This window comes from Meles meles, chromosome 11, assembly GCF_922984935.1.
Source record: "Meles meles chromosome 11, mMelMel3.1 paternal haplotype, whole genome shotgun sequence".
In the NCBI taxonomy this organism is placed as follows: domain Eukaryota; kingdom Metazoa; phylum Chordata; class Mammalia; order Carnivora; family Mustelidae; genus Meles; species Meles meles.
The window spans coordinates 27,267,455-27,555,812 of NC_060076.1; the positions used below are offsets into that span (position 1 = coordinate 27,267,455).

Consider the following 288,358-nt stretch of genomic DNA (forward strand, 5'->3'; position numbering starts at 1 on the left):
AACATACAGAAATCTGTTGCATTTCCATACACCAATATTGAAGCAGCAGAAAGAGAAATGAAGGAATCAGTCCCTTGTACAATTGCACCAAAAACCTTAAGATACCTGAAATAAACCTAACCAAAGAGGTGAAGCACCTATACTCTGAAAACTGTAAAACACTGATGGAAGAAAGACAACACAAATAAATGGAAAGACATTCCATGCTCATTAATCAGAAGAACAAATATTGTTAAAATGTCTATACTACCAAAAGCAATCTACACATTCAGTGTAATCCCTATGAAAATACCAACAGCATTGTTCACAGAGCTAGACTAAACAATCCTAAAATTTGTATGGAACCACAAAAGTTCCGAAATAGCTAAAGAAACCTTGAAAAAAGAGAAGCTAAGATGGAGGCATCACAATTCCAGACTTCAAGTTATATTACAAAGCTGTAGTCATGAAAACAATATGGTACTGGCACAAAAATAGACACATAGATCAATGGACCCAGAATAGAAAACCCAGAATGAACGGACAACCATATGGTCAATTAATCTTTGATAAAGCAGGAAAGACTATCCAATGGGAAAAAGACAGTCTTCAATAAATTGTACTGGGAAAACTGGAGAGCAACATGCAAAAGAATAACATTTCTTGTCTATATCTTCATAATGTTCTGGCTTCCTACCACACTGGGAATAATAAAGCTTATTACTTTAAATGCCCACCGACCTCTTCAGAGGGAGATCTTGTTTATCACTACATCTGAAAAGCCACCTTCATCTTTCCCATCACTTCCCGTTCCCTTTTTCTGTGTTAGGGCTATTAGCTCCTTTTAATGGCACAATATTGGAAACAGTCAAACATCCAGTCAAGGAAGAAGGGTTTCTATGTTCTGATACAGCTATATTCTGAATTATTAGGCAATCTACACTCTGGAAAAGCTGCCCCCTGTTATTTTCCCAAGAAGACCTTGGCTGTCCTGCTTCCTGGCCTGTGATCAAGCTATTAATACAAATTTCTTTATACTTTTAGCTTTCTTCCCTTTTCTTTTGGGCAGTTGGAAATAGCCATCAGAGCCCAAAGTTCAATTCTCATTGCTTCTTTGCTTACCTATTGTATGACGTTAGGCAACTTTCAGTTTACTGCAACTCTGAGCTGTAGTTTTTCCATCCATAAAGCGGGGAAAATAGTAAGCCCCTCAGGGGTTATTGTGAGAGTCAAGGACACGGATGGGTGTGAAGCCTCAGGCGGAGCACCTGCTTCACTGTGTGAGCCATATGTTGATTCTTTTATTTACCCTGTGTGTGTGTGTGTGTGTGTGTGTGACACAGTCCCCAGGCAGATCCAGTTGCTTAGTCCTCTGTGCTTCAGTGGTTTTTTCTTCTTTCTCCTAAAAGAACTTTTGCCAGGGTGGGTTGAGACTTTTCTTTTCATAAGTTTTTCTTTCCTGGCTAGACTGAAGGCTTTTCCATGAGCACAAATGTGCTGGTTTTATCTCTGAATCCCCAGTGCCAGGCACAGATATTGGGAACAGTGGAGCTTAAAAGATGCTTATAGAATGGGGAATTCCAGTTCTACTGACATATCTCTTATGAAATCTTTTGATCCTCTAACCAGAAATAATTTTTCTCTCTATGGGAATTGAGTGCTCTCATCACACTCTGCCTTGAATCATAGTTATTTGTGAGCCTTTTTTTGTTTTCTTTTTGGCTTACCCTCTAGCCTTCTCGTGCAACCCCCAGTCATATGATTGCTGGAACTGCATCTTATTCACCTCTAAAACCGCAGCAGTGTCTGGCCCGTGCACTCCATCACTTGTTTAAGGTATAATTCTTCTTGAGTAAGGAGCAAGGGATATGACTCATACATTTAATGTACAATACAGTTTTGGCCTTTTTGGTGCAGGCCTGCTCAGCAAACCACTTCCCCATTGCACAATGAATTGGAGGGTGGGGTTGCTCCCAGTGTTAAGACCAGTCAGGGTTACCAGAAGTCATTCACCTACCCTGAATAAAAAAACGTTAATTCACAACTTGACTTCAAATCCAGGCCTCTCTATTTTATCAAGAATGTCAGGATAAGAACCTGACTTATTATACATGATGTGCAAAATGTAATACAAAGTTTGAGCAAGGCAAGGATTAGAACTGATAAAGGAAACTTAGAATATAATGAGGAGATTATAGTTTCTAAGGTCATGGAGTTTTATTTTATTTTTATAAAACCTCTGAAAAAAATTTTTAATATCCATCACCTGGTTTACCCCATCCTGCCTCTCCCATCCCTTCTGTAACCCTCAGTTTTGTTCCCAGAGCCCAGAGTCTCTCATGGTTTGTCTCCTCTCTGATTTCTTCCCTGATTCAGTTTTTCCTCCCTTCCCCTGTGGTCCTCCACCCAATTCCTTATGTTCCACATAGGAGTGAAACCATATGATAATTGTCCTTCCCTGCTTGACTTACTTCACTTAGTGTAATCCCCTCCAGTTCCATCCATGTTGATGCAAATGACAGGTATTCATCCCTTCTGATGGCTGAGTAATATTCCATTGTCACAGAATTTTTAAAAAGTTGTTGACCTGGGGCGCCTGGGTGGCTCAGTGGGTTAAAGCCTCTGCCTTCGGCTCAGGTCATGATCTCAAGGTCCTGGGATCGAGCCCCACATCGGGTTCTCTGCTCAGCAGGGAGCCTGCTTCCCCTCCTCTCTCTGCCTGTCTCTCTGCCTACTTGTGACCTCTGTCTGTCAAATAAATAAAAAAAATCTTTAAAAAAAAAGTTGTTGACCTTAGCAGCATTACGTACAGCTATTTAAGATTAATTGCACTGGTTAACATTATATTGTATTAAACTTACATTATGGATACAGGGCAGCTGAGTAGAGATTTTGTCAGGGTCTAGTAGCCCCTTCGTCATGTGTCAGCTTCTGTCATGTGTCAGCTCTATGCTAGAAATGGCTGAGAGAGAGAGATAGAAGACAGACCCTGCGGTGGCTCTTCTTCTCCTCCCCCACTTCCTGCTATTAAGTAACCTAAGCTGACTGTATTTACCCTGATCACGAAACTTGCAGAATTGCTGGGGGGGAATGAAGAGAATGTTTATAAAGCAGGTCAGATGTTTTGATAAGCACTAGGTAAGAACTCTATGTGATTATTCTCCAGCATAATACTAATGTGGTAAAAATCAACCATGAAATTGCAGTTCTAAGGCCCTTTTGCTTTTGGCTTTAAGATTTCTTAATAGTCAAGTCCACTGACTCTCATTTGATTACTGGTTTTTAAAATTAAACTTGTCCGCATCATTTAACAAAGAAATAGTGTTTTGATTACTCTTGGAATATAAATGCTCCAGTCTGAGTGATGTTTTATGGAATTGTCTTTCTTTAATGTCCATATTTCCTCCTTGGTCTCAGAGACATTAGAACCAGAAGGGAACTTGGGTATATCTAATTCAGTGCTGGTCAGACATCTCCATTCTTTTCAAACGTTTGAAAGTGCTTTTTTTTCTGAATACTTGAGGTTCTGGACAATGTTCGCATACCAAGCTGTATTTAAATATTAATTAATAACATTTAATTTTCTTTTTTTTCATTAAAGACATGCTGCTGCCAAACAGAGCTCTTAATTACTATGACAGAATTAGAATTAGCAGTAAGCAGTGTGGTTACCTGGATTTGATCTTCCTTCCACCACAAACTAGCTATGCAACCTTGAGCAAATTGCTTAACTCTCTGTGTCTCAGTTTCTTTATCTCTAAATTCATGGTAACAATAGTACATACCTTAAAGAGTGTGAGGATTCCTGCATCATCACAGCCCAAACAAAGAAAAGGGCCCCCTTAGTTATCCTGTCCAACCTTAATCTATATATTATTAGTTTCTAACAAAATATTCAAAGTATTTCACCTTGTGAATGTTTATCACTACTTTTCGAGATCCCAGTGAGGTTCTAGGACCCCAGGTTGGTAACTGCTATTTGAGAATAAACTTATCCTTTAAACGGGAGGAACTTGAAGCCCAGAGAAGTGAGTTACCTGAGAACTCCCAACTACTCAGGGCCAGAGCTGGCATTGGAACCTGGAACTTCTAGACTGTGCGTTTATCAAGCTAATTAGAAGCCTGTTCATAAAGGTCATAAATTCATCCAGATCATGTGGTGTGAAATGGACGTAGGATGGGGACATTAGAAGCACTTACTGTCCTGGGTTCTGTGTACCCTGAAAGCAGTCAAGTATTTTAAATTCCATTTCGGGGGCACCTGGCGGCTCAGGTGGTTGAGCAACTGCCTTCAGCTCAGGTTGTGATCTCCAGGTCCTGGGATTGAGCCCCACGTCCAGCTCCTAGCTCAGTGGGGAGTCTGCTTCTCCCTCTCCCTCTGCTGCTTTCCCTGTTTGTGCTCTCTCTGCCTCCCGTTTTCTCTCAAATGAATAAATAAAATCTTCAAAAAAATTCTATTTCATTTGGAATAATGGAAGCCCCTTGACTTATTTAATGAATATATCCACAATTTGAATAACAAATTATCCAATCAGTATAGCATATAACCTCCTCTAGAAAATGCATTTAAGAATAACTGAGAAATTTAAGTAACCCTGTAAGACCCTTAATAAAGTCTATACTTATTAGACTAAAGTAACTGATAGTGGTTTTAAAATAAATTCTGCCATAGGGGCACCTGGGTGGCTCAGTCAGTTAACTGTCTGACTCGATTTTGGCTGAGGTCATGATCTCAAGGGTGTGAGATCGAGCCCTCTGTTGGGCTCTGTACTGGGTAAGGAGCCTGCTTAAGATTCTCCCCCTCAGAGTGCCTGGGTGGCTCCGATGGTTAAGCAGCTGCCTTCAGCTCAGGTCATGATCTCCCGTTCCTGGGATTGAGCCCCACTTCGGGCTCCTAGCCCAGCGGGGAGTCTGCTTCTCCCTCTCCTTCTCTCTGCCCCCCTGCTCTTTCTAGAGTGTGTTCTCTCTTTCTCGAATGAATAAATAAAATCTTAAAAAAAAAAATAGATTCTCCCTCTCCTGCCCCTCTCCACTCAAAAAATGAACGAGTAAATAAATTCTGCCATAGAAATAAACTTGCAACTATATTATGACATCATTATTGAAACAGAGCAAACCATGAGCTTACCTGAATGTGCAGAAAATTCAGGGATGACGGTGGATGCCAATGACCCCTGCTGCCCGGTAACGTGCTGATGGATGGCACAGAGCTCAGAAGTCAGCAGGGCCCTGCTGCAGGGCTGCTACAGTGACTACAGACTCTGGGCCCTTAGCTAGACTTACTGAGTGATGAGAGACCTTCTCAGCCAATCCTGACAGTTTCTCAGCCCTGTCCCAACCAATTACCAATTACTACCCATCAGGAACCTTTTGGGAAGCTCCCAAGAAGTGGAAATTTGACAACAATAAAGCCAAGAATGCCAAGGGTCCATTGTTTTCAGTGCTGGTGAGGGCTCATTAATACTCATATGTACTGCTGGGGGGACTGCAGATGGATACAAACCTTGAGGAGGACAGTTTAATATTTCATTATTGTAAGTTTAAAAATTTCCTTTTTCTTTGATTAATAAATCCACATCTAGAAATCTAGTCTAAGGGAACAGTAGATTCACAGCTGTCTAATGGCTATCAATAGGGAACTGATTTAAACATTGTTATACTTTTATACAGTGGAAAACTAAACAGTCATCACAAATGATATTTTAGGATAAAATGTATTGATGTGGGAAAACATGTAGGCTATAAAATTGATTCCAAAAACCAGAATATAACTCTACATGCACATCATGAGCCCATTTATTAAAAAAAATAGTCTTCAAATAGAAGGAGTACTAAAAGGAAATACAACAAAATATAAGCAATGGTGTATTTTAGAGTTGGGATTTTAAGTGATTTTTATTTTTCTGTATATTCTATAGTTACTACACTAAGTGGTACTTTAAAAAATCAACTTGTTTTATTGAATAACACATGCACATAGTTCCAGTATTAAATATGGAATGAAAAGAAATCCAAACGTCTAGTTCCTCTTCATAGAAATAATATGTTACCAGTTTTTTATGTATCCTTGCAGAGATTCTGTGGTGTAGGAATTGTGGGTGTGGAAGCAGGATGGGAAGGGCAAGTAGTCAGATAAGGACATGACTTCAGGAAAAGTGTGACCATGACAAGCTCAGTGGAACTCAGAGCTTAGATCACACTGCAGAGTTGGTCCCATCCTGAGGTGTGGTGCCAGATAGTTTAACCCTTCATCAGTCAGTTTTTGGGTGCAAGGGAGGAGAGCATAACCTCCTGGGAGAGTCAGCTTCCATTCTGTGGAGGGCAGTTTCTGTGAGCCCTGAGCAGTGAGCACTCACAGCAGCTAGGGTCAGACAGGTACCAGTAAGACACCAACAGTGTCTACTATACCAACTCAACTATTTACTAGTTTCGTTTGCTTAAAAAAGTTAATTCATAAATATACTCATTGTTCTTCTCAGCTATTGGTTCTGAACATCCTCATTCCTTATCTAATGTACATATATGTGAAGAAAGGTAAGCACATTTATTGTTTTCCCTAATTAATAAAAATTGGTACAGTATTATCTTTTAATTAAATGTGCTTGCTTCCTTTAAAAAATACACTCAATGTTGGGGCACCTGGGTGGCTCAGTGGGTTAGAGCTTCTGCCTTTGGCTCAGGTCATGGTCCCAGGGTCCTGGGATCGAGCCCCGCATTGGGCTCTCTGCTCTGCAGGGAGCCTGCTTCCTCCTCTCTCTCTGCCTGCCTCTCTGCCTAGTTGTGATTTCTCTCTATCAAATAAATAAAATATTAAAAAAAAATACACTCAACGTGCAGCCAAACTGTACAATAGGAAAAGGGGGGAAAAGGTTAAATTTTAGTTTTAACTCTTGGCAAAGAACTAAATAATACTTTCATTGTTCTCAAGTACATAGTTTCCTGAGTTGGACTTTGCTAATAGATTGTGATTGGTGTTTGCACTTGAATTTCAACAAATGTCAGTGTTTCACAGGCCTCCTTTTTCTGAGTTTTCTGAAATATTGGCTTCTCCTTTCAAAACTACTTGTGGGGGCAAGTCGCAAAACTCCAAATATGTATCAGAGGCGACTGATACTTGGAAAGAAACCTAAAAGTTGACTTGCCTAAACCTTTAAGTTTACAGGTGTGGAAACTGAGACTTGGAGAAGGGGCGTGGCTTAGCTTGGACTGCGAATTGGCTTAAAGGTAGAAACACAGTTAGGATCCCAGTCACCTGGGTCTCCTTCTAAGCTCCTGAAATGACTGGCTGCCGGTTCCCCCAAAGGAACATTAAGCTCCTGAGATGAGTTTAGGTGGAATTTAAGCTTCCTGTTTCCTTTTTATGGCCTTGACATTTTTTCCCAGTGACTTAACTCTGGAAAAGAAAAACAACAACTGGGAATTAAACTTTTCTGTATACCTACTATAGTGTATGCAAGTGTGAAGTGGGACAAAATGCAGAATGGGTTAGACTTGGATACTGTGTAGGGAAATTCCGTGACACTCGAGCATTTTGGATTATTCAGGAAATTCCGCAGAGACTTGGCTTTCCTCTGTATTGTTGTCCTTGGAACTACCATGAGGCTAGGGAAAGAAACAGGACTTACACTATTTATTTACAACAACCCCCCGGAGGGACCAGAGCTTGTCCTCTGTGGATAGATTCTGAGATCCCAGCCCTTCTGTGTCTCTGCCCGAAGGAGGCTGGGCTCTGACAGGTTGGCCCTGGAGCAGAGGAATTCTCAAGGCAGGACATCTAGGGAGAAGGGTAATTACAGTCTTCAGACAGAATAGGGTTATACTTAATTAACAGAGTTGCTGTGTTCCCAAGGGGTGGACATTTGCACAAATTTTCCTATGGATAAAGAGAAATCAGACATAAAAATGTCTAGGAGGATGTTTGGAAGTGTTTCTTGGGCCTGTTGTTCGAAAAGAGGCTGTGTGGCTAAATGCAAACAAAGGAGTTCAGTCCTGACCTTCCATGTGGTGGGGAAGGAGAAAGAAGCTGCCATTTCTCCAGAGTTGATCAAGTTCTTGGTTTGTATGGTAGTGGGTACTTGACCTTCACCATCTCATTTCACCCCCACAATAATGCTGTCAGTTAGGTGTGAGAGTTCTTACTTTATAGACAAGGCTACAGGCACAAGAGAAGGTGACAAGCCAAGGCCACAGAGCTGGTAAACAAGTCAAAGCTGCAAAGCCTTAACTATTCCCTTGCCTTCCAAGATGACCAAGATGCATTTCCTCGTGCTTTCTTCCTTTCCCTCTAAATTCTGTGAGTAAATCAAAGAAGCATGTAGTATGGCTAAAGTGGAATTCTACTTGTTTTTGTGTACTTGTTTGTCAAAGGGCATAAACCCATTTTGTTTTTTCCTGTCCTCAGTAAAATCTGCCCCATCCTTCACATCTTAGCCAAAGGCTGCCTCCTTGGGAATTTCGCATTCCCCAGTGGGCTAGGTATCTTCCCTCTTAAACCTTCAGTCATTCTGTGTTTACAAATTTTATATTTGTATCAGGTCTGCTCTGAATTCTCAGGGTCTTGCATCCCTAAGAGACTCAATAAGTGCTAGCTGCCATGAGTTCAGGCTGACCTGAGCAGGGAAATGGCATGTTGAACACAGTTAGACAGCAGAGTTCTTAAAGGATTCAGTTGCTCTGAGATGCCCCTTCTTCCTGCAGCCACCAGATTCAAGTGACATATCCATATCTCAATAGAAATGTGGCCCAAAGCTAAGGCCCAAGGCCCATGAGGCCATTACCTAGTTCCTACACTGCTCCTGGTCAGTGAGACTCTGCTCCTCCATACTCCATGCTGCCTGGACAACCTCCAGTCAAAAATTCTTCTTAGGTCTCCAGGTTTCAGTTCCTCTTCCCTAAAGAGAGCTAGGTTCGGTGCCTGGCACAACATTCCCCATGTTCTCTCTGAATAAAGTTAAGTTAATAACATTTGCCTCTTATGAATCCCTCCTTTATTAATTTCTCTTGCTATCTGTGGGGTAATTTTATATCCCTTTTACATATGTGAAAACTGAAGATGACTGAGGTTGAGTAACGTGCAGAAGTACACACCCTGATAAGAGCAGGACTCGAACGAGGCCAGTTGACTCCAAATCTCATGTTTTCCGCACTTAGGAGCAAGGAGCGTATCTTATGCACTTTGTAACATACATAGTGCTTCGTAAAGAGTATGTACTAGCACTTGGTGAAGTGAATGGAATGAAAGGCCTTTCCAACTGATAAAAACCAGCAGCACAAATCACACCCAAGAAGCACCATAAGAGGTAATTCAATAGGAAGGGACATGTGGACCAGGGCTTAACTGCATCCACGTTTTGTGTATCTACTGATAACCTTCTGGTGCCAGTAAACTTTTCAGCGATAATTCAGAAAGGAGCATTTCAAATTCCAACAGGATTATAGACTTTATCTGTGAGCTTCAGGTTGGGAAATTGTTTTCCTTAATTATCAGCACCTTACACTGAAATTCTTCCGTTCTTTATATTTTGATTTCTTCTTTCTGTTTAATGGATTCCTTAGGGAAATATTTATTGAGTGTCTACTCTACTATGTGCCAACCACAATTCCAGGTACTTTAGTCACATCTCATTTTCTACCTTCTTCCATCCATTCATTCATTCCTCTATTAAGTCACTTGTTGTTTAACTTTGTATAAGGCATGGAATTTCACTTGTTCTACATTTTTACTGAACTATCTCTGGGATAATTAGGGAAGAAGGTGAGTATCCAAGGGATTGTTTTCCCAACCAGCTCCAAGTACCTGCCCCGTTGGGGTGCTGGGTTCTAAATGCATAGAGAAGTGGGAGTTGAGTTTCAGCCAATCTTTTTACTTGGTGTGTAATGTGGGGAAATCATCCCTTCAGGAGCCTAAGTTTTATCCTTTACAAAACGGGGATGGTACTGCTTACTGCATAGGGCTGTGGGGGATCCTATGGAAACCAAGTAAAACTGTGTAGCAAAGCACACAGTGTGTCAGCATGGGGACTCCCAACAGATTGATAGTGTTAGTCCCCAAGCAGCTTTCTTTCTGCCAACACCACCAGGCAGGCAGCTTGCAGAAGAATCTTGATAGTTTCGGCAACACGCGATCTCCCCTGGTCACCTCAGGGAGGCTACAAGGCAGGGAGGGTTACATTCGGGCAAAGATAGTCCAATTGCAGCCTTTGTCTTTATCAGCCTGAGCAGCAGCACAGTCTTGGGGCACAGGCAGTGACATTCCAATTCCCTGACTGGACACTCAAGGGAAGAAGGGATTCTTGGAAAGAGATGGGGAGTGGGAGGGGGCTGATCAACCGCCCTACAGCTTTTTCTGCTTCCCTTGCATTTCCCTTTCGGTAGTTGCCTGTTTCCAAGGCCTCCTCAGGAGAGGAGCAGAGCTGCTTTTGTTTTGTGAGTCTGAGGAACAGCTTGGCACCGAGGGAGGGAGCAGTGTGATTTGGTCCCATGCCCCTGAGTGGTGCATTTCTTGTACTCACAGGAAACCCTGTGGCTTCCACATGCATGGAGGTGAGCAAACTCCCAGATGTCTAGGACTCAGAATGGAGTTTTCGGGAGAAGCGAGGCCTTCCTGCCTTTCAAAGCTTCCATCTTGTTTTCCAGTTTAGTGCACACCAGAGTGGGTGCTAAGAAGGTTTGCCGAATGAATGCAAGAGCCCTCACTGGAGGAAAGTCACCAGAAAGTAATCACTTGACCCAGTGCTGGACACAATTGCTGCTTCCCTCTGGGGTAGTCTGAGGTTGAGTATGTGTTCATTTAGTTATAAACTCACTAACAAACAAATTTAACAAACCATGAGTCCCTGCCCTCAATGAGCTAACAACCCAAATATCTCCTAGAAGGAGTGGTCACTTTGTGGTCACTTTGTAACTGTGTATTGGAAACCTGCAATCAAAGGAAACCTCCTGTGATGAGAACATCTTTGTGTCCTCATGGCCTGAGCCCCTCAACCCCTCGAGCCTGAAGCTCTCCTATTCTCTATAGTTCTGAAGGATAGGAGGTGGAGAAACCTGGTCTTTCTTGATCCCTCTAACATGAGGCATAAAATCTCAACTCTGCTATTCTCTGTGTGATCTTAGAACAACTTTATTGAGTCTCAGTTTGCCCATCTACAAAAGAGAGATAGTAATATTACCTACCTCGTAGCTTTCAGGTAAAGATAGAACGAGTAATGTCTAAGAGGTGCCTTGTAAAATGCACTGTACATGTCAGTTATAGCACTAGGGCAAAGGAAAAAACAAAAGGAAAAAATCTTGAATCAGGGACCATTTGTGGAAACTGCCCTTTATGGACTGAATGACCTTGGGCCAGTTACATGAAATCACATCACCTCGGTTTACTCTTTCCTGAATGTGAGGCCATACAGCCTCCTTCAGAGGGTTGCCAGAATTAACGCAGTGACATGCCCAGCACTTGGTGGGGTACACAAATGGTGCCTAGTAGGTGGTTCTCTCCCCGCATCATCCCGGGATCTCCCAGGGAGGGCAGAGTGGACAAGAATTTTCCAAGTCTGCCCCTATCCCGCACCCCAGCGCCTCCAGCACTGCCCCTTCCCAGGCGCGCCACTCCCACAGCTCGCTGAAGTGCAGACTTGGAGAAACTTGGGGAGGTCGGAGCGAGCTGCCAGGGCCCGCACCCGCCCTGCCACGCACGCGCGCTGTGGCTGTCGCCCGGAGCAGTGCCTGCTAGTTACCTTTCACCTAGTTCGCCGGCCAGCCGCGCGGGGTAACTCGAGGGCAGACGCTGAGCCGTGTGCGCCTGCGCGGAGCTCGCTCTGGGCTCCGGCGGGCGTCCAGAGCGCTTATTTTTCAGTGGTTTCCGTTACCCTCTGAAATAAAGGGTGTGGACCTTGCGGATATGCCCTAATTTCTAGGTCTGGTGAGGCTGGGCACAATCCCAGTTCCGGCGGGGCGACCATGGCCTTCTGAGCCATCACCCCCACGCATCCCTACGTCCCAGACCCCCCATTACTTCTAGTTCCCCTTACCCCATCGGTTGACTTCACCCCCCTTCTCCCACAGCTGGCCCCTTTTCTGCGATGCTATCTCCCCACATCCTCTGAGCCCCGGGCTTCCGAAAGGAGCACACGCTCACGGAAAGGCCACGTGGGCACAAAGTTCGGGTTCTTATTTCTGCAAGGGAGGGGCCCCGATCTAACTACCAGGTTTGAAGAGAAAAGGAGCACATTCTCTCTATTTTTTTTTCCCCCTCTTCCCAAATCGCTATATTGAAGATCTCCGAGGCTGCAGTGCGCCTCGGGTTACTACCGGGCACCAGGCAGGGTGAGCGCAAGGGTGCTGGGGGAGGGAAGGGCGCTCAGAAACCACATTCGTGGAGACGCTTTGCCTTCAGCTATCTGGCCCAACCACAAAACCCCCAGTGACGCTTTTCAGGGATCCTTCTTAGCTCTTCTTCAGGGGTCCTCCCTCTCCTGACATTCCACCCATTGAGGGGGCGGAACACGGTCTAGGAGGAGGAATAAGAACCAGATGTGTGCAAAATGTACCTTTTCTTACTGTGGCCTGTCCCACTCTCTTCCCACTTTGATTCCTACCGTTTTGTAACAACCCCAAACGAGTCAAGACCGGCCCGAGTTTGCCCAGGTTCTGCCACCGATAGGAGTGATTTGGATTAAGTCCTTTGCAGGATCACTGCACCTTCTCCTGTTAGATGTACAGGTTAGTCTGGATGATCCCCCAGGCCCTTCAGCATTAAAGTTAGGTGATGAATTTTAAGATTTTCAGTTCCATAATGTCATGTCTCCTCTTTTTCGTACAGAGCCAAGAGGGAAGACTGTTAGAAAGAATTACCATCAAAGTTACAAGATTGTTCCATGTTGGGACATTTTGAGGTTTTCTAGGTTTCTTTGAAAGGTTTTGTGTTTCCAGACATTAACATTTAAGGTTAAGTGGGAAGATTTCCCCCCAGTATACTAGTAGACTTCAGGGGACCCCCCCAAATTATATTTCTTTGACTTTGCCATTACCCCCAGCACAGTAGATCAGACAGCCAGTTGGTGCAGATTTGTTCTGGATAATAAAAGAAAATTTATGACTAGTGGGGATAAGGTTCCAATGATTTCATTTTGATATGAATGGATTTTTTAAATTTGTGAGAATTGGGGCACCTGGGTGGCTCAGTTGTTAACTGTCTGCCTTCTGCTCAGGTCATGATCCCAGGGTCCTGGGATTGGCCCCTCATCAGGCTCCCCACTTTGCAGGAAGCCTGCTTTTCCCTCTCCCACTCCCCCTGCTTGTGTTCCTGCTCTTGCTGTGTCTCTCTGTCAAATAAGTAAATAAAATCTTTAAAAAAAAAAACACGTGAGAATAAATGTATCACATGAGAAAAAAATGTGAAGGCTGAATATAGAGAAGTCACTTAGAATGATATTAATCTGGGGGCATCCGGGTGGCTAAGTCAATTGGGTGTCTAACTCTTGATCTCTACTCAGGTCATGATCTCAGGGTTGTGGGATTGTGCCCCAAGGTGGGCTCCATGCTCAGTGTGAGTCTGCTTGAGATTCTCTCTCTGGCCCCCCTCACCCCTCTCAATAAATAAATAAATAAATAAAATCTTTAAAAAAAGTTTGGAGAGTAGTATAAAATCCTGCACTTAGTTAAAAAAATCTACTGACTTACTTTATAAGTGGAATAGAAATAAGGTATCGATGAATGCTGAGCTTCTTTACATTTCCATTTTATGTAATCTTTATGATGAATCTGTGAGTTAAGTGAGTACAAAATTATGGTTTCCATTTTGCACAGGAAGAAGCTGTAGCTAAGAGAGATTGAACATCTGGAGACACAGCTAGCATGTGATTAAATTGAATCCAGGGTTTCTAAGGCCAGGCCTTCTTCTTTAGGAGGGTGCCTTCCATTATGTGTGCATGCTTATGTATGCTGGCTTGCATGGAGATGGGGGAGATGGAGCAGGGCAGAGATCAGACTTTCTGGAGGTGGGAGAGAGGATGGGCATGTACAGTGTTCCAGGGACTGGGTTAGCTTTTGCATTCATTAATTCATTTACTTCTTCTAACAACTTCATCAGATAAATACTCTTATTGTCTCTTCTAGAGGAATTGAGGAAACTGGGGCCTAAAAAAGAGGTGAATTGTCCGAGTTCTCACAGTAAGTGGTAAAACAAGGGTTCACCCTAGGATTAACTCCAGAGCTCAATGTTTTAGGCATTTCTATTCGCTGAAAACTCAGAATGAATAAGCAGTGAAATGTAGGTTCAAGGAGCCAAAGGGACTTCAGGTTGTATAACTAGAAACCAACAGTAAAGAATGACGTGGAGAGTCCTGCTTTCCTGTGTGCTTGTCAGATCCCACCTGGAAGTCTGGGCTCAGGTCTGGGCAGCATATCATGGACACTTGCCATAAGGTGGCAGCCAGGAGCATCCTGGCCAAGAAAGAAGGGCCTGGGGAGGAGCTGCATTTGGCTCCTCTGTACTCTGCCATCACCTTGGAACCCTTTAGATTCTCAAGGCCTAGCACTACATATGAAGCAGTGTGGTGTGAAAACAGCAAAGGATTCCAAGCCAGACCTATGTGGTCTTGACTCTGCTCGTCCCTTCCCAGCTACATGACCCTGGGTCTATTCCTTAACTGCTCTGAGCCTCAGTTTTCCCAGAGGTAAAATAGGAAGAGGCAGACCTACCTTGCAGCGTTGCTGTGAGAACTAATGGAAACAAATGCACATTTACTAACCATCCTCTTCCTGTTTCCCATCCTCACATGAACGCAGAGCAAGGATGAATTTAATCTTTGACTAATAATTTAATGAAGTCATAAAAAAAAATGTCACAATTTCAGCAAGGGCTTTGTATGGCAGAAGTTTAGTCAGGTTTAAAAAAAAAAAAAGTCATGGGCTAGAGAGAGCCCAGTGGGTTTGTCTGCATAATGAGACAAGAGGAATTTGGAGTCTGAGGCACTCTGGGAGTAAAAGCTTGAGAAGGAGAGATAGTGGGGGAAAGGATGAGAAAGCAGGATTACGGAACCTGGCAGGAGGCTGGATCCCAACATGTGGACATGGTCAAAGACCTTATAAAGAACAGGGATGGCTGCTACTGAGTTTAAAATGGATTGGGTTGTTGTGATGTAAACCCTGTCATTCCCCAGAGGTTCAGTAAAGGTTGCTACAGACATGAATGCCTTGATACATTTTGGGGATATTAATTTGAGTTAAATATTTGTGGGACACAATCACACAATTTACTGCAGAATAACAAAAACAATCCGAAACAGAATAATTCTGAAGAAGCTGGTGTTTACAGCCTGAGCTAATCAAGAAATGTAAGGTACACTTGGGAATTCAAAGAACTCTTGGGAAGGTTACTAACTTTTTCTCTAATCCATACCACTTATTACCTGCATCTGAAGGGTCAGGATAGCTTCAGATGTCATCTGAATTTTAGATGTACGGAACCTAGTACAGAGCAGATACTTTAAAAAATAGGTAATTTAAAAAAATACAGTTTATCTAATCCTTATATTGCTTTTGTATACACTAGGAACTGTTCTAAGCACTTGAAATAGAGAGCAGTTTCAATTCTCATTATAGTACATATTCTTTTTTTTTTTTTAAGATTTTATTTATTTGACAGTGAGAGAGCAGGCAGAGAGGCAGGCAGAGAGAGAAGAGGAAGCAGGCTCCCCGCTGAGCAGAGAGCCCGATGTGGGGCTCGATCCCAGGACCCCGAGATCATGATCTGGACTGAAGGCAGAGACTTTAACCCACTGAGCCACCCAGGTGCCCCATATAGTACATATTCTTATATGTACTAGCTGCCCTCTTTAAAGATGCATACACCAAGTCACATAGAAGGTAATTTGCCCAAGGTACCACAGCTAGCAAATGGTGCTGGATTCAGATACAAGCAAACATGTATACTAGCTTACAACTATTACCGTCCATCCAGCTGTAACGGGGACTACTTTGCACTGTCAAGCTGAGACAAGGCTGCTTCCTCTCCTCCATGCACAGGCACCATTGTAAGCTCATTGACCGCTGATGATAGAAAAACTTCTGCCAGGACAGGAAGTTATTAGGGGAAGAAGAAGAGGAGATGTTACTTTGAGTCTGAAGGCTTTCTGCCCACAGCTGAAAGAACAGGTTTGGTGTGATTAAAGAAGACTCCCTCTCCCCTGACTGTTTCCCATATGGGAAATTCTCTCAAGGAGAGAGCACTTTGCAGAAAGTGATTGCTTTCCTAACTGCTGGCTGAGATGTGCTGAACGAGAGAGAAGTGAGACTGAGGAACTGGATACCTAAAATGGCTAGAGAGCAACTTTGGGCTCTCAGAGGACGTACAGGAGGGTGCTGCAGGTGTAAGCTACAGAGAAATAGTGAGACACCAAGGACACAGTATCCTCTGAAGCCCCAGGAAGCTGGAGCTTAGGTGCTAGGGACATCGTACTGTTCTGTCCACTCTTAGCCCCTAACCTCATTCGGTCCCCCAAGAGACCTCAGATGGGCTCTTAAGGCCTTTAAGAGGTGTCAGGGACCATATAATTGTCCTGGAGGGAAAAACATTATTGAAACCTAGGACATGCTTTGCAGATATTGCCCCCAAAAAGCCCTCTGTGGGAACTTTTGGCCATAGATGAACATTTGTTGGAGGAGGTGAAGAACGGTAGCATGGTCAGAAAGACCCTGGTGTGGGGTCTCCTGTTAATTACTTCTTTATTTACTTTTTAAAAAGATTTTATGTATTTTTTTCAAGGGGGGGGAAGCTGGTGGAGAGGCAGACGGAGATGGAGAGGTAGGAGCTTGATGCAGGGCTTGATTCCAGGACCCTGGGATATAACCTGAGTTGAAGGAAAACACTTAACCCACTGAGCCACCCAGGTGTCCCTCTCCCGTTAATTGCTTCTTTAAACCTTGGTTTTCTCAAGTCTAAAAATGAAAATCATGACACTTCACAGGGTTATTTATAAGATAAAATGAGATGACGCAGGTGAGCATGCTTTGAAACTCTAAATATACTACCGAAATGTTATTTGTATTGCTAAGAAAAGTGGCATTTGGGACATTGTTCATAATCAGTCAATTCAATTTCCAACTATGTTTCAGTGGTGAAGATCCAGCCTCATCCTAAAAGAGAAATCAATCGCCCCTCCTCAAAACACAAAAGAAGAACAATTCTGTTTGTTATTTGTATGCATAGGCTGGACCCCGTCATATAGTCCATAATTTGTTACACTGAATCTTTCCACTGTGCTACAAGCCAAAAATGCAATGAGGTGAGCCAGCTGGCCACTGGGGACAGTGCTTTCTCATCTATTCAAGTATCCTCCTCATCCATCAAAGGGTTTACCTGTGATTGGATGCTTTTTTCATTAGCTGGCCCTTTTCTTCCTCTGGCGAGTCTCTCTGTCCTTCAGTCAAATTGTAAATAATTTCCCAGATACAGACTCCCTTCTCCTGAGTCCCCCACTCATCGCTTCAGGTCTCCTTCAAGTCATGATACATTTCCCCTCTCACGTCTTGGCACCCCTCAGCTGCCAAATAAAGATATTTAATAGCCGTTCCTGCTCTATAACAAGAAATCAATATACTAAAGAAAAATATAGATTTTGGGGGGTAGAACAAAAAGGTTCTAGGAAGCAGAACATCTGTCACCTTAATAAGTCGTGCCAAAGTTTCTCATAAACGAGACGATGAGTTCATTAGCGTTTTCCCTTGTCTTCTTTCACGTCATGAACATTTAAGGTAAAAGCCTATGACTATGTGTTTTGTATACGTTTGCTATATTCAGAATTAGCAAATACATTTGTGAGATACACAGGAATATAAAAATACACAGCTTGGAAGCATCAGCCATGGATGCATCATTATCAGAAGACAAATTAATTGTAATCAGTATGTAAAGTCTGTGGGCCTGAGGAGAAGGATTTTTTTTTTAATTTAAAGTTGACAAAGTGTATAAACTGATAACACTCAAAGCAGCTAATGTAGGTTACTTTATTTTTTGTTCGAGCGAGCACTGGCACCTACTGCTGCCTTCGTCTCCACCTCACTCTTGTCTTCCAGCCATAACCAGATTTAATAATAACTCTAATTATTGAACATTTGTTGTCTTCTGAGCATTGGGCTTATCGTCATATATAGCTTATCTCATTTAATCCTTATAATATTACCCAACAGCAGTAATTAATACATACTTATTTTTCTCAATCTTACTTTCATGAGGAAGTGGAAGCAAGGGGATATGAAGTAATTTGCCCAATATTGCCATTTTAATAAATAGGTGGACGGGCAAGTGGCCTCAGCTTGTCTGGCTTCCAAAGTCTGTGCTCTGCAGCATTATTTAGAATTCCTTCCCTCATTGCTGACACAAAATCTTCACTTTTCTCTTCCATATCTGGTTTCTCTGGTCCTTGCTCTGATGAACTCCTTTTGTGGTATTAGTTTCCGGTTGAACAAAACCAAGTGTTGTAGTTATAATAATAACTGTATCAGTTACATTAGAGGGTCTCCCATATGCCTGTCACAGGGCCAGACTCTCACACAATTAAAGTCAGGTCCAGTGAAGCTCATCCCTTCTTCATTATCATAATGTGTTAGGAGATCAGGAACAAAAACAGGAAAAAAAAATTGGATGAAGAATCAAAAGCCCTGGAATTCCTTAGCTAGAAAATTAAAATAACAGCCACTTTCGATTTACTTCACAGAGTAATTGTGAGGATTAAATTAGATAATGCATTATAATAGTGCCTTGTAAACTGGCCAGATCTCTACAAAGTATTCCTGTAAGCTGTTCTGACATCCAGCTGTATGACCTTGGCAAGTGGATGTTTCTGAACCTCAGTTCATCATCTCCAGCGGGAACCGTAGTTCCTACCACTCAAGGGTGTTGTGAGTATGACGTATGACGTGCTTCCTGGTCAACGATGCAGGCCGGTTGAGTCTGCATTTCACTGATACTTTTTTTTTTTTTAAAGATTTTATTTATTTATTTAACAGAGATCACAAGTAGGCAGAGAGGCAGGCAGAGAGAGAGGGGAAAGCAGGCTCCCTGAGGAGCAGAGAGCGCGATGTGGGGCTCGATCCCAGGACCCTGGGATCATGACCTGAGCCGAACGCAGAGGCTTTAACCCACTGAGCCACCCAGGCGCCCCTCACTAATAATTTTAAAGTGTGTTTTCAAGGCCACATTCTTTCCACGTTTCTCAAGCATCCCTCCTCCTCTTCCCTGTTCTCCTTTGTTGGCAGTGTTTTCCACTTGGATCCCTGAGTCAAGTCTGGCTTGCTTCCCCATGCACTTCCATTGGAGCTCGCCGGCTCATAGGAGCCCAGCCATCACTTTACCTAGGGCACCCTTGTCCCTGTCCTGTGCTTCCAGCCTTCCCAGTCTCTCACCTTTTCCTTCTCTGAGACCTTATAGCCCAGTAATGGGGATCATGTCAAAAGGCAGATTCTGATGCGGTAGGACTGGGCACAGCCTGAGTTTGCATCTCTAATAGGCTATCAGGTGAAGTTGATGCTGCTGGCCAGGGACGACTCTTTGAAAAGCAGAAATCTGTCTTGGTGATCACAGCTTTGTAGTAAAGCTTGAAATCAGGTAACGTGATGCCGCTACTTTTATTTTTGTTTTTCAACATTTCCTTAGCAATTCGGGGTCTCTTCTGATTCCATACAAATTTTAGGATTATTTGCTCCAGCTCTTTGAAAAATACCGGTGGAATTTTGATCAGAATGGTTAAAAGTATAGATTGCCCTAGGCAGTATAGACATTTTAACAATGTTTATTCTTCCGATCCAAGAGCATGGAATGGTCTTCCATCTTTTTGTGTCTTCTTCAATTTCTTTCATGAGTGTTCTATAGTTCCTCAAGTACAGATCCTTTACCTCTTTGGTTAGGTTTATTCCCAGGTATCTTACGGTTCTTGGTGCTATAGCAAATGGAATCGATTCTCTAATTTCCCTTTCTGTATTTTCATTGTTAGTGTATAAGAAAGCCACTGATTTCTGTACATTGACTTTGTATCCTGCCACGTTACTGAATTGCTGTATGAAAAAAAAAAAAAGAAAGAAATCTGGCTTACGTGTCACCCCAGAAGTCACCTGACCAGGATGGCTCTGATCCTGATGTCTTCACAGCAGCTTCCTGGGTCTTCGCAAGGGACTTTAGGCTTGTAACCCCTGCCTCTCTAGGACAGAGACCCTGACGTCTTTTCTACCCCTTTCTCTGTGGTGTTGATAGAGCCTCTCTTCCCTATCTTTAGCTGGGTACCTGGCCACTTGGAATAAAGGCAACACGTCCTAGACCCTTCAGGCTGTGTACGGCCAGGAGACGACATTCAGGATGTGAGAAGCTGTGTGTACTACTTTGGAGAAGTATCTTTAAAAAGAGAAGATAGGCTTCCCCCCCTTCTTTCCTGTTGGTGGCAATATAGTATGGTGGTCAAAGTTCAGCAGTCACCCTAGGCCACGAGGTTAGCTTGGCATGCCGAGTACCACAGAGCCACAGCATAGGACAAACCTGACTTACTGACACCGCGGAGAGCCATACCTGCCCCCCATCCTGGCCAATTCCAGACTTCTTCCATATGAGCAGAAAATGCCAGGCAGGCTTGCTTGTTTAGGCCACTGATACTTGGGTTCTGTTTCTCACAATTTGATCCTAATAGGTCCTGCTCACCACTCAACTCCTCTCTTGCCCAGACTCTGAGACAGATAATGGGTTCAGCCCCCTCTAGGCTCTGCCCGACTCATTTCTCCACCCCGGAGGTCTGCTCAGTTTCTGTTTTCTACTAAACTGTTTTCCCTTCCTAAATCCTATGTCAGTGTTCCTTTAGGAATCTCCCGGTGGTCTTGTTTGAAATATAGATGGCTGGGCCTAGGCTGGAGTTTTTGGTACTTGGCATGGGAGGGCCCCCAGGAATCTGCATTTTAATATATAGCTTTGGTGATTTTGATACAGATGGTTGATGGACCAAATATTGAGAAACACTGCCCGAGTTTTGTTTTATTTTGCTAATTTATAAAATATTTCAATCACACAGAAAAACAAAACGAGTAATATAAGAAACACTTTAGTACCTACAACCTACCTTTGTCAAGTTTTACTTATTTTATCTGTTGCGAAGTATTTCACACCAAAAGAATAACTCCAAATTAATCTATTCTTTCGTTGATGGGCATGTAAGTTTCTTCCAAATTTTGGCTGTTACAAATAATTCTGGAATGAACACTCCTGAATATGGCTCCTTGTGCATACTTGGGGGGTTTAAAATATGCTCTACATAAAGTTTACCACTATTTTTTTTTAAGATTTGATTTATTTATTTGACACAGAGGGAGAAACCGCGAGCAAGGGAATACAAACAGGGGGAATGGGAGAGGAAAAAGCAGGCTTCCCACTGAGCAGGGAGCCCAATGTGGGGCTGGATCCCAGGACACTGGGATCATGACCTGAGCTGAAAGCAGACGCTTAACGACTGAGCCACCCCAGTGCCCCAAAGTTTACCACTTTCATCACAATTACACAAGGCACTTTGCAGATGTGGTTCCACATTGACAGCTTCTAACAACTCCAAGAGACTCCATGAAGGGGTCAGTACCTTCCACAGAACGTTTCTAGCACCACCTCTTCTTCCTCCAGCTGTTCTCATCACTGACTGGCATGTTTTTTCTCTGTACCACACACTCACGTGTGGTTATAATTCACACTGAAAACAAGGGGTATGGTGGATATTGCTAGTTTCTACCTCATATCCATTCATTCTTTTTTTATTATTACCAAAATGTCAGTTTTGTTTGGGATATGCCCAGTTTTAGAAAAAACAAACACATTGCTATACTCTCTATCTCCCATGCAACTGATGGGGGACAGTGGGAGGTTCGCAGCGGGGGACTCTGGCGAGGGAGGCTACTTGGAAATCTACGAGGGAGTCTGCTGGCAATCCTGAAGTCTTGTTCTTTTGATGCCTGTGCTGTTCTTTTCTCCTCCTCCTTCTCCTTCTCCTTCTCCCTCTTTTGGTATGAAACTCTGAGAGGCTGGAGGTAGAGCCCCAACCTTGGCCCGTGGGACTGAGGCCATATGTAGAGTCTGATGAAGCAAAAAGACGGGGGAACCTGAGCACTTGGTGGCATCAGGGAACCTCCATAGGACCCCTAGGACCCCTTCTGAGGCTACCACTTACAAGAGAGGAAGAGCCTATATTCGATTGAGCCTTTGTGGTCAGGTTTCTGTGCAAATACGATCCCTAAATGACACCAGGACTTTCACTTCAGTTATTTGTGTTTGCTCTTTCTTTTAGTCCTTTATGGACTGGAGCTTTTTCCTTCATTACAACGGGTTCTTGGAGTGTGCTGCTCTGAACATAGGTGATGAGAAGTGAAAGGTTTTAGCTAATTAAGTCAAATTTGATCTTTAAGATGGTAAATTCCAGGCAATTTGAGGCCATCCCAAATCCATTTAATTGAATAATTCAGATTTTCTGCCATAAGAGAATCTAATTTTTACCTTAATCTGACTGCTAGAAAACTGCTCTGGCTAAGAGTGTAAATGAGTTATCTCATGTGAAATACAATAAACATTACCTTTATAAACTTAGTCTTCATGTACTTGAGATTTAAAGGGTCATTTGAACCGTAACATTTAAAGTAAGATCTAAGATAATAATGAATTAATTCCTTCAAAATTAAGGTTCATTTCTGGGGTTGGAAATTCAAGTGATGTAGAAAGAAGTTTTGATTGTTTTGCTAAGATGTATCCAGAGAAACTGGACCGTTTTGAATATTGTCCATGAGTTCTCATTGACATTTCATTTGGATCCAGCAGCATCTTCCCGATAAGTGTCCATGTATTTTTATGCTTGGCTTCAATAATGCTGAGCTACTGCTACCTCCCAGGACGGCTTTGCAGAAACACTAATGAATATGATTATTATGCACTTTACAAATGTAAAGTGCTGCCAAAATGCACCAAACAACAATATGGCATCCTCTGGGCTGAAAGGTGCACCTACTGTTTGAAGCAAGTCTAGAAGAGGCACTGAAGTAGTACAGAATAGTCATCTAGTATGTTCAGTGGCTACCCAGAGCTAAAAATCTAGATCCTTGTGGAAGCACCATGAGATAATAGGTAATTCTAATTTTTCACTTTTGATTTTTACTTTTTTGTGGTGCTTTGGGATAATTTTACCTCTGATTTAAACAGTAATTCACTTGGGAGTATCAGGTTCATATTTATAGTACTGTCATTCATATGGAATGAATTATACTATTATAAATGAATTAATGGTTTAAAATCAGTAATAAGTTCTAGATTAATTATTTATGAAAACTTAAAAAAAAAGAATTAAAATTTATCTTAAGAACAGAAATTAGGACCTGGTCTCCCTCCAAATAAGACATTCTTTACTTTTCCAACAACACAGCTCATTCATTAATTCAATAACTATTTTGATGACTGTATAGGCCAGGCATGGGGACAGGAACTAGGAAGTGGCAGTGTGGACATTGAGTGGCACAGCATATAGATATGAAAACATCCTGTCCACTCTTGTTTTTGTTGCTATCAAAGAGAACTAATAACACAAAGGCCTCAGAGAAATAGAGAAGAAATTCTAGGATAAGGAGAAGATGGAAATAATGCCAGGCTGTTCTGATAAATGCTTTGAAATGGAAGGTGAGAACTTAGGGATTGCTCCCTAGAATAGTGGGCAAATCACTGCAGAACCTTATTAGTAAGAGAAGTGAAGCCAGGGAACAATACAACTGTAATACTCAATGGAATGGAGGATTTGGGATCATGAATTGGAGACGAATTTCCAACAGGTATGCTTGAAGGACATGTTTGCCCCAGTGACCACTTGGTCTGATCAAGAGGACTTTAAGCTAATCATGGGGGGAGAGGGGAAAGAAGTCTCGAAAAACCTGCTAAACAAGTTACCGTGGAGTAGGTATAGCATTGAGAGAAGAAAAAAAGTGTGGGAGCTGCCCAGTGAGTCACATGAGAAAATGATTGGGAAGGGTGTTGGAAACAATACTTGGACCTTCATATATCTTTATGTCAGTGAGCTGTGCGTTTATGATAAACAACGTGCACTTGACATGATAACAGAAGACAATAAATACAGTCTCTTAAAGTTCATTGAGCTGTGGCAGTATGGGAATCAACGTGCTTGATGCTAGTCCCTATTTCATCAGATGAAAGCTCTTCTATGATACAGAATGTGAATCACCTAGCATGATGCCTCGTGGTTATTATTTGAAAAAGAAAAAAATAGCTATAGATCCCTTATATATTCCTGATTTTCACCTCTATTCCCATCAGAAAGTATACCATCATCTATCCGGTTTTGCAAGCCTAGAAACCCAGCACCCTCCTACCTTTTCAAAGCAAACACCAAATCTTGTTGACACCCATGCTACCCATCCATTTCTGTGTCTCTCCCCTTTATTAAACCACCATCACCTTTGGGTCTGTTCCAGTAGTTTCCTAGTGAGTCTCCCCAATTCCGTTCTTACCTCATGCCCATCCATTCCTCACCATGCCGTCAGGGCCTTCCTTTTAAAACAAAATCTGTTCACGTATGCTCCTGTGTAAAACCCACCCACCGTTTCCCATCACTCGGGGTAAAGACCAAGACAACACCTTAACATAACTGCCAATGCCCAAAGTGTTCTTGCTTTCACAGACCTCTCTAGCCTCATCTTTCTGTCCTTGTCCGTCAACTCTCAGCTCCTAAAATATAACAGGCTTCTTGCCTTAAGATCTTTGAAGAGATTACTTTGTTTGCCTGAAAAGCTTTCCTCTGTCATTTTTGCCTAGTTCATTCCTACTTACCTTCAGATCTCAGTTTCCCCATTGATTTTCTCTGGGAAAGCCCTCCCTGACCACCTGCACTAAGGGATTTCTCGCAGTACACATACTTGTAGAATCCTCTGCCTTTCCTCACCACAGTTTGTAACTAGTTTTTTCAGAAATATATTTCTTTCTTTTTTTTTAAGATTTTATTTATTTATTTGACAGAGAGAGAGAGCACAAGAGATCACAAGCAGGAGGAGGAGCTGCAGAGGGAGAGGGAGAAGCAGGCTCCCCACTGAGCAGGGAGCCCAACACAGGGCCTGATCCCAGGACCCTGAGATCATGATCTGAGCCAACTGAGCCACCAGGCACCCCTATATCCGATTTAATTTTTTAAGATTTATTTATTTATTTATTTGACAGACAGAGATCACAAGTAGGCAGAGAGGCAGGCAGGGAGAGAAAGGGGGTGGGGAAGCAGGCTCCCTGCCAAGCAGAGAGCCCGATGTGGGGCTCGATCCCAGGACCCTGAGATCATGACCTTGAGCCGAAGGCAGAGGCTTTAATCCACTGAGCCACCCAGGAGCCCCCTTATATCCGATTTAAAGAATAGATGTAAAAAAACCATTATGGTACAGAATGTTGATATGGGAGCTGCTGTTGGAGGAGGGGAGGCAAGGAGTATAAAAGAACTCTGTACTTTCAGCTCAATTTTGCTATAAATCTAAAAGTGTCCTAAAAAAATAAAGACTACTAAAAAATTTTTAAACTATTATAGAAAATTTCAAATGTATACAAAATTAACGGGAATAGAATAACGGATTCCCAGGGACCTACCACCTTAGATCTTACTATCATTTGGGGGCATCTGGATGGATCAGTTAGTTGGGTGTCTGACTTTTGATCTCAGCTTGGGTCTTGATCTCAGGGTTGTGGAGCTGGGTGTGGAGCCTACTTAAAAAAAGAAATTAGATGTTAGTATCTGAATGTTTGGAGTGATTAGTGAAATAACTTCATTTTAAATTGATTTCGGATTTCATGACTGATGTAAGAGTAAAATGATTTACATTTATATGTCCTGTAGAAATGATAAATGAGAATTTATTTTAGAAAGCATAAGCCTTCACATTTTGGACTTTTCAGTCCCTAAAGGATGTGAGTGCACTTTCAAAGCTATCTGATTTCAGTGGAGCAGTAGGGCACATGCTCTTGGCCTCTTCATTATGTCATTTGGACATCAGAATGCACTGGTTCCCTCAAGAGCATTTGAAACCAACATGAAAACCCTAATTTCAATGACCACTCACCCTTACACTTCAGCTACTGCCCAACCCCCAGGCCTTTGCACTTGCCCTGTCCAGATGATGCCCCTGGCTTATCTAGCAAACTCCCACATATCCTTCAGATCTCGATTTGAATGACTTGTCCCCTGAGAAGCCATTGGTGGTCCTACTCTCGCCTTGACATAAATGGCCTTCTCTCTGTTTCAGCGTTATCCTTTGCTAATCTCTGACTCTGTACTTGATTTACTTTTATTGTCTGTCTAATTGTCTGTAAGCTAGGTGAGAGCAAAGCCTCTGAAATGTATGTAGAGGCATTATAATATAGAAATTAAACAACAACACATAAGCTTCAGAGTTTATGAGACCTGGGTTCAAATGATGATCCCAGCCCTTACTGACTGTGAGGCCTTAGGTAACTTCTTGACTCTCACCCCTGGTTTTGCCACATTTTAAGTGAATACACTATACCTACATTATAGACTCATCACAAAAGTTATGAGAAATTATGAGTATAAGGCACTTAGAAGAATGAGTACCTAGAACACAGTTAATGTTTAGTAAGGATATGTTGAAAAAAAGAAACGGAAGAGAGAGAGGAAGGAAGGAAGGAACAAGAGAGGAAGGAAGAGGGGTGAATTCCCGCAGAAAGTGATGGATGAAAATTCCCCACAGCTGTTAATGGATTCTAATCTTGACAGTTGCTCTTCTCTTTTTAGCTATGGCCAAATCAGAGGGACTTTAACATTTTGAAATTGAAATGCATACGTTGCACTGTCTTTTGTGGAAAAAAACATGCTTTTCAATCCCTTTATGCTGTTACCTGAGGAGGCATGAACAATTTGCCTTTCCATTTCTCCTTATTGACTGATGCGATTTTCATCTTTCAACTGCTCTTTTGTATCTTTGGACTCATTCATTCTTGATGGACATCATGTCTCGTATTAACATGAAAATGATATTTACCAGGCATCTACTAGTACAGAGCATTACAACTAGCACAAATATGAAACAACATGGTCTTTTCAGCTTTGCCCCGGAATTGGCAACATGAAACTTGTGTGAGGTGAGAGGTGGATGAGGAGATTGAATATGTGTAGCTCATGTACTTGGGTATCTTCTTGCTGGAGCAGGGGTTCAGGACGACAGGTACTTTTATGTTTCTCAGAAAAGCACCTGCTGCCTTGGCAATGCAGTAGACACTGCAGGGCACACTAAGGGCAGTAAGGCCCAACTCCTGCCTTCAAGGAGCTGACCACTGAGTAGGGGAGTCAGACACTGAGCTACAGACAAGCTAAAGAAAATGCTATAGGAAAAACACAAGGAGAATGTTAAGTTTCAAAGGAAGCAAAGTGCCTTTCAGGTTGGAGATATTACAAAAGACTTTATCCATTCATTCCTGCATTCATCCAGTGAAAAATATTTATTGGATGCCTATTATATGTTAGGCAGTAAGCTAGCTATTAAAAACAAGAGATAACTGGGCCAATATTCCAAACCTCAAAGGCTTCATTATAAAGTGATAGGGACACATATGTAAACAAACTGTATCGTTCATCCATTCATTGATTTATTCAGCATTTACTGAGTGTTAAGTCCCAAGTTCAGGAATGAAATAAACATGGTCCCTGCGGGAAAAAGAACCTATAGTATAGGAGACAAGTGTATAAACAAAAAATTTCATGTTAGGTGCCATGAGAGGTATGTTAAAAATTGCCAAGTTCCAAGGTATGTGGTGAAGGGGCAGTTAATTCTTTCTGGGGTCAGGGAAGGCTTCTGAGGGGAACACAATGGAGGGCTACTTGAGGACGAAGGACTTGCCAAGTACTTGTAGAGAGGAGGGAGGTAGAGCAGTTTGTACTTGGACCTGGGATAAGGAACCAGAGTAGAGATGTGTTAGCATAGAGGCCAGATCGTGGAGGGTTTTTAAATACTGCAGCCTGAAGAATGGCATGTCAAGGCACAATGGCTGCTCAGAGGATCGGGTGAATAATTGGGCCCAGGAGGGCATGGAGGGATTGTCGGGGCAAGATTCACAGTGGAGCAGGTGTCTGAGAGTCAAAAATGATGTGTAGGAACTTGTTAGGTGACCAGAAAGATGAAAGCATTCAGTTGAGAGAAAACAGCATTCCTCAGGAAGATGTTCCCTCTTTTTGGATTCTGATTGATGCAAATAATGGAGAGCAAGAATTCCAGAAAGAGAAACAGCTTAAGCCAAGGGTAGAAAGCTCACACACATATATAACTGAAGAGTAGTGAAAGCCTGTGGAGACAGTTTTTCCTGTGTTTCTAATCTCAGTGCACTCTGTGTTTGGCCCTGACTGTGAACATGGCACAAATGAGCAGAACAGGGATGTCCTCCATTGATTCCCTTCTCTTCAAGCATGGGTCTTGGGCATATAGTTTTTGTAAAGTTAGGAGACCAAACTTGGTTTAAGGCCTCCAGATCAGTAACAACTGCTCCAACTGGTCTGGGGGCCCTGTGACAAAAAGGGCCCTGAGGCTCCAAGTTAGCAGTGACCACTGGACCCAGCTCCTCCTCCCAGACTGATCCATATCAAGGCTTTAAGCCCTGTGTTAAGGACTGGGGAGGCCAAAAAAGAACACGCCCATTTTCTCCTTCTGAGTTTGAAAAATAAGACCAGGAGTCATGCCATTAGAGAAAGAATAGATGTATGGCTGGTGATGACTCTCAGTGACCTGCTCCTCAGCTTTTCCCTGGCTGCAGGTGGTCCCAAGGGTCTTTGCCCCCACAGCTGGTGTCAGAGTCCTTAGCTGCAGGCTTTGGAACTAATTCTGAGAACCATGGCTCCCAGCCTAGTGTCAGGTCACCCTGTTCTTAGAATGGGGCTCCATGCCAAGTAACTGAATAATTGCTTGAATTCTGTTTACTCAAGCTGGTCCTTCTGGAGATGAAGTTTTCTACCAGAACCTTCACACTTCACACTTAAAATCTCTCTTTCTAGCCTCCCGTACTACCTGTCTGGGCTGATTCCCACCGCTAGCAGTGTGATGCTCCAGTACCTGCTTCCCTTTTTGCAGGTTCCTTCTTCTTGAGGAGCCCTTCCTTGACTATTTGCTCTCAGCAAGTCTCCGTGGTTTTTGAGCCTCTGCCTTCCCTCCTTTGATTTGGCATATTTTATTTGGTGTTACTAGATAGCCAGTTCTGAAGCCAGGAGGCTGTTTTCTTTGAACAAGCTCACTAGCGCTAGCACATATACAAATTAGGGCTGTCATCTGAAGGAGTCATCTGGGAAGGTTGCATTGTACCCCCAGTCCAGGGATGCTGTTATTGTTCAAGAACATTTCTGGAATTCCTAAGTTGGAATTTCATGCAGTCATCAGGGCAACACAGGACCCTAGTCCCTCACCCCTCAGTTCTCAGTTCTGCTTTCCAGTTTGTTTGTGGGAACACTGAGAGGCTCTGGGAACTTTTGAACCTACTGAGACCACACATCAAATTAAGGAGGGACTGAAACCTGCTCTCTGTTTTCCTTCTACATGACTCTCCTTCAGAGCCATCTTGGGAGCCATAGAAGAAACAATCTCATAACTCTGTAGCAGTGATTATTAATCTTTTTGCATCATGGAGTCCTTGGGAAATTTCATAAAAGCTAAAGACATGGTCTTTAGGAAAAGACACACACAGTTAAAACTTCTACACACTCCAGGATGAGAACCCCTGCCCTATGGAAACACCGTTCCCCAGATATCAAAAGCCACTATTATGCAGCATGAGTGTCTTCCTCATCCTCTAGACCTGCATCCAAAATGACTTGTGGCTGTTCCCAAATATCAAATCTCTGAAGGAACGAGATGTTCCAGTGCTGAGGAGGTCCAAAAGAATGTGCTGTAAGCTCAAAAGGCATTTCCACAGAGAGCATTCCGAAGATGTATGAAGAAAGCCAGGGTCCCTGGAAAGTGTGACTTCTCCAGATGACCACCTGGAAGAGGGCAGCATCTCTGTTCCTATGCTGGTAAGCTGTTTATCAATCCCTTTCCCTCTCAGGCAAAGCTCAGGCGGACATGTTGGTGTGACAGTTTCCTATCTGCTAATTCAGTGATGGATAATTACAAGACTTAGCAGATACTACGTCCTCCTTCACACAGGCTTCAGGGACCTCTCCAGACAGTTCATGCTTCTTCCTTCCTCTCCCAAACCTTTGTATAAACCTACATCACTATTTTCATCCCTACTTCTCCCAGCCAGCTTGGGGTACAGACTTTGAAGGGCAGACTCTGGATTCATGCATTTCATCATTTGACATTTACTAGAGGCCACCGTGTATTAACACTGCAGGCACAATGGTGAACAAAAACAGTCCTGCAAGAAAGGCAGACAAGAAATCGCACAACAACACAACAACACAACAAAGTGTGTTGAATGCTCTCCTCTAGGAAATTCAGGGTGCTTTACAGTCCACCCTGTCTCTTGGGGCAGGGTATCTTTTAAGCCAAGATGTGATGTATCTGTTTCCAGGGCCCAGCACAAAGTATGTGTCTAATCCTGAACATTTCCCTAGGCCCAAATCCTGTGTGCTTGCTGAAAGTCTTCGCTCACTCTCTGGGGGCAACTGCCCGCTAATTAGAGTGGCTGTGGTGAACCAGGGAAAGCCAGCTAGCATCAGGCCCTGCTGGTTACATCTTTTAGCTTTTTCTGAGACAGTTGTGAAGTCGTGGAGAAAGCAGCGGATTTAGAACTCCCCAAGGCTGTAGTCCTGAGGCTTTGTACCGACGACACTACACTCGTGAGTTCTCTGTCCTTCTGTATACTGATGCCACCTCCAAGAGCAAAGGAAGCTCTGTGAAAGACCTTGGCCAACTTGAGGACGCAATCTATGTCGCCTAACTGACCCCAGCTTTGCAGGGGAAGAGAAGGGCAGGGTAACCGTGGATGTAAGAGAAACGACAGGGCATTGCTTTGTAGATTCTGTGTCGGGTCTTTTGCTGCCTCACACGACCTGAATTGGCAGGGGGTGGGGGACAGTTTGAATTCCAGGCGGGCTAAAAGGCCTTGGCTGAGGAGCTCGAACGGATTTCACAACACAAGGAAAAGCTTCCCACGGAGAGACGGGGGTGGGGAGTGGGGCGGGGAGAAGGCTGCAATTCTGCAAATCCGAAAAGGGTAGGAGGTGGGAGAGTCCTGAAAAGACGAGGCAGAATGAGAACCACTCCCCCTGGCTTTTAGACAGCTCCCCCCATTGCCTCGCGAACAACTGCGACCCGCAAACAGTAATATCTCAAACTTGCCTCTTGCCCTACCTACGTCCCCGCCCAGCGCGCCCTCAGGGGCGCGGGTGGAGCCGAGGCCGCCTCGCCACTTGCGCATGCGCGGAGCTGGCCCCGCCACCACTTTCTGACACTCAGCAGTGGCATCCCGATCCTGTCGTTTTATCTCCGGTTGTGCCTCGCTCTCAATCCAAAGCAGCTTCAGAGTCTGTAGGCTGCCGAGGGTGATGGGGTTGGGAAGAAAGTCTAGGAGCGCTTGGTCCAGAAACTCCAACTCCCAGGAGAAGCCGCGCTGGTCCCGCCCCCTCGTGGGCGGGCCGAGAGCACTCCCCGGCTTAAAGCGGCGAGATCGCTTCTTGCAGGCTTGGCTGGCCGCTGAGCTCCTGCGTTGTGTTCCATGCTGGGTAGTGGGAAGCTTTGGTGTCTTCGCATTTTTGTCTGTTTGTACCTCAACCAGCGAACAGCACAAACCAAATAAACAATGGTTAAGGGCGTTTAGAGGCCTCCCTCAAGATCAGGAGTTGGCAGCTTCTGCTTCACAAATTCCGAATTGTCCCTTTAGCACACAAGAACCTAAAAAATGGCTTGTGTGTTGAATTTCTATAGAATGAATTATTTCCCCTGCCATATCAAAGCAACTTTATTTTCTTTTCTAGTTTTCGTGTGGCAGTGACTGATACTAAGTCTCACTTATTTTCTCTAAAGACCCAGCAGTAAATAAGAGGTAGTCTGTTTGAAAAAGTCCTGCAGTAAATCATCCTAAAATAGTAAAAGCTTGTTGATTTGATAAATTTTCTAAGCTTTACATTCTTTGTAAGAAAGGTCTTTAAAATGCAGCACACTTGGAATCCTGTTTTAATGTGCAGATTTAAAAAAAAAAGATTTTATTCATTTATTTGAGAGGGAGAGGGGAAGAGACAAGGAGAGAGAGCGCACAGGCAAGCAGGGGGAGGGAGAAGCAGACTCCCTGCTGAGCGGGGAGCCCTATGAGGGGCTCTATCCCAGGACCTTGGGATCATGACCTGAGCCCGGTGCAGACAAGTAACCTATTAAAAACAAACGGAGCCACATAAGCACCCCAAGTTGCAGATTTTAACATCTACTTTTAATCATCATGTAATCTATGAATAGGATATAGAGGGGTGAGGTTTAGAACTGCTACACTTAGCTTCTTGCTATACGGAAGAAACAAGTGATGGTTCTTACATGGTGTGAGGAATAGCTATCAGAATAGTGCCATTGGGGTCCTAGGTCCTTGTGACTTTTGTGGGTTTCTTGAATAGTAGCAACTGGTAAGAACTGACTTAGGATTTTATGGGCTTAACACACTAGATGGAAGAACTTCCCTGCTCTCTACCTCAAGTCCCAACCCTGATTTCTTAACAGCTGCTAATAAACCACCTCCACTTGCTAAAATGAACTCTTTTTGGTTACAAAGGCTTCAGAGGGAATCAGTTCAGAAGTTGAATGTGGAAATTAGAGTTGGGTTTCTTCTTTCTTTTTAGATTTCTCAGCTTCAGCTTGCTGAGTTTTATGACTACGTATGCATTTAGTCTGTTTCGTGTGATATTTGTGGATAATATGAAATCAGTCATCTTTGCCAAAAATGAACAAGATGTATAATTTCTTATTTGTTCTTTGTGTAGGGGAGCCCAGTGAGAGGCATACTGGAAAAGGAAATGATAGTTGATGTATAGTGATTTGGGGGATGACTAGAGCAGCCATTGTGCTGTAAACAAACCCTCCATACATTATGAAACATTAAATCAGGGAGAAAGTAAGACACGTGATATTTGGTAAGATTTTAAATTTCCCCAAATTCTCAAGTGTTCTCTTTATGGCTTAGAACAAGTTCTCTGGCTATCAACTGTTTTATTTAACATTCGGTTTGTCAAGTCTTAGCCAGCAGAGTGAGAAAAGAAAGCATAACGTATAAGACAATATTATTATGTTACAGGACAATTTTAAGAGAACTTACAAATTATTAACACTTTTAAGAGAAGGGAATATAAATAAATACAATATACAGTAATCAAATTTATTCCTGTCACCACCAACAAAGGACAAACATCAGTTTGACAAAAGATACCGCTTACATTGGCAATAGAAAATATCAGGAACCTAGAATAAATCCTTAAAATAAAAAGTTGTGCAGAATTTTAATGGAGGGAAGTGTAAGACTTTATTGAAAAACATTAAGAAAACGTTTAAATAAATGGATGGATACATCATGTTCATAGGTGAAAGGATTCTATTTTATAAAGCTATCCATTGTCCTCAAATCTATACATTTAATATAACCTGAATAAAATTCTCAGCAGTGTTTTTAACGTATGTACATTTACATACTAAATATACTAAATGTTTATTCACATACTAAATAAATATTTAGTGTATTTAGAGATTTTGTGTGACCTGACAAGCTTATTCTAAAATTTATGCAGAAGATCAATGATTCATGAATAACATTTGTAAAAGAATAAGGTGGGAAACTTAGTAATAAGCCAGTAGGTGTTGTTGCTGGAATACAAAAATAGAGAACAGAACCTAGACTATGCATATGTGGGGACTTAGGTGATAAATCATGGGGAGAAGGTGGACTGTTCAATAAATGGTGCTTGAAATGATTGGTTAGCCACATGAAAAAAAAAGAATAAATAAATTCTAGGTTAACTAGAGACTTAGCGTGAAAAACAAAACCTTCAAACTTTTAAATGTTCTCCTATATATCTTTATGAACTTGTTTAGAAAAGGATTTCTTAACCAAGTTGCACAAAACCCAGCCTATGAAGGAAAAGTCAGGTAAATATGGCTCCATTACAAACCAGCAAGAAAGCAAACAAACAAAACTTCTGTACGTTAGAAAACACAAGTGAAAATGCAAGGGAAACACTGGGAAAACATTTACAACTCAGAGATAAAGGATTAGTATTCAGAACATATAATTACTACAAATCAATAAAGCAGAGGCAAATGATACAATGTAATGATACAATAGTAATGAACAAAGATACTACTTAGCAATTTCCAGAAGAGGAAAGCTGAATGGCTAATAGTGAGAAGATTTCAACCTCCCTGGTAATCAGGCAAATAATAATTAAAACAAGAAGATATTGTTTCACACTTACCTGATTGGAAAAATTAGTAGGACAAATAATATCCACTGTTGTCAAAGATGTTGAGCAACAGAAACTCTCATCTACTGCTGTTAGTGTAAGTTGTTCAGTTTGGCAATCTCATGAAAGTCATGGCAATAAAGGAAATCCACTTTGAGCATGTAACCTCGAGAAAATCTACATAAGCATATGCAGATGCATAAAGTGACATGGTGGAAAATATTTATAGGCGATGACAGGCCCAAATAGGAAACAATGAAAATATCCCTCAAGAGCAGCATGGAAAAGTAAATCAGTTCATTCAAGTGAATGCTATAAAGCAATGAACGTGAATGAATTAGAACTGCATTATCAACATATATAAATCTCAAAAACATAATTTGTGCAAGAAAAACAAGTTACAGAATAATGTGTCCAATGCCAATATAATACCACTTATAAGTTTGGAACATACAAAACTATACTAGTTATTAATTATAGATACTTAAGTTTTTTTGTGCATGTGCAAGGTGGAGAAAGGGCAGAGGGGAAGAATCTTAAGCAGGCTTCATGCTCAGTGTAGCGCCTGATGCAGGGCTCCATCTCACGATGCTGAGATCATGACCTGAGCTGAAATCAAGAGTTACATGCTTAACCAACAAAGCCCCCCAGTGCCCCTAATTATAGATACTTTAAGTGTAGAGAAAATTAAAAGGAGATACATAAGATTAATAAATACCAAATTCAAGGGGAAGAAATAAAATTGGAGCTTCAAATGTGTCTGTAAAATTGTATTTCTTTATTTCTGGAAATTTTCCATTAAAAGAAAAAGAAAAGGACTGGGCTCTGGTGAACTGAAGTTATATTTACATTTTCAAATAACTTTCTGAGTTTCCCTTGTAATTCAATCCTGTGAGTCATTGCTCTCTGTAGGATCCCTTGGCACCAAGGACTAAGGCATGTAGGGGTCTTGCTGAAGGCCATCTGTCTAGTTTTGTTTCCACATCCCCAAGCACAGTTGTATTATTGAAGATAACATGGTTAGCTACACTGAGGAGTTTGAAGCTCTCTGAGAATTCTTACTCTAGGAACAGAACAGGTGTGGACTAAGAGCATAGATTTTTTTTTTTTTTCCATAGAGAAAGATATAGCAAGAGAGGGAACACAAGCAGGGGGAATGGGAAGAGGGAGAAGCAGGCTTCCTGCTGAGCAGGGAGCCCTATGTGGGGCTTGATTCCAGGATTCTGGGATCATGACCTCAGTCGAAGGCAGATGTTTAATGACTGAGCCACCCAGGCACCCCAAAAGCATAGTTCTTTACTACTGATCTGTGATAGATGCAGACATAAGCTACAGTTTTAAGCACTTAAAATACCACATCTCTCTGTGGGTATCTTCTAATCAAAACAGGCAAATTCATTTGTTGAAATCCCAGATACTAGTGGGATGGCAGCTGAGCCAAATTCTTGAATGAGGGTCTCTTCTTCCCCCACTGCAGTTGGTTTTTAGTTTTAGAAAAGGTGATTTTGGGGGTGGGTGATATGGGTGGTGGTCTAAAGGTACAAACTTCCAGTTATAAAATGAATAAGTCCTGGGGATGTAATGTACAACTTGATGACTATTGTTAACAGTACTGTATTGTATATTTGAAAGTTGCTAAGAGTCTCTCTTAAAAGTTCTTACCACAGGAAGGGGTAGCTGGGTGGCTCAGTAGGTTAATTGTTGGACTCTTGATTTCGGCTCAGGTCATGATCTCAGGGTCCTGGGATGAGAGGACCCGCACAGGGCTCTGTGCTCAGCACAGAGTCTGCTTGTCCGTATCCTTCTGCACCTCCCCTAGTGTGCACTATCTCTAAAATAAATAAGCAAAATACTTTTTAAAAAGTTCTTATCACAAGAAAAACCATCTTTTGTAACTTCATATGATGATGGATGTTAGCTAGACTTGTAGTGATCATTCTGTAATATACACATATATCAAATCATTCCATTGTACACCTGAACTAATACAACATTGTATGCCAATTATGTCTCATTTTAAAAAAAAGAAAAGGTACTTTTATGTTACCTTTTTATGGATTCAAAATAGTAAAAAAAAAAAAAAACACAAAAGAAACAAAAACCAACTATCCACCTGTGGATTACTTGTTATACCTTGCTTTACTAAAGATACGTAATTACAAAAATTAAGTTTGGCTGAAAAGTTTCAATATTTATTTTCTTATTATTTTGGTAGCACAGGAAATCACCTATTGAAAAATGTATCCAATCTTTTTTTTTCCCCTCAGAACAAGAGCACTTGAAATAGGACACTTGAAATAGGACTTACTGGCTTCTTATCACCTTTACTTGAATCACAGATCCTCCTGGATTCTCAAGTGATGCATGACCTTGGAATGTTTTCCATTTATCAGCAAACAAAGCTTACTAATTAGGCACCCACGTTTGCACAGTACTTGACTGAACACCTAATAAATAAGTTTTACACTGTCTTTGTTCCATAGAGCTTATAAACTAAAGGAGAACCAGTTGTACTGGCTATTCAGCCTTCCCCTTTGGCCTCATTGCTCACCTTTTTATAACCTCCAGATTATTGGAACTGCTTGAGCCCAGACTTATAGGGGCCCCCACTTACCCTGCAGTCATACAGTGGGCCTTCATTACACGCTTTGCTTAAAGGTGGTAGGGAAGAGTTTCTCTCTCTTTAGGGAAAGTCTGCTAAATTTTGCCATGGGCCATCCATCCATCCCTTTGATGTTTACTGATTCCTTCCTGTGTGTCAAGCTCCTTAGACCTGTGGCTGTGGTCCAGGAACAGAGAGGTGGAGGCTTGTTCAAGCCCCAGCCCCCTCCGTTCACAAAGATCTGTAGCTTCTGCCAGGAACTCTGGAACATGGGTGCCACCTGAAACAAACAAAACATGCTAAGTACTGGGATCTTTCTATATACACTTACAGGGCTTAGATGTGCCTCTCAAGGTCCTGCTGGGCAAGGTTCCACTTGATAACTATAGTCAACCAGTATGCTATATCCAGTGACGGGGTATCAGTTTACATAACTAAAAGTTATGAGAAGCTTAAGTATTGAACTGTATAAATTTTTAATAAGTTTTTGATCCCCAAAAAGTCATATAAGAAAAACTAATGAGATATAGAACAGTCAGATAGTCCAGGAGACCAACTATAAAGATAGAGAAAACTGATGGAAGAGAGAAGGGCTTGGAAATGAAACACATAAAAATGCCCTGGGACTAATCATATAGCAATGCTGAGGGCAAATCGTAAACAAACCTGGAAAAGCATACAAGAAATTTTTGTTACAAAGAGCACTTCAGTGCAGGAGTTAAAAATATGCACTATGCACTAGATTGTGGTGATAGGAGGATTTCTCCAAACCCTGTACAGGGGACACAGGCAGAGCCGGAAGCCACAGAGAACACACACAGGAGGCCAACTCAGTACGAACATCTCTGTGTTGCTGAATCTAATTGCAAACAACCCTATGTTGCTCTCTCAAGAGCCTGATTTTTGAACTCACTAAGTGCATTGTAATGAAATGTATGAATGAATAAATGCATTACTGCTTTAGTAAAATCTGCTAAAATGGGATGGCTCGTGGATGTGCCAAGCACCAGAGGAGGACAAGGACGGCTGAGTCTTGGGCTGCCCAGGGCTGCTGTGCCCTGCTGATGGTTACCTTGCCTGTCCCAGGATGTGGCACACAGGTACTGTAGACTTTGAAACATGCCAAAGTTGGACCTTCTCCCCTGCATGGTCTACTTCCTTAGGCAGGCATATCTCCTAGAGTAATTTCAGAAATAATTCTGATAATAAGAATAAAAGCCAGAATAACTTTTGGCTCTAGTGCTAGGAGGGGGAACAGAGCTAGAGGGGGTGACGTGTAGGTCTCGGATCCCAGGCCAGAGTTCTTCCTCCTACATCACACAGCTACTTAACATTTTACTTCATTTATTATTATATACAGCAAAATTCCGTTTTTTTAAGTGTACAGGTCTAAAAATTACCAAAATTAAGATGCAGAACAGTTCCATGACCTCCCAAAATACCCTGTGCGGCTTACTCCTTTGTAGATAACCCTTCTTCTCACGTTTAACCCCTGGCAGCCAATGGTCTACCTAGTCTCTGTCCCTTTAGTCTTGCCTTTTCCAGAGTGACATGCAAATGGGATCACACAGTAACGCAGCAACTTTTTAATTAGGGGATTTAAAATAAAAGGGAACACACAAAAACAGAAAGATAGAGCCATTCATTCCCTGAATTGTCTAGTTAGAGCCATTCCCTGCATATTCTAGTTTAGTAAAATTTACTGTGCCAGATTCCTCACATATTCCTAATGCTTCTCAAAATATTTTTCCTGACTACAGCAACTTTTGCTTCTCTTTCTCTTGGTCCGCACTCTCTATTGCTTAGGAATTTGGGGGGTTGCTTTGCAGTTATTTCCAATGTGGTGATGATAGTTGAGTTTGACTGTACAGAGGAGACTTGCTTTGTAATATTTTAATATTTTACTATTCTGTCTGGAAGAGGGATAATGTATTTTTTCTAGAACTTTTACAAATAACGTCTGAACTAAAGAGGAGAACTAATTTCAGTGGAGTTCAATTAGGATTTTCCTGAAAGAGAGCAGACAAGAAGGATGTGGGAAGCTCAGCTAGGCACATCAAAATTAGAAAAACTCTCAGGGCCATAATTTATGAAGATCAACTTCCTACATAAAGGAATATAATTCCAGAAACATAAAATTGCCAGGCATGCCGAGGGAAGGCAACGCCTGTGCGTTTGTTTGGAAGCACACAGAGTCTTCATGAGCCAGACAGAGCAGCCGTACGGACAGCATGAGGTCATAGCCTTTATTCTCCATCACCCTCTCTGCTCTAGCTCTTTGTGATCCAGAACACAGTTCTTAAAAAATGAATGGTATGGAGCAAGATTTTACCTTGAATTCCCCTTGACTGTTATTGATTAAAAAAAAAAAAAAAAGACTTTGGGGATGTGGGCTTCTTTTGTTCCATCCCAAGAAGCGCGGAATCAATAGCACTTCCTACTGGGGTAAGGGTGGGTGGGGTAAAGCACAGGATGCTTCCTGCAGTCTCCATCTTCACTGGTGGTGTTTCCTGCGCATCTCTGCTTCACGAGGAGAGTTGCCATTTGGTGCTGTCTCAGTGCAATTACCTTCTTTCTATGATGATGTCACCTTGCTTTCCCTACCAATTACCAAATCATTTGTATCAAACCTCTGTGTGTGCCTGATGACGCTTATCACCAACATCAGACCTCAGAGCAGTGCATGGCCCCGGGGGTGGGGGAGGCACTCTGCAAACACAGTGATGGAGAAAGTGGCATGGAGACCTACAGGGGCAACATATGTTTCAGATTCTGGTATTTTCTCGGCTTTCCTGTTGTGATAAAATCTAGGCCCTGGCGAGCCATTACTATATATTTTTATTTGCGAATGCATTTTATACAAACTCTTATCTAAATCTGTCATGCTTTACTAATAAAAATGAAAACAAAACTCAGTTCTGTATGCAGTAAGCCCAAGTTTTAAGATAGGGAAAAAGTAAAGTTATTAAACTGGTGGGTTTGGTGTGCAAGCTCTGGCATCAGATGGTGAAACAGATGGTTTGTAAGCACATAAGCAAAGAAAGCAGCAGGAGTTTACTAAAAGCAAGCCATGCTCAACTAGCCTTGTTCCCGTTTATGAGAGGGTTGACACTGATCGAAAAGAGAAATTCCTTAAAAACCAGTGCCTCTTGATCTCAGTAAGGTTAAAGTGTTTTCTTGAGGACAAGATGAAGGAAAGTCACCCGAATGGTGATGTGGTAGATTTTTGCTAGTCCATCAAGTGGCTAATGGGCCTATGGCAACCTTGAGGGACGTATATGGTGGCATATCACAGGACTTTTAATTGTCTCCTAATTTTATCAATAAGTTAAATGAAGTTTGCGCCTACCTTTATACAATACTTTAGAGGTGCTTAATACAATGAATATCAACATCAAGATTTTTTTAAGAAGGAAAACAAAGCCAGCTGAAACAACACCCCACACTAATAAATGATTTTTAATATAGGCCGTGTAAAGTCCTAAGTCTGTGTCTAAAAAAATGCACAAGTATTTGATGGAGGAGAATGGACTTCTTGTTAGTTCATGAAAAGAAGACACAGATATTGTAGTCAATTTCAGATGTCATGTGAGTCAAACATATAAAATGGTTGCTGAATAATAGAATAGTATCCATAACAGATGGAAATGCCCATCGCACTCTACTTTCCAATGGTCACACTGATCAGTACTACTGTTTCTAAAACCATGTGTCTGGTTTTAGAAAAGACATAAACAAAATGGAGAAGATCCAGAGGATCTGACCAAGTCGGCGAGAATATGAAGATCCTGTCATGGGAAGGAGAGGGAATAGCACCCACAGCCCTGAATGTCTACTCTGAGCATAAGAGAGAAGGAGAAAAGGCTGGAAGCAAAAAGGAGGATGGAATAAAAACTGGCCAGTTTTCTAGTGGTTTAAAGAATAAGGAAATGTGTTGGAAGTAGCCCCAGAGCACACATTATCTAGACCAGGGAGAGTTGGGTAGGGCATTCTTTTTTTTTTTTTTTTTAAAGATTTTATTTACTTATTTGACAGACAGAGATCACAAGTAGGCAGAGAGGCAGGCACAGAGAGAGAGAGCGGGGGGAAGGGGAAGCAGTCTCCCGGCTGAGCAGAGAGCCCAATGTGGGGCTCGATCCCAGGACCCTGGGACCATGACCTGAGCGGAAGGCCGAGGCTTTAACCCACTGAGCCACCCAGGCGCCCCTGGGTAGGGCATTCTATAGCTGTTGCTTTCTTGCCACGAATAAGGCTAAGGGGTGTGTGTGCCTGAGTGTGTGTGCATGTGCGTGTGTGTTTGTATATATGACCAGGTAAATAGGTAACTAGGCATGATCAGAGTGTATTGTCTTAGTATGGCTGCTATCACAGAATGCCACAGACTGCGTAGCTTATAAACAACAGAAATGTGTATCTCACAGTTCTGGAGGCTAGAAGTTCATGAACAGGGTGCCAGCATGGTTGGATTCTGGTGAGAGCCCTCTTCTGACTTGCGGACTGCTGTTTTCTTGTGTTCTCAGACGGCAGAAAGAACTCGAGAGCTCTGTCTGGTGTCTCTTTGGTAAGGACACTACTCCTGTTCAAGAGGGCTTTCCCCTCTTGACCTGATTAGCCTCCCAAAGGCCCCATCGCCTAATGCCATCATATTAAGGGTTAGGATTTCAACATATGAATTCTGAGGGGACACAGACACCGAGTCTGTAACAGGGTACATTTCTGCTCCCCGTTGTTTCACAGCGACTTCCTCCAAGAGAATCCTGTTTGTCCTTGGCCACTTTTGTTCATCACTCCGTATTCCCTCTTATCACTTACTTAGTGCCAGGCCTGTGGTAGAAATTGGAGACCCAAGGTAGAATTAATCCAGTTTGCACACAAAATGAGCGTAGTATGAGGGGGCAAATGGGCTCCCACCGAAAGCCTGAGCAGCGCGGTGAGGGGTCGAGTCTAGAGTCACTCTCTTATCAGTGAAATGTCTTATCTAGGTGTCAGCTCTGCTGACTTTCAGAGCTGGAGGGAATTGTGGACATCTGCTCAGTGCATGGTTTTCAAACAGCGCCTTGTGGCATCCTGGGGCTTTTGCAGACATTTCTTAGGAGTTGCTGTGTGTGACAGGGAAGACTGAATCACAAGATGTCTGGAGGTCCTCCCTCCTCACGCTTCAAGCAGAGCAGCTTTGCTTCTCTGTTTTATTTGTTCAACATCCATAGCCGAAGTAAGCTGAGGAAAGGGTGCTGCTACTGCTAAATGTTTAACCACGTCTCACACCCGTGCAGGAATGTAGTGGACAGTAGCCAAAAGGTATTGTGGTTTGCTTGATGTGATGAAAAATGCTTTTGTTTATGTGCTCATATAGACTGATATCTCTTCATTCGGTGATTTGCTGAAATACCAAATAAGCAAAGATCCTCTGTGTTTCTTTCTTTCTTTTTCTTTTTTTTTAAGATTTTATTTATTTATTTGACAGAGATCACAAGTAGGCAGAGAGGCAGGCAGAGACAGAGGGAGGAGCAGGCTCCCCGCCAAGCAGAGAGCCCGATGCGGGGCTTGATCCCAGGACGCTGAGATCATGACCGGAGCCGAAGACAGAGGCCCAACCCACTGAGCCACCGAGGCGCCCCAATCCTCTGTGTTTCTAAAATCATCCTAAAATTTTTCCCTCAGAAAGTTAGCTCTTTCAGAAGACTTCAGACTCCCTGAGGGCAAGAACTTTGCTCTAGTCATTTTTGTTTCTCAAGTGAGTAAAGCAGTGCGTGACACATAGGGCCATTTCAGATGTTTGATGGCTCTATGAAGAAGGCAGTAAAATAATGTATTAATTGGAACAGATCTTCTGACTGATTATGGAAAACAAAATAAAATTCTGAAACCTCGTTCAGTTCTCAGTAACCCAGTATGCTGAGTATACACATATTCGTTATACTCCATTAGCAGTCACTATAGCCTCAAGTTAGGTATTGATTGGTGTCAGAGAAGAGCTGAGCATTTGGCTCTAAGTGGTGTCATCTCTTCCATCTGTGAACACCCAGTTTCCTGTCCCTTCTTAGTGAATCCTGGAATCTAAGTCATGAATAATGACAGAATTCTGCCAAATCTATTTCTCAGAGGAGGGCTGTGTAACTTCTTTCCTTGTGATGCACTGACTCACTGAAGAGCTACCCCTGTGGATTCCAATTAGCAGTAGTTTGTACTCTTTCTGGTCAGACTTATAGGCAAATCTGAAATCTTCAGGATTCCTGTAGCCAGTTCTGAGTGTGGGTTGGAAGCGCTCAGACAGCCCTGGAGGCACTCCGTAACCAACTGATCCATGAATGTCTGGCTTGGGCTTGGCCAGACTGAAACCTGCACATTGTGGTTCTCCTCACAGAAGGTGCCTTTGAGGTATGAGATAAAAAAACAACATAACTACTTAGTGTATGGAGAGGGTGCTTTTTGAGTTTCACCAAAGGTGTTAACCTTTAAAGCTGCTACTGGTACACACACACACACACACACACACACACACACACACTGTGCAAAGAGTCTTTAGTCAAGAATGGAAGCCAAGATTTCATGTATAGACCAAGAAAAGGAGGGATGGCATTCTTAGAAGGGAGTCGACAGGCGATAGCTGTAAGTTATAACAAGATGCCGTGATCGTATAGTGGTTAGTACTCTGCGTTGTGTGAGTTATACCAAGAAAGCAAAGAAAGGCCCTGAAAAGCTATGTGAGCTGTTAAGGATCCTGCTTTTGATTAGCAATACATAAGTCTTAAAAATTTTATCCTTTTTTGGGCTGTCCCCCTTACCTAGAGTAAGTGGAATATCTTAAAAATTGTTCCTCATTCTCTTATTTGTGCATTCTGAGACCATGACTTTATAGGAAGGTATGATCTTCCTCATTCCGAGTGACTGAATTCAGTCTCAGTGAGGACACCGAGACAAACTTAGTCACGTGTAGACTGGGCACATTGTGTCTCCTCCCACCTATGTGAAATGGCACGGGAAGAAGAGACCCACTTTGAGCTGGGGAACTTATCAGTTTCCTCAAGACAAATCCCAAATCTCAAAGATGGCTCCATTTGGGGGGTAAGGGTTGGGCAAAATGGGTGAAGGAGGAAGGGAGATACAGGCCTCTGGTTATGGAATGAGTAAGTCACAGGCATAAAAAGAAGAGCATCAGGAGTAGTCAGTGACATTCCAATAGCGATGTAATGGGACAGATGGGAGCTATACTGGTGGTGAACATAGCACAGTATATAAATTTGTCAAATCACTAAGCTGTACACCTGAAACTAATGTGACCTTGTAGGTCAATTTTACAAAAAAATGGGGGGGGGGCTCCATTTTTTCAGGGAAGCTCGTTCTTCCTCTGAACTTGCTCTTCAAAAGCTGAAGCTCTCACTTTGGCAGCACTAAAGTTGGAACGCTAAAGAGAAGATTAGCATGGCCTTTGTGTAAAGATGGTATGCAAATTCATGGAGCGTTCCATTTTTGAGGCACCTGGATGGCTCAGTCGGTTACGCGTCCAACTCTTGATTTGGGGTCAGGTCATGACGTCAGGGTTATGAGATCGAGTTGGGCTCCCAGCTCAGTGAGGGTTCCGCTTGAGATTCTCTCTCTCTCCCTCTCCTTCTTCCCCTCCCCCTGCTCGTGCTCTCACTTTCTCTCTCTCTAAAATAAATAAATCTTTCTTAAAAGCTAGAAGCATATTTCATTCTTTCACCTACATTGAGTACATTTAGAGCACCTACCATATGCCAAGATCGGCATATTCATTAGTTAATTAGCCACTGTCCTTATTTTCAGGAGTGTCCTGGGAAAATGGACAGCTGTTTCCAGTATGTATAGCTGCCTAAAAAGCCAACGAAGCCTAACACTGAAAACAAAACCAGTAATTACTTTTGCTCACAAATCTAATTTTGGCAGAGATCAGAGCCCCAGCTTGTCTCTGTTCCGTGTCTTCTGGGAAAGCGCAAAGGACGAGGGCTGGAACCCCTGAGGGTTTGCTCACTAACCTCACTAACCTACCCGGAGGCTGCTGCGGGAGGTAGGCTGACGTCTTCACGGGCGCAACACCTAAGTGTGGCCTCTCCATGCAGTCTTGCCAGTTCTTCACTGCGTGATGGTGTTAACTTTCCCATTTAAATTCTGTACCTCTAGGTGCAGGATGTTTTTGCCTTCAACTTGCTTTGAGTTTTGAGATGTTGCCTGAGTTACGGGAAGCCTGCATGTGTGTCTAAGAGTGTCATAATTTGGATGTTTGTTCCAGATACCGTTGGTATGTGCAGAGCCTGTAACAGCTGCAGCTGATGCCCTGCTCCTCTCCCCTCTACCTACCCATGCTCACCGGCAGCTGCTCTGGACCTTTCCAGAGCATGGACAGCTTCCCACCCCACCCAGCACATTTTTCTCTTTTTCTCTGCCTGGGCACTCTCTTGGCACCCTGAGGAACTCGCAGACCCTAGATGGGTTCAGCCCAGAAGTGCAGGGACATCGGCCTCCCTGGGGCAGGGGGTCGTCCTTAACCAACAAGAGATGGAAATCAACGAGTAAATACAGCAGTCTTCCCAGTAGAATGATTCAGAGCAGACCTGACTCTGTTTTGAATGACTTGACTTGGCTGACTTGAGGGTGAGGGCCTCAAATTTTGCACCCTCTTCTCCTTGCCTTTGTCTTGTGATTCTGAGGCAAGTTCCTTACAGTTTCTGAGAGGGTTCCCAGCAGGACTGAGCCCCAGTAGGTAGCTCGTAGTTAATGGCTCACTTATTCACACACCCTTTACTGATGTTTCTCCTCCTGTTCTCATCTCACTTTCTTGTCCCTACTTTCATGCTGGGGTATACTGGGGTTGCCTTTTGAATACAGTACCAGTACTCATTTCCTTCTCAGCTTCTACTCCTGCGGGGACGTACATGTAAGGCTGGCTTTGCTTCGGAATGATGTTTTCTTCCCCACTCAGCAGTAATTAATTTAAGCACACAATCAGCTTATGATATGATTCCAGGAATTGTAAAGTTTTATCCTCTTGGAGACAGAGCTGGAACTCAGATGCTTCTGGTGCTCAAGGTTGGGCAATTCCTTTCTTCCAAAGGCCTCTTTGTACGAGTTCAAACACATTCGCTTGGGCACTTTTTGTTTTTAGGGTGATTGAGGAAGGTGGTGCCAGATGTTGCACCTGTGTCCTTTTTTGGGCTGTTGTTGTTGTTGTTGTTGTTGTGTGTGTCTGTGTGTGTGTGTGTGTGTGTGTGCGCGTGTGTGTGTGTGTGTTGGTGGAGAGGCACTGGGGAGGTGTGAGGGGAGATAAAGACCATACAAGGCTAGGAAGGCAAAAATTGTCTGGAGAGTTGCCTCAAACTTTCCCCTGACTTTCCCTCATGGCCGAAGGCCTGCTTGTGAGCCTCTGTGGGAATAGTGCCAGAGCAAGGAACAGAGTCTGTATTTCATGAGGGATGGGGAAGGCTTGGGGTACGCACACTCCTGCTTTGGGACCAAAGTGACCAAAGGCACCACACAATGCGCCACACCGTGCCCTGCTCTCTCCTTTCCCACCTCTGCCACTGTCCCGGCTGGCAGAGTGCTGCTCCTGGCTCAGAGACCTGTCTGCAGAAAGTGCAGAACTTGGTGGAGAATCAGGGAAGACCCAAGGGAGGACACGGCAGCTGGACTAATAGAGTCTGCCCCTTCCATGAGGGGCTCATGGGCTGCAGATGCTCCCTGAGCAGGACCAGGCAGAAGACCCTGAGAAGGGAAACTCTGGGGAGGGGAATAAATTCCTGAACGAGCAGGTAGAGGCACTGAGCTGACCACGTTTGGAAGACTTTGCTTTTGTGACCTACTTTGTACTCACTGGCTGGCAAAACCTGTGCTCTTTAGCTTTTTGATTTTTGCTACGAGCTTGCTGGCATCCACGTGATTTCATCAACCTGTGGGACAAAAAGCTTGGGAGTCAATTATCCCTCTAGACAGAGCTCTAGCTCTGTCACTAACGATAACGTGAGGCAAGTCGCCTGATTTCTCTGTGCCTCAGTTTCCGTCATCATATAATGACCTCACTGGCAGGATGAAAGCTGGAGGTTCTTTTTATTAAGTATGTTTTATTTTTATTATTTTTTAAAGATTTTATCCATTCATTTACTTGAGAAAGCGAATGAGTGGGAGAGAAAGGGAGAGAGAACCTGAAGCAGACTCTTGGGCCGAGTACAGAGCCCAAGGCAGGATTCCATCCCACCATCCTGAGATCATGACCTGAGTCAGAAGCCTAACCGACTGAGCCACCCAGGCATCTGCAGGTTCTTTTTATTCTTTTTTATTTATCTTTTTAAGTTAGCCAGAGTTCTTTCTCCAGAAAGCGTTGTCAGATAGAGGATGTCCCATCACGTGCCTCCTGCCTTGGAGTTCGGAAGTGGCCCATGGGCCTGAGATCCTCTGTGTCCTACAGAACGCTTGGAAGAATGCCAGGTTACGACAGACCCTGTAGCATTGAAGAAGACTGTCAGTTACAGCTTTGCTTTTCCTCTTTGAGGCTTTATCTTCAATGTCTGAGAGATAACCCCTAAACTGATGTGTTATTGTCCTTGAGCCACCATCCCTCCGTTGGGTTCATCATAGGTCATAAATGTGACCATGAAATGGTTTGCCAAACTGACAGCACCCATTTGTGGTGAGTTTGGAATGAACCTGAAAGTGCCTCTTGCGGCTGTCTGCTTCTTCTCCTCCTGGCCTCTGATTTCTCTCCCATGCTTTATAACTGACACCTTTTTAGAATCTTTACTCCCCACGGAGTTGGCAGATTGCTGTTTCAGAAAGTTAAGTGGGGTGCCTCGCATGGAGGCATGATCCCATGGTACCCCTGCTTTCAGGAGTAGGAAGCTTATCCTCACAGTGTCGTCCTCTGGGAGCCATAGGCCAAGACATCTCCAAGTTTGTGGCCTCTGTGGGCCTAGGCTGTGCTCTCGATGGTGTCATTGATCTGGCTGTGAGCTGTTCATTCATTTCTGATTAGCAGTGAGGCTGGGCAGTGATCACACAAGGTCAGTCTGACGATAGGAAAATGCTGCTTTGCTTCAGAAGTAGTTTTTAAGGAAGGGTGTTATCCCAAGGGTGCCTGGCAAGACTGTTGAAAGAAAACAAAAATCACATGTGATCTAAACAAAGGGTCAGTGGGAAAACACATGATGAGAAAGAAACTTTTAACAGCATGTTATTAATACCTGAATATGCCCAAATAACCTAATAACATAGTATCTAATTTTTTTGGATACTGACTATTTATCAGTTATGTTCCAAGTACTTCTGCTTATACTGACTAATCCTTACCACAACCCTGCAGGGCTGGTAATATTATCCTTACTTTATAAACGAGAAAACCAAGACACAGAGATGGTGAATAACTTGGCCAAGGTCGCTCAGCTACTAAAGGGTCACGTCTGGGATTTGAAAGCAGACCGTTTGGTTTCAGAGTGTCCACACTTAATCACTCTACTGCTTGAAGAGCAAGGATGTGTCTGTCCACATGGCAAGTGAAGAAAGGAAGGTCAGTAACTAGAAGCATATTTCAGGCCAGATTGGAAGTAGAGTGGACACCTTAAACTTACACAGTGCAGTGTGTCAACTATATCTCAATAAAACCTAATAAGAAAAAAGAAATCGGAGGAGCCACAGTTAATCCAATCCCTCTGGCACAGCTTCTCAGGCCTTCCTGAGCCATCTCAGCTAGGTTTCTATCTCAAAAGCTGCCTCCCCCTGCTGAGCGAATTTCCTGGGCTCCAGCCATAATGGGCAACTTTGTCTACACCCACCTTGATTTGCTCAACTCCCTCTGCTTTTATGTACCTTTACACACCCTTCCTGGAAAGTTCTTCCATCAAAGTTTGGAGAAATCCTCAGCTCTTTGGACTCAGCTCCAATGTCAACTCTCCTTGAAACTTTCTCAGGCCTTTGAGGCTGGGTTGTGGCTCATTTCCTCCCCACCTGGCTTATCCCCTCACCATAGCTTGTTTCCAGTGATACTGTAATTGCTCTCTCTCTCTCTCTCCTCACTAAGCTGTGAGCTTCTTCAAAGCATGGTAGCATCTAGCACTGTGTGTGGCACGTAGCTGCTGCTCCATACATGTTTGCTGAAAAAAATGCCTGAAGCAAGTGTGACCATCGTTAGATTATTATGGACCTTCAGAGAATCTGTCTTCAAGCTAATGTAAAGGACTTTATTTTGGGCTCTAATTATCGTGATAATTTTCTCAAGCCTTTCACTTATTTTGGCTTGTTTGCTTAAGTTGTTGACACTTCATAAATATTTGACAATTTGATGCTGCGATACTAATGTATGAATTAAGCAACCACTCTAACAGTGATGTTGATGATAAAACATATATACACCCTTATTTTCAGGGCAAGTCATGAAACCCTCCCTTTTCATTCTACCAGGTAGGCAGGTGTGTAGGTAGAACCTGTAGGAGGATATGGTGTTTCTATACTTGACATGGCGGGAGTTGAGAATTTTTGACATAACTAATGAGCATCAGAGCATGTTTTTTTTTTTAAGATTTTATTTATTTATTTGACAGAGATCACAAGTAGGCAGAGAGAGAGAAGGGGAATTAGGCTTGCCACTGAGCAGAGAGGCTGATGTGGGGCTCGATCCCAGGAGGCAGAGGCTTAGCCCACTGAGCCTCCCAGGTGCCCTGCATCAGAGCATCTTAAAGTATTTAAACATGGGATTCATTTGAGAATAATCTATGTATAAAATATAAACACACCGTTAGTTGGTTTTACTAAGGAGGGAAACTATAACTGATGACAAGTTCTGCCTTTGCTCCGAGTGTAGCTCTGTTCTTTCCCCGAATAGTTGCTGACCAGTCAGGTATGCCTGACTCAGAGTGACTGAGGCCCCTCAACTTTGTCTTTTCTCCTCCTTTGTCATGGGGCTTACCTTCTCCTGCTGCAGTGCATTGATATGCAACCATCTGGTTTGTGCAGACTTTTACAGACTCCTTTCTCCTTTCTCCTAGTTTTTCTTTACTGTGTTCCTTTCCCTTGTGCAATTTATTCTTTTGCATGTTAATTTTTTTCTCTTCCATTGTTTGTTTTCTTGATTCTTCCCAATGCTAATTAATTAATTAATTTTGAAAATTAATTAATTTGAAATTAATTAAAATTAATTTAAAAGATTAATTAATTAATTTTTTCTCTTCCATTGTTTGTTTTCTTGGTTCTCCCCAACGCTTGACCCCCAGTCTTGGAACCCTCAGCCTCTCCCTTTATCCTTCATTATTACCTTTAGGGCCACCTTTGCTTGGCTCAGCGTTAATCCTGTTTACTCACTAAAACTCTTTTGAGGGGTTTAGAGTCTAAATCAGGAATTTTAATAATGAACTCTAGATTTTTAGAACGGTCATCTCACCTTCTCTGGGGAAGGAGATGGAATTATTAGTGACATTTTTAGGGAGAGTCTCTCTCCACCCTCTCCTCTATGCTTCCTTAAAGAATCAGGGGCGCCTGGGTGGCTCAGTGGGTTAAGCCTCTGCCTTAGGCTCCGGTCAGGGTCCTGGGATCGCACCCCCCCCCCCCCCAGCATCACCATCAATATCAATATCAAGGGGCTCTCTGCTCAGCAAGGAGCCTGCTTCCTTCTGTCTCTCTACCTGCCTCTCTGCCTACTTGTGATCTCTCTCTCTCTGTCAAATAAATAAATAAAATCTTTAAAAAAATTAAAAAAAAGTTAAAAAAAAAGAATCAGAACAACATCCCTGTTCATGAAAGAGCTTGCCTTTTTTTTTTTTTTTTTTTTTTAAGCTTGGCTTTTTTACTTTAAAGCTCAGCAGAACATTTTACATCATGTTTCAATGTGGTTGTATAAAACTGATCCCTGCTGATAAAGAAACACTTCGGAAAAAGTTCTAATTTTCAAACAGTGGGTATAAGCTGACCACCTCGACCCTACCCCATTTCTCAGCTTCTCCTCATTGGGCTGGGCTGCAGGTGGCTGGTAATAACAAAATTAAGTGTTTACCAATTTATGCAAATGCTTAAGGAAATTTGACTATTTCTATAATGTTGAAACAGAAAAGGAATCTGGAAACATCAAAACCAGAAATCCTAAAGGGAAAGATAGAGATTTAAAACAGTGAAAAAAAAAAAAAAAGAGATGGCAATCTGGGAAAAATATTTGTGACACATGTAAGAGTTGAATTAAAATGCTTGGTTTAGCAAGAGTCTAACAAATAAATAAGAGAAACACAAACATTTGGAATAAAAAGTTCAATGAACATCCGAAAGGGGTTCCATTTTATTAGTAATAAAGAAAATGTAAATTAAAACAGTAATAAGTTAGATTGGACATAGTTTGATAAAAGGGTGAAAAATGAGGCATACTCATGCCAATGTATACCTACTGGGAAGGCTAAAATGAATCCTGACAACACCAACTGCCGGTGAGGAGGCAGAGCAGTTTGGATCCCATACATGCCATTCGTGAGAAGGCAACAGGGAACAGCCCCTCTGGAAAACAGTGTGGCAGTTTTTCCTAAATTTAAACATACACTTACCACATGACCCAGCGATCTGACTCCTGGATATTTATGCTGGAGAAATGAAAATTTGTATTCACACACACAAAAACTGTATGTGAATATTTATAGCAGCTCTGTTCGTAACTGAAAAAACTGGGAAAAACTGTCTTTCAATGGACCAATAAACTGTAGTACACCCATATGATGAACTACTACTTGGCAAAACAAAAACAAAAACAAAAACCAGAACTACTGATACGTGCTACAACTTGGACGAATCTCAAAGCATTGTATGCTGAGTGAAAGAACCCAATTTCAAAAGGTTTCATATTGTGGGCCTTCAATTTTATGATATTTTTTGGAAAGACAAAAAATTACAGGGACAGAGAATAGTTTAGTGGTTGCCAAAGGTTTAGATGCTGGGAGGTATGCTTATAAAGAAACAGAACAGGGGAAATTTGGGGGAGATGAAACTGTTCTGATTATGGTAATGGTAACACAAATCTATATGTGTGTTAAGATTCATAAAACTGTATACCAAAAGAAAAAAAGCACATTTTCCTCTATGATAATAATAATAAAAAATCCTAGGCATTCTCATCCCCATTCATAAGAGTATACATTGGTGCCAAATTTATGGAGGACAATTTAGCCATATGTATCAAAATGCAAAGTGTGTTTTTTCTATTATCAATCCCACTTTTGCAAAAATATTCTAAGGAACTTTTGGCATGTGTGCCAAGATAGTACAAGGATGTTCATGGCTGTATTTTTTATGATTATAAAAAAGAAATGGAAACCATATGTCTGTGAGGATTTGATTTCAAGTTATGATACATATGTACAGTGGGAGATCATACATCCATTTAAAATTATGTAAATCTACACTTTTTACGTGGGAAAATGTTCATAATTTATTATGTGGTGAAGATAATAGTTTACAAATAGTGTCTATGGCATGAACTAGTTTTGTCCAAATATGTATTCATAGAAAAAAATTTCTGGAAGAATGTACACCAGGGACATAGAAATCATCTCTGGGTCATGGGCTTATAGTGATCCTCACTTTCCTTTTTGTATCTTTGTAGTCTTTTTATCTTTACATCTTCATTATTGTGTGAACATTTGACTAGGAGCATGTATTAACTTATGTAGTTTAAACATTCATTTTAATTTTTACAAAAACTCATGCCAAGTTTGAAGGTTCGAGTTTTAGATCATGATAAAATTGTCCCAAGTCAAACAGATGTGTTCAAATATCAAGGACTCCGCAAAAGTTTAGTCTGTCTCTATCGTACACCACATATGCTGTGCTGCATACACTATAACAAGGGCGTCTAGCTGCATCTAGGGCTGCTGAGACCAACAATGTTATTTCCACTTTTCACCCTTCGATATGTGTGAGTTACCAACACTCTCCCTCGTTTTTTAGGAGTTGTAATTCTTGGACTAAAGGAACATAACCTCAGGATTATTTGGTTAAAAACCAAATAATGTACCTTGTTTAGTACAAGGTGTGATTCTATGCTTATGTTGATTGGGAAGAAAAAATGGAAAGGTTATCTATTACTAAATTTAGAAACTATGTCCTGATAGATTGATGGTTGATTTAAATATAACTTCTTGTCAAGCATCTGTTTTTAGAATCAGATTACTATGACTCTACAGTTTTCCTTGAAGTCTCACAGTCTCACATTTCTGTTTGCCTTTGCATGGTTTTAAGAAAATGAAGAGTGTGAAGCTGCAAATTTCGTTCTCATTGTCATATAAAATATGACACACTGGCCATTTCACAGAAATAGAAGGTGACAGACAAATCGCCGAAGAAATAATTGTCATTGTCTCCTTGAATCTTAGCTCATTCAGAACTCTTCCCCAGCACGCTCATTTGGGAATGTCTCCCCAGCTGCTCACATGTTTTTCTCATTTGTTTCTTCTCCAGCTTTGCCTTGCTGACCACCCCCAGTGGAGCGCTGACTCCTTTTCATCTTGCTTCTTTGTTTATCTCCAGGGTTTAATTCAATAAACAAAGTGGCTCGGACCAAACTTTGGGCTCTTCTGGGTGTGGACATGTTCTTTGGTGGCATTTTTCATTACCAAAAGAGAGTGTTGTTTCTGACCTCTCTGACTCTTTTCTGCTGATTTTTTCTAGGCCTTTGATAGTAATGAAGGGTGAGATTTTGAGGAAATGGGGTTGCTTTCGTTAGAGGTGGTAAAGCCTTTTATTGTTTTGTGTCTCAAGTTGTGTTTGGTCACAGTTGTAAGAGTGTGCCTTAAAAAATCAAACTGGTGAAAGCAGAAAGTCTAGGGTACGTACCATCTGGAAGGAAAGATGTGATTCCTGTTATTGATGCAGACACGAGAGCTATGTGGTAAAAGGACTTTCAGCTAGGTTTAATTTCACCAGGATTTAGGTAATTCACTGCCTACCCCACTCATGTGCTCAGCCACCTCTCCGGACCCCCTCCTGGGGTATACAAGGTACTTCGTCTTTCCCGTACCACCACACCTCCCCCAGGAACTTTTAGGCCAACAGCTGCAAACTCAGAAGCCTAATGGGGCTGGGCCAGTGTGCAGCGTAGTAAGTCTGGCTGTTAAAGAAGACAGGGATTAGTGGGGACTGGAGCAAAGTGAAAACAGCATGTTCCTTCCAGCGAGAACCTTTTTCTCAGCATCAGCCAATTGTTGCTGTGTGGGCATGGGCCACATATGATCAGATCTTCCACCTTTTGAAAAGAAGCCAAGAAATGAAGATTTTTGTGTCACATTCTCTGACTTATGAACTACTTCAAATAAAGCACAAACACATTTTGGCACCAGCTGTGTGTCAGAGGGCTGCCTGTAGCCATGGGCCAACAGTGTGCACCTTCTGATGAAAACTAACATGCGTGAACTTTGGGAGTCCAAAAGCAGGTGCCGCTGAAGGCTGTTTGGAGATCAGGACCAGCATGGACATAATTCCAGCAGTGGGCAGGGTACATGGGACGTCAGTAGTACCTCCGTTGTGTGTTAGCGACAAAACAATTGGTTGCTGAAAATTACAGCCTGATTAGCCTCTCTAGATCTCTTTGGAAGCCCCGAGGGCTCTTAGGCAGTTCTCAGGAAGGAAATCTCAAGAAGGAGACTTTGGACATCTTGCTAATAGGCAAGCGGGGTTTGAGTAATTAAAGATTAAAAGGAGATCTGACCATATCGGAACCCCAGCCTGGTGAGGTGGTTTACACTAGTGAATCCAACTGAAAGTATCAATTTAAGAAACCCACAAATTAGAATTTTGAAAAGGAGTCCTATTTATGAAGACATTATTAACACCGAGGAATGATTATACTGTTTTGGGGGATGATAATAACAATAGTAACAATAAAAATGGTAATAATAATCCAACAGCTGTCATTTATCGAACTTCCATTTGCCAGGCCCAGGGCCAGTACTTCACATGCACGAACTCATCTAACACCCGCAGCAGCCTTACAGGGCAAGTTCTACTATTACTTCCATTTACTAGCTGAAGAAACTGAGGCACAGAGAGGTGAAGTAACTTGCCTGAGGATACACAGATATGTCAGACAAATAAGGAACATTCACTTAGCAGTGGATCCCTTGGATTAATTTAAAATCCTTTCACTTTTTTTTTTAAAAAAACAGTTTATAAATCTACTCACCAAAAGGTTCTAGCTGTCCTAATCATTTTCATCTCTCCATATTCCTTTCTGTTCTTCATTACTTTGCATGTGTTAGTCTAAAATATGTTAGGGTTTACTGTTTCCATGTGGTAATTTATGGTTTGCCTTTCTGTGGTTGTAAACTATATCCTCCCACCACTTATCTACAAACTCTCCTCTTCGTGCCATTTTTCTTAGCTAAAAAATAGCGTCTGTTCATCCTAGAAATTTCATAAAAAATAAGACATATGTGAAAAAAATCGCTCCTTAAACCTTCATCCGCAGAAAAGAACTGTTTACTTTATGTGGGACTCCTTCCATTCTTTTCTGTGTACATACACTCAACTAAAAAGCCGATGAATATACTACTAATTATTTTTACCAGATATAAATAATATATACACATAACTGTAGCTTTCCCTTTTTTTTCAGTTAATGTCCGTTATGAGCCATTTCCCACATGACTCTCTTTGAAAACATTATTTTTATTTTTAAGACTACATCAATTTGTATCATGTGAGTTTACTGGAGTTGATTGTAGAATTTTCATGCCGTTTAATGATTAAATATTTTTAAAATGTTCACTCTTGCAGATAACATAGGGACAAACAGTTTGAACATAAGTCTTTGACCACATTTGTTGATACTTCCTTAGAATAAATTCCTTCCAGTAAAATTGGTGGGTCAAACCCTCTGAATACATGTTGCTAAGTTGCCTGTCAGAATGTTGGGCCAATTCACAGGTCACTAGCACCCTCGGTTTTTAGGATCTTCATGTCTACACCATTTCCCTCTTCCCTTAATCTCTGATTTTAATTCATTAAATATCTTAGGACTAGACCCTCAATTTAGCTTTCTTTTCTCATTCCAGTGTGTGTCCAGGACAGCCTGTGCCCAGCAGGAAGTAGACAGATGTGGGAGCTTCCTGCTGAGCTCTGTTGGCTAATGGAGTCAATCAAAAAGAAACCAGTTTTAGGGTCAGCTCTGTTGGAAGCCCCAAGCCTTTGGGAATGAAGCCCATTTCCCACTACTTTACAACTTGTGAGTGATTCTGTATGTGTAGGTTTCTGGAGCAAGTAACCAGCTAAGAAATTGCTTGGATTTCACTGGACAACATCCCTTACCACAAGTGTGGCAACAAAGAAGGGACATCAAGCCCTGCTCCCATGGCATGGTCACAACATGACACCTTTGTCTTTGAGGAGACAAAAATATTCGTGCCATCTAGATAATTCTAGAAGCTCTGGAGAGTACCGGTGCAAGGATAGGTCAAACCCATATAAGGCCATTGAGGGGTCAACAAAGGGAAAAACCATTCCTCAAGGAATTGTCCTCAAAATGCTGAAGGGGAAAAAGAGAGGCTTGCCTCTCTAGGGGATTAAGAGAAAAGGGGAATCTGGAATTTTCTAGGATTTCTTTGTTTTTAATGACTTACTCTCTTACTGATATATCAGAGAGAAGAAAGTTCCTGGCTAAGAAAGGAAACCAGTCCTCCCTCCCAGAAATCACAGCCAGGAATATGAATTCTTAACAGGTGTCAAAAAAGCACACTGAGAGGGGGAAAAAAAACAAAACAACACACTGAATAAGAAGAGAAGAATGCACATACATCACTTCTGTCGATAAATGCTTGATTTCTTTTAATCCCCAGAGTCCAATTATTTTCTTTCCAAGCTTAAGGGCACTGTCTACACTTTGAATCTGTTGTTACACTTACAAATGGATCTGAGCTGACGGTATTATTTGCCTACTAATTTGGGTACTTAAAAAATATCTATCTTTAATAATTCTCTCTCCTTCTCTTTCATACACCCTGTGTCCCACACTTTTCCATCTAATAAAGGAAGTGGTTTCTATACCCTTTCTCTCCTCTGTCCCTTTGGCCTCCTGCTTCTAGAATCATAGCACAACGGAGTTAGTTGCATAACCCCACCAGCATTCTCCAGTATGTACTCTGCCCCAGGAGGATAGGGGCACAGATGAGTAGGGTTTCCCAACAAGGGGAAGCTACTGGAGCGGAGACTGGGAAAGTTTGTGGAATGGGGGTTGGGTAGAGGTGAGATAGGGATGGAGGCTGGGGGATGGAGGAGGAAGCCAGGCCTACAATTAGGCTTCAAAGGCTTTCAGATGTCACGTTTGCAGAGGCCTTTGTAGGCTTTCTGAAGGAATTGAGGGCATTTTTTCTTTGTAAGCAGTGGAGAACTAGGAAACTTTGGGTGGGGGTGGGGAGGAGATATGATTAGACAGTTTTTGTTTTTCTGCTGGTTTTCTTAACTTTTTTCCTCCCCAAGCAAAAATAACTCCATTGTAGCAGGGAAGATAAATAGGAAGGCGAAGAAAACTAAAGGCAGGAATAGCAGTTTGGAGGTTACTACAACACAGAAGCCCCGGGTCTTTTGCAGAGCAATGGAGAAAGGACAGATTTAAGAGATACTTAGGGAGTCCAGGTGACCTGACTTTGGTGCTTTTTAGAATGATAAGAGAAAGATGGAGACAGACAGAGAAAGACAGAAAGTTAAGCAAGTATGACTATGATTTCCCATAGTCACTGAGTGGATGATGATGTCATTAAATGACATTAAAAAATAAAATGCAAAAAAAAATGCAGATGGAGAAGGGCAAGTTAAAGGGAAGATAAGAAAATTGCTTTGGGGCTTCTCTTGAAAAGTGTCCTGTTCAATGTTGTGCTAGTAAGTGTTAACAACCTCCTTTCCAAAAACAGAAAGGGAAAGGAAAGGAAAAAAAAAAGAAAGCCCTGATTATATCCAATTTCCAATGATGTAAATATTATCACCGTTGGCTGAGTTTTAAGCTAGCTCCATGGAAGTCACTCATCGCAGAGTTGAGAGGAATATACACAGACTGCTCTTCTGAGCAGGACTGAGCTGCCCCTAGCACGCGGCTGGCCCTGCGGGATACTCTCCTGTGCGATATGGAGCATAGTCTGGGCGCTGAGCAAGGAGAAGGGAGCTAGAGATACACGGTTTACGTGAAGCCACGGGAGTGGAGCATGTAGAACTAAAACGAGAAAACCAGTAATGGGAGACATCTCTATAAGGGAAGAGGAGTCAGAAGAAGAGCAGCTAAAGAGACAGGAGAGTCGAAAGAAAACCAGATTCATGAAATACAAGAGAAGAACTAGGTTCAGGAAGGAAGGTGTAGTTAAAAGTGTCAAGTACCAGACAGAGATCAGGTAGCCTAAGGACTTAAAAGAGGTCATTGGCATTACCAGTGAAGCTGTCTTTCTGTGTTTGAGATATTTTTCCATTTTTCTACATTGAAACTATTTTGTAATCTTAAAAAAGACAACACATATGCTTCTCTTTTTCTTTTTAAGGAGATCATTAATGAATTTGGACAGAACGCACTCAGTGGTGGCAGCGGGAGTTGGCCTGAAGTGGGCTGGAGAGTTTTGATAAAAGGGAAGGAGCAGAGATGAAATTTGGCTATTAAGAGAAGGAATTTGGCTATCAAGAGAAGGAGAGCTTAAAGGGTGGTATATTGGAAGGATGGCTTTTTTTTTTTTTAAAGATTTTCTTTTTTTCTTTTTTTTAAAGATTTTATTTATTTACTTGACAGAGATCACAAGTAGGCAGAGAGGCAGGCAGAGAGAGATGGGGAAAGCAGGCTCCCTGCCAAGCAGAGAGCCCAGTGAGGGGCTCGATCCCAAGATCTCAGGATCCCAAGGCCCCAGGACCCTGGGATCATGACCTGAGCAGAGGGCAGAGGCTTTAACCCACTGAGCCACCCAGGCTCCCCTGGCAGGATGGCTTTTAAAAAGAATTATAAGTCATTGATCAACTAGTAATTCAGGGGACTATATCTGTCTATAATGAGGCTAACTTGCTGATCCCAATGGCAGGCAGAACAAACATCTTAACTCAAGTCCAGAAGCAATAATGGTTTTGAATGTTGCTTACGTGTCAGTAGGAATCACATTAATACAGAAGGCAACTGATTGCATTGGCCCAATTACATATTCAGAGCCTGTGTGTTTCCTGGTTTACTCCATAGATAATAGTATTCCTTATATATTTTTAATTTGAATATTGATTGCTTGATGATTTGTGTCCAGCCATGTGTTGGAATTAAACTGACTCAAATATGAATGGTAAGTCCTTTTATTCCTTCTTATATGAGGAAAAAAATTACCTATTTTTTTTTACCCTTAATTTTGAGGCACCTCACATTCTCCAGGAGTTCTCAAAAAATCCAGCTATTAGGTCTTAATTGTAACACATTAAGCTTGAAAAGCTATTTTTAGAATACTTTCTTTTTCATTCTTCATTGACTTCCTGGAATACTCTTATTTTTTTCAGTTTCCAAAGGAAACCAAAGAGTGTGCCTACCAACCAAAAACACATGTGTAGTGAAAATCATTTATGTTTTAAACAATGTGTATCTGTACATTTATGCAGATCACTTAATAGATATTATCTAACAAAGCAACATCCAAACAAAGCCTTTTAGGCAATCCCTAATTTAAAAATCTCAATGGAGTGATAAAACGGAGCTTTTCTGAAGTTCCATGACCTCTAGCAGGGTCTCCAAGGCCACAGCTGACTGAAGGGCAGCGAGTCTGTAATTAGAAGAGATGCCAGGGTGATCTCAGAATAGAACTTCCAGCGACCTGGGCTACATTTACAGAATCAGCTTCTTTAGAGCAACAGCAACAAAGAAGGGCCTTCCTACTTAATGTTTGGAGAAGGTCACCTGCTATGGGGACTTGGGAGTTCTGGTGTTGGTGTTAGCAGGAATCAAAAGAGTTGGAGAAAAGCTCACTACAGCATACTCGGGAACAGATCAACACATGCTACTCAAGGGAGTGCACGCGCACTGACACTTTCTCAAGAGACACATTCCCTTACACTCCAGCTTTTGGAATTCAGTATTTTCATCACATGAACCCGTCACACTTGCAAAGTATGGGCTTGGTATCCTCAGATGTAAGTCCTTGGGTCACCTCTCTAAGTCACTTAGCCTCTTCAGGGGCTTGGGCTCCTTTATTGGTTGAAATCAACAAGACTAGTAACCATGTTTCAACCATTACATGTGTGTGCATGTGTTCGTTGCGGAGGCGAGCAGATTCTTGACACCACAGATTGCTAGCACTTAGTTAAAAATGGTCATGGGGCCACCTGGGTGGTTCAGTCAGTTAAGCGTCTGACTCTTGATTTTGGCTCTTGTCATGATCTCAGGGTTGTGAGATCGAGCCCAGGTCAGGCTCGGCATTGGGTGTAGAACCTGCATGAGATTCTCTCCCTCTCCCTTTGCCCCTCCCCAACCCCTACCTCCCTCTTAAAAAAAAAAAAAAAAGGTCATATTTGGTGTTGGAGCCATAGACTTTTAATTTTAATTTTAATTTCAAATCAATGGCTATCCTCTCTCTGGGGCTTTTATTTCTTCTTGGGCTCATCTCTTTTCTCCAGAATCCTATCTTTGTCTTGTACAGAATTTACGGTCACTCATTCCCCAGTGGCACATTCTAAGGGATTACTTTAATAGGGGTTTTCTTGGGAACCATAGCCTTCAAAATTCCAAAAACAATGATTTTGGTGGTGGGATATTTTTTAAAAAATATTTTATGTATTTATTTATTTATTTGTCAGAGAGAGAGAGAGAGAGAGAGAGAGAGAGCACGCGAGCACAAGCAGGCAGAGTGGCAGGCAGAGGCAGAGAGAGAGGCGGATCCTGATGTGGGACTTGATCCCAGGACCCTGGGATGATGACCTGAGCCAAAGGGAGTGGTCTAACTGACTGAACCAGGGATCCCTTGGTGGTGGGATTTTAAGCCCCGTGACAGGTGGGTGGAGAGTGGGTGATAAGGCAGGGGATGGAGAGTCTGGGACACCTGTTCAATTCCCTGATCATACTTGGAATTAGGGTATCAGCTCCTCCAGGAGCTTTCCTTTGTATCTAGAGGGTCAGAGAGATTACTTTTAACTCTTGGCAAGACCTGGAGTTTAATGGTTTGGCATGAGAAAAACTTTATAGGCCATGGCTGGTATCCGAAAATGACACTAAAAACCAGCTAATAACACCCTCTTTGTTTACGGTGTCATTCTTCCAAGAAGGTCAAATGAACAAAATTCACTTTCAGAAAATCCCTGTGAAGCAGGGAGAGCATACATAGTCTCTTTCTTTTACCGATGAAGAAATGGAGACAGAAATTTGTACATCATGGGGTTTGGCCACATTTGACTCAGAACCCAGTCTGTCGGCCAGGGTTATCCTTTGAGCCAAGGCAAGATGCTCACCCCAGGCTTCAGAAGGCTTGACTCTAGCCCTCCTCAAATTTCAACACTTCGTAAGGGTGAGCTAACCACATGGCCAAGGGGCCATGCCACCAGAGTTATGACTCCCCAGAATTCCTTGCCCTAGGCCTCTAAGTGCACTTCTGGAGCCTGCATAGGCCTCCTCACCCACATCTGTCCTGAGTATCAGCAGAACCACTGATGTGTGCACCTGCCCAGGTTGTGGCCTTGACAGTGGTGTAGTGTGGTGTAATGTGGAGGGACCTTGTGCAGCTGGGGCCCACATGCACACAGTCGAAATTCTTCTGGAATATGACAGAGCTGGAGGTGGGAAGAGCAGGGCTTTGGGGGCCCACCGACCCACTCTACCACTTTCTTGCCAGAAGTCAGGTCAGACTGTGAGGAGTCTGAGTGTGAACCTGCTCTTCCAGGTTGCTTCAAACACATCTTTGTCGAGGTAGGAGACCTTTATCTTACAGTTTGTTGGCTTGATTTATGACTTAAATATTCAGACAAAGTATGTGGGCCTTCATTTTTACTTCTGCCTCTGTCCTCAAAAGTTATGGGTGGTCTGCTGCTGACTGTTGTGGCTAAGCCAGAGGAGGAAGCTGGAGAACTGAATGGCTATATAATTTCACAACTGTGATTTTCTAGCTGCACTTTGCAAATCTACAGAAGCCAAAACACAGGCTCTGTGTATTTATCACGGGGGCTCTGACCAATATAATGAAAATATAAAGGGGACTGGTTCACTGTGCCTTTTTTTTTTTTTTTTTTTTCCTGTGGCCTCCCACCTCCCCCCAGTTTGCAAAGAGAAGGAGGAAGAGGCTTTTCATTGTCCCTTCCACAGACTTGGGAGGCCCAGGCTGGGAATCCCAAAGGCAATAAATAAATCTCCTATTGAATACCAAAGTCAGGGTTTGGGGTGGAAAACAAAAACTGCTGATTATCCAGACTGTCCGTCCTCCCCCACACCCTGGGCATTTGAAATGGAAGGCTAAAGGGTTGGTGTCCTGAGGGGTTTTGGCCCTCAATCCCTCCGACTGGGTAAAGTAACAAAGGAAAAAAAAAATGCTGAAAGCAGGAGTTTAGAGGAAGCGATTTCCACTAATGCTCTTGGCTGAAGGAAACATGGAGGAGACAGTCTCTGACTCAGCCCCAAGCCCCAGGTTTCCCGCTTTTCCTAGGCGGGCAGGCTCGGGCAGGGCAGGGGGCAGCCACCCTGGACCCGCTAGGCCAGCAGCGCCCCCCACTTCGCACCCTCCGCCCCCAGCCCTGCCGGGAGCAGCGGAACGTCGCCCGTTTAAGGGGCGGGGCGCGGCTCCACGTGCTTTCTGCTGAGTGACTGAACTACATAAACAGAGGCCGGGGAAGGGGGCGGGGAAGGAGGGAGAGAACAGACTTTGACCGATAGTAACCCTGGCGCTCGGCACAGCCGAATCTATAAAAGGAACTAGTCGCGGCAAAACCCCGGTAATTCTGAGGGAGAGTGAGTGGGGCAGGGACCCGCCGAGCCCAGCCGATACCTCTCTCCTCCGAAGCAGGTGGGCAGGGCAGGGGGCGCCGCAGGACCGGCGCAGCCAGAGCCAATTTCTCCGGGCCGCTTTGCTCTTCCCCTCCTTTAAAATTTTATTTTATTTTATTTTTTCCCTTTTCCCCTTCTCCGGAAGGGTTTTTCAAGGGTTGGGGGAAAAAAGACGCACGCACAAAAGTGGAAAACAGGTAAGAGGTTCTCCAGTGACTAGGGCGTTATTGTTTTGTTTCGGGCCGAGGAGGCTCTGGGAAGCGCTGGGTTTCGGGGACTAGTCCGAACCCCCACCTCTTGCAGCGCAAGTGGGGCGGGGGCGGTGTAAATGGAGAGGACGTCCTAGGACGAGCTCCAGCGACCCAGAGACGCTAGCGCTGCTGCGTTCGGGGCTCACCCGGCGGTGGGGCCCGGGAAGCATCTCTGGGCGTGGAGATCCGGGCGCCGTACCTCGGGCGCAGTGCGATGTCGGGTGGCGGGGGAGGGGGGGGGAGATTCTGGTCGTACTGGGGGCGCTGATGCACGGGGTGGGGGTGGGGGAGCGGAAAGTGGCAGTCCCAGCTCCGAGCGCTTCCCTTTGTTCGGAAGAGCCTGAGCCGGCTGGAAACCCCTCTGGCTGCGGGTCGGCCGGCGCCCACCGGGACAGATGCCAGCACTGAGTCCCCAGTGCGTTCTTTAAGGAGCTGGTCTGAGTCGGGATCTGACCTGGGGATCCGCCCCGTCCGCCCCCGGGTTGGAGTGGCGTGTTCTTGTTCCCCAAGAACTCGACTGGGTAGTGTCCCAAACGGGGTCTGTAGCGCTATTGATCACATGAGGCCTCGGGGGCTTTGTCTGACTTGGGGTCCTGCGTCTGGTCCCCGTGCGCTCACCCAGCTGGTGTCCCTCGCACAGCGAGGGGACGCGTTTTGTTCCTTTTTAAAAGCAAAAGACCTAGAAGAAGAAGAACCTGCGGAGACTTGGAGCTGAGATGCCGGTTCCCCTACCCCCCCCCCCCCCCCCATCCTTCCTGCCCTTTGCCGCTTAGTCTCCTGGGGCGGCCTCAGGCCGGGCACTGATGGGGAAGCTGGGGCAAGCCGGTGCCGCGGAATGACCGAGAGTAACCCCGGCGGGCGGCGCAGAACTCTAAGCTCCGCCGCGGGGCTGGGCCGAGTGGGGAGGGGGGAAGGCTGGGCTCCGGCTACCGGTGGCCCCGGGGGACTGGCCCGCAGCGCCTCCTGGCCGAACGGCCTGGGAATCGACCCTGTGGCTGGAGGGGGGACCGGGCTTCACAAGGGGCTGTCACTTTTGGGTTCCGACTAAGATCCGGTGAAGACGGGTGGTTGGAGATTGGGAGGAAGCCTGGGGCATCGGGCGAAAAGCCCGTTTGGTTTTTTTTTTTTTTTTTTTTTTAATCAGAATGTTTCCCGATTCCCAGACCCTTGTTACATGAGAAGGTTCTTGGCCAGTGCCATGGATGTGTGTAGGTGTCTGTTTTTCAGCACTTAATCTTATAGAAGGAAATAAACAAGATGTGCGTGTGCGTGTGTGTGTTAGAGAGGGAGATGGAGAGAGAGAGAAGCGTCAGGCACTGGAAGTAATTGTCCTTTATCTTTTGCAGCATTGATACCATCAACTTTTAAAGCCCAAAACTATTATTCAGTGACACCTCACGAAGTGAGTGGTATATACATTAACGTAAAAGAGGACAAATTTGATATTATAAAACATTTCCCTGGTGATGAAAATCAGCAAGTCACTTTTAAAGGCCCTATCTGCACCCCCTCCCCCCAAATACCTTACAGAATTTTCCAAGTTCAAAGGCAGCCTTACTGGTTCTTTTAATAATAGTTTGGGACCCAAACATAAGTTTTGATCTTCTTTTCAGACAGAACTTAAATCCTAACTAACAAAGTGCTTCATTTCTCATCTCTCCTTTTATTTCAGCCCATTTTCCCTCATCCCTACCACAAAAATAATGGAGGCTTTCTGTTGTTTGAATCATTCCCTTGAGACACTTCTCCCATATCAAAAGTGTGAAAGCATGAAGAATGTTTTGGAGTAGAACCTCTTCAGATAGAATAATAATTTTCAACTACAAAGTTTCCACTGTCGGCCTGTTCCCCAGCTGCTCCTGTAAAGCAAATAATTCACGATAGAGTTAAAAAAAATATTGGATATGCAGAGCAAATTGGTATCTACTTGGAAAAAACAAAAACAAACAGCAGTAGAATCAGAGTGACCAGGCTTAATGATAACCACAATCCATTTAAGGGACAAGAATTGCTATTCTAGTCAGAGTAATTCCCTTGCAAGGACAAGTCTCATGTTCCAGAATGACATACCTGATTTTGAAGGGGCCATCTGTGATATGTGTGTCTCCTGTCCTCATGAGCATTTGAAATCCCAACTCTCCTAAATATTTTTTTTTTTTTTTAAAGATTTTATTTATTTATTTGACAGAGAGAAATCACAAGTAGGCAGAGAGGTAGGCAGAGAGAGTGAGAAGGAAGCAGGCTCCCTGCCAAGCAGAGAGCCCGATGCGGGACTCGATCCCAGGATCCCGAGATCATGACCTGAGCCAAAGGCAGCAGCTTAAACCACTGAGCCACCCAGGCGCCCCATCTCCTAAATATTTTAATTTACATCTAAATAGAGGCCTATAATGGACACATTTTTTACTTAGGGATATTTACAGTTCATGTGAGACTATGGTCAGTCTAGGATTGAAAAAGGGTGGTTAGGGCTTGGTGGTTTTCAACCTCTGCTCTAGGAAGTCCAATGCTTACATTATTAAAAATGAATGAAACTGAGCAACACAGCTTTTTATTATCTTTGTAGTATTTACCTTACATGGAGAGAAGTTGGAATATTTTTCCATCAAAAAAATTTGTTTAGGGATCTGACCTCCCATAAACCAAGTGGCTTATGCTAGGCTCATAGTGATTGAGAATTGTCAATAGTTTTGCTATTTCAGTTTTTAGCTCATAATTAAGTGACATTACCTTAGACTCTTTAATTATAAACATTTTGGATATCTAGAAATTACCAGTAGACATGCGGTTTTGTATTTCTAAAATACTCTCAAATCCAAATACATTTTCATTTACTGTCTGGATATTAAATAATGCAAGGAAAATGCTCTTTATGACTGTTACTTCGGCATCAGCTTTTAAATGATCTTTCTGAAAATTTGTTTTATTTAACTGTTCTGGGAGAGGGCCTACGTAAAAAACAAAGACCCTCTTCATATCTGCATGTGGAAATAATCATAAATGCCAACGTTATTGCAATGTTTATTTAATAGACACTATATAGCACTATGTACCAAATGCTTTTCAAATTCTAACCAATTTAATCTCCACAGCAAACCCATTTATTATTCTTATTTTACAAATGAGACTGAGAGGTTAGCTAACTTGTCCCTGGTCACACGTCTTGCGAGTTGGCAAAAGTAATATTTGAACCCAGCCAGTGAGTCCCAGAATACTTTAATGCCCACACTAAACGTTGAGGTGGGAACAATTTCAGCTGCTTTAAGCAGAGGACTTTTGAGGATGCTTGTTATGTTTATGGTACATTCATCTGCTGGAGACCTTATCAGACTCTACAGCCTGTATCGTATTTCCCTTGTTTGTTGGGAGTGAGCCAACCAAATTCTCTTCAGCCTGGGACATAGGTTGCACAGGGGATTGCGACACCATGGAAAGAACAGACAATAAAATTTACTCAACTTGAATACTTTTCTTGGTTTAAAACGAAAATTTTATCATTGCTTCAGTCAGATATTTGTGAGTAGGTCTATGCTCTCAAAGTGTTTTCCTGTGTAATACATACAGAATGGAAGGGCAGAGTATTTGGCTGTAAAAATCTAAGGAACAAAAGACAAAGGAAGAATTATTAGTTTAGCTGTCAGTTCTAACACGGGGGGATTTTTTTTTTTTTTTGGTTGTAGTACAATACAGTTCCTGCTTGTTCTATCCTTAATTATGTTGTGGACCTTTTGAAATAAGCTATTTCTCTGTTATTGCTATTACTGTCTAGGAATCAAATTTAGCCATTTCTTTTCTTTTTTTTTTTTTTTTTTAAAGATTTTATTTATTTATTTGACAGAGAGAGATCACAAGTAGGCAGAGAGAGAGAGAGGAGGAAGCAGGCTCCCTGCGGAGCAGAGAACCCGATGCGGGGCTCGATCCCAGGACCCTGAGATCATGACCTGAGCCGAAGGCAGTGGCTTAATCCACTGAGCCACCCAGGCGCCCCAAATTTAGCCATTTCTTAAGGCATCTTTCTTTGAAAGTAATTACAGTTTCAAAGTCTGCTTTGTAAAAGTGAATTAAATTGTGATAGCAAATTAGAAATCAGCTCTTAGAAAGTATTTCTGCTCAGTTAGAAGCAGTTTCATTTATTGTTGATTTACTGGGTGCTGAATGTTGATTTAGGCATTTTACATGATGATTCGGTTCATTGTCTTGAGAACAATGTGAGGGTAGGTACTATTATTATCTTTATTTTACAGAGGGGGTGACTGAGGTATAGACAGGTTAAGGAGCTTGCTCATGGAGTTTGTTAATGCTAGCGAAGCTGAGGTTGCATCAATTTCCATGAATTTACCAATATCCAGGTAAGGACTTTGTCAAAATACCCTGTTTTGACAAAAGAAATAGTAGCAAAAGTCAAAGAGTGATTCTCCTTTTCATCTGGTTATTATTATTTTTTTAAGATTTTATTTATTTATTTGACAGAGAGAGATCACAAGTAGGCAGAGAGGCAGGCAGAGAGAGAGAGAGAGGAGGAAGCAGGCTCCCTGCCAAGCAGAGAGCCCGATGTGGGACTCGATCCCAGGACCCTGAGATCATGACCTGAGCCGAAGGCAGTGGCTTAACCCACTGAGCCACCCAGGCACCCTCATCTGGTTATTTTAACCCCCAAATAGTTGCCTGGATAGGTGACCAGCGTACATGCTATTAGAACGGTACATTTTGGAAGTATTTAAGGCCAGAGAATGAAAATCTCATATGTAAAATTGCTTTCAGATAGAGTTTCAGTTACTCTGCATTCCGTTGAGATGATAAACTGTATGAAAGCAAAGGATTCATGCTGACAACAAACTGCAGGTGCATCACACATGGGTCCTGGAACAAAATCAAGTTTGAAGTCCTGTCTGTTTCCATTTTGAAAACTTAACTTTAAGACCTGATTTGAATGCCATCCCTCTCGTAAGCTGGATTCCCTCCTCCCTGCCAAACACAGAGTGAAAATTATCCCCTTCTTTTTCACTCCCGTAAGATTGGATCACTGCAGTGTTCATGCCATGTATTTAATTGCATTCTTTTGTTATAGTTAACATTTGTTTGTATTCCTCTTGAGTGTATGCTTCTCCTTGAGAACGTCTTTGATTCATTCTCCCCAGTCTTTAATTCAACCCCCTTGATGTGAAAGCGTTCAATAAAAGCTGACTTGAACGAGTCAGACAAAGACAACGGGAAGCTAATGTTTCCTTGCTGTATTGTAAAAGACAAATTAGAATGATGGCATATTGTAGAAAAGCATTAGAAATAGAGGAATGTGAGTTATAATAGTTAATTATGAGTTCTAATAGTTAAGGTTAGGTTTATGATAGAGATTGAGAAATGTTAGCACATAGTCAATTTAGGCGAGCTTAGTTTTTGTAGAACAAACAATTCTGATTCCATTCAGTTTCATTTCTCTTTTTTGAAGCAGCTGTGATTTGCGAAATGCTATAATCTGTGACATCTCACTGTCAAATACTTTGATTTGCACATTAATTAATTTTTAAGACAAGAATGAGATAATTCACCAAGTATTATTGAACTTAAATACTTTTAAAAAAACAAAATAACCTTTTATGCATAAGATCTGTTCTTCATTCTGTGTGTGTGTATGTGTGTGTATTTGTTTAAAACTCTGCAGCATTTTCTATGCCAAATCCAACTTCCAAGAAGCATTTGGAAGCCAAAGCATTTTATCTGGCTAGTCTTGAAGTCCAGATGTTTTATCATAACTGGTATTTAGTGTGGGATATTTCCCAGAAAAAAATTTTTACATATATAACCAATCATTTATTGGGAGAGGATTTTTAACAATTTTGAGCATATAATGAAAACAATGGATTCTCTTAAGAAAAAATATACATAGTCATGTACATTTCAAATTTTATGTATAATTACATATAATTATATTTTACATATAATTTCAGAAATCCACTAAAGAGCCATGTGACCTCGGGGAAGTCATTTTACTTTTCCAGGATTTACGTTCTTGGTTTATAAAATGAAAGCGGACGAAGCACATGACTTTTAAAGAAACCTTCTCGTGTTTACATCCTCCAGCTCTAGATCTGTATTTAGGAAAAGGATGATTCTTTGATTGTGGCTGCTCAGAGATACATCCTGCAGGGCCTCCTCAGCATTAGTGTAACAGATCATGTGGGTTTCGGGAGGTAGAGAGAAGACGCCCAGGGAATGCCTACGAGTATTCCTGAGTGTGAAGGTGACACAAAAAGGTGATGGGAAGAGAGGAAAGTACAGGCAAGAAAGCTGTTGAAATTGCCTATTCATCTGTGTTAATCGAGGAAGATGTGAATCATAGATCCAAAAAGGCCTTCTCATCTGAATTGCAAAGGAGGGGGGAGTTGGTTCATCTCAATACATTTCAATAGAGCAAATACGATATAGTGAGATTTCGTTCTTGTCTCCACTTCACCGTTTGGAGAATCTCTCGGAGATAAAATATTCATTTGGACTCTCAGTCTTGGATATATCTCCATTATGGGTATGGGTTTTGCTTCATACTCACGCCAAAGTCCTATTAAGCAATTATGTGGAAAGGAGTGCCGCTGCCCATGAGAGGATGAGAATTGGACTAACCAGATAAGGATATTCCTAAATACCGCAGAAGACTCTCGCTGGGGGTAGGTGGGCAAGACACAGAGCTTTCTGAAGCATTGTCCTCAATTTGTTGTTAGAGGGATCACAACAGATTGGGACCAGAAGGGAGAAGAAGGGAGAAAAAGGAACAAGAGGTTTTAGACTTGGAGGAAGGGGGCACAAGGGGAGGAAAGAAGCCGCAAAGAAGTTTCATATCCCTATTTACACTTGCTTTGCAAAATTCCTGTGGGATGCCAGGTTGGGAATAATTGCTTTTGCCAAGGGTCAAACCAAGCTTGTTTTCTTGAAGAAGCAAGTCCCCAAGGGGGTGGCAGTTTGAAATCGATTGCATCTGGTGCTTAGGTGATCCAAGTTTGACATAAAGGCAACACTGAGGGAAGCAGCAGCTGTCCTTGGAAAGGCAGCGAGTATGTGAAGACCCAAGCTAGGGTTTAGATTGACCTGAGGACCCTTCTCTACTCCCAGATGCAGGACTTTGGGATGGAGGTGGCAGTTTATCTTAGCTGGGGTGAGGTGTGGTCCTTGGTAGTGGAAGAGGGAGGGAAGAGAAAGATAAATGATTAGAAAAATGTGTTAATATGCAGAAAGTACCATGAAACTCGTATTCATTTCTTCAGCAGATATTTTTTCAAATACTGTGTAAAGTGCTGGGGTTCTGAACAAATGTCAAAAGACTTTGAGGATCTGCCACCATAATGAATTTTACCTTGGCATTCAGGGCTCTTTGAAATAAGACATTTTTTTAAAATTTATTTTCAGCGTAACAGTATTCATTGTTTTTGCACCACACCCAGTGCTCCATGCAATACGTGCCCTCCCTATTACCCACCACCTTGTTCCCCAACCTCCCACCCCCCGCCCCTTCAAAACCCTCAGGTTGTTTTTCAGAGTCCATACTCTCTCATGGTTCATCTCCCCTTCCAATTTCCCTCAACTCCCTTCTCCTCTCCATCTCCTGATGTCCTCCATGTTCTTTGTTATGCTCCACAAATAAGTGAAACCATATGATACTTGACTCTCTCAGCTTGACTTATTTCGCTCAGCATAATCTCTTCCAGTCCCGTCCATGTTGCTACAAAAGTTGGGTATTCATCCTTTCTGATGGAGGCATAATATTCCATCATGTATATGGACCACATCTTCCTTATCCACTCATCCGTAGAAGGGCATCTTGGTTCTTTCCACAGTTTGGCGACCGTGGCCATTGCTGCTATAAACATTGGGGTACAGATGGCTCTTCTTTTCACTACATCTGTATCTTTGGGGTAAATACCCAGTAGTGCAATTGCAGGGTCATAGGGAAGCTCTATTTTTAATTTCTTGAGGAATCTCCACACTGTTCTCCGAAGTGGCTGCAACAACTTGCATTTCCACCAACAGTGGAAGAGGGTTCCCCTTTCTCCACATCCTCTCCAACACACGTTGTTTCCTGTCTTGCTAATTTTGGCCATTCTAACTGCTGTAAGGTGATATCTCAATGTGGTTTTAATTTGAATCTCCCTTATGGCTAGTGATGATAAGCATTTTTTTCATGTGTCTGATAGCCATTTGTATGTCTTCATTGGAGAAGTATCTGTTCATATCTTCTGCCCATTTTTTGATATGATTATCTGTTTTGTGTGTGTTGAGTTTGAGGAATTCTTTATAGATCCTGGATATCAACCTTCTGTACTGTCATTTGCAAATATCTTCTCCCATTCCGTGGGTTGCCTTTTTGTTTTGCTGACTGTTTCCTTTGCTGTGCAGAATCTATTGATCTTGATGAAGTCCCAAAAGTTCATTTTCGCTTTTGTTTCCTTGGCCTTTGGAGACATATCTTGAAAGAAGTTGCTGTGGCTGATATCGAAGAGGTTACTGCCTATGTTCTCCTCTAGGATTCTGATGGATTCCTGTCTCACGTTGAGGTCTTTTATCCATGAAATAAGACTTTTGACACCTTCATCCTCCATTATAAGAGGCATCCTTGAACTTGACTCAGTTTTTCGCCAGTGATGAGTGTGGCTTAATAACTATTTGTTAACTGAATCTCCCTCCACAGGTTTTCCTCATACCTCTGACTTGGACTTGAGGAACCCCTTCTGGCTAGTTTTTGGCTTCTCATTGTTCTGGAGTCTCACATTCATCCTCTGTGGCTGCTTCTGTTTGCACTACGCCCTCTGCTCCTGTTCCTCACTGACTGACATTCCCCCCGCCGGCCATGGGTAGATGCGAGCACGGCTGAGAGTCGACTAGGCCTTCCGCCAGGTCACCTCCTGTCATTGTCACCGTATCTTTGGTAGGCGGCACATCAGCCATTCAAGTTATTTCAGTTGACCCACGTTTTTGTAATCATTAATGGATTTTTAAAAAGTCAACCTTACGTGTGTCCTCTAAATTGAGAACTGATCACAGTTGCCTCAAATAAAAGGTTAGTCACAAAACAGAGAGAAAACAATTTAATTTTCTCAACAGTCTTGTCTATAAAATAAACTTGCTTTTGAAATGTGCTAACAGACTGTGACACTTGTTCTTACTTTGTTAAAAAGTGGAATTGGCCTGCGCTGAAGAGGTGCTGATGAAAAGGCCAAACACAGACTTTCCCCTTCATGTAATAAAATTTTATGTAAAGGCCAAAAAAAGTGATGAAAAGATTGAATTTTTCGCATGGTGTGAGTCCGAGTTTAATACTGTGCCTGTCCATCTAAAATCCTCTAAGTGGAATTTGAGTAGCTCTTTTTTTTTTTTTAAGATTTTATTTATTTATTAGAGAGAGAGAAAGAGAGAGATCATGAATGAGGGGAAGAGCAGAGGGAGAAGCAGGCTTCCCACCGAGCAGGGGGGCTCGATTCCGGGACGCCAGGTCCTGACCTGGGCTGAAGGCAGAAACTTAACCAACTGAGCCACCCAGGCTCCCCTGGAATCTGAGTAGCTCTTAAATCCATCTTGTGTGGCTCCTCTCACATTTGGGGGAATGTGGAGGTTGACACCATTTTCAGATGGTGTACCTGATACAGAGAGTGGGTAAGTAACTTGTTCAGTTCACGTAGTTCGCTAATGGCAATGCCTGGGATTCAAACTCAAGTCTGATCCCCAAGCTCCAGGCAGTTTTTTTTAGATGTAGAAGATCTTCTACTCCAGCCTCTTCATCATCAAGACTTGTTTTCTGTTCTGTGGCTCATAGCAGGAGAGGGACTTGCTTAGATTCACACCCTGGCGGTCATTAACTGGAAATTAAAAACTTGGCCCCATATGTCTTTAATCCAGGGTTCTTACTGATGTACCAAAATTTTGGGTGATATTTACAGTGTCCTTTCAGGAGAGAAAAAAGAAATTGTGTCTATAAAAGTCTGTTCTTTACAGCTTACAATGGACACTGAATCCTTGAAAACTGGACTCGCCTCATTTACGTGTTGTCTGTTGATCCAGTTTGAATCTTAAGGGGTTTTTCAACTGTTTTTTTTTTTTTTTTTTTTTTCATTCTCTCTCTGCAGTAAAAATGCTGCTTGGTTATAAGTTTGAATCGGAAGGAAATCCCCACAGCAGTGCTGAAGGTTCAGTCTTTGCTGGGATCTGTTTCCTTTATGTGAAAGTACAAAACCCTGTGCTAATTTTGGCTGGTTAAGATTAATTGTGATTCAAGGCAGAGTGCTCTGTGTGTGTGTGTGTGTGTGTGTGTGTGTTTAACTTTAATGATTGTGTTCATTGAACAAGGACCTTGAGTTCAAGAGAAAGAAAGCCTTTGGTCAAGTTGTGTTTATTCAGTTGTCAGTCCTTTTGCAGGATTTGCAAATTTAGTGGAATTAGTGCCATTTTCCAGTTTTCAATCCCGGTCACATTTCACATGATCACAGCGTGGCTTTCTCCTCCTCCGCTGACCAAACGGAGGGTTGTCTGACAGTGGACTCCGTTAAGGGGAGTGCTGGTGCCCCCGTGGGATTCAGGGACCAAAAGGCACTCTGTTCTTTAGGCCGAGCTCCGTTTGGGGATGCTGGTGCTCTCCTGAAGTAGATACTTAGCACATGGCTGCCTGATTGTGTAGGTATTTAAATGCCGCTATAAAACCACTGTTGAAAAAAGTAGGCTAGCAAGAGTTCCACCCAAGTTTCATGTTGTTTTCTCCTTGAGCACTTTTTAAAATCTGACACATAAAATGCTTGATTTGTGAAAATCTCAGCAACCCTGCTTTCTAGAAGGAATACTCGGAATCATAATAATATTGGAATAAGGCAACTCTGTTTCCTCTGAGAAGAACCCCCCAAACCTCAAATAATAGAGTTCGTGCAGTCAGTACTTAAAAACAAAAAAAAAAAAGGCTAAGGTCCTTCAGTTTTTGTTTTTCAGAATCACAAGTATGCGGATTTAAACTTGTGATCTTATTCCTCTTTCTTCTTAGCAAAGCAGCCAGCAACATGGTTTGTTTGGGTTACTCTAGAGAAGGACTTCAGTGGTCAAGTTGGGAGGGCAGGGCTTACCTGCCTGTCTTACTTACTTACTTACTTACCTGTCTGGCCAAGAACCAGCAGTAAATTCTCACTTGCCTAGTTACCTGGTCCTTGCTGGGCAGCAGAAGCAAGCGTCGCAGACACAGGATGCAAGCCTTCTCAGCTGTAAGAGCTGGCTGGTGAAGGAAGGTGTTCTGGACAAGATTGCTGGGTTTGGTCACACCCTGAGTGAGCTAGAACTGGACAAGAGCCTGGAGATTAGGTCACTCGTTTTGGCAAAAGTAAAGGGAATAAAGTATCGAGGTGTAAAAGTTTTACCCAGGTGTTGCTGTCCTTCATTGAGTGAGGTTTTGACTTGAGCCTATGGGTGTAGAGTTCAGGAGTCCTGAGCAGTGCTGGCAGTCTTGTATTTAGGCTTGAGCCCCCAGAGGAGGGGTTCTTGGAGCTGGCATGCTTAAGAGGGTTCTAGAGCCTTTGTCTGGCAAATTACAGATTCTTTGCTCACATGAACGCAGTGAAAATAAATGTGCTTCCCAGCAATTTAGAGCATCTTTGAGGACAACCAAATTAAAGGTGCTCCAGCTTGAACCCGAGTTTCTTGGAGCACAGCTGGAAATTTTGTCATGCTTTTGAACTAACTGAACCTTTACTTTCAATGCAATTTCTGATTTGTTTCTGTAGGGAACCTGTTTTAATTCTTCTCTCCCATTCCTGAGGTCGGACTTCAGAAGCCCTCTTTCCTCAAATGTTTATGGAGCGTGGAGTCATCCGGGGCACTGGGGTCAGTATGGCAGAGAATAAGATGGTGAGATAGACTAGTTTGCTGCATGCACGTGGCTTACAGTTTTAGCAGGGATCACCCAATAGGTCAGTACCCTGGAGAAGACTGTGGGGAGAGCTGAGAAGATGGAGGAAATATAAGGCCCAGAGAGCAAATAGGTAGTTGACATAGAGGCTGCAGGAAATGGGGTGGAGAGGGAAATGGAGCCAGGCCCTGAGGACTTGGAGGAAGGCAGCAGCGTGCTTGCATAAATAATAGGAGCCAATTGCCACGAGTGTGGAGAGAATTGTATAAGTAAGCGGTGGGAGTCCCTGAGAGGGGGTTTTGTGGTAAAACAATGCCAGAAGTGGCACCAGGATTTCAGGGTCATCCCGTCACATCTTCCACTGAGCTGGGCACTGGAGAGAGCTCCAGTTCGTTTTGTAAAGGCCTTTGAGGGAAATGGTACCTTCTGTGAACAAAGAAGAGAGAAGAGATTCCTTTAATAAACTGCCCACTTTGTGCCCCACCCTTGATGAATGCTTCACCCTGTGAAGTCAGCAGCACTAATCATAATAGCTACCATTTACTGGACACTTACTTTGTTCCAGGAACTGACTTAATGTTTTGTATACATTATTGGTTCTATTTTATGAAGAGGATACAGGGGTTCAGAGTCCCTAGAGTCCCAGCTCTGGTGCTTAGCAGAGTCAGGATTCCAACCCAGTTTTCTCTGACTCCAAAAACTCCCTTCTTTCTGCTAGGCCAGGAATTCAGGAAAATAAAAGAGTTAAGGATGGTTGGGGGGTGTTTCCTGTAAAGTAGCATAGGCCCAAAGGAAGGGGAAGCCAGTGAAGGGATTTGGGTTTTTCTGTCCCCAAGTCCTTTGAGCACTTTTATAAAAATAAACCCATTAGGCTAGGAGAAGTTTGGACATCTGAAGATGTTGACCCTTCAGAGATGTAAGCCAAACAAAGTGGTTTTCGCTGATATAGTCACGAAGCCTTTTATCCTAATATTCTCTTGGAACACCCTCCTGCAACAACGAAAGGGAGGGAACATGATAGTCAAGATTTCTGCAAATAAAGGATTGATTACTCTTGGAAACTTGCTTGTGTTTCTACAGTGCAGGGGGCTTGTGACTTCAATAGTTCCTTCTCTTGCACGTCCTTCTTATTTTGGCATTATGAGGGTGGTTAAAAAAATGTTTTTTGGGTGCCTGGTGTCTCAGTGGGTTAAAGGCTCTGCCTTCGGCTCAGGTCATGATCTCGGGGTCCTGGGATGGAGCCCCGCATCGGACTCTCTGCTCGCCTGGGAGCCTGCTTCCTCCCTCTCTCTCTGCCTGCCTCTCTGCCTACTGGTGATCTCTGTCTGTCAAATACATAAATAAAATCTTTAAAAAAATGTTTTTCTATGATCTATAATGTTGACAGGTCGATTTCTTTTCAACAGGAAATGTTCTTTTTCCTACATCCTGGGTACCCCCCCCCCCCACCCACCAGAGAGAAAGCAAATAGTTGTATTGTTTGTTGAAGTCTTCCTTTGAAGGTTGCCCCGTGTTTGTTTAATGGAAATCAGCAGGGGGAGAAGGGCTATCTCTAACATTTTGTTAGAATTTCTCCATAATTCTACAACAGTGAAACAAGAACTTGGGTACAGGATGGATTTGCTTTTGGAACCCGTGGCTCTTGACAGTTTTAGAAGTCTTGAGACTGTTTGAACTAAGTAGCAACCGCCGTGTTGAGAGTGATAACTAGGATCTTTGGTTGTCCAAATATCGGTGACGTGATAGAAATAGATTTAAACCTTGTGAGTCTCCTTTACAGGAGGAATAATGCTTCTCCAGGGCTAGTTATAGATTTGATAGTATTCGTGGATCTCTTTCAGTTTTTATGTATTCATTTATGTATTCATTTCGTAGCCTTCATTTTGAAATTAGTTATTAGCAGATACTTATGTCCAGGAAATTGAATGTATATTCCTCTATAAACTAATTGGTAGTAATAATCAAGTATGATGCATTTGATATTTTAAAAAAGGTCCCCGGAGTCACAGATTGTTAGAATTGCTAGAATTCATTGAATCTGTATTTTAAAAATGGGTATTGTGATAGCAGCAGAGCCTCTTCTAGAATGATGAAAATCTTCTAGAATGATAGAATGGCTTCCTTTTATCCTTGACTTTTTACCTTGGAGGATTTCTTACATCTTTTTTCTCCTCAAATTTGAGTATTAAAATGTTACGGTTTAAGTAGGAATACACCTTAGGGGTGGCTGAGTACCCACAAGTGATCTTTCTGTAGGCTCTAGTGACAATTAAGGCCAGTTTCACCAAGTTTATGGGTCTACAGGATGGTTAGGAAGTGGAGGGGGTGGAATTGAGGGGATTAGCCAAGATGGCTTTAAGTACAGGTAGAGAGCTCGGTGGCATCTGGAGCCCAGAGGAGTTAAACTGAGGCAGTCAAATGAACTTTAGGCTGACTAAAGCCAGGGTCAGACCGGGAGAAGTCGCAGTCCAAATCCCTTCTTCCCACTGTAGCAGCCCCATCCTGTCTTCAGTCATGGGTGCAGTGAACCTGTTGTAGCCCGGTGTTCTGACTTGTCAGTAATCTCATTAGCCTTTTCCCTGAATGTGGTTTCTCATTAGACGTTTCCCTGAATGTGGTTATTGATCCAGAGCCATGTGCTCAGAGATGCAATTAAAGAACAGACCTTTTCCAAAGCAGGCATGCTCTGCTGGCTTTATGGGTTTTCTATCCTAATTTTGCAGGACTCTCCATATCTCTCTGGAGATGAGGGGGCATCTACATCGGGGGTTCCTCCTCTTGTATCAACATCTCATGAATAGACAATCAGTTAAGGTTTAGTGCCAACTCATTTTCAATTCATACGTGATATGGTTCAATTCTGCCTGAAATCTACCTGCTGCTTTGTAGGTTACTGGCGGGCTGTTAGTTGATATAAGAGGTTTCATCTGGAGAGATGCTCAGATACTAAGCTGTTGTCACAAATTTCAACTTCTGTCTCACTCCTAGTTAACTATGTAGATATTTGTCAATGAAGTAGAACATACACTTTGTTTGTTTATTGAAAATTTAAAGAACTGCCAGTTGTAAGACCACTGTTTCGGAAAAATGAAAACTAGTTGCTGACTGCATGTTCTGGGTATAGGAAGTATTTGGGTAGAACTTATAAGAAAAATGTGTTCAGGAGAATGAACAGAACCATAGGAGAAAAATGATAATGGGAAAGAGCATAGAACAGTTGTTGGAAAAAAGATACTTCTTGAGAAGTGTGGGGGTAACTCTAACTCTAGGGGTTGAGTCTGGGCAAGTCACTTGCTTTTTTGGAGGCTTCAGCTTCTCTCTAAAGCTGGGGAAGGGGTGTGGTGGGAACAGGTCTCCAAAACCACATGGAACTCTTTCTATCTGAGGAGACAACCGGCTGGAGAAGGGCTTTGTGAGGGCTTGCTCTCTTCTGCCTAGAGGGGCCAACTTCTCTGCCCCAGTGAGAAGTGGTGATGGTGTGGTCCCTGCTTGAGGACGGTCCTCCTCTGGCATGTGTCCTGACTGAGGGGTCATCGTCATGGTCATCCCCCCGCCTGGCCTTAGATGGAAGCTCAGGTCTATAGTTGTAAGTCCTGGCTTCTCGTGCTCCCAGCGTTCTTGCGGAAGGAAAATGGCCAACCAACCCTTTGGTTACTGCAGAGACGAGGAGGAGATCCTGGCAGCAGTGCAAACATGTGCATTTTTTCTCCCCTGTTACATTTCCGTAGACAGATTTAATGCCTGGGAAGGGTAGAAGGCAGTCACGGGAAGTAGTTCCTGTTTTTCTTTTGGCTTTGCCAAGTGAGGAAAAAACCGTCCTACCTTGTCTTTGAGCAGGACTTCTTCTTTCTCTTCCCTCGTTTCTTCTCTATATTTTTCATCTCTCTTTGAAATCTACACATGATGTTCAAAAGAGCCACACGTTTTGGTGAGGAAGGGGGTGGGTGGGAGAGTAGTGGGGTAGGTGCTGACTGGGCTCATCTATTTTCCTCTTCACACCAAGCTTCCTGTAAACCTATAATTAGGTGTTTTTTGTTTTCTTTCTTTTGGCAGCATCACTGAGTCTGTCTGACCGGGTATTGGTTTAGGGAAAAGTTGAAAGAATTCAGCTGTCATTTGGTGACCCTTTTGCTAGTAGCACAGGCCAGTATCATTTCACTGTCCTAAAGGCACTTCCTCAGAAAGGAGTTACCCCTCTCCCCATACTTTCCCCTGACTCTGCTGTATTTTTCTTCGTTACTCCTACCGCTCACTGCTTTAACAACCCACTGCGATTTGTCTATATCCCACCTAGAGTAGAAGTTCCACAAGAACAAGACCTTTGCCTCTTTTGTTCACTGCAGAATCTCCAGTATCTAGAACAGAACCTGGCACATAATAGGCACTCAGTAATATTTATTGTGCTAATGAGACCCTTGCAGAGTGAAGGCTTCCTTGTTTGTTGAATGAATATGCAGTGAATGTTTTATCCACTGTTCACCTTGCTAGTGAATCACACAATAATCAGACTTTACACTATACAGTCCCGGGTCCTCGAAGGCATGATTGGACATGTGGAATAGATTAACTATTAAAATGGAAGGCAAGTGATTTTGGGGGGGAGGGGGTCAGGTTATTGATGTAGAATTTACATACAGTTAAATTTACCCTTTTAACGTGTACAGTTTGATGAGTTTTGATGTCTCTGGTTTCCTAACAACTGCCACAGTCATGATCCAGAATATTTCCGTCGGTCAGTACTCCTTTTGCAACCCGTTTTTACCTCCACCCATTACCGCTGATCTGATTTGTCCTCATTGGTTTACCTTTTCAGAATGTCTTGTAGAAGGAGTCCTCTAGTAGGTGGTCTCTTGTGTCTTGCACATTTCCCTGTGCGTAAGGCTTTTGAGATTCATCTATGCTGTTGTACCCATCAGTATTTTGTTCTTTGTTTATTATTGCTGAGTAGTATTCCATTTTAACCTCCCCCTTAGTTGATAGACGTTTGGGTTATTTTCAGTTCTGGTTATTCCATATAAGACTTCTATAAACATTCACATACAAGTCTTTGATTGAACATAGACCCTCCTCTATCTTTTGGGTAAATACCTAGCATGAGGTGGCTGGGCTGTATCATAAGTCTGTGTGTAACTTTACAAGAAATCGCTGAACTGTTTAACAAAGTATCTGTTCTATCTTACATTCTCATAAGCAGCATGTGGGAGTTCCAGTTGCTTCACATGACTTGCTAGCACTTTAAAATTTTAAAACTCTTAATACTTCCAGCAGATGTGCAGTAGTGTTTCACTGTGGTCTTAATTTGCGTTTCTCTGCAGCTAATGATGTTGAGCACCTTTGCTTATTTGAGAAGGTTGAGTTTTAGCAGTCTGTTGTATTCTCTAGTTACGAATAATTTATAATGCCAGGGGCATTTGAAGTGAAAATTTCTCTAAAAAACTGGTTAAAGATTTGAAAAGTCCTGGGGGCACCTGGGTGGCTCAGTCAGTTAAGCGTCCAACTCTTGATCTCAGCTCAGGTCTTGAACTCTGGGTCATGAGTTCAAGCTCCGTACTGGGCTCCACACTGGGCATGGAGCCTACTTAAAAACAAGCAAAAAATTTGAAAAAGGTCCATACTGTACAAAAGAAGGTGAGGGTGTGGAAACTATGTTATATTTGGCAAAGGATGGTCCACGTGAGTGACTAATGACAAGAGCTGGAGAGAAAGAGCAGCACCTAGGACGTGAGCATAGAGATTGGCAGAAGGCAGATTTCCTGGCTCTGCTGGCCTTGGGATGGCTTGCTCAGGTCTTAGCTAAACCTGGTGTTTGTGGGAAGTAGACCGTGATTTAATTACATTTCCCCGGATGCCCCAGGAATCACCTGGGAAAGCTCAGCCGTCCTTTGTGGCTGCAGACTGTGTGGTAGAAGCCTGCTGAACCTAGAGTTCCCTCTCTGGGGACAATTTGCTGGAATCGGTTAATCAAGGTTGAGAAATCAGTTACCGCAGGCCCAGGAATGCCACTGCCCTTACATCCTGAAACCCTATTTCTCTTGTCCATCTCTTAGTTAATTAAGTAAGCAAACATTCCCTGACTGCTTACCACATGCCAGGTACTAGGAACACAGTGATGAAGGAAACAGAAATGGTCCCTGCAGACTCAGAATGTGAGAGAAATGCTTCCGGGGAAAACAGAGGCATCCCTGAAAGCACCCCGGAGGGACTCCTAACCCAGGTGTCGGTGCAGGGGAGGTCATCAAGGCAGGATCCAGGCAAGGGGCAGCTAAAAGGAGACCTAAGATTGAGGAAAAGTTAGCCAGGCTGACAGTCCTGGGAGAAAGGGTTTCTGGGACAGAGAACACACCGAGGAGTAAGAGAGAGTTTGGCCCATTCAGAACTTGTAAGTAGTTTCTTCTGGGCAGGGTTTGGGAGGTGGGGAGCAGTGTGAGAGGAGTGGGAGTCATCAGGGAGACTGGCTAAAGCACGATAAGGAGTGGACCTCGCCCTCAGGGCGGTGGGGAGCTGACAAAGGGTTCTGAGAGGGGGATAGCTTATGTGGATACACAGTTCATCCAACAACTGCAGCTGCTCTGTGATAAATGGATGGGAGGGGACAAGACTGGAGGCAGGGCCACCAGTGACGTGGCTGCTTTGGCCACCCAGGAGTGGGATGAGAGTGGCCTATTGACTGGCGGTGATTGTGAAGTAGGGCCCTTTCCAGCCAGTAACTGGAAATGTGTATAAGGGCAGAAGCAAGAGTGGGGACTAACTTTGAAACATTGAGAAATCTAGTACACAGTACTGAATTCTTCTTGGTTTGGGTTTGTTTGTTCACTTCCTTGGAAAACTAATGTAGAAATGTCCCTTTGGCTTCAGTTACCTGAGCAGAGGGTTTTGGGCATTGCCAAACCCTCCTTTGTGGACGAGTTGCTCTGATCGCTGTGTTCTGAAGTGGGAGGAGGGAATTATGCAGAAGGCCAGGGCCATGCCAAGTTGCGAGGGGCATTTGGGAAGAGAAGTCTGTCTGCGTGTATGCAGTGAAGCCAGAGCAGAGTCTCCAGTGCTGCTTTGGGCTACTTCTTCCTGACAACCTTCTCTCTATGCCTCTTGGAGGGTCCCTGGCCCCAGAACCCTTGTCTGGAGATCCAGAAACTCTACTTAAAGGAAAAGAGTCTCCAAAAAACCTCTTCCTGGCCTTTCTCAACTCATGAACACTCTATCAAGGTGTGTCTTATTTTCCTCTGAGATTTCCCCCTCAGATTTGTGGGGCGGGGGTGGGGGGGGTGGGGGGCGGGGGGTGTGTGTCTGTGCTCGGGTTTGACCATGGGGGTGTCTAACACTAGGCTATTCAGATTTTCTCTTTCCTACCTGGCCCCTACTACCTTTCCTGAAACCCATGATGGGTTTGCTAGAAATAATGGAATAGAAATGAATGTTTGGACAGGACATAACCATTTCTCTGTTCGAAGGTACTGATGGAACAGAAAAGTGGGGAGAAGGGAAGTCATTTCTTTGGCATTTACAGTGTGCCATGTACTGTGTCAGGAACTTATTTATATTATCTTATTTAGTCTTTGAACACTCATGCAAGGTAGTTATTGTCATCTGCATTATTTTGATGGGGAAATTGATGCCCATAGAGTATAAAGGCTTGGCCAAGGGCACATAGTTGGGAAGCTGGGGTTACTTCCTATAGGGGCTCTTTCTGCTAGGTTAATTGTCCTTTTGAAATTACAAATTTGCATTTCAACCTCCTCACTGTTACCTTGGGGATCTGAAAAGATTCCTGTAGCTTCTAAATCAACTAAGTGGTTTCTGGAGGGCAGCTTTTGCATGAGAAAAACCTAGCTAATTATTTGTTTCTGTGTTTCTGGAATGCAGGCCCTATGCTAGGCCACTTGCAAAACAATTTGGGATTACAAACATGCCTCACAGTCCCATTCTAGCTCTCAGTGCCTGGGAGGTCAGTTGACATCTTTAACCAATCAAATTGCCAACGGAATGGATGAATTGCTGGTTTAACTCTTCTTTCTGGGGTGAGAAATTTGGGGGGAGGGTCCATGTCCTAGAGATTTGCTGAGCAAATGATAAAGAGAAAAAAGAGGTCCCAAAGCTTGAATATTTTGGAGGAATTCCCGATTTGTCCGATTGTCAACGAATGAATTAAAATACAGGGACGCCTGGGTAGCTCAGTCAGTTAAGCTGCTGCCTTTGGCTCAGGTCATGATCCCAGGGTCCTGGGATCGAGTTCTGCATCCAGCTCCTTGCTTGACAGGGAGCCTGCTTCTCTCTCTGCCTCTGCCTGCTACTACTCTGCCAGGTTGTGTGCGCGCTCTCTCTCTGACAAATAAATAAATAAATAAATAAAATCTTTAAAAAAAAAAATAATGTAATAGTAGGGTCACTCCTTCTTCTCCCACACTGAAAACTCCCTCCAATCTCTTTAAATGCAAGTCCTTGAGGGGTAGGGGACTAAAGAGTAAAATCCTGCTGGAGGCTGATCTTTGCATTGAGAGCTCATTTGGACTCACAGATTTTTAGTCCAATACTGGTTTTGTATCCATAGGTGGTCACTGCCTTCGTTCTTTTTGCTGTTTGTTCTTCATGCCTAATCTCCCACTCCCACCTTCCCTCCACTCGGGGCCACAATGATAAACTGAGCTATTTAGAAGTAAAGCTGGTTTCTGCCAAGAGTTCGTGACTACCGAGGGCCTAGCTTTGACCTGTGTGTCCCTCCCTTCTTCTTCCACTTTTTACTTTCTGCCCCTTCCCCAACTTTAATTTTAGTACAGGTCCTTAGTATAAATTTCAGCATTTAATACAGTTGTTGAGGGACAGCCGGGAAACACAGAATGTTGTATTCCCCGTTTAGGAGAACCGTCCCTTCCCCCACCATGGGGAAGCAGTCCCCTCGGTGGTACCCGTGGCCCCTGACGCGGAGGAGGCAGACCGGTGCGCAGGCGCGGGCACAGCAGCCCGGCCGTGCGCAGGCGCAGGTGGAGCAGAGCCAGAGTGTGCATATGTCTGGATAGTGGGAGCTTGTTGCTCTCACAGGTGATGCTCTCCGCCTGCGTTCGCTGACTTGTTTCTCCACGGGGTATTGTTTTCTTTCTACAGACACACAGTGCTGGAATTGCCCCCATCATCTGGGAACCAGGTGTCAATGACACTTTCCCGGTGTTTCCTCAGGGTCTTCTCACATGCACCGTGGCTTTCCAGATTGGGAAACTGCTTTCTCGATGGTGCCATTTATCATTTGAAGGACACAACTGTGTGGCCAGATGAAAATGTACCCCACAGCAGATTTTCAAGGAATAGCAGAAATTACTCCAGATTTGAGGCAAAAGTTATAACTGCAGCATACATTGTATGAGAAGGGAGGCATTTTCTTAGAGAGGGGTGGCGGGTCTTTGGGATTCCCATATGCCATTTCCAGCCTCAGTGTTTTGACCCAACCCTTGAGTCTGTTTTCATAAGGGCATTTTCCAGTCCCAGACGATCAGGGCCATGGAGCTCAAATGATTAGAATTATAATGACTAGCCTTCAGGCGGCTGCTGGAAAGCCTCCAGAATCCTCGTTTACAGGAAAACCCCGAAACCAGAAGCTGGGGACTCGGGACTTCCTGAGAGCAATGAGGATGCCCATCTGGGTCTTGAGGTCTAAGGTGAGGGGGCTGGAGCAGCAGCCCTCACTGGCGTCTGGCTTTGGAGCAGCAGCTGATAGCGCTCTCCCCTCCTGCTTTATCTTTCAGTTAATGACCAGCCACAGCGGCCCTGCCGTGAGTTACGGCCACTGCCTCCACGGGCTCCTGAGCCACACGCGTCTGCTGGGGTGCTAGCAGAGGTAACATGGCTTACTGGCCTCAGCTGAGGTTGCTGCTGTGGAAGAACCTCACTTTCAGAAGAAGACAAACAGTAAGCCTGGGATTCTCCGGTGCAGGGTGGTGGGTCGGGGTGGGGGGCAGTGTTCTCCCTTACTTTTCTTCATGGTTTCGAGTTACGTGTGGGAGGAAGGAGGAGAGGGAATCCTCTCGGTTTTCTCAAAGGGACCGGATCACTCTGGCCCTGGTGGGCACAGGTCCATGTGGTCCTGAAGTAGCCCTATTGCTTATCAGAGAGGGAAGATTAGGAGCCAGGCAGAAACGTTAGCCTTAGTGTGTGCTGGTGCCCGGGCATGGGTTCTGACCTCGGAATCTGTCATAGAGTTGCCTCTGACCATCCCACTCTTTCCCTTTGCTGCAGCCCTGGAGGTCCCCTGGCTCTGCAAGAGCACCCGAGGGCCCATCTGTTTCTGGGAGGTGGGAATGAAGTGAGTTAAGTGAGTTAAGGATCTAGCTCCTGTAGAGACTGGTTCTCTTCGTGTTTGTGTGGACTCTCCCAGCTCTGACTGCAAGCGGGAGGAATATAAAACTGAGATTTGGGGCACCTGGGTGGCTCAGTGGGTTAAAGCCTCTGCCTTCGGCTCAGGTCATGATCCCAGGGTCCTGGGATCGAGCCCCGCATCGGGCTGTCTGCTCTGCGGACAGCCTGCTTCCTCCTCTCTCTCTCTGCCTGCCTCTCTGCCTACTTGTGATCTGTCTGTCAAATAAATAAAATCTTTAAAAACAAACAACAAAAAAAAAAACCTGAGATTTGTTTGATTTCTGTGGAGGTTCTAAGCCATTCATTTCCTGGATGGGACACAGAATTCTTTGCGTAATCCTGAGAAGATCATCTTTAATGCTCGGGCGAATGGTATTTTTACACAGAGGAAGGGCAAGGCTGTGAGGCATGGTGAACTCTCTGAAGCCCAGACATGAGCTCTTGGTTTGTCTAGCTCCAAACACTGTTGGACACTCCATTTAGTGTCCTGGGTTTAGCTGTACTGACCTGTAGTTAGCCTCTTTTTTCTCTTTTCTTTAAAGTTACATTTATTTATTTTAGAGAGAGAGAAAGAGATTGAATGCAGGGGCTGGGAGCAGAAGGAGAGGGAGAGAGAATCTTAAGCAGAACCCCTTGCTGTGCGCCGAGCCCAACAGAGGTGTCTCTCTCTTACGACCCTGAGAGCATTACTTGAGCCTTAATCAAGAGGCAGACACCCAACCAACTGAGCTGCGCCTGTAGGTGGCTTCTAAATCTGTTTCCCGCCTTGCCTTTTTTTTCTGAGTTCTAAGCCTGTGTTCCCACTGAGCTTTCTTAACTAGGCTTAACATGTCTATAACCAAAATGATAACCAAAATGATCATCTTTCTTAGACTCAAAGAACCCTAAGAGACCTTTGAGAGAACTTAGTGGTTCTCAAACTAGCATAATGCTTAGACCTTCTTTAAAGAACAGAAGTGTCAAGGTCTCCTTGTGTTCATGAAATTTCTTTTTAATTGTAATGTTACTTAAATGTATACACATGTGAAACCTATAGGTCAGTACACAACCATACGACCCATGCATACTTAGAAAGGAAATGCAAACAAAATTGCAAAACCAATACAATCCAAATTCACATTGTTAATATAGTAAGACAGCTGCCTGGACAGTCTATATTACTATGTGCTAATGATTCCATTCTTCAACCACTTTTCTAGTGACCTTCATTTGATGTCATTTGGCTTTCATTTGGTCCAATCTCATCATTTATAAATTGCGTCTGCATCTGTTCCTTTCTCATTAGCCTGCTACAATTATATTGGTGCCAACACAATCACAGACACAAACACAAACTTGGGCTTTGAAATCTTGTGCCAGAAGTAGTTATAAAGTAGGCATTCAGAAAATTCAGTTATGTTTATTTGAATTTGTTTAGATGACCATTGGAATGAAAACACAAAATGTTTAAAATCCTCACAGAGGCCTCATATTTAATCCCTCAGGAGTATATATTCTAGTCTGAGAAACAATGATTTTTTTTTTTTAAGTCCTTAATGTTATAGGTAGGGATCTGAATCTTAAGGGCACTAGCCAGAGAGTGGAAACTAGAATCTATGTATCCTATCTGTCTTGGTGATAATTGTAATCATAAAATATAACATATTATTATATAATATAATAAAAGCAACACTTAGGATGAGTTTCCATGTGCTAAGCACTTAAGTGGGTTATTAATTGGTTGAATTCTTTAGAACCCCATGAAATACTGTTATTTCCTTGTGTTGTAACTGGGGTACTTGAAGTACAGAGAGAGTTTAAGTAATCAGTCTGAGGTCCGTACCACTAGTCAGGAGCAAATGCAGGGTTCAAATCTAGATGACCTGACTTTAGCATTGGTGCTCTAAATCACTATGTCAAATTGCTTTTCAGTAGTATCATTATTTTTTCTATTTTCCGTCTCAAAATCTTGAAGTTTCTGACCTTTTCCTCGCCTCTGCTCCTGTTTCTTACAGCTGTTCCCAGGTCTTGGTGTTTCCAGGTCCTATGTGTTCATCACCTGTCCTGACTTCTTTTTTTTTTTTTTTAAGATTTTATTTATTTATTTGACAGACAGAGATCACAAGTAGGCAGAGGCAGGCAGAGAGAGAAGTGAGGAAGCAGGCTCCCTGCTGAGTAGAGAGCCTGATGCGGGGCTCTATGGGGCTCGATCCCAGGACCCTGAGGCAAAGGCAGAGGCTTAACCCCCTGAGCCACCCAGGCATCCCTGTCCTGACTTCTTAACTACTGCCTCTTCTCATCCTGGTAGCAGCAGCTCACATGATGGGGAACTGTCTCTGTCATAGTATGTCTGTTAGCCACTGAGAGATGGAAAGAATAGTATTATCTTAGCAATGAAAGTGGGGCTCAAGGGTAGTCCAGCATAGACCTCTCATTTTAGAGATAAGAACACTGAGACACAAAGCAGAGAAGGGATTTCCCCCAACATCAAGCATGGACTCAGGAGCACAGGGGCCTGGAATAGGAGATGGGGTTGGGCTATCCAGACTAGTCTGGAACTTGCTGCTTCTAGCTTAGTATTGCTTGTGGGTTTAAAAAGAGTTAGGATTAGAGAGATAGGCAGGCTTAGTCAAAGGCGATTTGTAATCTTATGGAGGTTTTTGTTGGCAGAAGTAAAGATAGAGCATCCTGACTCAAAAGGGATTTTCTAGGTGATACACCACAAGCCTACTAGCTTGTCCTTCTTCCCTTCCTGATATCTAAAGAAACCATATATTGCAGAACCAGAAAAAAAAGGTGGTTTACTTCAGGTTACAGATGCTTGGATTGTCAGAGCTGGAAAGATCTGATCTGCCCCTTGTCCAGTTGATGGAACCTGGAATTCTAGGCAGAGGGGCAGGGGTACAGAGTGGGTTAGTCATGGAAGGAGCACCAGAACTAGTTTCTTGGTGGCCCTACAGGCTTTTTTTTTTTTTGGACCTTGCTTTGTCTGCACTGAAAGTTTAATGCCCATGGATCTTAAGCTACTTCCCAACCCACCTGGCTTGGATTTCTGGATTATTTTTTAGCCTGTTAAGGGTTTTGGTGCCACTTTGTTAGCTCACATAGTCAGAACCAACCCTGTCCACTGGAAAGGGGAAGAAGCTCCATGACAATTCTTGCCTACAATGTTTGAAAAACCATTGCTTATTTCCCATTTTCTCAGATCCTAGAGTATACACACTTGGGCCTAGAGCCTGGCACCCAGGATATGCTGAAAGCATATTTACTGAACGAGTGGTGAGTGTGTCCAGTGGGCCATCAGTTTGCAGGTCTCAAGGAGGCTCCCCTGTTGGAGAGGCCTTGTGTCCTACTGCCGCGAAGAATGTTTGAAAGCTGGGAGCTGAACAGTACACCCTGGAATAACCCTGTGGAAAGCCAGCATTTGCCCTTTCTCTCTGTCTCCTTGTTTGCTGATGAATCCTGGGGACCTCTCTTGTGCCCCCAATTGTCCCCTTCATGGGGACCATCTACCAGGGTTAGCTTTCCGTTGTTTCTGTTGGGCAAAGAATACACTAAGTTACGAAAGTCGGGGGCAAAGCTCAGTTTGGGTCCAAAGTAACGGTTAACTTGTGTGGGTGGCAGTCTTTCAGCACAAACAGGGCTTGGGACAGGAAGGGCGAGGGGCTTCAGAGTTCTCAGGATCCTCATCTAGTTTCAGGCTGAGCCAAAGGCCAAGGTCCTATGGAACAGATGGGAGTGTGGGGCCATATGGCCTCTCTCTTGTGCCTTTGCTATTGTCTCCATGAGATCTGATTAGCCATGTGGCTGGGAAAATAGGTAATTATAATTTTTGCATGGAGTATCAGTATTTGGACATTGGTTAATGACAAGGAATAAACTATCAAATAAATAAAAATTAAAACTCCTCATTTAAAAACCATTAGAGAATTTTCCAGAGCAGATGAAAAATTTCCGCATTCCCTACCCCCTTCCAGTTCCAGCTGATGCGTTTCTTCCTTGTCCTTGTTCCTGGGCTGGTAGTGACGGTTCAAATCCAGATAGTAATTCTATTTTTTATTCAATTCTAATTCAGTTCTACTTCCAGCGTGGCCACCATGTGCCTCAATGGCTGAGGGAAACCCACTTCTCTTGAGTTTTAGTTTCGTATTCTGTGGAATGAAGAAAGTTAGAACCCATAGCCATTTATTGTTTCATTTGGATACATATTTGCGGAGCACCTACTACATGTTGGGGAGTGTGCTGGGTGTGTGGTGATGAAGTGGACAGACACGATCCTTGTTCTCACAGAGCTTACTGCTCAGTGAGGGAAGCAGATACGAAACCCATGATCCCAGAAGTAAAAATAAAATAATAAACTATATCAGGTGTTAGGAAGACAATAAATCAGACACGCTGTGGCACTGTGTTAGATACCACGAGGCTAAGGGTAGGGACTTAATTTAGGATGGAACATTATGACAGGTAAGCCGAAAGCTCTGAAGATAAAGCTGGGAAAGATCAGGAGCTCAGAGGTGAGGAGCACCATATTCCTAGAGAGATAGAAGGTGTGAAGGCCATGGGGCCCAATGTGTGCTCCTGCGTCAAGGAACAGAAAAGCCGGTGGCTCTGGTGGGGTGAATGAGGACTGGCTAGGGATGAGTTGGGACTGGCAGGGCCAGAGCAGGGCCAGGGCCAGGCCTTGGAGCTGCGAAGGGCAGTTGAATTTTATTTTATGTGCAAAAGAAGTCTCTGGAGGTGGATGGGTCATGATTGTGAGGATTGGATTGTGTAGTCCTTGGCACTGAAGGGACTTGAGTGACAAGTAACAAAGGAGACAGTTGTAATCATCACTTGTATATGTATCATTTGGTGTTCTGTTTTCTTCTTTCATTTAACGTTATTTGATGTGTATATTCCCATGTTTTCAAATAATCTTCATCATTATAATACTGATTTTTGATGTGTAGACTGTGTTTTATAGTTTTGAAATGCTTTTATATCCATTATCTTCTTAAGTTTCAAAGCAGTTCTGAGAGACATGCATTAAAATTTCTGTTTCACAGGTAAAGAAAGTATTGTAACTTAGGAAGTTAGCAAGAGAAGGATCTTTTGGCCCCAAATCTACCATTGTAAGATGCCACTGACATTCCTGGTAGTTTTATAGTAATTTTAATTGATAAATTCATACCCTATTGCCAACATTTGAATGCTTATTTATTAACTCTCTGGACCTCAGTGTCCCCATCTGTAAAATGGATGCAAAAGCACTAGAGCTGGGTTCAACTGCTAATGTACTCTCTTACGAGATTATGGGTGATAACCTCTCCAAATCTTGGCTTCATGGTAACAGTTCATCCTATCTCAGTCATTATGAGAATTAAATATTAGATATGAGGTATCTAAAAATACCTGGTATACTCTTGGCTGTAACTATTATAATTCATGTTACTTCTGTGGAACCAGTTGACGTTTTGTGACCTTGCCACTGAATGTGGTCATTTCCCAGCTGGGTCATCTGCTCTGTCAATGCCATGTGGCCTCGGGACCTGGGCAGAACTAGCAGTTAATCCTAACTCTGCCTCTGTCTCCGTTACTTACCCCTCCTTGAGCTTTAGCCTTGCCACACATAAAATGGGGACAATAATGGCTCCTACGTCACAAGGTTGTTTGGAGGATTGAATGAAATAATCCATATGTAATGTGCCTACTACATATTGGACTCTAAATAAATAAATGGTAGCTACTGTTTATCCTAAATGTACAAACATTAGCTTCTGAGTGCCAAGGTTGGTAACTTATTCATACTCTTCATTTAGTTTTGTTTTTGTTTTTTTCTGAATTCATTATTCTCTTCTGACTTGATTCACAGTTTGGCCATTTTTTTTTTTTTAAATGGCGGAATTGTTAATATTTGGAAGTGATTTTATTTAGCTGTATGCTTATAACATACAATTTTGTATTCTGGTTTTTTCACTTAATATTACATGGTTAATAGTGTCTGTGTTTCATAGATGTAATGACAGCATAATACATTGTCCAGTAAGTGTACTGTAATTTAATAATTTCCCCAGTGTTGTGCAACTAAGTTGTTTCCAATATTTTGCAATTACAGTGTTTCAGTGGTTGAATAACTTCATGTATATAGCTTTTTGATATTTTAAATTCAATTCTGTAGGATGACTTTCTATGCATATTACTTGGTCAAGGGGGATAAGCATGTTTTTTGACTACATATGGCCAAATTGCTTTCCCAGAGGGCTCAACTGATTTATATTTCCATCTTTATTATTTTGTAAACTTCAGTTCATTCTCTTTCTCAACACTTTTTAGAACTTTCTGTGTGGCAGACTTAGTGAGAAGAAAGTGACAGTGTGGGAGAAAGTCCTTTTTAAATAGGGCTCCTGCTGTGCCAAGTGCTGCTGAAGGCAGGGTGTACCTGGGAGACTCCAAGGAGGGACTTCCAACTCTTCTGGTAGAAGAGACCAAATGTCATTTGAAAGCTTGGAGATTTCAGTATGTGTTGCCTCTTTGGGATCATGTATAGAAATATTAGGAAGAACAGCCATGTCTTTGGTCTTGGAGACCCCACTGATAGCATGCTTTTTTCCAAAGAGGGAGCCATTTATACCTCCCCATCTCCCCTCCCCCCATGTTGCTGTGTGGTATCAAATAGTATAATTTATTCTTCATGGTTATATGATAGCAGTGGAGTTTTGTTCCATTCAAGAAGTAATAACATGCTTATTATGGAAGATTTAGGAAACACAGGGAAGTATTTAAAAAAAAAAAATCACTTGTGTTTTTATCACCCCAGGACATCTACTATTATCGTCTTTGTATTTCCTTCCAAAAAGAAGATTTAAAAAAGAGTTTAATGGGTAATCATATCAAAGGTCTTTGGAAATTAAAAGTGGGTTATTTAAAATACCAAAATGCTATAACAAATGATAAACAAAAAATCAAAAACACTCTGAAGCACCAGCAAGAGCAGAGAGTTTAATTAATTATGATCTATTCATAGTATGGAATATCAAAGTGGCCGTTAAAATCCATCTCTTAAGAGAATATTTTATGTCAGGAAAACACCCCCACTATAATGTTAAATGAAAAAGGAAAATGAGAAATTATATATACTGTATAATGTCAGTTTTGTAGGTAAAAGTATTCATGTATGCATAGAAAAAAAAGACAAAAATATTAATAGAGGGCATTGTTAGCTCAGTTTACTAGGGATTATCTTTGGAAAGTAGGATTAAGGGTGATTCGTATTTACTTTTTTCTACTTTTCTAGAATTTTTAAATTTCAAGTTTTCCACAATAAAAATGTATGGACTTAAAGATCAAGGAAAAAAATTTGGTTTGAAAAAAAAAAAGGGAGGATTTCAGGCCAGTGTTCTATTGACTTTGTGGCTCTGCAGCCACAGTTATAATTACTCTTAACCACAAGGCCCCGTGACTCTTCTGGGCTCTTTGGTGTTCATCCTAATTAGAACCTCAGGATCTAGAAATGACGGGAATGGAAGAGGTGAGAGCTTCAGGCAGTGTAGCTAGTTTTCTGAACATCCCTGGTTCAATTGAATTATGTCTAAAGATTTCCATCCTGTCCCTGGGCTTATTTATCCCTTGGTAGCTCACCAAGGCAGGGTTTAGGTTTAGAGACACCCCATTGTTCCAACCAGAGTGGATCGTGGTCACCTGTAATTTTAATGATCTTCTAACCCACTGGAGAAGATGGTACTGAGACCTTGCTAGACAGGGGAGAAGAACTGCACACTTTTCTGAGCTCTTTGCAGTCCTGGAGGCACAAAGGTCCATATGGAACCCTGGGTCAATTTCCCTTCTCAGCCCAATGTGTGTGTGGGGGGGACACCTTTGTGTGCAGTTAAAGGTGCAGAGGTGGTGTGCTGAGCACAGCAGGTCGCCCCGCCCCCTCCTTTCCACTAAGGGTCCTTCTTTACCTGACACAGTTCCAGGGCTGGGAATACAAAGCTGACTCCGTGCTTGTCTTCAGGGTGCTCCTATTGCCTGAGGTGACCAGTGATAGATGATTTCAGACTGGAGGAAAAGGCTCTGGGAGGAATATGCATGGGTTACTGTTACAGGAGAGGAGTTTCTCACTCAGCCTGAGAGTTTAGTAAAGGAAATGGTGCTGGAGTATTCTGCAGAATGGATAGTAAGTAATGAGCCAGAGGAAACAGGATAGGAGGGGTTTCCCTTTCTTAAGGAGAACACAGAGGTATGGAATAGTATGCTATGAGAACTGCAAACAACTCAGTATTGTTGAAGCTGGGAGAGTGGTGGCAGAGGCTGGAGAGGACATCAGTTGTTTAATTAACAACTGTGGATTTCCCAAAGGCGAGTAGAGTTAAGCATCCATGTTATTTTTTAAATGCACAGTGCTCTGTTTTATTTCCCCCTCAGTGTCAGCTGTTGCTGGAAGTGGCCTGGCCTCTATTTATCTTTTTGATCCTGATCTCCGTTCGGCTGAGTTACCCACCCTATGAACAACATGAATGTAAGTATTGAGCATCCCGCTGGAGACTCAACTGGCATGCAACATCCAGGAGTGGACATTGACTACATTTGACTTGTCCAAGACACTATCTTTAGGAAACACTGCACATGGTTTGGAATAGAAATGCTTCCAATTTTTTGATAAGGTGTGAACTCAGGAAACCATTTTCAGTCCTAGCTAATGGTAATAACAGTAATTATAATAAAAGCCAACATCTGTTTCATACATTTTAGATCATGAAAGTAAAAGCTTAGTGATAAGTCAGAGGATGGTGATTAAAAGAGCCCCCTGAGGCCGTGCCTTAACTCAGTTGTCATCTGGACCTGCCATGTTTTTTCATGTCATTATGTTTTAATTGCACAGTTGTAAATCAGGGAAACATATCATTTTAAGCCGCATTTGTATAGAATTGCTCAGATTGAGCAATATGATTTCACTGGATTGTCGTAACAACCTTGTATAATAGACCCTCATTGTTAGCATTTACTTTAATTTCTTGATAAGTAAATTGGGGCTCCAAAAATTTCAGGGAGTTGCCCGAGGTCACACATCTAATAAGTGACTCAGAGGAAATCGAGCCCTGATCATCTGACTCCTGGGCCTGTATTTGGCTGATGGCTGGTATAGTGGAGGGTAGAAAATACAGTAGTGGCTAAGAACACAAGCTTTCCATGTCAGGTGACCTGTTTTGAATCCTGGCTTCGACACTTAGTAGGTATATCACCCTGGGCAAGTGACTTAACTTCCCTGTACCCGAGTGTCCCAAAATCTATCAAAAAGGAATGACAACAGCTATCCCACATGGTTGTCCTGAGTGTCATTCTGTCATCACCATCTTTGTCTCCTGGCTCTGCTCATTGGGTGGACTGTCTGCAGAAATGTCCCAGTTTGAAGGGTCAGCATTTATGTGGGAGGTTTCCCTGGGACCTCTGTTCCATTGCTTCCATGTCTTTTCCTACTATTAACTAGCTCTGCTCACAGCCCACCAACTGCATGGGCTTTTGCCAGGATTCTGTTCTTCATGGAGGAGATGGGGTTAGGGTCACCTTTTAATTGTGTTCTTATCCTGGTCCCAACTCTCTCACAGTACACACTGGTGGTTATTTACCTGCTGATTTGCTAATATGTCATATACATTTTCAAGTTTTTAGAAAAAACCTGAATTCCACAAAAGAACATTCAAGAACATTCTACTACATGCGATTTTCTGATTTTGCCAGAAAGGAAAAGAGCATAAAATGAAATACACACTCAATGTGTGGACCTGGGAGGGAATTCTGCTTTCTCTTTTGGTGTCCCAAAGATTAATGAACAAATGTTTATTTGATTTTATTTTAGCATTACCCTAAGCTTCACTGAAGTACAGTTTTAGGGTTTTAGGGAAAACTCAGCCTTTTTATCAGCTAGGCTATGCTCTCTCAGGAATGATCACAAGTAGGCAGGACAGTGTAGTGGAAATAATGCAGACCTTGGCATTAGACAAATTGAGGTTTGTTTGGATCCTTGCTACAGTGCTTGCTGAGGTTGTGATCTTGGGCATGCTGTTGAATTGTAACCCAGATCCCTCTAGATCTAGACTATAGATTCTAGGAAATGTGGAATTGCTATACTTACAGAAAGCAGATGAGATTTTTGTCTCCCACCTGTGCAGTTCTTGTAACCTTACCCCCTATTCTCACCACCTTCTGGGGACCTAGCTAGAAGGGCAGAGAGCTAAGATGAAGCCTGCAGAGGTGTCTTGTGCCTGGGAACAAAGGATTAGTGTATGATTATTTCCCATAAATCTTACCCAGTTTGAACAAGGGTCATCAAGGTCACAGTCACTTCCCTGGGCCATGGGAGTCCATTATGTTATTTGATTGTCGTCCTGTATACCAAATGCCAGGTCCCCATACTGCTTTTTGGGGGGAGGGAGGCAAATCAGGTAGGACCCAACCTCTAGGAAAAGTCTTTGTTTTACTTCCCAAGGATTAGCTTGAAATAACTTCCCCTCCACTGGCCAGTGCTGCCTGGACCAACACTACCCTATTTTGGCTGCCAGTATCTCCAGGAGATTCAAGAGAATCCCTTGATTCTTCGAGTATTTGGTTGGGTTACATAAGCTTTTCCCTGCATGAGGAGCAGCTGACCTAGGCAAGGGACCTTGTTTGGTTTTCCTTGAACTATTAACAGGGAGATAAGGAGGTTAACTGAGTAAATGTTCAACAGGCCAGAGTCCCTGCTGAGGGTGCCCATAGTGATCAGATCTTGTTACATCCTTGCTTTGGAAGTTGGCTTTCTGGTTGCATTATGATAGAAGAAAAAGAAAAAAGGGATCCCACTGCTGGAAAAGCAAAGGGTAGCACTCCCTGGCTGTGGCTGACTTTCTGGGGAGACTCTGTTAGCATATCTGCGCAAAAAGAGTAAGATGAATAGGACAGGATTCCTGCTTTGGAGGAAGGTCATAGCTGTGGGGTAGAAGGATTATGTCTGGCTGGACAGTGGCAGAGTGAGTCCTGTTGTAGGCTCACACCCAGAGTGCCACAGCAGTCCCAACAGGCTCACCACTACCCCCCACCCCGCAACGGGTCCTTTGCCCAGGGCCAGGCACTCTGCTCCCTGCTTTGCTTGTAAGAACTCACACAGTACTGCAGTTCTGTGGAGTCGACTATATTTCTGTCACCATTTTCAGATGAGGAAGCTGAGGTAGGGGTTGAGTAACTTGGTCAAAGTTGCTACTTAGCAAGTTTCGGGGACCGGATATGAATCCCCATAGGTCTGACCCCAACCCCTGTAAAGCTACAGCTTTACAGCCCTTCCTCACTTAGAGCTATTGTTTTTAATGGCTGTAAACTCTCTTAGGGTCACAGGTAACCCTGAGAATATGATGAAGGCTGGAGCCATGGCCTTTCTGTCCAAAGGAATTCACACATGCTTGGTCCTTTGGTTAAAAGCCCTGGTTCCAGAGCGCATTTATCTTGAACCTCATTGGTGGCCCCTGTGGCTGCCTACCACACACCAAAGTGTGCCTCTGACCCCTGGGACCCACCCATGTCCCCCACACCTGCTATTTGTCAGCAGCTCCTCCATAATGAAGGGAAAGGAGAGTGAGGAGGTGAGTTATGGGATGGGGCTTGTTGTTTGGATGAGTGACAGAATAGCACTGACAACAAAGGTGGCTTCACAGATGACATCCGACCTCAATTAGCATGTTTGTTAGGTTCCCTTGAAGAGCTTTTGAGCAGGCAGAGGAGGAGAAACCAGCAGAGGACAGTACCTGAGGGGACTGAGAAGAGTGAGCACAAGGGAAGCCTCAGATATAAGAGATTGGGATCATGGATTGGAATCATGAAAATGTGGGTCCCACTCCCAGTCCTGCCCACTGACTTCTTGAGCATTTTTTTTTTTAAAGCATTTTATTTTATTTATTTATTTGACAGGGGGAGAAAGATCACAAGTAGGCAGAAAGGCAGGCAGAGAGAGAATGAGAGGGAAGCAGGCTCCTTGCCGAGCAGAGAGCCCGATGTGGGGCTCGATCCCAGAACCCTGGGATCATGACCTGAGCTGAAGGCAGAGGCTTAACCCACTGAGCCACCCAGGCGCCCCTTCTTGAGCATTTTTTAAGAAAAGATTTTATTTATTTACTTGAGAGAGAGAGAATGAGAGAAGGGGAGGGACAGAGGGAGAGGGACAAGCAGACTCCCCACTGAGCAGGGAGCTGGACGTGGAGCTGGATCCCAGAACCTCAGGATCATAGCCTGAGCTGAAGGCTGATGCTGAACTGACTGAGCCACCCTGGCACCCCGCCTTGAGGGTTCTTCACCTGCCACTTCATCTTGCTGTGGTTTCCTTAGAGCATGAAGGAATTGAATCAGGCCATTCCTGGGGGCCTTCCAGGTCTCTGGCAGGTGAGGCAGGCAGTGGAAGGTGAGGTAAGGGTCGTCAGGTACTTGCACATCAGGCAGTTACTGTGTGTGGTCTACTCTGCCCCTCTCATCACTTCCCAAGGCTGAAGTCATGAACCCCATTCTACAGATGATGCAAGTAGATTAAGAACTACTATCTGATGCCAGGTTTCCAGCTGAGGCTGGGATCAGTCCAGAGGTGGCACGTGTCTGGGATGTGAGGAACGGGACAAACGCATTTGGGTTGGAGCAATGTGTGGGTGCAACCAAAAGAGATAAAGGAAGGTTCCTATCGAGTCCCCAAAATCGCCTCAAAGTATTAATGTTTCTTTTTGTGTTTTTCTTCTTCTTGATTTCATAGGCCACTTTCCAAACAAAGCCATGCCCTCTGCAGGAACCCTTCCTTGGGTTCAGGGGATTATCTGTAATGCCAATAACCCCTGTTTCCGTTATCCAACTCCTGGTGAGGCCCCTGGGGTTGTTGGAAACTTTAACAAATCCATGTAAGTACTATATCGGGTTTTCTTTCCAAACTTGTCAGTTAATACTCTTCTTTTCCTTCTCAACCTCTGGAGAATTTTGAATGGTTCAATTTGAGTGAAGTTGCTTTTGTAAAGGTTTGAAGAATGAGGGCAGGGAGAATTGCTGCCAGGACCTGAGACTGTGGGATCTTACTTTGGTGCATTTTAGGAGTAACAATATGTAGCTCTTATGACAATAAGACTCCTGTGGTTGGCGGGGCCATTCTTCCAAAAACTGGTCAGTAAGTAGAGAAGAGGGAGGCACAGCATGCGAGCTCTGTCCATTCATTATTAGCCTGCTCACTTAGGCACATTTCTTGTGCATCTGAACTGGCTGGTCTAGGCACTGGGGGACGTGGTACAGAGATAAGCACAGGAGGGGACCTGCCCACAAGCAGCTCATAGCCTGGGCTGGGCGAATTTGTCCCTTTGCTTCCAGATTCACTCTTACTCTGTCACTTCCTCTCATACTGCAGTGTCCCAGTGTCTGCAGGTCTCTCTCTTCTGTGGGGTGAGTTCTCCAGGGCCAGGATTTTGCTTCCTTGTTTTTGTCTTCCTGGCTCCTGGGTCCAATACGGGACATAAACATGCACTTAATAAGTGTTTGCTGATTGAGCCATTGAAGATTCTTGGAATGCACGCAACCATGGCATGAGCTTGAGTGGACAAAGGACTGTGGGAGATGTATCAGGATAGTCCTGAGGAAGCTTTGCAGAGTCAGACGGGGCCACATTATAACGTCCATGGACCCTAGACTTTGTAGCTTTCAGGGACCCCATCCTTGCACACGGAAATATTAAAAATTTTATTTGATAACTGTGTGGGTATAAAGATGACTATAATCCAGGTTGGATTCATGATCATATATATTCATTCTCAATTTCTGAATTTCATTTTTTTCATTCTGATTTTAGAAGGTAGTAAACTTTTTTGTGGACCCTAAGAGCATCCTGGGCCCTAGGCACTGTGCTTACTGGGTCTCCTGGATAAGTTGGCCCTGGATATGTATATGTGTGGGTGGGGGTGGGGTGGGTGTGAGGGCTTCCTGGATGGAGGCACATGGGCTGGGCCTTGAAGGGTGATAGGATTTGATTGTGTGGACACACAGGAAGAGCATTTGGGGCAGAGATGGTGCGTGGGCGGTTAGGAGCCTGGGCCATTGGTGCACCTGGGTGTGGGGAGCAGTAGGAGTGGACCAGGGCTGGCCCGTGGAACACCTTGTAGCCAGGCGGGGACATGTTTTCCTGACAGGTACTTCCTTCAAGCAGAGAGGCAGCTGGTCTAACCAGGGCTTTTCTTCTTTTCCTGCACCCCCTACAGTGTGTCTCGCCTGTTCTCGGATGCTCGGCGGCTTCTCTTATATAGCCAGAAAGACACCAGCATGAAGGACATGCACCAAGTTCTGAGGACATTACAGCAGTTAGAGAGTTCCAGTTCAAGTAAGCAAAAGCCTTCTGTGCACTGGCTCATAATTGGAAATCGACCTACATGGGGGTGAGAGGGCAGTCCAGGTGGCCTGGCCCTTGTTCTTCAGTGCTTTCCTCTAGGGAGCTTTCCTCCTCAGTGGCTGGGCTGTCTGCCCTCTCAGCTTCTCTGCAGGAGGTATTTGAGAAGAAACTAGGAAGACAATGGATGTGCTGGCCTCCTCTGGGGAGACAAAACAGAAATCACCAGAGAGGAATGGCATAGGCCTGGCATTAGGCCAGGTTGCTGCCAACTCCCAATTTTTTTTTTTTTGGAGTTGCCCTATGGTTGCAGTGAATGGACAGATTTATAGACGAGGGATGCTTATGTGCACGTAAGAGCTATTAAAGTGGCAACTTGATATGGATAGGTGAAAGGTAAGCCTTTATTTCTAAAAGGGAAATGCAGTTCATCTTCCACCTAGTCATTTGATTTCCTGTTGATGGGTGCTTGATTTCTGATCTTTTAAAAGTGAAGTCTTCATCTCTGATCTGGTTAAGTGCCCAGGGAGCTCCTTGCTGGCCACTGAGGAAGTATCCAAGGAGCAGGCATGGGCTGCAGAAGTCATGGAACAGCCTGCCAGGCAGCGGCCAGCCAGGGGGACAGTCTCCTGGGCATGGGCAGTCACGGTTTGTCTGGTTTTTAGAGAATTTAAAAGCAGTAGGGAAGCTGACTAAAAGGGGTCTGCTTTTTGTCATCACCATGTACCGGTGATTCTAAACAACGTCAGTCATAAATTACTCTCCATCTTGGGCCAACTGCTGCTCTGCTCTAACCAGGAAAGTACTTTTTACTCAGTTTGGTGTTTTAGGAGGGATGGGGAAGGTCAGCTTCTGCTGAAAAGCCTCACAGTTTGGGACCCACTTGGCAAAAGAAGAAGTGGTACAAAGTGTTAGACATTCCACCAGACTTAGAGCCTTTTCTTGGGAAGACAGAACTGTGCTTTCCCTGGGCAAGAGAAGAGGCATTGAGCAGCATGGTACCCGATGGGCTGGGGAGTCGTGCGTGGGTGGCGGGGAGCAGGTGTCACTTCCACTCAGAGAGAGGCATAGCTGTGCCTGGTTCAGTTGCAACGAGCTCCTGGCTGAACCTCTCTGGGCTGCATGGGGCCTGGCCTGGCCTGGCCCTCTGGGTGCTCTTTCCTTGCCCTATAGGCCCCTGACCTTGCACACACACCTCTGTCCCAGCATAGGACCCAGAGGTTGAAGCTGCCAATCAAAATGTCTGTCCTTTCTGATCTTCAGGAGGGCTCCTGCCTGGCAGACCAGAGACGGAGCTGGGGTTATTTCTTTTACTGTGGAGACTCAGTGTGTCCCATAGGAAAGAGTGCTAGGGTCTATTACTTTGTAGCTTTGTGACTTTGTGAATAAGTCCTTAGGCCCCTTGAGGCTACTCTTCTCATCTGTAGAGTGGGGACAATAGGAGAACCTACCTCATAGGGTTATTGTGAGGAATAGATGAGATAACACATGTAACTGCTTCAAAACAGCACTGGACACAGAGGAAGCACTTAGGGAATATGAGCTGTGATTATTTTGAAGTGTAGACTTCTCGGCCAAAACAGTTAACCTCTCTGAGCCTTAATTTCACCAGCTGTAAGATAAGAAAAACTTGCAATGTAGAATGTCAGACCTGGCCCAGTGTATGACACATAGTAAATGTCCAGTCAGTGGGAGCCGCTATTATTCTTAGGTGTCAGTGAGGGATTCCTGAACACCTGGCCTTGCCCTCCTGCCTCTCAGCGTCATGGCTGGGGGACCCGACTAACGGACGGAGCTGAGTTTCAGATCTTAGTGGGGAGTTCCTTCGACACAGATCCATTTTTCTTCTTTGAGCAACTGGAGACATGAGTTAGGGTGGAGAAGGGAAGACAAACCTGTGTCCAAAAACTTTCTTGGCAAGGCTCTGAAGAGAGGATCTCCTCTGATTTTGATTATATTATATCGATGCTTATTACTTATTTCTGCCTTCACCCAGTCCATTTCCATGTCTGCCCTGCAGCTCCTTCCTAAATTGCTCCCACCTTTCTTTGCCGGTCTTGCGTCACTAAGCCAGGCCTCAGGCCGGAGGGAAAGGCACAGAAATGTTGCTTCTTCCTAGGTGAAATCGGTAACTTTTTGCCAAATTTCAGTAATACTCTAGATTTCAGAGAGAATCCAAGGCTGGGTTATGTTAGTATATACGCTAACCTAGAGACCTGTGTTTTTCTGCACTGACGGCCGGCCCTACTCAAAGTATGATAATGGGCTTAGCCCTCTTAAACGTCGCTGTCAGGATTGGAAGTATCCTTGGTTTTGAGTCTTGCCCTCATCAACCTTCTCTACCACACACCCTCTTCCTGTGATGGGACCTACCTCTCACATAGCAGCTCATTTTGGGTAATAATAGCTCCAGTTAGCAGAACATATTCACTACCCTGCTATACCTTCCAGTCGATGAGGTTAATTTGATTTCCTTTGAAATATTTAAAGACAGCTCTTGTGGTTTTTTTTCCCCCTTTCTTCCTGAAGTCTTTAATTTTTCTAGGATAAACATCCTCCATTCTTCTTCTGGAATATTTTTTCCTCCCTGGTTTCTGCCTTTCTTCTGGCTGTGTTTCAGTGTGTTTATGTCCTTGAAGTTTATCAGAAATTACAACATTTTTCCAGCATGGAGTAGAAGGGGATTTTTGCTTCCCCTGTTCTGAGCACTCTACTTCTGTTAATGCAATCTAAGATTGCACTGGACTTTTTGGCATTCATGTCACACTGTTGACTCCTGTTCCTCATGCAGTCAACCAATATTGCAGTCTTTTAAATACACAGTATTGCAAGTGACTTGTTCTCCATTTCTTAATCACGCTGTTGGCCTTTTAAACCAAAAGGGAAAACATCTATTTTCTTTATGTTTTGCACTTTTAGATTCCCTGTGTTGTTTTGTCCTTCCTACACAAACCATTTTAGATTCTGATTTTGCCATGTGTACATTTGCTGCTGCTTATTGTTTCCTGTCATGTAGGAATTTGACAACTAGCTCTTTTTGTTCTCATCCAGATCATTAATAACCGGACTAGGGCGGCAGGTTTGGATCAGTCCACTGGAGACTAATAACCCCTTTGGACTACTCCTACTCAGGCTCTTACAAATTCACCAACCTATGGTGTCATCAGTGCTGAGCCCCTGCCCTGTGATCTAGTTGGAGGACTTGTTATTTCCTTCAAGTTGGATTCACTGGACTCTCTGCAGATAATGTGTGGATATGGGGGTTTGGACTCAGGTACTATCTTCTAATGGTTTCCTGGACCTGAACATCATTTTATTTCTACTTATTGGATGAGAACTTAGCGGTCTTTTAGTTGATTTGCAGATAAATGGTTTGACTCAATCAATCATTCAGACAATATTTGTTGAACCTAATATGTGCCACCCAGTGTTCTAGGTGCTGGGACACAGAGGCGTTCAAAACAAAATGTCTCCAGTTCATTTGGAACTTCCATTCTAGAAAATAACCTTATCTGAAAGGGGGAATGACTTTTCCAATTTGCACAGCCATGAGAAGGTTATTCTAGGACTGGAGCACAAGTAAATGTCTGCTGCTCCACGAAATTCTCTTTCTGCAGTTCCAGAAATTCTGCAGTTCCAGAAATTCTGTCTTCTGCTGTTCCAGTAATCTTTTATCTGAGAAGGCCTCTACTTTTAAGAGTTAAATCACAGACAAATCTAATTATCCTTGAAACCATCCTGATGAGAAACCCATATAAGAAGCCTCACAGAGGGGCCTTACCCTATTTTCTCATCCCTGGAACTTTTGGGACATTCTGTTATTTTCTTCCTAAACATATAACTACACAGGTTGAGCAGAGGTTAAATTAACGTTTGGGAATCCATGTGAGGAGCATTCATTCTTTGTAAGTCCCCATCATGACTGTAACACAGTGGAAATGTAAAAATTGCACAAATCCTTAGGACCTGTAGAAAAAGTGACAGGTTTAGAGTCTGTCTCTGAGATGCAGACTGGCAAGGAAGAGTGTTTCTCTGAGTGTGTTTGATGTCATATCTGAGATTATTTCAAGAAGTATGCAGATGACACCTTTTAATATCAACCCCTATCAAATTGCAGCTTTATGGGTATTATCGCTTAGAAGGATGTTAAATGGAAAAAGTTAATTTAAAGAATACATTGTTTTCTGTACATATGGTAAAACTTGTGAGAGCAGTTTGTAAATAATGGAGAATTGGAAAATGCTGGTATAAGAGAAAGAATTTGGGGCTTTGTGTGAAGATTCGTTTTGGGAACAAATTCAGGCTCTAACCCTCATTATCTGTGAACCTTGAGCATCTTTAGATTATCTCTGACCTTCAGGATACTTAGAAAATAGAGATTACCCAAGGCTCATTGAACATGAGATCAGATGACATCTGCAGATGGCTAAGCAGAGCTGACACACAATAAATCTGAGTTGTCTCATCTCCCCTTCTGTTCCTGGTGGACTATTTGGTTTTACCAATTTGTTCAACCTCTCTGGGCCTCAGTTTTCCTTGCCTTGAAATTGGAACTTTGGAAAAACAACCTGAAAATATTTCATCTTGGAAACTTGGTCAGTTCTTGCAAGGGGGGGATCATCTGGGACTAGCCAGTGACGTGGGCTATCCCCTAGATTGTAGTTCTCCAAGGCAGGATCGGGCCTTGTTCGTGGTTCTCCCCCAAGCATTAGCATAGTAGTCAGTACATGGTAAGCAATCAGGGGATCTTTGGGGAGTAAAAGCAAGAGAAAATACCTGCCCTTTTTCCTTCACAGAGTATTTTAAGGATCAAGTGAAAGTGCTTTGAAAGGTATAAAATCCCAGTACGTGTAATTTTCTAGTTAATTCCCTCGTGTGAATCCAAGTCAACCAGGCTAAATAATAATGATAAGGGTTCCTCAAACAGTCTCAGCTTGCTTTCTTCCACAAGGTTCACCCCAGAACATTCTAGGATGTGCTGCCGTGAGCCTGGAGGCTGGAAGTAGATTTACTGAGAAGCTAAAGAAGGTTCACCCTCCTCAGCCCCTTCGAAGGCCCTGGGAGAGATCTTAACTATCAGAAAGTGTCTCAGTAGGATTTTTAAAAAATACTCTTTTTCACAGAGAGAGGCTCCCAAATTGTGTCAGCCTCAGGCCTCACAGACCTGATGCAGACCTGATGCTCTTACCAGAGGCCTTGGGGAGACAGGAAGAAGTGCCATCTTCTTTAGCCTCCCTCCTGGCCCTTCTCCTCAGGCTCTGTCTCCACCCCAGCCCACCCGCATCTCTTTGGTGAACCTGGGAGACTCAGATGGGGTGACTAGCTGACTGACCAGAGCCAAGGCCTCCCCAGTGGGGCTGCTGGTGCTTAGATCAGGGCTGGGCTGGAGAAGGTGTCCTTATGCTTTCCGCTCTGTCTTTTCTACTATTCAGCTATTCTACTACTACTATTCTACTTTTCAGCTATTTTAAATGCATCAGTTAGTGCTACACACCAGGCTCTTCCTACTTCCTGCTGAATAATTCTGCTCATACATCCACTTTACCCCAGTGTCTCATTCATTCCCCAAATCCTGGAATTTCTACTACACATAGTGCTTCATCTGTAAATGGCCCCATGGCCCAGCCCAGGCTCATCTTGAGTTTTACACCAAGCACCATCAGCGCTTCCTGCTTGGCTGGAAGCTGGGAAATGTACATCCTGGGGCCGAGTCTTCTTGGCTTCCTACATGGGCCATCCTCCCATCCCTGTAAGAAGTTCCCAGTTCCCCCACTGTCCACTGCTGTAGCCCAGGGCTGCTCCCTCAGCCTCACCATGGCTTATCTGCTCCGGGACAATTCTTGTGCTTGTGGAGGTGCTGTGGAAGTTCTCTGTCTTTCTCAGCTCTGACCGGCCCAATGGAGAGGATGGGTGATTGGGGGGAGGTTCTATGGTGTGGCTGGATGCCAGATCCCCAGCCTCCTCCGTGTAAGAGACTCAGCAACTTCCATCCTTAGCCAAGACCTTAGCTCTCCAGGGGTCAGGCCCTGTCCCAAATTACAGTCACCCTAATGGTTTTTAACAGAAGCTGGGTAGGTGTTCTGTGGGACTTCAGAAGATCATCTTCTGGACCTGCTGAATCAGGGCAGGACAGGTAGGTGGGACAGTTGAGAGATGGCTTTCAATCTGTATACACAGGGCTGGCAAGTCACACAGTTCTGTGGATGCTGTGTATACTGCCATCCATGTGAATGACACTCCCCCCTGAGAATTACGCTCCCTGGAATTGGGTATTGCATGGCCTGTGTGGCTCTTTGCTGTGGCCCAGAGGACCTATCTCAGCACCTCCCAATGAGGACTAAGGTGACAACTGGCCCCCCACTGCATCTGGCCCAGGGACTTCTGAACTGTCCGGGATGTAGAGCCCAATGAAGCTTAAGAGAACTTTTCTAGGAAAGAACAAGGAAGAGCTTTGGCCATTTTGTCACTGGGGTGGAGATGTCACTTTGGAAGTCATGCCACATGATGGAGATTGAGGGTTGGAAAGTGGCAGGCATGGAGGGGAGCTCTAGGGAAGGGCTGTGTGCCCCCCAACATTCTGACCTGGGTCTTGAGCTTCTCTGTCCTGTCAGCTAGATTTTATATGTCAGTGCTATAGCTGCCATTTTCTGTATGTCCACGGGGCAAATCTGGTTTTTTGGGGCCTTTCTGATGTGGCTCTGCAAGACTTCCATGAAATAAGTCCTCGGGTTATGCTGGATTTTACTTAGGGAAATGGGGCCTAACTTTCTGAGTGTTGGATTTACTGGTAATACTGGGCTCTCACCCTGTGGACCTTTGATTCTGCTCTGATCTTTGAAGTCAGGCAAACCTGACCCCGAGGGCAGGGCAGGCTTTTGTGACAAGGCAAGGTAGTTGGCTGTAGCAGGGAGTTGAGCGAAGAGGATATAAAACCGTTATCTTGTAAACATCCACTGGGTAGTATAATTTAGTGCTAAGCGAACACTTGGCAGCTGGCAGCCTTGGTTCAAATCCTGGCTTTTCTGCTTATCAGATGTGTGACCCTGGATAATTCCATAACATCTCTGTCTCAATTTCCTCAAAATGGAGATACCAATGAGCTAATATGGGTAAAGCATTTAGTGCCGTGCTTGGCACGTAAGAGGCATCAGGTTTGTACTTTCGTTCACCACGTGGAACTACCATCATGGGAGGTAGGGGAGTTTGTTCCTTTTTATGTGCAAGAAGGAGCTGAAGTTCAGAGAGGCTGAGTAACTTGTCTAAAGCAGCATAGCTGGCAAAGGGAGGAAGAGGGCTGGAACTTCAGTCTTTTATGCCTTGCTGTTACTACTTCCTAAAGAGAGCAGCCCCGGGTAGCCAGAAACTTCCAAGGTCACAGGATAACGGGGTATGGATGGCTGGCATCAGCAAGGAGACAAGAGGGCTTCTGGGAGAAATACCAGACTTCCTCCATTTCCCAGCTTCATTGGGAACAGGAATGGGTGGAAGGTTCCCCAAGACCCATCTAGAAAGAACATCCTGTGACTCACGGCCATTTCTCCTTCCCTGCCCAAACCCCTTCTTTCCATTTGGACAGCCACCGAAGTTGAGGCTGCAGCCTCACACTTTGTTTTCTGCCCTTGTGGGCCCCTGTGAATCATCTTTTGGGGAGATCTGATGACATATGTGTCAACATTATATCATCAGACTGGAAATTTCTTGAAATCTTTGCATGATTGCAATTCACGTTCTGCATGCACTTGTTGAAAGCTCTGATCTAGGGCCTGGGGTTTCATATTTTGGAATCTTTCGACCTACTGTGAGGAAGTTTTCCCAGACCAGTCAACGGCCAGGCTGTGTCCCGGAGCCTAAGCTGCTGGTTTCCATCCAGGGTGGGGGTCTGGCCCCGGTTGGGCTGTAACCAGGTAGATGCAGTGATGCACTGCTATGTTGAAATATTAACTTGAACTAAATTGAATCAAAGGTCAGCTTTACCCAGACAAGAATAGAAAATACAATTACACTCAATTACAGGACAGCACGTACCCTGCAACAGCAGACTGCCTTTAAAAAGTTGGATTGTTAACATCAAGAATGGTATTTCATGTGTCTTGCTTTTCCAGTACAAGATTTATTCACCCTGTGGGTGGGAAAGAGCAGTTTGGGAGTCCAGTGTGCTTCTAGTTGAAAGCCTCCCGTTTCCTGCCCTCTCATCCCTGTTGTGTTAAGGCACAAAAGACAATCTTAGAGTGACACTTCGTCCAACAGATGAAGTTGCAGCAAATAATGATACTATTTTACATTTTAATACATTGTTACATTGAAGGCATAATTAGCAGGTTGGTATTATCTCCATTTTATTGATGAGGAAACTGAGGCTAAAAAAGGACATGTCTGTTGCCTAAGGTCACAGAATAAAGCCTTGACCCCAAGGCTTAGCATCTTTCCCCTACACCGTGCTGCCATGTTGCCTTATTCCAATACCAGGAAGCATGGGTGGTGTCATCCATTTCTTTGATGCCAAAAATGTGATGAAGTGATTTTAAAGATTTTATTTATTTATTTGACAGATAGAGATCACAAGTAGGCAGAGAGGCAGGCAGAGAGAGAGGGGGAAGCAGGCTCCCAGCTGAGCAGAGAGCCCGAAGTAGGTCTCGATTCCAGGACCCTGGAATCATGACCTGAGCTGAAGGCAGAGGCTTTAACCCACTGAGCCACCCAGGCGCCCCAATGAAGTGATTTTAAAGAGTGAAGCGATTCATTGAATTCCCCATAAAGTAGAAAGAGCCAAAGCTTTTTACCCAGAGCTGATTGAATTAAAATATACCACTTGCTTGCTCTGTGACCTTGAGCAGGGTATTAACGCCTCTGGGTCTTTTTCCATATTTGAAAAATGGGACGACATTTCTCGTAAGCTTGTTTTTAGACATTCTAGAAAAAGAATACATATAACAAGTCTGATGCTCTGTAAATGCTAATCACCTTTCTCTGCCCACAAATCACACCTTTGTCTCTATTTTGATACATTTTATTTGTTTTGGAAGTAAGGGAAAGCTTAGTTATTTATACATTATATATATTAACAGTTATTCCTTAGTTCAGCCCTGGAAAGAATCCCCTCTCAGCCCTTACTTCATCGGAAACTCATCTTCCTTTCCTCTCCCTTATTCCCTAGATCTCTCGTGGTCCTAGGGCTAGTTACAATCCCAAGCCGCCTGGTGTTTGGAGTGTCTGGTTGCATTTACCAGCTCATCAGTGAGCACTGATGCCCCAAACTCCTTTCTTTCAGCTCTTTTTCTCTCATCTCTTTCTCTTTGATTCAGTCTTTCCTGTTCCTGGTCTCTGTGCTTCTTCGTACTTTTGGCTTCTTTCCTTCTCTTTGTTCTTTGCCTTTTCCAGGCATCTTTTCCCACCTTCCTGCCTCCCTGACCTTCACGAGGCATTCTCCATGCACAATGCTTTCAGCTCTTTGCTTACTTTGTCTAATGCTGGCTCTTCGTCTCTACCTCTCTCTCTCTTCAGGCCCAGAATTCATGTGGGCCGACGTGATGTCTGTTATCTTTCATCTCATGCTATCTTCATTTCCTGCTCGGCTTCTAAAGTCAGCCCAACTGCCTGTCACCTTCACTGCATCAGGAGTGCTCCTGGCCAGTGTGAACCCATCACCCTTTCCCCTTGGGGCCACTGTCTCCACTTGTTCTTTGGGGACCTGGTTGCTGTTTGGGTTCTTATCAGCTGACATTAGTCCTCATTCCAGTGGCTACCAACAGTCTGCTTTGCCCACTTCTCAGTAAGACATGGGTGTGCTACTGTCTCAATGGATGTCTCTCTCTACTCCCTGATTTTAATGATGTCTCACTGTGGAGTTGCAGACAGGGCTGGAGGCTCACAGGTCGACCCCCCTGATCCTTTCTCCATCTCCTCTTGGCAAGGACAGGGATCATGTCTTCATAGAGCATCTCGTTATTCCAGCCTTCAAGGAGCACTGAGAAATATTGCTCCTTTAAACCACAGTACTAGTGTTTTGGGTTCAGTAGCCAAAATTCAGCCTTGAATTAATGCAAGGTAACCCTATGTGTAAAATACTTTAAGGAATATGTGTTTCGTAGGGTTAGAGTACTTCTGTTGGTCTCAGGAGAAGACTCCAGCTTCCCTGGCACTTGCCGCAAAGGGTTCAGGGAGCGTAATCCTGAATATTCTGGTTTCTCTTGGGACCCCTTCATATAATTGTCATCCGTGACTTTGTCAACATTTGTTTTGAACTTGTTTAAAATAACCTGGGCTCCTAGTAAAGGTAAACCTCCATTTCTAGGAAAATGGAGGCTCAGAGAGCTTAGTGATCTCTCCAAGGCTACATGACTGGAAAATTCTAGAACTGTGGTTTGAACCAGGTTAGCTGGGCTCCAGAACCTGAGACTGTTTGGTTATGCCTAGGTATCCCCTCAGCAAGCCCTCACTGAAGAAATCTGCTGTGTTGGGAGCCCCAAACCCCAAAGCCAAGAGGTTCTGAGGCTGTATACACCCCAAGCTCCTGGCCCCCTCTCACCTGTCCTAAGGAGTCACCCAGGGAGCAGCCATTCACTCTGCCTCACTCTGCTGCCCAGAGCCCCCAGAGTCCCAGAGAAGCCCCAATCTTCCCAGAGAGGAGGGTCCAGCCATCTCAAGGAAGCTGAGGGTAGCTCTCCTTATAGAAGAAAGTAGAGCCCTAACATCAGGAAAAAAAAGAAAAAACCCTAACAACAAAAAACACCTGAGTGTGTTTGTTACTAGCCCTTGTGTAGCAGAGAAATGTTTTAAGGTTTTGTTTGCACAGCCGTACAAGCTTAGGCTGAGTAAAGCCACGAGTTAGAATCCAGCCTGGTCCCCTCCAAGCCTTTGCCCAATTGACAGGGCTAGGGCTGGGAGACCCTCCTGGGATCCTTTCAAGAAAAGTATCCGGGCATCCAAGGCCTTGAGATGCCTTGGATGCCGATGTGCTCACTTTCTACGTCTTTTTTTCCCTTCGCCTCCTCCACCCACTTCTCAAGCTGCTGATTGCTGTGGTTCTTTTTATGTTGAACAAAAGAGACTACAGGGATCTTGAAACTTGAGCTGGGGACTGGAGGGCACTGACCGAGAGTAACCCCAGCCGGCTCTGCAGAGGGCTTCCCTCCTCCGCCTTCCTGCTGGCCCTCCCTCCTCCTCTCGGGCCCTCCCCCTCCTTCCTGGTCCTCTGCTGGGCGGGAGAGGAGCAGAAGCCATGCTAAGTGGCTGAGAAAGCATCTTGCTGGGTGCGGGGCCTCTCCCCTGGCCACAGTGGAAGTGTTTCCTTAGCTTGGTCAGTGAGGCCTGGCCCAGAGGATTGGCAAGAAACTGAGGAATCTGCCCTGTTCTTGCTCAGCCCACAAACACACGTTTCACTTGTTTTGTTCTTTAGACTCCAAGATCCTGAATTGGTTTTTATTTTTTTCTTCTTCTTTCCTTTGCCCTACCTTCCTGCATGCAAGGCAAAGTGCCTGGGGAATAGAGAGGCCACCGTTTGCTCCTCCAGGTGTGACCAAGGAGGCTGAATTGCGAGGGTGGGGTATTTTGGTCCATATTGGAGAGATTGCATCAGGAAAGCTCTCTTGGCCGTTTGCTAGATAGTGACTCTGAGTCTTCTCTGTGGGCAGCAAGGACTCATGTTAAATTTACCAGTCCAGCTCCGTGATGACCGTGCTCTGTGACAAGCATCTACACCCTCTCAGTTTCCGGTGTAAACTCTTGAGGGTCATCAGGTCTTTCCCTCTGAAAGAGTGCTTTCCCATTCTTGATCTTGGTTTTCACAACAGCTTGTGAATGGTGTTGGCTGCATTTCACATCGGAGGACACTGAGGCCCAGAGAGATAAAGGAAAGGGGTAAAACAAGGTTCATGGCTCCACACTTAGGAAAGAGCAAAGCCAGGACTTGAATTCAGATCTTCTGGTGCCTCCTCTGGGCCGGGCAGTACTGTACTTTGAAATGACAAAGTCCTGGCCCTCGAGACATTAAAAAAAAAATAAAATTATTTATTTATCTGAGAGAGAGAGAGAGAGAGTGTGTGTGTGAGTCTGAGCAGGGGGAGCAGAGGGAGAGAGAGAATCTCAAGCAGCCTCCATGCTGAGCACGGAGCCCTACACAGGGCTCGATCTCATGACCCTGAGATCATGATCTGAGCCAAAACCAAGAGTCAGATGCTTAACCGACTCAGACACCCATGTGCCCCTCTTCTGGCAAGAAGCTGTGTGCCTTGACAAGGGTAGCTCCATCTGTGTGCTGTTTGAGGGAAGCAAAGGAGGCTATTAGAGCACAAAGGACAGCCACCTAACCCAGCTTGAGGGTGGGAAAGTCTGGGCAGGCTTCCTGGAGGAGATGACTCATGGACCAAGTCATTGAAAAAAAAGGGGGGGGGTTAGGTAGGAATTAGCTAGGCCAAAGGGAAGAAGGGCTGTTTCAGACATCTGACTTTCTCCATATTCTTGGCTTCTCCACTCATTTTCCTGCCAGCTATATAATAGAGGAAATGGAGACCAGAGGTACAAAGCCACCCCACTCTGGCCCCCACTATACTCCTTTGTCTTTCCTCGCCCATTTTACTCCCCAAATCTTAGATTTTGAGGAATCTTCTGTATGTTTATCTGCTTGTTGATTTATTTATTCGTTGAAGAACATTTATGGGCACCTAGTTTGAATATAGTACTACAACTACAGGGTGTCCTGGCTCTGTCATGCTGAGAGATCTCCCCAGCCACAACGTCAAGAGATTTTTGGTCCCTTGTCTTTTTCCAGAATTTGGCTTCAGCCGATTCCCCCCTCCCTCCAAGCACTTAGAGACAAGCCTCATCTTGGTCACTTGCATGTCCTGTCTTCCTCATTTCCTCCTCCTCCTTTACTGACGTGTTTCTTCATCTTGCTTATCAGTCTTGAAAGTTCCCTGAGGGCAAGAACTGTGTCCTTACCTTCTTATTACACTTCACTTTGGTACATTGGTCAAGTTTAGTGAAAGAAACCCTTCTCAACAGTCAAAAAATTATCACATTTTTTGGGCATGTACCATGAGCCAGTTTTTCACTATTCATGCTTTACCGACAACGATCTCCAATCTTCCCATCTTGGGAAGGTGGTGATACTGTTATCCTTACCTCTTAGGTGAGAAAAGTTGGTCTCAGGAAGGCAAATGCATTTCTCAAAGCCACAGCCAGTAAATGGCAGAGTCTAGCATCAAAGTTAGGTCTTCCTGGCCCCACATCCCTGATCTTTGTATCACTCCACTGTTTCTCAAACTCAGCTACAGTCACCTGGGAAGTTGTATAAAATTCTGATACCTGGGTATCAGCTCCGAAAGTTCTCATTTGATGTCGGGGGTTGTAGCCTGGCATTGGAGTTGTAACACTACCTATTCGAGTGTAACAAGATCCAAGGTTGAGAAGCAGTGCACTGCCCCACGTTGCCTTTCTCTGTCCATGCTGGCTGTAGCTGTTGGTGGTGGTATATGAATCTAGGTCCACGTGTGTGGTATGCACGTGACCAGAATGTACTTCTGGGTAGTCAGGGATCTTTGGCCCACCCTGCTGCTTCCCCACCCAGCGATCTCATCACCCTGTGCACATGCACTGCCAAGGGTTGTTGACTATTAGGTCGGCCTCTTGGTTCTTCTGTCTCACCCGGGGCGTCACTGATAGGCGGTTTGAGTTTGATCACACCCAGCTGTTCTCATCCTCAGAGCCTGTTGACATAGCAGAAGAGTCTTATAAACACACCGAGTCTACTTGCTGGTCTCAAGAGTGTTGCTCATGACCTCGACCCACTGCAAGTGCAGCCTGGGTTGTCCTCCCACATTTCAGCAATCCTACTGTGGAGCGAGGAGGCTGTCGTGAAGTTCCCGAGCACAGTGTGCACCTTTGGCTCCGGCTTTTCACACTCGGGAGGGATTTGTGGTCCCCGTGGCCGAGGACGGCCAACTTGTGTGTGTATTCTGTTCTGTCCAGGGCTCAGAGATGTCTTTATTTCACTCCTTATTTTACAGAGCACGGCAGTGGAGACACAGTTTGGGTGAAATGTCCTGGCGAATAAATCGATAGATCCCAGCTCTACTGACTCCCATTGTGTTGTTTTTCCCATTGTTCCACAATGGTCAGTGTCTGGCTTTTCATGCTAGGCTTCTCTTGAAGCCACCAGGTTTCCTACCTTCCTTCTTGAAAGCTATGGTTGGGGTAAACACCTGGCTGTTACTTTGTGTCCCTGGGAATTTAACATAGGGATCCTGTTAACTCCTGAGGTGTAGCCTGGGGATTGTCCTGATATCTCTGGGCCCTTCTTGGTCCTACTCAACTGAAAGAAAATCTGATACTGCTGAGATACTTCTCCAACCTTCCCAGGCCTGATCTCACCTGGTATTTATGATCTAGCCATCATTCTTTGTAATGACCAGTAATTCTTTGCCAGGCTTTGATCTGGACACAGGGATACAAAGATAAAACACATATCCTGGGGGCACCTGGCTGGCTTAGTCTGTAGAGTAGGTGGCTCTTGATCTCGGGGTTGTGAGTTCAAGCCCCATGTTGGTTCAGGCCGCATGCTGTTTGCTTAAAAACAAACCAACCAACCCATATACACATATTCTGTTTCTCAGAGGCATAGTCTAGTGGAGATAATGTGGAAATAAAAAAACATTCCTTAAAGTGTGGTCCCCAGACTCCCTGGATTAGGAATATAAGGAATGCTTATTAAAATGTAGATTCTTTTTTTTTTTTGTACTTTAAAAAAATTTTTAATTTTAGTTTTTCAGTGTTTCAAGATTCATTGTTTATGCACCACACCCAGTGCTCCATGTAATACGTGCCCTCCTTAATACCCACCACCAGGCTCACCCAATCCCCCACCCCCTTCCTTCCAAAACCCTCAGTTTGTTTCTCAGAGTCCACAGTCTGTCATGGTTCATTTCCCCCTCTGATTTCCCCCAATTCACTTTTCCTTTCCTTCTCATAATGTCCTTCCCCCACTCCCGAGCCACTATTTCAGAATCTCTGGGAATTGGGCCCAAGAAACCACATTTTAGTATGCCCCCTAAGTGAATCTGAGGTGCCCTGAGGTTTGGCGACTGTAGGAGTGAGTAAGAGTATAGTGCCCTATGTGATGGCCACCACCAGGCTGGCGTTCATGTGCAGGAGGACATCTTCTGAGGAGGGACACTGACTGGGCAAGGAAGAGCTTCTTGAAGATGTTGTGAGGAATACCAGGTGTTAGCATGTCAGGTGTAACCAGACAGTCATTTCTTTATAGGTGTGAATCATGCTTAACTTATCCTTTCTATTGCTCTAAATTATTCAACTTTGCTTGAGAACATGCCTGGATCTGGCAGCGAAGATAAGAGTCTGGTTGGGCATTTTTGCCCTCCTTCTGCTTTATCTATGCACATGACCCCCCTTCACCTCCAGGATGAATTCCTGTTCTCTTTAAGCCTCATACTGTAGCTAGCCCCATTTCAGATCAACCCTCTAGTTTGCTTCAGTTAAATGATTGGGTTTGTAAGGTTTGCCCCCTAGAGGTCTGTTAGTGCCTGGGTCTGTGGCTGCCTTTTGCAAATGAGCATTGCCTAGTCACATGGAAAGGGTGGACTGGTTTTCTCTTTATTGAAAGAAGTTGGGTTATTAAGAGGGTGGGGCAGAAGGAGAAGTGGACAGTCAAATGAAATAGAGCAGGGAAAATGGTAGCATTTCAGAGTTGAGGGGACTCCCACCTAACATTTGGTCAGAAACCTCTCATTTTGGAGAAGCTGAGGTTCAGAAAGTGGATATGAAATGCCCAAATGACACCACCAGCCACAGACTGCAACTCCAGGGACTAAAATTCTGGATTTCTGGCCCGTGCTCTTTCTGCTTCACTACACTGGACTGTACCTGGAGGGTTTATTTTTAAAGAGATTCTTTATGAAACCCTACAGCAATCGAGTCATTTAGTTGGGTTGATTTTTAAATATATGTTTGTGTTTTCTTAAAATCTAGCAGACCTGGGTTTTGGAGCTCTGTGTCATGTGTTCCACGGTTGAAATTAAAATGAGATCACATCTGTGAGAGTGCTTTGATATGCGTAACACTCTCCTCCAATGGTTCTCAAAGTGTGGGGCCCAGACCAGCAGCATCTGCATCACCTGGGAGTTCCTTGGAAATGTGATTCTCTGGCCTCATCCCAGGCTGGCTGATTCAGAAACTCTGGGGGTGGAGGCAGAAAATCTGTTTTAACAAGCCTTTGGATGACTCTGTTGTCCACTCGAGTTTGAGAACCACTGTTCTGCATCAAGAGGAAGATCAGCCTCCCGGGGCTTGTGGGACTAAGGCTTTAAGTAGCTCCGATGTTTAGCTGAGGTGGCATTTGGGAAACAGGAGTAGTAGGGTTAAGTTCACAAATCTCAGATGGGATGGGTGAGATCACTTAAAATGTTTGGCTTTTTCCTCGAAAAGAAGGAAAGACTGTGTGAGCATTCACACTGTTTGAGTCTAGGAGCGCACTCGGAGTTCGGTTCTATTAATCTACAGAAAGCATACTTTTCATCTCTCCCGTAGGGCAAAGCTCCCTGAATGTCATTTTTCTGTATGTTTCAGCCAGAAGCCTGTGGTTATCAACTGGTTTAAAACAAGACCATCAATATAAAGATGTTTTCTCCAAGTGCCTCATTGTCCTGACGTTTTTTTTTTTTAACTTATTAAATGAAAATAAAATATGTTTCCCAACAGGCTTGAAGCTTCAGGATTTCCTAGTGGACAATGAAACCTTCTCTGGATTTCTGAGTTACAACCTTTCTCAGCCAAGACCTACTGTGGACAAAATACTAATGGCCAACGTCAGTCTCCACAAGGTGAGCTGTGATGTTCAGCTTCCTTGGTGGAGCTGATGGAAGTTATATTGTTTAAGAGTGTCTGGAAAGAAATGAATTAGCCCCCCCCCAAAAAAAGAAATGAATTAGCCCCTGTTTTGGTTATGGTGCTGAAGGAGGTTATTAGCTCAAGTTCAGCTTACCCATTTTTACTTCTCAGGTTGGCATTGCCAAACCATTCAGAGAGTGGAATGTGCAACCTGGGGTCGTAGACCAGCTGGTTGAAATAAATTGATTTCCTGCCTGTCAGCTGGCATTTGTTGATAACTTCCCCCTAGAAAGGGGGGAGGTGAATTTAAGTTAAGAGGAATTAAGCATTTTAAAACAATTTTCACAATTCTCAGACCATAACCAGAGTTGAGGATTATTGAACAGAGCAGCTGTCTATAAAATCTAAGACAGGAGATTTAAAAAACTTAATGTTTCCTTTAAGGATGAATAAGAAAATTATATAAGGAGAAAAAAATTGTTTTTCCCTTAATTTGTAAAACCAGGAAGTAATATTGGTGTTTATATAGAATTTTAATCATAGATTCTTAGAAAACTTCCTTTGGCATAATTAAATATCATAGAGCTCCTGTGCAGTGAGTAACAGACCCAAGTTGTATGGTTATCGATTTTCTGAGAAGCTTCCCAAGTTTATTCTTTGGCAGAAAAGGGCCCTGCTTCTTTACCCTCTCTCACATCTACACACTAGCTTATCTTTGCTTATCTTTTTTTTTTTTTTAATTTCAGCGTAACAGAATTCATTGTTTATGCACCACATCCAGTGCTCCATGCAATAGGTACCCTCCATAATATCCACCACCTGGCTCCCCCAACCTCACCCCCCACCCCCCGCCCCTTCAAAACCCTCAGGTTGATTTTTAGAGTCCATGGTCTGTCTGTCATGGTTCATCTCCCCTTCCAATTTCCCTCAACTCCCTTCTCCTCACACTAGCTTATCTTTACAGTAAGCAGAAGTAGTGGAAATGTTTATGCCTGAAAATAAGATCTTTGCTTTACATGATGTAGAATTTTTAAAATTAGAAAAATGTGCTTACTGCTTTGCCCTTATGAAACTAGGAAAATATGCCTTGTATTTACCAGTTGTATGGTCGGGAGATGGGCCAAAGACAGCAGGCTTATGAAAACAGTTGCATTTAGCACAATTTCCATTTCTCCCTGCCAATTTTGTATCTGCTACATCAGATTAGTTTAAAATGAGGGGCATCCTCAGTGTGGAGGTTGTCCTCGCATGGTTTTAGGGTCTCTCTGTAGTCCATGCTCTCAGACCCAGATACCGAAGGTAGGCTAACAGCAAGGACTACTTGGGGAAAGGAGTAAAACTGAAGGGCACTTGCATGTCTGGTAGTAGGTGAAAACTTCATGGAAACCATGGCGGGCCCAATGCTCTGCAGTGTTAGAAAGCTACACAGGCCTGGAGCGGCTTTGGTCCATCACTCACACTAGGTTGTACTGTAAGGAGGTCAAGCCACACCAATTTAAACTAACAGGGGGAGGTAGTAATGGAGTAATGCAGAATCTGTATCATCCGTTCATTCACAGGTATTTACTGTCGATAATGTTTCAGTATTCTGAACTCAAAGTGAGTAAGAAAAGCCTCTTTTCTTACTGAATTTGCTGTCTCATGGGCGGGAAGGACCATGTATGAAGAGGTGCCATCCATTATTCCCGGGAAAGCTAATTAAGTAGACAAAATATGGCCAAGGGAAGGCTCTCTAGGGGGTCTGGTATAATGAACGCATAAGAATGATTTACAGTTAGCCTTTGATGAGGCCTTTTCATGAGAGGCTTGGCTTTCTCATACTCTGCTCTGGGGCAGATAAAATGAAGAGTTCCAAATTCTAAAATTGCTTCAACATAGTTTTCCGCATCTGTGAAATATCTATCCCTGTAAGTAAATAGTATGGATGCTTTTCCCCCCATAATTCAGCCCAACCCTAGTTTAACATATCACAAGTTCCAAAATAATGAGAATGTTTTTTTCTAATAAAATAATTAAAATGGTTTCAGGAGTTTAGACTTTCAATTCCTATTTCCTGAATCATGTGTCCCATTCTTTTGAGAAAAAGAGTTGGACTCAGGATTTCCCTTCATAAGGACAAGAGTGTGGGAGATGATGAGTCAAATACAATATTCAGATTTTAGGTTTCCTGTCAAATTGTGCCTTGATACATTCCAAAGGTCCGTAAAGAGATCTGATGCATCGCGCTATTGCGACGGTGTCCATTCTTCAAAGCTGTATTGACCCTGCCTCCTGTCTTTGTAACCCGGTTTTGCTTGTCTTTCTTTGCATAAAACGCTTCCAGGTATTTTTGCAAGGCTACCAGTTACATCTGACCGATCTGTGCAGTGAATCAGAATTGGAGGAGGTGATTCAACTTGGTGAGCAAGAACTTTCCAAGCTTTGCAGCTTGCCAAGGGAGACACTAGATGAAGTAGAGCAAGTGCTTCGTTCCAACATGGACATCCTGAAGCCCATCCTGGTGAGTAGGCCTGCCTCGTGGAGAAGCTTCAAACACTCGTGCTTTTGGAATGTGAACATTTTCCCTGGATAACGTAACTTTGTTTTTTTGTAGAAACATAGGGCTGGCTAGGAGTTTGAGAGTTGATTTAGCTCAGTGGTATCCTGTTCTTTTAAACCTCTGGGTCTTTTCCCAAAGGGTTAAAGGGGGATTGAGTCTAAGCGTAATGTCCTTTTTGACTGTTTCAGAGAAGACCTATTTTTTTGTCTTTTTTTTAATATTTAAAATATTTAAATACTTAATTTTTTAAAAAAGATTTTATTTATTTATTTGACAGAGATCACAAATAGGCAGAGAAGCAGGCAGAGAGAGAGAGGAGGAGGCAGGCTCCCCGCTGAGCAGAGAGCCTGATGCGGGGCTCGATCTCAGGACCTTGGGATCATGACCTGAGCTGAAGGCAGAGGCTTTAACCCACTGAGCCACCCAGGCACCCCTAAATATTTAATTTTTTAAATATTAAATTTTTAAATATTAAATTTTTAAATATAGGGTTGAGTATAGTTCCAGAATGGGTATATTTCTTTGGATTTTCTGAGAGCTCCAGTTGACATACCTCTCCAACAACAGCAGTTAGCTTCGGTGTTCTGGTCTCCTTCTTACCAGATAGCACTCTGATTTCAGTAGGTTCGCTTAAAACCAGGGAAAGACCCTGGTTGTGTCTTTCCACAGAAGAAGGATATGCCTGGAAAGAGATGTTCCTCATTATAATAAAAAGAAATCAGAAACCTTTGGGACTTTGTGGAGCATGATTTCTTTCTAGAGAGATTCATTGTCCCAGGTGTATTAAGAATGTCCCGTTTTTGGATGTTGTGCCTGGATGATGCCCTAGAAAGCGATGTTGGAAACATCTCCTGCCATTTATACACTAGTGACCATCAAGAAGTTCTTGTACCCTACTTGACTCTGTGATGGTGCAGCTTCTGCCTGAGATGAAGGTAGTAGGAGAACTCTGTGAGTTCTTGGGATTTTCTGTGGCAGGGTTGATGGTGATCCAGTCTGTATAAAAGGGCTTAGGCCTAGTGCCCAAGATTGTTTTTGTTTTATTCTAGAAGTAGCATTTTCTGTTTCAGTTAAAAAAAAATACTGAGTTGTTTTGTTTAGTGGTCTGTGATTCTATTGGTTAGTGTTTCTCTGGTATATATAATTTATATATAATTTCAAATAAGGTCTGTATTTCTGAATGGGGATAAGGTTTGCAGTTCCAGAAGATTGGTCCAAGTGGCTACCTGAGCTCACTGATGTAGACATATGCAGCCTGTTGGCACTTTTTGCGTTGTGTGACATAGAGGGCCTAAGGTTATTAGAAATGGTAGACCATTTCCTTGTACAGTTTTAGTTATTTTTGCTTTATTTCTCTATAAGACAGAAATGTCCATCTTTTCAGCCAGAATGATGCAAATTTTGGAAGTAGGGGTGCTTTTAGAAGACATAATAATTTATATTGATGTCCATTCATTGTTTCATTTCTGTTTAATTAATAACCACTTACTGTGTGCACAACCCAGAAAATCCCTCCACTCATATAATGTATGGATTGCACTCCCAAGTAGAGTGACAGTGTAGCCTTCATGATCTGATGTTCAGCAGCTTAGGTTTCAGCCTGATGATCACTCCCCCCTGGTTGGGAGGGTTAACATGACACTGTATGTGGAAACGCACCATCAAAACTGTCAGCTACATCGCAGCCTATCTTGCTGTGGTTACGCCTTGTAGATCAGGTGGTTCACAACTGGGTATTAAGGTGGCTACCATATGCTTTTTGCACATTTCTTAGGCACAGAGAGCATCTCTGGTTCTGCTCCTGTCTATCTGCTGTTGTGAGATCTCTCTCTCCATAAAGTCAGAAAATGAGGCTCTTCAATTAGAACATAGTGAGTGGTCAAAATTTTTCTGTGTAAAGGTGATTTTTAAAGGATACCTTTGGGATGAAATGACTTACAAACATTTTTAAATGTGACTTTTATTTATTGAGTTAAATGGGGCCTTAATTGGAGCACTGGGATTGATATTTGATTTACAGTAAACAGCCTGTTACTCCTGCCACTTGGTTGGCATTTCAACATTTTCGATGTTAGATGAATGTGACATGCGACATTGTTGGCAACGGGCAGTTAATCACACTGAGAAACACAATAAGAGCCGCAACCAGATGGTTGTTGCAGAGTCGTGGGGAGAGAAACTGGGGTGTCAGTGTGTGCTTCTGTCCTAGAAGTGGATTTTCAGTAAAGACATGTTTTGAAATATTTCTCTCTCTCGCACTCTCTCTCTCTCTCTCTCTCTTTTTTTTTTTTTGTTAGTGTGGGTGTTTTTCTGTTTTTCAGCCAAGTGTATTCTCTTTCTCCTGTGCTGCCTCTGTCTCCTCCTGACCTCTGGACGACAGTGTTTTGACAGTTTGGGGGGAAGTGTGGCACAGGGGAAGCGCCATGGGCTTGGGGTCAGCCGCGTCCGGGTTCAAACATTGCGTCAGCAGTTTTACCAACTTTGTGACCTTAGATAACTTGAGTGTGAGTGAGCCTCAGTTTCTTTTTCTTTTACATACAGATTATACACTTTATCCTTTGTCATTATTGGTCATGATTATGAAGAGCATGACAAGGGGACTGGCATATGTTAGGTGTTCAATAAATAGAAGTTAGTCATCGATAGAAATATTTTCATGCTGAAAGCAATTACTGGCCAGATAGAAATTTTCTTCTGTGTTAGGACTCAGTCATGCTAAGCAAAGTAGTCCTTTGAAGAATATTTCAGTGAAAAATTCCATTCTTTTTTTTTTTTTTATTGACATACAATATATTATTTGCCCCAGGAGTACAGGTCTGTGAGTCGTCAGGCTTACACATTTCACAGTACTCACCATAGCACATACCCTCCCCAATGTGAAAAATTTTATTCTTTGCCTAGATGTTGTCAAGGCTGCTTACCCTTTGGATTCTTGTTTATGTGTACACCTCAATTATTTATACCTTGCATGAAAATTAATACCGGATGTCAGAATGTTACTGCATCCTTAAAGTTCTCTGGGATTAATAGTGATTTCCATTAGGTATTCTCCTTTTAATTTAAAAACATATTCATTTATTGAACTATGTTAAATTCATTATATACCAGGTATGTTCTGGGATCTGAACTCAACTGAGATCCTCACAAGGATGGTTTCTGAGGAATACAAGGATAGGTCTATATATGAAATATTATCTCCAGGTTAAATGCATTTGTGAAGGGAGACTTAACGTTCATAGTATTTGTACTGTTGACTTAACAGCCTCTAGGAGGGGATCGTGGCTATTAACAGTGACTTCTTTTGTCTCACTGCTCAGCAAGGTGGATTTCGCTGTTAGTTGGCTGGGGCAGGTGAACTTTCCTTTGCTTTCCTTGCACGTCCTTCTTGAAGCAGCGCCTACCTTTCCCAGACAGAGGAGACATCTTTATGGGGAGACCTCTCTCTGCTGTCCCCCAGTAACCTCCAATCTGTTTTGGACTGTGAGAATGAGCCATAACAGGGGACTAGCAAATCCTGACCAGAGGGATTTGTTTGCTTCCTTGTCAAGGTCCTTGCTCATAGTGTTGGTTTCTTATTGTTACTGTAACAAATAACCATACACTTAGCAGCTTAGAATAGCATGAATTTATTATTTCATAATCCTGCAGGCCAGAAGTCTGGGGCACAGTGTGTGGTTCCCTTGGGTCTACTCCTTAGAGTGTCAAGAGACTAAAACCAGAGGCTTTACAGCACTGTATTCCTTTTTAGAGGCTCTGAGGATACATCTGCTTCTGAGCTCATTCAGGTTGTTAGCTGAATTCAGTTTCTTGCAGTGGTACGACTGGTGTCCTTGTTTCCTACCTGGACGTCAGCTAGAGGCCGGTCTTTGCTCCTAGAGGCTGCCAGCATTTCTTCTCATGATTTTCATGTGGACTCTCTCCAGCCACGCTGGGTCAAGGCTCTCTCATGCTTTAAGTTTTTCTCTTTTCCTTCTGCCATATCCCTCTGCTTCTGGCCAGAGAAAGTCCTCTGCCTTTATGGGCTCCCGTGATTAGATTGGACTCATCTAGGTAATCTAGGATCATCTCCCTATTTGAAAGTCTACACATTTAATGATATCTATAAAGTACATTTTATCATGTGATTTAACATACTCAGGTGCCAGGGATTAGGACCTGGACTGCTTTGAGGAGGGCACTCATCCTGCCACTAATGTCTTTTACTGAAAGGTATATTTCATTATGTCTTTGAAATGTTTCCTCAGTGCTCTTGGCTTTTTATTAGTCCCTCTTCAGCTCTTTTCTTGGCCATATTCTGGGACTGACTCCAACACATAATAAACATTACCCACTAGGTTTTTTTTTTTAAGATTTTATTTATGTATTTGATAGGGAGAGATCACAAGTAGGCAGAGGCAGGCAGGGAGAGAGCGGGAAGCAGGCTTCCCGATGAGCAGGGTGCCCAGTGTGGGGCTTGATCCCAGGACCCTGAGATCATGACCTGGGCTGAAGGCAGACCCTTAACCATCTGAGCCACCCAGGTGCCCACCCCCCCACTAGAGTTTTTAATGCGCAAACCGAAGGCAGCAGTGACTTTGGGAAGTAGAACATCTCTGAACAAGACGTGAGACGTTCACCAACAAAGGAAGATTTACTGTGGGTTTGCTTTGTACCAGATCCTGTTCTAAGCCACCAGAGCTTCAGTCCAAATCAGGGAAGACAAATGCACATGGCGTTTTCATTCTACTGGGCACTGGGAACCAACTTTCAGGCTGAGATTGGGAATTTGAGGAATTCTTCACAGGTGCTGGGTCTGTAGACTGAGGGCTGTCCTTCCATCCCAGTTTCCCTGATGAGCCCCCTGCAGCTCCCTGACACCAGTCTTTGCCGGCATGGGACACTGGAAGGCTGGAAAGAGTGTGGAGTTAGCTAAGCTTGGGTTCTAGTCTTGGCTCACTGTTGTCTCAGTGATATAAAAATGGTGTCTGATCCCTGAGGTGCGGCAAACGATGTCTGATTCTTGAGTTAGGAAGGACAAGCATATGGACTTATCTTCATTTTAGTATCAATTTGGGGACTGCACAACCATATGGTTAGATTGCCTTGACCTCTCCAGATACCTTTACCCTAAAAGGGAAAGTTCAGTTTCTGTGGAACAAAGAGCTCCGTTCACATGTCTTCTGATGCATGCAGCATATTCTTGCAAAGGCAGAACTCAGTTCACGAGACAAAGGAAGTAAAGTGAGTGGTGCCCTGAGGTCCCCAGAAGAACAGTGATCTCACAGCTGGGCTCTGTGTAGATTGAAGGAACAGACAGAGAAGGATGAAACAAAGTCATTATTGTCTTGCAAGCTCTTTGTTTAGCATCTTCTTGATCCTTAGACAAAGGCTTAGAACACAGAGGGGCATGGCTTATTCATTTTGGGGGCTACATACTTCAGCTTATCCCATGCAGTCCTTAAAGCATTTGTGAGAATTTTTTGCAGGAGAAAGTAGTTGCTTTTCTCCTCCTGCATAAAATTCATACATTTGTGATAAGTATTAGATTTTGTTTGGCGTTGTTTGGTTGTACTGCCCATCTGTTCAAAGCACATGCTTTCATCCAGCAGTCCACCGCAATCCTTCATTTGGTAAATGACACACCATAGATTTACTCTTAAGCCTGTGTGTTTAGGGGCACCCGAGTGGCTTAGTTGGTTAAGTGTCTTCCTTTGGCTCAAGTCATGATCTTGGGGTCCTGGGATGAAGCCCCATGTCGGGCTCCCTGATCTGTGGGGAGTCTTCTTCTCCCTCTCCCTCTGCAGCTCCCCCAGCTTGTACTCTTTCATTCTCTCTCTGTCAAATAAATAAATAAATAAATAATCTTGACTGTTTACTTAATTCCTACAGGACAAAAGGAGCACACAACTGGAGATAAATGGGTGAATTAAACAGTGTTAATAGGACTTACTCTACTCCATCTGTGTAGACATTTCTGCCTCAGACTATTTCTTCCTTGAAAAGTGCTGCTATTTCTGAAATTAAGGTTTAGGTTTGATTTTGGTCCTGAATTATGTGGTAATAGATGTGTTAAACTGTGTTTAGAAACAGCAAAAAAATTGGGGCACTTGAGTGGCACCATGGGTTAAGCCTCTGACTCTTGGCTTAGGTCATGATCTCAATGTCTTGAGATTGAGACCCGTATCAGGTTCCACACTCAGCGTGGAGTGTGCTCAGGGTTCTTGCTCCTTCTCCCTCTGCTCCCGTCCCCTGCGCACTCCCTCTCTCTCTTCCTCTTTCTCAAATGAGTCAATAAAACTTTTTTAAAAAAAGAAATAACAAAAAATTATTTTAATTTCTAAACACATCAAATTTAAAAGTTAATATTTAAGTTGTTGAGTTGTTTTTAAAAGATTAGTACCTCTCTCAGACATAAGTTTTAAAAGTTTCCTACTTTGGTAAGAAATATTAAAATGTTCCTCAAAGGAAAACTTCCTTCTCATATGAATCATTGGAAAGAGGTAGACGTCTTCTGGATGGCAGTAGTCTTTGTACCTGGTATCTGGCTTACTTTTTTTCAGGCTGAGCTAATACATAAAATCTTGGCCCTGAGTTGGCTTTTCTGAATATGGGCAAAAGTAGAGGTTTTTAGCCTTCTTTGAGAGTAAGGGAAGTTTGAAATGTCCTCATGAACACCTTGTAACATGTATTCACAGGGGAAAAATAAAGTTGTGCATTATATTGAAAATCCTATTCAAATATATATGCATCCACATTATTTAGTAGTTGGGTCCCTGAAAAACTTAGATGGAAATAAGATTTTTGTAAATTGAAAGGAGTTTTCAATTACATTTAATTTTGTAGGTGTTCTGTCTTCTATTTCCATTTGGCTGTGGCTTCTTGATGCATTGGTAATCTCTCCAAGTCTTTATTTTATATAGTGATTATATATAAACAAACACTTAAATTAATTCATTCAACAAATATTGAGCCCTGATCTGTGCCATGCACTGGGATGGGGGCTGTGGTGAGCAAGGTACAACTTTCTTTGTTTCCCTGCTGGTGGCCAGTGGATGGGACAGATCAGGAACGGAGCAGATGCATCGTCTGCTGGGTGTTATGTAGGCCTAACCCACACTAACCCAGTCTTTGAGGATCAGGACAGAAGCATCTGTTAAGTTGGGACCCAAAGAATAGAGTTCAGTCAAGTAAAGAGCAGGGAGAAGAATGTTCCAGAACCTGGCATGTGTATGGGGTCCAGAGCGGAGAGAGAAATGAAGGTGGTGTTAAGGGGAACCGCAGAGTTCTGCGTGGAGCAGATGTAACTATGGGGAATTTGCTGATAGAAGGAATGGTGAGACAGGGTGCTGCAGAGGTGACCACAGGTTAGAGGCCAACTTTCAGGAGCTGTGTTAGGCTGTTGGGCCTCATCTGTTAGAGCAAGTGAACCCACTGAAAGGCTCCAGAGGGTGAGTGACTTGATGAGGTGAATTTGAATGACCTTTGAAGCAGGACTCACACCAGTCCATCTCCTGCTCTCCTGAAGTGCTTCTCTTGTGCTTTTGGTGTTTCTTCCATGCACATTTACTGGGCACCAGATTATTCTGTGCCAGAAGCTATGTTGGATGCTGGGTTGAGATGAAACATCAGCTCAGAAATTGAAGTCAAATTGACTTGGCTAGGTTACTGCCTTCTAAATTTTCAGTCTTTCACAATTTAGCTAAGCTACTAGGATAGAAAGACTATAATGAAATCATCTGTTAAACCCAAGAAAGATGGGGCACGATGGCCTTTGTCATTCTAGGGACAGTGTTCCAGAATGTCATGCTTTTAGGTAGTGTTGCCATGTTGTGATTGACACACTGCAGAAATGGGTGGGTGCCTTTTAGGTAATAGAATATGCTTTTGTCTATTCTTCCTGTAATGATATTACAATATTTAGTTATGATCTAAAAATATCAAATGATACATGAATTCTGGTTAGCTTAACATAGGTCATGCACTCTCTTTCCCGGTTTCTTCATATGAGAAAATCACTTGCCTCCTCTGGTCAATGGGGACCATGTGAATTCATAGCCAAGGGAATGTTTTTGTTCAGGAAAAATAATAGTAGGAATTCCAAACTACAGATTGTTTACTGGAACTCTTCCAAAATATTAGTTGGCAAGCTTTGCCTGCCTTTGTCAGGTATTAGCAGGAGACCACAGTTCATAGTAGGTGCAAGCACGTGGTTCTCAGACCTCATTTTTGTGACCCAGTTTCAGGGCATGTTTCCTGGGGTCAATTTTATTCAAGGAGCTTAGACATCTTTCATATCAGATATGTAGTCAAGCCAGCTTATACTCTTTTTTTTTTTTTTAAAGATTTTATTTATTTATTTGACAGAGAGAAATCACAGAGAGGCAGGCAGAGAGAGAGGAAGGGAAGCAGGCTCTCCGCTGAGCAGATGCGGGATGCGGGATCCCGATGCGGGACTCAATCCCAGGACCCTGAGATCACGACCTGAGCTGAAGGCAGAGGCTTAACCCACTTTCCACTCCTGCCTGCTCTGTTTCCTTTCCTCCTCTCTCCCTCTTCTAGTCTTTCATTTAATTAGAAAGTATGAACTAGTGAAACCTTAACAAAAAGGCACAGAGAATACCCATATACACAACATCATCTGTTGTCCACCTTGCTTGCTTCTGATTCTTTTCAAGAATAAAACATTACAGGCATTGTCGATGCCTCCTCTTTCCCTCAGAGACAGACACTCCCCTGGAGTTGCATGCTTTTCTGCTTTCTACCATGTAGATGTATTTGCATTCTGTTAATAACAACATACCCTGTTGATTTGTAGCTGTTCACATCGTGTAAACGTGTATATTGATCTGTAGCTTGTCTTTTTCACTCCACATTATCCTGTTGAGATTTATCAGTATTGATACATGAGGCATCTGATTCATTTTAACTGCTACATGGTATTTCCTTTATATACCAAAATTTTAAAAAATCTGTTCTTCCAAAAAAATAAAAATCTGTTCTTCCAGTCTCTGGCTTATTTTTTCCACATTGCTTATGGTGTCTTTTGGTACATAGTTTCTACTTTTAAAAGTTGAAGTCATTTTTTTCCACTTTGGTTTGGACTTTTTATATTTTAAGAAGGCCTTTCCTACACCAAGTTCATAAAGACATCTTCTCCTATATATTCACAACTTTCATCTTTTACTTTTAGCTTTATAATCTGCCAAGAACTTAATTTTGTATAGTGGTGTGAGATGGAAAACTTTCTAATTTTTCTGACATGAACAACTAGTCCCAGTGACAGTAATTAAGTAGCCTGTCTTTCCCCCATGAATTTATAATATTTCGTTTGCAGATTCTCATCAGTCTCTTCTCTGTATTTTATAACATCCAAGCACAGAAAAGTAAAATGAAGTCCTGAGCAAAATATCTGGATATGCTGAGCTCTTAAACAATGCTGCATATGAATTTTTTTTTAAAACCCTGTCCTGTCAACCCACACCTGTGTGTAATTCCAACACCTCTTTGAAAATGGAAATTTATTTGTATTGACAATAGGTTGTGAATACTTCTGTTCATGAATACTGCACATTTAATCTCAAACAGCAATTAGTGTAAAAAGGGATCCTAATAATGATGTTGATTGTTCTGCCTATTACTTATGGATGGCTTTAGCCAATGTTTCTCTTAGAGACCAAAACCTAAATTAGAAGTAAACTAGAGCTCAGACTATTGACAACCGTGTGATGTGGTATTGCATTTGTGTCTGAATATGTAAAGGTCTGATATCCATGGTAAATGTAATGAAGTCTTGATATTTATGTGTGTGGTCATAGGTGGTGTTCATGGGCTAAACAGTCATGCAGTGCGCGTGGAGCTTTGCTGGATTGTGTAGCTTTTAAAGCAAGAATAAGCCTGCCTCAAAGGTTAAGACATTTAAGTTGAAAACCCCCAAGGAAAATTAGTACCTATGAAAGTTTAAATTCATTCAGATGAGGAAGGACGTCATCTAAGAACAACATGAACTGCTGATTGATTGTACCCTTCAGGGGAGGGGACTGCTAACAGTGACAACAGGCCAGTGGCACAGCTATGGTTTCAGAGACTTGGCCTTTGGCACTTGGTGGCTGTGAACTCCGTTGGTGTGCTTTTCTGGCATCATGCATTTTGTACCATCTCCGATCCCAGTTGGGGCTGGGTGAATGGCTTGGCCTCTCTTCAGTGTTTCACCATCCAAAGCAGACAGTGTTGTGCTGACCAGACATGGAATGCACAAGCTACCACCTTCATGCAAAGCAGACTGTGAAAAAGAGGCATGAACATCATCCAAGGGGCTATGGCTTAGTGGTTCTCAAACTTTTCTGTGCGAAAAATTCCCGAGGCTTCTCAGCTCGCATGTCTCGATTCTGAATCAGCTGGTCTCTAAGGGCTGGGAGGCTGCACTGAACGAACATGGCAGCAGGTGCTGGTGTGAGACCTCTGAGACCACACCGGATCCATCTGCAGAAGCTGCTTCTTCACAGTTGTCCGCCATGATTTTGGTTGTCATCAAGAGCAGTTGGTCCCATTCCAATTTAATAGTCTCTCTTTGTAGATTCCCTTCTTTTGCTTAGTAGACTTAGAAATTATATCTCTACTGTAAAGGTAAAAATCAGTATCACTATAAATAGAAGGTACACATACATATGCATTAAGATAAATGGTGTGTGCCTGTACATGAGTATATGTATGTAGGGATAGATATACATGTGTACTTCAATGTAGGTGAGGATTTTTTCCTTCCAGTTTTTTGGTTTAAATGTCAACCTTGGAGCAAGTTTATATGTGTGCATGTGTGATATAAATATACATCTGTAGTTGTATTGCATCCACTCAACATTACTTAAGTATGCATTTCATCTGCTTAACATCTTTTGTTTCACAGTTTTGCAAACACTGAGGGGAAAGGGGGCATAGGGAGGAAAGGAGCATTCATCTCAAGCCTTCAGGAATTAACGTTTTAGTCTTGCATTGAAGAGGATTTCTAATGTTAGAAATAGCAGGGGTGCCTGGGTGGCTCAGTGGGTTAAAGCCTCTGCCTTTCGCTCAGGTCATGATCCCAGGGTCCTGGGATCGAGCCCCGCATCGAGCTCTCTGCTTGGCAGGGAGCCTGCTTCCTCCTCTCTCTCTCTCTGCCTGCCTCTCTCCCTACTTGTGATCTCTATCTGTCAAATAAATAAATAAAATCTTAAAAAAAAAAAAAAGAAATAGCACATCGGTATGGCTGATGTGCTTTGAGATGACACCTCTAGCTGTCTGTTCAGTGGAGGGAGGGCCCCTCGACAGTTCGAGAGCTAGCCAGGAAACGGAAGGGAAGATGGGTGTCTTTTCAAGAACAGAAGGTCCTTCAGTTTTGGTAGGAAACTTTTAGGGAAGGGAAGAGGTAGGCAAGGGTGACCTTTCTGAGAACTGTGAGGGCTCACTTTGTGCCAGGTGCTGTGTGAGGTGCTCTGCACACACCCTCCTGTTCAGCATTCTTGACACCACTAGCCCACCTGCACATCACGAACACTGCCGTGTAGCTGCACAAATCAGGCCGTGCGGAGTTTGAGACATTGGCCCAGGGTTCTGTAGCCACCCCAGGTCTCCATAACCAGAGAAGAAGGGACAGAGTGACAAGAATCATCAGAATATTATTTCCATTCAGACTTTATAAAAGAAATGGATTAGCTACCAAATTGAAGTTGTGAAAAAGGACATTAAGTTAATTTGGCTTTTTTTGTTTGTTTTGATTTGTTTTGTTGCACAGTCTTGAGTGTGCATCCTCTTGTGGGCCTGATGTAAGCAGAGACACTTTACCTCCCATGCCTTCCAAGGAAGACCTCTCAGTTTGTCAAAGTTTTCTTATTGTAGGTTCTGTAGGGTCAACTTTTAATGTGATAAACTTTAGTGATGATGTAAACTTGTAGTAAGAAAGTGAAAAACCAAAAATCTCCCACTTGTTTTTGCTCATGATTACTTAATTGAAGGAATGATCATTAACATAATCTGTGAGTTGCATCACTGAGACCTACTTGAGTATAGTGGTTAAGGGGAATTGGAGGCCCATCTAAGGATGGGGAGTATGGGAAAGGTGGATCCTGGTGAGTAAGCCATTCTAGGAGAGCTCATGAGTCAGGCCGGCAGATTCTTTCATAGAACCTTTAGACAGATTTTATCAGAAATATACATTCAGGATTTGGCTTGGATATTATGATGATCATGATGGTACTAACTTCTAATTCTAATCTTCTGTATTTGGAGTTTTATTTTATTTTATTCTATTCTATTTTATTTTTTATTTTTAAGTGGGCTCCACACCCAGCATGGAGCCCAGCAGGGGGTTGAACTCAAGACCTTGAGATCAAGACCTGAGCTGAGGTCAAGTCCCTTAACCAACTGAGCCACCCAGGTGCCCCTGGAGTTATGTCTATCTATTCATTAAGATTTTATTTATTTGAGAGATCGAGATATGACAAATAGTGAGAGAGAACACTAGGGGGAAGGAGAGAGAGAAGCAGGCTCCCCAGTGGGCAGGGAGTCCAGCGTGGGTGGGGCTCGATCCCAGGACCCTGAGATCATGACCTGAGACAAAGGTAGCTGCTAACCAACTGAGCCACACAGGTGCTCCCCTCCCTCTGGAGTTCTTTTTAAAGGAACATCCCCCAGCTGCTGTTTCTTAGATAATAATGATCTCTATCCACTTCCAACTATTTTCCACAGTCTGTAAGAGGATTTCACAGCATTCCTTGACACAAGACAAAGAGCAAAATAGCCCAGCCTTGGGTGGCCTGGTGACTCTGTCTTTAAGTGTCCAGCTCTCAATTTCAGCTCATGTCATGATCTCTGTGTCGTGGGATTGAGCCCTGCATCAGGCTCCATGCTTAGCACGGGCTCTACTTGAGTTTCTCTCCCTCTGCTCCTCACCCTGCTCATGCTCTCTCTCTCTCAAATAAATAAATCTTAAAAAAAAAAAAAAAATAGCCCAGGGGTGCCTGGGTGGCTCAGTGGGTTAAAGCCTCTGCCTTCAGCTCAGGTCATGTTCCCAGGATCCTGGGATCAAGCCCCGCATCGGCATCAGGCTCTCTGCTCAGCAGGGAGCCTCCTTCCTTCTCTCTCTCTGCCTGCTTCTCTGCATACTTGTGATCTCCATCTGTCAAATAAATAAATGAAATCTTAAAAAAAAAAAAGTAGCCCAGCCTTCTCTAAAGAGGTAGATGATATTAATAAGTAAAATGAAGCCCATAGAAGTGCTAAGGAAAGGTGGGTTTTCCCAGAAACCTTCTTTTTCTATTTGACAAATAAAATGATGAAAATGATGAAACTGACCTTATGTCTTTTTCTTTTTGGAGGCCTGAAAACTCAGAACCTGAATTTGAGGCTCCTCAGTTCTTGCCGCTCTGGCCTCAGGGTCCATGCATCCTTGTCCTTTTTCTTCTCTAGCTTAGGCTTTCTGCCCTAACTCATCTTTTCCTTGGGCCCAATTAATTATTTTCTTATATTTGCTGTGAAACTAAGTGGCATATAACAGCAATTACATACACACATGAGTAAACATAAAGATCTGACTAAAAGTAGATTAAAAAAAAAATAAGCATTCTGTATCAAATTTCCAGTATGAGTGCTGGCTTGAGTGGAATGAGCGAGAATTTCTCCTTCCATGCTTTTGGCAGCTTTAAACTTTACATATTCTTTCTTTCTTGTGAGCTTACGAACTTGCTTGTCAAGATCATTTCTCCGTTGCCCATCGTGCAGACAGAGTTGGGAATTTGTGTTCAGAGTTGCATGGGGAGCACGGGCACACACACATACATACCCCAGCATGAGATGGTTTTATCTGTTGCATATCAAATAGTTTTAAATAGATATTTCTACACTATTTAAAAGCATTTATCAGAAGATTAGTTTCTTATCTGAAGATAATTCTTATTTGAAACAACCTGCAGACTGGCAGTTAGAATACTTTTAGTGTCTTATTTTGGTTAGGAGTGGGTTTCTTGTGTTTTAAACTCAAGATTGTGAATGGTTTTAATTAACTTTTTTATTTTCAGTAGTGAGTTCCTGTGTGCATTTGAGTTTAGAAACAAAGTATTTTTTTTTCCTCATTCCAGAGGGAGCTAAACTCTACCTCTCCCATGCTGAGCAAGGAACTGGTTAAAGCCACAGAAACTTTGCTGGATAGTCTCGGAACTTTGATCCAGCAGGTAAGTAAGTTGTGTCTTTCCAGCCCCAGGAGGCAGACCACTATGGCTTTTTCTTTACCCTGAGTGTGCTTAGAGGGTCCTTTTGATTTGAGTATCATGTGACCCATAAAATCAATTTCAGAAGCATCTGTATCTTAAAAATTACCCAGGTGGAGCTCTTTACTATAGAGATGAGAAAACCAAGATGTAGAGATGTCTCAGAGCTAATTAGTTTGTGGTTGAAGATCCAGTACCTAGTTTAGAACTTTTTCCTAGTGTTATTCCCTGCCCCTAGTTTATGACTCCTTGTCTCACCAGCCACTTAACCATATTTCTTTTTCAGTAGCAAGGCCAGTCGTTCTACCAAAACATTTGTTTGTCAACTAATAGCGTATACCCCTCATTCAGACCTTCCACTATAAACACCTGGCCTCTGATGTTCCCTTTGGGAATGTCATTTCTTGATGAACATCAAGTCAGATTTGCCTTTTGGGCCTGCATATTGACAAACGTATCAGAATAACCTTATATTCGCAAGATCGGGGCATGTAGGTGTTGCCAAAAGCAGTTAACCTTTTCTCTGCCTGCCAGCCTGCATGTGCTTCCTGTCGGTGACGCCCAACCTTGTTTCCGGTTAGACTTGGAGAGGAGGAGCTGTCTGGAACTGAGTGGGAGGTGGCAATCAGAAACAATCAGGCCTAAATGTCCAGGACAGTGGATGGGAGTACTCTTCTCAGACTTGGTCCAGCCTTATTTTGAATTGTTTCTCCAAATCATTTTTTGGTATTTGTTTTATTTTTCTCAAATATCAAAATATAGGTTTCTGAGAATAAAAGTATTGTATGTTCAAAATGTTCTAAAGAACATTTAGAAAACACGGAGACTGAGCACTATTGACAATTTGGTGTATTGCTTTTAGTTGTTTGCTTTTTTTCTTTGAATTCTGATCATGGGTGTGTGACTGAAGAGGCTTGGGTTTGGGGTCCCTTTCAGAAGTGCTTTCCAGCCTGCTCTTTGTTATTCTGCTTGTGAATGCTGGTTACCTTTATGTAGGTGCAGAAGCTGGATCACCCGGGGCTCTTCCCAGAGGCAGAAAGAAAAACAGAAAATGACCTGCAAGTTTGTAGCCATTTCTCTCAGGTCTCTTTAGTGGGCTCCAGTATACCCTGTGCTCTCCCAGCTTCCCTCCAGCCTTAGAGCAAGCAGAGCAGAGACTTGACATGGGAGGGTGTCTCTAAATTTAGGGTCTGAGTACAGTGTTCTCTCTTACATCAGTGGCCTGCCTTTTGTCCGCGGTAAGAAAAATAATCGAAAGCCTGCGATGCTCCTGTTGCTGATGAGGCAGAAACTCTCCATTGAGCCATATATCATTTTTCTTGGCAGCTGGTTCCTTGTGTCCTGCTTGCTCCCTGGGCCAGGCCGAGCCAGGGCCACCCACACCTCTCCATGGAACACTCAAGTCCCCGTGACCATGAGTTACTTATTGTCAAACTTGCTATTTCCCTGAGACAGATGGGCAGAACATAAATAAATGCATGTGTGTATCTGTTTAGTGTTTGAAAGAAAGTTGGATGTTTTGACCAAAGCACCACCCTCAGGAAAAGGGAGCTAGCAATTTCCAAGCACCTCCCCCTGACTTGTGCAGTTTCCCCCCAAAACCCTGTATCATTCACATGACAAATGCGAGTGGGCCTTATTCTTCCCATCTTAGGGATGGCACGGAGGCTTAGAAGAGTGGGACTTACAGTCATATAGATAGTTAATTGGCAAAAACTAGGATTTGAACCTAGGACTGTTGGACTACAAACCCCATGCTCTTTCTGCTTTAGCCTACTTTTTGTGTGATGAACTCTTATGGAAACTAGACTAGGATAGAAAGGATACTCTTCAAAGAAGGACATGCAGACTAACAGGGCCTGGCATTTGGGTAGAAATGGGGACTTTAGGAACTAGATGAGTGGAAGCCGGCATCTGGTGTCAGGGAAGGTGTGCCTGATGAGATGGGAAAGCAGGACAGGGAGTCTCTCAGTTATGTTTCTAGCCCCCAGCACACTGGCTTTCCTGTTTTCGTGGGGCTTGCGTAGTGAGAGATGGAAATAAACAGGTCAGCGTATAATGTGCTGAGGAAAAATAAAGGAGGGTAAGAAGGATAGAGGGTGCTGAGGTGTTGTTTCAAAGGGGATGATTAGAGGAATCGTCTCTGACAAGGGCACAGTTGGACCTGAAGAAATGACCATGTACTGTCTGCTCCAAGCAGGAACAGATATAAAGACACTGAGGTAGGGCATGATTAAGGAGTGTATTTAAAGATCCAGGAAGGAGCACGGTGAGGGAGCGAGGGAGAGGGCGCTGGGAGCTGAGGCGCAGGAAGGAGGCGAGCACCGTGCAGGCCTGGTAAGGCTGGATTTACGCTGAGCGAGATGGGAAGCCCGTGGGGGGTTTGGAGCAGAGGGCGTAGGATGCGACATAGAGTGTGAGGCTATTTACGTTCTGGCTCTTAAACTGAGAAGAGACTAAGGTGGGGGCATGGAAAGAAGGGGGCCATCGCAGCATCTTGAGAAAGTAGTCAGCCAGCCATTCAGTCCATAGATAATTACCAAACACCGTCTTTCATGGGCTGGAGGACAAATGGCCACCCTTCCCCGTGAGTGGGAGTGCTTCATAGAGGAATTGTGGAGCGTGAGCTGAGGTGTAGAAAAATGAGTAGGAGTTTGCCCCGAGACAGGTGCTAGAAAGAGCCAGCGGTCTGGAATAATTCTGTCGTTTTGGCGCCTCTGTCCAAAAATGTACTGGTTTTATGTGGGAAGAAATTTGTTCTTTTGGTTTGGGGCTGGTGGGCTGGTGGGCTGGTGGTAGTGAGGCAGCCTGTGGAAAGAGAAGTGAGTGGCTCTCACTTGCTATCACTAAAACATCTCCAGGGCTGTTCACCCACCAACAAAAGGAAGAGTTGTCTGGCAACCTCTGTCCTCCCTGTGTAAATGCCTCATCCCGGGTGCCTGGGTGGCTCAGAGGGTTAAAGCCTCTGCTTTCGGCTCAGGTCATGGTCCTGGGGTTCTGGGATCAAGCCCCGCATCAGACTCCCTGCTCAGCGGGGAGCCTGCTTCCTCTCTCTCTCTGCTTGCCTTTCTGCCTACTTGTGATCTCTATCAAATATATAAATAAAGTCTTTAAAAAAAATGCCTCATCCAGGTGATGAAAGGATAAAGTAAGAAAAAGCTGGCCACCTAACTGTGATCTTGTAGTATATGCCAGATGCTCCCTCTTTGGAGGGAGAAATGTTTGTGACTTCTGACCTGCCCCTGGAGTGCCTGGTTTCTCCCCTGGAGGCAGAAGGCAAAGTCAGGATCTAGAGTATCAGGGACCATGGGACCCCCAAGGAACCAGGAGCCTGAGACAGAAAACTGGGCACATGGTGCCAGAATTTAGGCCTTCTACAGGATGTGGGTAGGGCCCTGGGTCTCTCCTCTCTGTCCTCCGTGGCTCTGTTGGGTGAGAACATGAAGTGACATTTCAGGGAATGTAGAGGTGTATTACTGATTTATTGTGGAATATGTAGAAATGCAAAGCGCGTGATAAATATTTAATGATGAGAACAATTGGGCCAGGAACTCTACAAGGTGCCGGAGCACATTTGTCTATGAGACAAAGCGCCAGTCTGGTGTGAGTCACAGACGCAGCCCGCGGCTGCAGGAACGTGCGACTCATCCTGTTCAGGGCCTTCTGTTCCATGTGATTTACTCTGCCCCAGGCTCTGTTTAGCTTCATCATCTTGGCGAGAAGAGGGGGCCCTCAGGAAGTGAGGCTTTCAGCCTTTTGTAAGGCTGGAAGCAAATGAGGCCCGAGGTTGGGACGCAGCCTCGGGTCGCCCATGTTATGCTTCTTGTGTTGTCCAGCACTTCACTGCGACCAGGATGGGCACTTCACACCCGCTGCCTTTCCTCCCAAGGCACAGAGGCCTCCTCAGTTTCCACAGGGAAGTTGAAGGTGTTTTAGAGGTGAGGACGTGCTCTAGGATATGAGCAGTTCCTGATGGATGTATGTGAACACATGGCTGTTCAGAGAAAGCTTTCTCTTCTGTCTGCCAGAAGATAATCCAAATGAAATAAAGCCCATCCTCAGGGGGCTCCACTGACTTCTGGTTTGTGCTTCCCAATCTTTAATTTGCATAGGGATCACCTGGGTGTCTTGTGAAGATGCAGATTTGAACTGTAGTTGGATAGATCCACAGCTTGCGGAGTAGCAGGATTCTTTCGATCCCATCACAAGGCTCAGAGGACAGGACACAATATGTTCTGGGGTGTGGCTCTGGAGAGGTCAAAAAAATAAGCTTTCTTTCTTTCTTTTTCTTTCCCCCGCCCTCGTGATACCCTCTTCTCCTTCCCTCCTCCTTCCCTTTCTCCTCCCGATCCCGGCCACCAGCTGTTGAGCATGAACAGCTGGAGTGACATGCGGCAGGAAGTCCTATTCCTGACCAATGCGAACAGCTCCAGCTCGTCCACCCAGATCTACCAAGCTGTGTCCCGCATCGTCTGTGGCCATCCCGAGGGGGGTGGCCTGAAGATCAAGTCCCTCAACTGGTATGAGGACAACAACTACAAAGCCCTTTTTGGTGGCAACGGCACAGATGAAGATGCTGGCAGCTTTTATGACAATTCTACAAGTGAGTGTGTGCATAGACGGAACCCCTGGCCGGCTGGCCCCCGCCCTGCTTAGTGCTATTCTGGGTCTCTTGTGCATCTTACCTAGTGTTTACCCTTATCCTCTGGGGGACCATTGGAGATGTACATGTCTGTTTGCCCAGGAGGCTGAGCTCCTAGAGGAGTCTTTTCCTTATCAGTGAACCGTCCCCCCTGCTTTGAATGGAGCCTGGCACATCTCAGGTACATGGTGTGTGTATTAAATTCAAGAGTGAGTGAAAGCCCACCTCCCCAGTTTCCTGGGGCTTATAGGAGGGGAGTTCCCAGAGAAATCAAGGATCTTCTTCTTTCCTCTCCTCTACCCTCCCCAGGCATGCTTTTTATTAAAAACTTTAAAATAACAGTGATAATGACAGCAATAAAAGCTAACATTCAGGAACATTTCCTGTGTACTGGGCATTCTGTTGAAGTTTTCTCATTTAACCCTTCCATGAACCCTACAAGGAAGGTTATACAACCCCATATTTTATAGGCTCAGCAAGGTTAAGCGACTTGATCAGAGCCACACCATAGCAAATCCACAAGAACTGGGGTTAAGGGGCGCCTGGGTGGCTCAGTGGGTTAAAGCCTCTGCCTTCGGCTCAGGTCATGATCCCAAGGTCCTGGGATCGAGCCCCGCATCAGGCTTTCTGCTCAGCAGGGAGCCTGCTTCCCTTCCTCTCTCTCTGGCTGCCTCTCTGCCTATCTGTGATCTCTGTCTGTCAAATAAACAAAAAAAAAAAAAAAAAAAAAAAGGAACTGGGGTTAAGCCCAGATCGGGCTGGCCTGGTGCTTTCCCCCCCGTACACGTGGCCTCTGAGATGGCTTGTTAACATGGCATGTGTACCGTCAGACTCAGACTCAGACATTTGATCTGCTGTTTGTTTTTGGTGCTTAGCTGCAAGGTGGTGTTAAAGAATCTTGTAACTCCATATCTGCTGCTCACACTTGGATGGTTTTGTGGGGATGTGTGTTCTGTGTCTGGTGGCAGCAAGGAGCCAATGTTACAGTTTTAGACAATGGCATCCTTTTCCTTGAAAACATGATGCAAGTGAGCCTTTCTCCATTTCCAACCGCAGGTGTCTCTTTCAGACACTGAGTGAGGCAGCTTTTTGTGCATTACTGTAACACAAGAACCTTTTATTCTTCTCTGGAGTAAAGCACTCCAGACATAGCAGGCTGCTTTGCAAGCCTGAAGGGGATGGCATTAGAGGCAGTTTTCTGAAATGCCATCCGCTCTACTCCCTCACTTGCAAGTCAACCCAAGGGAACCTTCATTTGCAAAGCAGATACAACTATGAGCAAATCCTTTTTTTTTTTTTCTTAATGTAGCCTCTCTGCAGCATATAGAGGATGCTTGCCATCCAAAAGAACCAAAAATGAAATTAAAAAAAAAATTCAGGAGTCCTTCTGAGTAACCAAACCTCATTGTCTATTATAATTTGGATTTTTCCATTAGGAATTTTTATTACATATGTTAGATATACTTGTGATGAGACTTGTTAAGGGAAATGTTTTATTTTTGCTAGAAAACTAAAGTCTAAATTCATCTCTCTGTTCTCAATGAAAATGAGTTGGCAGGCTGACATGAGATTATGAATCTAGAGTTATGCATGTATGTGCATAGTAAAAACATTTTTCTAGATCTTCTTGGTTATGAGTTATCCCTCTCTATAATAAGCTCTGATTACTTGTCAAGCATTCCTGTAGGGGCTCTCTTGATATAACATCTGTTAATCCTCACCACATCTCTGCCAAGTACATAGTAACTTTAACAGAGGAGCAAACCAAGGCTCAGACAAGTGAAGGTACTTGTTATGTAGCTCATAAGTGGTGGAGCTGGGATTTGAACCCAGGACTGTTTGGCTAGCTCTAGAGCCCTTGTTAGGTCCTACAAGTCTATGACTGTGCATGTGAATATCTGCCTTTCATTGTCTTCATAGCTCCTTATTGCAATGACTTGATGAAGAATTTGGAGTCCAGTCCTCTCTCCCGCATCATTTGGAAAGCTCTTAAGCCTCTGCTTATTGGGAAGATCCTGTATACACCTGACACTCCAGCCACCAGACAGGTTATGGCCGAGGTAGGTTGCCCAGGCCCAGAAATCCCTCTCCAGAATCCTTCTAGGGTTATAGCAAAAAAGTGAAGGTGGCTTCAAATGGATTATATCGACTATGCTCATAGCTTTTCGGGGTTTCCAAAGAGGGAGAACCGCAAGTGTGGCCCAGGCCAGAACTGACTGTGGAGGGCCAGCTCTCCAGCCTTAGGTATTTGAGTAATTGCTGCAGGCAGGCACTTCTTAGGGATGGGAAAGACTGGAAACAGTGATGGAGCATCTTGTCAGGGTCAGCTGAATATCTCATGGCTCTGCCTCTCCTTTTTTCCTGCTGCCTTTGGCTCCCCAACTGACTTCAGGTGAATAAGACCTTTCAGGAACTGGCCGTGTTTCATGATATGCAAGGCATGTGGGAAGAGCTCAGCCCCAAGATCTGGACCTTCATGGAGAGTAACCCGGAAATGGACCTTGTTCGGGTGAGTGTCCCTCGGATTACTATGTGCCTGCTTGTAGCTAGAGAGGTGAGTTTCTGGTCACTTTGCTAGAGGTGAGTGAGATGGGAATTCTTGCATTTAAGCAGGATAGATGTATTAAGAGCATAGCTCCAGCTGCCGGAGGTGGTGCATGGATGACCCTCTCATGCACACCCACATCCCCGTGTCCGGTGGTCAAAAATCAGTTTTCCAAGAAACTCAGTGAGGGTTGGTATTGGTGATTGTAGGCCCCTGCTTGTTGTCATCTCTGGCCATCTAAAGCCAACCACGGCATCTTATTTATTCTTCCTGTATCTTGGTAGTTCTTGACACAAAGGCCTGGGTCCTCCCTCCTAAGGCAGTGTGTGAGTGCTGAGCCACCGTTGAGATGTGGAGGGGAATTGCCTTGAGTGCTTCTGAGCCCCTTGAAAGGGATAAGTGCTCTAGAGACAACTGAATTCAAAAGCGGAGGAGTCTGAGCAAGAACAGAATGTTTCCTTTGTATGAGCCTGAGTGCCATTTAATCACATCATCCCTGCCTTGGGCTGAGTCAGAGAGTCATTTGACTATTTCCTATCTCCATGGTGAGGAAGGCCTTTTCCTTTTGTTTCTGCTGCCATTAAGAAGCAGGAATGGATTTTACCAGGTTTCTTGTCTTGACACCTCATCGATAAGAGGGGGCAGCTGGGTTTCTGAGGCAGTGCCTACTTGAAAGCTACTCTTCCAGGCTTAGGATTCTCCCTTGATGCCCTGGTTTGGATCAGAGGGTGGGAAGTGTGATACCCAGGGAGCCTTCCAGTGATGAGAAAGCTGGAATCATCTTTGTTCCTCTGTCCTATTACATATGCTGAATTCTTAAATTGGGGCCTTTAAAAACTAAGGGACTTGGGTGAGAAAAACATGAACAATAATTTGCATGGATATATGAATAATTCCCGATTAGTAATAACAGCTCATCCGCTAGAGTTTGGGTCTCTCTTGGGCACTAGTCACTCCCCCAGAAGGATTGACATGATCCAGCCACATACAGTGCCATAGACCTCGGTGTGATTTCGGGCCTCTTCTTCCCGGTTCTGTCCTTGGGATCCGATTTTTACTTGTTGGATATCTTTTCTTCTGTGTCTCAGAAGGCTATGAGAGGTCCTATTGAAGGGACTCCATGTGTTTTGTTCCGTAAGCAGATAGATGTTTCCCCTACTCTACTGATCAATTGACTTTAAAAAAAAATTTAAAGATTTTTATTTATTTATTTTTTAAGTAATCTCTATACCCAGCATGGGGCTTGAACTCACAACCCCAAGATCAACTCACATGCTCCACCAACTCAGTCAGCCATTTAAAAATTGTTTTAATGTGCCCATTGAAAAATGTTTAACTGAAGTATCGTTGACATATAATATTAGATGCTTCCCTTACTTTTAAGTGGAGAGTTTGGCTTGGATGCTCCAGCAGCTTCTAGCTCCCGGTGCTTAGAGGACAAAGCCCTTATAAACATGGCCATGGCATTCGTTAGTAATTCTGCTCACAGAACCCAGGGTGTGCAATAGGAAATGTAGGAACTATGGCTGGGGAGGAAGGCACGGACATGGTTTGGAGGGCCTTGTGTGTAAAGCCAAGAATTTTTACTTTAAGCTCTGGGGGACCATGAGCAAGTTTTAAGCAAGTAGAGATGCAGATATGTCAGGAGCATTCAAGTATGGAAAGGTGGAAGGCAGAGACCAGAGTGGAGACTAGCCAAGTGGGGAGCCAAGGCTCCCATGGGAGGTAAAGCCTCGTGGTTGCTTGATTGTGGAGGGGGAAAGATTTCTAGCAGGAGGATGGTGGGGATGTCCAATGGTCCCATGGGTACTGAGGCGCAGAGTACAGGAAGGTGGTTTAGCTGGAGACACTGACTTGGGACTCCTCAGTCTGTGGGTGGGAGTTGAAAGGAGCCTCTCAACTGCTCTCTTTTCTTTCTGAAGGAGTGTTTCTCTAAGTCCAAGAGCTTGGGCTGCTCAGTCCTCTGAACCCCCTATAGCCTCATGTCTGGTATGTGAGGTAATGCCTGAGGCTTCTGCTTCTTTTGGGGTAGCTCTTGTGTTCCTTTCTTTTTTCAGCTTTATTGAAGTGTAATTGATATATAAAAATTGTATATATGTAAGCTGTACAACACATTCTGATATAGTGTACGTTGTGAAATGGTCATCACAAATCAAGCTAATTAACATATCCGTTACCTCACAAAGTAGCCTCTTAGCAAATTTCAAGTATATAGTGGTTTTTTTTTCTTTTAAGATTTATTTATTAGAGAGAGGCGGGGTGTGCAAGTGAACAGGGAGAGGGGCAGATGAACAGGGAAAGCAGACTCCACACTAAGTGCTGAGCCTGACACTGGGCTCAATCCCAGGACCTAGAGACCATGACCCTAGCCCAATACTAGAGTTGGATGCTCAACTGACTGAGCCACCAGGCGCCCCAATAGTACAGTGTTGATAACCACGGCCATTCTGCTGTGCATTAAATCTCCTGAACTTACTCATACTGCATAACTGAAACTTTGTACCATTTGACCTACCCATTTCCCTCACTCCCAGCCCCTGGCAACCACCATTCTACTTAGTGGTAGCTCTTATCTTTCTGCTGTTTCCAGCTGTATCTGCGTGCACTGCATCACCCCCCAGTTTGGGAGGCACTTTTGTGTTGAGTCACGAAACCCAGTGACTCTAAACTGTTCTCCTTTCTGAGCTGCTCTTTGCCTCCTTCATCTCAAGACCCTGCTTTCTCCCTGGCTACCCCTCCTGAGGGTGATCTTAGGTCTCTTGATCCCCCAAGTACCCAAGAATGGCCATGTGATCAGTGGGCTCACGGGGCACATCTTTCTGGTCTTGCTGCCTTCCTGAACCATATTGCTCAGAAGCTGCACTGGGCAAGGCAGGCCTCACCCCAAACGCTGTGTGTCTTCATTCAGCTCTTACTTGTTCAAGTCTCCAAAGAAAGCCATTTCAGAATTACTAACCCATACCCCTGTGAATTTTGTGAGGTAAAAATTTGTTATGTTAACAAAAATACTTCACATGTCTTACTGATGATATTGCAAATTGTTACTCCCTATAGGAAAGCAATTTGGGATGAGAATTACAAGAGCAATAGAAAAAGTGCTATCCTGTGTATCTCCATTCCGTACACCCTTGGGGATGTACCCTACAGAAATAATTTTAAAGAAGTCACTGTATGAGAGGAAATGTTATTGCTATAATAATTGTTATTGTGAGAAATTAGAAATAGGCTAAATTCTTAGCAGTATGGGAATACTTAATGAAATTATGGTATATATACTCAATAATACCATTATGCTCCCATTAAAATAATAACTATGAAACCACATGGGGGAAAAACTTAAATTGTTAGTGGAAATAAGACTGATTTAAAAAGTAGCAGTGTTTGGCTCCTTAGAAATTCTATTTCAGTAGAGCGAGAATTTCATCTTCCCCTTTGAAGCTATGACAGGAGTTACACTTGCTTCTCCTTTTCCATGAGCTGAGTTTGAAGCTAACCCGCTTTTCTGGCAACACCCGTGCAGGCTTCTGCCCCAGCCCTCTGGGTCTACTGGTTGAACACCAGATTAGTTTGTCCTTCTCTTCCATGGGAAACCCAAGGAACAAGACATGGAAGACGGGCCTCTTCTGCACCACTCTCCATGAATGCTGCAGTTTTACCTGGTTTTATCATGGCAACATTTTTCCAGAGTAAACAGCACAAGTGGGGTTGTCTTAATTCAGTCTAGAGATAAGGTGTGTATGAGGAGTCATCAGCTTGAGTCTCAAAAGCATAAGAAAATATAATGCGGGGGGAAGGTATGATAGAATCAGAGTTCGTGTTTCATGCCCCAGCTTTGCTATTTTTTAGCTGTGTGACCTTATGTTAGGGAATTTTTTCTCATCTGCAAATTGGGAATTTTTAGACAGACCTTCCTCATGGAGTTGGGTGAGGTAAAACATATAAATGATCTAATATAAAAATTGTGCAGAGTAAGTATGATCACTGTTGTTACTGCAGTCAACAGTTAAGTGAGGCTGGAAACATGGACTCTGGATTCAGACTGAGTCTGACTTTGAGTCTCAGCTCCATGTCTGTTAGCATTATGACTCAGCCTTGGTTTAAGATCATACTTTTTTTTTTTTTTGGACCTCTGTATTCTTCTTTCCTGTAAAGTGGCAACACTGTTATCTACCTCACAGTTTTCTGTGAAGATAAAAGAGACAACATATGTAAAAAGGTTAGGTTTTCTAAATCACATAAGACTTAGTATGTAGACTAAGTTGGTGTTTATTGATCGTACTTTCTCATTGGAATGGCAGATGCTATTGGCCAGCAGAAGCAATGACCACTTTTGGGAACAGAAATTGGATGGCTTAGACTGGACTGCCAAAGATATCCTGGCATTTCTGGCCAAGCACCCAGAGGATGTCCAGTCTGCTAATGGCTCTGTGTACACCTGGAGAGAAGCCTTCAATGAGACTGACCAGGCAGTCCAGACGATCTCTCGCTTCATGGAGGTGAGGACCCGTTCCATGGATCATTTGGAAAAGTCTTTTGCTTCTTTCTCTGAGATAGTACAATAAGGTTTGGATTGGAGGAAAGTTCAGAAATAATGTATAATCTTATTTCCAGTATATATTGGGCTAAATTCCAGCCCAATATAGGGCTTGGTGTACAGAAGACACTCCTAAATGTTAGTTGGATGACTGAATGAATAAACAGACAAATGCTAGCTTTATTCAGTCTCCAAGAAGTGTTTCTATTCATTGTCTTCTAGTTTTCCCCAGGGTTTCATAGCTCAATACCTCATGGCAAGAAAGCGTGCTCTTTAAAAAGTCATTATTTATGAAGCTTATCTGAGAACTAATGGGATACATTATATTTTAAAAATCTGGTTTTAAAAATTATGTGACTTCATAGGAGCAAATAAGGGCTTTTTTGGGGTCTGCTTATTTGGTTAGTTATGGTTGAAAATTGCCAAGAAAACAGAGGAAAATGAGGTATGATCATTGTTTCAACCTCTTTCTGTCCACAAAAATCAATATAAGTAACTTAACTCTAAATACTTTCGGCATTTCTCTTAAATTGCTGTTAGAAAAACAAAAGGATCTGTTCTCAATCAAATATTGGAAAATGACTAAGGAGAAGATGAGAGGGTGAGGATAGAATTGTCACACAGTTAGCACGCCCCTCCCAGGACAGTCTGCCTTGGGCTCCCGGTGTTTTCCGGGCCACCAGAGTTCTCATGAAGGCTGTTCTTCCGTCAGTGTGTCAACCTGAACAAGCTCGAACCGGTAGCAACAGAAGTCCGGCTCATCAACAAGTCCATGGAGTTGCTGGATGAGCGGAAGTTCTGGGCTGGGATTGTGTTCACCGGAATCACTCCTGGCAGTGCGGAGCTTCCCCATCATGTCAAGTACAAGATCCGAATGGACATTGACAATGTGGAGAGGACAAATAAAATTAAGGATGGGTGAGTTCAGTCCCACCACACCAGCCAGTTTTGGGGATGTCAAAAGCAGCTAAAATGACTAGAAGCACTTTGTTTTAAGTAATAATTTGGTAGAAATTTCACCCCCAAATAACTCTAATTGGTGGCATGATTTTGTTGAAAGTGGCACATTCATTGCTAGAGACAGTTATTTCAAAGGTCATAAAATACCATCTTTTGATTCAGCATTTCTGCTCAAGAGAATTAAACCCATGACATTAAATCAACAGAAGAAAAGAAGAAACAAAGCCTTTAGGTTCCCTGCGCTAGCATTATCCATTTTTACAAAAAAGGGCAAACTGCCAGTAAAAAGGGAATAATTAAGCAGATTTTGGTATGTCCACTTGATGCAACGTTAGGAAGCCAAGGAAGGGGGGGGGGGGGGGGAAACAAACCAACATCCTGGTGGTGGTATGCTCATTCTCATTATATCTGTTTAAAAACATGTGATTTCGCTCATATGTGGAATATAAGAAACAGCGCAGAGGATCATTGGGAAAGGGAGGGAAAACTGAATGGGATGTCATAAGAAAGGAAGAAAAACCGTGGGAGACTCTTAACTCTGGAAACAAACTGAGGGTTGCTGGAGGGGAGGTGGGTGGGGGATGGGGAAACTGGGTGATGGACATTAGGGAGGGCAGGTGATGTGATGAGCACTGAGTGTTATACGCAACTGAGGAATTATTGAACTCTCCATCTGAAACCAATGACGTACTATATGTTGGCTAGTTGAATTTAAATAAAAAAATAAAATATGTGCACTTGAGACTAGAAAATAAGATATAAATATATAAGATGAAAATAGGGGCTCTGTCTTTGTGGTGGGATTGTGGGTGATTGGCTTTTTCGGGAATATTTGATGACCTGTGATCTGGTTTTAGGTACTGGGACCCCGGTCCTCGGGCTGACCCCTTTGAGGATATGCGCTATGTCTGGGGGGGCTTTGCCTACTTGCAAGATGTAGTGGAACAGGCGATCATCAGGGTGCTGACAGGCACTGAGAAGAAAACTGGTGTCTATGTGCAGCAGATGCCCTACCCCTGTTACGTTGATGACATGTAAGTTACCACTGAGCCGCCATCCTGATGGAACTGGGTAATGCTGTCCCCAGAGAGAGTACCTGCACATACATACTTATACACATGCATGCACATACATCCGAAGGAGGAGATTGGATGCTTTGATTTTATGTATTTCACGTATGTGTTGATACAAAAAAAAAAAAAACTTTTTTGAAATTCATTGAAGATTTTAGGAAATAAGGTGCCGGGTGTAGGTAGTTGATGGTCCCAGCCACGGCACTGACACGCATGTGCACTTCCTGGAATCCTTTCTCCTTTTTCATCTGTAGTTACCAGTGCTTCTGTTTTCCACATACGCTGCCCTTTTGGTCAGTTATTGCTCAGTCTGCAAATTTCAGATGTGTTGTGACAAACAAGTGCAAGCACATTACACGTGTTTGTATGTCCCCCAGACTCAGAAACAGTGGTCTCGACCTATAAAAGCTGCCTGCGGATCCATTTGTGCACTTACTCTTTATAAGTGGTAAACCGCATTTTGAAACAATCCAAATAAAACTGAACAGGGCCTTTTTATCTTGGACTTTAGATAATCTTTCAATGCTAAGTCACTAAGCTGCCAAGATCTTGTTGTGGGAACTGTGCCTTTGAATCTAATGATTTTTTTTTAAAGAGAGAGAATGAGAGCGGGGAAGGGAGAAGGAGGGGCAGAGGAAGACAGAGAGAATCTTAAGTAGGCTCCATTCGGGTGTGGGGCTTGATCCCATGACCCTGAGATCATGACCTAAGCTGAAACCAAAATTCTGACGCTGAGCGGACTGAGCCACCCAGGTGCCCACCCCCTAGTGATTTCTTGGGAGGGGGCCTGGCCAGAGATGTAGTTGTAGGCATCCAGGATCTGTAATGTCTCTTCCAAACTCTGGAAATTCTCTCTCTGTTGTGGTGTTCGTGTATAGAGATCAGAATGTAGGAGGAGCGGGGTTCCTCTTCTGTTTGTTCTCTGCTTTGCACCAGCGGCTGTTTCCTTGTGTGGCTCACTCTACCTTTTCCAAGTCACCCTGAATGATCTTGTCTTTCACCTTCAGAAAGATTAGCCAGACTATTCCAAAGATCTCCCTCAGCCAAGATTTACTCTAGAAAGGAGCTGTCAGATGAGGATAGGAGGGGAGCTTAGTGGCATTAAGGGCCTCTGTGTGTTGTCACATAGCTGCTAAGTGCCTAAGTAGTAAAGCTGGGACTTGGGCCTGGAGTTCCAGGGTCCAAATTCTGTTTCCCTTTTACTTCACGGCACTGCCTTTCCTGTTCCAGTTTGGAATCTGAATTACAACTGACCAGAGCTGTCTGGAGTCTATTTCTGGGTTATCTGTGATAAAAGTTGTGCAAGGCACTCAGGACGTGACCTTGGAGATGTCGAACTCCTGTGAGAGAAGGAGTTGGTTTTTGTTTTTTTTTTTTTTAAAGATTTTATTTATGTATTTGACAGAGAGAGATCACAAGTAGACAGAGAGGCAGGCAGAGAGAGAGAGAGGGAAGCAGGCTCCCTGCTGAGCAGAGAGCCCGATGCGGGACTCGATCCCAGGACCCTGAGATCATGACCTGAGCCGAAGGCAGTGGCTTAACCCACTGAGCCACCCAGGTGCCCTCGGTTTTTGTGTTTTTTTTTTTTTTTTTTTTTTTAAAGATTTATTTATTTGACAGATAGAGATTACAAGTAGGCAGAGAGGCAGGCAGAGAGAGAGAGGAGGAAGCAGGCTCCCAGCTAAGCAAAGAGCCCGATGCAGGGCTCGATCCCAGCACCCCGGGATCATGACCTGTGCCGAAGGCAGAGGCTTTAACCCGCTGAGCCACCCAGGCGCCCCGGTTTTTGTTTTAATCTTGAAAATAACCCACACCTCATAGTCATCTAGTGACTGAAGCAGGCCCCAGAGAAACTCGACTCGGCAGCATGTTGTTTGTCTGTTAACACTACGTTGTGCTCCTCATGAAGCATTTGATAACTTGTACATTTTGGATTCCAGCAAGCCTGCCCCTTGTTCACTGAGTCTCGGGGCTTCCTCTTGTATGCAGGGCTGGGGGGTCTGGGGCTCTGAGCCTGAATGTCACTCCCTGTAATTTTCCCCCGACCTTCCCTGGGGCCTCCAGCTTCCTGCGGGTGATGAGCCGGTCCATGCCCCTGTTCATGACTCTGGCCTGGATCTACTCGGTGGCTGTGATCATCAAGGGCATCGTGTACGAGAAGGAGGCGCGGCTGAAGGAGACCATGCGCATCATGGGCCTGGACAATGGCATCCTCTGGTTCAGCTGGTTCATCAGCAGCCTCATTCCTCTGCTCGTGAGCGCCGCCCTATTGGTGGTCATCCTGAAAGTAAGGCTGCCACACTGGCTCCCTGCTGCCCAGGGACTTATAGGCTGTGAGGAGAAAAGCAAAGATTATTTGGGAGGGGAGGGGTCAGACATGTCATCTACAGTTTCCTCATTCTGTATCTGGGGAGAGTGAGAGTGACTTACTCAGGGTCAACTCCGCTGGTTGGCAGCTGAGCAGGGCTCTTGCTTCCCACATAGGCACCCAATTACCTGTGCCATGACATCTGCCAGGCAGTGGTTCATGCAGCATCTGAGAGCTGTTCATCTCCTCAGATGCACTGGTTGGTGATTCTGCCAGAACTCCTAAAAACAATAATCAGAGGGATATGTATTCTTGCAGTTTAGGTTTTTCTGGAAGCAGAGGTTGAGAAAGTTTGGTGCAGGGGTACTTATTCGGGATCAACATCTGTGGAGGGAGGAGTTGTGAAATGCAGGTTAGGGCCAATCCCACGGGCCCTTGGGGGCATATACAGCTTACTGGAATTGTCCCTTGTTGAGCTGTGCTATCCAGGCCCAAGGCCTCCCACCCTGACATCCCAGACCTTGGGCCCCTCAATCAGTCATTGGAATCATGAGCCCCAGGGCCAGGCAGCTTTCTATGGCTGTGACAGACCCAGAGGAGTTGACATCTAGAGTGTGCTGCGGCAACCAGGCAACACGTCCCCTCTCCAGGGGGCCCTGGGCAGTGCTGTTCTGTGCCACCCCATATATTAATATTAATATTAATTAATATTAATTAATTAATATATTAATTAATATTAATTAATTAATATATTAATTAATATTGATAGGTTTATATGCTAATCTTTCCTTACAATGATTTAAGGGGTATCATGTAAAAATAAATGTTGTCAAAGAGAGGGAAGTATACTTAGTCTTCAGTTTCCTGGTCAGAACAGTGAGCAGCACTGCTCCTCCCTAATACCTCTCAGATGAGTATGAATAAACCCTTTTTGCCACAGATCATGCGAGTACGTGCTTGCTTATTGAGGCGGTGCATTTAATAGGTCTCTTCCTTCCCAGTTAGGGAACCTGCTGCCCTACAGTGACCCCAGCGTGGTGTTTGTTTTCCTGTCTGTGTTCGCCGTGGTGACCATCCTGCAGTGCTTCCTGATCAGCACGCTATTCTCCAGAGCCAACCTGGCGGCAGCCTGTGGGGGCATCATCTACTTTATCCTGTACCTGCCCTATGTGCTGTGTGTGGCATGGCAAGACTACGTGGGCTTCGCACTCAAGATCTTCGTGGTGAGAACCACCCCTGGGAAGTAGCTGCACATACAGCCACCCCTGGTGGTTCACCTCCCCCTCGCAGTCCAAGCTGAGAGCAGAAGATGAGTGTGTGTGTCCATGTGTGTCTGTGTGTGGGGTGGTACAGGATTGCTGAGTCTTTGGGGCATCTTTGGAAGCATAAAATTCTAAAAGTTTTACGCTCTGTCATGCATGCATTTCTGAAATGTGTGTGCATAATGAGGGGTTATAAATAGAATCCTTTTATATGCTGCTGGTGAGCCACTCCCCTCAAGGGATCTGTAGGTGAATACTTCCATATCTTGTAATTGATCCATTTTGCAAATTCAAATTTCTCTAGGTGGAATTTATATTAGAAGTGTTAGGAAACGAGAGACGAGGAGATGGGTGAGTGACTTTTGCCTCTTTCTCACAGAGCCTGCTGTCTCCTGTGGCTTTTGGGTTTGGCTGTGAGTACTTTGCCCTTTTCGAGGAGCAGGGCATTGGGGTACAGTGGGACAACCTGTTTGAGAGCCCCATGGAGGAAGATGGCTTCAACCTCACCACTTCAGTCTCCATGATGCTGTTCGACACCTTTCTCTATGGAGTGATGACATGGTACATCGAGGCTGTCTTTCCAGGTACATGGAGCTTCCACACGCCTTTAGCCATCGGCTGGGGAAATGTAATTCCTGGCTGCTAAGCTCTGCCCTGTCTGTGGTGGAATTTCTGCAGGGCCTGGAGCTCCCTGGAAAGTGGCTAGGGCTTTAGCTCCATGGCAAGCAAACAGACCGAGGAAAAGCAGCTGATGCTAAAAGCCGAACTCTTATTACTGCTGTAGACCTCATTTCTTGAGCCCTTTGTGCTGATGCTGTGCAAAGTGTTGTGTAGACCAGGGGAGTTGCTCTTAGACCCACTTTTTTGCAAATGAGAGAACTAGCCTTGGACTCATAGCTGGTCAGTGTTGGTGCTTGGAAGTGACCCCAGTCGGGTCATACTGGGTCACCTAGTCCAGGGGGTTCCTCCTTCCAATGCTGGCCCAGTTCTCTGATTGTATATCCCCAGGATGAGCCACCAGCAGAGTTCCCTGATTATAGCTTGTGAAGAGTAAGATATGTTGGCTTTAAGCCTTTATCTGTGATTTAATCAAATTAACATTCATAAAAATTCATTTTAGTTCTTCCCTTAATAAATCTCCTTGACCAAGAGTTGCCGTACATACATTTTTGGATAGATCAAATTTTACGAGAATGAGGTTTAATTTTTTCTGCTTCCCCTGGTTTTCCTCTGAGGGAGTGTATGCAGAACGTTCATTACCTCTACATGAACTTCCTAAAGTGGATATGCAGTTTTGTATCCTACAGATCTGGGTTCAGATTCTGAGTCCTTCATTTACTGGCTGAGTATCCTCAGTAGGCTACTTATCCTTCAGTTTCCTCATCTGTAAAATGGGGCTGATAACCTGCCTTGTGGGGCTGTTTGAATATATGGTAGGTCTCAGGAGATGTGAGCTCCCACTACCCCACCTCCATTCTAGGGTGCCACTGCCAGAGACTATGTCAAGGAGGGAGTAGTTCTGGCTGGGATACCTCGGGAATGCTAGGATGTTGCTGTGCTTGGCTTCCATCTTGGTTTTTATCTTTGCTTACAGGCCAGTATGGAATCCCCAGGCCCTGGTATTTTCCTTGCACCAAATCCTATTGGTTCGGTGAGGAAAGTGATGAGAAGAGCCACCCTGGTTCCAGCCAGAAGGGGGTATCAGAAAGTAAGTGCTACCAAACCTGCCCTCCCCTTAGCCAAAGTGCTGTTGCCCCCACTGTCAGGGACAAAGGATGGCTTTTGCCCTTTAGAGAGTCTGAAATCACTCTAGAGTAAAGAAATCACATATAGTGCGTCTTTCCAAGTTCTCCCATGCCATTCATGTTCAGTGCTACTGTTGACTTATTAGGGAGTCGCTCTCTGGGTCCTTGAGGGACATTGCCTTTGTTTTCTTGGCTTCTAGGAAAGAGGCCCACCCCATGAACACACTGTTCATGATAAATTAACATCTAGGAAGAGAAGGTAAAGACAACTGTGAACTGTAGAACCGTAACCTCGCTGCCTGCCTCGTCACAGTGATAGATATATGAGCCTGTGTAGGCTGACACCAAGTGGCTATCAGAGCTCAGCCTGTGCTTCTTGATGTTCTCACCCTTCATTACTCAGGGCCCTAATCCTCTTCTGGTTTCTGATTGTAGGTGGGGGTGCCCACAGTTTAGCAAACTGTCTTTTGGGCTCTGTGCTCTGGTTCTTGCAGAAAAACTATCTTTGTGCTAGTGTGGCTTCCTAGGTAGTTAATGAGTCCCTTTCTGCTGATCTCTTCTGTGCCTTCCCCAAGTTGCCAGTGGAAAAGTCTGCTGTTCTTAGGCATTGTAGACAACTACAGCTGGCCCTTGCCCACTGTCCCAGCTTCTTCTCCTGCTCTTCCTACTCTTTTTACCCAATCTCCTCTTTTTTTTTTTTTTTAAAGATTTTATTTATTTATTTGGCAGAGATCACAAGTAGGCAGAGAGAGAGGAAGGGAAGCAGGCTCCCTGCTGAGCAGAGAGCCCGATGCGGGGCTTGATCCCAGGACCCTGGGCTCATGACCTGAGCTGAAGGCAGAGGCCTTAACACACTGAGCTACCCAGGCGCCCCTTACCCAATCTCCTCTTAAGACCAGCCTTTGGATTCAGTCTTCTAGAACATGTCCTGTTCTTCCACATCCCCATGCCTTTGTATGTACTCTGTCCTCTCACAGGAGAACCCTTTCTCCGACTTGCCTGCCTTCCTCCTCCTTCCTCAAGATCTAGTTCTGTATCCCTACCCCTGAAGTAGTCCTTCTAGATTCCCAAGTAGACAGTTCCTCCTCCAATATTTCGTGACATTGAAAAACAAACAAGCAAAAGGCCTCTGTATTTAAAATAATTATAGACTCATGGAAGTTGCAAAAAATAGTATTGGGGGGGTTTCCCTTGTGCCTTTCATTTTCGTTTCCCCCAGTGGCCATACCTTGCATAACTCCAGCGCAGTACTGAAACCATGGCACTGTACAGGCTGTAGACCTCCTTCAGACTGTAGAGTTTTACATGTGCTCATTCATGTGTGTGTGTTTAGTTCTGTGCACTTTGCCACATGGAGATTCATGTCATCAGCTCAGTCAAGATGCACAACTGTTCCATCCAGACAGACTCCCCCGTTCTGCCCCTTGAGAGCCACCCCCCCAACTTCTTCCCCAGTTCCTGAGACCTGTCAGCTACTACTCCTTTCTCCACATGGTATTTCCAGAATGTGATGTAAATGGAACCATATACTATGGAACATTTTGAGTCTGGCTTTTTGTCACTCAGCGTCATTCCCTTGAGATCCATCCAGGCTGTGACGTGTATCAACAGTTCACTCCTTTTCCCTGCTGAGTCATGTTCCATGGGCTGGGTATTCCACAGCTCTATGGTATCTTTAGATGTGTTTTCTAAACCGCTTTTAGCTTCCTGTGTTTTAATTGCTTGTCAAGTCTTTATAGACTGTGAATGTGCCTTTATCAGTGAATTCCCATCCCCAACACTCCTGCCCAAATAGGCCCTAAATAAAAGTTTGCCCGAGAAACCATAAGTATCCGTGGAGAGAGTACAGTTGTGAGAGCACGAGCTGAGCCCCTGTGTCTTTGTGCCATGCTCTTCGGTATTTGCTGTGGGTTCATTCCCATTCTGTCTTCTGTCTTCCGACAGTCTGCATGGAGGAGGAACCCACACACCTGAAGCTGGGTGTGTCCATTCAGAACCTGATGAAGGTTTACCGGGATGGCATGAAGGTGGCTGTTGATGGCCTGGCCTTGAATTTCTATGAGGGCCAGATCACCTCCTTCCTGGGCCACAATGGAGCTGGGAAGACCACCACCATGTAAGAGGAGAGTCAGAGTCCGCTGTGGGCAGTTTCCAGAGTGCAGTTAGAAATCAGGATGCAAGGGCACTGCATTGGTCACTGGGGCAAGGGCAGCAGCGCTGGGGGGAGGAGTTGACTGTGAGATATTATCTCATCACAAGAGTGCTTTCCTCACTGCCGGTTTTGGCTAGATATTTCCTCAGCCTGAAAACAGCTTGGGAGCCCTCTTGGTGACCTTTCCCGTTTGGTTCTCAGAATTCTGCACTGTTCCTGGAACCCTAAGGCTGAGACAGCTCTGAGAAATGGTCTCCTTTTGAGCTGGTTTTGTTAGAATTATGAAGCAAGAATAAGGAAAGATTTGATGTGTTGGAGGGAAGTAGTGATTTCCAGGAGCTCTGTCGCTAAGGAGGTGTGAGAAACAGCTGGCCATGTGACTGCCTTTTCTGGGACCGTTAGAGACCGATAAAGACCTTATGATGGGCAGTTTCATGAGGGAGCACGGGCCATAAACACCAGAGTTAGCCTCAGTGACTTTCGGTGTGGTCCCTCAACTATTGCCAAGGGCATATCTTTTCCTGTTTTTTTGTTTTTGTTTTTTTTGTTGTTGTTGTTATTAATGCAAAGTCAATATATGAACATTGCAGAATTTTTAAAAGGTACACAGAAATCCTACTGCCTAACACAAAACACTATTTATCACTGAATAACTTTTTCTGGTTTGTCCATTTTTCAGGGACATGATTTTAGACTTACAAAATTTATATTTCAAACTGTACTTTCCATTGCAAAGTGGAGTCATTAAAAAAAAACACTTGTCCTGATAATTCCCTTTCCAACACATAGGCCTGCTCCTGGTTATCCACTAAAGCAAAGACTTGTTTGCTTTGTAGGGGTCAGTTTGGGTCTGTTAAGAAGGAAGGAATGGGGGTATGTGTAGGGGGATTGATGCCTCTGCTGTAGGTGCCCAGGCTCTGCGGCCCGGCGTGGAGCATTTCCGGGGGAATGGGGATAACACTGACTCTTGGCTCTTAAACTTTTGCACTCAGGTCAATCCTCACTGGGCTGTTCCCTCCCACCTCTGGCACTGCCTACATCCTGGGGAAAGACATTCGCTCTGAGATGAGCAGCATCCGGCAGAACCTGGGGGTCTGCCCCCAGCATAATGTGCTGTTTGACATGTGAGTACCAGTGCACACTGAGAAGCAGACCCTGCCTGGATGCGTGTGTCATGAGTCATGGGTGGAGAGGGACTTAAGCATTCTACCTTCTGTGAGGGTAGTCCTCACCGTGCAGGACGGTGAGACCTGGTTGTCCTTCCGTTTTAGGAAAAGCAGGAGGTGATTGTTGGGTGAGAGATGTCCCATCAGTCCAGCTGGTGGGTGAGCCCTTGGGAAATGGTGCTTTCCATTACTGACCCTTTAGGGGCCAATTAGCCTATCCCTTCTCCCACTACACTCTGGCCCAGCATTTCCTGCTCAAGACATTGCTTCCTTTCAGGTTGGCCTGTCTGCAATTCAGGCCCCCCCAGGGAGCTCTTGTGGTGGAGCTGAGAAAGACCTGGGCTCTGTGACCTTGGCCAAGGACTTCTCCCCTTCTGGGTCCCTGTTTGCTCTTACCTAAATTGAACAGCTCAGGTTCATGTTCTCCACAGGGACCTCCCTTCTTGCACATTCTGAGTTCCTGGAGGGGGCTGCTCCAGGTGAATTTTGACCCAGTTACTTGGTGGTCGATGGGGCTGTGGGGTGGGCCGCTTGAGGGCTCAAGATTAAAAGTTGCAACTGCCTGATGTCTGGTGGCCAGGCCGGCTGGAACTAGGCTGGAACAGACCAGTCACATTCCAGCTTTAGTGTCTACAGTGGTTCCAGTGGTTGCTTATAGTTGTTCTGTCTTGATTCTTCCTATTATTTTTCAGAAGTTGATAAAGTTAGAAAAGGTCAGGGAGGGGGCAGTGGAAACGTGCCTGTTTTCTTCTGTTCTGGGTCAGGAGGCACTGTGGGGTGTGGAGTTGACCTGCCCTTGCGTCCCCAGGCTGACTGTGGAAGAACACATCTGGTTCTATGCACGTCTGAAGGGGCTCTCGGAGAAGCACGTGAAAGCAGAGATGGAGCAGATGGCCTTGGATGTTGGTTTGCCACCCAGCAAACTGAAAAGCAAAACAAGTCAACTGTCAGGTGAGTTCCCCTTCCTCCAACACCCTGCCCCCCCGCTCCCCCCTCCATGGGAAAAGCAACAGCTGCCCCAGTGTCCCAGTGTAGGGGTAGGTGAGTAGGTCAGAAATGTGTCCCTGGCTTGTCCCCAGGTGGGTGCCTCCATTCGTCTCTCAGTGCCTCTGCTTTCACTGTCTGGGGCTGGCCCTGGAATGTCTCTCTTTCACAGGCGGAATGAAGAGAAAGCTGTCTGTGGCTTTGGCCTTCGTTGGGGGATCCAAGGTTGTCATTCTGGATGAGCCCACGGCCGGTGTGGACCCTTACTCCCGCAGGGGAATATGGGAGCTCCTGCTGAAATACCGACAAGGTAGCTGATGTGTGTTTATCTCGAGGGAGGGAGGGAGAGGCTCTTGAGAGGTATGCCTGTGGCTGTGGCTCAAGGCTGTTCTTGACAGAGCAGCAGAATTGCTTCTCAAGAACAGTAAGGGACTTTTTTTCTTTTTTCTTTTTTTTTAAAATTTTATTTATTTGTTTGACAGACAGAGATCACAAATAGGCAGAGAGGCAGGCAAAGAGAGGGGGAAGCAGGCTACCTGCTGAGCAGAGAGTCGGATGCGGGGCTCGATCCCAGGACCCTGAGATCATGACCCAAACCGAATGCAGAGGCTTTAACCCACCGAGCCCCAGGGACTTCTTTTCTTAAAGCTCTATGCTCACCCATGGTATGGATGTGGAAGGAAGGCCTGGTTGATAAGACACTTAACGTGTATGCCCTTCATTATCTAGGGGCTGGCAAGAAGAGAAATGGGGATAAGGACATGGTCCCCAGAGCTACCTCTAGCTTAGAGCTTGGACATGTCTATTGTAGCTGTGTTCCCTTTTAGACCGATGACTGAGAACAGAGGCTGTGTCTTTGTTTATCTCTGTCCCCAGCATGGTACTCTGTATATGTTTGTTGAAAGAGTGGATGAGCAGATGAGAAATATGGGCTTTGGCACCAGTTCCCATTGGCCCCGAGACCTTGGAAAAGTCATTTAACTTGTCCCCATTTCTTTGCCTACAATAACAGTAGTGCCTGCCTCACAGAAGATTTAGTTAAATAAGAATGCATGCAGGCCACCCAGCACCCTGCCTGGTATGTGGCAAATTCCCAAATGAATGTTCCTGTTCTGATTTCTGTGAGGATGGCTTTGCCATGCAGGCTTCCAGATTCTTCCGCCTCAGTGGCCCTTGCTGATCTACCTGTAGTTGCAGCTGCTTCTGTCGTTGAGAACCAATAGGCCTCACTTGTCCCACATCCTTGTGTTTGTGCCTGGCAGGCCGCACCATTATCCTCTCCACGCACCACATGGATGAAGCAGACATCCTGGGGGACAGGATTGCCATCATTTCCCATGGAAAGCTGTGCTGTGTGGGCTCCTCCCTGTTTCTGAAAAACCAGCTGGGAACAGGCTACTACTTGACCCTGGTCAAGAAGGATGTGGAATCCTCCCTCAGTTCCTGCAGAAACAGCAGTAGCACTGTGTCATACCTGAAAAAGGTGAGTTGTATTTTTGGGCTGGGCTGGTACCGGGCCCAGGGAGTCGGGACTTGTTTGGCTGGGAGTGGCCTGTCCACATCCACTCCACTCTGCCACATGGGGGGTCACCGTCTCCCTGCACTGCGGTCCCTTTGGAGTCACATTGTATTTCCTTTGTGGAAAGCTCAGGCCACATCTGTTCCTGCAGTCAGAGTGTGGTTGAATCACACATGTTATTACTTAAGAACTTTTTTTTTTTTTAACTCCCATCATCTCTAAGTGCAGAGCAATAGTGGGAGGGAGGTATTGTGATTATTATCTCAGATTAGGGAAATGAGGCTTGTAGGTCACTGAGCAGGTAAATAACAGAGGTGGGACCAAACCCCGATAACCAGGTAGGTTTTCCTCTGTTCCACAGTACATGCCTGTGATTCATTTGTGTGCTGAAACCAGTGGCACCTAAAACATTGACATCCCAAACTTCAACTCCTATCTGCTTATTTACCTTTTAACTAGTGCCCGGTTACTCGAAGTGTGAGGACCAGCAGCACTGGGACTACTTGGGAGCTTGTTAGAAATGCAGAAACGCGGGCCTAGCTCAGACTCACTAAATCAGAATCTGCATTTTAACAAGGTCCCCTGGTAGCTCAACAGAAATCAAGCTTTGAGAGGCCCTGAGCCAGACAACTAGGTAGGTGAATCCCATGCCTAGGAGGGTCAGTGAATGCCTGGTGACAGCATTCAGTGGCCAGCTCTGTGCTGACCTCCGGTGCACACAGCACACACGTGTCAGACGGGGGCTTCAGAAGCCACAGCTGCCTAGTCAGTTGCCTCCCAGGAGGAGCCACATGATAGAGCCTCATGGAAGCCCTCCCTGGCGAAGGTGCTGGTGGCTGTACCTTGCTCGGTCCCTGACCCATTCTCACCTCCTTCTTTGCCATCAGGAGGACAGTGTTTCTCAAAGCAGTTCTGATGCTGGCCTGGGCAGTGACCATGAAAGTGACACGCTGACCATCGGTAAGGACTCTGGGGTTTCTTATTCAGGTGGTGCCTGAGCTTCCCCGAGCTGGGCAGAGTGGAGGCAGAGGAGGAGAGGTGCAGAGGCTGGTGGCGCTGACTCAAGGTTTGCTGCTGGGTTGGGGCTGGGGGTTGGGGTGGGGGTTGGGAGAGGGTGCAGCTTGGTGGCAGATTGGCTTAATGCTTGCCGGGGAGCCTGGGGCTTGGTGTGGGAGCTGGCAGGGCAGTGTCCCCAAGAGGCTGACATGACTGGGGGTGGAGGATCTCCTGGGGAATAGATCTGGCTGGACACTGGCGAACAGGGATGAGGAGCTGAGGGCCAAGCCCTGGGGGAGGGATTGGATCTCAGTAGCTAGGAGACTGAGAGCCCAGGAGATGGAGAGCAGTCTTCTGGGTCTTCCTTTGGAGCTATACATAGGACACCAGTGTCACCAGTAATACCCATGGAGCAGAAGCCTTTACTGTGTCCATCTGTGCCCAGTCCCAATACCTGGCATTTTCCAAGGAGATGTCTCTTCTACAAACTTTGATTAGACCCTTATTGACATAAAGAGAAGGACCTCCTTTAGAAGGTTAGGAAGGGAGAAGAATCATTTAATTTTTCTTTACTCAGTTTTTCCATGGAAGAATCTTAGAATTTAGGCAATAGACACAAGACTTTCAACCTCTGAAAGTCTTCCCTCCTTCCACCCACCATTCCTTCCTTCAGCCCTTCTGTCCTTCCTTCCTCTCACTCACCCACCCACCCACCCACCCACAATGTACTAAGAGCATATAGTGTTCTTGGCTTTGGTGATACAGAGGTGAATAAGACCTAGTCCTTGGCCCAGGAACTCTCAGGCCAGAGATGAACATGTGGAAAGACTTGAGTATTGGAAACGGGTATCATGTGTGGGCAGCTGACTTCCAAGGAGTAGGCAGAGGGAGAAGGTGAGGCATGGCTGGCTCTTGACGGGAGGCCTCTGAGCTGGCTGAGCCGTCTTTGTGCTTTGGTCCCTGCAGATGTCTCTGCCATCTCCAACCTCATCAGGAAGCATGTGGCTGAGGCCCGGCTAGTGGAAGACATTGGGCATGAATTGACTTACGTGCTGCCCTACGAAGCTGCCAAAGAAGGGGCCTTTGTGGAACTCTTCCATGAGATTGATGACCGGCTCTCAGACCTGGGCATCTCTAGTTATGGCATCTCAGAGACCACTCTGGAAGAAGTATGTTTGGTGACTGACTGTCTGAGTAGAGCAGGTTCCACAGTCCCAAGGCCAGACAGGTAGCCTCCTTTTCCCCCAGAGGAATAGGATTACCATGGAACTGGTCTTTTGAGTCCTTATATCATTGATTTTGGGGTATTTTTGGCCACAGTTAACCCTTTATAGTTGTGGTGGAAGATAGCAGGAGAGCTGTATTAGGATGGCTCCCTGACATGCCTGTGTTGTGGCCACGCCTAGGCAAGAGCCAACATTTATGGAAAATCCACGTGTGCCTGGTGCTGAACTGGGTGTGTGGGGTTGCTTGTTTTAGTTATTGTAGGGGCTCCTGGGTGGCTCAGTTGGTTAAATGTCTGGCTCTTAATTTTGGCTCAGGTCATGATCTCAGGGTCGTGAGATTGAGCACTGTGTCAGGCTCCGTGTTCAGCGCAGAGTCTGCTTTGGGGTCTCTCTCTCTCTCTCCCTTTCCTTCTGTCCACCCCCACCCCTATCCCCTGACCCTGCTCATGCATACTCTGTCTCTTTAAATAAATAAAATCTTATAAAAATCATTGCAACTTAATATTATTCCCATAATAAGATGATAAGGTAGGCACTCAGGTATACTGAGCTAGGGGTCAGCATTGAGGGTTTGGGCTACAAAACCCATGCTCTCTTTACTGTGTAGCAGCACCACCTCCCTTTAGAGATCACAGCTTCATAAACCTGGAGTGCTGGAAAGGATAGAAAAGTTGTCTGGCCCATTGGTCCCCAAGTTTGGCCATAAGAGAAATCATCAGTGGGGTTATTATTGACAATAGAAATTCTGAGTCATCAGCGCCAGGGTCTTTGGATCAGAATTTCTAGAGGTAAGACCTCAACGTCTGTGCTTTTATTACATGCTTTCTGGGCCGTGGTCTGTAGTTCAGAGTTTAGAAATCATTGGCTAGTTCACATTCTCTTACGATGTTTGAGTCCCTGCCGTACTATTTCTAGTAATGGGGAACCCATCATCTTTTGATCATTTGGTCTTGAATGACTTAGCACGATGCTGGCCTACTCAAAGATCTGCGGGCCATACACCTGGAAGAACCCACCTAACATGCTCCCTGTAGATTCAGGACACATTTCTTCTCTAGTGTTCTAATGTCCTACCTTTAATTTGAAAATGATTATCTGGATTGATAGTTCTCACAACTGGGGATGTGTTCTCTGGTGAAAAACGCCTTCACTCCCAAGTGACTGGCAAAGCATTATTGATAAATGCAGCTTTTACTTTTTGTCTTCAGGGGCTAACAAGCCACTCAGTAATGTAATAATCATGGTGGTGATGGTTGCTCTCATCACATGGTGCTTATACTGTTCTCACTCCCATTTTTCAGATATTTCTCAAAGTGGCCGAAGAGAGTGGGGTGGATGCGGAGACGTCAGGTAAGCCTCTGGGGCAACTGTACGCTCTCTGGGCAGTGCCTCCTGTAGGCTGTCTTAGCTCACCAGTAGTGTGCCTTTCCCTTTCACTTGTTTTATCCCATTCTTATTTTTAGTTTATACATTTGTGACAGAATAGGATGGCATTTGCTTGTTGTGACAGATGAGATGAGGATTTGTTTTGTTACAAATAAAATAAAATGTGGAATTCTTTCCTTTGGCCTGCAGATGGCACCTTGCCAGCAAGACGAAACAGAAGGGCTTTTGGAGACAAGCAGAGCTGCCTTCGCCCATTCACTGAAGATGATGCTGTTGATCCTAATGATTCTGATATAGACCCAGGTCTGTTTGGGCGAATTCTTGTCTTGTGTACTCCCATGTTTCCTTTTAATGGCCTTGAGCATGGGATGATAGATGCCTACAGGGTCCAAAGGGAAGTGGGAAGATGAGAAAAGCTGCATTCCTTACAGCATTGGGCAAACTATCAAACCTGAAGGATCCCACCCTCATCACTTTCTTCATTTAGTTGAGATCTTTCACTTGAGACACGTATAAAAGGATGGCCCCTCAGTCTTCTGAATCCATTTATTATCTTTTCTGTGGAGACCCAGTTTCTTGCCTAGATAGGGTGTTTAAATTGTTAAATAAATATTCTTTGAATGGATGAATGATTTTGAACTAAGTCACCTTTTAGAGCTAATTATACCTTAGACGTAGATATTCTGGTAGAGTGTGTCCCTGTGTGTTTGACTGAGATGGAGAAAGGGAGGCAAGAAGTCAAGCAAATATTGGTAAGATGTGAAAGCACTTCAGTTAGGAATCATTAGTTTAGGACAAGGATTTTTGTACCATTTTATACCATTTTGAGGTACAGAAACTTTTTTGGCTCTCCCAGTCCTGCTCCTGTGAGTCTGTGGCTCTCATGTTTTCCCTGATTTCAGACATTGTCAGTACTTAGATCATTTGAATGTGTCCACCTTTTACCAAAATAACAGATGGTAGGCAAATCAGCATTGTCTGTTCTCAATTCTGTCAGCCAAATGCATGGCTTGTCTCATAGAATAGTCTATCGAGGATGACATGGTTCATCTGAATGACTTGATGTACAACAGTTATGTGTGAACACTTCTCTTCAGTTGTCTCAAGGCACCTTCATTTTCTGCACTCCTCACACAAGAGCTGGAAGGCAGAAAGTGCCACTGTTGGACATCTGGGGTCCTAATTTTTCCTGGGACAATGATTTGTCACGAAAGCCCTTGACTTCTGAGAGACTTTGGCTTTCAAACACAAGCCTCCAAGATGGTTGCTGAGGATGCTGGAGGGAGGAGCGTGGTAATGTCAAAACGGCCTCAAATAATAGGTGACCTTCGGTGTTGTCTTCCTGCAGAATCCAGAGAAACAGACTTGCTCAGCGGGATGGACGGCAAAGGCTCCTACCAGGTGAAGGGCTGGAAGCTCACACAGCAGCAGTTTGTGGCCCTTCTATGGAAGAGGCTGCTGATTGCCAGACGGAGTCGGAAGGGATTCTTTGCTCAGGTGACAAGTGCTGCTCTAGGCCAGCAGCTCTGGCTTCATGGGTGGGCTGCAGGCTCCCTGACCAGTGAAGGCAGGAGAGGGTCGTGGGTCTGGGGTGGATGCTGGAGCCAGACTTTGCATCTTTCAATCCCAGTCCTGCTTCCTGTCACTCATGCATCTGTGGACAAGTTACTTCTCTGCGCCTCCTTGTCCTCATCTTTAGAAATGAAGATAATGTGCCTATGACGTAGGATTGTTATGAGGATTCAGATGAGTAAGTGCTTAGAATGGGCCTAGCATTTAGTAGTGCTGTGTGTGTGTGTGTGTGTTCACGTGTGTATGAGTTTTATGGTAGAGGATGGCTTAACAAGGACAGAGTTTAGAAAAATTGGCTGGGCAAATTCAGTTTTCATAACCTGAGATGCACTTGACGTATAAACTTCTTGGAAACGTGACTTTTCTCTAAGTTGATGTTTAACTGCAAATTGATAGGAAGCTAGCCAGACAGGTCAGAAGAAAATGGGCAAACAGAGAAGACTCCTTACACTGCTGCCTGTGTGTTGGTGTTTGTGTGCTAACTGGTTTGGTCAGTAGGGATAAATTATCCTGCTGTCTAAAATCGAGAAGTACAGAGAAAGCATCTGCAGAAATTCTTCTCTGCAGAGTAATGCAGAGAGTATGAGTTTGGAGCACAGAGACCTGTGTTTGAATTCTGGTTCTGCCACTTACTGGCTGTGTGACCTTGGGCAAGTTACTTAGTCTCTCTGAGATCGATTACTTTGTTTTTTGATTGGTGATAGGGTTGTAACAATAATGAGATGAGATAATTGTCATACAGTATTTTCTCAGAAAGAAGGATTTAGGTAATGACGCTTTTGGAGGCCATTCCATGGTGACAGTGGCTTGTGTTCCCTTTCAGAGCGTGGGATCTGACTGGGTCAGTTAGTCTGTAGATTACAAGTGAGATTACTGAGGCCACAACTGAAGTGACTTCCCGTGGATACACTTGTGGCAGACACAGAACCAGGCTTGGTGTCTTCTGGCTCCTGATGCAGGGCTGGTTCTGTCCGCCTTTCTCTGAGCTGAGCTGGGCTCATGGCCCATCATGGTCTTTCTTGGGTCTTCAGAGGGAAGAGGGCAGGACCCAGTGTTCTGAGTCCCCCTGACATTTGACCACCATTTTCTCTGTAAAGTTTTGAGCTTCCTGCCTCTACTGGGTGGCCACAGCCTCTGGCTTTGTGCTGCCAGCCTCCAGAAATGCCCTGGAGGGAGGAGGTTTTGGTTTCAGGATCTGCTGCTTCCCACCTGCCATGAATGCCTTGGTGGAGCTTTGTTCTGGGTCTTGTGGTGCTCACTTGCATGCTGCCTGGTCTGGGAGGGCTGGCTGGACTCTTAGCGGCTTGTGCCAGGCTCCTTTCTCTGACATTTGCCCTTGGTTATTTTTTTTGTTTTTTTTTTGTTTGTTTGTTTGTTTGTTTGTTTTTGCCATTTCCTTTCCCCCTCTATCCCCTGGTTGTAGATCATCCTGCCAGCTGTGTTTGTCTGCATTGCCCTGGTGTTCAGCTTGATCGTGCCCCCCTTTGGCAAGTACCCCAGCCTGGAACTTCAGCCTTGGATGTACAATGAACAGTACACATTTGTCAGGTACGTGGTTGCCTTCTGTGCCCCAGGAGAGCAGAGAGCTCAGGCAGACCAAGTGTTGACACTGCTGAGGGCCTAAGGGAGGTGGACTCAAGAATCACGGGTGGGATGGATTTTATCAGCTGTTCTAAAGCCCCGACACAAACTGATACCGTATGCAAAGAATGGCAGTGAACTTAACCTCCACTAATAGACCCACCTCTCTTCCTGCTTTTGAGCTACTTTCTTTTTATTCTGCTGTCATTGGGAACCGTCATCTGTGTTTTACCTAAATAGTCTGCCCTTGCAAAACATCTGTGAGGGTCGTCTGTGGGCTTTTCATAGCTATGATTGAATTTTGTCGTTTTGTCCCAGGGCTTCTGTACATGGTCACAGCTTTACACCTCCAGGTTCTTGTTTATACAGTACATTTTGTGTGTTTATTATGTTACAGATATTAAAGAGTGTTCTTTAGAAAATGCTAGCTACTCTGTAACAATTCCGTGCTTCAAACAAAGGGACTAAGGAATTTCTCTACTTCCTTCCACAGAAATTTTCCTCAGTCTTGTAATATTTGTAGACCTTTAGATGGGGAGAAGTATCTCAGTGATGTAACAGGGAAGCTTTAAAACAAACAATGAAAACAAAAAAATACATGAATATACAAATAGGTTCTTCCTTCTCTAGCCCCGTGTTTCTTCCTGTTTGGTTCATGTTTCATGATTAATTCTGAACGTATTTTTGAAAAACTGATCCTTAACGAATTCCTTCACATTAAAAAGGTATAGATAGATAGATAGATAGATAGATAGATAGATAGATGTATGTGCATGGGTGTTTATACATGGGTGTTTATGGTGCTTTTCCAGAATTCACATTCTAGGTTTCACCAAAAGGAGTACACCCGAATGCACAACTCCATTCATTACAACTTACACAAGCCGAGAGGGCTGTCCCTTACCTTGATCTCAAATACGCAGTCAGTGTCAGCTCCTTTTGGGTACATTTTGTATTTTGCTCAGTTCGGTTAAGAGCGCTTGGCATACAGGAAGTGCCTAATAAAGTGTTCTGTTTAGAAGAACAATTCCACTTCCCAGTTCCTGGTTTTAATGAATCGCTGAGCTGGCTGCCTCTCATGTACCCACAGTAATGATGCTCCTGAGGACATGGGTACCCAAGAACTCCTGAATGCCCTCACCAGACACCCTGGCTTCGGGACCCGCTGTATGGAAGGAAATCCGATCCCGTAAGTGCCCCTTGAGCTCTGAGACCCTTGACAGCTGGGTTGTCTTCTGCTTGTCACCTGGTTTGATGTCTGCTATATTATGTTTATCAGCTATGATAGATGCCACATGGTGACTAGGATCATTTATCCTTTGAAGCATTTTTTATTTTTAAAAAGCTGATGTAATAATCTAACCAGAATCTAGGAACGAACAGAGCCAACTAGGAGAGTTTTCTATCATCCTGCAGAATAAAATCACTACAGACATTTATTTGCTGCTTTCGAGATTAATATTTAATTCAAATAGCACTTTGTACAGATCCAGTGCTTTCCCCTTCTGCCCTTCCGCCAGCTCCTGTACCTAAAAGCAGAGGTAAGCTGCCATTATATAGAATTTGCGGTTTGACTTATCAGCTTCTTCACCTTACCAACCCGAAAACGTGTTCTATGTTATTGTGTGTAAAAATGGATATTTTCTTCTTTTGGGGTTGCATATTTTTGTACTTTCCTTCAAAATCCTTTTTAGGGAAGTAGGTAGTATATGGATAAATGCAGTGAAATGCCTCTGTCTCTAAGTGGGCTGTGGGGAGGGGCGTGTGGAGGTCTTCATGTATAACAACTGTGAAGAGAGGTGAGTTTCCAAGTGACCCAAGCCAAGGCCCATGCAGGTTCCAGGCTCAGGTAGAATGAGGTTCTGGCTCAGTTATAACACAAACTTGGAGGAATTATAGAGAGTGTGGAAGGTATAGGAAGATTGGAGAAGGACTAACTTGAATTCCAGGTTTTAAAGGGAAGTTACTGACTTTGCAAGTGGACAGACCAGTGAGCCACTTACCTGGGCATGCAAGGTTTCAGAGCAGATTTCTAGAGAGATAACTACCATGTCCTTGCTAGCTCTTATTATTCGATATTTACTAAACATTTGCTGGTACTTACTGCTTCATGGGTAAGTAAGCCCTAGCAGCCAATGTCAGTTCCTAAAGAACAAAATGACTGTGATGGAAAAGGGCATGGAGACATCCTCTCTGAGGTCACAAAACTTTGGACTTTTGACATACCTGCATGTTTCATAGGTGAGGTAGAAGAATGGGGTAAGGTGGATTCATTATACACCACTGCTGAGCAGTATGGACTCAGATAAGTGGCAGCATAGACGGAGCTGGGTCTGGGCTCAGGGCTAGACAGGTTCAGACAACGGAGGTCTGGTCCCTGCTGTCAGAGGATTCACAGGGTGGGGGCAGAGCACCGCTGTGTGCCTGTATGTGTGTATGTGTGTGAAGGGTGGGGTGATGGAAGGTCTCCATTCTGGCAGCTTTTCCAGAATTCACATTCTAGGTTTCACCAAAAGGAGTACAACTGAGGGAAGTTTGACTGGGACATTGACTGTGGCATTGAGCTTTGTCTCAGCTAATCATCTTGTGAATTTTTGGAGTGTGAGCCCCCATGTCTTACTTTGACTTTTCCATCAAGTTACAGTGCCTTAGAGAGAACTAGAGAGCAGTGCACAGATCTGTTCCTTTGATGTTTTTAGTACATAGAAGAATAACATAAAGAGTGTGGCTATGCATTGTAGATACTGGAAATATTAGATATTAGAAATGACATGTTTCAACATGTCATTTTGTACTTTTATTTTACTCGTGGAGAAGATAAGACCCAGGAGGGCAAGCGTGTTGGTGATGGTCCACAGTGATTCAGAGCTCGCGTCAGGCATAAAGGCCTCGTGATCCTTGCAGACAACCTAGCGCTTCACGTACTGAGCACCCTCACTGCGTCCCCTCCAAACCCCCATTCTGTACTCATTTTAAAACATAAAGCGATTCTTGCCATTCTGTGCCAGATTCAGGGAACATTGAGCGTAACATGGAGACTCCTTCCCAGGCCCATGTCATCTGGCACCTGCCTCCCTCCACCTGTCTTTCTCCCGTCATTCTCCCTCCTACCTCATCCCGTCCCAGCTCACTGCCTTCCTGCTGTTCCTCAAACATGGGAAGTTCATTTCTTTTGAGGGACTTTGTACTTATATCTTCTATTGTCTTTGTCTATAGTGTTTTCTCTCCCCAAATCTTTCCCTGGCTGCTGCTTTCTGATCGTTCATGCCTTGGAAGAAGTATCACCCTCCTAGGAAGAAGTAGTCTGTCTTCCCCTGATTCACCGTTCTCTTATTTTGCTTTATTTTTGGCTAAGTGACATTTGCTTGTTGCCAAATTCCTCTCCAGGAAGTAGGGACTTTGTCTTGTTCACCCCAGACTCTGAAATATGCAGAACAGTGTCTGGCACATAGTATGTGCTCAGTGAATATTTACTGAGTGGACATAGGGGCAAGAGACCAAATGCTGGCAGACTGGATTGACTGGAGTTTGGTACATGAGCATTTAGGGCCTCTTTGTGTTCCTTCATCCTTAACTGTAAAGTGAGTTTGCAGCTTACAGGTCTGTGGGGAGATCAAACAAATGGTGAGGGCACAGATGCCTGTTTGTGATTGTTATTGATTGGTCTGTGCTCCCGAGGCTCCAGGAAAGGCCAAGTCCTCTCGGGTGATGCTACCTTTGATGTCTTCCCTTTGCAGAAACATGCCCTGCTCCGTGGGGGAGGAGGAGTGGACCACCGCCCCGGTCCCCCAGACCATCACGGACCTCTTCCAAAATGGGAACTGGACGATGGAGAACCCCTCACCCACCTGCCAGTGTAGCAGTGACAAAATCAAGAAGATGCTGCCCGTGTGTCCCCTGGGGGCAGGCGGGCTGCCTCCTCCACAGGTGAGTCGCTCTCTGTGTGACTGAGCAGATGGCAATGCAGGCAGGCTGGGGGCTTCTGCTGGGGAGGAAGGAACGGCTGGCCTATCCTGTCAGGGGGTTGTCTTTCAGTCTTGAGCTTCATTCTTATCAGAGGGAATAGCATGTGGGTTTTGAGGGGAAGGGACTTGGTCTGCAAGTTTCTGTATCTTAGTGTAGCTTGTTTCTCTATTTTGAAAAGTCAGCCTAGTTTGACTGAAAAGTAAGCACTCTGGATCCATGGGATGTGGAAGGCACAGTCTGGTTTCTCCCACTGAGGTCATGTGACACTATATCTTGTGCCGGACCAGCTCCATCCCTGGTTCTGCCACAGATGAGCTGATGACCTCACACAGGCCGCTCACCCCCGGGGCCCGTTTCCTCACCTCTGAATTAGGGAGGCTGGCCCATGAGACTTCTGCGGGTCTTAAAACTCTGACATTCTCTGAGACTGTGAGTGTGGGGAGCAGTTCTAAGCCTTTTTCTGAGAATTTAAGGAAGAGGCTTGCTTGTGATCTCCCTCTGTTGCTTTCTCAGCATCTAGGTTGCAGGGTGAGGACAAGCAATTGTACATGGGTGTGAGAACTTAAGTCCTGGTTACTTCTCTTTAAAATAACAGCGTATCTAACAAATAATACATTATATGTTAATAATAAATGAATAAATAAAATAATAGTGTATCTATTAATCAGTATAACTCTAATGAAACAAAGAAGTCACTGGCGTAGTCAGTGATACTGTTCCCTGAGAGCCTTGGTGACTGTAATGAGTCATGTTCCACTGTCTATTGTTGAGTAGCTCAGAATAATTTCCTGGGGGACATCTTGGCTTGGCATAAATGAATGGCCAATGGTGAGGACAGAATGGACTAGGCCTTGGTGTTTGGCTGATGGCAGCGCCTGGACCCTGTGGTCAGGGTCTGGTCACACTGTGATCCATGATCAAGAAACATGTGTCATTGTAGTCCTTGATCTTTTATTTTTTTTTTTCCTGTTTCAATTGTGGTCCATAAAGACATTTGTGCTTGTTTTTTCTATGATGACAGAGAAAACAGAACACTGCAGACATCCTTCAGAACCTGACGGGAAGAAACATTTCAGATTACTTGGTGAAGACCTATGTGCAGATCATAGCCAAAAGGTCATTATTTACTAAACTTGGCCCTTTTTTCAGTCCTGAATAGGGGAATTAAATGTTTAAAAATAGTTTAGTGCTGGGGAAAAATATCAAATTTTGGCCCGATGTTGGCTTTTGGAAGTTTAGGATATTCTCCCAACCTAGAAAAGATAAATTTTTTGACATTTTAATTGTCAGCATCAAGGTGAGGCTGCCTGTATCATCATAGGGCTGTGGAATAGAAAAATTCTGGAGAGCAGATGTATAGTATTGTGATTACAGTTAGCAATACCAAATTATAAACTCCAAAGTTGCGAAGAAACTAAATTTTGAATATGCTTACCACAAAAAAAGGGAAGATGATTTTAGGACATGATGGAAGTACCATGGTAATCATATTATAATATCTAAATACGGCTTATCAGACTGTTATACACCTTAAACTTATACCGTGTTCTATGTCAGTTATATGTCAATAAAAAAGTAAATCTGGATTCAAATTTGAATTCTGTTATTTACCATCTGCTTTACCAGGAGCAACCAGTTGTCTTTTAAAAAGTCTTCATTTGTAGAGTATGTGATATTCTTATTATTTTGTGGTTGCTCTTATTATTTCATTGTGTAAATTGAATGACATTGATATGTATAAAGTGCCTCTCATGAATGGAATGTGTGGTAATGTGGACAATACGTGGCATTATGAAGTGAGCCCTGGGCCAGCTCAGTTGCCTGACATGGCTGTGGAGCTTGGAACAGCCCCGAAGTTTCCAGGGCTATCAAGGCACAGTGTTGAATACTTACTTGATGCCCAGGAAATGTTTGTTCTGGTTTCCTTTTGGTTTGTTGGGCTTCTCTGTTAGGTGTCCTCAGTGACTTTAAATGACAGGGGTATGCTTGAATGAGAATTACTGTTGGGTTTCCAAGAAAGAGGCATAACATTTCCACATCCTCCATAGTTGATGTATTACCTTGAATTCAGTAAGTTTTGCGGCACCTGGCTGGTTCAGTTGGTAGAGAAGGTGATTCCTTTTTTTTTTTTTTTAAAGATTTTATTTATTTATTTGACAGAGAGAGAGAGATCACAAGTAGGCAGAGCAACAGGCAGAGAAGGGGAAGCAGGCTCCCCACCTAGCACAGAGCCCAATGTGGGGCTCAATCCCAGGACCCAGAGATCATGACCTGAGCCAAAGGCAAAGGTTTAACCCACTGAGCCACCCAGGCGCTCCAAGAATGCGACTTTGATCTCAGAGTAATGAGTTCAAGCCTCACATTGGGCATGGAGCCTCCTTAAAAAGAATTGGGAAAAAAAAAAACTTTTACTTCAGTCACATCTTTGTCTGTAATATGGTTTTTGAAGTAGTTTAATCCAAAGCATGGTTTTCATATAAATAACAAGGTTTTAAGATGGGGAGAAGGAAAGACATAGTGACTGGGGTGGATGTCCTTCTATGTGTACCGCCCAAGACTGATCACAGGATTCTTTCTATCCTGGCTTGTCTCCTCAGGTAGATAGTAACTTCTTTTGTATCATCAGGAATACAGGAATACGATCAATGTTTCTTTGAACTTATTTTTGGTTTCTTTTTCTTTGGCTTCTGCAGTTTAAAGAACAAGATCTGGGTGAATGAGTTTAGGTAAGTTGATCTCTTTCTGTGCTAGCTCGTATTTTGTCTGGACTCCTGTAGTTCAGAAGGATGACTTTGATCCTGGTATCTCGGGTCCCAGCAAGTCGGGGTGTGGGGATTGTTTGGCCCTTGGTGTTTCTGTTCCGTGCTCAGCTGCTGCTTTAGATGCCTTTGAAACGTTTGGCATTCTGATCCCCATGAGGAGATTCAGCGGTTCCTTGGAGGTCTCTAGGGATTTAGCCAGGAAGCACAGTGTTGGGAGGGAAATACCTTCCTCTATTTACACTCCCCCTGCTTTCCCCCAAATCAGATTCCCGATGGGTCCTGGGGACTCTGGGAACAATTTCTCAGGCCTTTAGAATGAGACCAAGAAGGTCTTGGATGAAATAAGAGGCATCAAAACTATTTATTTTCACAGTATTTGAAATCTCTATCTTTCTTGGTTTTGAAAGAACAGGTGGCACTAGGGAAGAAAGGCAGGAACAACCCTTAAAGCCAGTTTGTCCTTCTAGAGAATGAGACGCCTTATATGGCTGCCTCAAAACTTAGCTCTGTCACTGTTGCCCACCTTCCCTCTTTTCCTTTTTCCCAGGGGCCAGCACCCTAGAACTCTGCACAGAGCAGATGCATACTGGGTTCCCTAAAGTGCCTTCATGCTAGGAAAGGCCCATGGCCTGTCCCTAAGCCTCCCTAGGCTACTCTGGTCACTGTCCTCCCCTAACTCCCCGGGCAGGGAGGGGAAGGAGGAGCATCTATGAGATGAAAGACACCTCAATCTGTGTGTAATCCCAGAGCAGCTCCTTCCCCCTTGGGCAGTAACTCTAAGGGTCAAGAGATTGCCAGAAGACATCAGAGGAGACCAAGATGCAGCTTTCTCCAAGTCTAACTTTGGTCTTGATTCGAATAAACATTCACCTCCATGATGCATACACTCCTTCATGTGATGTCTGCTGCTGAATGATACTGTGTACTGCACTGTCTTCTAATGTCAGGCTGTTCTTTTAGGTATGGAGGGTTTTCCCTGGGTGCCAGTAATTCTCATTCACTTCCTTCAAGTCAAGAAGTTAATAATGCCATCAAGCAAGTGAAGAAGCACTTGAAGCTGGCCAAGGTAGGTATCCATCCTAGGAAGTGTCAGAAAAATGGGCCCAGAGTTGCCACTATGTGGGAGTAGTTGGCAGGTACATCTAATCACCTTGCCACTTACTGTTTTTAGGACTGAATACAAAGCCATTATTGGCATCTACTGATCTTTCACCAGCCAAGACTGAGCTACTCAGTATATATTTAATACCTGAAAACATAGATCAAAAAAAAAAATTTCAGAGGTTTAAAAGCTCTCAGTATAACTTCCTTTATGAATTTAGCCAGTAGGTAAATAAACTGGACTTTGGACATACTTATCTGAAACAATCACTGGTTACAAAGGAAATGAATCATTTCCTTTTCGCTGGTGGCAGGACCTCGCAGGCTCTCACTTCTTTTCTCAGTGTTTTGAGTTTCCCGTTTTCTAAATGAGAACGAGGGCCCCGCGGGCCTGGATTCCAGGATCATGGTATCCATAATAGTCCTAGAGTCTGTATCTCTGGTTTTGAGGCCCAGATCCCATGTGTCCGACACATCTGCCCACTGGGCATAGTTCTGGGTCTTAAGAGGACCCCTGGGGAACACTTTGAAGGATGCTTCCCACTCAGTTAGGCAAGACCTCTGCCCCTGGCAACTTGGAGTCCCAGGGTATCTCTGTGATTCTTTCAAAACTTGTGGTTTATGGCAACACTAACGCTTTAGATTTCTGGTCACTTGTTTCTCGGATGCCAGTCCTGCTGTGGTTTCCTGTCTTTCTTGGCTGAACGAGGCAGTAATGACGTTGCCCTTTGCATTGTTGTCCTGTTGCCCTTCCCTTGTGAACCATTCCAACTGAGGCAGGTTTCTGTTGTTCACAGGACAGTTCTGCAGATCGATTTCTCAGCAGCCTGGGGAGGTTCATGACTGGACTGGACACGAAAAATAATGTTAAGGTGAGGTCCCGTGTTCCGGTAGTTTCTTGATGAACAATAGTACTTAAGTACTTTGAGCTCCTAATGTTGATAGGCATATTCAGGACAGAAAAGAGCAGGCAACTAATTTTACCATGGAGGCCAGACAGAATGGCGATAAAGAGAATTGGCTTTCCAACAGATGTACCAACTGAGCCGCTGTGACCTTGACCAAGTTACCTAGCCTATTTAAGCCTCAGTTTCCTAGTCCAACAAGCAGAGGCAGGAGTCATGTCTTAAAGCTGTGGTAAGGATGGAGTGAGTTGACGATCAGAAGTAGCACAGTGGCTGCTGTTACCTCTTCGCCATGTTCTCTGACCCTAATGTTTTATCTTGGTGTATGGAATTCCGAAAATGTCTTTCATGCACACCTACCTCCAGGAGCAGGATTTGGAAGCATTACTTTGTACCTGGTGTCTTTTATTTCAGGTGTGGTTCAACAACAAGGGCTGGCATGCCATCAGCTCTTTCTTGAATGTCATCAACAATGCCATTCTCCGGGCCAACCTGCAGAAGGGAGAGAACCCCAGCCAGTATGGGATTACGGCCTTCAACCACCCCCTGAATCTCACCAAGCAGCAGCTCTCGGAAGTGGCTCTGTAAGCGTGGCTGTGTCTGACTGGGTGGGGGAGGAGAGGAGAAGTTATTGGTGGGACCACCTGTTGGGGAGGGAAATGTGAAGCTGCTTGTAGAGTATCAGTTGAGGATATAGTTACATTATGAATTCAGGTTCTGGGCAGAAAATGATCACTTTATGAATTGGCCAGCGGGGATTAAACTGCAGAAGATCAAGGATTTTGATGGATAAAAACCATTACATGTAGTGAATTTATATAAAGTGAAATTGTTGGTAAAATCCTAAAATAACTTAACTCATCATTAACACAGTGTTTAAGAGAAAACCAGCTCTTTTACTTTTGAAACCACTGTTTGTAAACTTGGTGAAGCATGCTTTTATCAGCTTGTCCTTTTAATTCCTGAATCAAGCTTGTGTGTGTTTGTGTGTGTGTGTGTGTGTGTGTGTGTGTGAGAGAGAGAGAGAGAGAGAGAGAGAAGTTTAAAGCCAGTATGATACAGTTTAAAGTGTGTAACCTTTGGAATCATAGACATCTGTGTTTGACTCTGGTTTTTATATTTCTAGATGTATGGTGTTAAATGAGGCAATTCATGTAAATTGCCAAGTCCAGCACTCAGCACATTGTTGATATTCAGCACATGTTAGATTCTTTCCTGTGTACAGAGCCTGGCACAGCTATTTCTGCTTAACCCATGTTGAATACCAATATATACCACTAGGATATTTATACCAAGTTTATATAAAATTAATGCATGTAAAATAGTTTATGTTATACCCTGTTTAATGGACTTACACTGTTCTCCTTTAATAGAATCTGATAGAATTTTTGCTGTGTGTTAGATCGATATGCTATACACTATTGTTTTCAGATTTATTTATAGCCAAAAATTATTTGAATAGTTTCACCCTAATACTTCTGCTTTATTTCATTTTTCAGGGTACACTAGTGCTATATGTGTGAACATTTACAACTTAATGCTCTTCAGGGTCAAGAACAGAAGGCCAAAGTGAATGCCATTTGGCCATTCTTAGACTTTCCTTAATAATTTCATTATGGCAATGGATTCTTTTTTACTTCATTGAAATTAGTTTTGCATTTTAATTATTAGGGTTTTTTTTTAATTGAAAATAATCATCTTTAATGCCGAGTAGAATACATTTGGTCAATTGATTTTTCCCTCTGGGCTGTGCCTCACATCTCTGATGTCTGTGTATGTGTGTTTGCATGCAAGCGTGCATGTGTTCGCATGTGTGTGTGTGGGTGTGTGCGCAGTTGCATGCGTGTATCTTGCTTGCTTGAGTTCTCAGCTGCATTGGTGGCCCCTCATATTGTCATTGTCTTTCTTTTTCAGGATGACCACATCAGTGGATGTCCTTGTGTCCATCTGTGTCATCTTTGCAATGTCCTTCGTCCCAGCCAGCTTTGTCGTGTTCCTAATCCAAGAGCGGGTCAGCAAAGCAAAGCACCTGCAGTTCATCAGTGGAGTGAAGCCTGTCATCTATTGGCTCTCTAATTTCGTGTGGGATATGGTAAGAACCCCTGTCTGCTGCTGTTTTATAAATCATTAGGGTTGTGGATTGGATGAAAGAGTCCCTGGCTTTTCTAAAAGTGTTTTAGGTAGTCAAAAGGAATGAAAAAGGAAAAGGCAGAAGTTGTTTTATGTACACTCATGACACTACACATGACCTCAAATACAGATCTGATCTCACACCACAGGAAAAAATCTGTTTACACTGCAATGAATTCCACCACCATCACTACCACTAATTTCTTAAGTGACCACTTTTCAAAGTAACATCAAGCTGGAAGACGCTTAGTCAAAACCCAATGCCTCTACCCTGTCTGGTAGGTTTTCACCTCCAGAAGCAGGGTGTTCTTTGTCTTAGTAGGAAATCTGTCTTTCCTTTGAAAACTCTATACATTTTATCCACCCATTCCAATTATGTTTTTGTGCCAGCTCTAACAGATTGCTTCTGTTCAGACCAATATGGAGGACTTCATAGAATTCTGTAGTTCTGATTTTTGTAAAGTGGAGTTGAAATGTATCTCCCTTGACTTCTATTAATTGTAAGCCACACAGAACAAATTTAATCCTTCTCCCACTGCACAGCCCCTCGGGTATTTGAAGACAACTTTCATTTAACCTAAGTCTTCCCCACATAAGATGATATATGAGAACACACTTTGTAATCTCCAAAGCACTGTACAAACGCGAGTGATGATGGTGAGGATGATGTCTTTGCTGATTATACCAAGCCTCCCAGACTTGTCAACCTTGTGATATGTTGCCTTTCTGTGGCCATGCTCCACACTGTTAATGTTCCTTTTGAAAAGCCAAGCCCAGAAGTAACCTTGTGTTCAGGCTGTGCTCTGTGTTCCAAGCCTAGAGTTGATCTTTATCCCATACCGTCATTACTCAGCGCACGGTTTTGCATGCAGAAGGAGGGCTGTCTTGTTAGCAACTTGGTAGTGAACTGAAATTTCCATTTCACAGAATGATTGGTGAATGGGGTCTCTTTCCTTCTACACTAATGCAGTTGACTTTTTGAACCTAAGCTTTATATTTATCCGTGTTACACTGCATCTTGTTTCATATCCATTTGCTTTTGTCTTTATCTTGCCCCAGTAATTACTTCATCCCATAAACACATACTGGGTGCTCGTGAAGTATCTGATTGTGGCAGGGCATTCAGAGATGAAAGATCAAGTCTGTGGATTCAGAGACCTCACTTAGCTATCTTTGTGTTATCTGTCACTTCCTGCTTTCCAGACTCTGAAATTTGCTAAAAGCAGGTCTTCATCTGCGTTACTGATAAACATGTGGGGAAGTAATGGGACTGAGGCAAAGCCCTGTAGTCTGAAGCTCAAATTCTTCAAACAGCCAACAAGCTGCCTTTCACCTCCCTGCCTGTGCTTTGCCCTGCTAGCTATGAATTCTCTTAATTGTCCTGTAGTCACGTCTTTATGTCTGATTGTAAGGCTTGATACACTGTCAGGACAGACTTGAAATTTTTTCTCATGTGATGAAACAATTCTGGCTTTCATGTTATGAGGTAAGCAGTTGTAGATAGATTACATGTGAGACTGAACTTGGGCAGACGCTAATATAGCATTAATGATGAAACACACAATCATCTTCGGGAAGAATAATGGAAGCTTATTTGCTGCCTGTGAAATTGTAATTACTCTGACTGGGAATCCATTGTTCAGTAAGTTTACTGAGCGTGACACCTTGGCTTAGCTGTTGGAAAGACAGAAAGGGCATGCAGTTTATAAAATCAGCCAAGGGTAAAATGCTTGTCAAAATGTATTGTCCAGTACTTTGATGAATAGTTTATGTGGCTTCCTTAATTCAAAGTTATTCTCTGCTATGTTTATTTGCCCTTTCTTGTCCTATGATGGTGAAGACTTGAGGTGTATTGTGTCTCTGACTTAGGGGTGAACTTGATTTCCTTGTTTCACTTTTAGTGCAACTATGTGGTCCCTGCCACGCTGGTCATTATCATCTTCATCTGCTTCCAACAGAAGTCCTATGTGTCCTCTACCAACCTGCCTGTGCTAGCCCTTCTACTTCTGCTGTACGGGTAAGGCCTCCCTGGAGGGCTGGAAGGCATATGGTGCCCAGAGTCAAAGGGAAGGCAGGGGACACCCAGTGGACATTTGTCTCTGTGCCTCACCAGGTGGTCGATCACACCTCTTATGTACCCAGCCTCCTTCGTGTTCAAGATCCCTAGCACAGCCTACGTGGTCCTCACCAGCGTGAACCTCTTCATTGGGATCAACGGCAGCGTGGCCACTTTTGTGCTGGAGCTCTTTACCAACAATGTGAGTCCTGCAGAAGGGGCATCTCCTGCAGGGATGGGCGTCTCTGTGAGTCTGAGGACCGCACCGAGTCATGATCTTAATGCCACTGGTCTGTGGTGCGGACACCATTGACCTCTTTGTCCTTTTTCAGATTCTCTCCTTTATGGGTTTGCATAGGACCTCTTTCTCCTCCTTTTCCTTATATCCCTTATATTCTCTGACTGATCAAACCCTTTGATTTCCTTTGGTTTCTTTTGTACTCCTTCCTGTCTCAGTGCTGCTCAATACTCTCAGTGCAACCCAATACTCGGTGCTCTGCCATCTTCGCTTTCCCCTTTAGATGCTATCTCTGTGTGATGCCATTCACCTTTACCAACTCCCCTCTCTGTGTCCTATGTTGTTATCTCCCAGATCTTTGCCTTTGACCCTGTTCCCTCGATCTCTAGCCTCACGTTTTACTTGCCTAGCAGGAGGCTCCATCTAGGTTATTTCTGGTTCCCTGGGACTTGACCTGTCCTCCTCATCTTCTCCCTCATGACCTAGTGTTTCTCTTGCTATTCCTGTCACAGTGGGGGGCATTACCATCCACCAGGTCACCCTAGCTGGCAATGGTATGGGCATCGTATATGTTTTGCTTTTCTTGCCACCCACATTCAACTGTTTACCTTGTCAGTTCTTCCAATTACAAATCTCTTTAAGGGTCTCTGCCCATTCCTGTTTTCATTGTCTTTGTCCAGACACCTTAACTTAGAATGCCAGGCCTTCAGATCTGTAGAGCCCTTCCTGGTCACATTCCACCACACCCCTTCCCAAGGCTCTGTAACTTCACCTGAGCTGGTTGTTCCGTAAACCCCCTATACTCCTGTAGGTCTGACTTCCTTTATCTCAGTAAGCCCTCAAGAGTACGCCCAACTATGAAGCTTTCTTTTCCTGCCCTATGGGAGGTGCTTCTCTGTCCCCAGTGTTCCCGAATCCCTCCCTTCATGCCTGCAGTACAGCACCTATCTAGTGATGTACTCATTTCCGCAGAGTAGAGACTGTTTATTAACCTTTGCCTCCCCTGGGCCCTAGCACAAGGCCTCCAGCCCACAGCAACTTAATTGTGGGATATTTGGCCACTGGCTTGATGTATACAAGAAGAATTTTTAAAATGCCGACAAAATGCTGAAGCTGAAATATTGACCCAGATATGAGCAATTTGCTTTTGAAATGTTAAGCCAATATTTTATTATGGATTTGCTTCTGATTTAACATAACCATGTTTCTAAACTTTGCTCATATTTCTCCATATTCCTAGCATTACTCCAAATCTTCTAAAGGGGAAATTCTATTATGTTATATGTCATCAACTATGGCTGCTGCTCTTTATTGCTGTCTGAATTCAAAGGTTCAGTTTGACCCCAGGGAATCAAATTTTTCATCTTTCCCATAATTCAGACCTTGATATATTTTTAGCCTAAACCATAAATGACATTCAGTTTCTCTCTGTCTTATTATATTCTTTTTTAGAAGCTGAATAACATCAATGATATCCTGAAGTCTGTATTCTTGATTTTCCCACATTTTTGCCTGGGACGGGGGCTTATTGACATGGTGAAAAACCAGGCAATGGCCGATGCCTTGGAAAGGTTTGGTGAGTGACAGTAGTGGCTTGAGATGGTGTTTTTTGTGAGCCTTGGTAACTCTGGACTTTGGTGTGGAAAGAGGCTGGGGAATGGGCATAGGACTTCCCACCACTGAGAAAAGGTTCCTGAAAATGAACCTGGATGTGGCATGGGTCTTTTCATACAACATTCATCTGTGCCTCAGAAAGCATTGAGAAAGGTGAGAGGGGAATTTTAGAGGTAAGGAAAAAATACTGGTTTTATTCTGAATCCAGCGCGTAATGCCACTGGTTGCCTTTCTTAGTTATCAGAAAAGTCAGAGCACAGTCTGAGAGTTGGATACAGGCCAGAGGATCAGTAGGAAGGGTGCAAACTTTGGCTATGACTATGAGGAAGATCATGGGCCTGAAGATGTGGCCATCTATTACCTTTCACACAGTCTATAAAAAGGTGATTTACTGCAGCTCTTTCTGTCTTTAGAGTCTTTAAAAATATTTCTCCTGTGGCCACATTACTGTTCTTTATCCACTGGCTCATATAGCTAGATGGGCCATGTTATTTAATGGGCATAGGAGAGGGACTTTTTTTTTTTTTCCTTCTAGCAGGTACAAAGGAGATGTATAAGGAATGTAAGGAATATTCCCATAAAGCCAGGTGATTTCATAGATTCACTAGGTTATATTATATGCTACTTTCTGAAAGGGACGTCTTTTTAGAGTGCTTGCTAATCTTCCTTTAGTGAAATTTACAGTGTGCAAAAATACCCTCAAAGTTACCCTGGATTGTTTGCCTTTTAAAAAAAGATTTTCAGCATGTCTCATTTAAAAAAGAAATGTAAGATATGAAATTACAGATCTAATACATGTTGGTTCTGAACTTGTGACTGATAATGGGTCACAGTGTATTTTCCCAAAACCTTACCCTAAAAAAAATCAGACACGGAAAGTAGTCATTCCTGTAATTTTACCCCTTGTCATAGGCAATAATCACTGGTGTTTCGAGGAACAGAGGTGAATTTGAGCCTGAACTTGAGGAAGGGCCCAGGGTCTTTGGTGCCTCCATTCTAACTGGATCTCTGCATTGTGTCTACCAGGGGAGAACCGTTTTGTTTCGCCACTGTCTTGGGACTTAGTGGGACGAAACCTCTTTGCCATGGCCGTGGAAGGGGTGGTGTTCTTCCTCATCACTGTTCTCATCCAGTATAGATTCTTCATCAGGCCCAGGTAAGCTTTTTCTCAGAACTCATGGAGTATCTGGTTGAGGGTCACAGAGGAACACAGGGAAACACTGGTCAGTGGTGGTTGCATTGCACTGAACTCAAGATGATCCAGCTGATTTTCCTGACATGGGCATTCTGTAGCCCACTGCACTGCTGATCCTAAAAACTGTGGAGAGTAGATTTAAAGGACTTTCTTAGAAATTGGATCCTTGTCTTGAGAAATACCTTGAAAGATTGATTTTTTTCTTAAAATGTTTTCCTCAAGACCTGTAAATGCCAAGCTTCCTCCTTTGAATGATGAGGATGAAGATGTGAAGCGGGAAAGACAGAGAATTCTTGATGGTGGAGGACAGAATGATATCTTGGAGATCAAGGAGCTGACGAAGGTGAGACAGTGAGTACAGGCTGTCACAACTCGTCTTCAGTTTTCTTCAGCTTAGTATGTTGGAGATGAGCATTTTTCTCATTTGATTAATGAAAAGATCATACTTCCAAAAATATATGCATCTAGACCAAGTTTCTATCAAATTAATTTTGTTTAAAATACACCGAAGGGACTTCTTAATTAAAGAAATCCTCAGAATACTTCTGTAATGGGAAATCTGGTTCTCAAATGTATTTGTTTTTCACACTTACATTTCTGTATTTATTAAAACATACTAAAATTGTATATCCAGTCAAAGCTGAGGTGAGAAGAATAAATGATTGATTTTTGAGTATCATGGTCTAAAAAACTGATGTCTGTTACTCAGGAGGAGGGTTTGTTTTCAGCCCGCTCTATGTGCCAGGATCTCAGTAGTTTAGTTTTTTATAATATGTACAATATTTGCAGTGTTTTGATTCTACATTTTGACCCTGTAGAATTTTTTTTTTTTTTTTTTTTTTTTTTTTATTTAATGTAGGCTCTAGGCCTAGTGCAGAGCTTGAACTCACAATCCTGAGATCAAGACCTGAGCTGAGATCAAGGGTTGGATGCTTATCCAGCCATCCAGGTGTCCCTAGAATTTAATTTTTATAATACCTACAATATCAAGTAAATGAAAAATTATGTAAATATTGATGACCAATATGTCTCTTAAAAAGGTTGATATTAGATTAAAAATAAAAAGAAAATTGTGTAAACCTGGCGATTCACAGACCTGTACCCCTCGGGCTAATAATACTTATATGTTTATAAAAAAAATAAAAAAAAATTTATTTTTATTTTAAGCTTTCAAATCATTCAGAAGCTGGCTACCACAGAGACAGACCATGGCTTTTAGCGTATCAGATATGTGACTTAATTTTATTGATGAGCCTTACTTCATCGTGTGTTTGGATTATAAGTCAGTCTTCCACAGTTGTTTGGGATAGTTGTGGTTTGGTATGGCTCTTGAATTTTTGCATTTTGTTGGTTGCAGATATATAGAAGAAAGAGGAAGCCTGCTGTTGACAGGATTTGTGTTGGCATTCCTCCTGGGGAGGTAAAAGCACTGTCTACACTCTACTTGTCCCTGTTAATTCGGATTATCTACCCAATCAAATGACAACGTCTATAAGGGTTTGAAAGTAGTTTTTAAAACCTTCTCTATTTATGTCTATGTGGAGCAATCAGTCTTTGAGAAGATGGGGACTGCATATGTCAAAAAACAATTTTGGATAACCTCAGTCAATTTAAGAAAAGAACACATCCAAAATGTGTCTTTGTGATCCATTCAAGATGATGATGAAATTCAAATAGATTTTTTTAAATAGTTTTTTTTTCTTTTCTTGTTCGTGTTTGTGTTCTTTTATGCCCTTTAGACAAATTAGATGGTGAAAGGTGACTGGTTAGCTTTCATTACTGTTTTTTACACATTAACTTTGGCTTTACCCTGACAACTCCAATAATATTTACAAATATGCTCAATATGTCTCGTTATAAAATGTTTAAATATCAATGGAAGTTCTTTTATTTATTTATTTATTTATTTTATTTATCTGACAGAGAGAAATCACAACTAGGCAGAGAGGCAGGGAGAGAGAGGAGGAAGCAGGCTCCCCGCTGAGCAGAGAGCCCGATGTGGGGCTCAATCCCAGGACCCTGGGATCATGACCTGAGCCGAAGGCAGAGGCTTTAACCCACTGAGCCACCCAGGCGCCCCTCAATGGAAGTTCTTAAAACTCCCCAAAATTTGACTCTTCATTGATACTTAAGAATGTTTTAGAATCATGTGATGTCAAAACTAAGCTGAGGAGACTATTATCTAAGGGTCATTTATATTCAGATTTGCGGTTGTTTGCTTAAACAGCTTACCCAATCTTTTTCAGTGCTTTGGACTTCTGGGAGTTAATGGGGCTGGGAAATCATCGACTTTCAAGATGTTGACCGGAGATACCACTGTTACCAGAGGAGATGCTTTCCTTAACAAAAATAGGTGAGAAAAGACATGGACTATATTTTGCCACAAAGACTCTTTTTCTTATTTTTATTTAAAGACATTTTTATTTTTCTGGTTATAACAGTACTATATAGCTTATAAAAATGTTGAGATCTATAAAGGGTAAAGACAAAAATAAAAATCACCCATAATCCCACTACCTAGAGAGAATTACTATTTACATTTTTTTCTCCCAGGCTCCCTCTATTTTCTCTAGCAGCTTTATTCAGTATAATTTTACATAGCATATGGTTCACTTATCTTAAGAATACAATTGCTTGAGGGGCCTTGGAGGCCCAGTCATTAAGCATCTGCCTTTGACTCTGGTCATGATCCCAGGGTCTTGGGATTGAGCCCCACATCGGTCTCCCTGCTTGGCGGGGACCCTGTTTCTCCTTCTCCTGCTCCCCACCGCTTGTTCCTCTCTTGCTGTGTCTGTCTCTGTCAAATAAATAAACAAAATCTTTAAAAACATATATAATTTCTAGTGATTTCTAGTTGATTTACAAGGCTGTGCACTTATCACCACAATCCAGTTTTAGAACATTTCCATCACCCCCAAACTCTCTTTCACACATATAAATGTTTTTTAAAATTGAGATCATACTGTATCTAGATTTTTGAAATTAGTTTATTATTAATGAGTCTAATATGGATATTTCTCAATGGGTTACATGTTCTAAGATGAAGGCTTTACATTGCTGCATAAACCCCCCTATGTATATTTATCTGCAGTTTGTTTAATCAATTCCTTATTGCTGGACATTTATTAGTTTCTGTTTTTGACTATGTAACTATGCCCTTTACATATGTACATATATGTACATATGTAAATGTACATACTATATATGTACTCCATATATGTACATATGTAAAGGGAAAATTCCTACAAGTATTTGCCAAATTGCCCTCCCTAAAGGGTGTGTCAGTTTTTGAGGTTGCAATAGGCCTTTATCTGAGAATGCACAGGTCACTAAGCAATCTGATCTTTAGGGGTGCACCTCCACTTTAGAGACCTATTAGTCAGTGTTGCCTTGCGTACTCTAAATATGTGGGGCTTTATGGGCTTTCTATTTGAAGAGGTGGTATAAGACCACGGCTTTGGAACTTTTCTGACCATGACCCAAAGTAGCAAATACATTTACCTCTCAACCTAGTAAATACACAAAATCACGTAAACAGGCATATCTTTAAAGAAAAAATCTGATTATGACCCACTAAATTTATTTTGTCACTCGCTAATGGGTGATGGCTCACAATTTAGAAATAGTAGATAGGGGGCTACTAGCCAGTAACATTTGAAGAGAATGAGAGACTTAATGTACTCATGGGTCCCTGCTTTTGTCTCTTATCAGTTTTTTCTATAGCAGGGTAAAGAAGGTTTAAGAGAACCAATGCTGGAATAGCAGGCCTAAGACTGTGCATCTGCTTCCCCAGGCTCGGTCCTTCTACCAGGCTCCTGGGGTATAAAGCAGCAGGAGCAGTAACTAGCTCAAACTAAGGTTTATTGCAGTGACCAGTTGTAAGAGGCTGGCTTGGGCAGTGTTGCTGTGAGGGCCAGGCACAGTGTCTGTGGGCATCTCGGTCATAATTCTGGAAAAGGCTGGACTTGGGAGTGTAAAACAGATGGGCAAAGGGGAATGAATACTGCTAACAGGCCAAACAAAGGCCAAATGCTGTCCAAGGGTGGCTGATAAGTGCAGCCATCAGACTGGATGGGACACTGAACTTCTCCCACGTTAAGGATTCTTAACCTGAAATTGGCTTCATAGAGTGCACAAGCTGCTTCCACCAATATATTTAAAGCTGTGTCTGTAGATGTATTTTTTGGTCGCCAGATTTTTAGAGAGCCTGTGACAAAAAATAAAAACAAAACAAAACAAAAATCCCCAAAACAAACCCCTTAAAAACTAGGAGGGTGCTTGGGTTGGGTAAATCGTGGGGTCAGGCCATCTGGACCATGTTCTGGCCCATGTAGGGGCAGCAAACAGCAGAGGGAGGGAGGTCACACCCAAATTTGCTGGGCCTCCTCTGGGTCTGCAGGGCCATGAGGGAGACTTGGGAGTAACAGAGTACATGGTCCACAGGACTGGATCACAGGGTCAAGTCTGGGATGGAGACTTAGTGTTAAAGCCCCAAGGTTGTGTGAGTGTGGTTGTCAGTGGATAGTGCAGCAGTTGGGATGGACTTGGGAATCTTGAAATGGGACTGAGCCTGCAGACTGAGGTGTTGGGAGAGCCAGGTACAAGCAGTAGGTGGGCTAGAGGCGGGAACCCTGACTGCCAGAAGGGGCTGGCCTCCCGGGACAGAAAGATGGTTCCTTCAAGCTACAGCACGTGTGCTCACTGGTTATTCTTGTCACATGCAAGTACACTTTTTAGGAACATGAGACAAGACTGTCCAATCAGTTCCTCTCTAAATGCTTAAAACCTGACCAGTTTTTCCTTTACAGTATCTTGTCAGACATCCATGAAGTCCATCAGAACATGGGCTATTGCCCTCAGTTCGATGCCATCACGGAGCTGCTAACTGGAAGAGAGCATGTGGAGTTCTTTGCCCTCTTGAGAGGAGTCCCAGAAAAAGAAGTTGGCAAGGTACCGTGGGCACCAGAAGCCAGACTGCCCCCTGCACAGGCTGACAGTATGCTTTATGGTTTTAGCCTTCGACCATTTTACACACGGCTCATTTTACACACGGGTGCAGCAATATGAGAGGCTGGCTCCTCACACCTACTTTGCAAGGTGGGAATCCTTGGGGGGGGTGCAGGGGTGAGTAGACAGACACATGCTGGAGAGCAGAGAGGAAGCGCTGTGCCCACCCCCATGAGTCCTTTCCCTTTGCTTTTTGGCTCCTTGGCACTTGCTATTATAGAATCTACTCAGTGAGAATTATTTTCCTAGTCCCGCTCTGTAAAGAATCATCTACAAGTGTAAGAAAGCGTGATAAACAAACCAGACAAAAGTCAAGGTGCATTTTATTACTCCAGGTTGGTGAATGGGCAATTCGGAAACTGGGCCTCGTCAAGTATGGCGAAAAGTATGCTGGTAACTATAGCGGAGGCAACAAGCGCAAGCTCTCCACAGCCATGGCTCTGATCGGCGGGCCCCCTGTAGTGTTTCTGGTGAGTGTGACTGAGTGGAGAACTCTTGTGTGGGCCTGAATGGAAAACATCACTTTTCTGAAGTCCTGTATGTCCAGGGATGTTGCCGGACTGGCTCGGCTAATGGCAAGCCATCCTTCCTCTGACCGGGAACAACAGAGCCACTTTAGAAAACCAGAGGGAAGTTCCTTTGTTCTCCTTGATTCACGTTGGGGTGGCTTTGCCATGCCCTCTGATGCTTCAGAGAAGAGAAGCTCTAGGGCCCTTGTTTCTCTGGTGTTAGGGAACCCTGGCTCGTGTGGCTGACTCTTGGATATGTGATTTGAACTTTCTGGATCATTCTTTCAGACCAACTGTGTGTTCATCTCCTGAAGATGGAGATTGTGGACACAGATTCAAGATCCCCAGAGTGGCAGCTGGGTTATAGTCCTAACAGATAGATAGATGGAAAACAGAAGATTAAACTGGATAGGAGCCCCTCGGCCCTTTTTCTTCTGCTTTGAAGTTATTACAAGAAGCAGCCTTGGGTTAAGGCTTTAATGTTATCTGTACCATTTGGATCTGCAATTTGTTTCTCTAAGACTAGCAAGTATAATATAACAGGCTAAGCTATAATGAGCTAGAATAAAAAAAGAAAAGTAATTTTGCCCAAACCTTCTATGGACTTCAATAGAGATTTTAGACAAAAAGAATTTTTGGTGTATACTTGTCAGTCATGAAAAGGTGATTGAAACTAAATAGCTTTTTCCTTTCCCTTTCTATTCATTTGGAGAAATTTAATTTAAAAAAAATTTGACTTTCCTACTTCCTACATATTGGTAAGAGTGAACTGGTTACAAACAAGTACGCAGCTTATTCTTGTATGCGAGGTCTGATTTTTTGGTCTATCAAGAAATAACGAGAATGATAAGTTGGATTTTAGGCTATTTTAAAGATGCTTCTGCATTTAAAAAGAAACCTATCTTTGTGTTTTCAGCAAGTAATAGGGCTTATTTTATTCTAATTACAGGATGAACCTACCACAGGCATGGACCCCAAAGCCCGGCGATTCTTGTGGAATTGTGCTCTAAGTATTGTCAAGGAAGGCAGATCAGTAGTGCTTACATCTCACAGGTCAGTAGTGAAGACTGGGATTGGCATCTGTGTTGTGTCTATTTATGATTTTCCAAATAGTAATGTGATCATTGTATAAAAATTAGAAAATGTGGAAAGGCAAAGAGAAAATATGGTAATCACCTGAAATTGCATCATGAGGACACAAACATTGCTGTCATTGGGCTATGTATCTTTGCAGTTTTCTAATGCAAATCTGTACATACACACACACACACACACACCCCAGACATGTGTGTATATTTACAGGCAAAAATGCAAGCTTTGTACTTAGACTGTTCTTTTTCACTTCGTATTTTGTGTACATTCAGATGCGTCATCATTTCTTGTAGCTCTGAGTAGACAGTATTCCAATAGGAAATACCTTAGTTTATTAACTGTCCCTCTTTTTGTAGACATTTGGACTGTTTCCATTTTTTTTTTTTTTTTACAAGTATAAACAGCACAGCAGTGAACAGCATCATCCCTACATCTTGGTGTATTTGTAATAGGCGGCAGTTATGCCCTAGGATGCTGGAACTCTATCTCTTTGAAATTCCAGATGTCACATGATGTTCGGATGGTTAGAGCAGCATCCTTCTAAAATAAAAATCTCTGTTTTCCCACAGTATGGAAGAATGTGAAGCTCTTTGCACTAGGATGGCAATTATGGTCAATGGGAGGTTCAGGTGTCTTGGCAGTGTTCAACATCTGAAAAATAGGTAACAAAGATAGTATCTTTGGGATAACCCCTACTGAGGACACTTGTGTTTATTCTTTTTGTGAGCATATAAATGGTGGCTCCAAAAATAAAGGGAAATAAACTGAACAAAATGGTATAGCGGAAAGAATAAGGGCTTTGAAGTCAGAGCTGCATTTGAATTCTCTTTACCTTCTGGTGTGGGCCCTTGGACAGATTGCTTAACCTTTCTGAGAGTCTGTATCCGAGGAATATCTGCTTTCTGGCTTTGCTAAACAAATGAAATGGGGAATTTTACATACGTCAGTGTGGTCACAGCATAGGCTTTGGGGTCAAACACAAACGAGTCTACACCCTGGCCCTACCACTTAGGAGCTCTGTACCATGGGCAAGTGACTAGCTCTGTGGGCTCCAGTTTCTCTGTAACATCTGTCGGACTCCACTTGTCCAGGTGAGGATTCAGTAAAATCATGTGTCTGAGGCACTCGGCATGACACATCACATAGACTAGATACTCAGTAAATGGTAACCAGTTCCTTCTCTTAGATACTTATTTCTGGGTAAAACTTTTGGGAGCTTCCTTTTTCATAGCACCAGTTGGGTAAGATTACATGCTATTTTGAGAAGTTTCCTGAGGATCTTCCATTGTTTTTTTGTGGTTTTTTTTTCCTGCTTTCAGGTTTGGTGATGGTTATACAATAGTGGTACGAATAGCAGGGTCCAACCCTGACCTAAAGCCTGTCCAGGAGTTCTTTGGACTTGCCTTTCCGGGAAGCGTCCTCAAAGAGAAACACCGGAACATGCTACAGTACCAGCTTCCATCTTCGCTTTCTTCTCTGGCCAGGATATTCAGCATCCTCTCCCAGAGCAAAAAGAGACTCCACATAGAAGACTACTCTGTTTCTCAGACAACACTTGACCAAGTAAGCTTTGAATGTCTAAAACAGATGGCCTTTTCAGGGTGGAGATTCCTGATCCCTCTCCGCCACTCCCACTATGGGTCCTAGAGCAGATCTGACTGAGCTTGAATCTGATTTACCATGACTCTTGCTTTTTACTAAACCACCTGAAGGTGTTAAAGGAAGACGATTCTATTTACTTTCGAGGGTTATTGTGAGAATAGGTTGTAATAATAATCATAGTAACTATCATTTTCTGAGTACCTACCATGGGCCAGACATTTTGCCAGGTGTCTTATCCCATTTAAATTCGATAACATCAAGTACTAACTGGATTCTGGAACTTAGTAGCTATTCGGTAAATGTTAGTTTTTTGTCTCTCTTCCCTTTTAATCAGGCCTCTATGAATCAAAATAGATGATCGAGTAATTGGTGATTTGCGGGGCAATAGGGAAGCTCAGTTTTCAAATGGTTAATGTGTTTTTCCTGTGTCCCCTCTTCTTCACACACAGTTTCCTACTTAATCTACTTATGCGATCTTGTATTCTCCTACATGACTTAAGCTCCTCATGGTGAAAAATGCAACCAGAATAAAGAGGAGCAAGTAGAGGGCTCTTTATAAAGGCCAACCTTTCTTTTGACAGGTGTTTGTGAACTTCGCCAAGGACCAAAGTGATGATGACCACTTAAAGGACTTGTCATTACACAAAAACCAGACAGTAGTCGATGTTGCGGTTCTCACATCTTTTCTCCAGGATGAGAAAGTGAAAGAAAGTTATGTATGAAGAATACTGTTCGTACAGGGAGACTAAAAGAAAGGAGGAACTAGCCCTTCCTTTGCACCACGTCAAGCGTTCCAAAAGCAAGAGCTGGACGTTTTTGTGGGAAGAAGTAAACTGGATACTGTACTGATACTATTCAATGCAATGCAATTCAATGCAACGAAAACAAAATTCCATTACAGGGGCAGTGCCTTTGTAGCCTATGTCTCGTATGGCTCTCAAGTGAAAAAGACTTGAATTTAGTTTATTACCTTATACCTATGTGAAACTCTAGTATGGAACCCAGCGGACAGATGGGTTTGAAACCACACCTTTTTTTTTCCTTTGTAGTCTCACTGGGGTTGCAACAACAATTAATCAAGTAATCATGGCCAGTGATTATTTATCAGTCAAAAGGCATATACATCTTCATTCAGTAAGCCGTGCCATGCCAGGACATTGGTTTCCCGGCGACACATCCATTGCTGGCAATGAGTGTGCCAGAATTACTAGTGCCAAGTTGCTCAGAAAGCCTGAAGGACCATGGTGTGTCATGCACACTTTTGCAAAAGCTGTTCTGCTTTAGAGTCCATCAGCATCATCATCAGGTGACAAAATGGTGACCTGGATGGGGAAAGTCCTGCATTGTTTCCCTCTTTGATGAGCTGCTCTGGTGTGGCTGTAACGTGCAAGTGTGGGTGGCTCAAGACAGGTTGAGACTTGGTTCCATTTTTAGGTTGTCCCGTGCTTGGAGCCATGGGTCTCCAGGGCCATTTTTCTGGGACTCTTTAAATGAACTTAGATCCTGGTGAGCAGTAAAGAGCTGGCAAACCGCTGAGGCTGCAGGCTGCTGAGGCCAGGTCATGGGAATGAAGACATGGCTTCTTCAAACCTAGGAGGCCTGTGTCCATTTGTCCTGGTTGTCTGCTAACACGGTACATCGCATCTCAAGATCTTCCTGTCTGACACGAGTGTAGTATTATTTCTGGCTTTTTAAATTAATCTAGACTATGAAAGGACAGAGTTGTATTTTGACAAAAATCTTTTGTACTTTTGATGTCGTTTGGAATCTTAAGTTCTATGAGTGACATGTAAATCCTTGGAATGGCCTCTTTGTAGAACCCCGTGGTGTAGAGGAGTAAGGCCCTGCTGCCTCACTGGCTTTATTTCTCATGGAAGCCTGCATGTGGGTCCTCTGACTAGTGCCTGGTGGCCAGAAAACAATGTGGTGGTAAAGATCTCATGAAAACATTATATTTGACTTTTTTAAAAGATCATTTAAAATACTCTTAATCTCGGTTTGTTAATCAAGTATTTTTTGAGTGTATGTGATAGCTGAACTGACTATGTATGGGTGGATTGGGTGGGGAGAAATTAAGTCTCAGTAGATGTCCTGTGCCATGTTATTCAGCTAACAGGTTTACAAATAGAGGTTGTTTTGTTGTGGTGGTTGTGGGATCCCAGTGAAAGAATACTGGGCAGTTTGTTTTTTTTTTGTTTTTTTGTGTTTTAAATAGCAACAGTGCAAAAGCCAAAAAAGTTTGTCATAAGGGTTACAAGACTAAACAATGAATACTTTCACAAAAAAGATCACTAACTGCAAAACTTGTTGAGTAACCCAACTTGTGCTTATGGGTATATCGGGTACTGTCAAATAATTGGCTTTGAAGATCTTAGGAACCCCATGCTGACAATCTCAAATTTTTCTTCTCTTCAGTCCTAAGTTTCTCATGAAAAAAATAACAGAAAATGCCCCCACATGAAATCTATTTGACTTTTCTGACCCAGTCTTATTTTTTTTAGTCAACAAACACTTTAAGAAATATTATTTTACTAATGCTTAATGTGATCTGCTTTGAGACAACAAAAGTATGTGAGGAGTACTATTGGGTGAAATTCAAGCCATCTTTCAATATCATTATTAATTTCTTTTTCTAAAATTTAAATATTAACTCTAAAGGTATTAAGATTTCAGATCTATTTCAAATCTGTATTTTTTAAAATTTATAGAATGTTATCACATAACTTGTTTGAAAAAAAATGACTTAGAAATTAATGCCAATATCTTCTAAAATGATAAACAAGTAATGAAGGCCCATTTCCAGTAACAATTGGCATGATGAAGTCATTATATTTTGTGCTATCTTTAATGATATAAAATTCATAGAGTAATTTAGTTTTTCCTTATTTAATATTTTTCAAAATCAAACTTTTGTTAGTTTTCCCATTTTACTAGAATCATGTTCTAATTCTCTATCTTAGTAAATCAGTGAGCAGCTCCTGGCTTTAATTACTCTGACTTCAAGGCCATATTTTGAAAAAATCAAAAGATACTGTGAACTGTTTCAGAAAACAAAAAACAAAAAACAATTCAATATAGATTTACAAGGATCTCTTCTGAAGCTAGAAACAATCTATAGCTACACACTGACTTCACACTGTTACCTTTTAGACTATCCAAATAATCATCTTTTACATTTTCCTGTGCTAGTATAAATTTCTACCAACTCTCTACTCAAGTAAAATTTCTATATATTCCCTGTGGAAATGTAAGTATGCGAGTTTCCAAAATTCTCAAAAAAAAAAAAAAAAGTGTTCAAAGGTTGCCACTTTTGCTTCTTTTGGACACCTTGGAAACTCCATTAACAACTGTGACTATGAAAATACAAAAGAAAACAATCACAAAGCCCTTTATACAAAAACATCCAGCACAGCTCATTCTTAAAAAACAGCCAAACCTCAGACTACTGTATTTCCATATCTGTACTGAAAGCGTGTGTATTGTGGCGATGAAATGCTGCACATCTTTCAGCCACTGTATAGTAATCATTGACGAAAGGGATTTGTCTGTTTTCTTCTCGTGGTTGTATATATCAGGTAAATTTTTTTCCAAAGAGCCATGTGTCATATATAATATTGAACCACTTTGATACTGAGATATTAATTTGTACCCTTGTTACTATTTACTAGTAATAATAAAGTACTATAGTAATATAGCTCTAATTCTCTTCAAAGTTGTTGCATCCCTTTTATAGAATGTTTCTATTTCCATAAGGATTAAGTATTCTTTCTTCTTATACCCTACGATGAAGCTATGTTTTTGTGCTTTTTCTTTATCATTGGCTCTTCATTCCAAGCACTTTATGCTGTCTCTAATGGGATCTATTTTTGCACTGGAATATCTGAGAATTGCAAAACTAGACAAAAGTTTCACAATAGATTTCTAAGTTAAATCATTTTCATGAAAAGGAAAAAAAGAAAAAAAATTTTGTATGTCAATAACTTTATATGAAGTATTAAAAAAAGGCATATTTCTATGTTGTAATGAGTCACGAAATAAAGCTGTGACAGTTCTGCTGGTCTATGCAAATTTATTTCCATGCATTCGTAGCACCACCTACTGTTAAAGCTCATAACGCCGTTAGAAAAGTAAGAAAGGTCCACCTCTAGTGGGGAAGCTCTTTGACTCGAGTAGAAATTTTAGCAAAGGCTAAATATCCTGTTTCTCACAAAAGAGAACCCAAGGGATTACTTGGAGACAAAGGGTGTTTACACTTTCATAATCAGTTAAGATAGTAAATAACAAGTTTAAGAGGTTGTTAGGTAAAATGTATTGGCTTGATTTTGAAGCTATAGAGATCTCTGCAAATACTCTGTAGCTAAGCCTGTTTGATAAAAACTTCACTGCTTTATTTGGTATTGAAACTGCAAAGGCCGCCTTCAGATGTCTTTTGTTTGAAATGTTAATGAATGCATTAAATACGAAAAACAAGAAGGGAAAAAAGCTACACTTTTTAAAAAGTGTTTTACTGTGTTGTCAGGCACTTCATTTAAACCTGTCCTATGAGGTAAGCAGTACCATTTGATGTATGAGTAAATTGTGGCTCAGTGGATAAAGAAAGAACTTGTTTAAAGTTCAGCGGCTGGGGCGCCTGGGTGGCTCAGTGGGTTAAAGCCTCTGCCTTCAGCTTAGGTCATGATCCCAGGGTCCTGGAATCGAGCCCCGCATCGGGCTCTCTGCTCAGCAGGGAGCCTGCTTCCTCCTCTCTCTCTCTGCCTACTTGTAATTTCTGTCTTTCAAATAAATGAATAAAATCTTTAAAAAAAAAAAAAGTTCAGCGGCTACTAGAGTGGCAGAGGGTGCTTTCTGGTGAAGTTGAGTATCAGTTACAACTGCCCTCAAAAAATCTGCCTGGCATCATCATACAGTAATTCCACCAATATTTATTGAACTCTGTTGTGCGCCATATTTTCTAGGTTCTGGGATGCAGAACCTAGAATAGCAAGACCAAATTCCTGCTCTACTGAAGTTAAATTTCAGTGGAGAAGTCTTACTGGCATTCACAATGGATGTGGAGACAAACACATATAATACACTCAGACCACGGTAAATGCTAAGAAGAAAATGAGCCATGGTAATAAGTTAGTGATGGAGATGAGTCAGAAATGGCTGCCTGAAGAGTGATGTTTGAGCTCAGATCTGATCAAATAAGCAGGAGCCAACATTTGAAGTGGGGCAGAGAGAATGTTCCTGGAAGAAAGAACACTTGGTGCAAAAGCTCCAAGTGGGAAAAAGCTTGGCAGGTTGGGGAAGGAGGGAGAGGATCCCAATGTCTCAAGTGGTAGAAGGGGCAGAAACCGGAACCTGCAGGGCCTCGCAGGCCATGTTAAGGTATCTGGATTTTACTGTTAGTGCAACGAGGAACCACTGGAGAGTTTTAAACAAGGTAATGGTTTGATGTAATCACTATTTCAGGAAGAATGCTGGCTGTGTGGGGAGAAGGGACAGTAAGGAGGCTAACAGATGTTGGTGGATTGGGCAAGGGTATAGCAGTAGACACAGGGAGGAAGAGTAATGTTCAGGATCTATTTTAGAGACAGAGTCAACAGGAATTGCCGACAAGCACCATGGAGAGGTTGGGGGCAAGAGAGCTATCAAGATGACTTCTAGTTTGTGGCCCAAACTAGGTAGATGGTTGTGCTAAAAAGGCCATTCATACATCAGTCTGGTGCTCAGGAACAATGATGGGAAGGAAGATAAAAATGTGTAAGTCATCCCCACATATATGGTATTTAAGCCTTTCAACTAAATGGGATGACCTAGAGAGAACGAAGATAAGAGAACATTCCTGAGATCCTACCCACATCTAGAAGAGATGCCAGCAAAGGGAAGAAAGGATCTTGCCGGTGAGGAGGATTACCTGAGTATGATGCCATATACTGAAGCTCAGAATCAAGTGTTTCAGGAAGGCAAACCTGGTTGTTTGTGTCCAACACTGCTGAGAAGATAAGCAAGGTAAAGGCAGAGAAAATGACTGAATTTGGTAAGACAGAGGTCCCTGGTGACCTTGAGAAGAGTCCTTTCAGGAGACTGACAAGGATCAGGTTGAGGTAAAGACGGGGAATATACGTCAGTCTACGGAGAGCTCTGCTTTACTGTGAAGCAGAAAACATGCCACTAGCTGGATCACAAAGCTTTTATATGGATTCTTTGTCTGTCAATAGTACAGGCTGCACCTGAACACCATCTCACCTTTCAATTTTTTTGTTATCTTTAACCCTTTAGACATTTCTTCTCTCCACAGTCTTCTGCTGTACTTTGTTTTCCAAGTTTCCCTTAAGACAGCTAATTCACGATTTACTATTTTATACTTTTAGAAATACAAAATAAGATAGCTCTAAATATAGATTCTCAAGAGAGCTTGTAATTACCAAACCTACTTTTAGAAGGCAGGTGCACTCAACTAAAATGGAAATTAAAGGTGTTTCAATAAAAACCCTAGGATCTGTGGTGTTACTGAAAACTTTCTGGGATTATTATTATGTTATCTTCTTGATGTAACTTAACATCTACAGTAAAGTTGTGAAATTGTTACTGTGACACTACCCTATAGCAACACAGTATAAGTTCTAGAGAAGATAGTATAAATATGAAACACAAAAAAATCTGCAGAATGGGTATGTAGGCTTTTATTCAGGCAACCATTCTCATAAATTTTTTTTAAACATTTTTAAAACAAATAGCAGTCCCAAGTATCTTTGTTAGTGATCCAAAATGAACAAAAATTAACTGTTAAATGAACACATTTCAGTACATAAAACAAGTCTTCCAAAGTCTTTAACAGAGACCTAATTACATTATTTTCCAAGTTAGAGTGACTCATAATTAATGTGAAAACCATAATTAATACAGATGACACAGGTGATACTATACTTTGCCAAGGTAAAGAAATATATTTGATCTTAGATTCTAAAGACTCCCATTTGATCACAAAATAAACCTACTGAGCAAAAAAAAAAAAAAAAAAAAAAAAAAAAATCTCAGAAAAAATTGACATAAATACACATTATATATAAATTTTAAAATATCAGGTACAAAATGTAAAATCATTTGGATATAAGATATAAAAGCAGATTGTAAAAACAGAATATAAAAGATATTCTGAAACCAGTGAAAAATCAAGATCATCAAGTAGTAGCAACTATTTCTAATGTGTAACAGACACTGAAATGCCAAGGGGAAAATGAACAGAACTATTTCCCAGGGTGGAGAGGAACAGGAAGGAAGCACAGAGCTGGCTTTAGAAGTGTAGAGACACAAAAGATTAACTTACCACCTTCTTTAAATACAAGTGAGAATCTCTTGGGAGAATTTAAGCACCATTAGCAGACACATCTTACAGCAGTTAATGCGACGCTTCGTATTTCAATGGAAAACTATTTCAAAGGTGAAAATGATGTAGGAATCAGAAGCATATTCTGCTGAGACACGAGGTAATTGACACTCTCCCGAACTGGAAAAACACATTTCGTAAGAAGGCATATAAAGTTATTGGCCGAATCAAATTTGTTGTACGAATACTTCATGCCTCGTGAAATAGCTTACCAGCTGCCACAACCCTGGGATCCTCATGAGAATGATGTCGCCCAGCTGCACGACTGTCTGCACTCTCATTCCACCAAAGAACGTGAACTGCAGAAATAAACCAAAAGGGCTTCTAAAGACTATGGCATTACTATAAGAAATACAGAAAAACTAATCAGAAACATTAAGTCTTGTTCTTTTTTTTTTTTTAAGATTTTATTTATTTATTTGACAGAGAGAGATCACAAGTAAGCAGAGAGGCAGGCAGAGAGAGAGGAGGAAGCAGGGTCCCTGCTGAGCAGAGAGCCCAATGCGGGACTCAATCCCAGGACCCTGAGATCATGACCTGAGCCGAAGGCAGCGGCTTAACCCACTGAGCCACCCAGGTGCCCCAGTCTTGTTCTTTAAATCAAAATAGTGAATATCAAAAAGGTAAAATTAAGTATATTAGTAATAAGATTTCAGAGGGGGTCAGAGATTTGGGAGACAAATTTATAAATTAATTAATAAAACTAGTTTTATAGATGAAGAAAAGCTGGAAAAAAAAAGTAACACCACGAAAGACACAATCAAGGCTAGACCCAAGTTTTATGACTTCCTACCATGTTTTACTTTATTTAAAAAAAAGATTATAAAAAATGTTTATTATTGAAAATTTGGAAAATACGAAGAAGAAAATTAAAAGTGACATAATTTTAACGACCCAGAGAAAACCTCTACTGATATTTAGTGTAGTTCTTTTAAAAACATCAGTAAAATCAGATTAGGGTCGTACTGTATACTATGCTTAGCAGTATTTTTAAAAATCAACAATGCTTGGGGCACCTGGGTGGCTCAGTGGATTAAGCCTCTGCCTTCGGCTAAGGTTGTGATCTCAGGGTCCTGGGATCGAGCCCCACATCGGGCTCTCTGCTCTGTGGGGAGCCTGCTTCCCCCTCTCTCTCTGCCTGCCTCTCTGCCTACTTGTGATCTCTCTGTCCAATAAATAAATAAAATCTTAAAAAAAAAATCAACAATGCTTATTGTTTTCCATGGCAGTAACTTTAATTTTTAATGACTATATGAATTCCTTTTTATGTCACTATGTGACAACTTTTTAAATCCCAACCCTTTATTGTTGATTATTTATATTCAAAATATTTCAGGATCCTATAAAATACTGAATTTTTTAAATAATTAAGCATAATAAACGTTAGTTGTGTAGATTTTGGAAAATGTAGATAAACAGAAAGCAGGAATCATTTCTATTCTACCATCCTAAAATAACCACTTTCCTGTTTTGGTGCATCTCTTTCTATATTTATGTACATATGTATTTTTATATGTTTACATGTTTATATACATAAAGTGTATATACTATATAAGGTATAGGACCTATATGATGTGTGTTTGTGTGTTACAAGTATATTACATATGTATATTACATATATAAACATGGGGTCATACCACATTGTTTCCAACATTCCTTATTGCAAACAATGCTGACATAAACTTCTTTAGAGCAGGAGCTGTATGTGTAGCTATAATAATAATAATGTCAAAGACAACTGCTACTAACGTTTTTGGGGTGCTTACTTTGTGCCACGCTTGGTTCTAAGAGTTTTACATGTACTAACTCATTTAATTTTCACAATAATCTTAGGGTATTATTATCCGTATTTTACCGATTAGCGATATAAGGCACCATAAGGTGAAGACACTCATGTGAAGTCACAAAGAGGGCAGGTAAGTGGTGGAGCTGGGATTTAAAGCCAGGCAGTTTGGATCTGATTATTTCCTCAATATGAACTCTAAAATTTGAACTGAGAGAACCAAAGGATATTTTGTATATACTTCTACATGTACAACATACATATTATACACCGTACTCCAGAAATTATGTCCTGGTTTATACTCAGCCTATTACTATCTCCTATGCTGAGATGTAATTTACGATTAAAAAGTGTGCACACGTTTTCAGTAGTTTTTTCTTATAAAAGTTATAGATGTCCATTATAAAAAATACTTAATAAACATTAACCTTATCATGATTATCATTTACATCCTTTCAAACTTCTTTCCTATATAACCTAACACACTACACACCTATGCATATTTCCTAGAATATTGGCAAAATAATTTAAAAATTAAAGCTTTTTATTTATATTGCCAAATCTTGGGGAGGTTAAAGATTAACACAGTATGACTCTATGCAGTATCTGAGTATTTATTTTTCCAACCTATCAAATACTATATATAAATATGTCTTTATTAGGTAAAAATGATCTCATTATTGTCTTAATCTGTATCTTCTATAATATATACATTTAGTAGTCATGTGCATATCTAACTTTGCATAAGTCTTCATTTTTCTTTTTGCTTTTGAATTTCATTTACGGTGTTTTGGGGCATGCAGAAAGAGTGCACTTTTTAAAAATAAAATCAGGGGCACCTGGGTGGCTCAGTGGGTTGGAGCCTCTGCCTTCGGCTTGGGTCATGATCCCGGGGTCCTGGGATCGAGCCCCGAGTTGGGCTCTCTGCTCTGCAGGGAGCCTGCTTCCTCCTCTCCCTCTCTCTCTCTGCCTGTCTCTCTGCCTACTTGTGATCTCAGTCTATTAAATAAATAAATAAAATCTTTAAAAAAAATTAAAAAAAATCATTAATTGATCCATTTGTTTTTTGGCTTAGAAATATAGTTCTCATCCATATTATTAAACACATTTTAGGGGCCCCTGTGTGGCTCAGTGGGTTAAAGCCTCTGGCTTTGGCTCGCGTCATGGTCCCGGGGTCCTGGGATGGAGCCCTGCATCAGCCTCTCTGCTTGGTGGGGAGACAGCGTCCCTTCCTCACTCTCTCTGCATACTTGTGATCTCTGTCTGTCAAGTAAATAAATAAAATATTTTAAAAAACCCCAGACATTTTATGTTATTTTATACATTTATATTTTATCTTAGTAATTCTATAACTACTTTTTGTCTACACTTAAATCTATATAATCCATTTGGATTCCAGTTTTGTATATGGTGTGAGATAGACATCTAATGATTTTCATAGTTTTTCTAGTCTTGATATAGTTTCCAACTTAAAAATAACCTTTTCTGTATATTCTGATTATTTTCTTAGGATATACTACTACAAGTTAAATTTCTGGGTCAAGATCAGAAGCTTAGCTTTGAGTGTGTTAGGTCCGAGATGTCCGTTAGACATTAAATATGAAGTTAAGGAGACAAATCAATATAATGAGTCTTTCAAATATTTTATTAGCTATTCTTAGTCATTTATCCTTCCAGATGAACTTTACATACATTTTTAAGGGTTTGCCATAAAAAACTCTCTGAAATTCTGACTATAGTAACTTTCCACTTTAAAAGTTAAATGCCCCAGATATATGTCTTAAAAATAAATTTATGGGGCACCCGCCTAGCTCAGTCAGTGGAGCATACGACTCTTGATCTCAGGGTTGTGAGTTTGAGCCCCACATTGGGCACAGAGATTACTTAAATAAATAAACTTTAAAAGTAAATAAATAAATTCAGGTATGTGTATTTACCCGTAAGCTGTGTATACCCACACTGAAGTGTTAAGAGGTCATTATAAATCATGGATATGCACTATTTCTAGCATGTGAATATATCAACTAACATTTTGGTTTTCTTACTCCTGTCATATATACATACACACACACACACACACACACACATACATAATACATATATATATGTATACACACATGTATTTATATGTATTTATACAAATACAAACACACATATTTGTAGATGACATATAAAGACCACAATGTTAACAGTATTATCTCTAAGGAGGGGGAAATATTTTCTCCCCTTAAGGTACGTCCATCTATTTAGTATGTACAAAAATATGTACTATTTTTTCATTCAAGACGATCTCTTTACCTCAAGTAATATTATTTTAAAAAGTCAATGAAAGTGCACTTACAGGAAAAAAAGGATGAAAGAACAGATATTTTCTTGAGGCTCTTTGCAGTTTTTTTAATCACTTTGATGAGTCATGGAAGTATGATATTTCATTTGAAAAAGGCTTCATGAAGTGTTAACATTCTAAAGCAATAAGATATAAATCTGGTTTTTTTTAACCCTTCAATTACTAAAAATCCTAAAAATTTGGCAATAAAAATTTAAACATATACCATAATGGAAAAAAGAGACAAACTGACGCAAGAAACTTAATAGATCACCAATATACTTTGCAGTTTCATAGAAGAAATAGACAACTATACCTCTGTTCAGTTCTCCATATTCTGTGTGGAAAACGCCAATTAGTTTTGAGTAGCCTAGATCCACATGGGCATTAATTGCTCTTTTAAATGCATCGCCCCATAGAGCTGGCCCACCGGGCTTCATCTGAAAAGTAACCAGTTCATAGACTCCTAGAGTAGGGAGAAAAACAATTATTTTACAAAAGATATTCAAGAAATTTCTAATCAGGTTAGTCCAATTCCACTGGAAGGCCAATCTACATACACAGATTTGGAAGATCATACACATGTACATAGTATGTAGATATATTTATGGATTATGGCATTAGTTTTCCTTGCTTTATGTTTTGAAAGTCCTTGTCCAAGTTTAAGGATCGGTTGTTAAGCTTATACAGAACAACAAAAAAGGGAAGATCTATTAAGCTATTATCTGAGATTTTTTTTTTAAAAGATCTTATTTATTCATGAAAGAAAGAGAGACAGAGAGAGAGCACAAGCAGGGGGAGAGGCAGAGGGAAGAGGAGAAGCAGACTCCCTAGTGAGCAGGAAGCCTGCTGTGGGTCTTGATCCCCGGACCTGGAGATCATGACCTTAGCCGAAGACAGATGCTTAACCATCTGAGCCACCCAGGTACCCCTGAAATATTTTTTTAAAAATATTTTATTTATTTATTTGACAGACAGAGAGAGCCCAATGCAGTGCTTGATCCCAGGACCCTGAAATATTTTTAATCTATAAATTCTGTTAATAAAACATATATTGAACATTTATAGAAGGGCTAGGATTTCCGAGCTCCCTGAATCTGCACTTTCGGATAAGAAATGAATAAGAAATGGGGCGCCTGGGTGGCTCAGTGGATTAAGCCGCTGCCTTCGGCTCGGGTCATGATCTCAGGGTCCTGGGATCGAGCCCCGCATCGGGCTCTCTGCTCCGCGGGGAGCCTGCTTCCTCCTCTCTCTCTGCCTGCCTCTCTGCATACTTGTGATCTCTCTCTCTCTGTCAAATAAATAAATAAAATCTTTGGAAAAAAAAAAAGAAATGAATAAGAAAAGCATTTTCAAATCTCCTGTATTTCCTCTTCTTTCCAATTTTGAGAGGAAATACTTTTTGTTTATATAATTTCCCCATACAAGATTACATTGCTAATAGGAACAAATGATGGATCCAGTGATGTCTGAGTTTATGAGTGAGGGGGAATAAAAACTGAAACAACCGGAGGAAATGATTTTATCGTTCCTAAATATCCAGGTAAATACTTGAAAAGCATTTTACCTTCTGATCAGAAGTATGGGGCAGGTAGAGGAAGGGGAACTAGGGGACAAGTAGCTTTGAGAAGAAAAAGGAAAAAGCACAATGTTATTAAAGGGTTATGAACAACACAGAAGAAGAGAACCAGGATTTGACATTGTCTAAGAAGCCACTTAGTTTTTAGATAGTGCTGGAAGCCTGTGGAGAGGTCTAGGTGGATAAAGATTCAAATAAGACTTTCAAATCTCTTATACTCTAATATACACTACAAAGTTAGGAAAAATGGGGGAAATACAATAACATTTAAGTTAATTAGTACTTCTAAAAAATCTGACTTTTGTTTAAAACAATGCTAGGGTAAATGCTTCCTTAAATGGCAAGAAAATAAAATCAGCAAGAAGACAAATCTTTAGTAATTATTTTCAAAATGAGAAATAAAAGGAAAACAAAAATGTTAAATTACAGTAATACAGCTTAACAGTTTAATTCATTCCCCTAACACAGTCTTACAGGCAAAGATATCCCTTAATAATTTAAGATTAGCTGAAATTTGTTTAAAAAATAGCAAACTATGACAAAATTTCATACATCATCTTTCAACTAACCATGCTTGTCTGCTCCCAACCCCCAAATTTTCAACCTTTACTCCCCACGTCAACTTTTTATATTTATACCTCAATTTTTTTTTTTTTTTTTTTAAAGATTTATTTATTTGACAGATAGAGATTACAAGTAGGCAGAGAGGCAGGCAGAGAGAGAGAGAGGAGGAAGCAGGCTCCCAGCCAAGCAGAGAGCCCGATGCGGGGCTCGATCCCAGGACACTGGGATCATGACCTGAGCTGAAGGCAGAGGCTTTAACCCGCTAAGCCACCCAGGCGCCCCTTTATACCTCAATTTTAAGAGCTTTTCCAAACTGGAAAAAAACTTCATCATTCAATGCTCATTGTTTTAATAAGCTAGATCTAAAATTCATTCATCTCTATAATCATAATATAGTCCTGTATAAAACACAGCATTACTTTTCCCAAGGAAAGTTTACTTTTTTAAGTAGACTCCATGCCCAGTGTGGAGCCCAACACGGGGCCCAAACTCACAACCCTGGGATCAAGACCTGAGCTGAGATCAAGAGTCAGACGCTCAACCAACTAAGCCACCTAGGTACCCCTGGAAGTTAAGTTTTTATTGCTTGAAATCTTTTTTCTCCATCAGAATTCAAAGTAATGAAGGGGGAAGGGCTTACCTTCTTTTGCAGGCTTTTCTAATTTGCACCAGGGCACCAGGTAAGTAATCTCGATCTCTTGTTCATCTGCAAGACCCAGATTTGGAATGAGAAATTGCTGCCATTCCTTATCCTTGGCCACAGCTTTCCGAACTTCAGTTCGATGGGCAAAATTATCTAGGGGATGAAAAGGAGTAAGAAAAATAAAAACTTAATTAAAATCACCTCTACCTCTTTTGGATTTCATTCAATTCAGCAAATGTTCATGGGGGCCACTTAAGGACACAGTTCTATCCCGGGAGCTATCAACATAAATAGATGTGACATCTGTCCTCAAGTTTCTCATGCTCTAAAAGGGGAGTAGACATTTAAACAACTAATGATAATGTCGTGTAGTGGGGTTTATCGGTTCTACCACTGTAGGTATTTGTGTGACTTAGGATAAGTTACTGAATCTTTCTGTTCCTGTTTCTTACTCTGTGAAAGGGGGATAATGACATAGTATCTCCCTCCAGCGTTGTTGTGAAGAATCAATTAGTACGTGAGAGGGGCTCTGAGCAGTATTTGGCACCTAGACAGCACTCAACGTGTATTAATTATTCTTATTATTTGACGCATTTAAATGACAGTGCCCATTTAGAGAAAGACTATTTTTTCCTTGGTGGTGATGGTGAGTGGTCAGGTCAATGTATACTCTGAATTAAATTTAACACAAATGAAAGGAAGATGTGCTTTTTAAGCCTCAACTTTGAACAGCTTCCAAAGAGAGTGCTGATTCTCTTTCTTATCATCACCATTCTTTTTACCCAGTATTTATTTCTCTTATGTTTGTTATTTACACATTTACTAAACATTAAGGCCTAGTACTGCATTTACTATTAGGGTCTCATTAAAATTAATGGTAAAGGAGTTTTCTATGGTTTATATTGGGGATCTTAAAGCTTAAGTGAGTTATATCAGGATTTTTCTAATGATTTTTTTTTTTTTTAACAGGACCTGAGTTCACTGGTGGCACATTAAAGCATAAATTGTGTTTTAATGGGTTTATTCTATTACAATAGGGGAAACGCCTAAACTGGGGCCATGGTAAATATGGAATGACATGTTTCATAGTAAAGTATTTAATGACTATTAACTTTTGGACACGGATGATCAAACACTAAATGAAAGTATTGAGATGTGGACTTCACAAAAATTAAGACACTCGAGTAGCAAACATCGTGGGGATTTGAGCAACGTATTCTTCTTTGACTATTAAACCAGGGCCAAATCAACTTCAATATGGGGAGAACTCTGACTGGCTTTACTTCCCTGTAACAGCACAATGACAGTGAATTTCCTGAAATCCTGTAATGCACAAATGACACCAATATGGTTTTCTCAACATAACAACTTATTAAATCTCAGAGGTGGGTGAGGCCTAGAAGTTAATTATCATCCCCATCAACCCCTACTACTCCAAAGCCCCTACATATCTGAATTGTTCTACCAAAATCCAGATACCCAGCCATAGTTTCAATAATAAGAAAAAAATAACTCTATCTTCCTTTATGATCTTAAGTTACTTGAGCTCTTGCAATCACTGCTTTTTTTCGTAAATCATCTTTATAACAAACCACTGTATAATTTTTCTGAGAATTAAAGTCTATCTCAGAAATTTATGATTTGAAATATGAGATGCCACACTTTCCCATTTATGGTAGAATAAGAATTTGGGCAAAGGATTGTTAAAGGTGTACCACTGGGAGGAGTCAGAATTCATTTTTTGCAGCTGTTCCCCTTTTTAAAAGTTTATTTTAACCTTTGGGCATTTATACTAATTTAGATTCAAGAGCTAAGCGTCAAGTAACATTTAACAGAATGAAAATCGACACTGAACCCTGCAGCTGGAAAAAATCATACCATACTTCCAAATATGAAACACTTTATTCACTCGGCCTCCAAATTCTACACTCCAGAAGCCAACCAATTCAGAGTGAACTGTCCGAAGATGTATGTTTTTCTTAATATTTTCCAGAAACTCATTCATCTTTGAGGGCTTAAGGCAATAAGTACGAAATTCATAGACTGTTCCATCGTATTGTCTGGGGCCCGTAGCAAAAGATGAGCACACCTGAAGACAGATAAGGCAAATTTAAATATTTGGAAAGGTAGAGTTTATAATATTATTACAACCATATCTGAATCTAGAAACAAAGGGCATGCATTAGACTCATAATCCACGTTTATACTTCTTTTGTGATCTCTCCTTAGACATCTGTTTAGAGAAATGTCAGTAAAAATAACTAACTTTAAGTATGCTGAACATAACAGTTACTGTTTCTTAGTGGCGATCCACCGTTAGCCACTTTTTTCATGAAATTTAATCATGAGAAGGCACAGAGGTCTTAATAAGAGTCCTTTATTCAAGAACTACAATTAGGATTCTAATAAACTTGCAGATTATTTATTTAGCCAATATTTAGCCAATATTCCATTTTTAGTCAATACTATACATGACACAATTACGCATTTAAGTGAACTTTATAAAATATGCAGGTGTTTTGGCAAGTAAAATGGAAATGTGAATACTAGCAAAAAACTCCCTTTTAGGTTTTTCTTAAAAATAAAAATTGCTATTCAGGTCAAAGTATTTCCCAAATCCAGTGAAGCAGATCACTGCTTCATTCATATCTTGGTAAAAGAAAGGAATGGACTGTTCCTATCTATTCAACTGCATTTTAACACACTGGCCGACTGTATGAATGCTGTAAAGGAAATATCAATGAGTTAGAATTGTCTGAATCATTATTAGGTTTAGTTACAGATGCAATGTGAAGAAGGGCATTTAACCCATCCAATTTTATCAGATTGATGAAAATATCCCTTAAGAACTTTAGTTCTTGTTGTATTAGTTGTAGGCTACCCAAATAAAGTTTTCTTTTAATCTAGGCCTCCAAGTCTGAATAAACTTAACTTTAGATAGGAAATGCCTCACTAGAGGGGTACCTGGGTGGCTCAGTGGGTTAAGGACTCTGCCTTCAGCTCCGGTTGTGATCCCAGGGTCCTGGGATTGAGCCCTGCATGGGGCTCTCTGCTCAGCAGGGAGCCTGCTTCCTCCTCTCTCTCTGTCTGCCTCTCTGGCTACTGGTGATCTCTGTCTGTCAAATAAATAAATAAAATCTTAAAAAACAAAAGGAAATGCCTCACTAGAGATTATCCTCTGTGTATAAATATGTGTGCATGTGTATATACTCACACCCACACAGTCCTATGGCATTTTCATTTATAAATTCTTCTTACTGTAGGTTTGGTAATCATGAACCAGTTTCATGAAGTTTTGTTTCATGAAGCTTATTAATCAAAAGCTTTGGTACAAAGCTATGGACAAATTTTGGGCTTATGCGACTAGCAGGTACATTAAATGGAACCAGTAGGCTTCATTATCTGACATAATTTAGGTTAAAACACACAGTTGTCTATGTATTTCATTTATGAATAATTTTGTAATTATAATTATATAATTGAGTTAATTCCATTCATGTCTCCTGAGTTAGGTTCCTACTGCCCAAGTGTCTAAGCTTATTTGGAAAGCAAGTATTCCCTTCAAAAACTACTGCAGATACTTCTGTTTTTGCTGGACATGCTTTTTGTGTCATTTTAACCACATTTTAATAAGAGAATGTTATCCAAATAAACAATTGCCTAGTATTATAGTTCAAAAAGTATTATAAATAAAATATAATGGAACAGTGTGGTATTTATAACAATTGCTTTTAAGTCATTTTTTCAGGGTATTTGTATATGGAAACAAATATGTGGTCAAAGACACGTATTTTTATTTTTCAAAAAAGAAACAGTAAGAGGGAAAAGCCCACGGAAAGCAAAACAACAGTGAGTGAGATAAGTGAGTGTGCTTAAGGGAAGGTGACTTTTTTTTTTTAAAGGATTATTTATTTATTTATTTGACAGACAGAGATCACAAGCAGGCAGAGAGGCAGGCAGAGAGAGAGGAGGAAGCAGGCTCCCCGCCGAGCAGAGAGCCCGATGCGGGGCTCGATCCCAGGACCACGAGATCACGACCCGAGCCGAAGGCAGAAGCCCAGCCCACTGAGCCACCCAGGTGCCCCGGGAAGGTGACTTTTGTTAAAGGCAGAAACTACCAGGATTCTGGGGCAGGATTCATGAGTGTTCTAGGCTCCCTTATCTCCAAATAAGGGCTGATTTTCCATAGCACTGACTTCCAATTCATTTATGAGGACCACTGGCTGACATTTAATAATCAAAGTTCAGAATAAAGTTTTCTGGAATAACTCTTGGCCCTGCCCCAGTACAGTAAGAATCAGGAAACATTGAAGACTGGATTGCTAATCTTGGGTGAACAGGCCATCGTTGGTTCCTCAGTCTTCAGCAGAAAGTCTGTCTCTAGAGTAGGTTCATCCCCTTCCGCTTGTACCCCTCGCGAAAAGTACAAGCCTAAGTATCAGAGGGGAAAAAACCTGTAGATGCACAGAATAGGCCAAGTCCCGACAGATAAGGCTGAATCACAAAAATCTACTATGTACGTTTTTCACCGGAGGTTAAATGAGGTTGTCGTCATCAGGTTTGCTACTCGTTTCCTGGCTTGGACACCCCCCGCAAGAGGCAGTGGGCGGGACGTTCCAACACCGGCACCCTGGCCCATCTCTTTAAGGTTCTCTGCAAAATGCTCGGAAGTTTTGTACGTTTCGTTTATACACAGGGAGGCCGGTTTTTTTTTTTTTTTTTGGCCAGGAGCTGGTTGACCTATTTCTCCTCTACCTTAGGTCTAGAGGCGGTGGTGGCTTGTCAAACAACAAAATCAATAGGAAAGGCTCGACCAGCTGGCACCGGGCACGGGCCCCAATGTGGCGAAACCTGAGCGGCTGGGAAGCAAATACGGAGCACCCGGAGCTTCAGTAGTGTCCTCAGAGCCGCCTGGCACCTAGGCCACAGAAATCCTGTTCACGGGTCCTTGAGAGCTGGCCGGAAGGAGACACTGGCCAGCATACTCTCCCCGACTGGTGACGCCCTTCCACCCACGCATCCTAGAACGCCCCATCTCCGGGATCTGGGACCCTCTCTGGATTTAGAACGATCTGCGCACGCGAAAAGACTAGGCGCATGAGCGCCACTCGCACGACTGGGCGAGCGAACCCAGCAGCGCATGCGCGGCACCACTAGCTATCCGCAGACATCCCTCCTGCCCCCCAACCAGGGTGCCGTTGGTGCTCGTCTGGGCGGCGGGTACCTGAGGCGCGAGCGTCCGCGCAGCCAGGGCCCTAGTCAGGACGCTTCGGAGGAGAAGCATGGCGGGGCTTCGGGCGCTGGGAAGGATAGCCATCTGGTACTCTTTCTGAGATTCCTCCTGTTAGGACTTACCCGCCTGGAAAAGAGCAGCGACTAGACTACTGGCGGACGTAGGCGGGGGCGGGACTCGGCGGATTCAGCTCCGCCTCTGGTGCGGTAGGCGCGGGCACCGCCCCGAAGGCTCGCGTGCTGGAAGGCCCAGTACGCGGCGCGTTCGAGCGGCCAGTAGCGTGGTCCTGGGCTTGTTCCCGCTGACACTCTTACTCCAGCGTCAAAAGGTACATTTCTGAGCCCATCACCTCGTCTCCAAGCGCTGCTGCGCAACAGTTCTTAAGAGTTCGGGTGCAGACTGCGAGTGTTTGCCCTTTGAGGAGGGCATATGATACGTGCATACGTAATGCTGTGCATTTATAATCCTGGAGGTCTTTGCCGTGGTTCATCTTTAGTCGGGGTGATTTACGTTAAAGACCAGGGAGCCTTAATTTTCCCTCATGAAGTGCATCCTCTTTCCCCGATCACCACCCAGCATGACCTCATAAGGCTTCTAATGTATCTCCCAGGAGATCATTGCAGTGGATGCATCGAACTTAGTATTAAAAAGCCAAATAGTTTTCTAAGCCTTAAAACATACCAGCAGACCTCTGATCTTGTTCTCCTTATCCCTGATTATTGGTCCCCAGAATAACTATTTTCAACATTTTCCACTTGTTTCTTCTGATCCTTTCTTTTCGTTCTCTAAATTACAGGCTTTTTCTGGTGTGTCTTGGTTTTTTCAATTTTAGATAGTATCTAGTATCTGTTGCTTGGAAAATGAGGATTTAGGTCTCTTACATACCACTTCCTCAAAATAACCTTCTCTTCCTCATCTGAAAATGGGTACATTACAGATTAATTGTCACATTAATTTATGGTATGTTAATGTTTACATTTTTATTACTAATTACATATAACACATAATTACACAATGCATAATCAGACTTACAGTTACACAATAGTTACATTATTGTATACATTGAAATAATACAGCTTATGCGAAATAATACAGCTTATGCTATCAAGAATAGGGAATTATTACGGGGATATCACTCGTGGTTGTATTGGTTGTGCCTTCTTCAAAGACTTGAATTATCTGTTCAGAGGGAGGTTTTTTATTTTTTTTATTTTTTTTAATTTTAATTTTTATTTTTTTAAGATTTTATTTATTTATTTGACAGACGGAGATCACAAGTAGGCAGAGAAGCAGGCAGAGAGAGAGGAGGAAGCAGGCTCCCTGCCGAGCAGAGAGCCCCATATGGGGCTCGATCCCAGGACCCTGAGATCATGACCTGAGCCGAAGGCAGAGGTTTAACCCACTGAGCCACCCAGGCGCCCCCAGAGGGAGGTTTTTTAAAATTATAATTCCAGAGGGGGTGAATAAATTTTTCTGGGGGATGGGCATCATTTTTAACCAAGTGAGACAAAACAAAGCATAATCTGTGCCTCGGCTGGATCTTTCTTTATGTTTAAATTTATTTTCTTGGACTTTGCCCCCTCCCTTGAATTAACAATTTTTTCACTCATTTGGCCTCTAATTATTAAATTTCCTTCTATGCCTCAGGTACTTTTCCAGAAGCTGGGTACAGAGGTGAGCAAAAGCCATAATCCCTGTTTTTGGAATTTACAGGTTGAAGGAAATATTAACAGTAAAGAGAAAAATATATAAGGGATTAATAAATACTCCGAGAGAAAGCAATGTAGGATATGAACAGTGGAAATTTCCACTGGAGGGGGATAGCAGAGACTATTAGCTATTTCCCATTATCCATTCTCCCTGCTGCCCTCTTTTTTAAAAAAAAAATTAGTAATAGAATGCTTGTAGCTAGATGCAGCTGTGTGACTAAGCTCTGGCCTGTGTAATGTGTTGGTGCATTTATAACATACTCTAAGTGATCTTAAAGCAGTGTAGGAGGGACAGTTCTCTTCTTCATTGCTTCCTTATTTCTGCATGCTGGAATATGGGTGTAAAGGCTTGAATTCTTGGGTTATGAGGTAGAGGCCACGTGCTGGAGATTGGACAACAGGAGAGAAGCAGCCTAGGTTCTGACACCATGGAATAGCATGCTGAGAGTCTTGGACTGCCCATCTCTGGAGTTCTTTTACATGAGAAATCGTCTTCTAGTTTAAGCTACTGTTAAATGGGTTACATCTGTAATTTTTTAAAATTAACATATAATATATTATTTGTTTCAGGGGTACAGGTCTGTGATTCATCAGTCTTACACAATTCACAGCATTCACCATAGCACATACCCTCCCCAATGTCCATCACCCAGCCACCCCATCCTTCCTACCCTGCTCCCTCCAGCAACCCTCACTTTGTTTCCTAAGAGTCTCTTACAGTTTGTCTCCCTCTCTGGTTTCATCTTGTTTCATTTTTCCCTCCTTTCCCTTATGATCCTCTGTCTTGTTTCTCAAATTCCTCATATCAGTGAGATCATGTGATAACCTGTAATCTTTTTTTTTTTTAAGATTTTATTTAGTTATTTAACAGACATCACAAGTAGGCAGAGAGGCAGGCAGAGAGAGAGAGAGGAAGGGAAGCGGACTCCCCGCTGAGCAGAGCCTGATGGGGCTCAATCCCAGGACCCTGAGATCATGACCTGAGCAGAAGGCAGAGGCTTTAACCCACTGAGCCACCCAGGCGCCCCGATAACCTGTAATCTTAATAGGACTGTGACTCCTTTTTTCCCCTCCATCTTTGCTTTCTATTGTTTTCCTTGTATCTATTATTTATTAATCACCAAACCCTTTGGCAAAATATACCTCTCAGTGTGTTACTGAGCCCTCTTCCTCAATTATAGACCCCAGCATTTAAAACCAGAAATAGACAGGACTGCTTATCTAATACTGTTAACTAAAACCCATTGTGCTTATTTCTTACCACACTTTCTTGAAGCATGATGAAGTTCTTTTGCAAGGACTGGGAACATCCCAAACGCCACACCAGTAAAGCTCTGATAGCAATGTAATGCCTAGAAGACCACACCCACGGATCCTCTTTCTGCTCCTGATCCTGGGCTGAACGCATACCAACCCTCCCCCATGATCACAAGCTGTCTGCCTGCTCTCTTGCATGTACTCCCCACACCATCCTCTCCTTATAAAATAGTTAAGTGTCCATCTTGGAGGCAGAGAGGTTGGTTGTTAAGTCTTGAGCTTGCCACCTTCCCTGGCTGTTAGTGTCCAAAAATAACTTTCTCCCTTCTCTTTTCCAAACCCTTATCTCGAGTTACTGGCTTCTCTGTTCTGCCACAGTGTTGGCAAACCCCGCAGTGTTGGCAGACCCCACAGCGTTGGTGAACCCAGCCAGTTCAGTTTATCCGGTCCACTCCACAATCGCTGGGATGGAATAATGGCCATGGCAGTGCACCAGGCCTTACCCATTTGTTTACTGAGTTAGCAGCTGTGATGGATCTTTCGGTAACAAATATGATTAAACCTGTTAATCAGCTTTTTAGAGTTTCATCTTTTAAAGTTATCTTTGGAGAGTTCTTTGTTCTTTTGCTTCAGTGAGGACTAGTTCTTTAAGATGGCATGGTAGTAATTCCAGGATCCCCTTTGCTTTGTGTTGGACTTCCTATTGTCTGGATTTTGTTTCTTTTTCTTTTAACTTATAATTTTAGGACAGGGTACATGGGAATTAAACTTTTGGGATTTGTATCTATAAAATGTGTTTTATTCTACCAGCTCTCTTGATTTATATTTTGGGTGGGTACAAAATTCTGCATTGGAAATAACTTTTCCTCATATTTTAAAGGCAGTGCTCCATTGTATTATACCTTGTAGTGAGAAATTCATGCCATTTTGATTCCTAATTCTTTGTAGTGACTTGCTTGTTTCTGTCAGTCTCTTTGGAACCTTTTATGTTTTTCTCTATGTTCCTAGTGTTCTGAAATTTCACAGTAATGTGCCATGGAGTAGATGTTTTTTGCATACGGTGTTCCTCACTCAGTGTAACCTCATAATGGGGATACTCTTCAAACCTGAAAATTTTTTGTTTCTTGGATTTTTACATTCTTCATCTTTGGAACTTTTGTTATTCAAACATTGTATCTCCACTTGATCTTCTAATTTTATTCTTTCTACTACTTTACATCTCTACTTTTTTGGTCTATGGTTTCGGGGATAAAGTACCACAATTTTATCTTCTCACTTATTTTAAACTTTTACAGTATTCATTTCCAAAAAGCTCCTTTTTTTTAAATGCCTTCCCCAGATTATTTATTTCTCTCTCGCTCTCCCTTTTTAATCAGAATTAATATCCTCTTTTTGTTTCATGGGTTCATAATTTGTCTCAGAGGACATTAATTACAGATGTTTATTTTTTAGTTTATTATTGTAGGTCTTCTTCCTGGGTTCAAGTTTTATTATTTTTTTTTATCATTTGATTTGTTTTCAGCCATAATACTAGTATGCTAGTGTTTTTCCTAAAATAGTTTTGTATCTGTATCCGTAATCATATTTTGCAGTGAGACAAAAATTTTTTGAAAGCTTTTTGAGCTTTGGGTGTGGCCTGTCAAATGGTGGTCTTCACTCTAGGGTTTTTGTAGTTTATTTGTTTGTTTCATTGAGGAGAAAAACTCCCATTTGTTTTCACCCATAAGTCATTTTTTTAAAGTTTAGTCAGTTAACCCAAGTGAGGAAACTTCCAGATTCCTGTCTGAGATACAAGCCTTACTGCCAGTTTTCTGTGACTGAGGAGGGAAAAAGGCTAGATATCTCACTATTGGTAAGTAGTCATTCACTTGATTTGTTTATGACTGGTTCTGAACCCTACAGCTGTATCTGGTACTTCTGAATGTGGTTCACCTTTTTAAGACTATATTAAATAAGACATATTAAACTGTTATAACAAATAGACACCAAATGTATAATGTCTCAGACACAACAGGATTTTATTTCTTATTCCTTAAGAATCTAAAATGGGTTTTCCTCATTGGCAGGCAGCTCTTCTGTCCAGAGTGAGGTAAGGATCCAGACTTCTACTTAGTGGTTTTGCCATCCATGGACACCCCGTCATCAACTTCATCTAACCAGCAGAATGGTAGAGAGAATTTCCAAGATGAAAATACTTAATAAATCACTATCTGTGATTCACTATCTGTGATTCATTATCACTGAAAAATTCATGGCTATAACTTAAAGAGGGAAATTATTGGTTAAGTGCTCATAGGTGCTTAAGACAACTGTAGGGACTGAGGTCAGGTCACTCCAAGATGGGCCACGTTGGCGTAAAGATTATTTTGAACTGAAGGAAATCAGGACCCTGCAGGCTCAAGAGAAACTTTAGCCCTTCTCTTAAGTACATAGAAAAAGCTAAAGATCTTTGCCAGCATAAGGGTTATTACCAGAGATAAATTTTATCTGAGTGACCCATCTGTATGGAAGGACAAACATCTGATTACCAAATGTCTGCTCTTCTTACTGCCCTATGAATTGCATTCTTTTCCTGTGAAATTCTAGAACCCTACACATTTCTCTTCAGTTCAGGATGACATATATACCTCATTTTGCCTGTCTTCGGAATTTCCATATCTATTTGGATTCCATACGTATGCTATTAGATTTGGTTTTCTCCTGTTATTGTGTCTCTTTCAGTATGATTCTTAGTCCATCTAGAAGAACCCTTGGAGAGGAGAGGAATTCTCGCTCCCTTATACAACCCTAATGTTTTACATGCTTAGCAAATACACAGGTTTGCAAAGAAAACATATACAGCTAGAATGATCAAAATATGAAAGTAAATTCTTTTTTTAAAGTTTATTTATTTATGTAATATCTACACCCAACATGGGGCTCAAACTCACAACCCTGAGATCTAGTCACATACTTTTCTAACCGAGCCAGCCAGGTGCTCCTGAGAATAAATTATTGATAAAGAATCATTGGATTTGACACCTATTGTAATGTAAATAATGATGAGCATAAAAGAAATTTGTGTATGTTTGTAACGCTTCTGGATGTAATTTGAAAATATCTATGATATTTATTGGTCACAAAGTCATTGGTCCTATTAATAATATGTTTTGTTGCCTACATTCATACTTAAAGGAAATGCTTATTTTCAGTTAGAAGTTGGTGATGGTTGTTAAAAAACAAAATTCAACCGAGTTAATTTTGAAGATCTAATTGTCTTTATTAAATAATTCATGATGGGGACCTGGCTGGCTCAGTCAGTTAAGCAACCAGCTCTGGATTTTGGCTCATGTCTTGATTTCAGGACCTGGGATGGAGCCCCACATTGGGCTCCACACTCAGCAGGGAGTCTGCTTGAAGATTCTCTCCCTCACCCTCTGCCCCTTCTGCTTGCACCTTCTCTTTCTCAAATAAATCAGTTTTTTAAAAAGATTCATGAACTGGGCAGCATCTCCCACTACTAAGTAGAAGGATGCTCTGAAGAGTTGTACAAGAGGGAAGGTTTTTATAGGAACGAGGGTGGGGCAAGAGCGCTATAAACAAAGGAAGAGAAAGGATCATTCAAGGCAAGGTCACTTTCTCTTGGTGGGGGTGGTGGACGAGCAGGGATTCTTACGCAGATTACCTTATCTTTGGGGGCTGGGAGAGGGCCACATGACAGTCTCAGTGGCACCTATCAGAAAATTCCTGACTGACCAGTTAAGATTACATTTCTGGGAAAGATTGATATTGCAATTAGGTATTAAGTCCTGATTTACTGACTTGGGGCCTTAACTGAACTGATGCCATTTTGGGCCTGTGTTTTTGATTAATTTTTTTTTAACACAATAAAGATGCAATTTTTTTCCCATCTAAGTTACCAGACCCTCTGTATTGCACCATAGAAACCTTGGGGATCTGTGTACTGGAAGCACTGTGTTATAGTATGTAGCTAGGAATGGAATTGCTGGGTCGTAAGATACGTACCATATTCATCTCTACTAAACAATGCCAAACCACCTTACAAATTTATGCCCTTACTCATAGTGTATGGTTTTTTTCTGACCAATTTGTCCATTTGGTCTGATGTGTATGAAGATGCAATTTTATACCTTACATAAGAAATAGGTATCAAGTAAAGGCTAGAGGAAATTATAACGTGTGCAAAGGCAATAATCCACTTGACGGTGTTCCTACCTCGTTTTGTCCAAAGGTCCAGCTCATGCAGCTCTGCAGAAGGAAGCAGGAGAGATCCATCCAGTGCTGTCTGAGCTGGGTAGGAAGGAGAGCAGTAGCTCTACATGTAAACTTTAGGGGCCTGTATTTTGGTGACGTCCCTGGCTAAGTACCTTCGTGCAGTATTCTAAGGGCCACTAGATGGTGGTATAGACTACTTTTCCTTCATTAAAGCGGGAACTAGCATGTGCTATTTTTATTGTAATTTTTGAGTTCCTGTAATTTAAGTTATAGTTATTTAGTGTGGAGTTATCTCACAGTTCCCTTTTTTTGTGTGTGCATGATACAGGATTACTTACTAGAAGAGAAACATTTCAGTAAAGGATGTTAACAGAAATTCAAGTTTGAAATTTGAAGATGTGAAGATGTAATTGGCTTTATTCAACAAGTCATGAATTGGGCAGCATCTCTTGAGTAAATAGCTCTGTGGAAGAGTTGTGCAAAATGGAATAGGCAGAAGGAGGGTGGGGCAAGGAGGTTATTAGCAAAAGAAAAGGATTGTTTCAGTTTTCATTCAGTGTTTCTTAAGTTTTCTACTCCTATTAGTGAATATTTTTGTTAAGCACCTGTTATGTGTTGAGCATTGAGTTCTTCAGCTTGTCAGCATGTCTTGATATTTCTCTATCAGCCTCCTAGTTGCTAGTCTTCTTGGAATTAGTAGTAGGAAAGATTTGTGTGTAACTCGGTATTAAATATAGTACGAATTTATTTGAGGTTGTTTGTATTTAAATTGTTTTTATTAGTAAAACATATGAACATATGTTTTTAATATATATTATTATATCCCTTTTTAGATATATTGTATTAACTGGCTTTTTGTTTTGCATTTAAAAGTGAATTCTAGTGCTAATTTAAAAACCTTTTTAAGTTTCTCATTAATAAATATAATTATTTCTTGAAATAGGCTTTTCAGGTCTATTGCTTTGAGTAATCTCTGTGCCTTCCAGATGGTGTTGGAGAGAGATGTTACGGGAGAAGTATTTTTGTAACTTTTGCTACTTGTTTTAGATTGCTACTAAATATGTTGGTTTTTTCCCTGGATATAAAATGAGACCCTTTCTAGCTTAAAACAGTAATGCACTTAATTTGTGATATATATTTTCATGAAGTTCCTGTTTCAAATGACCCATTATCCACTGTTCTCCAGTATATTACTTTTCACCTCTACAAGCTGCCATAGATACCTACTGAGTAATTAATTCATTTTAATGTGTTTTAGCTTTACTTGACCATCATTATTTTAACAGTATCTTTATAATTTTTTTCATGTATAAATGAGAAATAATTTACATTTCTCTGATTTCTTGTGAATTCAGCATCTTTCCATAATTTTGTAGGTCATATTGTTTTCATTGTTCGAGATCTCACTTTATTACTGTTGCCCAATTTTCTGTTGTATTGTTCAACTTTATATTACTGATTTGAAGTCTTGCTGGAGAAGCCTGAAAAAGAAGAGCAAGGCGATATCAAAACTGCCTCAGATCATAGGTGACCTTCGGTGTTGTCTTCCTGCAGAATCCAGAGAAACAGACCTGCTCAGCGGGATGGATGGCAAAGGCTCCTACCAGGTGAAGGGCTGGAAGCTCACACAGCAGCAGTTTGTGGCCCTTCTGTGGAAGAGGCTGCTGATTGCCAGACGGAGTCGGAAGGGATTCCTTGCTCAGGTGACAAGTGCTGCTCCAGGCCAGCAACTCTGGTTTCACGGGTGATCTGCAGGCTCCCTGACCAGTGAAGGCAAGAGAGGGTTGTGGGTATTGGGTGGATGCTGGAGCCAGACTTTTCGTCTTTCAATCCCAGTCCTGCTTCCTATCACTCATGCATCTGTGGACAAGTTACTTCTCTGTGCCTCCTTGTCCTCATCTTTAGAAATGAAGATAATGTGCCTATGACGTAGAGTTGTTATGAGGATTCAAATGAATAAGTTCTTAGAATGGTCCTGGCATTAAGTAGTGCTGTGTGTTTGTGCACATTTGTGTGAGTTTTATGGTAGAGGACAGCGTAACAAGGACAGATGTAACTGTCCCTCAGAAAAATATACTGCTTAAAATATAAATTATTAGGAATTGTACCGGTCATGCAAGCATGCTTAAAGATGACTTTGAGAGGAACATGTACTAGCAGCGGGCCTCTGGCGGAGAGAATGGCACACATCTTGGAAGCTGAGCAGCTGGGAACACCTGGGAACACCTGGCTGGCTCCTGACGAACACCACCTGCTTCCCTTTTTCATTGTCTCCCCTGCCTCAGAGAAAGCCGGCTGTTAAGGTAATCCCTTTAAGTGCTCTTGCTCAACTACTAATTCCTTGCTGGTGGACCAGGCACACCCTACTCTTCCTGTTTTCCCATAAGACTTAATGATCAACATATGACTCAAATTCCTTCTTGTTTACTTACAAGACCTATGGCTACTGTATAACCTTCTGCTCCTTTGTTGGCTGTTATCTTGTATCTAATAAATATGGTACTGAGGAGTTTTTCTGGACTGAGGAATTTTTCCAGCGACAGTCCTTTCAGTTGTTGTCCCCTGCTCACTCTCTGTTACAGCTGATGTGTTTGTTGCCTCCTTCTCCGGTGTGCCATCAGGAAGCAGCAGACAGAGTTTAGAAAAATTGGCTGGGCAAATTCAGTTTTCATAACCTGAGACGCACTTGACGTACAAACTTCTTGGAAAACGTGACTTTTCTCTAACTTGATGTTTAACTGCAAATTGATAGAAAGCTAGCCAGACAGGTCAGAAAAAAATGGGCAAACAGAAAAGACTCCTTACACTGTTGCCTTTGTGTTGGTGTTTCGATGCTAAGGCACTTGGTCAGTAGGGATAAAATTATCCTGCTGTCTAAAATCGAGAAGTACAGAGAAAGCATCTGCAGAAATTCTTCCCTGCAGACTATGTGGGTAATGCAGAGAGTATGAGTTTGGAGCACAGAGACCTGGGTTTGAATTCTGGTTCTGCCACTTACTGGCTGTGTGACCGTTGGGAAAGTTACTTAGTCTCTCTGAGATTGATTACTCTGTTTTTTGATTGGTGATAGGATTGTAACAATAATGAGATGAGATAATTGTCATACAGTATTTTCTCAGAAAGAAGGATTTAGGTAATGACGCTTTTGGAGGCCATTCCATGGTGACAGTGGCTTGTGTTCCCTTTCAGAGCGTGGGATCTGACTGGGTCAGTTAGTCTTGGTCTGTAGATTACAAGTGAGATTACTGAGGCCACAGCGGAAGTGACTTCCTGTGGATACACTTGTGGCAGACACAGAACCAGGCTTGGTGTCTTCTGGCTCCTGATGCAGGGCTGGTTCTATCCACCTTTCTCTGAGCTGAGCTGGGCTCATGGCCCATCATGGTCTTTCTTGGGTCTTCAGAGGGAAGAGGGCAGGACCCAGTGTTCTGAGTCCCCCTGACATTTGACCACCATTTTCTCTGTAAAGTTTTGAGCTTCATGCCTCTACTGGGTGGCCACAGCCTCTGGCTTTGTGCTGCCAGCCTCCAGAAATGCCCTGGAGGGAGGAGGTTTTGGTTTCAGGATCTGCTGCTTCCCACCTGCCATGAATGCCTTGGTGGAGGTTTGTTCTGGGTCTTGTGGTGCTCACTTGCATGCTGCCTGGTCTGGCAGGCTGGCTGGACTCTTAAGGGCTTGTGCCAGGCCCCTTTCTCTGACATTTGCCCTTGGTTATTTTTTTTGTTTTTTTTTTTTTTGTTTGTTTGTTTGTTTGTTTTTTTGCCATTTCCTTTCCCCCTCTATCCCCTGGTTGTAGATCATCCTGCCAGCTGTGTTTGTCTGCATTGCCCTGGTGTTCAGCTTGATCGTGTCCCCCTTTGGCAAGTACCCCAGCCTGGAACTTCAGCCTTGGATGTACAATGAACAGTACACATTTGTCAGGTACGTGGTTGCCTTCTGTGCCCCAGGAGAGCAGAGAGCTCAGGCAGACCAAGTGTTGACACTGCTGAGGGCCTAGGGGAGGTGGACTCAAGAATCACGGGTGGGATGGATTTTATCAGCTGTTGTAAAGCCCGGACACAAACTGATACCATATGCAAAGAATGGCAGTGAATTAAACCTGAAATGATAGTCCTCTGTTGTCATATTTGAACTTTATTCCTCTTATACTGGTATTGCCAACTACAGTTATATGTATTTTAAGAAAATAATCTGCTCTTCTAAAATCTATGATTAAGTTATTAATGTATTTGGATATTTATAGCTATGTTAATTTTGTGTTTGTGTTAAAGTATTGGTACACACTGTACCTCCTGGAAGTTAATGCTTTGGTTTCTCCACAATGCAATTCTTGCATTTTTTATCTGTTAAGTTTTAGATATTAGCTAGTATTTGTTCTTTACACAAAAATACCCCTTACTTATAACAAACAATCCAACACTTCAAACAAAAGGTTATAGGAATTTCTTAATCTTGTTAGGCAGAATTTTTTTTTCATTTCTGTAGGATTTATAAATCTTTGGGTGGGGAAAAACTTGTCAGTGATATAAAAAACAAGGAAAGTTGGGATGCCCAGGTTGCTTGGTTTAATGGTTAAGGGTCCAACTCTTGATTTTGGCTCAGGTCATGATGTCAGAGTCACGAGATCAAGCCCTGTGTCAGGGTCTGGGCTCAGTGGTCTGCTTGAGATTCTCTCTCTCCCTCTTCCTGTGGTCCTCTCCACACTCACAATCTCTGTCTTTCTCCAAGTAAATGTTTAAAAAAAGAACAAGGAAGCTTTCTTTTAAAACAGTTATACTTTATGTATGCAGTATACTATATATAATGTATACGCATTGTATACACACAAAGTATACATATAGTATGTAGTATGTATAGATATATACACACATAGAGTATTTATACTATATTAGTGTGTGTGTATATATATAGCATAGTGTGTGTATGTATATGTGTGTGTACATATATAGTATATGTACTGTAGTGTAGTGTGTGTGTGTTTGTGTGTGTATAGGTCAGATTTACTTTATTCTTTCTTTTCCAGGCTCACCTTGTGTTGCTCATGGCTGTAGAACATGGGTTTATCTCATGTTTATAATCTGTGCTCATTATTATTTGTATTTTTTAATTTTTCATGCAAATAAAATCTCCCTGACCTTTGTAGAAAGTCCTGGTTGCCAGTGCCTCAGTGGATAACTGTCGAAGTACTTTTGAAATATTAATCCTTACTAAGTTTGTGAAAAAGTAGTCCATGCCCAGAGGGGGCCTTAAACTCATGACCCTGAGATGAAGACTTAAGTAAGATCAGGAGTCAAACGCTTAACTGACTGAGCCACCTAGGTGCCCCTGAAAGTCCTTTTGAAGTACAGATCCTTAATAAGTCTCTTTACTTAACATTAAAATACACATGTAAATGTGTATTATGTATGTGTGTTGGTACAGATATATGTGCACACATACACCCAACTTATACGTATTTATATAGTCTCCATTCTAGATTGCTGGTTATCATCCTGATATCAAATGTGTGGCTAGTGTCTCGGTCCTTATAGGTGAGTCTGTGTTTATTCATTTTTGTGTTAAGAACCTAACACTCAGGAGGTGTTTAATAAAGTGTTTACTTTGAAAAACTTTATCTCCTAGTTCCTTTTTTTTTTTAAAAGATTTTATCTATTTGACAGAGAGAGAGCTTACAAGTAGGCAGAGAGGCAGGCGGAGAGAGAGGGGGAAGCAGGCTCCCTACTGAGCAGAGAGCATGATGTGGGGCTCGATCCCAGGACCCTGAGATCATGACCTGAGCCAAAGGCAGAGACTAAACCCACTGAGCCATCCAGGCACCCCCCAGTTCCTGTTTTTAATGAATTACTGAACTGGCTGCTTCTTATGTACCCACAGTGATGACACTCCTGAGAATGTGGGCACCCAGGAACTCTTGAATGCCCTCAGGAAAGATGCTGGCTTTAGGATCCAACATATAGAAGGAAAACAAATCCTCTGAGTGCTGTTTTAGACCCTCCTTTATTGGCTTCTTGTCATTGTCACTTGGTTTCCTCTCTAATACTCATTTATCAGCAGTATGACACACTGTTGACTACCATCATTTGTCATTTGAATAATTTTGTTTATTTTAAAAAAGCTAATAAAGTAACCTAATAGAACATCTAGAAATGAACATTTGGAGGATGTTCTAAAATCTTGCAAAGTGAATTATTACAGCTGGTTCTGTTTTTTTTTTTTTATTGCGATAGCACATTAGTATTTAATTTAATAGCACCTTATACTTACGGGTCAGATGCTTTCCAGTAAATCTCATACCTAAGTTTTGCAATGGGCTGCTCCATTATATATAATTTTTGGTTTTGCTTATAAGCCTTTTCACTTTGACAACCTGAAAATATGATATATTCACTTTTTATGAAAATGCATATTTTTTCTTTTAACATATATTTTTTATGACCTTTTCTTCAAAATCCTTTTTTAAGGCACTGTATCAACAAATTTGGTGAATGTTCATACCCCTCAAGGTGTCTGAAGGGGAGGCCAAAGGGATCACTGATAAAGGCAATGATGAGCAGAGATAAAGAGCTTACCAGAGCCCAGTGCTGGTGGAGGTGGGTTCAGTTTTCCAGGTTAGAAAGACAAAAGAGGCATGACCCTGATTCGAATGCTACAGCTTTGATGAAGAGCACCATTGATGCATATTGGAGGCAGTCTGAAGGCAAGATCTCTGTGCTGACAACTTTACTGAAATTCGGATTTGAACTTTTTCAAAAAGTGGTATAATTAAGGGAGATTTGAGTAGGACACCTACCAGTGGCGCTTAACTTTATCTCAGCCAATCATCTTTTGGAGGTTTTAGAGTATGAGCTTCAGGAGGGCACCGTGTCTTACTTTGACTTTTCCATCAAGTTACAGTGCCTTAGAGAGAGCTAGAGAGCAGTGCACAGATCTGTTCCTTTGATGTTTTTGGTACATAGAAGAATAACATAAAGAGTGTGGCTATGCATTGTAGATACTGGAAGGGATATTTGAAATGACATGTTTTAACATGTCATTTTCTACTTTTATTTCACTAGTGGAGAAGATAAGAACCAAGAGGGCCAGTGTGTTGGTGATGGTCCACAGTGATTCAGAGCTCACATCAGGCATAAAGGCCTCGTGATCCTTGCAGACAACCTAGTGCTTCACGTACTGAGCACCCTCACTGCGTCCCCTCCAAACCCCCATTTTGTACTCATTTTAAAACATAAAGCGAATCTTGCCATTCTGTGCCAGATTCAGGGAACATTGAGCATAACATGGAGACTCCTTCCCAGGCCCATGTCATCTGGCACCTGCCTCCCTCCACCTGTCTTTCTCCCGTCTTTCTCCCTCCTACCTCATCCCGTCCCAGCTCACTGCCTTTCTGCTGTTCCCCAAACATGGGAAGTTCATTTCTTTTGAGGGACTTTGTACTTATATCTTCTATTGTCTTTGTCTATAGTGTTTTCTCTCCCCAAATCTTTCCCTGGCTGCTGCTTTCTGATCGTTCATGCCTTGGAAGAAGTATCACCCTCCTAGGAAGAAGTAGTCTGTCTTCCCTGATTCACCGTTCTCTTATTTTGCTTTATTTTTGGCTAAGTGACATTTGCTTGTTGCCAAATTCCTCTCCAGGAGGTAGGGACTTTGTCTTGTTCACCCCAGACTCTGAAATATGCAGAACAGTGTCTGGCACATAGTATGTGCTCAGTGAATATTTACTGAGTGGACATAGGGGCAAGAGACCAAATGCTGGCAGACTGGATTGACTGGAGTTTGGTACATGAGCATTTAGGGCCTCTTTGTGTTCCTTCATCCTTAACTGTAAAGTGAGTTTGCAGCTTACAGGTCTGTGGGGAGATCAAACAAATGGTGAGGGCACAGATGCCTGTTTGTGATTGTTATTGATTGGTCTGTGCTCCCGAGGCTCCAGGAAAGGCCAAGTCCTCTCGGGTGATGCTACCTTTGATGTCTTCCCTTTGCAGAAACATGCCCTGCTCCGTGGGGGAGGAGGAGTGGACCACCGCCCCGGTCCCCCAGACCATCACGGACCTCTTCCAAAATGGGAACTGGACGATGGAGAACCCCTCACCCACCTGCCAGTGTAGCAGTGACAAAATCAAGAAGATGCTGCCCGTGTGTCCCCTGGGGGCAGGCGGGCTGCCTCCTCCACAGGTGAGTCGCTCTCTGTGTGACTGAGCAGATGGCAATGCAGGCAGGCTGGGGGCTTCTGCTGGGGAGGAAGGAACGGCTGGCCTATCCTGTCAGGGGGTTGTCTTTCAGTCTTGAGCTTCATTCTTATCAGAGGGAATAGCATGTGGGTTTTGAGGGGAAGGGACTTGGTCTGCAAGTTTCTGTATCTTAGTGTAGCTTGTTTCTCTATTTTGAAAAGTCAGCCTAGTTTGACTGAAAAGTAAGCACTCTGGATCCATGGGCTGTGGAAGGCACAGTCTGGTTTCTCCCACTGAGGTCATGTGACACTATATCTTGTGCCGGACCGGCTCCATCCCTGGTTCTGCCACAGATGAGCTGATGACCTCACACAGGCCGCTCACCCCCGGGGCCCGTTTCCTCACCTCTGAATTAGGGAGGCTGGCCCATGAGACTTCTGCGGGTCTTAAAACTCTGACATTCTCTGAGACTGTGAGTGTGGGGAGCAGTTCTAAGCCTTTTTCTGAGAATTTAAGGAAGAGGCTTGCTTGTGATCTCCCTCTGTTGCTTTCTCAGCATCTAGGTTGCAGGGTGAGGACAAGCAATTGTAAATGGGTGTGAGAACTTAAGTCCTGGTTACTTCTCTTTAAAGTAAGGGTGAATCTATTCGTCATTATAACTCCAGTGAACCAAAGTAGTCACCGGGCATAGTCAGTTAAGCATCAGTCTTCAACTCAGGTCACGATCCCAGGGTCCTGGGATGGAGCCCCACATGGGGCGCCCTGCTCAGCTGGGAGTCACTTGTCCTCCTCCTTCTTCGCCTCCCCCATTTGTGCTCTTTCTCTCTGTCTCAAATAAATAAAAAAATCTTAAAAAAGAAGAGACCCTTTGTAATGGGCTTATAGGATCATTCTTATAACCAGAATCTTAGAATTTTTTTTTTTTTTGTTTAGAACTTTTGTGTCTAGTAGATTTATATACTATATACTATTGTTTTATCTATAGCTGGAAGAATTTGAGCAGTTTCACATTAATATTTCTGTACTAAGTTTTCAAGCCATATTGTATGTGTGAGAATTTACAACCTGCTGCTCTTAAAAGCTCAGGAACAGTGGACCCGAGTGAATGCCATATGGCCATTCTCAGGCCAAGCAGGGGAGCAGCAGAGGGAGAGGAAGAGGGAGGAGCAGACTCCCCACTGAGCAGGGAGCCGGATGTGCGGTTGGGTCCCAGGGTCCTAGGATCATGACCTGAGGTGAAGGCAGATGCTTAATCCACTGAGCCATGCAAGAGCCCTAGTACTGGACTTAACTCAGTGAGATGTTATGCATTTGTTTTTCAGATTTTTGACTTGAAAATAATCATGTTTAAACTCTGAGTAAAAGAAATGTATTTATTTATTGAACAGATGTTTCTCCCTGGGCTATTCATGAGATGTGTGTGTATGTGTGTGTGTGTATGTGTGTGTGTGTGTGCGTGTGTCCTCCTTGATTGTGTTCTCAGCCGCATCAGTGACTCTTCAAAACTTCACTGACTTTCTCTCTGCAGGAGCATGTCATGGACATCCTTGTGTCCATCTGTGTCGTCTTTGAGATGTTCTTTGTCTCAGCCAGCTCTGTTGTGTTCCTGATCCAGGAGTGGATCCGTGAGGCAGAGCACCTGCAGTTCACCAGCAGAGTGTAGACTGTCACGTACTGGCTCTCCAGTTTTGTGTGGGACATGGTAAGAACACCCACCTGCTGCTGCTTTCTAAATCTCCGTGTCAGGCCTATGGATTGGATGAAAGAGCCCCTGTCTCTTCTAAGTGTTCTAGCTAATCTAAAGATGAATGAAAAAGGGAAAGGCAGAAGCAGCTGTGTATTTTCATGACACAGAGCTGATCTTACGCCAGAGAGAATATCTGTTTACACCGACTGCAAATAACACTACTGTCACCTAATTTGCCAAGTGACAACTTTTAAAGAAACACTGAGGTAGAAGACTCTTAGTCAAAACTCAAAACCTCTCTGATAGGTTTTTACCTCCAGAGTTAGGATGTTGTTTGCCTCACTAGGAAACATAACTGTCTTTTGAATTCTTGAGGACCAGGTAAGTGAGAGGTGAGTACGCTTCCTGTTTTTCAGTTTTCCCTCAGGCAGCTAATAATTTAATATGTTGTATTTGCAATATATATTAGAAACATAAAATCATATAGCTATAAATATAGACTACCATGAGAGCCTGGAAGTACCAAATCTAGTTTAAGAATGCTGAGGTACTCAACTAAAATAAAAAAGTTTTTTGGTAGAAAAATCCTAGTACATCTGTGACAGCAGTACTAAAGAAATTCTCCTTGTAGGGTTACTAGAATGCCATTTACTTGAACTAACTTAATACTTACAATAAAGACAGCATATTTATTTATTTATTTATTTATTTTTAAAGATTTTATTTATTTATTTGACAGAGAGAGAGTACAAACGGGAAGAAGCAGGGAGAGGGAGAAACAGGTTCCCTCTAAGCAGAGAGCCCAACATGGGGCTCAATCCCAGACGCTGGGATCATGACCTGAGCCAAAGGCAGAGGCTTAGCTGACTGAGCCACCCAGGCACCTCAAGACAGTGTATGTATTATTGTCTCATTACGTTATAGCAACACAATAGTTCCAGGTAAGAGGATACAAATATAAAACACAATAAAAAGACTCAGAATGTATTTGAAGGCTTTTATTAGGGCAAATATTTTCATAACCATAAATATCTCATTATCACAGATAGATTGTTCCAGGTATCTTTGTTAAATAGTAATCCAAAGTGAAGTAATAGTAAAATAAATTGTAAATGAAGATATTTCAGCATATAAACCAACGAGTCTTCAACAGTTTTTAATATGAGGATCTAATAACATTGTTTTCCACATAAGTAATTATTAATGTAAAAACCAGAATTAATAGAGATGATACAGATGATACTGTACTTTTCCATAATAAACATGTTTAATATTTTTATGAATCCCACTCAGTATTACAAAATAAATTTTACTGGACAAAAACTTTTAAATTTCAGAAAAATAGACATGAGAAAGTTGCCAATGTATATAAATAATTAAAAAATATTATTATAGGCATGGAAATGTGACATAGTCACTTCAACATAAGGAAATGCTATAAAAGCAGAGGGTTGTCAAGACAGAGTACAAGAGATACTCTGAAACAAATGAAAAATCAAGATCTTGTAGGAATGACAAGAATTTTTAATGTATGACAGATACTAAAATGCCAAAGGGAAAATGAAGAGAACTATTTCCTCATGGTAGTGACAATGGGCAGAGGCAGCTTTTAAAAATGCAAAGGACATAGCAAATTAACTTACCACCTCCTTCAAATAAAAATGAGACTCTCTTGGGAAAATTTAAGCACCATAGCAGGCACATCTTCTAACAGTTAGTGAAATGCTTTGTATTTCAATGGAAAACTATTTCAGTGGTGAAAATGACATAGGAATCAGAAGCATATTCTCCTGAGACTCAAGGAAGTTAACACTTTCCCGAACTGGAAAAAAAAACATTCCATAAGAAGGCATGTAAAGTTAAAAACTGAATCAAATTTGTTGTATGAATAATTCATGCCTAGGGAAATAGCTTACCAGCTGCCACAACCCTGGGATCCTCATGAGACTGATGTCGCCCAGCTGCACGACTGTCTGCACTCTCATTCCACCAAAGAACGTGAACTGCAGAAATAAACCAAAAAGGGTTTCTAAAGACTATGGTGTTACTACACGTAAGAAATACAGAAAAATTAATCAGAAATATTAAGTCTTGTTCTTTAAATCAAAATAGTGAATAACAGAAACGTAACATTAAGTATGTTAGTAGTAAGATTTCAGAGGGGGTCAGAGATTTGGGAGAGGAATTTATAAATTAATTAATCAAACTGGTTTTATAGATGAAACAGAAGGCTGGAAAGGTAAAGTAAATAACACTAAACACACAATTAAGTCTAGAATGAGGCTTCATGACTTTCTAATACATTTTAGTTTATTTCAAAAAGGAAGATTATAAAAATTGTGTTTACTAATGAAAATTTTGATGATATGAAGAAGCAAATTAAAAGTAGCGTAATTTTAACCACCTCGAGAGAACTTCTATTGACATTTAGCACATTTCCTTTAAACAAATGAGTAAAATCAAATTAGGGTCGTACTATATATTACACTTACCAACAGATTCAACAATGCATATTTCCCATAGCAGTAACCTTTTTTTTTTTTTAGAGGAAAATCCTAACATGTACTAATATGTCCTGCTTGATCTGACCCTTGCCGTAGTCTGCTCTCACTTTCTCAACTATACCATGACACTGACAACTATACCATTACCTGGCAGTTTGACACGTGCTATTGCTGGTCTTAGGGCCCAACCTACTTTTTTTTTTTTTTAAGATTTCATTTATTTATTTAACAGAGAGAGAGAGAGATCACAAGTAGGCAGAGTAGCAGGCAGAGAGAGAGAAGGGGAAGCTGGCTCTCTGCCTAGCAGAGAGCCAGATGTGGGGCTTGATCCCAGGACCCTGGGATCATGACCTGAGCCGAAGGCAGAGGCTTAACCCACTGAGCCACCCAGGCGCCCCTCCCATGGCAGTAACCTTAATTTTTAATGGCTATGTGAGTTCTTCCCTATAGATATAAGAACTTCTTATCCAAACCCCTGACCAATTAGATTAATATTTTATTATTTTTTTGAAATATGGAATAAATGTTTTTGTGCATAACATTTTACAAATTTTTAATTATTACAATGTAAGATATGTTAGCTGTCTAGGAAAATGTGCATAAGAGGAGTCATTTCTATATCACCTAGGAAAAAAACTGCTTTTGTGTTTTCTGTATCTCTTTCCATATTTATGTGTATATACATGTACTTTTATGAATATTTAAACACAAACATAAAAGTTTATGGTTATATAAATACATGATGTAGATGATACGTATTTTTTCTGGATTATATTCAAATTACATAAAAATGTTTCTTTACTGTAAACAATACTGACATAAACATTACAGCAGCATCTACACATGTATCGGTAATAATTACAAAGCTGATGACGACTACTAGTAATATTTTGTGGGTGTTGATTATGTGCCAGACCTGGTTTTAAGCATTTTGCATGTATTAACTCATTTAGTCTTCATAATAATTTTAGGTGGTTGGTTATTAGTATCATTTTATGGATGAGGAAACTAAGGCACAGTGAGGTTAAGTAACTTACCCAGGGTCACAAAGTTCTAAGTGGTGAAGCTGGGATTCAAACCCAGGCAGTCTAGATATGAATATTTTCTTAATATAAACTCCTAAAATTTAAATTGAGAGAACCAAACAGTATATCTTATATATATAGACATTTATAAATATACAGTGTATATAATATATAGTGTCCTCCAGAAATGATGTACTGATTTTCAGTATACTGAACATATACTGATGTTCAGCATAGAACCATTCTCCTAGTACACACTAAGAATGGATTAAGATTAAAAAGTGTGTGTGGAGACACATTTTCTTTCTTTTTTTTTTAAGGATTATTTTAGAACACACATGCATGAATGGGGGAAGGGCAGAAGGTGAAGGATAGAGAGAATCTAAAGCAGACTCCCTGCTAAGTGTGGAGGCCAATTCAGGGTTTAATCTCACGACCCATGAGATCATACCTTGAGCCAAAATCACAAGTTGAACACCTAACTGACTGAGCCACACAGGCGCCCCAAGATTACAGTGTGTGCACACATATTTTTAATAACTTAATCCTTGCAAAAGTTATATGTGTCCATTATAGTAAATTAGAAATGTTAAAAAACCTTTAATCTCATTATTTAAATATGGCTATATATTTTATGTCATTTCAAACTTCCTTCTTGTATAACTAAAGATACCTACATATCCATGCATATTTCCTTGATATTGGCAAAGATGATTCAAAAAATTAAGGTTTTTTGCCCAAGGCAGCCTCAGCCTGGCCTCTTAACAACACAGGAACCAAACCCTGCCCACAATTGGCAAAAAGCACCATTGCAGCAACTGGACTGAAGGCAAATGTGGCTCAGCCACAATAGTACAGTGATACAACATACATAGGAGACACTCTGGAAGGGCCAAGTCAACAGGGGACACTGCACTGCAGAGCACTACATAACCTTTTCTTCATAAGGCCATTACTTGCTTAACACATACAAACAGACACAGAGAGTTAGACAAAATGGAGACACAGAAGACTATGTCCCAAATGAATCAACAGGACAAAATCCAGCCAGAGAATAAAATGAAACAGAAGCTACATACCTGATAGAAAATTTAAATTCTCTCATAAATATACTCACTGGACTTGAGAAAATATCTCAGTGAGACCCACAAAAAAGAGACAAAAAATATAAAGAAGAGCCAGTGAGAGATGACCTCTGTAAGTGAAATTTAAAAATACACTAAAGGGAATATAAAATGTATTAGAGGAATAATATTAGGGACCAATAAGCTGGAAGACTATAGTGGAAAACAATCAAGCTGAATAGGAGAAAGCGAAAAGATGAATTAAAAAAATGAGAACAGGTTAAGGGAACTCAGTGACATGGTCAAGTGTGATAACACTCACATTATAGGGATCCCAGAGAAAAGAGACAAAAGAGCCAGCAAATTTATTTGAAGAAATAATAGCTGAAAACTGGAGAAGGAAACAAATTCAGATTCAGGAGGCACAGAGAATGTCCAACAAAATCATCCCAAGGAGGTCCACACCAAAACACTAATTAAAATGGCAAAAAGTACTGAAAAAGAGAAAAATTCAAAAGCAGCAAAGAAAACAGTTACATGTAAGGGAAATTCCATAAGATTGTATCAACTGATTTTCCAGCAGAAACTGCAGATGAGAAGCAAATGGCATGATATATTCAAAGTGCTGAAAGGGAAAAACCTGCAACTGAGAAAACTCTATGCAGTAAGACTATCATTGAGAATAGAAGGAGAGATAAAGAGTTTCTCAGATGAATCAAAGTTAGAAGACTTCACTGTCAGTAAACCAGCCTTACCAGAAATGTTAAAGGGGATTCTTTGAATGGAAAGGGAAGACTGTAAGAAGTAAGAAAAGGAGGAGAGGAAAAAAATTTCAGAGGTATGTATAAACTTAATAAAAGTAATAGATTAATCACTTATAAAACCAGTATGGAGGTTAAAGACAAAGCAGTAAAATCAAGTATATCTATAAAAATCAAGTCAAGGGATTCACAAAGAGATGTAAAGTATGACACCATAGACCTAAAACATAGAGGGCAGGGGAGTAAAGATTTAGTGCTTTAAAATGGGTTCAAACTTAAGTGACCATCAACCTAATATAGACTGCTATATTTAAACCTAATGGTGACCACAAGTCAAAAACTGGGATACACAAAAAATACAGAGAGGGGGCGCCTGGATGGCTCAGTGGGTTAGGCTGCTGCCTTCGGCTTGGGTCATGATCTCAGGGTCCTGGGATCGGGTCCCGCATCGGGCTCTCTGCTCGGCAGGGAGCCTGCTTCTCTGTCTACTTGTGATCTCTCTCTGTCAAATAAATAAATAAAAATTTAAAAAAAAATTAAAAAAAAATACAGAGAAAGGAATCCAAGTATATCACTAAAGAAAGCCGCCTAACCACAAGTGAAGAGAGGAGAAGGAATAGAGAATAAATTAAAAAAAAACCAACAAAAACAGAACAAATTAACAAAATGGCAATAAGTACATACCTATCAATGATTACTTCGAATGTAAATGAACTAGATGCTCTAATCTAGGTGACTGAATGGATAATAGATAAAAAAGCAAGACATCTATATGCTGCCTACAAGAGACTCAGTTCAGACCTAAAGACACAAGCACAAGCCCACTGAAAGTGAAGGGATGGGAAAACATTTATCATGCAAATAAAAAGAAAACTGGGATAGCAACAAATAGAATTGGAAACAAACAGTGTAATGACACATAAAGAAGGACACTACATACTCACAAAGGGAACAATCGGAAAAGAGTATGTTAACAATTGTAAATAGGTACCTAACATGGGAGTATCCAAATGCATGAAGCAGCTATTAACAAACATAAGGGAAGTAATCAATAGTAATACAAAAATAATAGAGGACTTTTATACCCCACTTACATCAATGGATAGATCATCCAAACAGAAAATCAACAAGGAAACAGTGGCTTTGAATGACACATTAAATCAGATGAATCTAAAGGTATATTTAGAATATCCCCATCCTAAAACAGAATACACATTCTTTTAAGTGCACACGAAACATTCTCCACAATCACATGTTAGACCACAAAACAAGTCTCAACAAATTAAAAAAGATTGACGTTATACCATACATCTTTCCCAACTACAATGCTATGAAACTAGAAATCACAAGGAAGAATTCTGGAAAGACCACAAATACATTGAGGTTACATAACATGCTCATCAACAATGAATGGGTCACCACAAAATCAAAGTGGAAATCAAAAAATACTGGAGACGAATGAAAATGAAAACACAAGGGTCCAAAATCTTTGGGATGGAGCAAAAGCTGTTCCAGGAGTGAAGTTTTTAGTAATACAGATCTACCTCAAGAAGCAAGAAAAATATCAAACACCTGAACCTTACCCTGAAAGGAGCTAGAAGAAGAGGAACAAACAAAACCAAAACCAGCAGAAGGAAATAAAAGAACAAAGAAACAGAAATAAACAAAAAAATAGAACATATCAATGAACCAGGACTAGTTCTTCGAAAAGGTCAACAAAATTGATAAACCTTTACTCAGACTGTTCAGAAATAGAGAGCAAGGATTAAATAAAACCAGGAATGAAAGAGAAGAAATAACAAGCAGCATCACAGAAATACAAAGAATTAGAGAATATTATGAAAAATTATATTCCAACAAATTGGACAACCTAGAAGAAATGGATAAATTCCTAGGAATATAAAACTTCCTCTAAGTGAATCAGGAAGAAACAGAAAATTTAAATAGACTGTGTTAAGTGATGTAATTCAAAAACTGATAAAAAAACTCCCCAAAAGTCCAGAACCAGATGGCTTCACAGGTGAATTCTACCAAACATTTAAAGAGGAGTTAATGCCTATTCTTCTAAAAACAATATTCAAAACCATAGAAGAGGAAGGGAAGCTTCCAAATTCATTATATGAAGCCAGCATTACCCTGATAACAAAACCAGATGAAGACATTACAAAAAAGAGACCTACAGGCCAGTATCTCTGATGAACTTAGATGCAAAAATCTACAACAAAATATGAGCAAACTGAATCCAACAATACATTAAAAAAATCATTCACCATAATCAAGTGGGATTTATTCCCGAGATGCAAGGGTAGTTCAATATTTGCAAAGCAATCAACATGATACATCACATCAGTAAGAGGATAAAAACCATATGATCATTTCAGTAGATGTAGAAAAAGCATTTGACAAAGTATAACATTCACTCATGATAAAAAACCCTCAACAAAGTGGGTTTAGAGGGAACATATCTCAATATAATAAATGCCGTATGTGAAAAACCCTATGCTAACATCATACTCAATGATGAAAAACAGAGCCTTTCCTCTGCATTCAAGAACAAGGTAAGAATGTCTACTCTCAACAATTTTATTCAACATAGTATTGGAAGTCCTAGCCACAGTAGACAACAGAAATAAATTAAAGGTATCTAAATTGGTAAAGAAGAAGCAAAACTCACTATTTGCAGATGGCATGATACTATATATAGAAAACCCTAAAGACTCCACCAAATATTACTAGAACTGGTAAATGAATTCAGTAAAGCTGTAGTATACAAAAGCAACATACAGAAATCTGTTGCACTTCTATATACAAATAATGAAGTAGCAGAAAGAGAAATTAAGAAAACAATCCCATTTACAACTGCATCAAAAATAAATACCTAGGAATAAACTTAACCAAGGAGGTGAAAGACCTGTATTCTAAAACTATGAAACACTGATGGAAGAAGTTGATGATGACATAAACAAATGGAAAGATGTTCCATGCTTATGGATTGGGAGAACCAATATTGTTAAAATGTCCATATTGCCCGAAGCAGTCTACAGATTTAATGCAACCCCATCAAAATACCAACAGCATTTTTCACAGAACTAGAATAAATTATCCTAAAATTTATATGGAAGCATAAAAGACCCCGAATAGCCAAAGTAATCTTGAAAAAGAACAACAAAACTGGAGGCATCGTAACCCCAAATTTCAAGATACACTACAAATCTGTAGTAGGAACCAGCACAAAAATAGATGCATAGATCCATAGATCAATGGAACAGAATAGAGAGCCCGGAAATAAACTGATAACTATATGGTCAATTAATTTTCAACAAAGGAAGCAAAAGAAAAAGTCTCTTCAATTAATGTTGCTGGGAAAACTGGCCAGCTACATGCAAAAGAATGAAACTGGACCACTTTCTTTCACTATACACAAAAATAAACTCAAAATGGATTAAAGACCAGAGGCATCTGGGTGGCTCAGCCAGTTAAGTGGTTACCTTTGGCTCATGTGATCCCAGGGTCCTGGGATCAAGCCAAACATAGGGTTCACTACTCTGGGGAACCTGTTTCTGCCTCTGCCTCCTGCTCATTCTCTCTCTCTTGCTTGCTTGCTCTCACTCTCTCTGTCTTAAATAAATAAAATCTTTAAAAAAGTGGATTAAAGACCTAAATGTTGAGACCTAAAACCTTAACTCCTAGAAGAGAACATAGGCAGTAATTTCTCTGACATTAGCCATAGCAACATCTTTCTTGATATGACTCCTAAGGCAAGGGAAACAGCAGAAATAAACTACTGGGGCTACATCAAAATAAAAAGCTTCTGGGGTGCCTGAGTGGCTCTGTTGGTTAAGTGTCTGCCTTTGGCTCAAGTCATGATCCTAGAGTCCTGAGATGAAGACCCATGTCAGGCTCCCTCTCCCTCTCCTGCCTCCCCCCTGGTTTATGTGCACTCTCTCTCTCTCATGCTCAAATAAAATTCTTTTAAAAGTTAAAAAAAAAAAAGCTTCTGTATAGCAGAAGAAACCATCATCAATACTAAAAGACAACTTACTAAATGAGAGAAGGTATTTGTAAATGATATATCTGATAGGGAGTTAATACCCAAAATATATAAAGAACCTATATAACTTAACACCCAAAAAACAAATAATCCAATTAAAAAATGGGCAGAAGACATGAGTAGACATTTCTTCAAACAAGGCATACAGAAGGCCAACAGACACATTAAAAGATGCTCAATATCCCTCATCATCATCAAAACAAATCTAAACCACAATGAGGTATCACCTCAAATCTGTTAGAATGACGAAAATAAAAACACAAGAAACAGCAAGTGTTGGCAAGGATGTGGAGAAAAAAGGAACCCTCATGTGCTGTTGGTCGGAATGCACGCTGGTGCAGCCACTGTGGAAAACAGTATGGGGGTTCCACAAAAAATTAAAAATAGAATTAACATAGGATCCAGTAATTCCACTACTGGATAGTTACACATATAATATGAAAACATGAATTTGAAAAGATCCATGCACCCAGGTGTTTACTGCAGCATTAATTACAGTAGTCAAGATATGGAAGCAACCCTTGTTCCACTGATAGATGAATGGATAAAGAAGTTGTGATATCTATCTATCTATCTATCTAACCATCCATCCATCCACCTATCTAATGGAATATTAGTGGACCATAAAAAGAATGAAATCTTGCCATCGGCAACACAGGGATGGATATAATGCTAATGGATATAATGCTAAATGAAATAAGTCAATCTGGGAAAGAAATACCATTATGATTTCACTTATAATGTAATTTAAGAAAACAAACAGAAAAAAAGAGACCAAAAAAGCCCTGACTCTTAAGGATAGAGAACTGTTGTTGCCAGAGGGGAGGTGGGTAGAAGAGTGGGTGAATCAGGTAAAGGGAATTAAGAGTACACTTATCATGATGAGTACTGAGTAATGTACAGAATTACTGAAACACTATATTGTACACCTAAAACCAATATAACACTGTTTGTTACTTACACTGAAATTAAAAAAAAATGAAAAATTAAAAAATGTCAAATACAAACAGATAAGCCTTTTTATTTATATTGCCAATTTTTCTGAGGGAAGAGGAAGCAGATATGAACCCTACAAGTTTAACTCGTTTTTCTCTAACCTAATACTGTATCTATATAATATATCCTTATTAGGTAAAAATTGACATCTCATTATTGTTTTAATCTGAATCTTCTTTAATATATTTTTAGTAGTCATCTGTGTCTACCTTTGTAGAAGTATGTATGTATGTATGTATTTATTTTTTCCTTTTTGATTTTATTTAAGGTATTTTGGGAGGCACAAAGTTTGAGCTTTATATAATAAAATCATTCTTTTTTTTTTTTAAAGATTTTATTTATTTATTTGACAGATAGAGATCACAAGTAGGCAGAGGGGCAGGCAGAGAGAGAGAGGGAGAAGCAGGCTCCCTGCCAAGCAGAGAGCCCGATGTGGGGCTCGATCCCAGGACCCTGGGATCATGACCTGAGCCAAAGGCAGAGGCTTTAACCCACTGAGCCACCCAGGTGCCCCATAAAATCATTCTTTTATAATAAAATTATTCTTTTTTCCCTTCATAGTTTCTTCATATGCTTTTTTTGTTTAGAAATACTGTTTCCATACACATTATTAAATAAATTCACTGGTATTTTGTTTTAGTAATTTTATGAATTCAATTTTTTTAAAATTTTTTTTAGAATTTATTTATTTGACAGAGAGAGATCACAAGTAGGCAGAGAGGCAGGCAGAGAGAGAGAGAGAGGAGGAAGCAGGCTCCCTGCCGAGCAGAGAGCCCGATGTGGGGCTCGATCCCAGGACCCTGAGATCATGACCCAAGCTGAAGGCAGAGGCCTAACCCACTGAGCCATCCAGGCGCCCCTGAATTCAATTTTTTAATTGAAATCCATAATGCATATGGTTTTATTTTATTTCAGCATATGGTATGAGACAGGCATCTAATATTTTTTTCTCCTCTTTATATATTTTCCAACTTGAGTATACATCTATAACATATGTATTAGAAGTTGACTTTTTGAGCAATGATTAGGTTCAGTTTTGGATATGTTAGATTTTGAGATGCCTGTTGGACATAAAGTGGAGAAGATGAAGAGGCAACCGGATATTATAAGTCTTTCAAATATTTATCAGCTATGCTTATTCATTTTTCCTTTCAGGTAAACTTTACAAACATTTTTCAGAGTTTGTCACAAGCAAACTCTCTGAAATTCTGATTGGAATACCTTTCAAGTTAAAAAAAATTAAGTATCTCAGGGGCATCTGGGTGGCTCAGTGGGTTAAGCCTCTGCCTTTGGCTCAGGTCATGATCTCAGGGTCCTGGGATCGAGCCCTGCATTTAGCTCTCTGGTCAACAGGGAGCCTGCTTTCCCTCTCTGCCTGCCTCTCTGCCTACTTGTGATCTCTCGCACTCTGTCAAATAAATAAAATCTTAAAAAAAAATATATATATATATATATAAAATAAAAGAATAAAAAATATCTCAAATAGATATTAAATTAGTAAACCATATGCTTGTATCATATATATATAAATAATATATACCTAAGTAGGGGATATGGATAATTTTTTTTCTTTGGGCTTGTCCATGTTTTCAATATTTATAATAACTACATGTTGCTTTTTCACCCATAAACAATCTTTCTACCCCAAGTAATGCTATTTATAAAAAAAAATCACAGGAGCATCTGAGTGGTGCAGTTAAGTGTCTGACTCTCAGTTTCGGCTCAGGTCATGATATCAGGGTCTTGAGCTTGAGCCCTTCATTGGGTGCCACACTCAGTATGGAGTCTGCTTAAGACCCTCTCTCCCTCTGCACCCCCCACCCACTGCTCTCTCTCATGTGCACGTGTGCTCTCTCTCTAAAAATAAATAAATTTTTAAAAAAGATTTTATTTATTTATTTGACAGAGAGAGCTCATAAGTAGGCATAGAGACAGGCAGAGAGAGACGGGGAAGCAGGATCCCCGCTGAGCAGAGAGCCCAATGTGGGCCTCTATCCCAGGACTCTGGGATCATGACCTGAGCTGAAGGTAGAGGATTAACCCACTGAGCCACCCAGGCGCCCAGTTCTTTAAAAAAAATTACAAGAAGCACAACCTTCTAGTTACAAGATAAATAAGTTTTAGAGATGTAATATACAACATGATGACTACAGTTAACAATTCTATATTGTGTGTATATATATGTATTTTTTGAAGATTTTATTTATTTATTTGGAAGAGAGAGAGAGAATGAGAGAAGAGAGAGCATGAGAGGAGAGAGCTCAGTGGGAGAAGCAGACTCCCTGCCGAGCAGGGAGCCTGATGTGGGACTCGATCCCAGGACTCCAGGATCACGACCTGAGCCGAAGGCAGTCACTTAACCAACTGAGCCACCTAGTCGCCGAATTCTATACTGTATATGTGAAAGCTGAAAGAGTTGATCTTAAATGTTCTCATCATAAAGAGAAACAATTTGTAACTGTGAGGTGATGGATGTTAACTTATTGTGGTGATCACTTCACAAGATATATTAAATCATTATGTTGCATACCCTAAACTTATTTGTCAATTGTATCTCAATAAAACTGGGGGAAAAAGGAAAAAAAAATCATTAAAAGTATATTCAGAGGAAAATAAAGTGATAAAAGAAATAGGTGACTCAGGTTCCTTCCAGTATTTAAAATTTTATCATTTTGATATATCAGGGAAAAGAACAGTATTTAGAAAAAAACTTTATAAGGTGAAAAACATTCTAAATAAGATGTAAAACGGTGCCTGGGTGGCTCAGTGGTTTAAAGCCTCTGCCTTCGGCTCAGGTCATGATCCCAGGATCCTGGGATCAAGTCCAACATTGGGCTCTCTGCTCCATGGGGAGCCTGCTTCCTCCTCTCTCTCTGCCTGCCTTTCCTCCTACTTATAATCTCTGTCTGTCAAATAAATAAATAAAATCTTAAAAAAAAAAAGGATGTAAAACAGGTTTGCTCAACCCTTAAAATTACAAAACTAAAACTTGGGCAATAAAAAGCAAAATATACTCCATAATGAGAACAGAGAAAAACTGACCAAAGGAACTTAATGTGGATCACTCATGTATTTTGCAATTTCATAAGAAGAAATGGACAACTGTACCTCTGTTGAGCACTCCATATTCTGCATGGAACACTCCAACTAGTTTTGTGTAGCCTCGATTGATGTGAGCATGAACTGCCCTTTTAAATGGGTCACCCCACAGAGCTGGCCCACCAGGTTTCATCTGAAAAGTAGCTAGTTCATAGATTCCTAGAACAGGGAGAAAAATAATTATTTTGTAGAACACATACAAGCAATTTCTAATCATGTTCAGTTTGGTTCCACTGGAAGGCTAACTACATCTATAGATTTTGAGGATCATACCTGCATACCTATAGGCATATTTACTAATAATCTGTATTGTTTTTCTTTGCTTTTATGTTTAGAAAGTCCTTGTCCTAGTTTAAGGGTCAGTCATTAAACTTACCATACATAACAAACAAGAATGGTTGGAATCTATAGTTTGGGTATTATCTAAGTTACTTTTTTTTTTTTTTAAGTAATTTTTTTTTAAAGATTTTATTTTATTTATTTGACAGAGAGAGATCACAAGTAGGCAGAGAGGCAGGCAGAGAGAGAGGAGGAAGCAGGCTCCCTACAGAGCAGGGAGCCCGACGTGGGGCTCGATCCCAGGACCCTGAGATCATGACCTGAGCCGAAGGCAGCAGCTTAATCCACCCAGGCGCCCCTATCTAAGTTACTTTTAATCTATAAAATTTGTCAAAAGTTAGTGAGAATTTATAATGTAGTAGTATTTTTTAGTTGCCTGAGTCTATAGTTTTATAAAAGAAATGAATAAGGAAGTATTTCTAGTCTCTTATAGTTCCATTCTTCTTACCAGTTTCTACTAACTTACTTTCTATATAATTTTCTCTGTAAGATTCCATTTCCAACAGGAACAACAAGCAAGTAATGTATGTGAAGTGACTCTCTGAGGTTTTTTTTTTTTTTTAAGATTTTATTTATTTCTTTGACAGACAGAGATCATAAGCATGCAGAGAGGCAGGCAGAGAGAGGAGGGAGGGGAAGCAGGTTCCCTGCTGAGCAGAGAACCTGATGTGGGGCTCCATCCCAGGACCCTGAAGGGCTCGATCCCAGGACTCTGGGATCATGACCTGAGCTGAAGACAGAGGCTTTAACCCACTGAGCCACCCAGGCACCCCTGTCTCTGAGTTCTGAGGAAAAAAATAACTCTAAAGGAGATGAGTTCTATTATTTCTAAATATCCAGGTAAATACTTGAAAAGCATTTTACCTTCTGGATGGAAGTATAGACCAGGTGAAGAGAAGGAAACCAGTGGACAAGTAGATTTAGAAAATACAAGAAAAACAAAAGTTACTGAAGAATCATGAATAACACAGAGGAAAAGAACAAAGATTTGATACTTTTTGAGAAGGCAACTAATTCATTTAGTTAGTGCTGAAAGCTGAGGGGGAGCTATGAGGATAAATTTCCAAATAAGATTTTTCAAATCTCTTATAATCTAAAATGCACTACAAAGTTGGGAATAATGGGGGAAATAAAACAACACTTAAATTAGTTAATTCTTTTGCTAATCTGACCTTTGTTTAAAACTGGATTGAGGTAATAATTTCTTTAAGTCAGCAAGAAGTGAAATCATCAAGAAGACAAATCTTTAGGAATTACTTTCAAACTGAGAAATAAGAAAGAGGAAGACACGAGAGTTAGACTAGAGTAATACAGCTTGGTAGTTCCAATTAATTCATTCCCCTAGTCAATTTAATAACCAAATATATACTTAAGATTTAAGATTAGTTGTCATTTATGGAAAAATACTTTTATATTTAAAAGTTTATATTATTTTAAAATTATGACAGAGTATCACATACTGTTCCTCACCTACCCACAGATGTGTTCTCTGCTCCCAAGGCCCAACTTCTCAACCTTTACTGACCATGTCAACTTTTTCTATCATATAGTTAAGCTTTAAGAATAAGATACCAATGTGGAAAAACACTTCATTATTTAATGGTCATTTTTTAAAAAAGGTAAGCTAAGAGCACCAATTTATTTTTATCTGAACAAGCAACATATATGTTCCTATGTTAAACAAAGACTAACTTCTTTCCTAGTAGAACTTGAGTTTTTATAGCTTAAATGTTTTCTCTGTCAGAATTCAAAGTGAGTAGGAGGGTAGGACTTACCTTCTTTTGGAGGCTTTTCTAGTTTGCACCACGGCACCAGATAAGTAATCTCACTCTCTTGTTTATCAATAAGAGCCAAATTGGGAATGAGGTATTGTTCTTGCCATTCCTTATCTTTGGCCAATGCTTTCCGAACTTGAGTCCGATGAGCAAAATTATCTATCGGAAAAGAAGGCGTAAAAAAACCAAAAATTATTAATTTAAAATCACCTGTACTTTTTCTGGGTTTCATTCAATTCACCAGTGTTCATCAAGGGCACAGAAGGATACTGTATTGTATCACTGGAGATAACATACAGATGTGACATCTGTCCCCAAGTTTCTCATGGCCTGAAAGGGCAGTAGAAATGTAAACAAGTAATGATAATGTCATACCGTGGGCTCTATAGGCTCTACCACTTAGTAGGCAGTTGTGTGACTTAGGTTAAGTTATGAAATCTTTCTGTGCCTATTTCTTACTCTGTAAAATGGGGATAATGATATAGTATCTCCCTCTAGGACTGTTTAGATTAAATGAATTAGTACACAAGAGCTTACAACAGTGTTGGGCACCTCGTTAGAACTCAGTATACATACTAGTCTTATTAATTGAGGCATTTAAATTATAGCAGCAGTTTAGAGTATTTTTCGGTGATGGGTGATCAGGTCAAGATATACCTTGAATTACATTTAAGGTAAATGAAATTAAGATGCACTTTGACAGCTACTGCTTTGATCTAACAGTTTCCAAAGGAATAGGGCTGATTCTCTGTCATCCCCTCTTTTTACTTAGTACTATTTCTCTTCTTTTTGTTTCCCAAGCAAGTATGTATTTTTGCTAACATATGGGCCCAGTACTACATTTAACTATTAGGGCTTCATAAAACTTATGGTAAAATAGTTTCTATGGTTCATGCTGAGGATAAAGAATAATATCTATCTTAGAGCTTAAGTAAGTTTTATCAGGATTGCACTAGCAGATTTTTTGTTTTTTGTTTTTAACTGGGATACAATTCAACTGGTGGTGCATTAAAGCATAAATTGTGTTTTAATGGGGTTTGTTTTACTACAATTGGGGAAAAACCTCTAAACCATGGGCATACTAAGTATAGAATGAGCACTTTTCACGTTCAAAGTATTTTATGACTATTAACTTTGGACACTGATGACCAAATACTAAATGAAATTATCAAAAGTTTTTTGGATATTATGATGTACTACTATGGACTTCAGAAAGATTAGACAATGGAGTAACAAACATTCTGGGGATTCCATCAACCATACTCCTTCCTCTACTAAACCAGGGGTTCAGCTTCAATATGAGAAGAACTCTAATTCCTTTTCTTTTACTTCCCTAAACTAGTAAAATGACAGTGAATAGAAATAAAACTGTGTATAGAAATAAAACTGTTCCAAAATCTAACAGATTTATTATATCCTACAGAAGGTTGAGGGCTTCCAAGTTTACTATCATCTCCTATTCTATTTCGCTAGAGCCCGCGGACATTTGAATGATTTGTTAAAACACTGATATCCAGCTATAACTTCAATTAAAAAAAATTCCACTTTCCTTTTATGATCTTAACCCACCTGGGTTCTTGAAATCACTGCTTTAAATTTTTCATAAACCATCTTTACAATAATCTATTCTTAATTTTTCCTAAGAATTAAAGTGTGGTTTGTAATTTTATGACTTGAAATCTGAGATGCCATTTTCTTACTTTCACATTCTCATATGGTAATGAAAGGTTCCAGCAATGGGTTACTATAGGTATACCACTGGGAGGCACAATCACTGAATTTACTTTTTGGTATTGCTATTTAAAAGTTTTACTTCACCTGTATGTATTTATAGCAATATAGATTCAAGAACTAAGTAGCTAAGTCGTGGGTAACATCTAACAGAATGAAAATCTGTACTGAATACTTAAGCTGATGACTCATACCATACTTCCAAATATGAAACACTTTATTCATTCTGCCTCCAAATTCTACACTCCAGTATCCAACCAATTCAGAGTGAGCTGTCCGAAGATGAATGTTTTTCTTAGTATTTTCCAGGAACTCATTCATCTTTGAGGGCTTAAGATAATAGGTACGAAATTCATAGACTGTTCCATCATATTGTCTGGGGCCTGTAGCAAAGGATGAGCACACCTGAAGAAAGATAAGGCAAATTTAAATATTTTGGGAAGGTACAGTTATTAATACTATGCCACAACCAAATCTGAGTCTGGAAACAAGGGACACTCAGTAGACTCACAATCTGTATTTCTGTGGTCCTTTCTCCATAGATAATTTGTTTAGAGAGCTATCAGTAAAGAAAACTACTTTTAAGTATTCCAAATATATAGCTACTATGTGCTTGTTGGTGGTCTACCTCTAGTTGCTTTTTCATAAGCAGTTTCTTCTAAGAAGCCACTGGAGCAATTTCTTTACCCAAAAATTACAATTAGGGTCATAATAAGTTTTGCAAATAGTTTAATTATCCCTTATTTAGTCAATATTCCATCTTTAGTCAATAGTATATGTTTATGTTAAGAGTTAAGCATTTAAAACAGTTTTATAAATATATAGTATTTTGGCTGGCACAATGGAAATGTGTTTACTAGCAGAAAATGTTTTTCCTTTTCCTTTGCTTTCCTTTCTCCTTCCTTTCCTCTTTCCTTTCCCTTTCTCCTTTCTTTTCCTTCCTTCCTCCCTCCCTTTCTTTCTACAATGGAAATTGCTGGTCAAGTCAAAGTATTTCCTAAATCTAATAAAGTAGACCACTGGTCAAAAAATAGGATAGAGGGGCACCTGGGTGGCTCAGCTGGTTGAGTGCCAAATTCTTGATTGCCACTGAAATCATGATTTAAGGGTTCTGAGATCCCTGCCTCCAGCTTTGAGGTGAGCCTGGAGCCTGCTTAAGGTTCTGGTTCTCCCTCTCCCTCTGCCTCTCCCACTGTGCTCTCTCTCTCTTAAAAAAAAAAAAAATAGGGGGCGCCTAGGTGGCTCAGTGGGTTAAAGCCTCTGCCTTTGGCTCAGGTCATGATCCCAGGGTCCTGGGATCCAGCCCTGCATCAGGCTATCTGCTCAGCAGGGAGCCTGCTTCCTCCCCTCTCTCTGCCTACTTGTCATCTCTGTCTGTCAAATAAATAAATAAAATCTTAAAAAAAATAGGATAGGAATTTAGTAGGAATTTAACTAATGTAAAAGTAAACTGTGGCCTACCCAATTGCATTGTAATACAGAATGCGTAAATCTAGTAAAGGCAAAAAAATCGATGAGTCACAACTGTCTGATTCATTTTTTTTTTTAATTTTTTTTTTTTTTTTTTTTATTTGACAGAGAGAGATCACAAGTAGGCAGAGAGGCAGGCAGAGAGAGAGGAGGAAGCAGGCTCCCTGTGGAGCAGAGAGCCCGACGCGGGGCTCGATCTCAGGACCCTGAGATCATGACCTGAGCTGAAGGCAGCGGCTTAATCCACTGAGCCACCCAGGCGCCCCTTTTTTTTAAATTTTTAAAGAGATTTTATTTATCCATTTATTTGAGACAGACAGAGTGCACATGAGCCAGGGGTGGGGGATGTGGGTAGGCGTGGGGGTGGGGAGGAGTAGAGGGAGAGGGATAAGCAGACTCTGCTAAGGGAGGAAGCTGGAGGTGGGGCTGGGTCTCAGGACCCTGAGATCACACCTGACCTGAGTTGAAACCAAGAGTTGAACACTTCACCCTCCTGAGCCACCCAGGTACTCCCGAGTCATGTTTTTAATTATAGATGCAGTCTAAAGACAGGCATTTAACCCACCCAGTTATACTATGTTAATAGGAATACTTTTTAAGAACCATTAGTTCCTTTTCTAATAGTCCTGTATTCACTATGTAAATTTCTGATTTGGTTCTCTGAGTGAACTGAACTTTCAGTGGAAATGCTTTGCCAGAAATTATCCTCTTTGTATGTTTATATGTGTGTATATACACACAGATATATGTATATAAACAAAGACACACTCATATGGTATTCTGATTCACGAATCCATCTTACATAAGTTTGGTTAGCATGTGCACATTTCCTAAAGCTGATTACACCAGCATAATCTGTTATAATAGTTTTCATTACCTGTAAAGCTATGGATGAATTTTGGGCATACGCTGACTACCTGGTACAACAATCAAAAGCAGTAGGCTTCTTGCTCTGATATATATGTATATATGTGATCTATCTATTTATATATATATTTTACAAAGCACAATGGTATTTTACTTGTGTATAAGGCTGAATTATAATAAGCTATTTTGAGTTCATCCCATTCATGTCTGATGAATTATATTCTTATTGTCTGATCAACATTTGCCATCAAAAACAATGGCAGCTGCCGCTAAGTTTGGCAGACATTCTTTTTTGTGCCGTTTTACTAATCTAATAACAAAATGCTATGCAAATGAAAACTGCTTAATATTTACAGCTTAAAAATATTATAAATAAAATATAAATGTATCAAAAATAGGCCAATGGGATACCTGAAACAACGGCTTTTAATTTTTTTTTTTTATGGACCTTGTATTTGGAGAACAAAATAAGTGACCACAGGTGCACATTTTTTATTATCTTCTGCAGAAGAGTACAATAGGAAAGCTCAGGAAGAGGTTAACAGCAATGAAGCAATGAGATGTGTATGTGTGTAGGAAGGGGTGAGGCGATCTTTGTTGAGGGGCACTAGAACTGTGCGGCCACAATATAGGACCCGTATGCTAGAGAAGGAAACATGAGTGTTTCAGACCCCCTAATCTCCAAAGAAAGGCTTATTTTCCACAGCACTGACTTCCAATTCACTTATGAGAACCAGTGGCTGACATTTAATAAAGTCAAAGTTCAGAATAAAGTTTTCCGGAATAACTCTCAGCCCTGCCCCAGTAGAGTGAGAATCAGGAAACATTAAAGACTGGATTGCTAATCTTGGGTGAACAGGCCATCGTTGGTTCCTCAGTCTTCAGCAAAACGTCTGTCTCTAGAATAGGTTCATCCCCTTCGACTTGTACCCTTCGAGAAAAGTACAAGCCTTAGTGTCAGAGGGAAAACAAACAAACAAAAAAAAAACAAAACAAAACTCTGCAGATGCGCAGAATAGGCCAAGTCCCGACAGTTAAGGCTGAATCACAAAAATCTATTACGTACGTTTCTCATCTAAGGTTAAGTGAGGTTGTTATCATCACGTTTGCTACGAGGTTCCTGGCCCCGCCTGGCTTGGACACCACCCGCAAGAGGCAGTAGGCAGGATGTTCCACTACTGACACCTTGGCCCTCCTTTTCAAGGTTCTCCGCAAAACGCTCGGAAGTTATGTGCATTTCGTTTAAACTGCGGGGGTGGGTTCTTTTGCCCGTGGTACGGTTGGCCTAGTTCTCTTCTACCTTCTGTCTAGAGGGGGCGGTGGCTTGTCAAACGACAAACGACAATATCAATAGGGAAGTTTCGACCAGCAAGCAAAGCACCAGGCACTGGCCCCAACATGGCAAACGCCGGAGCGTGAGCTTCAGGGGTGTACTCAGGGCTGCCTGGCACCTAGGCCAGAAAAACCCTGTTCACGGTTGCTGGCGAATTGGCCTGGAGGCGACACTGGCCAGCGGACCATCCCCGAACTACGTGCCGCTTCCCCCCGCGCGTCCTGAGATGCCCCACCTGCGGGATCTGGGGCAGCCACTAGAACTTCCGCGGCGGTTCCACGCCCGCAATCTGCACCGACGAACCGAAGACCGCATGCGCGGCTCTCTCGAGTCTCGGCGAGCAAAATTGGGCAGCGCATGCGCGAGGCCGCGAGCTCCCCGCTAACTCCCGCTCCCCTCCCCCAGGGGACGGCTTGGGCTCATCTGGGTGGCGGGTACCTGAGGCGCGAGCGTCCGCGCAGCCAGAGCCCTCTTCAGGCCGCTTCGGAGGACGAGCATGGCGGGGCTTCGGGCGCTGGGAAGGACAGCCAGCGGGTACTCTTTCTTAGATTCTTCCTGTTAGGACTTACCCGCTTGGAAAAGAGCAGCGACTAGACTACGGGCGCAGGCGGGGGCGGGACTCGGCGGATTCAGCTCCGCCTCTGGTGCCGTAGGCGCGGGCACCGCCCGGAAGGCTCGAGTGCTCCGTGGCCCAGCGCCGGGAGCGTTCGGAAGGCACGTGCCCTTTGGTCCTTGGCTTGTTTCCTCAGACTCGCTTACCCCAGCGTCAGAGGGGATGTTAGGATTGTCTAAGGGCGGACACCGTTTCTGTTCCACCTTTCTAAGCCCATCACCTCGTCTCCACACGCAGCTGCGCAACAGTTCTTAAAAGTTCGTGTGCAGACTGCGAGTGTTTGTCCTTTGAGGAGGGCGTGTGATGCGTGCACGCGTAAGGCTGTGTATTTGAAATCCTGGAGGTCTTTGCCGTGGTTCATCTTTAGTCGGGGTGATTTACGTAAAGACCAGGGAGACTTCACTTTTCCTCATGAAGTGCATCCTCTTTCCCTAATCGTCATCCCAGCATGACTCCATAAGGCTTCCAATAATTTACACTGTATTTCTCAGGAGCTCAGAAGAATGAGGGTGCTGAAGCAGACATGAAAAAGTCAGAGTTAAACATACACTGTTAAAAACTAGATAATTCCGTAAACTTTAAAAGCAAAACAGCTGACTTCTGATCTAGTCAGTCAGTAGTCCTTGTCTCTGATTATCGGTGACCAAAATAACATCTTCAGCATTTCAAGCTGTTTCTTCTAATGCCTGTTAGTATATTTTTAAATAATAGGCGTATTCTGCTATTTCTTGATTTTTTCAGTGATAGTCAATATCTGTTGACCTTTATGCTAGACGATTTAAGCCTCTTATGTACCACTCTATCAAATTAATTTTCCTTCCAGCATCTAATGCTTACATTAAAAATAGTTAATTGATTTCATTAATTTGCATTATCTACATTATGTTACTGTTAACATTCTTGTTAATAGTTACATTATTGCAAACATTAATGCCATATTACTTACATTGTTAGGACTAGGGAATTAGTTGTGCCTTGTGTGAAGACTTTTTGGTGATGTATTCAGCAGGGAGTAGAATTTGGAAAATTATAATTCCAGAGGGGGTGAGTCAGTTTTTCTGGATGATGGGCATCTATTTCTAACTAATATAGACAAAACAAAAGTATCTGTATCCAGACTGAATCTTTAATGTTTAAATTTATTTTCTTACTCCCTCTGGAATTAACTCATTCAGTCATTCAACCCATATTTGTTAAATTTCTTTTATGTTTCAAGCACATTTGCAGTGACTGGGGTACAGAATTGAACAAAAGATAGCGTTCTTATCCTCTTAGAACTTAAAGGTTAGGGGAAACAAATGAAGAGAAAAATATGTCAGAGATTAATCAATACTCTGAGGAAGAACAAAGTAAGATCTGAAGAATACAAAGTGTTGGAGGGAGGTAGCAGAGACTGTTAGCTGTTTATCATTTTCCATTCTCCTTCTGGTCCTCCTTTTAAAAAATTTGCAGTAGAAACTATGCATCTTGGTGTAGTCATGTGACTGAGTCCTGGCCAGTGCATTTATGACTTAACTGTAATTGATCTTAGGCAGTGTAGGAGGGGTGATTCTCCTCTTTGGCCCTTTCTTATTTGTACATGCTGAAATGCGGATATAATGGGAAAACATTTTGAATTGTGTGGTAGAAGCCACATGTTGGAGAGGGTTCTAACACTAGGGAACACCATGCTAGGAGCTGTGGGCCACCTATCTCTGGACTTATTTTATAAGAGAAATCATCTTCTAGTTTAAGCCACTGCTATGTGGTTTAAACCTATATCATCAATAGGAGGATGACTATTTTATTTTTCTCTCTCTTTCATTTGTTTCTATTATTTTCTTTATACCTATCACTTACTGATGACAAAATTCTTTGCCAAAAGTGTACATTTTTTTAAAGGTTTTATTTATTTATTTGACAGATAGAGATCACAAGTAGGCAGAGAGGCAGGCAGAGAGAGAAGGAAGCAGGCTCCCTGCTGAGTAGAGAGCCCGACATGGGGCTCAATCCCAGGACCCTAGGATCTTGACCTGAGCTGAAAGCAGAGGCTTTATTTTTTTTTTCTTTTTTTTTTTTTTTTAAGATTTTATTTATTTATTTGACAGAGAGATACAAGTAGGCAGAGAGGCAGGCAGAGAGAGTGAGAGGGAAGCAGGCTCCCCGCCGAGCAGAGAGCCCGATGCGGGACTCGATCCCAGGACCCCGAGATCATGACCCGAGCCGAAGGCAGCGGCTTAAACCACTGAGCCACCCAGGCGCCCAGAAAGCAGAGGCTTTAACCCACTGAGCCACCCAGGTGCCCCGTACATTTTTTTTTCTCAATGTGATTAAACCTATTAATCAGCTTATAAGTTTCTTCTAATAGAGTTACCTTTTGGGAATTCTTTGTGCTTTTGCTCCAGTATGGATAGTTGGTTTCTAAGGTGATATGGTAATACTTCTGGGATCTCCTTTCACTAATATCCTGGGGAATAACATTTGCCTTGTTTTCCAACTCCTGTTTTCAGGATCTTGTCTTTTTTTTCCCCTCCTAATTTTAGGAGGAGGTACATGGGAATTAAACTTTTGAGAACTTCATTTCTAAAACTGTATTTTATCAAACTTCTTAATTTATAGTTTGGTTGAGTATAAAATTCTACATTGGCAGTAGTTTTCCTCATATTTTTAAAGGTAATGATTCATTGCATTATAGCTTCTATTGAAAAATTTATGCCACTCTGATTCCCGATTTTTTGGTATGTGACTTGTTTCTCTCTGGAAGCTTTTATGTTTTTCTCATTTTTCCTGATTTTCTGAAATTTCACAATAATGTGCCTTGGAATAATTCACCCCCACCCCCCACCTATTATTTTGGTAGACCCTCTCCCATCTGGAAACTCTTAAGTTGTGTAGTGTTTCATGACCTTTGTATATCAGCTCATATTTGGAGTGAGACAAAAAATGTTGACATTAGGGCTTTACTGTAATGTGACCTGACTGGACCTTCAGTGGACTTCTCTCACCTCAAATGTTACAGTGTGTTAGTTATTTCTCTTGTCTAGTAAGATTTCCCCTGCAAAGAAACCTTCAGTATCCATCTGTGAGGTATAATCTTTACTGCCAGGTTCCCGACATTGAGGAGGGAGGGAGACCAGAGATCTTAATATTGATAGTCTTTCAGGAATCTATTAACACCAAAAGTGTGTTAGACTCAAACTTATTTTTTATAAGAATCCAAAGTGAGTTTTCCTGGTCTGTAGGCAGCTCTTCAATACATGTTGAATTAAGGACACAGATTTCTTTCACTTTGTCATTTTACTATTCCCTAGAATCTCATCCATAACTAATTGCTTCTAGCCAGCAGAAAGATCTTCTAAAAGGAAAATGTGCACAAGATAGGAGTAAAATTTACAGCTATAACATAGGGATAGATTAACATTGTTAAGTGGTATCAGGTGCCTAAGACAATCTCCTATTCAGTTTCTCACAGGCTTTAATTATCCTCTAAATGCTGTAAGTTAAGGTTTATCTACCTTTATAAGTGAGAAAGGTAAGACTCACAGAGATTAAATAATTTCCCCAGATTCACTGCTGCTAAGTGGCCCAGCCAGGGTTTAAAGGTAGATTGTAAAACAAACTCAGTCTACCATTTACATATATATATATATTTAATTTTATTTTTTCAGTAGTCTAAGATTCATTGTTTATGCACCACACCCAGTGCTCCGACCAATACGTGCCCACCTTAATACCCACCACCAGGCTCACCCAACCCCTCACCCCCATCCCCTCCAAAACCCTTAGTTTGTTTCTCAGAGTCCACAGTTTCTCATGGTTCGTCTCCCCCTCTCATTTTCCCCAACTCACTTCTCCTCTCTTTCTCGCAATGTCCCCTGTGTTACTCCTTATGCTCTACAAATAAGTGAAACCATATGATAATTCTCTCTCTCTGCTGACTTATTTCACTCAGAATAATATTTTTTCTTTATATATATATTTTATGTTATTTCATCATGATAAGTACTCTTTAATCCCCATCATCTATTTCACCTACCACCCCCATCCACCCCTCTTCTGGTAACCAACAGTTTGTTCTCTATAGTTAAGAGTCTGTGTCTTGTTTTGTCTCTTTCTCTCTCTTTTTTCCTTTGCTCATTTGTTTTGTTTCTTAAATTCCTCATTTGAGTGAGATCATATGGTATTTGTCTTTCTCTGACTAACTTATTTCACCTAACATTATCCTCTCAAGGGGTGCCTTGGTGGCTCAGTTGGTTGGACAAATGGCTTCAGCTCAGGTCATGATCTCAGAGTCCTAGGATCGAGTCCCACCTCGGGCTCGAGGTGGGGAGTCTGTTTCTCCCTCTGACCTTCTCACCTCTCATTCTCTCTCTCTCAAGTGAATAAATAAAATTTTAAAAGAAAAAAACCATTATCCTCTCTAGCTCCATCCACATCATTGCAAATGGCAAGGTTTCATTCTTTTTATGGCTAACTTATATTCCATTGTGTATATATATACCATATCATCTTTATCCATTCATCTATCAATGGACAGTTGGGCTGCTTCCACAGTTTCACTTTCAAATAATGCTTCCATAAACATGGTGTATGTATACCTTTGAATTAATATCTTCCTATTTTGGGGGCAAAATACCCAGTAGTGTATTGCTGGATTGTAGGATAGTTCTATTTTTAATTTTTTGAGGAATCTTCTTACTGTCTTCTACATTGGCTCCACCAGTTTGCATTCCTACCAACAGTCAACAGAGTTCCTATTTTCCCACACCCTTTCTCACACTTGTTGTTCCTTGTGTTTTTGATTTTAGCCACTCTAACAGGCGTGATGTGATATATCATTGTATTTTAGTTTGTATTTCCCTCTTGATGAGTGATGTTGAACATCTTTTCATTTGTGTGTTGCCTATCTGTATGTCTTCTTTGGAGAAATGTCTATTCATGTCTTCTGCCCATTTTTTTTAATTGTCCCTTTTCTGGGGACAGTGGTTTTTGGAGATTGGTTTTGTTTTTGTTTTCTTTGTTTTTGTTTTAACTAACATATAATGTATTATTTGTTTTAGGGATAGAGGTCTGTGATTCATCAGTCTTACACAATTCACAGCACTCACGACAGCACATACCCTCCCCAATGTCCATCACCCAGCCACACCATCTCTCCCCCTACACAGCAACCCTTAGTTTGTTTTCTGAGATTTAGAGTCTCTTATGGTTTGTCTCCCTCTCTGTTTCATCATGTTTCCCTCCCTTCCCCTATGATCCTCTGTCCTGTTTCTCAAATTCTTCATATCAGTGAGATCATATGATAATTGTCTTTCTCTGATTGGCTTATTTTGCTTACCGTAATACCATCTAGTTCCATCCACGTCATTACAAATGGCGCGATTTCATTTTTGATGGCTGCATAGTATTCCATGGTACATATAGATATACCACATCTTCTTTATCCATTCATCTGGTGATGGACATCTAGGTTCTTTCCATAGTTCGGCTATTGTGGACATTGCTACTATGAACATTTGTGTGCACGTGTCTGCCCAGTTTTTAAATGGAGTGATTGTCTTTTGGGTGTTGAGTTTTGTAAGTTCTTTGTATATTTTGGATTCTAATCCTTTATTAGATATGTTATTTGCAAATAACTTCTCCCACTCAGTAGGTTGTCTTTTGGTTTTGCTGATGGTTTCTTTCACTGAAAGCTTTTTATTTTGATATAGTCCCAACAGTTTATTTTTGTGTGAATGTCCCTTCTTGCCTCAGGGGACCTATCTAGAGAAATGTTGCTATGGCCAATGTCGGAGAATCTCTTCAAGGGTTTTTATGGCCCATTTCTCACATTTAAATCCTTAATCCATTGAGTTTATTTTTATGTATGATGAAAGAAAGTGGTCCAGCTTCATTTTTCTCATGTGACTGTCCAGTTTTCCCAAAACCATTTGTTGAAGAGACTCTTTTTCCCACTGTATATTCTTTCCTCCTTTGTTGAAGATTAATTGACCATATAATTGTGGGTTTATTTCTGCATTTTGTATTCTATTTCATTGATCTCTGTGTCTGTTTTTTTGCCAATACCATTCTGTTTTAATTACTGCTGTTTTGTAATATAATTTGAAATTTTCAATTGTGATACCTCCAGTTTTGTTTTTGGTTTTCAAGATTTCTTTCACTATCCAGGCACTTTGTGAATTCATACAAATTTTAGGATTCTTTGTTCTAGTTCTGTGAAAAATGCTGTTGGTATTTTGATAGGGATTGCATTAAATCTGTAGATTGCTTTGTGTAACATAGATATTTTAACAATATTTATTCTTCCAGCCTTTGAGCATGGAATGTCTTTCCATTTCTTTGTGTTGTCTTGAATTTGTTTCATCAGTGTTTTATAGTTTTCAGAGTACAAGTGTTTCACCTCTTTAGCTATGTTTATTCCTAGATATTTTATGACTTTTTGGTACACTTATAAATGGGGATGTTTTCTTAATTTCACTTTCTGCTGCTTCATTATTAGTGTATAGGAGTGCAACAGATTTCTGTACACTGGTTTTGTGTCCTGTTGCTTTACTGTATTCATTTATTGGTTCTAGTATTTTTTTTTTTTTTTTTTTTTGGTGGAGTCTTTAGGGTTTTCTATATATAGTATCCTGTCATCTGCAAATCATGAGTTTTACTTCTTTCTTACCAATTTGGATGCCTTTTATTTGTTTTAGTTGTCCAATTGTTGTGGCTAGGACTTCTCTTTCTATGCTGAATCAAGTGGTGAGAGTGGACACTCTTGTCTTATTCCTGACCATAGAGGAAAAGCTCTCAGTTTTTCCCTGTTAAGGATGATGTTAGCTGTGGGTTTTTCATTAGTGGCCATTATTGTGTTGAGATATATTCCCTCTAAACCTACTTTGTTTAGGGTTTTTTAATCATGAATGGATGTTGTACTTTGTCAAATGCTTTTTTTATGTCTGTTGAAATGATCATGTGATTTTATTGTATTATTAATATGACATATCACATTGATTGTTTTGCAAATATTGAACAACGTTTGCATCCTGGGAATAAATCCCACTTGATCATGGCATATGATTGTTTTAATGTATTGTTGCATTCAGTTTGCTCATAATTTGTTGAGGATTTTTTCATCTATATTCATGAGAAATATTGTCCTGTAGTAGTCTTTTTTGTGGTGTCTTTATCTACTTTTGGTCAGGGTCATACTAACCTCATAGAATGAATTCCTAAGTTTTCCTTCCTCTTCTATATTTTGGAGTAGTTTAAGAAGAATAGGCATTAATTCTTCTTTAAATATTTGATAGAATTCACCTGTGAAGCCATCTGGTCCTGGATTTTTGTTTTTTGGGAGTTTTTTTGATTGCTGATTCAATTTCATTGCTGGTAATTGGTATGTTAAAATTTTCTATTTCTTCCCACTTTATTTTTGGTAGATTATATATTTCTAGGAATTTGTCCATTTCATTTACGTTGTCCAATTTGTTGGCATATAGGTTTCCATAATATTCTCTTAGAATTGTTCATATTTCTGTGGTTTGGGGTGATTGCCATTTCTCCTCTTTCATTAAAATTAGCATTTCTGCCTCTGTCACCAAGCTTAGGGAATAAAATATTTCCAGCAACTTAGAAGCTCAATACATTTCTTTCTTGGTAACATTTTCTCTATAACACCCTCTGTGATCTCCCTGAATTAACCATGATCTCTAATTTTGTGTTAATCATTACACTGATATCTTTAAATTTTATATTTGTAAATAACACTACCAAAGATACATTTTGGTTTGTCTATTTTAGACATTTTTTTAAGTGGAATCAGATTTTTTTTATTTTGTTACATAATTCTTAGCTTTAACTTTAGACTTTTGAAAATTATCCTTGTTGATATAAGTTGTAGTATTTCATTTCTGTGCTCTTTACTATTTCATCTGACTAGATGGACAAAACTGCTTTTCTTTATAGATGTCTCCTGGTTCCAATGGAAGTATTTTTTCTGGGCAGGCATTCTAAACCTTTTTAGTGTCTTAAAACCCTTCGGAAATCTTGTGGGTCTATAGTCTTCAGATGTTTTTATTAATTATTTTATTTTTTGAAAGATTCTATTTATTTATTTGACAGAGAGAGAGAGAGTGTGCACAAGCAGGGAGAGCGGCAGGCAGAGAGAGAGGGAGAGGCCCTCTGCAGAGCAGGAAACCTGATGCAAGGCTCAATCCCAGGACCCCAGGACCATGAGCCAAAGGTGGATGCTTAGTTGACTGAACCACCCAGACGCCACCTCTGGGTGTTTTTTTGCTTGTTTGTTTTGTTTTTTAAAGGATTTTATTTCTTTATTTGACAGAGAGAAAGATCACAAGCAGGCAGAGGGGGAGGGAGAAGCAAGCTCCCTGCTGAGGAGGGAGCCCAATGTGCGGCTCCATCCCAGGACCCTGAGATCATGACCTGATCTGAAGGCAGAGGCTTAACCCACTGAGCCACCCAAGTGCCCCTGGATGTTTTTTAATGTATAACAAATGAATATGTTTATAAAGAAAATAAATTACAAATTACAAAAAAAAAAGAGATACAAAGAAAACAGACTTATACAATGTTATATGTCAGTCGTATCTCAAAATAGCTGGAAAACATAAAAGCAAATCTTCAAAAAGAAGTAGACATAGTTCTTTATTAGAGTACGAAGTAGCAAGATCTATCAGTGAATATGAGATATAATTTTGAATTAGTGATAAGCATATAAGAAATTTTGATCTGTTAATGGAACTTGACAATATCTATGATTTTTATTGGTTACACAGTTTTTGGTTTTGCTGAGAATATTGTGATTTGTACAAAAAATACTGTGATTTGTTGCTCTCATTCATATTCAGAGGAAATGCTTATTTTTAGTTATAAGTTGGTGACTTTAAAGATGTAACTTTTTTTTTTTCATCCAAGTTATCAGGCCCTCTGAATTCTATACCTAGACTGGCTGGGGATCTGTGTACTGGAGGTTATGAACTGCTCTTGTTTATATACCTAGGAGTGAAATTTCTGGACCATAAGATATGCACATATTTAGCTTTACTGAACAGTGCCAAACTGTCTTTTAAATTTATATCCTTAACTACAGTGTATGAGGTTTTTCTTATCAGTTTTTAATTATTGTTCATTTGGTTCAATGAGTATAAAGATGCAGTTTTGCATCTAATGTAACAAATAGGTATCAGTTTAAGGGTAGAAGAAATTACATGAGGTAGCAAAGGCAACAATCCCTTGATGGTGTTCCTGCATGGTTTTGTCCAAAGGTCCAGCTCATGCAGATCTGCAGAAGGAAGCAAGAGAGGTGGAACCAATGCTGTCCCAAATGAGTAGGAAGGAGGGCAGTAGCTCTACATGTAAACTAGATGCTTGTATTTTTGGTGACATTCCTGGGTAAGTACTTTTCTTCACACTGTTATATTCTGAGACCACTAGATGGTGGTAAAGACTACTTTTACATCATTAAAATCTCAAATTATGCTATTTTTGTTATAATTTTTGAGTTCTGCAACTTAAGATATAGAGTGGAGTGTTTACATTTCTTTGTTTTTCCATATGAGATTATGTATTAGAGAGAAAAGCTTTAGTAAAGTTGAATTACCATCATAACTTTTATTAATTGCTTTATTATTAGTATAAATAAGTGGTAATAATGTATGAATTAAATTTTCAAAAGGTACCTTAACAAGTAGCCTGCTCATATCAGTAATATTATTAAGTACATCTTGTGTGTTGAGTAATGGATTAGATGCTGTGGGGAAGAAAAAGACTGGATGCCTCTTCTTGTGCTTGTCAATATGTCTTGATATTTCTGTATCAGCCTCTTTGCTACTAGTCTTCTTAGAATAAGTAGGAGCAAAGATTTGTGAGCAGCTCAATATTAAATGTATGAATTTATTTAATGTTTCTATTGATAAAGTAAATTGCTTTTATTGCTGAAACACATAAATGTGAGCTTTATATCCATTATATCCCTTTTTGATATATTAATGGACTTAATGTTTTGCATTTGAAAGTGAATTCTAGTACCAATGATATTTTAAAACCTCATATTAATAAATGCAATTATTTTCTAAAATAGGCTTTGCAAGTCTGTTGCTTTGGGTAGTCCTTATGCCTCACTACTGTAGCTGGGGAGAAATGTTATTAGGGAAGTATTTATGGACCTTTTCCTGTATGTTTTGGATTTTTATTGTGAAATATGGCTGGTTTCTTTCCTCAGTGTAAGTTGAAACACATTTTAGCTTCGGGCACTTGTGCTTAGTTTGCGGCAGGTCCTTTTTCACCAAGTTCCTCTTCCACGTGAACATCCATTATCTAGTGCTCTCCAGTGTATTTCTCTTCACCTCCAAAAGTTGTCATAGATACTTACTAGCTGAGTAATTAATTTATTTTTTGATCTGTTTTGGCTTTGCTTGACTACCATTGATTGTTTTTGCTGAATCTTTATAATTTTTTATGTTTCATTTAGTCTCACATTGTAATAAGGGCCAGAGCATTAATGCAAGGTTCTTGCAGGCTGTGTCCCAACACTGGGGGCCCGTTTTCTCTTCTGTCTCTTGTTAGGTCCTTCAGGATATGGTTTAGGATTTTCCCAAAGCCACTTTATGGTCTAAGTTTAAATGTCCCTCTATCTCTTATGAAGTTTGACAGACACCTTTGTTTATGGGAAGTTAGCACTATTCAGGTTGACATTGCCTCTGCAAAACATACTAAGTTGACTACTCGAGATAACTTAGTAGTGCTCTTAGAAACAGGCTTACTTTAGCCATTCTGACTGGTGTGAGGTGATATCTCATTGTGGTTTTGATTTGTATTTCCCTGATGGCGAGTGACGTGGAGCATTTTTTCATGTGTCTGTTGGCCATCTGGATGTCTTCTTTGCAGAAATGTCTGTTCATGTCCTCTGCCCATTTCTTGATTGGATTGTTTGTTCTTTGGGTGTTGAGTTTGCTAAGTTCCTTATAGATTTTGGATACTAGCCCTTTATCTGATATGTCGTTTGCAAATATCTTCTCCCATTCTGTCAGTTGTCTTTTGGTTTTGTTAACTGTTTCCTTTGCTGTGCAAAAGCTTTTGATCTTGATGAAATCCCAACAGTTCATTTTTGCCCTTGCTTCCCTTGCCTTTGCCGTTGTTCCTAGGAAGATGTTGCTACCGCTGAGGTCAAAGAGGTTGCTGCCTGCATTCTCCTCAAGGATTTTGATGGATTCCTTTCTCACATTGAGGTCCTTCATCCATTTGGAGTCTATTTTTGTGTGTGGTGTAAGGAAGTGGTCCAATTTCATTTTTCTGCATGTGGCTGTCCAATTTTCCCAGCACCATTTATTGAAGAGGCTGTCTTTTTTCCATTGGACATTCTTTCCTGCTTTGTCGAAGATTAGTTGACCATAGAGTTGAGGGTCGATTTCTGGGCTCTCTATTCTGTTCCACTGATCTATGTGTCTGTTTTTGTGCCAGTACCATGCTGTCTTGATGATGACAGCTTTGTAATAGAGCTTGAAGTCCGGAATTGTAATGCCACCAACTTTGGCTTTGTTCTTCAATATTCCTTTGGCTATTCGAGGTCTTTTCTGGTTCCATATAAATTTGAGGATTATTTGTTCCATTTCTTTGAAAAAAATGGATGGTATTTTGATAGGGATTGCATTAAATGTGTAGATTGCTTTAGGTAGCATAGACATTTTCACAATATTTATTCTTCCAATCCAGGAGCATGGAACATTTTTCCATTTTTTTGTGTCTTCCTCAATTTCTTTCATGAGTACTTTATAATTTTCTGTGTATAGATTCTTAGTCTCTTTGGTTAGGTTTATTCCTAGGTATCTTATAGTTTTGGGTACAATTGTAAATGGGATTGACTCCTTAATTTCTCTTTCTTCAGTCTTGTTGTTGGTGTACAGAAATGCAACTGATTTCTGTGCATTGATTTTATATCCTGACACTTTACTGAATTCCTGTACAAGTTCTAGCAGTTTGGGAGTGGAGTCTTTTGGGTTTTCCACATATAGTATCATATCATCTGCGAAGAGTGGTAGTTTGACTTCTTCTTTGCCGATTTGGATGCCTTTAATTTCTTTTTGTTGTCTGATTGCTGAGGCTAGGACTTCTAGTACTATGTTGAATAGCAGTGGTGATAATGGACATCCCTGCCGTGTTCCTGACCTTAACGGAAAAGCTTTCAGATTTTCTCCATTGAGAATGATATTTGCGGTGGGTTTTTCATAGATGGCTTTGATAATATTGAGGTATGTGCCCTCTATCCCCACACTTTGAAGAGTTTTGATCAGGAAGGGATGCTGTACTTTGTCAAATGCTTTTTCAGCATCTATTGAGAGTATCATATGGTTCTTGTTCTTTCTTTTATTAATGTGTTCTATCACATTGATTGATTTGCGGATGTTGAACCAACCCTTTAGCCCTGGAATAAATCCCACTTGATCGTGGTGAATAATCCTTTTAATGTACTGTTGAATCCTATTGGCTAGTATTTTGGCGAGAATTTTTGCGTCTGTGTTCATCAAGGATATTGGTCTGTAGTTCTCTTTTTTGGTGGGATCCTTGTCTGGTTTTGGGATCAAGGTGATGCTGGCCTCATAAAATGAGTTTGGAAGTTTTCCTTCCATTTCTATTTTTTGGAACAGTTTCAGGAGAATAGGAATGAGTTCTTCTTTAAATGTTTGGTAGAATTCCCCTGGGAAGCCGTCTGGCCCTGGGCTTTTGTTTGTTTGGAGATTTTTGATGACTGTTTCAATCTCCTTACTGGTTATGGGCCTGTTCAGGTTTTCTATTTCTTCCTGGTTCAGTTGTGGTAGTTTATATGTCTCTAGGAATGCATCCATTTCTTCCAGATTGTCCAATTTGTTGGCGTAAAGTTGCTCATAGTATGTTCTTATAATTGTCTGTATTTCTTTGGTGTTAGTTGTGATCTCTCCTCTTTCATTCATGATTTTATTGATTTGGGTCCTTTCTCTTTTCTTTTTGATGAGTCTGGCCAGGGGTTTATCAATCTTATTGATTCTTTCAAAGAACCAGCTCCTAGTTTCATTGATTTTTTCTATTGTTTTTTTGGTTTCTATTTCATTGATTTCTGCTCTGATCTTTATGATTTCTCTTCTCCTGCTGGGTTTAGGGTTTCTTTCTTGTTCTTTCTCCAGCTCCTTTACGTGTAGGGTTAGGTTGTGTACTTGAGACCTTTCTTGTTTCTTGAGAAAGGCTTGTACCGCTATATATTTTCCTCTCAGGACTGCCTTTGCTGTGTCCCACAGATTTTGAACTGTTGTGTATGAACAAGTCAGGAAATGACAGATGCTGGAGAGGATGTGGAGAAAGGGGAACCCTCCTCCACTGTTGGTGGGAATGCAAGCTGGTGCAACCACTCTGGAAAACAGCATGGAGGTTCCTCAAAATGTTGAAAATAGAACTACCCTATGACCCAGCAATTGCACTACTGGGTATTTACCCTAAAGATACAAACATAGTGATCCGAAGGGGCACGTGTACCCGAATGTTTATAGCAGCAATGTCTACAATAGCCAGACTATGGAAAGAACCTAGATGTCCATCAACAGATGAATGGATAAAGAAGATGTGGTATATATACACAATGGAATACTATGCAGCCATCAAAAGAAATGAAATCTTGCCATTTGCGACGACGTGGATGGAACTAGAGCGTATCATGCTTAGTGAAATAAGTCAATCGGAGAAAGACAACTATCATATGATCTCCCTGATATGAGGACATGGAGAAGCAACATGGGGGGGTAGGAGATAGGAGAAGAATAAATGAAACAAGATGGGATTGGGAGGGAGACAAACCATAAATGACTCTTAATCTCACAAAACAAACTGGGGGTTGCTGCGGGGAGGTGGGATTGGGGGAGGGGGAGCGGGCTATGGACATTGGGGAGGGGAAGCGAACCATAAGAGACTATGGACTCTGAAAAACAACCTGAGGGTTTTGAAGGGTCAGGGGTGGGAGGTTGGGGCAACCTGAGGGTTTTGAAGGGTCAGGGGTGGGAGGTTGGGGGAACAGGTGGTGGGTAATGGGGAGGGCACGTTTTGCATGGAGCACTGGGTGTTGCGCAAAAAGAATGAATACTGTTACGCTGAAAAAATAAATAAAATGAGAAAAAAAAAAAAAAAGATTTTGTTTATTAGAGAAAGAGAGAGAATGCTCGCACTCATGTGCACAAGCAGGGGTGAGGGAAGGCAGGGGAGAAGCAGGCTCCCCGCTGAGCACAGAGCCTGACACGGGGTTCAATCCTAGAACTCTGGGATCATGATCTGAGCTGAAGGCAGACACTTACCACACTGAGCCACCCAGGCACCACCCTCTGCCCCTGGCTCCTTTTATTTAGAAAATAGTATTTAGGGGTGCCTGGGTGGCTCAGTGGGTTAAGCCTCTGCCTTTGGCTCGGGTCATGGTCTCAGGGTCCCGGGATCGAGCCCCGAGGGAGCCTGCTTCTCCCTCTCTCTCTCTGCCTGCCTGCCTACTTGCGATCTCTCTCTCTCTCTTTCTCTCTGTCAAATAAATAAAATCTTTAAAAAAGAAAAAAGTATTTAGAAACTAAGATCTGGGTACTTAAGTGTACCTTTTTTATTGGGGTGTCCCTGCTTCTAGCCCTTCTGCATGAATAGAGCAAAGAACTGTACATACACGTTGTAAATCACCCGTATACACACACAGCTCTATTTCTGTAGCTGCGTGTGTATATATCTACATTTTGTCTCTCTTTTCCAATAAATGTGTCCATATTGATACCTTTGAAAAAAAAAAAAAAAAAAAAAAAAAAAAAAAAAAGAAACAGGCTTACTATTCAAGATGATTTTCTTTTTATATAAAGACACTGGATACTAAAAAACACAGTTTCCTTGGGTTGCCTAGGTGGCTCAGTCATTAAGCATCTGCCTTAAGCTCAGGTCATGATCCCAGAGTCCTGGGATCAAGCCCCTCATCAGGCTCCCTGCTCAGTGGGAATCCTGCTTCTCCCTCTCTCACTCCCCTGCCCATGTTCCCTCTTCTTGCTGTGTTTCTTTCTGTCAAATAAATAAATAAATAAATAAATAAAATCTTAAAAAAAATACAGTTTCCAGTTTTCCTACTCGCTGGGAGTCATCTGAAGCTCCCACTCAGCACAAAATAAAAACTGAAAATAGTGAAAATTATAACTTTACACACTGCCTCAGTATAATTTTTACTTCATAGTGCTTTTTAATTAAATAATGGTACTGAGCCTGTAACTATTTTGGATTGAGACACGTTGGTACATTCATGTCACTAGTCTTCTTTATGAGACTCTAATGGGAGCGAGGGCCTCGTTTGTTTGTTTAATCCTCATTCCTATTTAGCTGCTCTTCTCATTTCTTAAGAGGTTTTAGTAAATATTTATTTAAACTTCTAGTCATTATATCCCAATCCTGTCCCTCTTTCAGAGGACATCAGTGAAACCTGTTTCCCAGATTAGAGAACATCAATTTCTGATGAGTCTGATAGCACATAGGAGCTGTCATGTATGTTATGCTTTCTACTGAATTCTTTTTTACTCTCTCATTTCAGTTTGGGACATTGGTATTTATTTCCATTTTAGAGATTAAAACAAAAGCAGCAAGAAGAAGCTCAAAAAAGCTGCTAAAGGTTAACAAAATGATTAGTTTAGAGCTGGTTCATTTTACTTGCTCTCCTATAATCCTGTGTTACAGGAAACTATAATGTAGTTATTCTTTCCCATATTGATATTTAGATGTTGGAGGATGTTTATTTTATAAATTATGCTTCAGCGAGCAACTGTAAATATCTCCTAGGGAATATACCTGTAAGTGGAATTAATGAGTCAGCTTCACACTTTTTATAATATGGATTTATACTCCCAGTGGCAGTGAATGAGATTTACTCTTCACAGTCTTGATAATTTTTTGAGAAGTTTAATATTTGCTTGTCTTTTGGCAGAGAAATGTCTCACTGATTTGCTTTCTATTTTTCTGATTTATGTGAATTGAGCATCTTTTTTTCTTTAAGATTTTTTAAATTTTACAGAGAGAGAGAATGAGTGTGAATCGGGAGAGAGGTAGAGGGAGAGAGAGAGAATCTCAAGCAGCTGGGCACTGAGCTCAGAGCCCACGTGGGGCTCAATCTCACAACCCTGAGATCATGATCTGAGCCAAAATCAAGAGTCAACCATGTAACCGACTGAACCACACAGGCACCTCTGAATTGAGCATCTTTTCATAATTTTATAGGTTATACTGCTTTCCTTTTCCTTGAGGTCCCTGTTTATACCTTTTGCCCAATTACCTATTATGTTGTTCATTTTTTTTCTTATTAATGCGATAGTTTTTTTTTTTTTTAATATTCTGGATGGTAATCCTTTTTTCATTGCATTTGTTACTGATGTAGTCTTCCATTTGTGCTTTATCTTTTAATGATGCATTTTGCCATATAGATTCTAATTTTGAAGTATTTGTCCTTTGTTTTCTGCCTTTTTTTTCTCATCTAAGATCATTATTCCTATCCAGTATATAAAGACATCCTAGACTAAAGATGTCCTATATCTTATATTTTCCTCTAGACATATAGCTTTGCTTTTGGCATTTGATCAGTCTCAAATTGATTTTGGTAACACTGTAAGGTACAGGTTGTTCCCTACTGATTTGCAATATTAACTTTTTTCAAGTGTCATTTATTTAGCATATAAGCTTTCAAATATGCCTGGGCTATTTCTGAATTATTTACCCTATTTCATTGATATATTTATCTTTTCCTGAACCAATACTATGCTCTCTGAATTATGGTAGCTTTATCATTCATCTTGACATTTGATACAGTAAATATGTCATCCATTTTTTTTTAAGATTTTATTTATTTATTTGACAGACAGAGATCACAAGTACACAGAGAGAGAAAGAGGAGGAAGCAGGCTCCCTTCTGAGCAGAGAGCCTGATGCGGGGCTCGATCCCAGGACCCCGAATCATGACCTGAGCTGAAGGCAGAGGCTGTAATCCACTGAGCCACCCAGGCACCCATGTCATTCTTGTTTTAACATTGTTTTGGCTACTCTTGGCCTTTACTATTTGAATTTGGAGGTAAACTTTAGACATTTTTTATAAATTCCAACTTCATTTTGATTGAAATTTACACTAAACTTATAGAGAAATTTGGGATGAATTAACATATTTATTTTTGAATTTCGTAACATGAACAAAATATAACTCCCCAGTTTGTGGAAAGTATTGTTCTATGTTCTTTAGTGAAGATTTATACTTTAATTCATAAATACTTTTACAGCATTTATAAATTTATCCATAAGCACTTTATACTTTTGTTGGTATTGTGAGGTGGTTTTTAAAGTGCATTTTCTAAACAGTTGTAACTGCTGTAAAATATACTTTTGAATTTTATATGTTGATCATGTATTTAGCAGGCTTGTTATAGCCTCAGTTTAAATTTTAAGGTTTTTTAAAAAATATTTTTTCTCACTTCCTATGTAAACAACCTTATTTTCAGACAATAATGACAATTTTGTTTCTCCTTTTACAATCATTGCACCTTTTCTCCTTTCCTTCCTCCTGAAGGGGTTCAGTCTCCCCAATGTGGACAATTTTGAGGTGAAGGCATTTGAGACCATGAGGGTTTAAGAGAAACTTTTGTCCCTCTCTTAACAATGTAGAAGAATCTAAATTGGGACTCTTTCCCAGAACAAGAATTATTACCAGAAATGAATTTTGTCTGAATGGCTTATCTGTATGGCAGGACAACATCTAATTACCAAACATCTGCCCTTCTTAATGCTCTTTTCCCCTTTGAAGCCCCAGACCTCCATCCCATTCCCTAGCTCAGAATAGCTAAAATTCCATAATTTTATTTTTCTGTCTTTGAACCTCTCATATATGTGGAGATCCTATATGTATGAAATTAAATTTTATTCTCTTTTATTATTCTGTCTCATGTCAGTTTAATTCTCAAATCAGCTGGAAGAATCTTTGAAGGATTGAAGAAGATTTTTTCCTCCCACATTCCTCTTCCTTTTTCCCTTTCTTATTTCTTTCTTTCCTATTTTCCTTTCTTCTTTACTTCCTTCTTATTTTTCTCTTTCTTTTACTTCTTTCCTCTCTTTCCCCTCCCTTTTCCTCCTCTCCTTCCTCCATTTATCTTATCCCTTCCCACTTCCTCTTTTCTTTCCCTCTCTCTGTATTATGCTGCATAGGATTTTTGTATGATGTTGAATTTAGAAATTTAAAGGGAAAAGGAACTTGTTATAAGTTTTTTTAAAAATTAATTAATTTATTTTTTTCAGCGTAACAGTATTCATTGTTTTTGCACAACACCCAGTGCTCCATGCAGTACGTCACCCACCCACCTATCACCCACCACATGGTTCCCCCAACCTCCCACTCCCGCCCCTTCATTGTTTCTCATAGTACATAGTCTCTCATGGTTCGCCTCCCCTTCCAATTTCCCCCAACTTCCTTCTCCTCTACAACTCCCAGTGTCCTCCAGGTCATTTGTTATTTTGTTATGCTCCACAAATAAGTGAAACCATATGATACTTGACTCTCTCTGCTTGACTTATTTCACTCAGCACAATCACCTCCAGTCCCGTCCATGTTGCTACAAAAGTTGGGTATTCATCCTTTTTTTTTTTTTTTTAAAATAAACATATAATGTATTTTTATCCCCAGGGGTACAGGTCTGTGAATCACCAGGTTTACACACTTCACAGCACTCACAATAGCACATACCCTCTCCAATGTCCATAACTCCCTCCCCCTCTCCCAACCCCACCTCCCCCCAGCAACCCCCAGTTTGTTTTGTGAGATTAAGAGTCATTTATGGTTTGTCTCCCTCCCAATCCCATCTTGTTTCATTTATTCTTCTCCTATCCCCCTAACCCCCGATGTTGCATCTCCACGTCCTCATATCAGGGAGATCATATGATAGTTGTCTTTCTCCGATTGACTTATTTCACTAAGCATGATACCCTCTAGTTCCATCCACGTCATTGCAAATGGCAAGATTTCATTTCTTTTGATGGCTGCATAGTATTCCATTGTGTATATATACCACATCTTCTTTATCCACTCATCTGTTGATGGACATCTAGGTTCTTTCCATAGTTTGGCTATTGTAGACATTGCTGCTATAAACATTCAGGTACACGTGCCCCTTCGGATCACTATGTTTGTATCTTTAGGGTAAATACCCAGTAGTGCAATTGCTGGGTCATAGGGTAGTTCTATTTTCAACATTTTGAGGAACCTCCATGCTGTTTTCCAGAGTGGTTGCACCAGCTTGCATTCCCACCAGCAGTGTAGGAGGGTTCCCCTTTCTCCGCATCCTCGCCAGCATCTGTCATTTCCTGACTTGTTAATTTTAGCCATTCTGACTGGTGTGAGGTGATATCTCATTGTGGTTTTGATTTGTATTTCCCTGATGCCGAGTGATGTGGAGCACTTTTTCCTGTGTCTGTTGGCCATCTGGATGTCTTCTTTGCAGAAATGTCTGTTGATGTCCTCTGCCCATTTCTTGATTGGATTGTTTGTTCTTTGGGTGTTGGGTTTGCTAAGTTCCTTATAGATTTTGGACACTAGCCCTTTATCTGATATGTCGTTTGCAAATATCTTCTCCCATTGTCGGTTGTCTTTTGGTTTTGTTAACTGTTTCCTTTCCTGTGCAAAAGCTTTTGATCTTGATGAAATCCCAATAGTTCATTTTTGCCCTTGCTTCCCTTGCCTTTGCCAATGTTCCTAGGAAGATGTTGCTGCGGCTGAGGTCGAAGAGGTTGCTGCCTGTGTTCTCCTCAAGGATTTTGATGGATTCCTTTCTCACATTGAGGTCCTTCATCCATTTGGAGTCTATTTTCGTGTGTGGTGTAAGGAAGTGGTCCAATTTCATTTTTCTGCATGTGGCTGTCCAATTTTCCCAGCACCATTTATTGAAGAGGCTGTCTTTTTTCCATTGGACATTCTTTCCTGCTTTGTCGAAGATGACTTGACCATAGAGTTGAGGGTCTATTTCTGGGCTCTCTATTTTGTCTCATTAATCGATGTGTCTGTTTTAGTGCCAGTACCATGCTGTCTTGATGATGACAGCTCTGTAATAGGGCTTGAGGTCCGGAATTGTGATGCCACCAACGTTGGCTTTCTTTTTCAATATTCCTTTGGCTATTCGAGGTTTTTTCTGGTTCCATATAAATTTTAGGATTATTTGTTCCATTTCTCTGAAAAAAATGGATGGTATTTTGATAGGGATTGCATTAAATGTGTAGATTGCTTTAGGTAGCATAGACATTTTCACAATATTTATTCTTCCAATCCAGGAGCATGGAACATTTTCCCATTTCTTTGTGTCTTCCTCAATGTCTTTCATGAGTACTTTATAGTTTTCTGCATATAGATTCCTAGCCTCTTTGGTTAGGTTTATTCCTAGGTATCTTATAGTTATGGGTGCAATTGTAAATGGGATTGACTCCTTAATTTCTCTTTCATCTGTCTTGTTGTTGGTATACAGAAATGCAACTGATTTCTGTGCATTGATTTTATATCCTGACACTTTACTGAATTCTTGTACAAGTTCTAGCAGTTTTGGAGTGGAGTCTTTTGGGTTTTCCACATATAGTTTCATATCATCTACGAAGAGTGATAGTTTGACTTCTTTGCCGATTTGGATGCCTTTAATTTCTTTTTGTTGTCTGATTGCTGAGGCTAGGACTTCTAGTACTATGTTGAATAGCAGTGGTGATAATGGACATCCCTGCCGTGTTCCTGACCTTAGCGGAAAAGCTTTCAGTTTTCTCCATTGAGAATGATATTTGCGGTGGGTTTTTCATAGATGGCTTTGATAATATTGAGGTATGTGCCCTCTATCCCTACACTTTGAAGAGTTTTGATCAGGAAGGGATGCTGTACTTTGTCAAATGCTTTTTCAGCATCTATTGAGAGCATCATATGGTTCTTGTTCTTTCTTTTAATAATGTGTTCTATCACATTGATTGATATGCGGATGTTGAACCAACCCTTTAGCCCTGGAATAAATCCCACTTGATCGTGGTGAATAATCCTTTTAATGTACTGTTGAATCCTATTGGCTAGTATTTTGGTGAGAATTTTTGCATCTGTGTTCATCAAGGATATTGGTCTGTAGTTTTCTTTTTTGGTGGGACCCTTGTCTGGTTTTGGGATCAAGGTGATGCTGGCCTCATAAAATGAGTTTGGAAGTTTTCTTTCCATTTCTATTTTTTGGAACAGTTTCAGGAGAATAGGAATGAGTTCTTCTTTAAATGTTTGGTAGAATTCCCCTGGGAAGCCGTCTGGCCCTGGGCTTTTGTTTGTTTGGAGATTTTGGATGACTGTTTCAATCTCCTTACTGGTTATGGGCCTGTTCAGGTTTTCTATTTCTTCCTGGTTCAGTTGTGGTAGTTTATATGTCTCTAGGAATGCATCCATTTCTTCCAGATTGTCAAATTTGTTGGCGTAGAGTTGCTCATAGTATGTTCTTATAATTGTCTGTATTTCGTTGGTGTTAGTTGTGATGTCTCCTCTTTCAGTCATGATTTTATTTATTTGGGTCCTTTCTCTTTTCTTTTTGATAAGTCTGGCCAGGGGTTTATCAATCTTATTGATTCTTTCAAAGAACCAGCTCCTAGTTTCATTGATTTGTTCTATTGTTTTTTTTTTGGTTTCTAGTTCATTGATTTCTGCTCTGACCTTTATGATTTCTCTTCTCCTGCTGGGTTTAGGGTTTCTTTCTTGTTCTTTCTCCAGCTCTTTTAGGTGTAGGGTTAGGTTGTGTACTTGAGACCTTTCTTGTTTCTTGAGAAAGGCTTGTACCGCTATATATTTTCCTCTCAGGACTTCCTTTGCTGTGTCCCACAGATTTTGAACCGTTGTGTTTTCATATCATTTGTTTCCATGAATTTTTTCAATTCTTCTTTAATTTCCTGGTTGACCCATTCATTCTTTAGAAGGATGCTGTTTAGTCTCCATGTATTTGGGTCTTTCCAGCTTTCCTCTTGTGATTGAGTTCTAGCTTCAGAGCGTTGTGGTCCGAAACTATGCAGGGAATGATCCTAATCTTTTGATACCAGTTGAGACCTGATTTGTGACCCAGGATGTGATCTATTCTGGAGAATGTTCCATGTGCACTAGAGAAGAATGTGTATTCTGTTGCTTTGGGATGAAATGTTCTGAATATATCTGTGATGTCCATCTGGTCCAGTGTGTCATTTAAGGCCTTTATTTCCTTGTTGATCTTTTGCTTGGATGATCTGTCCATTTCAGTGAGGGGAGTGTTAAAGTCCCCTACTATTACTGTATTATTATTGATGTGTTTCTTTGATTTTGTTATTAATTGGTTGATATAGTTGGCTGCTCCCACGTTAGGGGCATAGATATTTAAAATTGTTAGATCTTCTTGTTGGACAGACCCTTTGAGTATGATATACTGTCCTTCGTCATCTCTTATTATAGTCTTTGGCTTAAAATCTAATTGACTTGATATAAGGATTGCCACCCCAGCTTTCTTCTGATGCCCATTAGCATGGTAAATTGTTTTCCACCCCCTCACTTTAAATCTGGAGGTGTCTTCGTGTCTAAAATGAGTTTCTTGTAGTCAACATATTGATGGGTTTTGTTTTTTTTATCCATTCTGATACCCTGTGTCTTTTGATTGGGGCATTTAGCCCATTAACATTCAGGGTAACTATTGAGAGATATGAATTTAGTGCCATTATTAGCCTGTAAGGTGACTGTTACTGTATATTGTCTCTGTACCTTTCTGATCTACTACTTTTAGGCTCTCTCTTTGCTTAGAGGACCCCATTCAATATTTCCTGTAGAGCTGGTTTGGTGTTTGCAAATTCTTTCAGTTTTTGTTTGTCCTGGAAGCTTTTGATCTCTCCTTCTATTTTCAATGATAGCCTAGCTGGATAGAGTATTCTTGGCTGCATGTTTTTCTCGTTTAGTGCTCTGAATATATCATGCCAGCTCTTTCTGGCCTGCCAGGTCTCTGTGGATAAGTCGGTTGCCAATCTAATATTTTTAGCATTGTATGTTACAGACTTCTTTTCCCGGGCTGCTTTCAGGATTTTCTCTTTGTCACTAAGACTTATAAATTTTACTATTAGGTGTCGGGGTGTGGACCTATTCTTGTTGACTCTGAGGGTGGTTCTCTGCACCTCCTGGATTTTGATGCTTGTTCCCTTTGCCATATTAGGAAAGTTCTCCCCAATAGTTCTTTCCAATAGACCTTCTGTTCCCCTCTCTCTTTCTTCTTCTTCTGGAATCCTGATTATTCTAATGTTGTTTCATCTTATGGCGTCACTTATCTCTCGAATTCTCCCCTCGTGGTCCAGTAGCTGTTTGTCCCTCTTTTGCTCAGCTTTTTTATTCTCTGTCATTTGGTCTTCTATATCACTAATTCTTTCTTCTGCCTCATTTATCCTAGCAGTGAGAGCCTCCATTTCTGATTGCACCTCATTAATAGCTTTTTTGATTTCAACTTGTTTAGATTTTAGTTCTTTAATTTCTCCAGAAAGGACTTTTATATCTCCAGAGAGGGTTTCTCTAATATCTTCCATGCCTTTTTTGAGCCCGGCTAAAACATTCAGAATCGTCGTTCTGAACTCTTGATCTGACATATTACCAAAGTCTGTGTTGATTGGGTCCCTAGCCTTCAGTAGTGCCTCTTGTTCTTTTGTTTGTGGTGATTTTTTCCACCTTGTCATTTTGTCCAGATAAGAGGATATGAAGGATCAAATAAAATACGAAAAGGGTGGCAAAGACCCCAGAAAAACGCAGTGTATCCAAATCAGAAGAGACCGCAAATTGTGGGGGCGGAGCAAGGGGATAAAAAGAGGTTCAGAAAAAAAAGAAAAAATTTAAAAAATAAAACAAAGAAAAAATATAAAAAAGAAATAAAAAAATATATTTTAGATAAACTAGTCAAAAAACATTAAAAAAGAAAAGGGTAAAAGTTTTAAAAAATTTAGCAGAAGAAGAAGAAAGAAAGAAAAAAAAATTGAAAAAAAAATTGAATTAACCGCAAGACTAAAGAATCATGGGGAGAAAGCCATGAGTTCCGTGCTTTGCTTTCTCCTCCTCTGGAATTCCGCTGCTGTCTTAGGTATTGAACCTATTTTCCTTGATAGATGAACTTCATCCTGGCTGGATATTTTGTTGATCTTCTGGGGGAGCGGAATTGCACCGCCCTTACGGGGGGCTGGACTAAGTAATCCGCTTGGGTTCGCTTTGGGAGCTCCTGTTCCCTGAACACTTTCCGTAGAGCTCCGAAGGACGGGAATGAAAATGGCGGCCTCCTAGTTTCCAGCCCGGAGGAGCCGAGAGCCCGGGACCCCACTCCTCAGTGCGCCCCCAGAAGACAGCGCCCAATCACTCCCGTATCCCCAGCCTCCAGCCGCGCTCCGAGCTCACCCAGCCCGCGACCAGTTCAAGGTAACCCTGAACTGTGAGTTCATTCCTCGGCTCTGTCTCTGTAGCCGGCTTCTCCATTCTAACACCTGTGAGCTCTGTGACAGTCCGACATCCCCGATCCTTCTGTGACCCTGTAGGACCTGGGGCCATGCTGACCCCGCGTGGGCTTCACCCCGGTTTAGCCTCTGGAGCAAAGTCCCTCAGTGGAACAGACTTTTAAAAGTCCTGATTTTGTGCTTTGTTGCTCCGCCGCTTGCTCTGTTCTAATACCTGCGAGTTCTGCGACACTCCGACACCCCCCGATCCTTCTGTGACCCTGCGGGGCCTGGGGCCACGCTGACCCCGCGTGGGCTTCACCCTGGTTTAGCCTCTGGAGCAATGTCCCTCAGTGAAACAGACTTTTAAAAGTCCTGATTTTGTGCTCCGTTGCTCCGCCGCTTGCCGGGAGCCGGCCCCTCCCCCCACGGTCTATCTTCCCGTCGTTTTAGATTCACTTCTCCGCCAGTCCTACCTTTCAGAAAGTGGTTGATTTTCTGTTTCTAGAATTGCTGTTCTTCTTCTCTTCAATCTCCCGTTGGATATGTAGGTGTTTGCAATGTTTAGATAAGCTATTGAGCTGATCTCCTGCTACCTGATGTAGTCTCAGCCTGCTACTTCTCCGCCATCTTGACTCCTTGTTATAAGTTTTTGATAAATACTCTTTATCAAGTTAAAGAAGTTTTCTTCTGTTTCTAGTTTGCTAAGTTTTCTAAAAAAACATATGAATGCTTTTGAATTTGATCAAAAGCTTTTCCTGCATTTACTAAAATAATTGTTTGTTTTTATCCTTTAATTGCTATTGTGATGAATTATATTAAAATACTTTATAATGTTGAGGCACCTGGGTGGCTCAGTGGGTTGGGCCTCTGCCTTCGCTCAGATTGTGATCTCAGGGTCCTGGGATTGAGACCCGCATTGGGCTCTCTGCTTGTTGGGGAGCCTGCTTCCCTTCCTTTCTCTTTGCGTGCCTCTGTGCCTACTTGTGATCTCTGTCTGTCAAATGAATAAATAAAATCTTAAAAAAAATACTTTGTAATGTTAAGACATCCTTGCATTCCTGAGACAAACCCTACCTGGATGTTTAACATTATTATTTTGTACATTGTTAGATTCTGTTTGGTACTATTTTATTTATAATTTTTCTGTTTATGTTTATACGTGAGATTAGCTCATAATTTTTTTCTTTCTTACACTGTTCTTGTTCAGTTTTTGTTTCAATGTTTTATCAAGCTTATAGAGAGTTAGAGGAGCTTCCAGCCCCTTTTTTATATTTTATGAAACTATTTGTTTATGGTAGGGGTTACCTATTCTTGGAAAATATATTAGAATTAATCAGGGAAATTGTTTGGGACTGGTAACATTTTAAACCACTGATTTAAACTTCACCTATCTTCAGAATTTTCCATTTCCTCTTTTCATAATTCTTTGAATTGAATTCTTAGTGTATTAATTTTCAATCTTTTTTTATTTTCCAGTACATGTATTTAAGACTGTAAATCCCTTCATTCTATCAGTTTTGATAATCATTCATTATCATAAAGTTATAAATACGTTGATGGTTCAGTCATGATTTTTTTGACCTATCAATTTTTTCTTTATATGATATAATAGTATTTGGGGAGAGAAAATAGGTTTTGTTTGTTTTAAAGATTCTATTTGTTTATTTTTTTGAGAGAGAGAGAGAGAGAGAAGCACTAGCAGTCGGGGACAGGGAAAGCAGGTTCCCTGCCAAGGCGGGGCTCAATCCCAGGCCTGGGATCATGACCTGAGCCAAAGGCAGCCCCTTAACCAACTGAGCCACCCAGGTGCCCCGACCTGTCAATTATTTAAAAGTATGTTTCAACATTTTCACATTTAAAAGACATTTTTGGGGTTTCTCTTTTCAATATTGGTTTGGTTCATTTCATTTCATTTCCTCTCCAACCCCCCTTTCCCTCCCCTCTACTCTCCTCTATACTTGGTTAACATACAGTGAGTTTTATGTGTATAATATAATGATTCAGCACTTACATACAACACCTGGAGCTCATCACAACAAGTGCCCTCCTTAATCCCCATGACCGATTTCACCTCCACCCACCTCCCCTCCCCTCTGGTAACCATCAGTTTGTTCCCTATGATAGAATCTGTTCCTTGGTTTGTCTGTCTCTCTCCTTTTTTCCCCTTTGCTTTTTTTTCCCCTTAAATTTTACATATGAATGAAATCATATGGTTTTTGTCTTGAACTGATTGACTTATTCCACTTAGCGTTATACTCTTAGCTCCATCCATGTCATTGCAAATGGCAAGATTTTGTTCTTTTTTATGGATGAATAAAATTCCATTATATATATTTATGTATACACTTGTATATATTACACTTTTTAAGAAAAGATTTTAAAAATTTATTTGAGAGAGAGAGCGTGTGCAGAGTGAGAGTGAGAGAGCACAAGCAGGACCAGGGGCAGAGGGAGTAGGAGACTCCCCACTGGGTGGGGAGCCTGCTGCTGGTCTTGATCCCCAGGACCCCGGGATCATGACCCAGGCTGAAGGCAGACTCTGAAGCACTGAGCCACCCAGGCGCTGCTGTAGTACATTTTCTTTATCCATTCATCTGTCAATGGACATTTGGGCTGCTTCTATAGTTTGGCTACTGTAAATGATGTTGTCATAAACAGGGTGTATGTATCCCTTTGAATTAATTTTTTTTAAGATTTTATTTATTTATTTGACAGAGAGAGATCACAAGTAGGCAGAGAGGCAGGCAGAGAGAGAGGAGGAAGCAGGCTTCCTGCGGAGCAGAGAACCCGATGCGGGGCTCGATCCCAGGACCCTGAGATCATGACCTGAGCCGAAGGCAGCGGCTTAATCCACTGAGCCACCCAGGCACCCCTGAATTAATGGTTTTTAAAAAATTTTTTAGGAATAAATACCCAGTAGTGCAAATACTAGATTGTAGGATGGTTCTATTTTTAAGTTTTTGAGGAACCTCTATAGGGTTTTCCACACTGGCTGCACCAGTTTGCATTCCCATCAAGAGTGGACAGTGGTTCCTTTTCCTCCACATCCTTGCCAACACTTGTTTCTTGTGTTTTTGATTTTAGCCATTCTGACCAGCGTGAGGCCATACCTCATTATGGTTTTGATTTGCATGCCCTGATGATGAGCATCTTTTCATAAGCCTGTTGGCCATCTGTATATCTTCTTTGGAGAAATGTGTGTTCATTTCTTTTGCTCATTTTAAAATTGGATTATTTGGGTTTTTTTGGGGTGTTGTGTAGATTCTTTATATATTTTGGATACTGACCATTTATTGGATATATCATTTGCATATATCTTCTCCCATTCAGTAGGTTATTGTTTAGTTTTGTTGATTGTTTCCCTTGTTGTACAGATGATGTAGTCCCAGTAGTTTATTTTTGCTTTTGTTTCCCTTACCTCAGGAGACTTATGTAGAAAGATGTTGTTATGGCCAATGTCAGAGATTCCTACCTATGCTCTCTTCTGGATTTTTTATGGTTTCAAGTCTCACATTTAAGTTTTTAATCCATTTTGAGTTTATTTTTGTGTATGGTATTATAAAGTGGTTCAATTTCATTCTTTTGCATATAGCTGTCCAGTCTTCCCAACACCATTTGTTGAAGAGATTATCTTCCTACTGCATGTTCTTTCCTCGTTTGTTGAAGATTAATTGACCATATAATTGTGGGTTTATTTTTGGCTTTTCTATTGTGTCCTATTGATCCATATGTCTGTTTTTGTGCCAGTACCGTACTATTCTGATTACTAGAGCTTTGTAGTAGAACGTGAAGTCTGGAACTGTATACCTCCAGCTTTACTTTTCTTTTTCAATATTGATTTCTAATGTTGCATCATGGCCATAGATTGTGGTTTGACTGATATTAATTGTCTGGTATTTGTTGAGACTTGCTTCTTTTTCTAATGCATCATCAGTTTTATAAACATGTTTTATTGTATTTAAAAACATTCTCTACTGTTTGCAGAGTGATTCACATAGATACACATGTATGATTACCATAATTTTTAAGGTGTTTGTTTAACTTAGCATAATCTCTCTCTTTTTTTATTTAAAAAGATTTTATTTATTTATTTGACAGATAGAGATCACAAGTAGGCAGAGAGGCAGGCAGAGAGAGAGGAGAAAGCAGGCTCCCCGCAGAGCAGTAGAGCCCGATGCGGGACTCGATCCCAGGACCCTGAGACTATGACCTGAGCCGAAGGCAGAGGCTTTAACCCACTGAGCCACCCAGGCGCCCCCATAATCTCTTTTTAATATCTCTACAATCCTCCTGAATAATACCAAGGACCTTAAAATGTTGACCTCTTACTTCTAACCCCTCCCATCATCTTCCATATTAGTTGTTTTCTTTTTACATTGTTTTTAAGTTCCCCAATTGCAAGTGCTGTCTCTTGCTCTCTTTCTCTTTCACTCTCTTTTACAGAGACAGTTTGAATTCACTTACGCATTTACCAATTTCTTTATTTGCTGTTTTTTTCTTTTTTCATTCCATTCCTTTCACCTAGAGACACTTTCTTTCTTATCTGTGGAAAAATCTCTTCATTTTTTTCTAAAACTGTCTTCATTTTGCCTCTCAAAAGATAGTTTAATTTAATGTAAAATTCTCGGTTTTTAGTTATTTTGCTTCAACAATTTGAAGATATATTTCATTGACTTTGGACTTCTTTCTCATTGATGTCAGTTTTAGTCTATTCTTAATTTTGAAGCATTTGAGAAAAATAAAATTTGATGACTTAAGATATAATAAGGTCATTATTAAGAATAGACTCTATTTCGGGGCGCCTGGGTGGCTCAGCGGGTTAAAGCCTCTGCCTTCAGCTCAGGTCATGATCCCAGGATCCTGGGATCGAGCCCCGCATCGGGCTCTCTGCTTGGCTGGGAGCCTGCTTCCTCCTCTCTCTCTCTCTGCCTGCCTCTCTGCCTACTTGTAATCTCTATCTGTCAAATAAATAAATCTTTAGAAAAAAAAAAAGAATAGACTCTATTTCAATCTTAAAAAAATTTCAATAAGTATTCTATATAGAAAGCATGACATTTTTAGACCAGTTTCCATAGTTCCTTTCTGGCACTCATTTTACTCATCATATCATGCTTAATTATAAACATACATTTATTGCATATTAATTTTAAAAAGTGATTTCCTTTCTTATAAATATCATACATTTTGAAAATATGAGTTTAAAACAACTTTTCATAAGTTTTGGATTTTGAAATTTAAGTGCACTTGGTGAATCTTACTATAAAAATCTCATCTGTATTATACACACGAAAGAAGAGAGAGGAAGATATATTCTGCAGCATCTATACAGAGGACCTTATTCTAGGGGTTGTCTTTTTCTTTTTTATACTGTAAAAAGAAAAAAGTACATTTTGGATTTCCTAATTTGACATCTTAGAGAAGAAATTTAAGGCAAATACTAATGTCATACCTACTGAAACATAACTCAGTTTTGCATAGACTACATACATTTGCACAATCATTCTTAGGACTTCTAATGATTTCACCATTATAGTAAGACAAATAGTTTTATTTTTTTTTATTTTTATTTTTTTAAAGATTTTATTTATTTATTTGACAGAGAGAGATCACAAGTAGACAGAGAGGCAGGCAGAGAGAGAGGGAGGGAAGCAGGCTCGCTGCTGAGCAGGGAGCCCGACGCGGGACTCGATCCCAGGACCCTGAGATCATGACCTGAGTCGAAGGCAGCGGCTTAACCCACTGAGCCACCCAGGCGCCCGACAAATAGTTTTAAAATGTAAAATTTCCTAGGCTAGTATAAACCCAAGAAATATAGAGCACAAGTACTTCCTTAAAATCTATTTTACCTTGTGCCTTTATATAATTATTTTGATATTTCTCTCTTTCGCTGGAAGTTTTTTAAAGTTTTTGTCTTATGTTCCTGAATTTTAACCTATTGTATGAAAAATTAAGGACATTAAACACAAAGATATCTAAATTTACAGGCATTTCTTTATGAAAACATAATTTCATTCTGAACCAAGATCAGTATGATACATAGTCCTTATAATTGTTTTGACTTCAATAGTTTCTTTCATTTGTTCAGTTACTGACTTGTGCACTTACACTATCTTTCAAAATGCTATGAAATTTAAACCTTTGATTGAGAAGTGTAACATTTATTTTCAATAATCCCTTTATCACAAGTACCAATAGTGTGTATTACATTGATAATGTCTCATTTTCCATTTTTAAATAATCTTATGCATTACAGCATACACATTAACATTTATATTTAGTCATCACCAGAATCATTATTATAATACAATCACTATTAATGTGTGCTGTCTTTGACATATAGTGCCTTACATTTATAATCAGTGCTTGTCTCACATCTGGTATGAATATGAGCAGTATAGAAGAGAAGAAATTGTTTGTCATTGTTTGAATGAACTTCAGCTTCTTAATTTTGAGTAAAGTTCCATTTAAAAAAAAAATGCCCTGGGAAATGTGAGTGATTATGTACCCCAATCATTTTACAAATAGTGATGTTGCCAGATATATAGGTGATTATTATGTGAATATATAGGAATGGCATTTAAAACTTTATGGCCTTAATCATATTGAAAAGGTGTAATTGCAGAATAAATGGTGTAGAAAGAACTAAATTTCTTTTGCTAAGGTCTGTGCAATCTGACATTCTTGAGGAATTAGTAGTCCCCTCAGAAAGAGCCAAAAACATATGAAGGAATATGGCAATATCATATCATGCCAAAAATGTTTGCTGTTTTCTTTTCCTTACTGCCTTTGGGCCTGATTCTGGTAAATCTTTTTTATAAATTTATTTATTTTTTTTCAGCGTAACAGTATTCATTGTTTTTGTACAACACACAGTGCTCCATGCAATACATGCCCTCCCTATTACCCACCACCTGGTTCCCCCAACCTCCCACCCCCACCCCTTCAAAACCCTCAGGTTGTTTTTCAGAGTCCATAGTCTCTTATGGTTCGCCTTGATTCTGGTAAATCTTTTTTTTTTTTCCATTTTATTTATTTTTTCAGCGTACCAGTATTCATTGTTTTTGCACAACACCCAGTGCTCCATGCAAAACGTGCCCTCCCCATTACCCACCACCTGTTCCCCCAACCACCCCTGACCCTTCAAAACCCTCAGGTTGTTTTTCAGAGTCCATAGTCTCTTATGGTTCGCCTCCCCTTCCAAATTTTTTTTTTTAATAAACATATAATGTATTTTTTTCCCATTTTATTTATTTTTTTCAGCATAACAGTATTCATTGTTTTTGTACAACACCCAGTGCTCCATGCAAAACGTGCCCTCCCCATTACCCACCACCTGTTCCCCCAACCTCCCACCCCTGACCCTTCAAAACCCTCAGGTTGTTTTTCAGAGTCCATAGTCTCTTATGGTTCGCCTCCCCTCCCCAATGTCCATAGCCCCCTCCCCCTCTCCCAATCCCACCTCCCCCCAGCAACCCCCAGTTTGTTTTGTGAGATTAAGAGTCATTTATGGTTTGTCTCCCTCCCAATCCCATCTTGTTTCATTTATTCTTCTCCTATCCCCCTAACCCCCCATGTTGCTTCTCCATGTCCTCATATCAGGGAGATCATATGATAGTTGTCTTTCTCCGATTGACTTATTTCACTAAGCATGATACGCTCTAGTTCCATCCACGTCGTCGCAAATGGCAAGATTTCATTTCTTTTGATGGCTGCATAGTATTCCATTGTGTATATATACCACATCTTCTTTATCCATTCATCTGTTGATGACATCTAGGTTCTTTCCATAGTCTGGCTATTGTAGACATTGCTGCTATAAACATTCGGGTACACGTGCCCCTTCGGATCACTATGTTTGTATCTTTAGGGTAAATACCCAGTAGTGCAATTGCTGGGTCACAATGAGATATCACCTCACACCAGTCAGAATGGCTAAAATTAACAAGTCAGGAAATGACAGATGCTGGCGAGGATGCGGAGAAAGGGGAACCCTCCTCCACTGTTGGTGGGAATGCAAGCTGGTGCAACCACTCTGGAAAACAGCATGGAGGTTCCTCAAAATGTTGAAAATAGAACATATAATGTATTTTTATCCCCAGGGGTACAGGTCTATCAAAAGATTCTGGTAAATCTTTTGATAGATTTCTTTTCTTCCCTTTCTTTCTCCTCTCCTTGTATCCATCCCCAAGGAATAGCAACTGAAACCCTGACAAGAGTTCAGTGTAGGAAATTAAATTTCACAGGGACCATTAAAATTTATTTTTAATTTCTCTTTTGTAATAGCTGTAAATAACTTATTAAAAATTTTTGCCTTTTAAAAATAGTGGTACTTTTTCATCAATTAGTTTTTTTTTTTCATCAATTAGTTTTAAGAGAATTTGTAATAGCACTATTTTTTATCCAGTTTCTACCCTTGCCTCACTCATTGATACATGTGTTCGAGAGCTGTATTCTAACGGGCTTTGTATAATTTTTTTCCATCATTGAATTATGAAAAATTTCAAAGATAAAGCAAAACTGAAATAGCTTTACTTTGAACATCATACATTTACTAACTAGATTTTATCACCAACATTTTATTAAATTTGTTTACATGTAAGTATCTGTTCATCTTTTTATTCCCCCATTAAGTTAGTGGCATTTTGGGTACATTTCAGAATAAACTGTGGACATCATTACTCCTTTCCCTAAATACTTCAGCACATGTATCATTAGCTAGAGTTTAAAGCTATATGTGTTTACAGTTCTCTTTTAATTTAAAATTTATATACATTAAAATCATGAATCTTAATGTGATATTCATAGTTTTGACATATGCATGCTCATCATTAAAATTCCTATCAAGACATAGAACATAAACATAGCCTTAGAAAATTCTCTTATGCCCCGACCCGGTAGATACTCAGTTTGATCCCTCTCCCACATAGGTAGCCACTGTTCTGATTTTAAATTACCACTGATTACTTTTTAGCTGTTCTAGAACTTCAATATATACTTTTCTAGAAACAATACTCTGACTGCTATGCAGAGAACAGATTGTAGGAAAACAAAAGTAGAACAGGGATATGATTCAGAAAGCCATTATAGTAGCCTAGGTGAGATGATGGTAGTTTGAACTAGAGTGGTAGCAATAGATGTGGTCAGATTCAGAGTAAATTTTGAAGATAGAAGTGGTAGGATTTGGTGGTGGATTGGATGTGGTTGTATGGCATTGCCAGTTCCTGAGATGGGGACAATGAGGAGAAATAGTTTGGGGATGGGAAACAAGATTTCTGTTTTGGACATACCATATTTGAAATGCCTATTAGATTAGATCCAAAGACATATGTAGGAGTCACTACTCTGTATATCAGTATCTTTTCATTTTTGTCATTATCAAGCTATAAACCCAATAAACTAAGGGATTATATGTATGTACAGTGGTTACATGGACTCTGCTTGATTTATTACAGTCAAACTTCTGGTGCCTAGAATGAACAAAATGGAATATTGTTAGTTATATATATCACATGTAACAGTATACTGCCCATATTGTTTGAAAATTCTATTTTAAAAACTAATAGACTTTATACGAAAAGCAAAAAAAGTATCAATGTATCGATTGAAGTCCACTCTGTTTATAATTGCAGGACTAGTGAAAATAACTCACAGTTTCTGCTTCTAATGACATTTCAGTAAAACAATCAAAATCTGTACATAATCAAAAGGAATATATCTTCACATAAAAAATACCCAAAGTTGAAATAGATAACTATAGGAATTTAATTTGGTAGAAGAGACGGAGTCTTGTTAGGACAGTAATAAAAGGCTTTAAGTCCAGAGGTTATTTTTTTGAGGGGCACTTTGAATTTTTATGGATAGGTTAAAATGAGGGCAATTTTAGATGGAGATAAAATGGCATCAGCAAGGATGCGGAGGCAGCAGTCATGAGGATTAGCGAGGCAATGGCAAATCAGCTCTTTTACCTTTACACATTCATTCATTCATTCATTCATGAATTTATAAATGCTGAATGAATGCCTCTTCTGGGCAGTGAGGTCCTAAAATAAATATTACTCATATCTTGCCCTCAGGGAACCCACAGTCTATTAGATGAGACAGGTATGTCTGGGAAAAGCTAAGGGAAGGGTATATTATTCATTATGTGGTATTAGCCAAGCACTGAATAAGACATTTTGCTTTTTAAATTTTTCTTATTCAATACTCATAAAGCCTTCTGAATAACGGTTCCACTATTTAGAGACTGAAATCCACATTTTGTGTCAGGACAAATGGAGAATCTGATAGGTTAAATTTTTAATCTTAGTAAATTGGAGAATTAAGAATTTGTAAAAGTCCTATTTTTTTTGTTCGTTTATTTTAAACTATGTCATATCGAATAAATAAAATACACTGTACTAAGAAGTGTAATAGAAGTGCACTTAAAAATCTATGGAAGAATGGAAGGAAAAAGGTAAGAAACCGTTTCTTCCTGGAAGAGCTGATGAAGTGGTGAAAAAGTGGCATTTGTGAATCATGATGAAAATAAGAGGACAAAAATTCTTCACTTGGGAATTTTAACAAGTGTTTGCACATGACTTACACCCCTATTTTTTTACTTCTTTCAAAACCCATCTTTCTCCAAGTCCCTTACCCTTGGAGGAAACACTCTTATTTTACTTGAAAGAGGCTGTTGTGGTCAAGGAAGGGTGAGATGGGGTGGTGGGGAAGACAGGTAGAAAACAGCAGGGAGACTGGGTTTTAGAAAATGGTGGAAAGGAGATACCCCAGAGAAGTTGTGGGCTATAATGCAAATGGAACTTTTATTAGATTGCTGTGGTATTAGAAGTTTTAAGAAACCCAAATAGGGGATGTTAAAAGTACTTTAGATTGTTGGATTCTGTTTCTTTGTTAAGAACGAACCATGTAGATTCCAGGTTGTAATACTTGTAATACTAATAATAGATAGCAGGCAGTGGTTGGATTCTTTCTTTCTTTGACTTTTTATTGAAAGTGTATTAATGTATTTTCACAAACAGAACATATCACTCAAGGTGCTTGTTTATTGGGCTTCAGTATTTCTAAATCATTGCTAGTGAGGAAGCACTGTTTTTTAGAGACTTCCTGAAGTTCTTTCCTATAGCTCTAAGAGTAGAAGCTGCATTCTGCTTTTGGGGTAAGCTCACTCTCTGTTTTGAGAAGGACGTATCCATTCATTTTTGTTGAGAGAAGTGCTGATTCTTGTGGAGGAAGGAAATCAACAGAAACTATGAGTCTTGTAGCAGGACAGGAGCTAAAGAGGAAAATGGGCATTAGAGGGCCCATATGAAAGGGGATGGCTAATAGATACCAAGAACAGTAATATTTAATACTGATTTACTTTTTGTAGTGATCATAGTCCCTTTATGTTATTTTCAAAATAAAGGTGTTAAACGTAGTGTTCTTTTAATGTGGATATTCAGGAGATTTATGTTTATTCTTTGGGGTCATAATGTATTGTTGAGCTTAAACAACACAGAAGCACACATGATTACCAGAGAGGAATGATAAGGAAATTTAGAGTAGTCTGACATAAAATGAAGACCACAAACCAGGAAAATGTAAACACTCCTCAGAAATTATTGGGTAGGTGACTAGAATGCTGGTAGCCACACAGAATGGAAATTAGGATATTTAGTTGTTAAAGGAAGGAGAGCCTCTGAAGGCTGGAGAACTTGGGACAACTTAGGGAACATATCCTCATGTATTTTCCTCAAAAATATGAGTGGAAAGAGGGAGTACAAAGAAATGCTTTAGTTAAGACTATATGATTGTAAGGGATGAAAATCCAACTCAAAATTAGTATTTTATAATAAAGGTACTTTATTGATATTGCTAAAAAGAATAATTGGGGAAATCAGAGGGGGAGACAAACCACGAGAGACTGTAGACTCTGAGAAACAAACTGAGGGTTTTGGAGGGGAGGGGGGTGAGGGTTTGGGTGAGCCTGGTGGTGGGTATTATGGAGGGCATGTATTGCATGGAGCACTGGGTGTGGTGCATAAACAATGAATTTTGGGACACTGAAAAAAAATTAAATTAAATAAAAAAAAACAATAATTTTTTTTGTTTTTTTTTTTAAATTTTTTAAAAAATATTTTATTTATTTGACAGAAATCACAACTAGGCAGAGAGGCAGGCAGAGAGAGAGGAGAAAGCAGGCTCCCTGTGGAGCAGAGAGCCCGATGTGGGGCTCGATCCCAGGACCCTGGGATCATGACCTGAGCCGAAGGCAGAGGCTTTAACCCACTGAGCCACCCAGGTGCCCCTTGTTTTTTTTTTTTTTTAAAGATTTTATTTATTTATTTGACAGATAGAGATCACAAGTAGGGAGAGAGGCAGGCAGAGAGAGAGAGAGAGAAGGAAGCAGGCTCCCTGCCAAGCAGAGAGCCCAATGCGGGGCTCGATTCCAGGACCCTGGGATCATGACCTGAGTGAAAGGCAGAGGCTTTAACCCACTGAGCCACCCAGGTGCCCCCAAAAACCAATAATTTTGAACTGATGTTAGGCACAGCTGGATCAAGGCCTTAAAATAGGATCACACACATATTCTCCCTCCTCTCAATACTTCTTTGCCTCTCAGATAGGCTTCCTGCTCTTATTGACAGAGATTGACCCAGGCTCACATTTCACCCTGTTTAGCAACTGTAGAAGGAAGAATGCCTCTTTTCTTAGACAGAGACAGCATTCTTGGATTGTGTTTGATTAGCCTGGCAGAACTCACCTGCAATGCTGAATGAATCACTGTAACTTGAGGGATTTGCTTTTGTTTCAAGCTGTACCACTATATCCAGAGGGTAGGGTCAGCCCGTCCAGTACACATGGACTCAGAGGGTGGCACTGTTGAATGTCAGAAGAAAAAGTGCTTTCTTATACCAGAATAAGAGATACTAGACAACAAAATAATAGATGTTCAGTTCAAACTGACTGAGAAAGGAGACCAGGAAAACAGAAGGAAGGTAAAGAAACAAAGTAGATGGAGAAGGGGAAAGGAAAAGAAGGAGGAGGAAATGGGAAAGAGAAGAGAGAAAAACAAGGAAAAGAGAGGAGAGAGCTTTATCTTGAGGAAAAGCCATGTGCCCTGCCTGGGACCAAATGGCAGAGCTGCATGCAACTAGAAACTGCAGACGAGACTATTCAGAAGGCTTATGTGAGAATTCTGTGTTGAAAAGAGTTTAAGTCCTGTATTTAGACTTACGAGCAGATAGCTCTCTTAACACTAGCTTCAGTGACTTCATCTGTGAACATAAGAGATCTGATCTGGTCTCACACTGAGGATATCACTTGCTTTAAGACCTTTTATATTTTCCATAGATGCAAGTATCTGCTTAGGACTTTCTTCACAGCCTCTTTCACCTCCTTATTCCTCAGGCTGTAGATGATGGGGTTCAACATCGGGGTTACCACTCCATAAGACAATCCAATGATTTCATCAGATGCTTTTGTGTCCTTTGACTTGGGCTTCATGTACATAAAAAGAGCTGAACCATAGAATAAGATAACCACAGTCAGGTGGGCTGAACAGGTAGAAAAAGCTTTCTTTCTCCCCTCAGCAGAATTAATTCTCAGGATGGAAGAGAGGATAAAAACATAGGAGATGAAAATTAACAGCAGAGGAATCACCAGTAAAACAATACTTGCCACTGTCATGATAAGCACATTCATGGAAATATCTGAACATACGAGTTTAAGAAGGGCCAGGATCTCACAGGTAAGATGATCAATAACGTTATTTCCACAGAAAGGCAACACCATTGTCAGGGCTGTTTGCACTAAGGAATTCATACAGCCTATGATCCAGGACCAAGCAGCCATGTGCACATAAAGCACTCTGTTCATGATGATGGGGTACCTCAGTGGGTTGCAGATAGCGACATACCGATCATAGGCCATCACAGCCAAGAGGACACACTCAGTGGAGCCCAACCCAAGGGAGGCAACCATCTGCAGAGCACAGCCAATGAAGGAGATGGATTTTGTCTCAGACCTAAATATGATGAGCATTGGAGGAATGGATGATGATGTGTAACAGATGTCCAGGAAGGAGAGGTTCCCAAGGAAGAAGTACATGGGGGTGTGGAGGCGAGAATCCAGTATGCTGATGATAATGAGGAGACTGTTTCCCAGGAGGATTATCACATACATGATGAGGCAGAGAACAAACAGAAAAAGCTGGAGCTCTGGGTATTTGGAAAGTCCCACCAGAAAGAATTCAGTGACTGCTGAGTAATTTCCCATCTTTCTGTGTCCGTGTTACCTTAACGCTTGAGAAAAGGACATGACTCAGGAAATAAATGGATTAATCAAATTACTTTTACTTCCATTACTTTGTTTTATTCCTAGCCTCTGGAATCAGCAAAGATAGGGATATTACATTAATTTTATTAATGATAAAACAGGAACTGAGAGATCAACACTACTGAGGCTCACACAGCAGTGAAAGCTGAGAATTGTGTTAGAAAGTTTCAGGCCTCTAATTAATAAAACTTGGGCAAAAACTGCTTTCAAATGTAGCTGCATAAGAATCTATTAATGAATATTTTGAAATGTAACTGCATCCTAATAAAACTGGATGTAATTTGAAATATATATCTTCGGTACCATTACACTTATCCTCAGTATGACTATTTTAAGTTACTTAACTTTTTTGAGGCTCAGCTGCTAGTCTCAGCTAATAAAATTAGTAGTTGTTGGTAAAATTGGTAGTTTGTTGTGAGAATTAAATTAGATAACATCTTAAAGTAACATGCATATTAGGTAGTTCCAACATGTCATCTAAAATTATATGCAACATAGGGGTGGCTGGGTGGCTCAGTTGGTTAAGCATCTGGCTTTTGATTTTGGCTCAAGACATGATCTTAGGATGGTGAGCTTGGGCCCCACTCCACACCCAGAGCTTGAGATTCTCTCTCTCTCTCTCTCCCCTGCTCATGTGCTCTCTCTCTTAAAAAATAAAATTACACATATATAATGGAATGCACTATAGTAAAATATGTAATAGAATATAACAATATTAAGTATTTATATGTTCATAGAATTATAACTTTTAAGTCTGTTTGGCTCAGAAGGAAGAAAGTCACTTTACTGTTTTTTTTTTTTAATTTTAGGAAAGTCATTGAATTTTGGGACTATAATTGATAGAATATGAACATTTCTTGATCTAAGAAATAATCTGATCCAGAATTTTAAGGAGTCTAGGAATCAGGGCCTGGAATCTGTCCTCCTATAAGTCACTTACTTTTCTTCCTAATTTCTGTAATTTAAAAAAAAGATTTTATTTATTTATTTGACAGAGAAACAGTGAGAGAGGGAACACAAGCAGGGAGAGTGGCAGAGGGAGAAACAGGCTTCCCACTGAGAAGGGAGACTGATGTGGGGCTCGATCCCAGGACCCTGGAATCATGACCTGAACCGAAGGCAGACACTTAATGACTGAGCCACCCTGGTGCCCCAATTTGTTTTCTTTTTTAAAACATACAAATGGTAAAGGTCCAGATCTTCCCTCCCCTCCTGCACTTCTCTTCCTGACCTTGCGCTCCTCCCAGCCCACACCTTCGCTGTGTTCTTGGCCCCAGGTCCCTTGGCCCCTCAGGACCTCAGGCATGGGAACCCCAGCCCATGCGGCTCCCTCTGCTGCCCTGCGCCCTCAGTTTTATTTGTGATTGTGCGTAATTTGACAGTGAACTCTAAAAGGCTGGATCATAGCAAATACTTATTTCTTCAAGCCCCTCCACTCCTGTTTCTGGTCACATTAGCACATGGACTTATTTCCACAAAGGAACCAGTTAAAGCTAAAGGTTTAATTTGTTTGAAGACATTAGTTGTAAAGGAGGAGAATGAGGAAAGGAGCCAGTTTTTACTATTATAGAAAACACATTAAATTTAAAACTTGTATCCTAGGGTATAAAGTTGTTGAGGGGAAAGGTATGAAGGAGGAATGGCTGTCTTTCTGTTCAGAAAAGGTCCTAGATGAGGGAGGATATTATCCAGTCCAAGGTGAACAAGAGAAAGCAAAAACAACCCATCATAAAAGCCTAGTTTAATCCCCTCAGCTTTTTTCTCCCACTTCGGCTATTTCTCCCCTCTGATGGTGTCAAGGAAGGATTATTCAACAGGTTTGCTTCCCAGTAATCTTCAGTAGCCTCTCCACAAATGACTTCCTACCAGAGAAGTACAACCTAAGGAGAAGCAATGGGCTTACTATAAAGATGACTTCATGCAAAGTTCTGTAGTCCCTCCTTCAACCACACTGCCACTGCTAAATTCCTCTATGTAGAAAAACTGAAGCCACTCCTAATATCCTCAAAGCTGGGAAATGCTGAATTTCTTCTACTTTCCGGAAAATACTACACTCTTTCTTCTTCATGCATTTGTAAATGCTGTGTTTTTAAGCTCAAAGGGCTTTTCCCAACTTAGATATTCTTTTCTAGGAAAGATTTCTTACCTCCTAGTCTAAGTAGGATGTCCCTACTGTGTGCTGTCACAGAGCTCTGTGCTTTCCACTCTGCTAGTTTTCTTCATTTACTCATTTATTCAACACATACTATGGCACAAATACTGTGATGTGTATAGCCTAGTACTCACTGTGAGTACTAGA

At 41.8% G+C, this 288,358-nt stretch overlaps 4 protein-coding genes and 1 non-coding gene across 10 annotated transcripts; 2 read left to right on the plus strand and 3 right to left on the minus strand.

Annotated features, from left to right (window-relative positions):
- The first annotated feature begins 44,367 nt into the window (after window positions 1-44,367).
- LOC123953673 lies at window positions 44,368-44,473 on the plus strand. Its single transcript, XR_006820933.1, has one exon. It is a non-coding gene; the product is annotated as a U6 spliceosomal RNA (small nuclear RNA).
- Window positions 44,474-62,843: 18,370 nt separating this feature from the next.
- ABCA1 (ATP binding cassette subfamily A member 1) lies at window positions 62,844-193,181 on the plus strand. 5 transcript variants are annotated; one of them, XM_046022412.1, is made up of 51 exons: window positions 62,918-62,945; window positions 63,072-63,123; window positions 84,772-84,934; window positions 93,764-93,857; window positions 98,103-98,244; window positions 99,583-99,701; window positions 116,418-116,539; window positions 118,870-119,046; window positions 133,173-133,265; window positions 137,664-137,904; window positions 139,864-140,003; window positions 140,336-140,452; window positions 144,787-144,984; window positions 145,735-145,940; window positions 146,840-147,016; window positions 149,120-149,342; window positions 150,365-150,586; window positions 151,005-151,209; window positions 152,220-152,333; window positions 154,315-154,486; window positions 155,515-155,646; window positions 156,497-156,639; window positions 156,845-156,982; window positions 157,935-158,155; window positions 159,179-159,257; window positions 160,154-160,356; window positions 161,715-161,763; window positions 161,989-162,102; window positions 163,148-163,296; window positions 164,795-164,919; window positions 166,043-166,141; window positions 168,690-168,879; window positions 169,940-170,034; window positions 171,612-171,644; window positions 172,641-172,746; window positions 173,579-173,653; window positions 174,101-174,270; window positions 175,601-175,778; window positions 177,718-177,833; window positions 177,930-178,074; window positions 179,563-179,686; window positions 180,751-180,880; window positions 181,142-181,262; window positions 182,277-182,339; window positions 183,166-183,272; window positions 185,728-185,869; window positions 186,262-186,396; window positions 187,385-187,488; window positions 188,097-188,189; window positions 188,847-189,090; window positions 189,711-193,181. In XM_046022412.1, exons 3-51 carry the CDS (start codon window positions 84,869-84,871, stop codon window positions 189,849-189,851), a joined length of 6,792 nt encoding a protein of 2,263 aa, XP_045878368.1. In that variant the 5' UTR covers window positions 62,918-62,945; window positions 63,072-63,123; window positions 84,772-84,868; the 3' UTR covers window positions 189,852-193,181. The 5 variants fall into 5 exon arrangements, with proteins under 5 accessions (XP_045878367.1, XP_045878371.1, XP_045878368.1 ...); XM_046022411.1 differs by having other exon boundaries at window positions 62,844-63,123; XM_046022415.1 differs by lacking the exon at window positions 159,179-159,257 and adding an exon at window positions 159,079-159,151 and having other exon boundaries at window positions 62,846-63,123.
- A 2,600-nt stretch (window positions 193,182-195,781) lies between these two features.
- On the minus strand, window positions 195,782-208,807 carry LOC123953407 (protein NipSnap homolog 3A-like). Its single transcript, XM_046023621.1, has 6 exons — window positions 208,621-208,807; window positions 205,275-205,485; window positions 203,394-203,549; window positions 200,927-201,076; window positions 196,714-196,800; window positions 195,782-196,621 (listed from the first exon to the last, which is right to left on the minus strand). Exons 1-6 carry the CDS (start codon window positions 208,711-208,713, stop codon window positions 196,545-196,547), a joined length of 774 nt encoding a protein of 257 aa, XP_045879577.1. The 5' UTR covers window positions 208,714-208,807; the 3' UTR covers window positions 195,782-196,544.
- A 17,841-nt stretch (window positions 208,808-226,648) lies between these two features.
- LOC123953408 (protein NipSnap homolog 3A) lies at window positions 226,649-247,286 on the minus strand. 2 transcript variants are annotated; one of them, XM_046023622.1, is made up of 6 exons: window positions 247,119-247,286; window positions 243,205-243,415; window positions 241,280-241,438; window positions 239,175-239,324; window positions 227,582-227,668; window positions 226,649-227,487 (listed from the first exon to the last, which is right to left on the minus strand). In XM_046023622.1, the coding sequence occupies exons 1-6, from the start codon at window positions 247,176-247,178 to the stop codon at window positions 227,411-227,413; spliced, it is 744 nt and encodes a 247-aa protein (XP_045879578.1). In that variant the 5' UTR covers window positions 247,179-247,286; the 3' UTR covers window positions 226,649-227,410. The 2 variants fall into 2 exon arrangements, with proteins under 2 accessions (XP_045879578.1, XP_045879579.1); XM_046023623.1 differs by lacking the exon at window positions 239,175-239,324.
- Window positions 247,287-285,060: 37,774 nt separating this feature from the next.
- On the minus strand, window positions 285,061-285,999 carry LOC123953245 (olfactory receptor 13D1). Its single transcript, XM_046023316.1, has one exon. The coding sequence runs from the start codon at window positions 285,997-285,999 to the stop codon at window positions 285,061-285,063; it is 939 nt and encodes a 312-aa protein (XP_045879272.1).
- Window positions 286,000-288,358: the final 2,359 nt, after the last annotated feature.

Coding starts and splice junctions, on each gene's coding strand:
- ABCA1 (XM_046022411.1), top strand. CDS start 84,869: ATGGCTTACTGGCCTCAGCTGAGGTTGCTGCTGTGGAAGAACCTCACT. Junction 151,210..152,219: donor CATCGAGGCTGTCTTTCCAG/GTACATGGAGCT, acceptor CTTTGCTTACAG/GCCAGTATGGAATCCCCAGG. Junction 183,273..185,727: donor GCTTTCCTTAACAAAAATAG/GTGAGAAAAGAC, acceptor TTTCCTTTACAG/TATCTTGTCAGACATCCATG.
- LOC123953407 (XM_046023621.1), bottom strand. CDS start 208,713: ATGGCTATCCTTCCCAGCGCCCGAAGCCCCGCCATGCTTCTCCTCCGA. Junction 205,486..208,620: donor CGCGGACGCTCGCGCCTCAG/GTACCCGCCGCC, acceptor ATCTGTCTTCAG/GTGTGCTCATCTTTTGCTAC. Junction 201,077..203,393: donor AGAAAAGCCTGCAAAAGAAG/GTAAGCCCTTCC, acceptor TCCCTACTCTAG/GAGTCTATGAACTGGTTACT.
- LOC123953408 (XM_046023622.1), bottom strand. CDS start 247,178: ATGCTCGTCCTCCGAAGCGGCCTGAAGAGGGCTCTGGCTGCGCGGACG. Junction 239,325..241,279: donor AGAAAAGCCTCCAAAAGAAG/GTAAGTCCTACC, acceptor TCCCTGTTCTAG/GAATCTATGAACTAGCTACT. Junction 227,488..227,581: donor TCCCAGGGTTGTGGCAGCTG/GTAAGCTATTTC, acceptor TTTTTTTTCCAG/TTCGGGAAAGTGTTAACTTC.
- LOC123953245 (XM_046023316.1), bottom strand. CDS start 285,999: ATGGGAAATTACTCAGCAGTCACTGAATTCTTTCTGGTGGGACTTTCC.